This window comes from Eulemur rufifrons, chromosome 29 (assembly GCF_041146395.1).
Source record: "Eulemur rufifrons isolate Redbay chromosome 29, OSU_ERuf_1, whole genome shotgun sequence".
In the NCBI taxonomy this organism is placed as follows: Eukaryota; Metazoa; Chordata; class Mammalia; order Primates; family Lemuridae; genus Eulemur; species Eulemur rufifrons.
Window position 1 is genome coordinate 98,428,556 of NC_091011.1, and position 286,542 is coordinate 98,715,097.

General features: G+C 48.9%; 3 protein-coding genes across 5 annotated transcripts; 1 reads left to right on the forward strand and 2 right to left on the reverse strand.

Annotated features, from left to right (window-relative positions):
* Nucleotides 1-2,162: 2,162 nt before the first annotated feature.
* Nucleotides 2,163-35,301, reverse strand: CNPY1 (canopy FGF signaling regulator 1). The gene is given in 5 exon segments (XM_069462474.1): nucleotides 2,163-2,200; nucleotides 6,056-6,152; nucleotides 7,914-8,117; nucleotides 35,204-35,250; nucleotides 35,253-35,301. Coding segments are annotated over 5 exon segments (435 nt in total).
* A 39,380-nt stretch (nucleotides 35,302-74,681) lies between these two features.
* RBM33 (RNA binding motif protein 33) lies at nucleotides 74,682-189,440 on the forward strand. 3 transcript variants are annotated; one of them, XM_069462372.1, is made up of 19 exons: nucleotides 74,682-75,464; nucleotides 93,952-94,030; nucleotides 100,940-100,988; nucleotides 103,345-103,421; nucleotides 105,011-105,323; nucleotides 109,055-109,174; nucleotides 118,783-118,954; nucleotides 125,720-125,928; nucleotides 129,916-130,201; nucleotides 135,414-135,472; nucleotides 149,548-149,680; nucleotides 150,050-150,393; nucleotides 151,653-151,940; nucleotides 153,538-153,825; nucleotides 156,582-157,226; nucleotides 171,907-172,116; nucleotides 174,936-175,124; nucleotides 182,562-182,650; nucleotides 182,981-189,440. In XM_069462372.1, exons 1-19 carry the CDS (start codon nucleotides 75,422-75,424, stop codon nucleotides 183,027-183,029), a joined length of 3,642 nt encoding a protein of 1,213 aa, XP_069318473.1. In that variant the 5' UTR covers nucleotides 74,682-75,421; the 3' UTR covers nucleotides 183,030-189,440. The 3 variants fall into 3 exon arrangements, with proteins under 3 accessions (XP_069318473.1, XP_069318474.1, XP_069318475.1); XM_069462373.1 differs by having other exon boundaries at nucleotides 129,949-130,201; XM_069462374.1 differs by lacking the exon at nucleotides 109,055-109,174 and having other exon boundaries at nucleotides 129,949-130,201; nucleotides 171,910-172,116.
* Nucleotides 189,441-206,197: 16,757 nt separating this feature from the next.
* SHH (sonic hedgehog signaling molecule) lies at nucleotides 206,198-215,414 on the reverse strand. Its single transcript, XM_069462179.1, has 3 exons — nucleotides 215,115-215,414; nucleotides 209,705-209,966; nucleotides 206,198-207,000 (listed from the first exon to the last, which is right to left on the reverse strand). The coding sequence occupies exons 1-3, from the start codon at nucleotides 215,412-215,414 to the stop codon at nucleotides 206,198-206,200; spliced, it is 1,365 nt and encodes a 454-aa protein (XP_069318280.1).
* Nucleotides 215,415-286,542: the final 71,128 nt, after the last annotated feature.

Genomic DNA, 286,542 nt, shown 5'->3' on the forward strand with positions numbered 1-286,542 from the left:
TCATTACTGTTCATTGGCAAAGCAGGGACCCTAACTAACAATGACCCGGAGGGAAACTTAGGAATCACTGCAGCCACGAGACATCCAGTGGCTTGTGTATTATCACTCAGACATGACTCTAATCTGTAACTTAGTAAATGACAGATATTTATATGAGTTTAGCAGGTTGATCTGGAAAAAATTTCTGGAAAGAAAAAATATACAAGTCATGAGACATTAAAAATCTTGCAAAACTCAAGACCATTTTTTATTGGAGAAAAAAAAAGGAAAACGGTATTTAGCAAAATGTTAGATATTCACTATAAAAGTCAAGATGCCAGGTTCTCTCCATTCAAAGCAAAACAGCATTAAGGAAAAGCATGCCTCAGTGGAAAGGGACACCTCTCCATGTCTGTTTAGGCTATAAACAGGAGCACACATTTTTTTAACTTCTATGATTAGCATTAGTGTTGTCTATATGTGAGAATTTTTAACGACTGCCAATGAGAGTATGAAAACAAGGTGGTGACACTTCTACAATTACAACTGCTACATTTAGCACAGAAGCGTACTTAATGCCACTGTTTCCAACATGTTCTCCTGAAGGTCACCAATGTTTTAAGAAATAATGTTCCTGGTTAGGACATTTACCAAGAAAGCCCAAGTTACGAAAAGGTTTATGACTTACTATTTCACATGCCAAATTAATCTTAGATACATACATTTAAATAAAGATACCCGGACGATGTTTTAAATAATAATTTTACTACCCTACTGGAACACAGAGCTAATTATCCTTAAACGCTATGTCCACTGCATATCAGCTAGCGTCCAAGCTCATTGGGTTATGGAGGGTCTATAATACTTAAGCAGTTGCAGACATATCAAAAAAGCACACATTTTCCCAAATAATTCAGTGACATTAACTTAAAATATGAATTTTAATAAACGTTGAGGGGGGTTGGAAATCTCTTCCCCTTAATTTTGGTAAATTTTCCTAAATTTATGAAATGTTTCCTGCTGGAGTCAGCTGAGCTGCACGCAGTGTGTTTTCTAGGCAATTACGTAACAACATGGCAAACAGTTTTAGTCTAAACAGGAAGAATTTGCATCATCCGACCCACTCAATTCTCCACACAAGAAGGAGGATTTCTTTTAAAAAACAGGTGTAGACTATGCCCTGACATTTTAAATAATTAAAGTTGGATTCCACTAAATGCAAATTTAACAGAGATAATAAAATGTCCAAGAGTGACTGTTACTACACTGTGTATTAGGTTACGTGCAGACAAAAGGTAATTTCCCCCTAGGTCCCACCCCCTCTTCCATCTCCACACCTCCAGAAAATATCCCTGTAGAAGAATGATTGGTTATTTAGTAGTAAAATCTACACATTAAATGTTAGCCAAAAATCTTTACCAAAAAAAAAAAAAGAGAGAGTTTGGAGTAAAACAAAACGTGGTCACTAGTGTCATCTTTTAATATGAGATGTAATAATAAATCAACTTTCTTGACCATTTGAATTCAGAATGCATGCTTAAGAGAGACCAATATGATTATTGTTCACTGTAAAATATCCATTATTTTTATGCATTCCACTAAATTTTAGAGATAAAGAAGTTTTTAAACTTACGGTTTTTAGAAATTTAAATTTCATTTCTGATAAAAAGTGGACTTGTTTCATTAACCAATAGCCATATCCAACCCAGAAGAAGACCAAATTTGGAATTCGTGGCAATATATTTCCTGAAATTTGTGGCCAGTAAAGTATTTGAGAAATGAAATCAAGTTCTCATCAAATGGCATGCTACACTTGCATACATGCACACACATTTGCTACAAAGTATTCAGTACACGTTATGAAATCCCTATTTTGTTTATGTAATGGCTTCACTTTTTTTCCCAATGCTGAATTAAATGCTTTATTGCCAAGCCTGTTTTCATCAAAATCTGCAAAGGTAACTTAAGTTTTATATTCTCCTCGGCTTCACCTATAGAAAGACTCATGGTTTGTCATGATGCCAAACAACAGATTTTCAAAAAAATATCGTACGTGAGACGAACATGGCATAAACAAAAGATGAAATTTCTAATCATGAAAGACAACATGCAAACATAAAACGCAGACATTGACCTTTGGGATGTGACTTTAGTCCTCTCTCACAACTAGTAGCCCGTCATTCCTAGAGGTCAGTACGATTAGTAGAAGTTTCACACAGATCTGGAAGGAAAAATTAAATAGCATCACTATCGCATTAAATACCAGCTCATGAAGTCAGTTATATTATGCAAAAAGTACATTCTGGTGGAAGCATGTTTTTTAAACTTTTGTTATGAAAATTTTCAAATGTAGACAAACGCAGAAAGAAGGGTATAAACTGGACCCCAAAGCCAGCTTCCCCAGTGAGCCACACTCTGTCATTCTTGTCCCATCTTTCAGTCTTTTTTGGCTGGAGCATTTTAAAGCAAGGCCAAGGGTGCTGTGTCATTTCACCCACGGCTGTGGGAGTGTTTCAAGAAGACCTGCTCAGAGATATTTTGCAGCTTGTAAGGGGCACAGTACACTCAGCATTTAATCCAAGGACCAGAGAGGCAACTCGAGTCTTTGATACATAGCACTTTTCCGACTGCAAGCGATTAATGCCAACTCTATTGGAAAAGGCTATAGATTATTTTAGCTAAATAATTTATTCAAAATATGCAAGCCTTTGAAAGTAATAATTTTATATAACAGAATTTAACACCCCCATAAGCGTTGAGAAGTCTGTACAACAAGGTAAAAATGTTTTTACTTTAAACATAAGCTAAACATTTCTAGATACTCAATGTCATATTGATTTATTACATTCAAAATGGTTACGTGGCAAGTCCATCAGGCATGACGTTTTTCAATGTTAAGACCTGATATCAAAGCAGAAGTGATATACACAGAATATATTTCTGTACTTCTATGTATACCCTCACACAGTCTATTTAGCAAATACCTCCACAGACATTCATTTATAATCTAGTGGTATTTTCTGTACCTTGAGTGGAGCACAGCTGTGCTTTTAATCATGACCTTATATCATGTTAAGATTCTAACCATTTCGATGTCTTCAAGACACCAAAATTGCAATTTGGAGAAGCCTGGGTTATGTGCTACAGGGTGCTCCAGCAGAACAATCTAATGACCTTACTCTTAGGTTTTGCCTAGCAAGAGATCAGGAGAAGAATAACCTCCTATTATCCTGCCTCACACTCGAAGAACAGAGAGTATTTGATAATTTTTATTCTATCCAGGGTCTAAAGTTGTAACGCACCCACAGATTCATCTGCAATCCTACAACCATTCACTGAGATCTTTTTTTCACTCATCAAAAATGTGACACCTAATGTTTATGAAAATCTCACTGATGTGTTATTTTTTAATCCAAACACAGTTATCTGAAATTTGACATATGTTTTCTCCATTTCTCTTCATTTATTTTTGTGTGTGTGGGTGAATGTTAGAACATTAATATTTTGAAGATTCTGTAAATGTGCCCTCGCTTGCTTATGTATAATAATGATAAATAAGTCACAAATAAGTGAAATGATCTACATTAAGTAGAAAAAAAGCAAAATTCACATATAAAATATGGAAGGGACTAAACCACCAATAAAATCTCCAGTTCTACAAATATCTATTTTCTAGATAATTATTTATAATCCTAAAAGTAATATGTGAACATCCTAATAGCTTAGTAGAGTGTCTCGCACATAGTATACACTCAGTAAATGGTTACTGTTTAACCTACGGTTTTAGAGCTTCCCATGCATGCACACACACGTACACACAGGCACAGAGTCACATCTTAAACATTTAAACTGTGGAGATCATGTCATAGCGGAGTTGCTGTATATGTTACATAATATAACAAGGTGAAGTATTGCTTTACAAAGCAGAGTGTGAGTGTCATGCCCTATTGGGAAATGTACTACTTGTATTTTAGATTACATTCGAGTGCATCTGGAGTTTTTCTATGATACAAAAGTGTCACCTTGTACACAGTTGTCTAAACCATCTCAATATAGTAAAACATAGTAATTCTTTGTTGCTGCATCATGTATTGGAATTTTTATCATCGATGTATCACTTTAGCTTTTCCTTGCAAAACTTTTTAAGTTTGAAAAAACTGTGTGTTGTTAACTTACTTCAACAGTGGGTTTTGTGGGGGTTTTTTGTTTGCTTTTTTGCGGGGTGGAGGAGTCTAGTCTCTTTTTAGGATTAACTTATTCCCCGTTTTAACTTATGAATGGTTTAGAACATCCATCAGTGTTTCCTGAGGAAACACACCCTGAGGAATTCACCCCACTTCACCGTGCAGCAGCCAGGTGGCCACTCACACTATAGAGTGGTCACTTTTCACTCTCAACAGTTCCGTTTATAGTAGAAACTACTTAATCGGTTTTTTAAAAATCAAGTGTCAATTAAGAATTATCTAATCATGCTTTATCTTCTACCAGCAATATTGTACATATCCTAGGTTTATTCGTTAAGCTTGTACTTTCTCAAGGTTAATGTTAATTTTATCCCAATTATACAGAAGGAATGAAGACAGGTAGTTAATATTATTGAAATTAAGTGAAATTGCTGAACTTGGGAGCAGAGTCTTTCCCCAGAATCTTATTATTTGGGCAACTACTGCCATGACAGTTGGTGAAACTCTCTCAGGTCCTTTTGGAACATTTGAGTGAGTGTTCATGTAGCAAATGATTTGCATTTTGTCACAGACGATGATGACATGTCCAAATCCTTTATGAGGAAAAAACAGGGAAAACCAACATTTCAAATATGGCTCATCACATTTTTGATTATTTCTTAATGCATACGCACATCTCTGGATGGTTTGAAAGACTTCAAAAACAATTGGGAAGTTGTGGCTACGAACATCACAAATTTCTACAAATATACCTGACATCAAAGAAAAAAATTCACAAACTCCTGAACAATCCTGACTACATCATTTCATTGCACTCTTCTGCAAGCTCCCTTAAAACTGGATTTTAAGCAGAAAGCAATCCAAATATATACACAGAGCAAGAAAAATTTATTTACCTGTGCTATTAAATGGGAGATTCATATCCTTGTTCAGTAACTTTTGATGACGCAAATATTTGTCTACAAATGTGCAGTCACTATTACTTTAAGGGCTTTGGCACTAAACTTGATGCAATGGATATAGGTGTATTATACTTTATTGTAAACAACTGCTAAATGCTAAATGTCTCAAGTTTCCACGTTACTTAAAGGTATTCCACTGGCTTTAAATCATTGTCTTCACATATTTCCATTCATTTTTTCCCAAAGATATTTTCAAAGAATGCACAGTTTGTACTCCATTCTCATAAACGTATTAAACAAGTTTTCAAAGGACGTCACTGAAGATCTGTGTTCAGTCCACCAGATGAGAGGGCCAGTCATAACGTCTTTCAACTTTGTGTACAGTCAATAAAGTTCTGCTCATTGTTTCTAGCTTCTGAGTGTGTGTGTGTGTTTAAGAATATGAGTTAAGTATTACTTTCTACCCTCTAAGCCACAAAAAAAATTATTAAATAGATACAGGAAAGGAAGCTGAAAAATAATATCTAGCACCCCTCCCCCAGCCAAACAAGAAAACTTTTAAAATTTCTTACAAAGTTAAAATCCCACCTTCCGCTGGTGTAGTAAATATTCAAGTCATAAAATGAGATTCTTCCTTCCTGATTCAGAATAGAAAAGCCAATCTCTAAAACTTTTTTTAAAAGAAGGGGCTTTGCACTCTTTTCATTCTGAACAAGAATTTGGTCCCCAACAATTGGAAATCAAGAATGTCTGAATTCATTTAAAATGTGGAGGAAAGAAAGTGTCAAGAGGGAAGCCACACAGCCCTGTGATTCCTGTTTATCTGCTCTCTCTCACGGTGTCATTTCTGATTCAGCGAGGCCACAGAACCCTGAGTCAGAGCCGCCGGCTGCAGGGAGGCAGCGAGAGGCTCTGGCTGCAAACAAGATGCTGCGCGGCGGAGGGGAGAGCGCGGGAGGCGAGGAGAGCATGTTACATCAGACACAGTACCTGATTTTTCACTGCACAGCTTGTCAGCCAGATAGTGTGCCTCCTGGGCGATAAGTGAGAATATTTCATCTTCATACTCTTCTATTATAGTTTCACACTGCAGAAACATAATAACAACACATGTGTATAGACGCACACTCACGGGGCACCTTGTTAGGAAGGACTTAGTAACATTTTATGAGCTAAAAATATGAAATTATGTAGCCAAGGTGGTCCATTTTTCTTAGCCCTTTTGATTTAATACATCATCGCATGGCATTAACCCTCTTCCCAGAATGTTAATTGCATCATTTTCCTGGGACTTAACTGACTAGTAGTGTTGAAAGACGTGAGGCTCAGGAATAAACCTGGCTCTACTTGTTTCTCTTCCTTAAACTGGAATGCAAGTCCTGGGAAGCAATGGGCCTCCTATTTAGGGAGCTGAAAAGTCTTAGTTTTTTTAATTAAAAAAAAAAAATTTAAAGAACACAGCTCCTTGAAATGGTTAAACCAGTTTCCTTCAGATTTAACATAATAATCCACTTTGTGCCTTGAAAGTGTGAAAACAATTAAGCCTTCTGAGCAATCAAAACAAATGCATCTTCAACCTCACTGTGGAGAACACGCTTGACAGTTACGTGGGGAAGTTTCTTTTCACAGCGTTTAGAGATTCATCCAAAATTTCACTTCACTTTCCAAAAACCTCTGACATTTCAGAGAGGAGGGAGCTCAACTTTGCTCCTGCATTTGAAAATCTTAGATTCTAACTGGAGTATGTTTCTTTGTTAAAGAACTATAGATTACACTTTTAGGAATTGTGAAATTACTGAAAGGCATTCACTAGAGACTTGTAAATCATTTTCTGAGTTCATTAAACAAGACTCTAAAATTTTTAAATGGCATTTAAAAATATTTAAATTCAACTTTAATGTGTTTATTTAAAACCTGTGAAAGACAAACACACTTACTCATTGCCATTCCTATTCCACGGTACTTTTAACCCTGATTTATTGCCCTTACTTTTTAATTAAAATGAAATCTTCAAAAGTCAGCTAAAGCCTTCATTTCAAGGTTTTAGCATGCCTGACATTTCGGCCAATGTGTGAACTTAATACATTTTTAAAACAGGCCTGCCCATCACTTTGTCTGATTCAACAGCACTGAGTAAAATGAAATATATTGCAATATATTTTGCCAGGCACATTCTAGCAAGCCAGGGGCCAGCATCATGAAAAATAAACATTCTCCTGGAAGGAAATTTGGCATCAAGCCAATTCTCATACCTAAGCCTTTGTTTAACTTAGTTTGTGCTAGAATACTTGCATTAACTCAGGGGGAAAAGTCTCTCTCCTCTGTGAAGCCTTAGAAAAAAAGAAATGATGGCGTCACTCTCCTTCTATCATTTGGCTATAAATATTTGAAAATGACATTCGTTTTAATTTGTATTTTAACCTAGAAACCCCAGCCCCTGATTCCTTATGTGGAAACCTGGGAGAGACCTTCCTTGGCAACAGGACCGACAGAGCCTACTCCCACGTCCCCACCCAAGCAAAATGGTTTGAACAAAACGTGGTGCAACTGCGGTTTCAAGTCACTGGGGTTTGTGAACAGCACTTGCTGTAAAATATCACTGAAATGTCTCCATTGATCTCCACAAAATAGCACAACCCCTTACGGGTCTCAAAAGGCAGGTTACTAAATGCACGGTTAACACCGAAAACGCAGCAGGACTGCAAAGTAAACAGGTGACGTTTTAACGTGCATTTCCATGTTCAGTGTCTAGAAACTCAACAACAAAAGAGCAGCAATCAACAAAAAAAGAGTACCAAAAAACTGTGTGCATCAGTCATGTGATTCATCTTCAAACAAGAGGGCTTACCGCAAATTTCAAAGGTCTGTAAGCATCAGAATAAAAATAGAATTTTTTAAATTCTTTGTATATGTTGTCTCCTTTCCTTGGAGCGAATCTCTTGAAAGTTCTCTCCTTGGTCACAGGGTCTTCCTCAAGCTTGTAGTCGTTCATTCGCTCACAGACTTTGTCCAGAAGGTCTGTTAGGAATGCCTCGGACTGGGCCAGGGAAATCTGGGAAGAAAAACCCGCAAGGAGACTTGGCTTCATGCTAACAGGACTTCAGAGAACTCACTCCAGTGAGTACCTATAAAACATACCACCCCCATTAATGCAGACACGTATTATACAATATTCATACTTTCCTAATATTTATACAGTTATATTATTCACATAATGTAATGGGTTATCTTAAATTCTAGTTTTAAAAAGTGCATATATATGAAAGTGGACAGAAAAAAAACTTACATTCAGACTAGAAACTCTACAACTATACCTATACACATACAATCATTTTTAAAAGTCATCGAACACGCAGAACAAAGCACGAAGCACGGAAAATGGCTCTTATCCATCTACTCGGCAGTCTGGTTTCAGACCCCCCCTCACTTCGTGGCGAAGTTGGAGACGCCGAAAGTCTTGCTCTGCGTCGCTCCTGTCGGCCCGTCGGTCCCCTCGCCGCAGCTGCGCGACGCCCGGGGCTGGGTGGAGTGGGGCCGTTGGGACAGGGCGACAGTGTCGCCGCGCCCCTGGCCTCCGCGCGGCCCTCCGGGACCAGCTGGCGCACGGCCCGCGCCTCTCCCTGCGGAGCCCGGCGAGTGCAGCGGGACCCTCTGGCCACCACCTCCGCCCCGGGCGCGGGTCAAAGAGCACCCTCGCCCTTGGTAACCGAGACAAAAACTTCGGGGCCGTCTAGACAGGTCAAGGTGCAGGATGCTGCGTCCCCGCGGCTCCTTCCGGAAGGGGCGTGGAGCCGCCAAGGGCACCGGGACCGCGCCGCAGCCCGCGGCCTTTGCGGGCTTTTTCCCTCTCCACCCTCTGCTGATCAAAGTAGGAAGTTTGCATGACAACCGCAGAGAAAGGGGCTGAATCGCAAATGAACTCGATTTCTGCAGTGTTGATATATCCAGCCTCCATTGTCCCCTTTCAGGCGCAGTATGAACCCTTCCGGTGCCAACGACCGCGCGGCATTCACAGGCGCTCGGGGCGCACAAAGGGTCTCCGCGCTTCACCGCCATCTGGCCGCAAATCTGATCTGCCGGAGCGGCAGCATTAACTTGAAAGCGGGTGGTGGGTGTCGTTTGTGTTCTTTAAGCCTAGGGCCCATTATAACCCGCCCCGGTATCACCGCTGCCGGCCCCCAGTTGCAATAAGGAGCCAACTTTGTAAAAACATTTGGAAGGAGACTTGGAGAGAGGGCAGAGTAAGAGAATCCATCGGCTGCACCTACCACGTGCACAGGTAATGCTATCGCTCGTTCGCCCCCAAGACTGCTTGCAAGGCCCATGCATTCAGATTTGCAGCCAAATACTTTACGGAACTAGAATATAGCACCCCATTTACTTACTAAAATATCAAGTTTTTTAAGCTCATTAATGTTTTAATTTTTTAAAATGTCTGCATTCAAAAACTGTGACATAAGTGGCTCGAAGAGCTCACTGCAAACAGAGTGGCACTCATCTGGCTTCGGCTACGCCTTCGAGGCGGTGTCGGCCGTAAAACACACGCAACGCCCAGTACACAGATTCACAGACAAAACTGAAAATCTGTTATTAATTTACAGAAACTAAGGATTAAACTTGTATTCGCCACTGGAAGAAGCATAAAATGCAGAGATAAATTCTTCAATTAGAATTAATCAACGCAGATCATTAACAGAAAGATTGTGGGGTGCCCCCACCATGCATGTGTTTTAAGTATTCTATCCTTATCTGATACATACAAAAGATAGTCACAGTAGTTTCTGGGTGTCCACAGAACAGCATTTTACTTGAAAGTCAAGAGTAGAATCTTTCATTTAAAAAATCTAACTATAATCAAGAAATTCATCGTCTCTCCCCCTTCCTCCCTCCCCTCTCTTTCCCCTATCTGCAAAGTAAACACACTTGACGATTGGGGGATGGGGAAGACAGAGGTGCCAGGAGGGAGAGCGTCTGATGGCTGGGAGGGGGCTTCTAGAAACTCAGCCCTTCTGGAACACCAAACTCCCTCGTAATATAGCACCTTGAGTGGAGGCCACTCTAGAAACTATTTTTAAAAATTGGCCAAACATTATGAGCTGTTTGTAAAAATTGCTGAGCATAAAAGTTTTGAGTGAAATTATGATGTTCATGGTGGAAGTCCCTCCACAACCTACTTCCTGGCATTTCGAAAACAGTCCTCCATGTTAAAACTTCCCACCAAACGGTGGATTGTTTTTCTTATTTTGAAAGTATAATTTTACATGTTTGAATATAGTACTATTGTGCCTATTTTAACACAAATATGTTATTTCAATGGATCAACGTGTGAATTTCTGTAATTTTGTAAGTCTGTGAAGGCTGGCTGGCTTTCTGATGTAGGTAGCTCACCTTTGGAGTAAACATTCTTTAAAAGTAGAAAATGTTCGCTGGTGGATAGCTCAGAAGAAGACTATGTGACAATGTTCACTAGACACAGGATGGGGAACACAGCCAACATGAGCTAGTAGAGTTCATTTTACAGAAGATCAAAAAAAGTGTTTGATCTTAAAATCCCAAAGCATCAGATTTTTTGAGAAAATATTTAAGAAAAAGATGTTTATACATTGCAGCTCTTTATACATTAAAATGTACACGATTAGAGTTTAAAGTGATACTGCTTGGCTAACTACCTTCAGTAAATTTAGATTGTTCCTAGAATAATTGAGCCTCTCCCCCCTTAAAGTGTTTTGATTATAAGAGTGCAATAGGTATCGGGACAAGTGGAATAAAACTAAGTCTTCCTTTCTGTACTGTGCGGATTTTGAATAGTACTTGTCAATACAGCATCTCCCATTGTAATCTTACAGGAGCTCTGCCTCCGCCTCCAAGGACGGTCTCAGAGATACTAACCTCATTACAATATGAATGAAAAGGGCTGCCATCCTCGGCTCTCCTGACCCCAGTCACTGGCACACGGTTTTCTTATCTGCCATTGCTTTTACACTCGGACTTGTTAGGGACAAGTTACAGATATAAAAATGATCCCTGAGAATTTCATTACTATCTTGGAGGACCTCTATCAAAATAAACCCTAACTTTTCCCAATTTTGGAACCCACCTATGACTCCAAAGCAAACTCTGTATATGTAGTGTCTGTTCTTCCACCTTTAGGTTTGCTCCGACCGCGTGTTACTCCATGAGCAGTGGACCGGGCTGGCAGCGCCCATACCCCAGCGTTAAAATGGAAGAAAGTAGTAGAAAGTTCTGGGTTTGGTTTCTCTAGAAAACCGGGACTCAGGAGTTTATTACAGACCACTATGACACTTTAATAACAGCCAATTACAGGGTGTTGCCCATGCTTGTTCATTACTGTGTCTCTGTTAATCTTGTAGTAAATTTCTTGCCTGATAGCTATCGCAATCAGGCAGGAATACATTATGTTACAGCGCACAATTGGACATGCAAACTCCCCTCCTGGTGTGTCTGTCTCTGCCATTACAGTCTGACGATCGCCAATAAACTTCACTCGTCTTTATCATTAGTTTGGAGTGTCCTGCAGATATGAAACCAGTACTTAACTTGTTTAGTGACTGATAATTAATTTCACATTATTGCAAAGATTTTCTTTCTAGAGGTTTAGTTAATGTAAAATTTTAATTGCATTGTAGCAAATATTGCACCTAGTTTAATCACTAACTTTTCATCCATAAAAATTGAAATCACTGCTGATATTAGTTAAAAGTCAATATTTAGAAGTGAAAATTCAAAGCTCCTTTGCTCTAGGCTACAACAGGGGAAGTATGAATTCAGAAACTCTTGTAAGCTGATGAGATATGTAATTAGCTTTTATGTTAATTGACTGCTATGAGTTTGTTGTATGACACTTCTTCATATAATATGCAAATAGCATTGACTGTTTAGTTTTATTAGACAATATAATTAGAAATCCAAAGGAGTCATTTCTATGAGGAATAATGAAGGTTGATAAATTTCCAGTGTTCTGTATATCAGAAAAAATTGCATCTGGACTTAATCAATAAGAAAGATTTTAGGTAGCCTTTTATGGGGAGCCAAAAACAGCTAATGTGTAACAGAATTAACATTAGTGTTTCCAGTTACCATAAATTCTGTTTGAACAGGTGAATTTGTGCTATCCATAAAACCTTGGGGGAAAAATACAAAGATTTCAGTACCTTTACCACAAACAACATAGTACATTTGTGAAAGTAACATCCAAATTTTGCCTCCTATATTTTGAATAATGGAAATAAGTCATTTATTTTGCAAGTGTTTCTTATTACTTATAGACATATATCAATCATGTATATGCTTAGGTTGTAAAAAGAATAGTAATGAAAGTAAGAACAACGTGATTTTGGAGGGAAATTTTTTTCAGAATTCAATCACATCTTTTTATTCTGGAGCCTATTTTCAACTTAGTGACAAAACAGAAAAAAATGCACGATGGATCAGCATTAATGATTTCCGAAGGGAGGGTCCTCTAGCTCAATTTTACTTTTTCCTGAAGTTAAAACACATTTTCCTTTCATTGTTGAATACAAAATTGTCACTGCCATTTGGTTTCCCATTTTAAAAAGTATTCTGCTAGTTAAAAAAAAAAAAAAAAAAAAAAACTCTTTAGTTTTCAAACACTTTAGGTAACATGAAAAAAAATACAACTACACACGTGAAAAAGGCTACAAATTTCACCCTCTGTTTCAGATCTTCTCAGGAAGGACTTTGGGCACCCGATTCACACTGCGCTGCTGGGCTTTGCCCTCCGGTCAGCACAGCTGGGAGGATTTCGCAGGTTCGGAAAAGCGCCTGATAGGAAAAAGTGGGAGAGCCTGAAAGGACGGAGGCGGCACCTCGCAGCACACGGGAGCACGACGGGAATTCACTCATCGTTCAACAAATATTTACTGGACCCTTCTGATGTCAGACAAATACACTTCCCTAATTCGGACTTTTTAAAAAAGGACACTTCCGTGATTCAGCATAAAAATTAAAATAAAACTTTTGAAAAAGAACGTGTGCCCAGTGGCGGTCCAAGAAGCATCAGCTGATGGTGACCTAACCCTTTGTCTATGAACTGAGCTAAAGATCACTTAAATACAATCTCATCTCCTTGTCTTACAGTCTTCTGCCCAAGAAGTATCTGCATCTTTCACCATCTTGTTACTGAAAACACAAAGGTTGGGGAGTGGTTATCTGTTTAAAACCACCTCTGCAAAAACACTTCCCAAAATAAAAAAAGGTGAAAAGTCCCATTTGGGGGATCTATTAGGGCATCTTCCAACTCTGTCTTCTGAATACTTGTGGGCAGATGGCAAGATTTCCCTGCGAAACGTTAGACACCTACGAGGAAAAGGGGAAATGAACTGGATGACGACTAGAAACTCCGGGCGCTTCGCAGCGCGCACACAATCTCGCGCGCGCACAGCAGAGCACGCGCACATGCATGCACGAGGGCGCGCAGAGGCAGGGATTATGCGGGAGCGGCCGCTGGCCTCGTAGCTGACAAGCAAACCAGAAAGCATTCTATGGCTCCTGGGTGGGGCCGGGGACAGCTTCCGCCAGAGTGGCTGAGGGTTTGCTGACACAGTGCTCAACCTGCCCCACCGTCCGCTCACTGGGCGATGTCGCAGGAGCCCCGGCCCACACCTCGGGAGAGTCCCTGCGCACCGGGCCTCCACGCCGCAGCATCCCGGTCTCCGCCCAAGCTCCAGGGATTCTTCCCCATCCTAAGAACGGGCTTGAGTGATTCCAGTGGCACAGACACAGCGCCAGCCTGAAGACACCTGCCGCAGGAAATTTGACGCCGCCTGCGTGAGCTGGGGAACCACACCCAAGGGGCCTGGGGACAGCAGGCTTCCACGACGTCAGTCCGTCACGTCCTATCCCAAAACACACAGGCTTGGGCGACGGACAGGGACCAAACTGCCTGGGGAGTCACTCGGGGAGATGGGATGTGCCACGACTTCTTGGAGGCTCTGTCTATCCGGGCAGGTTTGTGTTGGTGACCGAAAATGCTAGGAAAGAGGAGAAAAATCTAGAACTCGGATGAATGGAGGCCTTTCCCCAGTAGGGAGGACAGAGCCTTTTCTCAAGAAACATTCCTCATACCTTGGTTCCTCGTGACTAGAAAGACACTTTCTTCTTTAAAAACATTTTCCAGTTGGAAAGGGTAGCGTAGTCATTTTGATAAAATGACTTTTTTTCCTTTGGGTAGATGCCCAGTAGTGGGATTGCTGGATCGAATGGTAGATCTACTTTTAGTTCTTTGAGGAATCTCCACACTGTTTCCCATAGAAGTTATACTAATTTGCAGTCCCACCAACAGTGTATAAGCATTCCTTTTTCTCTACATCCACACCAACATCTATTGTTTTTGGATTTTTTTAATAAAAGCCATTCTAACTGGGGTAAGGTGATATCTCATTGTGGTTTTAATTTGCATTTCCCTGGATGTATAGCTTGTACATATTTTCTCCCATTCTGTAGGTTGTCTATTTGCTCTATTATGTCCATAGCTGTGCAGAAAGCTTTTTAATTTAATCAAGTCCCATTTATTTCTGTTGTTGCTGTGATTGCCATTGGGGTCTTCTTCATAAATTCTTTGCTTAGGCCAATATCTAGAAGAGTTTTTTCAGCATTTTTTTCTAGAGTTCTTATGGTTTCATGCATGACATTTAAGTCTGTTATCCATCTTGAATTAATTTGTGTGAGTGGTGAGAGATACGGATCCCATTTCATTCTTCTGCATGCGGCTATCCAATTTTCCCAGCGCCATTTATTGAATAGGGATTCTTTCCCCCAGTGTATATTGTTGTCTGCTTTGTCAAAGATCTGTTGGCTGTATATGGATGGTTTTATAGCTGGATTCTCTCTTCTGCTCCATTGGTCTATGTCTCTGTTTTTGTGCTAATACCATGCTGTTTGGGTTACTACAGCCTTGTAGTATAGTTTGAAGTCTGGTAATGTGATGCCTCCAGATTTTTCTTTTTGCTTAAGATTTCTTTGGCTATTTGGGCTCTTTTATGGTTCCAAACAAAGCATAGAATTATTTTTTTGCATCTGTGAAATATGACATTGGTATTTTGATGGGGATTGCATTGAATCTGTAAATCATTTGGGTAATATTTGAGATGTTTTGGGGTAAAATTTACCTTATTCTATCCCAAAACACAAGTCTTGAGTGTGACAGGACAAGTGTTTTTAGCCCCCACTCCCCAGATGAGGACCCTGGGTGGAAGGGCTTGCCTGTGATGGGGCCACACACCCTCAGCCAGGATCCCCCTCTCCATTCCCACCCCCACAGCAGCACAGACCTTAGGTGTTGATGGAACCTGGGAGACCCCAGAGTAAACTCCTCATTTTTCAGACAAGGAGACTGAGGACATCATGGGCAGAGCTGATGGGAGCCCGGCACCGTGGGCTCCTGACTGCAGCCCCCGGGGTGTCTAGAATGCTCTGCGACCCGCCACAGCAACTGGTACCTTGGCCGAGGCCTAGCTGAGTGGGAGACTCTTAATGGCAGGGCAGGGTCCCCTTTCTCAGATCACAGAGCCTCAGAACTGATGTCCCGTCCCCGGGAAATTTCCTCATCCCAGATGACGATCCAACCACTTCCGCAGCCCCGCTGGGCACTCTGCGTCTCTCCTGGTGCCTGGCCTTCCTAGAACCTACCTGCCCTCCTGGAAGCCCCGGGCCGAGCTGTGGCAGCGTCGCCTCTGCTACCTGGGAGATGCGGTCACCGCTGTGTGATTGGGGCGCCTGGTCTCTGCCACACAGGGCACCCTGCCACCCCAGCCTTTCACTCGGAGACCTGGCCTGCCGGTCCTCAGGGCATGCTATCTCCTGGTCTACTTCTCAAGGACTGGCTGATGCCATGTCACGTAGGGCCACTGTCAGGGGCTGAGTTGTGTCCCCCCCAGAATCCATATGTTGAAATCATAACCCCCAGTTCCTCAGAAAGGGACGGGCATCTGGAGATGGGTCTTCAAAGAGGCGATTAGGTTAAATGCAGTCACTGAGGTGGGACATTTTCCAATGTGACTGGTGTCCTTGTAAGAAGAGGAGATTAGGACACAGACACAGAGGGTCGACCCTGCGAGGACACAGGGAGAAGACGGTGTCGACATGCCCAGGAGAGAGGCCTCAGGAGGAACCCGCCGACCCCTTGGTGCCGCCCTCCGGCCTCCAGCCCCGTGAGAGAGTGCGCTCCTGTCGTTCGGGGACCGCATCGCGGGCCTTGCCGGGGCAGCCCCAGCGCACGCACGTGCAGCCACAGACCACGACGGCCTCCGGCCTCCAGCCAAGCCCAGGGAACTGAGCCTTCACCAGGGGTGGACGACTGGACTCCCAGAGGCCCAGATGCCGCGGGGAGATGGCTGGCCAGGCCAGCCTCACGCCGGGCCACACGAAGGTGCCGCCCGGTCTGCGCCTGCACGTTCGTACGACTCAGCCTCCCTCCACATTTCTCCCGGCAACATGGCAACGCTGGGGGCCACGGGCCTGGCCTGCTCAAAGCCCCAGATTCTAGTCTAGCTTCATTTATCTTCTGACCACGGACGGGGACGGCTTTATCTTCCCGCCTTCCAGCGTCCTCTTCCGTAAAAGCGGGTGACGATAACCGTGCCCCTGTGTCTGATCAAGCCGAGTGATTGACAGGAAAACCCTTCAAAGCTTCGACGCGGTACAGAAGGGGGAAGCGTTACTCTTGTCGTCTCTGACGGGCCGTGATTGTTTTACATTTTAACACCTTGGAACTGACACAAATTTAAGAGGCACAGAGTGATTTTTGTCTTCTACTGATAAGGGAGGAGAGACATCATCCTTCCTGTGTCTGAGACATGGGCACACCGGTCACCTGCGTCAGTGTGGCTTGAAGTGTGTGTCTGTGCAGCCCTTTCTGTCCACCCCCTCTCTTCCCATCTCCCCAGATCTGGGAGCCACGGGGCAGCTCGATCCTTATACTCAGAGTGTGGTCCGCGGACCACCAGGACTTCCCCGGGGCTTGCCAGTAACTCAGAGTCCCAGCCCAGCCAGATCTACCAACTCCCCCGTGACTTGTGTGCACAGACATGTTGGGGCAGCTCGGGGTTAGGAGGAGGAGGAGGAGTGGGTAGCTACTGGAGTCGACTTTCTCATTACCCGCTTTTGTGCTTTATCTAGAAAGAGGAAGATGCAGAAACCGGAGAAGGACCGTTTGGTACCAAGAGCTTCTGATTTGCAGCCTTGTCCTTAAGAACAGAACGTTGGGATGAGCTGAAGAAGATGCCTCAGTTCTCAGACCCCAACAGTATAAACACAGCGAGTTTGGGAGAGCCAGACGCTCCCACACCGCGATGGGTGCTGGATTCGGTGGGACACCGTGTCGGTAATCAGAAAGCACAGTTCAAGGGTGGAGATGTGTCCCTGATGCACAAAGAGAACTGGGAGAAGCGGAGAAGGATGACAAGTGGTATCTCAGCAGTTCGTGGCACCTGTCTTAAGAGTCGATCTTTTATCATGTGACAGAGCTGAACATTTTCCCAAAATTATTGAGATCATTCTCCGTGTCATTATCTTCTCCCCTGCATTTCTGGGTGGGCGGGTGGCTGTTTCTGGGTCTCCGCACTGCCAGGGCTGTGCCGGAGGCGCTTCAGGACGGAGCAGCCCGTGTGACCGCTCGTCCCTCCGCGTGGGCCGCCGCGGCAGCGCACCCTCGAGGAAGAAATGCTGGGAAGAGAAAGGGGTCGAGTTTTCTCCAACACACCAAATTCAGGCCATTCTAGAGCCAAATCTAAACCATTTAGAAATGATTTTTAACACTTAAGATATTGCATCTTCTGGCTCAGAAGTTTCCTTGTCTCCAAAATACCGAATTTTGAGCAGGTTGTGAACAGACATGTTATTGCTTTGGGTGGAAAAGGGCTGGGTCATCCGAAACTCTTGAAGTGTTGGAAGAGACCCCTGTGCCTCAGGGGGTAGGAGGGGGCCACCTGTGACTTCTCCGATTGTCTAAGGGCACCTGGCAGGTCTGTGCTGGCCTCGAAAGAGTGAGCGTAAAATGTAAAGAGCTGATTGAGACCAAACCCAACCTGTATCAGTGGCAAAGAAAAAAGGGACTATTAAAATTAATAAATCAGTGTTGTTCTTGCTAAATAAAATCTTTTTGTTTTGTTTTGTTTACCTCAACAGAGCCGCGAGTGTCCATGGGTTGCCATAAAACAGTATGTTCACAAGCTAAGCATGCAATAAAATGCTATTTTTCCTCAAGGAATGGACTTCGAACATGAAGGGGAGGACATCTCCTCACAGTCTCAGCCGCTGACAAGCAAACCGCCCCTTCCAGCCGCCACTCCCACGTGACTCCAATTTCATTGCCCCACCCCGCGAGTGAGCACCACGTTGCAGATTCTTCCTGGTCCACACAGCTCCGCCTCCGCGTTTCGTGGCAGCGGGTGCTCGGTAAGAATGCGCGGCCCGTCTCGTGGCTCTTCCACTTTGGGGCATTTTGGGTATTGACAACATTTTAAAAATGATCTGAGCTTTTTGTATGTGTGCCAGTTTTCCCCTGTGAGATTATTTTCTTGGAGCATATTCCTAAATGCGGGGTCACTCGGTCATCCTTGGTGTCCACTCCCGCATGTCTCTGGCCGCAGCATGGAACCGTACGCAGCTGGCAGAGCCAGCGGTAACGTAACCTGCAAACCACATCGCAGCATGAATTTCTTCAACGGTTTCGCCCACTCTAACGAGGAGCAGCTACAAGAAAGGCAGCTCATGTGTCAGGTTCCTCAGAAGCCTTCGGCCACTGCGTCCCCTCCTCACGTGGCAGCGGCGGCAGGACCGACACTGTGGACGGCGTCGGCCTGGGGGAGGCAGGCACGGTGCAAAGGCGTTTCTTAGCACCTTTGGGTAGGGGCTACCGGCCGTCCCTTTTAAGTCCTTCACGTCATTTGCTACTTTGGCCCTTGCTAATTTTTAAAAAAACTAGATAGATGTGAGATAGTTCTGTTCCATTTGAATAAATTTTCCACTATTAAAAATAAATAATCCCAAGAGATAACATTAAATCCCTTCCTTCCTGATACTGCCCTGGGTAAACGTCATCTTTCTGGTGGTGAGTACCCGGCCCTCGGAAGAGGGTTGCGATTCTAAAGTCGGGGTAAGAATGCTCCCCCCACAAAGCCCCTGAAGAGAAGAAATCAGTCTAACGTTCTTCCAGGTCTGAGAGTCCTCGAGCCGTCCAGGAAACGTGCGGCCGGGCTCTGTGGCTGTGGAGGCCAAGTGCGCTCTGTAAACTCCACTCAGGAGTCCTGAGCCGGGGGCTGAGGGCAGCAAGAGCAAGTGGTGTCTCCTAGTGGGCAGGACCAGGTGTCTTCACAAGCAGGGGCCAAAGAGTGACAGAGGACGAGACACGTCGGGATAGAGAGTCTAGTACAAGTCACCAACCTAAATGCCGAAACTCCCACACGCGGCCAGTTTCCTGAGCACCTACTATGTGCTGGGCATCGTGCTAGACACGAGGATACAGCAGTGAACAAAACGAGGGGGTCCCTGTCCCCCCAGGACTCGTGTTCCTAGCTGAACCCGCACAAGGAGCATGTGGCCTTGGGAGCAGCCTCCCTCTAGCGCAGGGTCCCTGGGCGCCACCTGTTTGCTACGATGGGTGAACTGAGATTGGCTTTTACTTTTATAAAGGGTGGAAAAGGTCAAAAGAATAACATTTCATGACTCACGACCATAATGTGAAATTCAAATTTCAGCCTCCGTAAATAGAGTTGTGCGGGACGCAGCCGTGCCCCACCCCCACCATTTGCATGCTGTCTGCGGCTGAGTGGAATGGGGGGGACAGGGCCCCGGAGCCGGAGAAGCCACCAGACCCCTGCTCCAGGTGCCCTCCGTCTGCTTTGCAGTGTGCGCCAAGCATGGCCCCGCCCCGTGTGTGACGTCACCCTGCCTGGCAGGTGCCCACCTGTGTGGGCAGGTGATGGCTCCTCGGACACAGACCTCCCACGACTCCTGCCCCCGCCGTAGTCGCCTTCCTGTCTCTGGACGCCAACAGTGCTTTTCTCCTGGAGGACGTGCACACACGTGTGCACACATGCACACGTGTGCACACACACACACACACACACACACACAGAGCCCCAGCCCCCAAAAGGGGAGCGGAGCTGCCTCTACCCAGGGCTGCGTTTCTGCCCACTGGCATCGACCGAGCCTTCCGGGCCGGGCGCCAGGAATGTGGCTTTGCACATATCACAGCCGGCGAGGCGGGTACTACCAGCTCACGTCGTTGGCCCGGAGAAACACCCCAGGCAGGGGAGGCCGGGCTGGGACTGACACCCCAGGCCGTGCCTCTGCCCATGCCACCACGTGGCCAGCGCCTTGGGGACACGCACTAAGGGCCCGTGGACTTGAATTCCTCTTGACCTCTATCTTTGGGCCCGTGGTGGGTGGTGACAGCAACGCCAGGGTGTCCTGCCTGCTCTGGTCCACACCACGAGCCTGGCAGCCCCGTCTCACTTCAAGGGGGCCTGGGGGACACACCCTCCGAGAGGGTGGGGCTCTGGCCCAAGGTCACAAAACTATGTGCCTCAGCCGCAAGATGAGCCAGGTCTATTTGATGCCAGGTCCCTTCTCTGCGTGTGAGCGGCCCGAGGCAGTGAGCACCTTCTCAGCTCCATGGAGGTGCTGGGCACCTCTGCGGCCCTCGAAAGAGCTACCTGCCCCTGTCCACGCTGCCGTGCACACTGCCCGGGCTGCTCCTGCGGCACCCCAGCCACATCTAGCACCAGGCAGTGCCCCCACGCGCACGGGTTCTAGAACAATCAGCATCATAGAATGCAGTCTCCCCTCTCGGGTATCTTTCCCCAAGAAAACCTCCGTGTCACCCTCCTGCCAACGCTCTGTGGAAAGAACCATTTGGAAACAGCCGACTCCAAGCTGTGGCCGCTGAATCCAGCACCCCCATCCCCGCCCCCCGAGGAGGCTCACTGTGCCCGTGTGACTTAGGGCTCCTTTGTCCTGGGGGGACAGTGCGATCCTCTAAGCACATCCCATTATCCTCCGTTCTTTACCCGATTTGTGGCTTCAAACAATTCTTATTCAGTGGAATAAGCAGCAATTAACAGAACTAGGGATTTATTAAGGATAAGTCATGCCAGAGAGTTTTGACAGCTTGTTTTGAGTGTGACAGAATTACAGATTCCGAGGTTCGATGCATAATGTATTTAGACTTCTGTGCAGCCTCTAACACCAGGCTTGTGAAATTGTTCTTGCCGAGTGGTCGGAGCCAGCCGGGATGAGCACAGTCTCGGGCACTGGCACCTCACTCGAAGGACGAATGGCTGATGCACCCAGACGGGGTCGGAGTGGCGGGAAGGGAGGGCAAATGTAATTGAGGGTAGAGATGTATCACAGCACGTGAACAGCTGGGAAAAATGTAGAGGCCAACAAACGTTCTAAACAATGCCATAAAGACACTTTTGATGTTCCGAAGGTTTGAGGGAGTGTCTGACATCTGTTTCCCACAAATTCATCTTCTTAGAAAGGTGACCAAGTGTCATTCCAATTCAGCATGGGGCTAGTAAGATTTATTTAATGAAGGCGCCAGCACATGTGACCTCATGCTCATCCAAAAAATACATTCCACATAGACCCATGATCTAAGCATAAAATAAAAGCACAAACTATTGGAAGAAAATTCAGAAACTAGTTGTATAACAAAGGACCGGGGACCTTCTAAAGCCAGGAGGACAGTCTGTGGCGGAAGGAGCAGCCACAGGCACATCCCAGCCCAGGAGAACGCACACCTCAGGTGGGTCAGAGCGTCACTGTGCCTACGCAGTGATATTTAAAAGAATAGAAGGATGAAAGCAAACAACCCAACAGAATGACAAGGAAAGCCTAAAAACAAGCAGCTTCAAATAGAGGAAACCTAAATAAACAACACGCTAGTGAAAATAGGCTTAACTTCACTAGTAGTGGAGAGGGAAAATGAGGCAACAGTGAAATACCATTTTTCACTTCTTAGATTAGAAGAAATTAAAAGAGTGATGCTATCCACTGCCGCAAAACTGCAGGAGAGCAGGTCTCTCACCCGTCGCGGTGGGAATACAGACGGTGCTCCTTGGGGAAGCAGCCCAGCACATGAGCTCCGGGGAAAACGGACACACCCTCTGCCCCTCGCGCTGCAGGAATCCGTCCTGTAGAAATCAGGTTGAAAATTCGTAAGGACGCGTGATCCAGGGGGCTTGTGGTGACGTTGCTGTGTGGTAGCGGAGCCCTGGGGACAACAAGCGAGCTCATCTACAGGAGCACGGCCCGGGGACTGGGCACAGCCACATACTGGGCAGCTGTTTTTAAAAATGAGTTAGATCCCATCTATCGGCCTGGAGACGTCCAGGATGTATTCTCGGTAAGCGAGGTGCTCGGTCTGCTGGGGCTGCTGCAACAAAATACCACAGATCAGGTGGCTTCAATGGCAGAAATTTATTTCCTCACAGTCCTGGAGGCTGGAAGTCCAAGATCAAAGCGCTGCATGACCCTGTTCCTGGGGAGGGCTCTCTTCTTGGCCTACAGACAGGGGCCTCCTTGAGAAGTAGCCTCACTGGCTGACAGAGGCCTCTGGTGTCTCTTCCTCTTTGTTTTGTTTTTGGGTTTTGTTTCTTTTTTTTTTTTTGAGACAGGGTCTCGCTCTGTTGCCCAGGCTGGAGTGCAGCAGTGTGATCACAGCTCACCGCAGCCTCCAACTCCTGGGCTCAAGCGATCCTCCTGCCTCAGCCTCCCAAGTGTCTTCCTCTTCTATAAGGACACCAGTCCTATTGGATCCGGGCTCCACCCCTATGACCTCATGTAACCTTAATCACCTCCTCAAAGGCCATCTGCAATCAGTCACATGGAGAGTCAGGGCTTTACCATGTGAATTCAGGGACGCAATCCAGCACACTGCAGGAGGAAAACATTGAAACTCACTGGATGTGTCCACATCCTCCAGAGGAATGTATACAGCGTGACGTCTCTACTGTTTCAAAATGGCAGAGAAAACACCAAACGTGCAGCCGTTTACCTGTGCGTGAGCTTGGCGCCAGCCAGGAAGGCTGTGCCCCTCCCGTGGCTTACTGGAGTGGGTGGGAGTACAGCAGGGTGGGGAAGGGCGGGTTTCATCTTCATACATCTCTGGTTAAAATTATCATGGATTACTTTTGTAATTTAAAATTTTTAATGAAGAAACCTTTGAAAACCCAGAGTAGAGTCATTAGACATGTGCGCATTCTACCAGTCCAGCGTGCTTACAACCTGGAGAGCCCTCAAAGCCAACCCAGGGCTCCTGGTCCCCTGTGGACCCCACCTGGGGACGTCCCAGGAGCCCACAGAGTCGCGGCGGCCTCTCAGAGGCGCCATCGTGAGGAGCTCCGGCTCTTCCCTGGAGCAGCGGGACAGGCCGAGGGCCGCCCTGCTGAGAAGACGGTCTTATCGGTGGAACCCAGTGCCCTTTAAAACATGAAAGTGACCCCTACCTCTACATTTCCATGCAGGAGGGACAGCAGAACTCTCCAGAATGCCCAGACGCGACAGTTCCCTCTGATGTTTTCAGAAAGTTCAGGAAAAAGGGCATGAGAAGGGCCCAAAGAGCCTAATTATTTTTTGCACTTGGCTTAAACAATGGGCAGGAGAATAAGGCCCTTTTTAATATAAAATCTGAAATCTCTCCGCTGGAGCCCTGTCCACACCAGCCCTTGCTTCACTCACTTAAATCCGTCTGACCGGCCACGCAGGACTGCGGCGGGGACAGGTCCCCGAGCCCAGACCCCTCGATCCTGCGCAGGTGGGCTCACGCTGCTCTGGGAAGCCGGCTCTGCCAGTCACACGTCACTGTCCCTTCCTGTCCCACGGAGAGCCACACCTCGTGGGAACTGGCAGAGGAAATGGGCCACCACGACGTGGGGCCGTGTTGGGGCCGCTTCTCGATCCCGAGCGGAGAAGGGAAGCTCCAGCCCAGCAGGAGGCGGCCGGGGGCGGCAGCACATGATGAGACCCCCGCCCCCGGCAGTGCGGGGCAAGGCAGCCACGGGTGCAGAGACACTGAAGGACGTGCCGTCCTCTGCGTCCACGGAGCGCCACGCGGGTCCCATCGCTCTCGACGCATGGCCATCCTGGACTTTTAAATCTCTCTTGCTGGAGACCTGGTCACAGACAAAGATTCTCCACCTACGAGAAAACAGCTTTCCCCCAGCAATGAGCACTCCGGGCTCAGAACCTGGGAGACCAGGGGGACGAGCCGGCCCCGGGCAATGGCTGCCGGGATGAGGGAGCCCAGCGTGGCCGTGTCCCCGCGTTGCAGCGAGTCCACCGGCGCAGCTTTCTGTGGGGAACTTTGTGACACACAGGATTTGCAGCCTCCACCTGCCACGCTGCCGCCTCAGCAGCCGCCTCTCCTGCTCCGCGGGTTCAGGAGCTTGGGCCTGTGTTCGTCACCCTACTGTAACAAAGCGCCACAGACTGGTGGCTGGAAACTACAGAAATTCACTTCCCCACAGCTCCGGGGGCGGGAGGGCCAGGATCAAGGTGTGGCCAGGGCTGTGCAGTCTCCGAAGCTCTAGGGCAGGATCCCTCCTGGCCTCTTCCCGTTCTGGTGGCTGCTGGCCGTCCTCCGCGTTCCTCGGCGTGTAGACACGCCAGGCTCTGCCTCCGTTGTCACCTGGTGTCCTGCCTCCTGTGTCTCTGTGTCTTATGAGGGGCCACTCCGTGGATTAGGGCCCACCCCCTCCAGGATGACCTCATCTTAACTGATAGTATCTGTGAGGATCCTATTTCCAAATAAGGTCACACTCTGGGGTTCTGGGAGGACACAAATTTGGGGGGACACTATTCAACCCGGAGCACCGCCTCCCCAGGCCTGGGCATGGTCCTCCGTGCACCTGAACCTCTTCACAGCACTCGGGTGTCTCTCTCTGCAAACCGGATCTAACTGCAGTCCGAGCGTTTCGAGGGCAACTCCAGCAGGGCCGTTCTGTCTCTGCTCACGGCCTTGACTTCCTCCAAACACTGGAATTCTGGACCCAAGTGAGGAAAAGTCCTGATTTTTATAGAACACAGTTCTGAACTCGCAGCACTGTTGACACGCAGGACCAATAATCCCGTGTGGGGTGCTGTCCCGTGCACCTCGGGGTGTGGGCAGCATCCCTGACTCCGCCCACTAGCTGCCGTGGCACCCTCCCCTCTGGCTGTGAAAGCTGGAAATGTCCCCAGCCGTTGCGGATGTCCAGTAGCTGAACCACCCCCAGTTAGAGCCACTGCTACAGAAGCTGGTTCCAAAGGTCACAACCTGTGCTCAGTAACGCTAACGAGACAAAAGGCTCTGCCGTCCCATCGTCCCATCTGACGTCTCCTCCCTGGGCCTTCTGCACCGTCTGTCCAGGTGGGACCCTCTGTGCCATGTTTTGGCATCCTTGGCTTCTAAACCCAGCCCAGAGCCAGCCTGCCTGTCCCTGGCCGCAGCCTGCCTGGTCCCCGCAGGTGCGCTCCCCTGATGCCACGAGAGAGAGACCTTCCACTCCCTCTCTTTGGTAGTGGGCTTCTCATTCTAGACAGACTTTTTCAAAAAGGGAAAATTGGGCTCATACTATGGCAAATTCTTGACAAGTAATCTTCTCTGCTCTCTATGCTAGATGTTTATTTAAAAAAAAATCAAGGAATAGAGGCCAAACAATGTGCACGTGATAGGACTAGTGGTGACACTTGGATTTGGGAGGTTTAGGGAACGAGTTTAGAGCGCAGGACAGTGTTTGGACAGCGAACAGTCTGCTGTGCTGCTTAAAGCGCGTCCTCCTCTTCCCCTGTCTGCAGTTTAGGGTATCGGCACTTTGTCACACGGGGTGTGCTCAACGAGGGATGGTTCCCTATTTACACCTCGGCTCGGTGGCCCTAAGGGAGCTCGGTGGCCCTAAGGGAGTGAGCACCGCCTCATTCAGCTTCTCACCATCGAATGGCGCAGACAGCAAACGCGAATCCCAGCAAGAGTGTCCGGCCCAGAGCCCCGCGGCCCTGGTGCTCCCGGGCAGTGCCCCGGGCGCGGGAGAGGGGCTGCTTTGCTTCAGCGGCTCCCTAGAGGGACATAAGCCTGAGCCTCTGACCACTGTCAACCTAGAATGTCCGGGAGCCACAGAACCTCAGCAAGAACGAGCCACATCCTCCCTGTGGACGTCGGGCTTCCCACTGCTCATGCCACGCGGAGGCACAAGCACGAGGCCACCCTGGATTCCAGACGGGCAGCCTAAGCCAACAAAACAGGACACGCGTAAACATCTGTTCAAAATAATAAACAGGATTTCGCTTAGATTAATGTCTAGGAGGATCCCCCTATAAGTAAAAATGGTACTAAAATGTAAAGAGGAAAAAAATCGGTTCTGAAAGTTCAGCACGATTTTTCTAATAGCTGAGTTACGACAAAGAAAGCTTCATCGGTCCTGCTACAGAAGAGAGCTGCGTCTCTGCGTGACCTTGCGGGGGTTGTGTCTTTCTCTAGGTCATTGTCCTTCCCAACGATTCTTTGACGGGGTTCTCCATCTAGTCAGATCTGGGACCCCAATTATGCACGGCTTTATTTATGGTACCTACACCTCCTCCTAAAAACTGTTGCTGGAAACTGTTTTTCAATCAAACCCAACTGAAAAGAATTGGAATTTAAAAATCTCACAATAACTCTACAGAATCGTCCCACATCATACTAACGGCAGTGTGGTCATGGCAGTGGGGTTCAGTCTGGCAACGGGCGGCGATTTCCCTCCTCGCTGGGGGTGTTTAGAGTCCTCGGGAAACATCACAAACAAAGTTCATCTCATGAATCACATAGGAACATTCGTGCCTTCAAATGCCACCTGCCTCGGTCTGTGGTCAGAAACAAAATATGCTAATTTCTCCTTTATCAAGCTCATTAACAACCACAAAATCCCAAATTGATACCCATTCAAGGTCCTTACGTGCAGATAAAAGATCTGGACATCTCTAGAGAGTCTTCTGTTGCAGTAGAGTAACTAAGGACAGAACCACAGACCGACGACATCCGTGTGGCACCCGCCACGCGCGGGAAACTGCAGAGACGGTTTCCACGTGGCTTCGCCCCCCTGCAGCACCCCCAACCCCGCGCCCGGGACAGAGGCTGATGGGGCTTCTCTCTCCCGGCCTCCCGGCCTCTTCTCCTCCAGGAGCGGGCAGAGGAGGGAAGGAGCCTACGTTTCCAGCTGGCAAACAAACGGACTGCTCTGCCATTCCCTCTCGGAGCACGCCCATCGGCCAAGGAGGAAGTTTGCGCCACGTTCACGGCGATTCTCCAAACGAAGGTGGCGTCTGTTCACTTTTTGTTCAAGTGTGTGCCCAGGTGAGGGGACGAGAGAGGCCTGCACCTCGGCTGACCAAAGGTGGACAGGGTCCCCCGGGGATGCGAGTGAGAGTCCGTGTGGCGTCCAGGTCCCCGACACGACACCTCGCGGGAGTCCTGCCCCATCCTCCTGGTCCGGGGTGAAACCCCGAGAGGCAAAAGTTGAAATCAAGTTTGAAATCCACTTGCCCACAATGTCAGGGGTTATGAAAAGCTGAGCACCTTTACCCGGAGAAGCAATACCTACGGGATTAAGGCAAATTTCTTACTTAGAGGAGAAAACATGCAGTTTGTAATTCCCGGCTCCTGGTGGCAAAGTCCGTCCTCACGCCTCAGTCTAATGGGACAAACTCTCAGCCCTTTGCTCTCCACATTGTTGCAGCCTCCACCAAAGGGATTAAAATTATCTCTTTCCCTTTTAATTTTGTGTCACCCCTTCCTCCCACATCCCCTGGGGACAGCATGAATTTTTAGTCCCCCTGCTTTGGGGAGGGGGAGGGGCTGTTAACCCCTCGTCCAGGCAGCGGCCAGAGGGCAGGAAGCCGGGAAAGGTCCCCCTGCTGGCCCCGCCGGGAAGAACAACGCTGGGCAGGCAGGTCGGGGTCCCCAAAACTGGTTGGCAGCAGAAATGTGCCTTTTCCCCAGCCCCTGGGGACAGGGGCACAGACTTAGTGGCCCTGTCTCACGCTCTGTGACTTTGATAGGTGACTGTGAGCTCATGTGCTTGTGGTGTGCATCAGACACGCATGCCCATGCACGCACGCACAGATGCACTCACACACGTGTGCACACGCAGGCGCACACGCACTCGAGGCAAACACTCGCTCCCCTTCCCTGGGTTTGCGTTTCCACCCTGGCCGTCCGGGTGCCTTTGGGCCCCACCGTGCAGGGCCGGCCAGCACGATGGAGTGGCTGCAGCTCACTGTCCCAGCCTGCTCCCCCTGCAGCGTGGGGGCCGCGGCAGGTCCCAGGCAAGTCAGAAAGGCCGCCCCCTCTGTGGCTGGTGTGGAGACCAGAACGTGCCGAGACCCCAGCCCCAGATGAAGATGGTCACAGGTGGGCCTAACCAAGCAGGGCCCAGGGCCTGCTGGGCACTGAGGGGACAAGCACTGGGCGGCTCCCAAGCAAGACCCAGCCAGGGGCCCAGAGCTCGGCCCCGGCCCAGTGTCCTGCAGGCACCGGGAACAGGAGGGTCCCACCTCCATCTTCCTGGGAGGACGTGACTGAGGAGGTCGGTGGGCACAGGACCCTGGCCTGGGGAACAGCAGGTGGAGGTGGCCTGGGTGACCCTGGCTGAGGAGGGAGGGAGGCTGTGTTGAGGCAGCAAAGGCGGCTGGACGCGAGCCCCTCGCCAAGGGCACGGAGCAGGCTGCCCCCACATAAGCAAACAAGCGCAAAGCTCCCCCACACCCCAATTCCCTAACGCCAGGCTCAACACTGTGCTGGGGCAGCCCCAGCCTGTGCCCGGCGTGTCATCGAGCTGTCACTGAGAGCTGTGCCGGGGGTCCTGCCCCCAGGAAGGTGAGTTCTGCCGACACCAGCGCTGGCTCAGGCCAGGCCCTGCCCTCTGCTTCTCCTCCCCGCCAGCGTTTGAGCCCTTTGGGAGGGGAGCGAGGGAGCACTTTGGTCACAGAGGGACGATCATCCGAAGGCGGGCGAAGCCGAGAGCCTGCAGGTCCACACACTCAGGCACGGCAGCAACCGCAAGTGCTCGTGGTGCAGGACAGACTCCAGAAACGGACAGAGCCCACCGGTGTAAGGTGGGACGCTTTCCTGAGGGCCACAGAGGAAGACCGGAATACCCCTGCATTCAATTCCTTTCTGTTTGAAGCAGCTGGCGTGACCGGCACGTGCAGCTGGAGGCTGGCGCACTGTCTGGCACAGAGCTGGCTGCAGGCAATAGCCCTCGAGGCTGAGAACCTCGGCTAGGCGTTCCCACCTGGCTGTGTCCAGGGCAGTGGGGACACGGCTACCATTTGAGCGGACCACTGCCAACACGTGGTGCGCAATGGCAAGGCAGGACTTGCGTCGTGTGCAAGGCCGGGCTCCGGACGGCGCGGGCAGGTCTGGGGCTGGGAGGTCGGCAAGGCTATGGGCTGCCCTGCTTGAGGCCCACAGTAACAGTGTGAGGGAACTCCTCGGTCACCAAAGACATCCAGGCCCATGCTGGGGTGCCTTCCTTTGTCCCACGCTACCAGGCTTGTCCTCAAAGACCAGCAGAGCAGACGCTGCCATGCGTACGGCGATGCCATGCTCCATTTCTCCCTCCTCCCGGGCACACGGCTCGGCTGTTTCCAGCCAGCATGACAGTCCCAGCCGTGGGATATGGGCAGAGTAGGTGTCTCACTGTTGAGTCTGCCCATAAAACCTCCCGAGGAGCCCTCTCTGTTCTCTCTTTCCACCAGCTGCTGAATGTCGGCGACTCAGGACCCACGTCCCTGGGTGACCAAGTGGAGCAGATGGCCCTGCCAACCCCCCTGGATATGTCACAGACAGCACATGATGACACTGAGACCTCAGGGTTTCCCAGCAATCAGCCCACCCTGAAAGTGCGATCAGTAAAGACTTACGTCAGCATTTTCAGTGTCGTCTGATGTTTCTCTTTTTAAATAAAATAGAGAAGAATAAATAAAGTAGAAGATGATACCCAATAAAAGCCACCAAAAGTTAAAAATAAAAACGTATACAACCCCACATCACCATTCATTCATGCTTCTTCTTCTCTGAGACGGAAGGAAAATGAGGAATCTCAGGAGAGGGGTTGAGGTTATTTACAACCAAACATACTAACATCCGTTCATTTCCGTGAGGCGCGAGAGATAAGACCAGCGTGTCTCAGAAGAGTGGGTTGCCACCCTCAGTGGGGACGCTGGTCTCCGTCTCCTGGGCTCTCTGCGCTCTCCCACCTGTGCTGCTCGTGGGCCAGGGGTCGGGGGGAAGGGGAGTGGCTGCTCCCAGCCTGGGCTTGGGCCCGGGTCACCCCAGGCATCGGGACAGTGGTGGCTGCTTCCCCGGAGTCGTGGCGTGTGCGGCCTCCCTCGCCAATGAGGTATGGGGGGAGTTTGGGGCTGGGGGGCTCCGGGACAAATTGTCCACTTGTTAGAAAGGAACACGGCACGGAGCTTCCCCCTCGTCCGCCCCGAGCACTGCTGTCTGCGCAGTCGTGCTCCTCAGAGCCACGTCCACCCTCCCCACAGCTCGCCAGTCCTGCCACGCGGGGTCCACGCTGGTCCTGCTGAGGCCTCTGGCCGAGTGTAAACCCCTGAGGGGTAAGAACTCCTTCTCCAGTCTACACCACACGCAGACCTAGAGTGGTGAGCACATAATTAGGAATCCGAGCCCGGAGGCTGCGGCCGCCTGTGAGCCAGGCGCCAGGCGTGGCCTGCGGGAAGCGTGGCCACCAAATCAAGGCTGTTACTGCCGGGTACCTGGATTCGGAGGAGGTGTTCTGATTTTTTTCTGCATAAGGAATCAGGAATCGTTGTGGCACTGTTTGGGTCTTAATAATCTTCCCAAATGAAATATCTTTAGGCTACTATCTCATGCTGGGGACAGCCATCTGTTACGGTGGCTTTCAATTTTTTGGATATGACCCACTTTTGACATTGCAACCCATTACATAAAGTGTCACAAATAGAACTCTCTTTTTCTGTAAGATTTACTTTGATATTATGCGCGCACGCGCGCACACACACACACACACACACACACATATTTTTTTTTTTTTTTTTTGCCTGCTGGTTGTACCCCACCAAACAGGTTTTATGGCTCACTAGTGGGTAGGAAATTCCTGAAGGACTGAATCCCCTTCACCTCCTGGCTGGCTTATTACCACAGCCCACCCCTCTTGTTTTGTTGGCAAACAGGGCCCCATGTACAATTGTGCAGGTTGTGCACTGCACAACTCCACGATGCCATAGTACCCTGTTGTCGTGCAGTACATTACAGGACGGGGTGTCTCTGTCAAAGTGTAGGGGCAAAGGGAAAGCTTCCCTTCTTCCCTCTCCGAAGGTTCACCAAAGTGACTGACAACAGACAGATTACTAGGTGAAGGCCGCATAAAAGTTATCGATGTGCTCAGGCATGGGGGCCGCGTGAAATGAGAGCTGAAGGGCCAGAGGGAGGAGGCGTAAATCCCCTCCTCACAGAGGGGAGGGAGTGGGGGCTGTAGGCCATTCTAGAGGAGCAGCAAGCGATTCTTAGGGGCACGAATGGCTGCAGCTGGCAAGTTAGAGGAGGTGAGGGCAGAACCGCGCTGTGGATGAAGGCTGTTTGACCGCGTAGACAAAGTCTCCTGGGTGGCACTCACGGCTGCTCTCGGAGAATGGACAGAAAGTCTATCTGGGCCGGGCGCGGTGGCTCACGCCTGTAATCCTAGCACTCTGGGAGGCCGAGGCGGGCGGATCGTTTGAGGTCAGGAGTTCGAGACCAGCCTGAGCAAGAGCGAGACCCCCGTCTCTACCAAAAAAATAGAAAGAAATTATCTGGACAACTAAAAATATATAGGAAAAATTAGCCGGGCATGGTGGCGCATGCCTGTAGTCCCAGCTACTCGGGAGGCTGAGGCTGGAGGATCACTTGAGCCCAGGAGTTTGAGGTTGCTGTGAGCTAGGCTGACGCCACGGCACTCTAGCCCTGGCAACAGAGCAAGACTCTGTCTCAAAAAAAAAAAGAAAGTCTATCTGGTGCAGTGAAGACTTTTAGACTCTCCTCTCTGGTGGTGACACCTTTCCTGGTTATTTGAGGAGATTCCTAGGGAGAGAGTCTGAAGACAATTGCATTTCTTTTGGAAAACCGTTTCCTGGGTCAGATAAGGAAACTCCAGAGAGTCTCTCCCTGCGCTTGGGGTCCGGGAGGAAACGAGAGAGATTCTGAGGCAGCTTCTAAGACCTTCCGGTTTCTTTTAATTCAAGGTGCTCCGTGTGCCAAAGCACAAGGCTTTGGGGTACCGTTCCCTGCACCCCTACAGTAACAAATGACATTGGAATTTGTCTAAATTAACTTAGCAAATTAAATTAATGCCAATTGGTCAAAATTAAGGGAGTCACCGAAGCTCTCTGGGCCTCGCTGGCATTTCTACAATGAAGGTCCGTGGTCCAGTTTGCTCCCAGCGCTGTGAGGACACGCCGGACAGCACAGGCGCCAGGTGCTGGTCCAAACAGGACCGCAATCTCGTCACCACGGCAGCCGGCTGCTGGGACTTCCTCTGTGTGAAGGTGCTCACGCCTCGCCAAGGCAAGGGGACCCCGTGCTCCGCCCTGCCACACACTGCCACGCACCGAGCACACGTTCCCTGGGTCCCTCCCAGGTACCAGCCCCACTGGACGGGTGACCTTGGATGCAGGGACCACAGCCCAGAGCTCCCATGTGTGAAAGCAAACGTCAGCCCCCAGACCCCAGCTCCCAGCCCTGGGCCCGCCCTGGACACAGCCGTTCACCTGTGCCTCGTAGCCGGGGCTCTGCCTTCCGTGACTGCTAGGACCGGGGGACAGGCACTCACTGGGAAAGCGAACGTGAGGTAGGGGTCTCCAAATCACGCAGTGCTGTGCTGCTGCGTCTCGCTAAAACTGCCATTCATCTAATTTTTTAAAAAGTAAATAAATAGAGACGTATCATCGGTGCTGAAATGCTGGCTGTGCTTTGCTGAACAGACGTGATTCCATGGCAAGGCAGGGGAAGGTCAAGCGGGAACATTCCCACGACTGCAGCCAGCGGGAGGGGTCTCTCACCTGCCACCAGCAGCCCAGGGGCCGCGCTCTGAACTCTGCACTTAAGGAGGCTTCGGTCCTCCGTGCGACCTCTCGCTGCCCGGCTGTGCAGAGAGATCTCTGCAGGTGGGGGACGATCCTGTGCCTGTCACAGATGGCTCCAAGCGAAAAGTCGCTGCGTGTGAATTCAATTCCTTCTTTTTAAGAAAGGGAGAGCAGCACTGGAAACCTTGGCTAAGAAGAATGTTTCCAACGGAGCCAGGCAGCGGGTCTGGGAACCGAGGCCTACACGCATTGTTACCAAACAGCCGCCGCTGCCATCATCTCTGTTGTCATAGGCTGCCCCGCAAAATCGATAACATTGAAGACCTCTGAGCTATCTGGAGGATGGTGTCAATTAAAATAAATGAGCCTTATTTTCTAATAATTCCCTGGGCCACACAACCCACTCCTTCCTCCCTTCTAGCTCGCTCGGCAGGCCAGCCTCAGGTCGGGTCGGGGAGGCCCACCGAGTCCGGCTTCGAGGCTTCCCCGACCCCCCACAGCCCACGGGGCGACTGTCCGGAGGGTCTTGCTCGGCCGTAGCTCAAGGGCGCCGGGGACTCCCTTCCCCGAGGGTCTGCGCCCCTGCCCTGGCCCAGGGGACGTTTCCAGGCCCTCCCGGCCTCAAAGCAGGCGGAGGACCCCTGGCACCCAGGAGAGCGGACGAGCTGCCGCAAGGCGCCTTCACCTGCAGGCGCAGTCGGGATCCTCCCAGGTTCTGCAATCGCACAGGGGAAGGAGGCTGCTGACAGAGGCTGCATTTGCAGGCCGGCTGCCCCCCTGGGGCCGAAAAGAGCTCAGTTCTACCGGGACATCCACACACCCCTTTCCTGGCCCCATGACAGTGGGAATCGGCTTCAGGCTGGCTGTCAGGGTCCAGGACTGCTCCGGGCTGGAGGGGTGTGTCTGGCATTCAGGTGACCGCACGGGATGGGACCCTGGTGTCCCCAAATGCAGGCCACAGCCTTGCCACAGAGCGGCCAGTGGATCTGCACGAGGTCCTCTCTGGGAATGGCCAGAGAAGCCTCCTGAGGGGTCCACCCACGTGTGACCTTTGGGGAGACAACGAGCCCAGGAGAGAACCTGAGCTCCTGGCGCTCGGCGCTCTCCCTTGGGCGCTACTGACTTGGGGGTGAAACTGCCTCTCTCATTCAAAACTTAGGCAAATTAAAAGCAAGACACACTTTCGGTAAGGCCTGGCTGTCTCGTTCCCACAACGCAACGCACTGCGGCGCCCCAGGCCTCCTTCTCTGTCCTGCCCCTCTCCGGGTGGGAGCCCAGGTGGGAAAGGGGAGGACAGCGCACAGACCGTCTGCCTCCCATCGGTTGCTCCAGGCTGGGCTGCAAGAGACCCCAAACCAACTTCTGCTCAGCTTTGAGTGAGTCAGAGGATGTTGTGGGACAATTTTCTACCAACACTTCCCTGAGGATGACGTTGAGATTGGCTTATTGTTCTGGGCACTCACGGCCTGAGTGCTCACAGGGGACGATGTCTCTCACAGGAGACGGCCCCACCCGGCCCCTCCCTGCTCTGCAGACTCTGCCCTTACAGCTCCCCCAGCACATCTGAGTCTTGGGGTGAACCCCGCTTTGGGCTGTGCAAGAACATTTCTTCTTCCCCCGCAGCCAAGTGTCCAGCCTGTCCCGGGACGTGGGTCTTGCGTCCTGCGTCCCCCACTAGAACTCTGAAGGTCTGAGGGGAGGAGGGTGCCCAGGAGGGGGGCTCAGCCCCTGTAGCCTCTCTGGGCCCCCTGCCGGCCTCGCCAAGAACCACAGACGCGCTATTTTTATTCTGAAGAACAACAGAGCCGGAATGTCTTTCGACTTGACAAGACGCAAAATTTAGGTGCTGAGAGAGATACTTCAATTTCAAGCTTAAAGATTACTTTGGGTCCCGCAGGACTCAGAAGCAATTTAGAGCTGATACCCTGAACAAGAGAAAGGTTAGAAGATTAGGACCAACTGCTGTTTGGATAAATGGCTGGTAATTGCCCACATCCGCAATTACACACTGGCACATAATTTCTTTTCCGCTACCTTTCTCCTCTCCTGCGTCCCGTCAGGATTTATTCGGAAGGACCCACCTTGGTCTTCTTCTGCCGAGCCTTGGTGACGTCATACTCCACCTCATCCATCAGGGCCCTGCACGCTGGACAAGACAGAAAACAGCCGTGGTCAGGGCGGGAGACAGAGCCGAGCCTGGGGACGGTCCCTCCGAGGGGGCGGAACGGGTTCCCCTGTACTGCGCTCTAGGAGGCCGCGAGGAGTCCGGTCCCCCGCAGTTCTCAAAGGTAGCCAGACTCAGACTGGTTTTCCTCGCGCTCCCTTTCGTACTCTTTGTGTTTTTAAAAAGGCATATACGATTTACTTCTGCATTTGAAATGTGCTTTTTTTAAAGAGTGAGGGAGGACTCTTTGCTCTGAGTCTGTCGGGCGTCTTGCAGCCCCTCTGAGTGGCACGAATTACACCCCACGTGCTTCTGCCTCGTGGGAAAGGTTGGCCAAAGCAGGGCCCTGCTCCCAAAGATACATTTTTCCTGGATTTAAAGTCTAAGGGGACCCTCTGAACCCCATTTTATGGGCAATGCAGCTGGGTTTTGCTCCCTAAAATCCCTCTGCCCGCCTGAGACAGCCGCGCTGTGCCGTGGGTCCGAACCCTCACAAATGAAAGTCAACGAAGTGATGCGTCCAACATCAGCCTCATTTGCGCAACTGGAAACTGATGTCGGTTTCCTGCCTTTGCCCTGTCCGTGACCTGGAAGCCAACATGACAGGGCCAGCCCAGAAGGTGCCAGAGGAGCGAGGCAGGACGGGCTTGGTGTCCGGACAGCCGTGAAGCAGAGGCTACCCCCCCCCCGCCCCCCGTCTGGACGCTCCCTGGCTGTGAATGACACACAAAGTGTCCGAGTCGAGCGTTTCAGAGTCGTGTTTGAGGGACTGCATTTTAGAGAACATGTTAGAACGTGCCTGGAATGGGCCTGGGCACGCTGACCTGACACCGCGTTTAGCACCCTCTTGCGACCACACGCCAGAACGTGGTGGCTGGTGGCAGAGCCCACGCTGCTTACGACAAAGGCCCATCGCGGTCGTGAAGACCTGACACTCAGACGCGCGCCGTCTTCCAGGCAGTGTGCTGGGTCTGCAGTCGGCACACACTGCATCCCTGTAGGCACACTGCCACCCGTGGTGGCCCTAGTGCTTGTGCCCTGGCACAGAGTGGCTTGGAGAGATGCAGTGACTCTCCCCCGGTTTCTTGGTGACCCGGCGCACGTCCAGACAGCAGCAGCTCCGAGCCACCGCCTGAGCACACCCGTGGCGGGCCCAGGCCTCGGGGGCACACAGCCCGGCTCTGTCCTGCCTCTGCTCTCACTGGCCGGGTGACCCTCAATCAGTGTGAGGGGTCAAGGGTCACTGTGATACCTTACATCGAGCTGTGTGTCCAATGCGTGGCATCGGTTCTTCGGGGACCTGAAGCAGAACAGCCTCTCTCTCCAGGACCGCCGTCGGTGGCCCAGGGGAGGGTTACTCAGCCCATTGCTCAAGGCGTGGAAGACGTGTCTCGGGCGCCCACGTTGGCACTGGCCGTATGAACGTAACGCAGTGTGCCGGGGCTGCCAGGCCACCCAGGCCGATCCCCCTCCTCCCTGGGAGCAGGACTGTCCCTTTCCAGCTCCCTCGCAGCTAGGCCAGGCCCTGTAACTTGGTTCTAGAACCTTCCTGAGGAGCTGGCACTCACCCTCTGCCCCTCCTCTGACCCACAGTTGGAGCGTGGACGCTGGGTGGAGCTCAGCTCGGGCCACCAAGACCAGGGCACAGCAGAGGTGTCAGGGGAAGAGCTGCAAGGGCCCGTGGAGGCGGATCCCTGTGCCCCATTCCCCAGCAGCACCCTCCGTCCTTCACAAGGCTCTGGGTTGTCTAAGCCGGGGGTCCGGGAAGTGGTAGAATTATTTCATTATATATTACAATGTAATAATAATAGAAATAAAGTGCACAGTAAATGCACTTAAATCATCCCGAAACCATCGCCCCCCCCAATTGACGGGAAAATTGTCTTCCATGAAAACAATCCCTGGTGCCAAAAAGGTTGAGCTCAAACCCTGCTCACTGTGGGGGAGTGTCACCCAGCCTGCTTCACTCTGTGCTCTCTCCCGTCATAGGGCGAGGACTGTGTGAGCACCCAGCTGTCCCCCGTCCTCCCCCTCTGGACTCGGCTAGGAATCCCCAACTCTGGCCTGGTGACAAGCTTGGGCCCAGCGTCCCTCTGCTCTCCGAGCCAGCTCCTGCCTGGCCGCCCCACCCTGGCCTCGATGCTGCCTGTGCTGCTGGTTGGTCTGGGTGTTCTTGGCTCTCTGGGGTCCCGAGAGGCTGGACCTGATGGCAAAAGTCAAAAGGGGACCTGCGGGTGGGCTCAGCCCGGGGCTGCCTGGGCTCCCATTTTCGCCCCCTGCTCCCTTTATCTCAGTCCCACGTCCCGGGAGCACCATGACAGCCACGTAAAGGCTCTCTGGGGTGGACGGCTGTGCCCTTGCGCATCCCCAAGTGCCCCGAGTGCGAGAAGGCCTGGGCACCATGGGTGGAGACAGGACGGCCCAGATCCGCTCCTGGGAAGGACTTGTGCCCCTGCCGGAGTCCCCTGCAGGCCCTTCCAGCGTCAGGCCTCGGGGGCTGTGCTCAGCCTCCCGGCAGCCCACGTCCTGTGACCAGGAGAGGCGTCGGCGGGTGGGAGCCACGTGGAGGGTCTGCCGGGCTGCTGCTGGGCCGGCCTGGCGTCCCTGCAGGGTCCTGCCCTCCCCGCAGGTCTCGATCCTGAGCCCAGGCCTCTACAGGGCCCAAGAGGGAGCCCTCCCGGGGTCTCGGGCACCTTCTGAAGACTAAGCCAGTGGTGGGGGCGGAGTGAGGGTCTTCCAGCTGCCTGGAGTGGCAGCCCCCCGGGCCGGGACGCCAGCCTTGGTCAAGCAGGGCTTCTTGGCCAGGGAGCTCCCCTTCCGAGCGGAAGGCGCCGCTGGCTCTGCCATCCCCGACCTCCCCGCAGAGGGCGGCTCCACGAGAGGAGAGCATTTTAAATTTCCGCCCCAGGTCACAGAACAAGTTAGCAGAGAGTCACATCAGCGACCTGGCTCCAGATTTCTAGTCCGGCATTAATTTAAATGTTAATCTGAAATCTTCACTTAAATCACTGGAGTTTTGAGTTTATTAGAGCAGGCGGGGGAGTGGGCCTCGTGGGGGCACTGGCGGGTCACGTGCCTGCCAGAGGGCAAGCCCCTCCCGCCGGCCCGCCACCCTCTGCCACGCCGGCTGCCCCCCTCCCTGCCCCTTCCTCTGTCTTTCTTGGAGGAGGATCTAGAAACGGGGAAGAGACAACGGCAGATGTCCAGGCAGGTTCAGGCGACCCCCGGGGGCTCAGGTGCCGGAGCCACCTCAGATGGGCCTGCAGGAGCAGCCCGCGTGCACATGGCCTCCCAAGCCCGCAGGTGGGGACATCACACAGGGAGCCCGAGTCCCCGGTGGGGGAAGTTCACACAGCAGGAACAGGCGAACGCTGCAAATCGAGGCCTCACTCCGCACCTGCCCCAGGTGCTGCCTCTCACCGGTGGTCAAGGAACCAACAAACGTGAGCTCCTGCTGCTCCCGGGGTGCTGAGCGCGGTGCAAGGACGTCACCGAGGATAGCCAGGAGGCGAGGGGCCACTTCCTCTGCTGCCTCGGAGGACACAGCTCATTTCTGGAACAAACCATTTTCTAGCACTTTCTATGCGTGAGGCACAGGCCCTGGCATTCCAGCGACGGTGACTCAAAGTGCCCATGGGATCCCACTGTCCACAGTGCGCCTGCTGCTTAGTCGGCCCGAGTTCCTTTGCGGGAAGGCAGAGCCCACGGCGAGGAAGGGCCAGCAGGGCCGTGTGCAGAGGGGAGACCCCACCCGCCAGGAGCCACGCGTGCCCCTGTGGAAAGGGCTGATGCCACGGTCTCTCCCAGTTCTGGTCAGCAGGTGTCCAGAAGTGTGGCGGGGCGTGGAACAGGGGGAGGAGGGCGGCTGAGGATGAAGCTGCCCAGAAAGCCGAGTGACGCTGGCTGTGCGCAGCCTCCTGGTGCCCTCAGGCTGCCTGACTCGGAAGGCACCTCCCTCGGGGATGCCAGGGCCCCCTGAGGGACACGCAGTGGGGACAGGCAGGCGGGAGCTGGACTTTGGGATCCAACATCAGCTTCACCATCCTCAGAAGTAGCCGCCTCTTTCCTGCCTCCCTGCCTTTCGCACTGTTATGGCTGATTCTGTCCCCAAAAGATGTATTGACGTCCCAACCCCCCAGTACCTGTGAATGTGGCCTTATTTGCAACTCTGGCCTTTGCAGATGGGGTGGCAGGGTGGCCTTCCGGAGCACGCACCCGCCAGCCACGAGGCACCAAGGGCCGCGGCACCACCAGGCTGAGAGAGGCAGGTGAGGACCCTTCCCCTCAGGTTGGGGGGCGGCGTGCTCCCACCCATACCCCGATTATAGACTTCCGGCGTCCAGAACTGTCAGAGAATAAATTTCTGTAATTTTAAGTGGCAACTTGTCACAGCAGCCACAGGACACTCACTCGCTCCCTCACCTCGAGCCGACACTGTGCCAGCAGTGAGGAAGGACAGCGGCTGGGGGGACTCGGAGAAGACTGACGCTTGGGGACAAGCAGGAGACTCGAGGCGCATGCCGGGACGGGGAGCCGCAGGACGCTGTCTGAGCGACGGGAGCACATTCCTAAAAAATCACGAGTTCCCCTCCCCGTTGCTCCCTATTCTGTTTGGCACCATATTTTCCCAGTTTGTGCGTAGTCGCTGCCATTTTCAATATTGTCATATAATATCCTGCCAGGCCGACGCCCCACAACGCCCCTGACTTTCCTCTCCGTGCATGGCAGGTCGCTTCAGAGGTTAAAAGATGCGTAATTCAGCCTCACAAATGACCCTCATTTGCAGCACAGCTGCCTTTTCCAGTCAAGCGGGGGCATCACCGTGTGTCATTCGGTCATTCGGCAAACACTTACGTGCTCTGTCCTGGGCACTGGCCCGTGCCAGGGCTATGGCCGTGTGTGGAGAGCCACGTCACCCTTGGGCTTGCGGGCGAAAGCGTGGCAAGTTCCAGAAAGAAGAAACTCTCGGCACTGTGAGCACCAGAGGGTGGTGCCGCGATTGGAAACAAGACCGCAGCGTTTGGCCGTCCTCCCGTTAAGGGGGGACTCTGTTTCCCCGCAGCCTACTGCAGGCTGGGCCTGAGCCCTGCCCCCCCGGGACACGTGGTGGAAGAGATGTGCAAGGTGCAGGGGCCACCGCGGGCGGCACCAGCCACCCATAAACCCCCAGCCCACCTGAGCCCCCCAGGGAACGGTGAGCTGCTGTTTGCAGCCTCCGAGTCGGGGACGGGTTACGGTCACACAGCGCAGGGGGACTGGACCTTGTCAGAGAACGTGGGCGGCTCCCCTGGGAACGTGACGGGGAAGACGGGGAAGAACTGAAGGACGTGCAGGCGCTAGCAGGGGAAGAGCGGGGGGATCGTGTTTGCACAAACACCGTAGTAGAAAAGGGCAAGTTGAGTCTGAGGGACAAGAGAAAACAGTAGCCCAGACACCTGGAGAGCAAAGAGGGAGGAGCATGTTCCGTGCTGAGGCTGCAGCGGTCGGGAAGTGCGTCTTTATTCTGAGCCAAGTGAGACTGCTGCTCAGAATAAAGTATTTTGAGTAGGGTGAGACTTGATGGGATTTACCTTTTTCAAAGGTCTTTTAGACTACTGTCAGGAGAACAGACCCGAGGGGACCGGGGAGTGTGCTGTAAACTGGTTGATGGGCTACTGCAATGGTCCAGGCAAGAGAGGGCTGTGGCTTGGATCACCGTAGTGGGACAGAGATGCAGAGAAGTTGATGAGTCCAAGGGCTCTCTGGAAGCAAAATCAGTGGCTGGTGATGGACCGGGTGTGCCAGTGGGGCAGACCCTGCTGGTCGCCTCCTGTCCACCGTCTCCTCCCACTTCTCTGTTGATAAAGTGCAGCTCATGCCCAGGTACTGGCCCCATGTGTCAGGGAAACCAGCTCCCTCCCAACTCAGTCCAACCACAGCGATGCCGCCCATCTTGCCACCTGCAGGTTTGGGACGGGCGTGTGTCTCAGCTGGAGACGGGGCAGGAGAAGAGGGTTGGCAGGCCTCTGGACGGGCTTCCTTCTTTTACTGAATGTGTCGGCACACCCGACACCTCGCTCCTGTCACGTTACTTCCCCAGCGTGTATTGGCTGCAGCACCGTGTTGGTTTGTCAGGTGTCAGTAACGAGCGCCCCCAGGGCGGGGCGGGGCGGCTTAAGTGGCAGTTTATTCCTCACAGCTCTGCAGGCTGAAGTCCAACACCCAGGTGTCCCGGGCTGGTTCCTCCTGAGGCCTCTCCTGGCTTGCAGACGCCGTCTTCTCCCTGTGTCCTCACATGGTCGTCCGTCTGTGTGTGTCTGCGTCCTAATCCTCTTCTTGTAAGGACAGCGGTCCTATGGGACTGGGGCCCACCCTGATGACCTCATTCTACCTTAATGACCTCTCTAAAGGTCACGGGCTCGATCTCCAGTACAGTCACGTCAGGACGTAGAGCTTCGACGTGAATTTTGAGGGACGTGACTTGGCCCGTGACAGGCAACAAGCAGCGAAGTTTACTTCCAGCCGCCCAAATACACGGGTTGCCCAGCGGCCTCCTGACCCCGGCTCCGGGGGGTCGCGCCGCTCTGGGCTCTCCCCGCACACCTGTGGGACGCTGCCTGTGGTTCTGAGCTTCAAACCCTCAGAGCCCTGTACCTGGAGGCATGAACGAGTCTTCTCCCTATAAGCACAACGCTGGCAGATGCCCTGGCAAACTCCTCCCCACTGTCACCGGCCAGAACCATCCCACGGCCTGGCCCAACCCGGTCACCCGCGTGGAAACGAAATCGTGACGTTCGGCCGAGGCAAACGGAGAGGCTCCCTCCGGGGCTTCGAGGGGCCGGCCGGGCTCTGCAGCACTTGGCAGCTCTTTAGGCGAGCAGAAGAAGGTTCCATCAGCAAGGACCCGCCTGGCCCAGGCCCCGGGATGCATCCCAGGCCATGATAATCAGAGGTCTGGGCAGCGAGTCAGGGAGGCGGCAGGTGGGCGGGAGCCGGGGGGAGGAAGCCGGCCAGCTGGTGCAAAGACACCAACCCGCAGGCTCCTCAGGCCACCACCCCCACACATCTCCACGGCAACCCGTCTGCGTGAGGGACTCCCCATCGAGTTTTAACCCAAATTATATTTTCCAGGCCTAAAATCAGAGCCACTGTGCACAGAAGAGCTCATGATGACGACTTCAGATGCCCCGGATGTGAGGCGGGGTGAGGGTGGGCGGTGCAGAAGCCGCTGTCAGTGCCGTTTGGAGATGGAACAGGCACACCGGGCTCCTCCAAGCCCGGACAGCAGGCGCGTTGCTCCCGTGTTCTTTTAGGAAGAAGCCGCAGCACCGGGCTTTGGTGGTGGTGGCGTTTGCCTTCCAGGGAGTATTTTGGTTTCACTAGGATCCTATTCACCACCAGTCTTAGTCAACTGTCTTCGATGTTCAGCATAATGGTCTTTAGTCACCAAGAGATAATTATGGTCAGCAACTGCTATTCAATCTGCAGGAAACGGGCGCAAACACACAGCGGAATGATTTTGGTCCCAATAGAAAACGGGTCTCTGGTCAGCCTCCAGGTTCCCAGAACTCCAGCCAACCAAAACATGCCATTTAATCTCACTTTTAATCTCTTATTCCAGTAGTTCTCATTTGATAACTTTTTTAAAGTTTTTATTCCAAGTTCCTTGAGCAGTCCATTTCTCTTCTGTAGTGTTTGGTCACATTAAGAAAAGTCTGGAAACTGTGCAGAACAGGCTGTTTACCACTCACCTGTTTCCACCAGGCGTCAGCAGAGCTATTTTCGTGTCAGCTCCTGTCCCTTGGGTCCTAGTCAGTGAAAACGCCCCAGGATGTGATTAAAGACACTCAGGGACAGTCAAACCTACCACCGCCCCGGGAGAGGAGGAGGAGGCCACACACAGCAGCCACAACTTTCCTCTGTGGAGAGGACGCTCGCCCGGGGCCCAGCACTCCACACGTGTCACCGTGGCGAAGTCCAAGGAAGACTCTCTGGGGCAGATGCTGCTGTCGTCAAGCCCATTTTATGGATGGGGAGACTGAGGCCTGGGCAGGTAAGCACCTCGCTTCAGGCCATCCACGGCTGCAGAGCTGGTCTGTCCCAGAACTCGGCCCTGGTCCTGTCCGCACGCCCGCTGTGCAGAGCCCCTGAGCAAGCCGCTGCCGGACAGGCGGCGCGTAGAGCATCTCGCAGCACCGTCGAGAGCGTGGTTACAAAACCAGATCAGCCTGCGCTGGGTTCTGCACACTCTCGCGGGGCCGTCATTTCCACTGAAAAAGTTTGGTTGCAGAAAGGGACTCTCGCACACATAAGCTGATTGAGAAATAACCCAAGCCGACTTCATCTTTTCTACAGTGAGCCCAGCTGCCTCCGTCAAGGGCTCTGCCACCGCCGGGGCCCTCAGTCCTGTCGACAGGAATCTTACCTGCTCCCGGGGACTCGGGCACCTGCTCTTCCTGGGAAGAAAATGACTTCCCAGTAAAGTGTCCGAGATACCAAAGTCGGTTCCAGCCAAGCTCACGGCTCTCCTGCCGGAGGGGAAGCCCCCGGCTCCTTGGGGAGAAGCCGGGACGAGCGTGAAGCCGGTTAATCCCCTCGGTGCCGGAGGCATGGTTGCTGCCACGTCATTACCAGACCGGCGCTTGGAGAGCGTGACATAAACCCCTCTTAGAAGCAGCGGCTTGATTTCCTCTGCGGAAAGTGACCCACTTGTGGAGGGTAAAAGGAGACGCCCCGTCAGCTCCCCGACGCCACTCACCACGCTCTGTGACAGTGCCGTGCGCTGTCGCGTGTCCTGGTGCCCACACACAGGTGAGCGCCCAGGTGTGCACGCCGGGCCTGCCCAGACAGCCCGCTGGAGTCCCGGCTAGCTCCTACGTGAACGTCACTGAGGATGTTCAGACCCCACAGGCCGTGGCCGCACAGGCTGGCTAACAGATGCGTTTCCGGTCAAAAGTCACAACGTAAGCCAACTCCCAAGACAGCCCAAAGCCTACCTCAACCATGTTGAAAAATTGGCCAATTTAGGTAACTCGGAGCTGAGAGAAAGAAGCAGGGAGGGGGGAGAGGGGCTGGGCCGGCCAGGCGTGGGGTCAAGCCCCTTGGCCTCCCTGACCAGCCCAGCCCCTCGTGGAACACACTGCTCAGACCAAGAGCTGCCGTCTCTGAAAACCAACCAGAGCTGGGTGGTGGTTTTCTTTCAACCAGGGCGATAACCGTTATCATGTCTCCATTTTTAAAATGCCATCTTTGTGCTCCTCAGCATTGACCTGAATCTGAGCAAAGCAGGTATGTTGTGATGGTTCACATGTTAAAACCAGGTGCGGGGAGGAGCCCACACAAAGCACCGTCACCGTCGCTGGTGGCATCTCCACCCAAGTCGGTAGCCACAGTGGTGCCTCTCAGATCACAAAGCCAGCCTGGCCCAAACGTAGGGACGTGGCAGCTGCACACAAGGCAGGACACTGTTCTACTTAGAGAGGGGGTTCCCAGGGTTCCTCGGGGAAGGAACACACGGTAGGGAAGACCACCACCCTTGCTCGGAGAACCCCTGGTTTAACTGTCAGAGGAAGATGAGGCTGACAGTTTGACTGGGAGGAGATTCCTAGTCTGGTTGTGCGGGATAGTCAGAGGGAGGTGAACAGCACAGCATACGGGGTTATTGTCCAGTGGTCCCTAATTTTTCACCTGTCTCAAGCCCTTTGCTACGTGAATCTGCAGCTCTTCCCAGCCTGCCCCGACGCTGGGCTCGGCCATACGACTCGCCAACGGAACGTGATGGAAGTGACAATTTGGCAGCTCTGAGCTTAGGCCTCAGAGTGTCATGGATCTCCACCTGTCATCTTGCATCTCTGCCATTGCCACGAGAAGAACATGCCCCAGCTGGTCCCCTGGGTAGAGGAGGACAAGGCACACGTGGGACCGAGCTGGGCCCATCAACAGCACAGAGCAGCCCAGTTGAGCCCCGTCCAGACTGCGGAGCCCTGGCAGCTGGCAGACTTGGGAGAAGAACGTCACTGGGGTTTTGCAGCTGTTTGTTACGCAGCAATAGCTGACTGAGACAGTGTCAAAGACAAAAAGAGCGAGTGGGGGCTGAGGAATGGGAAAGCAAGGCTATAAATGGGAATTGGTTTATGCAATTATCTCAGCACTCCCCATAATCTCACAGACTTTTTATTGGTCACGTTTGGGAAAAACTCTCTTTGAAACATACATCCAAATCAGTTAAGAATGTAGAACTTCCAGGCTGGGGGGTCGGAGGTAAGTGTGTGTGTAGAAAGGCACCCGGATGATTTTATTTGCTTTCAGTAAATGAGGTGGGTCTTCATTGATGTCCCACGTCACATAATCACATCAGGCATCTGGGGCTTGTGCTTAGACCTGGGCATGTCCTTCCATGTGAGTCTTGCTGTGGCAGCGACAGACGCCACCCAGCAGACAGTTCCAGCTCTTGTCCCCAGGTGCTGGGAAGCCCCCTCTAGTTCCACTGGGGTGGGCCGAGCCCAGTGAGTTGTGAGCAGAAGTGCTGGGGGCCACTCCTGTGCGAAGCTCCTGCACGCTGGCCGAGGCCCTCCCGCACTGTCCCCTCTGCCTGACAGCCCACAGCACTGACGGTGCCGCCAGCGCGAGAGTGGGCGCGGGCAGAGTTTGGCACCCACAGTGGGCACACGGCATTAGGGCACGAGAGACAGTGCTGTTTAGAGGACGTTAACGTTTGTTACCACTGCATGGTCCAGCCTGTCCTGAAATGCTTGTCAACTACACCTGTTGCATGAAAACAAAAGGGTTTGAACCCCCGTCCTGAGAGACAGAAACAAAACCAGCAAACCGTGTGACTCAGAGTTCGAGAGACACGAGCTGGCAGGTGGCCCCTGGCGTCTGATTTTCAGCCCAGCCAATTGAAGGGACCCGTGATGGGAGACAGAGAGAGTCCCTCAGGCACACCAGGCCCTGAACCAGGGATCTGCCTGGCCCGTTTGGGCAAATGGGACAGGTGGTCACAGGGGCACTAAGTGACCAACAGCTGGCCACTGGCTCAGACAGGGCCAGTGTCTCAGTCCCTCCAGGCTGCTCTGACAAAATACCGCAGACTGGGTGGCTCATGACAGTTCTGGAGGCTGGAAGTCCAAGATCAAGGTGCTGGCAGATTCGGCATCTGGTGAAGGCCTGTTTTTGGTTCATAGATGGCGCCTTCTGCCTGTGTGGAAGGGGCCAGGGGTCTCTCTGATGTCCCTTTTATAACGACACTGATCCCACCCACAAGGGCTCCACCCTCACGACCCCATCACCTCCCAAAGGCCCCCCCAACACCATCACCTTAGCAGTTAGGATTTCAACATATGACACTGAGGGGACACGTTCAGACCCCTGCACCAGGCCAGGCATCGGCTGAAAGACAGTCCGGAGGCCGACTGAGGGGTGAGCTGCAGCCCAGCACGGCTCAGACGAGCTGCGAGCCCCCCAGCCCCTCTGCCGACCGCACAGAGACGCCCGAGTCAGCTGCACAGCACACCGGAGCCCGGGGGGAGGAGCATCCAGGGGGCTCCACGTGTCCCCCTCACCAGCTTCCAGTGAGTAAGCAGCCTCGCACATGCTTTGCACATGGGGACCCGAGGCACGGAGAGTGGAAGCAATTTGCCCAGGTGCCACGGCACAAAGCGGTCTGTACAGCAGTGCAAAACCTCAGACAGGAAGAGGCACAGAAACCAGGTAGAAAACAGCTGAGCTCCCAGTGGGCGGATGGACAAGGAGGCTGAGACTTTCCAGGGAGATGGCTAAGGACCACGGGCCCGAGGAGAGGTGAGTGTTATGGTCTGAGACACGAGATATGACCACCTAAAGACCGAACTGAGCCAAATTAGGAGTTTTTATTAGCTGGCAGCCGCTTATCTCGAAATCGAGAGCCCTGGCGAAGCCGGGACCAGGCTGGGAAATGAGCTCCGAGACCCTCTGGCCACACTGCAGTGTCGTGGGGTAGCTCTCATCCCAGAAGGTCTCCAAAAAGTCGCCCTCCTTCAGGGAGCACACTCGGAACTGAGCAGATCTTTACCATCGCCTAATTCCGGATGAACTTGTTAAAGCATTTTTAGTGTAATGAAAACATTAGCTCAATCCCGAGCAGGAGCAGTTGTCATTAAATCAATAGCCTGTGAGTCCATCATGCTGACGGCTGACACTGCGCGAAGGTCTGCTGACAATGGCACCGCAGCCATGCCCTCCACCGAGCGACGGGGAGGGAGGGGCTGGCGAGATAGGAATCTGCTCCGTCTGCCAGTCCGACACCTTGGAAAGGGGACGGTGGGACGGTCTAAATGTTGCGGGCGTCCTTGAGAAGAGCATGGCGACAATGGCGCTGGTTCCCCAGGGGACACACCGGCACCTGCTCGGACGGCCGTTTCCGTGGGACAAGGGCGGCTCTATGGGGTCGCTGCCTGTGCACCTGCTGGGACTCTCACCGCATACTGCACCTTTACCTCCTCCCACACGAGTCACACGGACCAAAGAAAGGGACGGTGAGAGCAGGGGACAGAAGCAATCCCATAATAGTAGCCTGAAGGGAGCCCCTGACCACTGAGGGGAAGCCAGGAGAGGGGACGGGGACTCTGCCACCCCTGGTGGGGAACACCCTCTGGCAGCACCGAGAAAATACGGGTTTCGGGAATGCTCAGACTGCGTCCAGCAGCTGCGTGTTCTCAGCTTTTTAGGAGGGATCGTTACTGAGAGAAAGGGGGTGGGGCTAGAACACAGGAACAAGCTGTCGGCGCGCGGATGTGCGCACCCAGGCGGGTCATACCCATGACGCTCCGTTGTACGCACACACGTGTGTGTGCCCAGGCACACGTGCACACACACTCTGTGGGCAGCATCTGGGTGGACTCAAGTTCACTCCAGGACATCAGACAGCAGCACGGAGGTCACGGGGCCAGAGCTCGGCAGGGGGCATCTGTGACTGAGCCTGGGGACCCCAGCAGCTCTGTGCCCTGCAGAAACAGGTAGATGAGGATGGGGAGGTCTGGGGTCCTGGCCAAGTGGGGCAAGATCCAGCTGGGGAAACAGAACTAACTAGAAAGGGCAAGGTGCTGGCGCGGCACAAGCAAGCTGGGACTGTCTGCAGACGCTCCTTGGGGAAAGTGGACAATCCACAGACACTATCAGACACTTAGGGGAGTCAGCAAAGTGATTACAAAGCACATAGGTAAAAACAACAAATTTCCTATATACATAACAGCAAAAGAAAACACAGAGGAGGAAAAGATCTCATCAACACTAACAAACTAGCTAGAAATAAATGAAAAACGATTGTGTTTTAGGGTGGTGAAATGACTGTACAACATGACAGTGGTGGCTACACGTCACCACACATTAGTCCAACCCCAGGGTGTGCAGGGCGGGGAGGGCGGGAGCCCAAGGCAGCCGTGGACTTGGTGATGAGGTGTCAGCGTGGACTCCCCGCAGTGACAGCCGCACTGCTGGGGCAGGGACAAAGGGACACATGGGAACTCTGCAGTCTCCACTCAATTTCGCTGTGAACCTAAAACTGCTCTAAAAAATAAAGTCTATTTAAAAGAGGAAGAAACGTGCGGGACCTATATCAAGAAAATGTTTAGCTCCCCTGGGAGATAGTAAGAACACACGAATAAAGTAGCTTATCCTTGGATAGGAAGACTAAATCCTATAAGGTGTAGATTCTCTGTGAGTTGATTTACATACATTCAGGGAGATGAGAGTCAAATAACAATAAATTTTGTCTGACTCATATAAAATAATTAAAAGTTAATAGAAAATGTAAGAGTAATATGTGGTATTAAAATATATTATAAAGCTATGATAGTAAGAAAATACATAATACTGATATAGAAATAAGTAGTTAAAAAACAGCAAAGAGTCCAGAAATACATATGGAGTCCAGACCATAATACACATGGGAATTGATTATAAGATTTTTACAACAGTAACAATCATGGTAAAAAAACCCTTATTGACTATTTACCACGTGCCACAGTCCAACTCATTAGCCTCAATTTCTACCATAACTTTATACCAAGATTCACTTCAGGTGGATTCAATACGACTTTTTAAAAGTAATCTTCAAGTGGGCTTAGTTTTTATAAGCCTGTGTTAAAACCAAGAATCATAAGGAAAAGTATCAATAAATTACATTATATCTAATATTTGTAGAGAGAAAGTACCATGAGCAACTTCAAAACATATTAACAAATAGAAACTCAAATTTGCAATACCCGTGGGAAGAGCTATTATAACTTTCCTCCAAAGGCTCTCATAAATTATTAAGGGAAAACAACAGCCTAAAAAAATGAGCAAAGACAGGCTGTTCTTAGAATAAGAAATAATAGTCATTAGTCAGGTAAAAATGTATCCAATCTTACTCAGAATTTAAGAAATCCTGACAAAATAAGTTACTACTTTCACTTATCAGGTTGGCAAAAATTAAAAATACACAGAATCGATTAAGGAATGTGCACACAAACCATCATTTACTGAATTTTAGATATTTAACTGGTACAATCCCTGGTAGAGCCACAAAAAATGTCAAGAAAACATCTCCATGACCTTGTTAGTGAAAAACACAAGTTAAAGAATTCTATGTACAGTACGTAATTTGTGTTTAAAGACAAAAACCTGACACCTCCCATCTCACTGGTAGGAGGATGGCCGTTATCAAAAATTCAGAAAATAATGGCGTCACGGAGGTGGTGGAGAGACCAGAGCCCTGTGCACCGTCGCTGGGGTGCAGTAGCTCAGCCGCTGTGGAGACAGGAAGATGCTTCCGCAGAAACTGAACACAGAACTGCCCGGCGACCCAGCACTTCCACGTCCTCGTAACACACGAACGAACGGGCCGCAGCTCCCAGAGAGACACCTGCCTGGCCACGTCCATAGCAGGAGGATTCCAGCAGCCCAACCGTGGAAGCAGACTGAGTGTGCTCAGACCGAGGACGGACAAGCAAATGTGGGCCATCTACACCAGCAGTCCCCAGCCTTTTTGGCACCAGGGACAGTTTCATGGAAGACAATTTTCCCACAGACCTGGGTGCAGGCGGATGGTTTCTGGATGATTCAAGCACATTACATTTACTGTGCAGTCAAACCTCCCTGCTAACGACAATCTGTGTTTGCAGCTGCTCCCCAGCACTAGCGTCACCGCCTCAGCTCCACCCCAGATCATCAGGCATTAGATTTTGGCTTACGTATTTGCATTTGAGCAGGAACTTTCTGGAGACGGTGCTTTGCAGTAAAGGAATAATGACATTAGGGTTCGGACAAAGGAGGATATATTTTTGGGTTGGGGGATCTGTTGCTTCATCTCAAGTCACCCCAGCATGGGGGATGCCTGCTGACAATACACGTGCAGCGGGGGTGGGGACCAACTCCGAGAAGCTGCACAGGAAAAGCCCTCTGACCCTGCCAGTGAGAGCGTGGCCCCTGGGGAGAGCCCCCGACTCACGCCCTCCAGTCCTCGGCCCCAGGGCGTCCCCACCCCAGCTCCGTGGATGGACCCTGAGCAGACAGTCTCCGTGGGCTCCCAGCTCCCTTCCCCTCCACACCCTGCCCGCAGCCCCTGTGTCCACATAGCGCACCTGCAGCCCCTGCCGCGGCTCCACCCCGGCCCCCAAGCCTGGCTGGGGAAGCCAGCGCTGCTTACAGAACCGGCCTCTCACTGCGGGCAGAGCTGGGGCAGGCGCGACTGACCTGCCTCCCACCCAGAGACCCAGCGGCTGCTCAGGGGGGCCAGGAGCAGAGGGCTCCACCCAGGACTCCCAGGACTGAGCCCAGAGCCAATGGAAGCATCCAGATGCTCCTGTCCTGGCGTCTGAGGCCACTTCTTTGCACGTGCCCAGTCTCTGCCACAACCGGGCATCCCGAGGCCATTCTTCATTCTGCCCTGGCCCTCCTCACCGGGGTCACCGCTTCTCTTGAAGCTATTAGTTATGCCCGTGATAACAGGCGGGACAGAGAGCCGCTGTGCTCCTCACGGCGAAGCCACCTATGAGCCCTGCAGTCCAAAAGGCAAACTCATATCCAGAAAACCTGAGGGTGTGCTTATTAAATAACCGGTGCCCTGTAACCGATAGCCCTGTGAGACATGCCAGCAGAGGGCTTGGGGACAGACTCGTGCCAGCCCCCAACCCCAGGCTAAACCAGTGTCCCCAAGCCCACTCGAACCGGGCTCAGAGAGGAGAGGTGACCGCTCCAGCCAGGAGCCACAAAGGCAGGCCTAGCGCCCAGGTGGGACTCCAAAGCAGCTGCCTTCCAGCTCGGGACCCCGGGCCCAGGCGGGTGGCACCAAGTTGTAACCCCAAAGGCTTCTCGTTTGGGTAGCCTGGGCTAGAATGACAAGGAAAGGTAGTTGTGCAATGGCCTGGTCCCCTTGGGGAGGGGTTTGCCAGGCCCCCTAGAAGCCACTGGGCCCCCCGACACACACTCACCTCCGCAGAACACCTCAGGGTCCCTGGCTCCCCGGGCTGGCGCGGGCCACAGCAGCAGAGCCAGCAGGGCCACAGGCAGCAGCACAGGCCCCATGCCCCCGACCGTGCCCACCTTGCAGCCTGCCTCCTCTCGGCCCTGGGCTCCTCTGGGCGAGGAGCAGGGAAATGGCATGTAAAGTCCCAGGTGAGGCGCTCGCCCTGGTGACCTGCCCCGCCCCTCCCCACCCCCGCAAGTGCCGCACCTGGGCCCCTTCAGGTGCGCAGCTGCCCCCCCCACCGCCCCACCCTGCCCAGCCCTCATTGCCTCCTGTTCACCCCCACCCTCCAGTCTGGTCCCCTTCCTCTACCGCTCCCCAGCCCTCTTGGTTGCGGGCTGGGGGGGTTCTGAGCAGCTCCTCACCCCCGCCCACACCTCCCTGCCAGGCTCCTGTGGGGCCTTTCTCCCCCTGGGGACCTGCCCTTCCCCTCCTCCCTCCTCCATCTCCTCTGTGCCCTCCCGCAATGCCCGCTTCCCTGCCCGCACCCACCCCAGAAGCCCTGTAAGTGGAGGGGCTCACGGGCCAAGCTCACGTTCGCGTTTTGACAGGACACTGCCTTTAGAAAGCAACAGGGCCCCGTTCCCAGAGCAGCGCAGTATGAAAAGCAGCTGAGCACCAGGTCACGGCCGCCACTCTGCACTCACAGCCACCTTCCTGCAGGGCAGAGGCTGCCACTGGGGACACAGAGCCTGCTGGTGCCACCCTCGAGTCCCTGCCGTGGGCTCAGCGGGCCCTGCGGGGACGGAGCTGGGTGAGAGGGAAGGATGATGTCTTGTGCAGTGAGGAAAATACTTTTTATATCTGAATAATTTCACTGCTGCGAGTGGGTGGAAGGCAGTAACTCCAGCTTGTTTGATACTGAGCTCTCGGTTCCTGGACAGTGCTGCCCACTGCAGATGACAACAGGCAGGGTCTAGAGGGAAACGGGGGAGGGGCGAGAGAAGGAGACAGAGGGTGGGGGAGGGAGGCACAGAGGGACGGGGACGATGTCCGGGGGCATCTGGTTACTGCTGCCCCGTCCCAGGTCAGCCGCCCTCTGAGCAGCCCCTCGGTGCAGAACAGCACTTGGAAACCAGGCTTGGGCGCTCACCGTGTCCATTGCTGCTGGGCGTCCCTGCTCTCTCAGGGGACCGAACGAGGACGGCCTGTGTTTACCAGCGTCCACAGACGCAGCTGCAGGACTGTGCTGGTCTCTGTACACACATGGGAGAACCTGTGTACCGGCGTGCACAGATGCAGCTGCAGGACTGTGCTGGTCTCTGTACATACGTAGGAGAACCTGTTTACTGGCGTGCACAGACACAGCTGCAGGACTGTGCTGGTCTCTGTACACACATGGGAGAACCTGTGTACCGGCGTGCACAGATGCAGCTGCAGGACTGTGCTGGTCTCTGTACATACGTAGGAGAACCTGTTTACTGGCGTGCACAGACACAGCTGCAGGACTGTGCTGGTCTCTGTACACACATGGGAGAACCTGTGTACCGGCGTGCACAGATGCAGCTGCAGGACTGTGCTGGTCTCTGTACATACGTGGGAGAACCGAGGAGCTGCACCCGCACCTCCCAGCCCGGTCTGGCACCTCAGGGGCCTTCCAGGCAGTAAATCCCTCTCCAGCAGCAAGGAACCTGGCCCTCTTGTCCTTGAAATGCCACTTGCTCAGTCCCCTGTCTGCCCCTGCCCTGTCACCTTCCTTGTGGACCTGCTGCCCAGCCCCTGCCCAGCTGTGTCATGTTATTGGGGCTCAGAGACTGGGGCCCAGACCCAGTGGCCTTGTGTTACGTCATTGGTAGCTTGCTGTGTGCCAGGACTGGGACTCACCTTCCGTTCACTCACTGTCCCCACTCGCACAGGTAGGAATCCCAGCCCAGGGGAGATCGCATCATTTGCTCACATACACTAGTTTGTATATTTAGTGCCGTAATTTTACTTCTAATCAGGGCAGCAAGGTACCCCGCTGAAAGACTGCGTTTCCCAGTTCTCTTCCTGCTAGATATGGCCAGGAGACAAGGTTGTGGCCAGGGAGATGTAAGCAGAGGTTTGGCTGGGACTTCTGAAAAGCTCATTACGAATGGGAAGACTGATGCCACGGGAAATTTTGCCTTTGCTTTCTTCTTGTCCCTCCCAAATGATAAGACTGTCTTTGTTATTCAGGTGGGCCCTGGTGGCTTATACGAGTGAGGTGACCCCTAGTGGCCCCAAGCTAACTGTAAGACAGGGTTGGTCACTGGCAAGTCCAATCATGTGATCAGAGGTTGGGGCTTTGGGACAGGTGCTGTCAGCCCAACTTCTGTCCTCCGGGGAAGAGAAGGGAGCAGGAGCCTGAGTTCCCTCACTTGGCCAGTCCCTTGACCAAGCATGCTTGTGTAATGCGCCACCAATAAAAACCCTGGAAAATGAGGCCAGTGGCACTTCCAGGTTGCCGAGCACATCGATGTGTCTCGAGGGCGCTATGTCCCGATTCCATGGGGAGAGGGCACGGAAGCTGTGCACTGGGACCCTCCCAGACTTTGGCCATGTGTCTCTTCATCTGGCTGGTCCTAGGTTGTGTCCCTATGATAAAAATGTGTCATAAGCACAACACTTTCCTGAGTCCTGTGAGTTGTTTCAGTAAATTATCAAATCTAAGGGGAACCTCCAGATTGATAGCCAGTTGGTTAGAAGTGTAGGTGGCCTGGGGACCCCACTTGGGGCTGGCGTCTGAAATGGCCGCAGTCTTGTCAGGACCCTGCCCTTAAAGCTGTGGAATCTGGAGCTAACTCGGGGTGGTCAGTGCCACAGTTAAATTGCAGTACACCCGTTGGTTTCAGAATAGAAAAAACAGGAAATGAATTTTTATTACAACTGTTTTGCACCTTTTAAAAGTATATTTCCTAGTTTAAAACAAATGCATGAAATTTTTAAAAAGATATTTTAACCCTGGGAGAAACAAATAGTTTTATATGAAAGCCATAGTTTAAACACGAAGCCGTTGGAAACCTGGCACGACTTTGAGCTCCTGATGGAGCGTGAGCAAAAGCCTTCTTCCCACCGACACGTGGAGCATTCTCCCTTGAGAGGAGAGGGTCTAACGCTTCTCACTTGCCTTATGTGCTTTTGTAGCTTTTTTTTCTCATTCTCTGTTTGTTCCACTTCCCTGACAGCCCTGAGCACGCAGACCTCCGACCCTTGAAGTCAGGAACGCTGAGCTTCTCCTGGCGAGGCGCGGGCGGCCGGGGCCGGGCTGCTCGGGTGAGGAGAGCACTTCTGTTCCCAGTCTGGAGGGCGCGTTTGATTTCACCACAGAAAGAAAAGCTCGTTAGGATGCACCGCGTGGGCTTGGAGAACGCGCGACCAGCGAGGGGCGAGGCGTTTAGCAAACGCTCTCCGCTCGGTCCTTGGGCAGTCTCCCTTCTTGGTTCCTTCCAGCTCACTGGGCTCTTTTCTTCTTTTTGCATCTTCACTTTTCCTCTGGGCTTTTCTGTTGCACGAAACAGAAAAAGAGAAGAGAAACGCTTATCGGATTATTGTCTTCTGTACCACAGGAAGTCAGTGCTGAAGCTAGAAGGCGCTGAGAGGCACTGCGGCCACGCCGGTGCGGGCAAAGGCTGTAGAACAGTTCAGCGGGAAAGTGGCGCTCAGCTGGGCTGGCACTCGAGCCCACCACTCACCGGGGGTCAGCCTGGTTGAGTTTTCCACATGCAGCACCTGTGTGACCGGCATCTCACACTGTGCCCTCCCTGGAAGTGCTACGCTGGGGACACCGGCTGCTGCCCATCAGCTGATGCAGACATTCGACCCTGCGCTATCCCCGTAGGGGGCTCAGTCCCATCCATCACTGCATAGCATCCACCTGGTGGTCATCCCCTGCTCAGCCCTGTGGGCAAATCCCAGCTGAGAAGCCGCAGGACGGGCGGGCAGACCCCACCCAAGGACAGACACCGTCCCAGCCTCCTCCGGAGCCACCGCTCTGCTCCTCGGGGATTCTGCTGCAGCCTCATCTGCCTGGGGCAGCCTGGCACGGCTCTGTAGGGCCAGGAGAGGCCAGTCCTCCAAACGGCAAGTGCACTTCAGCCACGCAATGTGGGTTGGTGGGCTGCCCTCTCCCCCTACTTCACATTAGACCATCAGGATCCTGTATTCAAAGCCACTTCATGAAATAAAAATCAACACACAGACACAAGCCACGGTCCTCTCTCCACCACGCGAGTGCACAGGATCACACCTGCCGTCTGTGCTCACCTGCCCAGGGAGGTACCTGTTGACGTTCTGCCATCCACGCAGCCACAGGAAATAGGCTAACTGCAAGCCTGTCCTTCATTCACCCTAAGCTGTCCATCTAGGAACAGACCGCGAAAAGCAAACTTGTGCGGAGACTGACTCATGCCCGTGGCCCCAAACAGTTGGCCCGACCCCCAGTCGAGACGGAAGCTCCCGGGCATCAGGGTGGCCAGACGCCCAGAGCCTGTGAGTATAAAAATGGTAATAGGCTGGGGAGAGAATGAGGGTCCCTCCTGGTGGATAGAACTGTCTTCTGCACTCTGCACCACTGAGCGCCGGCTCCTCTGCATTCTGAGAAGGGGCTCAGGAAGGGAAGTTCGCTTTTCTATGCCTGATAAACAACTTTCAAGGTCATGACGCCCGACTGTTCCCTGAGCCTGTGGGACAGCGACTGCCAACCTGAGCATCCAGTTCCGGGCTGTTCATCCCAAAGCGTGTTCCATCTTCCAGCAGACGTTGATGACGCCCCTTCTACACGCTGGGCGTTGGGGGTGCGTGGATGAAAACGCACAACTCTCTCTCTCCCAGTCAACCACCATGACCTCGGTGTGTTGCCGCCTGCAGAGCCAGACGTACTGCTGTGACCCCCTGGGTGTGGGATGTGTTTCTCGGAGGAGGCAACCCAGGGGCAGGGCTGGGAATTTCCAGGGCAAAGAATCTGCCTCCTCGGCTCCCCAGGGTGGGAATCGCAGGGTCCCGCAGCAGCAGGCAGCCAGGGAGGGGAGGATGCTGGTGGGCCAGCGGCACCTGGGACAGATTCTACAACTACCCCGTGTCCTTCCCCGGCTGCCCCGAAAGCCACCCAAGGGGAGGCCGTGAGCCTCAGATTCCAAGGGCAAACCAACCTCGATGCCAGGCAGCCTTTTCCACGTGAAATCACTAGATTCTATTTTAAATGGATGCCATAAACTTGTATTAACATAGATTTCTTGTTTCAAGGGTTTTTGAGGCAAGGTAGTGTTGAAAGTTTACCCTCCAGGCAAAAAAGAATGAATAAGAAGAGAAAAATCCAATAACCTCGCCCCCTCTGAGGTTTAAAGCACCATCTCATTTACTGGGATATATATTTTTCTTTCATTGAATTGTTTTGTCTCTTTTACTTAGACCAGAAACCTCCTGGGCAGGGATCACGTGACCCTTCCACCCCTGAGCGTCACCAGCAACGGTGGCTCGCTCTAGAGCAGCGCGAAGGCCTGCGTGTCCCAGCAGCCCTCGGACGTCTGCGGAGGTGGGAGGGCAGGGGCGGAGGCATCCCTTCCGCTTGTTGTTGGTTTCCTGGCTCAGACGAGAGGTGACCCCTTTCCCTGGGGGTCCCCAGGCAAAGTGGGTGCCTGGGCCAGCCTCCCTGGCACCCCCATACCTGCACAGGTGCCTGCTGGTTTTGCCAGGGACCTGCGGGGTAGCAAAGCCCTGGATCATTAATTCAGTGAGAACACGAGGGAACGAATGTCCCCTTTTGGTGAGGGACAGACGGGCCAGGAAAGGGGCTTTTTCCCTGAAGCTCCCGCAAGTGACTGTAGAATGAGCAAGGACGGTGAGGCTGGGTCTCCTCATCCTTCCTCCCCGTTCTCCCGGCCTCTTGTGCAGTGTGCTCTCCCGAGAGGGCTGGGAAGCAGCACTGTGTTTGTGTGGGGGGGGGGACAGGGGGCGGTTCTGTGAGGGCAGGAGCCTCTAAAGACCTTGTGTGGCGGGCAAGCGGGGTAACCCCTCGGCTGGCCGGATGGGTGGGCGGAGGGCAGGAATGGGGGCTGGGAGCCTGGGAGCGAGGGTGTTGCCGACAACAGACACCTGGACATGAAGACCCCAGTCGGGATGGCGACGGGGGCAGGGAAGGAGCAGCGTGTGATGCCCAGAGTGCTGAGGGCCGTGGTGGGGGATGAATAACTCCAGTGCCAAGCTCACGGCTTCCTCTGGGACAGGATCAGCCAGAGTCCTGGCAGGAAACAAACAGTATGTGCAAATTGGGTGACCCAAGGAGAGTTTAATAAAGAGACTATTTATGAAGGTCTGGGAAGGACTTAAGCAAGGATGCAGGGATAGTGCAATACCCTGATGCCAGTAACGCCTGGGAGCTGCTACCAGCCCCCAACCCAAAAGGGCAACTGAACCCCAAAGAAGATAGGGGTGTAGGGCCCTGCAGAAGATAGGGGTGTAGGAACCTGCAGAAGATAGGGGTGTGGGAACCTGCAGAAGATAGGGGTGTGGGAACCTGCAGAAGATAGGGGTGTGGGAAAGGCTGCACTTCGGGATAGGTGACTGCCATGGTCTGAATGTTTGTTCCCCCCAAAACCCACATATTGAAACTGAATCTGCAGTGTGATTTTACTAAGAAGTGGCGACTTTGGGAGGTGACTAGTCACAAGGGCAGAGCACTAATGGAATTAGTGCCCTTACAGAAAGAGGCCCAGGGGAGCTCGTTCGCCCCTTCTGCCATGTGGGGACTCACAGAAGGCACCATCCATGAGGGAGGAGCCTGCCCCAGCTGAACACGGTGTTCTGCCTGGTACCTAGTAGATGCCCGGTAGTGAGTGTTTCGGATGCATAAATGACCAACTGGCCTTGAGCAATTCACAGTCTCTGGGACTCGATTTTTCCGACTATGAAACATGGGGATGTTACTAAATGAACTCTGAGACCACTTCCAGCTCTGCTACTTCACCAGTCGTCCTTGAACTAAAGCTGCAGGAAACAAAACTCATCATAAAAGGTTGTTTTTCAATGGAAGTTTCGCCGCTCTCACAACTCGTCCCGCGACTCGCCATGTTCTGCGGGCTGCTACACCCGCAGCGTTTGTGACCTTGGGAACCGCACTTCTGACAAAACAAATTAGCCACTGAGCATCGCTAACTACCATTAAACTTCCCCAGCAGCAGGGCGAGGAGCGGCTCAGACCTCGGTTCTGATCTCAGTTGTAACAGGAGTTTAGAGCCATATGCGCCTCGTTGCCCGAGGCACTGTGAGCCTGCGTCTACCGGGCTCCCACTAGGGAAATAATGTTCCAACGATCGTAAACAATATTGCATTTGCATTTTGCATGTTTTCCCCTGCTTCCTCTGAAAATAATCAAAGTTGTATGCGTTTGGTTCATCTTTTCCAAAACACGTCCCGCCTGTGTCGGCAGGAACACACCGGGAAGAAAAACTGCTCCCGTCTGGTTCACGGTGTCCCTCCGAGCTCGGGTGAGACCACGCGGGGCTCCAGCCAAAGGCACAGGGATTCGGCTGCAGCCACGCCCAGGCAGCATGGGAACAGGGACTGCGCCTCAGCCACGCCTCTTCCTGCAACAGGGCCACCTGCTGCACCTGACAGGTCACCTTTTGTCCTGGGTGGGTCTGGCTACATACAGGGGAGTGTGTGTGGGTGTGTGTGTGTGTGTGTATGCACTGCAGTGCTTTGTGGGGGATATCGAGCATCCTTTCCACGTTTATCAAGGTAGCACCTGTAGGCAGTTTAAAAAGCCAAATGTCCCTCAGGACACATGCAGGAAGCAGCAGCCCCGTGGCATCTCCTACCCCAGCCCTCACTCCCCGGGGCCACACTTCAACCTTGCACATGGCTTCCTGGTTGGTAGCTCCACGTTTCTATGTAAATAGGGGTGGACTGCTGCTTCCTGGCACTTCAATGTCAGACGTTCTCCACCACACCCTAATTTGGATAAGGAATTAACTGGGTAACACCCTCCCCACACACAGAGCCACACGCACTCACACACACCCTCTCCTTGCTTGCCCAGTCGGTGGTTCTGTTAAAGCTGCGTCCAGCATGTGCACCATGATCGTGGAGACTTCTCCCCGCCGAGCTGCGGGGCGCTGGATTTCACTGCCTGTCTTGCACAAGTTTGTATACGCTGGAGTTAATCATTGGCTTGTTTTCCCGCTCACTCAATTTCCTAAACCCATTTGAAATTCATACCCAGCATCTCTAGCAGAGCTCTACGCCCCTGTCAACCTGGTAAAACCACATCTCTGGGAGTTGAACGGGGAACTGCGCAGGCAGAACTTCTGTGCCCTGCAGTCTGCGTCTCCCTCCCTTCCCGATTTCTCCTCCCTTTATATGTAATGTGGTCTCCAGCAGCCTCACCTGCCCCACACCTCAACCGCCCCAAAACCTCCACCCACCCCCCAACATCTCCACCTACCCCCCAACATCTCCACCCACCCCACTTGTACCTCCATCTGCACCTCAGACCTGCAGCTGCTGGGAGAGCGTGGTTGGGCCAGGGTCCCAGATGCTCTGACATTTTTGGCCCCGTCTGTGGGCCAGGATTCCTTCAGCTGCTCCTGGCCAGACCAAGCACGCCAGGTTCCAAGGCAGTGCTGTTCTTGGGGGACCCTGTTCTGCCCCGATGGCTGTGATGGTGTGAGGACCCCGCAGCCTTGGGGAGCTGGCCCTAGACAGCAGCAGCCCACAGCACTCTCTTCCTTCCTCCGGGTCCACCCCCTTCACGACCCACCATGAAACCCTCTCCCCAGCACAAAAGCTGCAGCCAGCAAGCAGGTGGAGAAGAATGTGCCCAAAGGAGAAAGCAGTCAGTGGTTAATGCGAACACCTGGGAGGGCCTGGAAGGGAAGGGAGGTCACACTGAGGCAGGAGGGGAGGGAGGGAGGCCTGGTGACTGCAGAGGGAGAGGGCGTGACTGTGGGCATCACCTCCCAGCCCCTTTACGTGAGTGAATGTGGTGTCTTCCCAAAATTCATACATTGAAATTCTAACCCCCACGCTGATAGAAATAGGAGGGGACTTGCCCTTGGGAGGTGATGAGGTCATGAGGGTGGCACCCCAGGAATGGGATCAGTGCTCTTATAAAGGAACCCCTGAGAGACCCCTCGCCCCCTCCACCTTTTGAGGCCACAGCGAGAAGGTGCCCTTTGCAACTTGGAAGAGAGCCCTCATCAGAACCCAGCACGCTAGCGTCCTGCCCCCGGACTTCCAGCCTCTAGAATTATGGGAAATAAGATTTCTATTGTTTATAAGCCACCCTGTCTATGGAACTTTCTTACAGCAACGCAAATGGACCGAGGCATCGCCACCCCTCCCCGCCTTCACTTCGTCCCCGCTCTGCTCCACCCTGGCCACTCACAATCTGGGAACCGCCTCAACTGCAGCGAGACCAGGGACCCTGGAGCAACCTGTGCCTGCAGCCCGGAGAGCACAGGGCTAGGAGAGGGGTCAGAGGGATGACCGGCTATTAGAATAACTGATATTTACACAGTAGACATTAAAACAATGGTCACGGGAGGAAAATGACGTTAAGAATTCTAGCTTTAGATTTTAAAGCCACAGTTTTCTGACTCTAAAACATCCGTTCCTGGAACTGAGGAACACTGGGAGAATCCCTGAGCGGGTTTTCCTCATGGGGTTCTGCATCCGGAGCTACTGTTAAACCAACAGCTATTTTATTTGTTTCAAAGTGTTTCCATCAGGTTTTAAAGGTGGTTTACTGCCTGAAGATGAAAGGAATGCTTGTCGGAGTAATTTTTCATAGTTCCACTCTTTTATCCAACTAGATCAATAAACTAAGCAGGTGTTTAGAAAACGACTGCACTTTGTATATGTGCGAGCTTCAAAAAGCAATGGAGATGCAAAATTGTTCCAAAATTATTCACACATGTTTTGCATCTAGAAATATGTGCATATTCATTTACCTTCAAATCCCTGCAGTGATGCCTTGTGAAGTTCTCAGCGCTTTTCTTTTTGTTTGCTATGTCAGTGCCTCATCTCTGGAAGGTGGGACGTGCTCTTTTTGCTGCACAAAGCAGGTGAGATTTCTCAGATGTCCAAGTCCGTCAGGAATCCTCCACAATTGCAAGACTGTCCCTTGAGGAGCCTTTAGTCTCCCAAGCCCCAACCAGTTGGAGGCATCACACAACCACCGTAGAGTCAGGGCGCCTAGCTTTGGGGCTTCTGGTTTGGAAACCAGAACAGGGACCCCACGAATGCCACCAGCCGTGAGCAGCTGGAGTGTGTCTTTGCTGAAATCCTGGGTCTCAGTTTCCCACCCAGGTTGACTGGTGTCTGGGGCCTTTTGAGAAGGACTCGTGCATTGAAAACATATAAACATGGCAGCTCGAAGTGGAAAGTGACTGTCCCCGCCGATGGTGATTCTTTGGTTCCCAAATCTCATTTCAGTTTTGTTTTGTTTTCTTTCATAGTAGCCATTTGATGGGCTGAGCTGCTAATGAGAACAGCAACCTTAGACTAAATAAACCATTAAGCTGAGAACTTGGGTGTCCAAACAGGCACATCTTTCTAAACCGCAGACCATTAGCTGGTTCACAGACATCAGCTGTGACGAGCAAGTTGCATTGAGTGGCCTCTGTAGCTGGGTTTGTTCTGCTCTCACAGATCAGTCCTCACGCTCCCCCAGCAGGAAATGTATTGTGAAAAACAAATTATTCTGACTAGAGAGGAAAAGAAAAATGTGCCTCTTTCACCCAATACTAAAAGGTAAGTATTTGACGAGTCGTATTTCAGTGAGAAACTGACTTGCTGTGTGTGTCTCCTTTCACTCTATTTTCTCACCATTTAACCCAGGCAAAATCTGCATGTTGTAATAAAAGAGAATACAAGATTACTAAGACTTTGCATTTCAAAGTAGTTTTATGATACTGGAATTGCTGCACTGGAAAAACATGAATGACATTATGAAAATGTGCTAACTCAATCAATTCAATTTAAATGAATAAAAGAGCTGACATTTAAAAGAAACATAAAGCAGATTTCCCAGACTGAACCATCCCTTTGTAACGCAGTTAATCAAGTTATAATGTTAAATCATCCACTTTAGGAATTCAGGTTTGGAAAATCTTGCTTTTCTAATGTAGAATATACCTACCCAGCCTGGTTTGACTCTCCCTGGCTCCTGTTTTCCCTTTGAATAGACGGAACAAAGAGAAAGGGTGCAACCTTCCGTAGCGTCCTGAAGGAGCTCAAATTCCTCCACCATCCTCGAAGAGACCTTAATAATGCTGCTACTCAAGGACGCTTTGTGTGACATCAACGGGATCTCTAGCTGCCCCTTATCACCATCACCATCCTGGCCATCATCATCATCAAAGTTGTGGCAATGTTTAGAACCAAGATTAGAGAATCCAATCGTGGATCTGGCTTGTTTTGGAGCATTTATTCAATTGTGAATCCAGTTAACAGGCCCTCTTTAATAACTTGTGTTCATAAATTGCATCACATATTATGCAGAAATACAAAACAGGACTCAAGCCTCAAGCTTAACTTCAGCCCGCTTTGCCAAACCGGCGCTTTCCCGGGGAGCCGGTCGCCTGCAGTGCTGCTGCCGGCCAGCAGGTGGCGCGGCCCAGGCTCACGCAGCGCGGAGGCGGCGCGGGAAGCCCGGGCGGGGTTCGAGGCCCGCCCCGACCCCGACGCGCCCGGACGCCCGAGAAAGGCGAATTATGTTCTCTCCTTGTTATTTTCTTTCTCAACATACTTGACAACCCGTCTTTTATTAACATGTCTGCGTTCTGTGAGAGAATTCCTTCGCACGCCGGCGCGCGACGTCAGCACGAGGTGTCAATCACGGACTGGACGTAAAGAATATTTACGTCTTAATTGTCTCAGAAGCTCGGCGTGGAGATCGAGGAGCCCAAAGGTCAAAGACATCTACTTTGTCCTTATTTTTCAAGAAATCAAGATGCCAACGGCCCAGAGATCGGTAGAAATACCTTTTCCTCGTCTCTGCTGCTCGTTGTCCTACGTGGAAAAGAGGTCAGAGGTCGGGCTGACAGGCCACTGCGGAGTGTCCCACCCAGAGGCGACTCTGCCTTCGTGGCCCCCGATAGAGACGCTGACGCGCGGAGGAGGAAGTGCCAGGGAAGTCACGGAAGCAATCGCAGGGACAGTGAAGGTCCGAAAACGTGTTTAACCTCAGTAGCCACCAAGTGCAGATAAACACCAAGCCAGAGATGTCCTGGTGCACCGATCAACGTATTGCACACAAAAAATGCGTTAATAACAGGCATAATACTGCCCGGGAGAAGCCAAGTTGATCCAGCCTTCCTGGAGGGGAATGTGGCCAGAGGTTCAGGAGCATTAAAGATATTCATAGTCTTTGACTCATTCGCAACCTCCTGGGAACTCGAACCCAAGAAAAAGTCTGAAATCCAAAGACAGACAGACAAGACTATTCACTCCAGCAGTTTGTGTAAGAGTAAAACACAGGTCACATTCCAAATATTGTGACAGAATGGTTAACTAAGTCATAAAATATTTATATGGTTACATATATTTAGTCAATAAAATAAAGCCTATACATACTTTCAGAGACAGGCACCTGAAAGAACATAGGCACGTTGTCTCTAAATAGCGGGATTAGTGATATTTTTCATGCTATTCTTTTGCTGGTCTATATTTTTAAGTTTTATGCAGTAAACGTGCTTGTTTCAGTAATAAGGAGAAGCATTAAAAACACTTTAAAAATATATTTATTGAAAGTATATGAACAAGAATTTATGATACTGAGTGGATAAAAGTACAAATCTGTATACAGTATGATCTCAACTATGTAAAACAACCTACTGTACATAAAGGAGGAGATAACACTGATACGTTGAAAGTGGTTATCACTTATGGATGGGATATGGGTAATTTTATTATTTTCTCCATTTTAAGTTGCCTACAATGAGCCAACAGTACGTTTAGTATCAGAAAATAATAATTTTTTAAATGAAAAAATAAACTATGATCCATCATTCATACCACAATAAAAATTAACAGCCAGGCACAATGGCTCACACCTGTAGGCCCAGCACTTTGGGAGACCGAGGCAGGAGGATCAGTTGAGCCTGGGAGTTGGAGGCTGCAGTGAGCTGTGATCATGCCACTGCACTCCAGCCTGGGTGACAGGGTGAGACTTTGTCTCAAAAAAAAAAAAAAAAATCAACTCAAAATGGATCATAGACTTAAATATAAAACCTAAAATCATAAAACTTCTAGAAGAAAACATAGAAGAAAATCTTTGTGAGCTTAGGTTAGGCAAAGATTACTTAAGACACCAAAAACACAACTGACAAAAGAAAAAACTGATAAACTGGACTTCATCAGAATTAAAAACTTCTGCTCTTTGAAAGACACTTAGGAATATGAAAAGACAAGCCACTGGAAGAAAGTATTTGCAAAGTACATTTCTGATAAAGACCTGTAGCCACCTTATACAAAGACTTCTCAAAACTTGATAATAAGAAACAACCCAATTAAAAAAACGGCAAAAGGTTTGAACAGACATGTCACCACAGAAGATACATGGAAGGCAAAGAAGCGCATGAACAGATGTTCAACATGTGCAGTCATCAGTAGGGAAATGCGAATTAAAACCATAGTAAAGTACCACTACACATCTATTAGAATGGCTGAAATTAAAAAGAAACACGAACCTGACGGTTCCGAGTGCTGGCAGGGATTCAGAGCCACCGTGCCCCCCACGTGCTGCTGGTGCAAATGCGAATGGTACAGACGCTCTGGAAACCAGCGGGACGGCTTCCCATAGTGAAACACACACTCCCCATATTGCCCAGAAATTTCACTGCTAGGCATTTACCCAAGAGAAATGAAAATGTGTGTCCTACAAAGCCTGCAGGCGAATGTGTATAGCTCTTTGGTATTTTTTCTCCTAAGTTCCAATGTAGGTTAATGAGAGGTTTATTTGTGACTTTCCCAGTGTACTATCAATAACTTTTTTAGCCTAGTAAGCATTGATAAACACACTTTCCAGCAGCAAAATATTTTCATAAGTGACTTTCAGTTCAAACAAGATATTCGATATATAAATGATCTTTAAGAAAAAAAGAAGAAGAAGAAGAAGGCCAGCTCTTTGAATGACTTGGGCATAGAGCTCAATATTGAGGATTAAAAATTAGCGATGGCTTAGTTGTGTGCTCTTTGATACCGACCACACTGTAAACCCGGACCCCACGGCCCTTGACCCAGTGACACCCTTCCCCTGCTCCGGCTCCTTACATATCTCGAATGTTTATATTCATTGCTCCATCATCTCTTTTTTTGGGGGAGGGGGGAGAGACGGTTTTGATTTATTGATGTTGCTTTGTAAGAACAAATTTATAGCTCGGGGAAGGCTTTTCTGAGGGAATATCAAGGGCCTGAAAGGTCACACACCGGCTTTGTCATTGGGGGCAGGAGTGTGGGAAGGGGGCAGCAAACAGGCGAGCCACCACCGCCTTGCTGGGCCGAGGCTCCTGGCCTTTCCCCAGCGCCTGCCTCCCCGGGACCCTGCACAGCAGGCGCAGTTTCCCCAGAGAGGAGAGTCAGGGTCCCCAGGTGCCGTCCCCATGGGGCTGTCCTCTCGAGACCCTCCGCCATCCTGTGTCCTGCAGCAGAGGGCAGAGGACACCAGGAAGGCGGTGGCTTGAGTGGTCCTGCCGTTCTGCAAAGGCTGCAGGGGCATCTCCGGCATGTGGTGCGAACTCTGGTTTGAATCTGCTGCAGACCTGTCAGGTCCTTCCCCATCCACAACTGGGGCCGCAGGAGAGGAGGCCTGCTTCCCTGCGGCAGCCCCTGCCGGGGCAGAGACCCCTAGAAGTCCAGGAGCAGCTGAGGGAGCACCTTCTCCAGCTGATCCGCGCCCACCAGGGGGACGTCCTCCGCTTGGGCCTGCCGGACCCCGTGGACTGCTGCTTCCACAGCGAAGATCTTCAGCAATTCCACCATGAGCTGCAGCGCGTCCCCACTTTGGTCTTGGCACCCTTGAAGTGCAGGTGCAGCAGTTTGCTCACCAGCTCCTTCCGAAGCCCGCAACGGCGCCCTCCATGACTGCCGCCTGCCTCCATCATCTCTTTAGCCAGGTTAAAATCTCCTGGGCAGAGATAGCTTAAACTGCAGTTTTCACTCCCAGCACTTCATGGAACGTTGTAAACGGCAGGTGGCAAGTGAAACAGGAACAAGCAGCCGGTGGATGGCTTTTGGACGGGATTGTTCAGACTTTATACTGCTGGCAAATATTTATCTACTGCTCAGAAGCCAGCAATCCACCTTCCTTTCATTTTGTGCTGTTGAAAATTCCATCCTGTGGGTTGCACAATAAATGAATCTGACTTTGAAGTTGTAGGAAGGTTTTTTTTTTTTTTTGGACTTTTGTCTCTCATCCCTGGCTCTTCATTTCCTTCTTCTGAGTCTGGGGTTCTTCTGGAGGAAGGATGTGGCCACTGGCCCCATTTGGGCTGCAAGCTCTCAATGTTACTGCCTAAAAGGACAGGGTCCCCCTCCCCCAGGTGAGGTGTGCAGTGTCCCGGCTTGGGTTCCGTGCCCACCCTGCACCAGTCTCTGAGCATGGGGGAGTGGAGGTGGTGAGGATAGGCTCCCACCCGGGCTCAACTGACCAAGTCAAGCCCATCCCACCCAGTCACCACCAGGGTGGCAGCACAAGCTGTCCCAATGGCCACATCTTGGGGTGGTGAGCCAGGGAGAGCCCGTCCCCCAGAGAAGGGGAGTGATTCTCCTTCAGTAGATGGACAGAACAAAACGTGTTCGCCACACTGGACATCAGTCCTGGCTCAGACCCTTCTGGGTTGTGTGACCTTGGCCAGGTCCTCGATTCTCACATGACCCAGTTTCCTTACACTCTACAGGTGCCTTCCAGTTCTAAAATCCTATCATTCTAGAAGGAATGGGGACAAAGGGTTTCTTCCTTTCCTAAAACCTGTGCCAGGACATTGATCCTTCCTCAAGTTTTAGAAACTACAAGAACTCGACGGTGTACTGATTGTGTAGCTGGGATATCGCTGTGTACCTTAGGAAACGTTAGTCTCTCCCCTTCAAGTATAAATGAGGAAATCAAGGTCCAGACATGTTCAGTGACTGCAGTGAGGTCGCTCAACATCATAAAAGCACCCAAGAAATGCTCAGGACGCCCACAGAGGCACGGCTTCAGGAGGCTTGTCATTAGCCAAAATGGTAAGTTCCATTTTAACTTTTTGATTGAAATAATCGGTGCCTAGATTTCTTTATACAAGCAGCAGGCAATACTTGAGGAATTAAATTTATGAATATTAGAATGACAGTGCCAGCTTTTGTGTTAGGGTGGAGACGCCGGCGCATGCAGGTTTTCAGAAAGATTTCTCACCCAGAGATTAGGATAGAAAGAAGAGGTTTATTTTCCCTGGGGGCGGGGGGTGGGGGGAGGACCAGTGCAGAGGTGGAAAGGGAAGAATGTGCTGCCCCGAAAACCAGCTATTGGGGCTTTTAAAGAGGGTTGTAACAAGGCAGGTACGGTCAAGGAACTGCTGCATCCGCTCCTTTCTTTCTTGTTGGCAGCAGGTAGATAACAAAAAACTGCGAGGACGTCAAAGACCAAGTTTGGCTCTCCTGCCTTTCCTTGGAGAAGGGATTGTCGTGGGAGAGGTGACTCTGTCCTCCAGGTGTGGCTGAGGCCTGGAGCTCGCACCCTGCTGTTCACCCGGGAACTCTTTAGACGGTAAAAAACCAGATTCTTAAAAAACCAATTTTCAAAGTGAAAGGGGCAGCCTTGCAAAAAATAACAGGAAAAGACCCAATCCTACAACATCCCCAGGAACAGTTAAAGATCAGTCCTGAGTTCTCACCAACAGGCACCCTGCAGGAGTTCTGTTTTGCCCAACTTCTGAAAAGAGCTGAATGGACGGAAAAGAGATGTAAATCTCTCTCTTTCAGAATTGTTTTTGAGAATCTGCTTTTACAGAGTTCCCCGTAAACAGCAGGAGAAGGAGCTACAGCCTCAACCGCATCTGAGGGCAGAGTCACATCTCCCGAGATGATCCCTTCTCCAAGGGAAGGCAGGAAACCAAGTCTTGGGCTTCGACATCCTTGCAGTTTTTGTTATCTACCTGCTGCCGCTTTTGTTGTCAACTGACAACTATCGCTTTTTTTTTCTCTTCATCCCTCTTAAAATCAGCAAGACTCTTGGCCTCGCTGCTGGCACCCCCTTCTTCTTTGGGATGCCACACGTCTGCCTGCTCTCTCTCTCTCCCTCTCTCCTCTAAAAGGATAAAATAAATTCTTTTATTTTTATATATCTTAATCTCTGTGCGAGAAATCTTTCTCCACCCGCGCCGCGAGCACCCACCAGGCTTTCCACCCAAAGAGAGAGATTTACATCTCTTTTCAGAGGTTTTGCATAACAGAACTGCTGCAGGGTGCCTGTTAGAGAGAGAACTCGGGATTGATCTTTAACCATTACTCGGGAAATGGTGGAATTAGGTTATTTTCCTGTTATTTTTGCAAGGCCGCCATTTCATTTCTGCATGCCATATTTTGGGGAGATCTAACTTCTTTCAGTAAGAACATGTTTTAGTAACTTGTTCTTGCAGACTCGCTCCAGGGCGGGGCTGCTCTAAGGTCGGTAGCTGAGGCTCGGTGTGGGGAGGAACAGCAGGAACAGCACTGTATTCAGTGTGTGCCCCCACTGCCCCGCCCAGGCCCCGCGTGGCTCAACACGGTTTGCTGGATGAACATCTAATGCTAACGGGAAGCAAATACACTGGGGGCCGAGGGCTGTGAACCCCTGGAAGGCAAACCCAAAGGCAGGGGACACACGCGAGTAAACAGTTCTCGGTTGGCATAGTAGGAGTGTGAATGTGACGATCATGAGTGTTCAGACAATGCAGATAATTTGGACTCAGAAAAATAAAACAATGTTAGAAAGAAAAAGATGGGAGCTTGAACTCATTTTGGAAGCAAAGGTGTAACATGGACAAATGATAAAAGATAAGTTATATGTGAAATCAGATAGATTTAATTTAGAAAGTTATTTAACATTCTCACATTCAGAAGCAATATTTTATTTGCCTTCACACAATTCCCAGTGTTATTAATAGTATGCAGTAATTGTATACATGCTCCACAAAATGGAAAACCATGACACTGAAGACACCTCATGGGCGGGCTGTGCGCATGAAGGCGTGAGCTTTGTTTCCCTGGCCTCAGTGCTCCCACAGTGACTTCCCCCTGCTTCCCGTTTGCAAAACAACAAAGGAGGAACGTAAGAAGGCGGGGGAGCAGCCGGCACTCTGTGGTGCCCAGGAGCACTGTCTCTAGATGGACACTTTAAACATGCCTGCAAAACATGATCGGAAGCAACAGTTTACCAGAATAGCACCAAATAACACGTATGTCACACAAGCCATCATTAGCAAAAGGAACAAATTCTTGTTTCATAAACCAGAATGGTGCAATTGCAGTTTATTAGCATATTTGTACTTCATCTCCCATTACTTAAGTGGAGCAGTAGCATTTCACAAGACTGCTCTTGAGGTCTTCTTAGGTTTCACCTTTGCTACTCATTTCACAGAAGTGATGCTCTTCTTAATGTATTCTATCAGATGGCCATTTTTATTTAACCCATTACTGAAAAATGTTTACTTTGATCAACTAGGGTGTTTTCTAGGCTTTTCCACTGGAAATTATTTTTTTCCACTATATAATTAATGAGTATTTTCTAGGGATGAACTTTGCAACAATTTTGATATACTGTTTTCATAAAAATTTCATCATTCTTTTATTTATATTTGTGTAGACACATGGTTTCCTGTTTCATTGAGTTCACCATAATCTATTATTGTTATTTAATTTGATGCTCATCTACTCACTGCTTTGGCCAGTGGAAGCCCATTAAATCTCACTTCTGTGTCCTTTTGACAAAACCTATCACTATTTAAACACTTCCTTGATTTTGGGAAGGAACAGAATGTTCCAGTGTCATTTTGTACTTTCCATGCCCTGAAATCAGTTATTTTTTCCAAGTAATACTGGTTCCTTTCTAACAGTGGTATTTAGAAGCCAAGATCTAGGTGCTAGATGTGCTCAATAATATTGAGTTGTTGTTCACCAGGCCCTCTTCATGGACATAGAAACACACACACACACACACACACACACGCACACATACACATATAGACATACATATATTTGCATCTATAGCTATGAACAATTATCAAAATTACAAAAAAAAATTGGTCATAAAGAGATTGCTAAAAAAACAAAAACTATGAATGAGATCGCTCTGATTCCTTCTAGTCCAATAACACACCACAGGGTTAATACTAGTGTTTTCTTTATGTAAGCAACTCCCCTTTCTGACAGTGAGAAAATTAGCTTCATTACTCTTATTATTTGACCAATTTCCTGTTCATAACTGATATTCCATCTTTGCTACCACCACTTCGTCCATGCAAATACCCTTATTACCTGCTCGAGTTCTGATTCCCTGAGCCCTGCCTCCCACCTGTGTGGAGCTCTCACAATACTTGTGTTCTGACATCCCAGTCCACCCAACCCTGGCTACTCCCACCTCATCTCAGTAAGGCCCTGAATCTCCCTGCTGGGCCCACACCTGAGACTCATGTCCTAGTAACCTTCCCAGGTGTGGCTCTCCATGGTGACCTGACCCCTCATGTGGATGCCCACCTCATTCTGCTCAGGAGGAGGCTTCCTACGTCAGTCTGTCAATTCGTAGGGACACATTTCTCACCTTTTGGTGCTCTGACATCCCACGCTGGACAGCCCTCTCACAGGGCCTGGGCTGAAAGAGATGCTTGAGCTCCGATACTCTGGGCCAGCACAGACCTCTTTACCACACCACCATCAGTGCCATCTCATGGCTTCAGGATGACATTGTTCAGGAAGGAAAAGGTAGGAAGAAAAGGGAAGTAAAGAACTCTCTGGGGCCGGGCGCGGTGGCTCACGCCTGTAATCCTAGCACTCTGGGAGGCCGAGGCGGGTGGATCACTCAAGGTCAGCAGTTTGAGACCAGCCTGAGCAAGAGTGAGACCCCCATCTCTACTAAAAATAGAAAGAAATTATCTGGCCATTAAAATATATATAGAAAAAATTAGCCGGGCATGGTGGTGCATGCCTGGAGTCCCAGCTACTTGAGAGGCTGAGGCAGGAGGATTGCTTAAGCCCAGGAGTTTGAGGTTGCTGTGAGCTAGGCTGACGCCACGGCACTCACTCTAGCCCGGGCAACAAAGCGAGACTCTGTCTAAAAAAAAAAAAAGAACTCTCTGGTCACTCTGGATAGTCTCTTCTTGATTTCTCACTTTCATCTTTTATTTCCTTAAACATTTCTTATATTTGCCTTTCTGACAATTTCAGTATCTGAGGTTCCTGGCAGGTCAATTTTTAGTTTGAATGTTTCTCTCACCTACGCTAGTTTCTTCCTTCGTGTGTTTTGTGACCTTTGATTGTTACATTGATCTTACATTGTGAAAACTTGGGAGTATAATTTGAAGAAGCACTTCCAGGATTTCCAGCTTAATTTAGGAGACTTGGGTTCAGATTCCTTCACCTCAAAAGAAGCCCAAGAATTTGTTTCTTATTTGCAGTGCAAATAAGGATGACTTCACTCAGGGAAACCCTCCCTTTCTTGTATGCTCACTACTTACTGCTCAGGTTTTGACTCAGTTATTGTTTTTTGTTTATTTCTTTCTCCCTTGGAGACTTAATTCCTAAAACCCAGCAATACAGTAACAACAAAAAATGTTTTCTGAAGAATTTGTTTTGTAGCAAGAGGGCCCCTAGAATTTCCAGTCCTTTGTATTGTATCGAAAGGAAGGCTTTTATATTTGCTTTTATCTACAAAAAAAGCTAAGCTTTTAAGACACTATATTTATTAGAATATGTATGAAATTGTGCTGCTCTTGTGGTCTTCTTAGGTTTCACCTTTGCTACTCAGCCAAGCATTATGCCAAGTAACGCTGCACTTGGCAGCAACTCCACTTTGGAGGAACATACCAAGCGCAGGCAGCATCAGGTGTTCCTTATCGCCGTCCACACAGGCACCTATACTCTTGGCTCCTCAAATGCAGCTCAGGTGGAACACAGTGAGGACATGGGCTTGGCTCGGAAGTCCTTGGCACATGGGAACCAGTATCTTTCATATTCGTACCCTGAGTTTTATCTTTTAAAATCCCCACTCAGTTAAGAGCAACTAAACTTAGGAGACGCTAAAGGTATGGCTTCCCACCAGATGTTTAAGGATTATTCAGTCCTTTTAAGCCAGAGGCTGTGTACAAGTCAGAGGTCAATTTTTACTATAAGCAATGTTGCCTGATACTACAGTTGACACTCCACCTGCATCAGGTTTCTAGAGCAAGAAAGTTAATCCAAGGTGAAATTTGTCTGTAGATAAGGAAAGGGGGTTTGTTAAATCTTTACCCAACTTATCAAGATCTTCAAACATTAGATGTTCAAGCTCAGAAATGTCTCCAACGGGTGTTTGATCAAAAAAGATTAGACTCTTGTTTTAGAGAAATTGTTTCATGTGGTTTATAACTGAGATAGATGTCTTTCCCTCAGGTATAAGGTACTATGAGATTGTTTCATCTTTGTTAATTTCTTTTTTTGAGACTCCCATCTCAAGATCACCACTGAAATCACCCTGGAAAACATCTGAGTTAGGCATCCCACCCTCCATATTTCAAAACATAATGAAAGGTGATGAGTTTAAGCCACTTAAATGTGGATGTATCAGTGTGCTTTCTAACAGAGACCGTTATTTGAGGAGGTTGCTTGCAAGGCTTATTTTTTTTTTTTTGATAGTGATTTCTCACAGTTGAATAAAAAGGCTCTTTTTAAAAACTGTCTTTGGTTTTTATTTTAGATAATTATTATTTACATTAGTTATTAATCCAGGAATGTTTACCTAATATTTTATTACACAAAATTTCAAACATACACAAAAGTTGAATGACTCTTCCAGTAAACATTCTGTTAACTGCAGAGATTCTACCATTAACATTTTATTATACATGGTTGTTTTCCCACATCTCCATACGTCTATCTATAATTCAGTGGTCCCCAACCTTTTTGGCACCAGGAATGTTTCAGGGAAGACAATTTTGGGGGGAGGGGTCGGCGGAGACGACAGTGATGGGGAGCGGCTGTAAATACAGATGAAGCTTCTTCCTCGCTGGTGACCTCCTGCTGTGCAGCCGGTTCCTAAGTGTCAGGGAAGACAATTTTTCTACGGAGGGGGATGGGGAGGCGGAGGCCAGGCTGCACGGCCTGGGGGTTGGGGACCGCAGCTCTGATCCGCGGGTGGGATCTCCAGCTTCACGCCCCTCCACACTGACCGGTCGCTACACTGCTGGCTTAGGCATCTTTCTAAAACACAAATCTTAAGTAAATTATGTTCTTAAAACCTTTCAACAGGCCCCACAGTCAGAAAGACGTCCTGAAGTCCAGCGCGTGCTCTGCCCCTGCCCACCTGGGCCGCCCTGCGGCTCCCCGCACCGTCCCGCCCGACACGCAGCCTCCGCCTCCATGCCGACGACGCAGGGTCTGCAGTTCGTGCGCCCTCGACCTCACGGCCACCTCCTCCAGACGCAGGCCGGTGGACCCGCGCCCCTTCTTCCAGCTCACTCACTAGCATCTAGTCTTTCAGCCTTTCTCGCCGCCGAAATGCCAGCTCCGAGACGCACGCGGGCGCCGTCGTGTGCTCGCGCCTGTGCTCAGCGCCCACGAGGCGAGGACAGCGCGCATCGGAGCCCGCCGGGCACAGCCGCCCAGCGCAGCAGCTGCGCGGGGTGCGAGGGGTCTTGGGCTCGGTGGCGAGGGTGGCCGTGCGGGGGGTCTTGGGGCTCGGTGGCGAGGGTGGCCGTGCGGGGGGTCTTGGGGCTCGGTGGCTGGGCGTGCGGGCGCGGTACCAGTGCGCGTGCGCGACAGCGCGACCCGGGCACACCGCGTCCCCGCCCTCGGGAGCACCTGGCCCTGAGCTGTGCCTCCCTCACTTCCCCTCAGCAAACCCCGTCGGCGCCCACGACCGCAACTCTTCCCCGCCCCCGCCCCAACCTACCGCCCAGCCGGAGACTCTGGCTTTAGTGCCGGGCGCCGTCCCGCTCCCACTCCCCACGGGACACCGGCTGCCGTAAAACGCCGTTGTGCCGACTCCTGCAAAGCGCTTTACGACGAGAACCTGGAATCCACCTACGGCCAGCAATCGTCCCCGCCCTGCTTTGAACATTTGGGTTTCAGGAGCTGCGCGGAGGCGGCCACCGAGCGTTTGCATTCCACGCGCGCCGCCCGTCCCTCGGAGGCGGCCTCGCAGGGGCAGGCCCCGTGGCCCCGCGCCGCGCCGGCCCGCCCGCCTCCCGGCCTCCATCTTCCCAGGGCGCACCGCGGCGCGCGGGTCCGCGGCCATGTTGCGGTAGTTTGTTGTTTTCTTCCTGCGGAGGCGAAGGGGCTGCCGTGGACCGCGACGCGCCCGGCCTCGCCTCTGCATCCTCCTCGCTCCGGTCCTGGCACGCAGTCTCCCCCCGAGCCTCCATCCCCGTCCTCCGCCACCAGTCCCGGGGCCCGGACCAGGCCCGTCGGCCCACCAGCTGGCTTGGTGGGGCGAGGCTGAAGGCCGGGCCCAGCGAGCACCATGGCGGCCGCCTTGGGAGCGGGCGGCGGAGCAGGCGCTGGAGGTACGTGGGGCCGGCAGCGGGACGAGGCCGGGCCGCTGGGCGGGTGCCGGCTGGGCCTTTCCGCCTGCGGCAGACGCGGCCCTCGCCGGCCGCGACTCTGTGTCCGGCCCATTCAGTCCTCTCCCCCGCATTCCTTCCCCATTGTCATCCTGCCCGGTTCGCTCCTCCTTTTCCCCGGTGTGCAGTTCGTGGTCAACCGAGGACTTCTGTGTTTTCTCCTTGCTTGCAGTGTGCCTGAGGGGTTAGGCCCGTCTTCAGTGTTGGCGGGCATTAAGCGGTGAAACTGGCCTGTGTCCACGGGCGCGGAGAGCGCCCCCCGCCCCCCGTGCTAGTGTCAGTTGGGGAGAGCGGGGCTGCCTGCTATTGGGTGGTTGAGATTGCCGGGCCATCCTGACCATTGTAGATTGATTTCGAGCCCGTTACAAAAGCATAACTAAAAAACTCAAGCTTGTGAAGGAATGTGTAACAACAGCATGGCACTTCGGAAAGTAAAAATTCTTGAGAAATGGGTTCAATTAATTCTTCTGTTTTACATTAACTCATTTGTAATAAAAATCTATTTGTGTTTTGTTACCAGCATCTTATAAAGATGAAAACGGGACTAAAAAAGGTTTAGATATTGATTCAGTTCCTTTGGGTAGTTTCTCTTGTTTTGCAAGCATAAACGATATTGTTAGACTACCTATCTCTAACAAATTTTAGGTAGAATCACTTTCAGGTAAAATCACGTCTTGTTGATTGAGAGTTTTCTTTTAAGATGTAGAAATGTACTGGAAAGTGACTTTTTAAATGCTTGTTTTGAAAACTTAGATACAGGAGACATGGTGAAGTGAAATAGAAAGCATTTGAGATTAGTTCTTGTTATTGAAACATTCAAACATTCAAAAACCATTCTAGTGTATACTCCAGAGGTGTTTTTTAGTAAATGTTTGTAGATGGGTACATTGCAATAATCCTGCTTAGGAATTTTGGCCCAAATATCAAAACATTTGTATGACAAAATGGAAAAACAAAACTAGAGATTAAATGTAGGACTGTTACTTCTGGCCATATGATTTAGCGTATGCCACCTTTCTGTCAGTTTGAGTAGATGGTGTTCTGTCTGTTAGATCTCAGGCTTTCTAGTTAAATTTTTAAAATATATGGCTTGCCTACCTTACTTGGTTACCTTCTGGGAGTCAGAATTATGTTTTTTTTTTTTTTTTTTTTTATCATTCCCAGTGTAGTCTAGGAACTCCTGGGTCAAAACTTTTCATTAAAAAGACTACGGTGTTTTTACATGTCACTCTTTTTTCACTAGTGTACAGTGGAGTTTTCCTGAGGCTATATGACATGTGAAGACATTACACTGATGACTAGTGGAATGTACGCTTCTGTGTTTTCAGTTTCTCATTTTTAATTTCTAAAATAATAACTATGAATGAATATAATCCATATAAACAAAAGCTTTTTGGGGTCCTTAATAATTTTAAGGCCACAAAGTTTGAGAATTGTTACTTTAGAGGAATAGGTAGGCTTTATTCTTGATGTTTTGGAGCTTTTCTTTCCAGTTTGTCACAACTGCCAGGTTTCCCATTGGTCTTAGACTCAAGCCAAACTCCTCACCAAGGTTTATGAATTCTGTGTGACTTGGTCCCAGCGTACTTCACCAAGATACTGTGTGAACGTTGTCCTTACCCAGGAAGTCCATTGCATGAGCTGTACCCTCTGTGTGGACTGCCTTTGCCCTCACTCTTGCAGCGCTGACTCCCGATCAGTTGGTCTCAGGCTCCTGCGGGAGGCAATCCATGGGAGATCATTCTATCTGAAGTTACGTCCATCTCCTGCTTAGGTGGCTCCCTCCTCTTCATTGCGTGGCACCCTTGCTTGTTTTCTTCAGAACTTTTAATTTGTAATTTTCTTTATGTTATTTGCTTGTTTTTTTAATCAGCCTCCCCCAGTAGCCCCATGAGAACAGGAATGCTGCCTGTTTTTACCATGCATTCCAAGTGTTCCTGGCACATAACATATCTTCAACAAATATCTGACAAATGAATGAATTAATGAAATGTTCCTTTTATGAATCTGAAAAAAAATCTACAATTGTGTACTAAGTTATGTTAGTCAGTTCTATATTATTTACCTATGTAACTAACCATGTAAAATTGGAGAAATATTTATATCATCTGGCAATACCTCCTTTACACCTCAGACTGCTTATTTGGCAACTCAGTTTAGCATGCTGCTTAGCACTGTGGGCCCCAGCCCCCCAGGCCATGCATGACCTGTTAGGATCCAGGCCGTGCATCACTGCCTGAGCTGGCATCCTCCACCCTGTCTGTGGAAAAATTGTCTTCCATGAAACTGGTCCCTGGTGTCAAAAGGTTGGGGACTGTTGGCTAGCACAGTGGCTTTCGAACTTTTTAATTACAGTCCACCATAAACTGGTTGACATTGTGATTTAGTACACATATAAAAATAAGAAAAAATTTCATTAACAATACTGATCCATACTCTGTACACCATGCACTCTGTTTTCTGTCTCATTACAGTAAAATGCTGGTTGTGACCTAAATTAATTTCATAGATGTTCAAGATGGTCAGTTTGTAAATCATTGGCCTCCTGTATAGTAAGTGGTTAATGTTTACTGAATAAAATGGATGTTGGCTATCCAGAATGTAGCCAGAAACTAATGGAATCTTTGGGTAGCCAAAATAGATGTTACAAAGTGCAGGTACTTACAGGAGTGTTTGCTTAAGCTGTCTCTAGAAGATAACTTACTCTTGACTTTAGATACAGTTCTAATAAATCATTTACTGTTGCAGCCAAATAATAAGGTTGGGGAAATGAACTGTTAACCTTACTAATAGAATCACGCCTGTTACGTATTAGAGATTGAAAACAAAAACATAAATGCAGAAGCATACCATTTTGGCAAAGGAGCAAATAGTTTAATAACTTTCAAGATCTTCCAGTGCTTCCTTGTAAAATACAAAGTAAAAACAAAAAATCAGCATATAAATCTTAACAAAAAACCTCCAACCTAATGTTTATATAATGACATACAGTTCATAAAGCAGTTTATGAACTGCTTTATGAGTGAGTGCATTATCTCACATAAGATTTACAACAGCATTCTTGGGCCTTTGATATGCTGATTTTGTAGGTGAGGAAAAACAGAAATGGGTGCTTGTAAATTTTTGTTTTCTAGTTGAATCTTTTGAAGAAAAAGTTTTTAATGGAATTTTTCAGACATACCCAATAGTTGAAAGAATAATGAACCCATATACCCATCACTCAGGCTCAACATTTATCAACATTTTGGCAATGTATTTTCATCTATTCCCATTGCCCACCTCCACCTTTGTGTATTTTAAGCAAATCCCAGGCTTGTAAAATTTTAGAGCAAGAATAAACTGTAGAGATGAGGTAGACTCTAGATAATAAACCAGTTTCTTAATTTATAGTTGAGAGAAAACCAGCCCAGAGAAGTTCAGTGACCTGTTAGAATGGGAGGTAGACTAGAATTTAGGGCTTTTAACTTTTACTTCATTGTGCTTCCTAGTGTGTCAGTGCAAATCTGTGTCAGTATATAGTAAAGTGTGACAGTATGAAGCAGAGTGCAAAAGTTTTTCATTTGAAATTGTTAAAATGAAGCAAGTTTTAGTGCTTCAATGGTAAAATTGGTAGGAAATTTGTGATAGACTTTAATCCCTAATGGTGCTGGTAAATGAGGTAGTTTTATACCGATAATTAATGTATGTGGAGGCCACTTAATTTTTTCTTCTTCCAGAAAATCTTTCACACTTAACTTCTTAGCTTCAACCAAGAGAATTTGAGCAATGGAGGAAAGAATAGACTTTCATTTCAGCCATAAGGACTCTCTCTAGCATTTCTTGTAGGGCAGGTGTACTAGTGCTAAACTCTCTTGGGTTTTATTTATCTGGGAATATAATTGTTGATGGGTAGTTTGTCAGATATACAGTAGAATTCTTGGTTGACAGATTTTTTTTTTTCTTTCAACACTTTAAATATTTTATCCCAACACCTTTTGGCCTCCATAATTTTGGATGAGAAATTAACTGTTAATCTTACTGAGGATCTCTTGTACGTGACAAGTCACTTCTCTCTCGGTGCATTCAAGATTCTCTTTCTCTTTGGCTTTTGATAATTTGGTTATATGTAACGTGTCGTGGTGTGGGTCTCTGAGTTTATCCTGCTTGGAGTGTTGAGCTTCTTGGATTTGTAGATTCATGACTTTCATCAAATTTGGAAGTTTTTTTGCCATTATTTCTTCAAATCTTTTTTTCTGCCACTTTGCTTTCTCCTTTTGGGACTTCTTTTTTTTTTTTTTTTTTTGAGACAGAGTGTCGCTTTGTTGCCCAGGCTAGAGTGAGTGCCATGGCGTCAGCCTAGCTCACAGCAACCTCAAACGCCTGGGCTTAAGCAATCCTACTGCCTCAGCCTCCCGAGTAGCTGGGACTACAGGCATGTGCCACCATGCCCGGCTAATTTTTTTTTTTTCTATATATATTTTAGTTGGCCAGATAATTTCTTTCTATTTTTAGTAGAGACGGGGTCTCGCTCTTGCTCAGGCTGGTCTAGAACTCCTGACCTTGAGCGATCCACCCGCCTCGGCCTCCCAGAGTGCTAGGATTACAGGCATGAGCCACCGCGCCCGGCCCTTTTGGGACTTCTGTAATGCATAGGTTGGTTCTCTTAATGATGTCTCCCAGTTCTCTTAGGCTGTGTTCATTTTTCTTCATTTTTTTTCCCCCTGCCTTTGTGGCTGGATAATTTCAATACTTTCCTGTTTATTTACATGCCTCAGTCTGGGGACTAAAAATTGGACATTTTGAATATTATAATGTGGAAATTTTGGAAATCACAATCTCGCTGGGTTTGTTGTTTCTTCTGGGCTTCAGTGTTTGGTTTTTTAATGACTTTTTCAAGCTAAATGTCTTGGCTTGTGTGGTCACTGAAGTCTCCCTCTTGTTATCTCAGTGCTTAGCCAGTGACCCCACAGATTTCCTTAAATGCCTGGAGCCACAAAGAAAAAAATACTCTCCCTGTCTTTGCTGATTGCTTCTAGCTGAGGTACTTCTTCATTGGTCATCTAGACCAACTATAATTTTGCCTTAGCCTTCACCTTCTGCTTATGCATAGCCCAAAGATCAGCCAGAGGTGTAAATCTAGAGACCTCTCGCTTGTGCTGAGCAGGGCCCCGCCCTGGGCCTGTGCATGGTCCTCCAGATTCCTCAGTATACATGGGAGCCCTTCAGAGCCCTTACGTGTTCCCTCATGTATTTTCCTCCCCCGCCGCCTCTATTCCAGGCTTTTGGGTTGGTGTGTTGCTTGCCCTGTTCCACCATCCCTTGCCCCAGGGGACCCTGGGCAGTGTACGTCTTTAAATACTTTTGACAAACTCTGCCTGGGATGTGTGAGCCCCGAAAGAGTTCTGAGGGGATGAAACAGAGGCAAGCCTCTGAGCTGGTTTCTCAGGGGATCATGGACAGGTGACAGTGCACAATCACAGTTTCTTAAGAACTGGTCCTTATTGCCCCCTTTCCGTGTGTGAGCTGCACCAGGAACATTGACTGCTGTCCCTGCCGCTGCCTCTGAGCTGGGAAATGGGGATGTTAGGCAGGTGAGGAAAACCACCACAGTATGCCTTCACTGCAGTTCAGCAGCCGCTTTCTTCATTAAGCCTCCCCTGCTTCTTGCTGGTTTTTGATGAGATCCTAAAGTTCCATAAAAGTTCATCCTGGCAGTTTTTGCCAGCTTAATACTGCTTCAGTGGAGGAACAGATCTTTGGAACTTCCTACTCCACCATCTTCAATGATGTCACTCACCAGTCCAAAGAATTTTACGTGGTGAAATTACATGGTTCATTCAGTAAACAGACTTTCATTCAGTGTTTCATGAATGAAAATATCTGCTGTTTACATTAACAGTTTGGAATATATCCCTTTACACCCTTTTCTACGCATGTATAAGTTATACATATGCATATATAGTGTGGCCATTTATAATAAGAATGGAATCATGCATTATCCTGCAGTTTGCTGTGTTCACTTATGAGTAGGTTCTAGGGATCTTTCCGAGTCAGTAGGTGGGTGTGGATCCACCATTGCTGTTTAACCATTTTCCTTTTTCACTATTTCCTTTTCCACTTTTTCACTATTGTGTGTAATACTGCAGTAAACATGTAGGTACATCTTGGTGTGCCTGTACAAATATTTCTGGATGATAGATACCTCTAAAAATGGAATTAATATGTTGCAAGTTACACATAGTTAAAATTTTGTTAGCTGTTTTCAAGTTGTCCTCAAAAAAGTTGGTACCCCTTTATCCTTCCATCAGTAATGTATGAAAGTACTCCATTTCCCATATTCTCTCTAAGAATCGTTTTAACTTTTGCTAATCTGGGTGGAAAAGTAGCCTTGGTGTTGTAATTTATATTTTATTGATTTCTAGGGAAATGAAGCGTCTTTTCATTTTTACTTACATTTTTCCTGTGAATTGCCTGTGCTTACAGTTTGTCAGTTTTTTTATTGGGTAGTAAATATCTATCTCATTATATTAAATAATTATTTGTATATTATGTTAGGGTTATTGGCCCCTTTTTATTGTGCTTGCCTTTTAACCTTGTTATAAACTCTTCACTGTGTGGAAGTTTCAAAATTATATTTTGTAAAATGTATCAGTTGTTTTCATAGAGGTTTTGTCCATACCAAGAATTCCTCTATGCTTCTAACATTTTATGCTTCTATGCTTTTTTATATTTAATTTTTAATCCATATGGAGTTTTATTTTGGGTAGGGTGAGAATTTGGGGCTGCTAAATTTTTCTAGTATAATTTATTGAATTCTCCTCCTTTTCTACTTTTATAATATAATACGTTCCCCTTAATAGTTTTTAAAATTTATTGCTTCCAAGTATATAGTATATGTGTGTGTATGTATATATATTCTTTAATGTAACATACTCATTTTCAGAAATTTCTTGGTTAGCCTGTTACATTCTTGAGAAATGAACTTCAGATTTGTCAATCTCATTCTCTAAAGAATTCTACTGGAATTTTTATTGGGATTGCATTGAATTTATGAACATAATTGGGTAATGATTAATATTTTTACAGTGTAGACTCTCAGCAACAAGAATGTCTATTAAGCTCTTCTTTTTTGTCTTTTAGTCTTCCAGCAGATTTTTATTACGTAGCTATGCTGTGCTGGGTGCTGATCTGAGATGTCAGAATACCTTAGTAAACAAACCAGACAAAGATCCCTATCCTTAGGGAACTTGCATTAGTAAAATTTTCCTTTCCTGTTCTTTCACATATCTTGTTTTAATTCTAGATGTCTTATATTTGTTGTCATTGTAGATGGTATAGTTTTTTAATCCTATTTTATACTGCGATATTCTCAAATTTGTTACTGCTCTATGAGGAAGCTTTTTTATCCCCTTTTTGGGTAATTGAACTATATACAACTGTCTTACTGGAATCTTATTTTAATAGATTGGTGCTTTAGATTTTCTAGTTAGACAGTCATATCTGTAATTTCTTCTACTATTTATATTGTTTCTTTTTCTTGTACTTACCCTAGAAGCATTCATTGGCAGGCCCTTTACTATGATGTGCAATAGTATAGGTGATGAGCGGCATCCTGATCTTGTCATCTTGTTCCTGAGTTTAATGAATGTTCTTTTAATGTTTTACCTTTGAGTGAGGCATTTGCTATAGGTTTCTTATGGTCATTTGGTTAGCTAAGAGAGTTTCTTTTTTTGAATTGGGTTTTTAATTTTATCAAATGTTTTCTTTGTGTCTATTGGAGTGATGTGTTTTCTTCTCTCCCTTCTTTAATCTCTTGATGTAATATATTGCTACATTTCCACTGCTGAACTAACCATTCTTGGGTTCAAAACCTTCTTGATCTACACATTTTGTTCTTTTTAATGTGGTGTTGGATTTCATTTTAGGATTTTTCTATGATCACAAGAGGGATTGGTTTATAGTTTACTTCCTTTGTGTTTATGTTTGCATATGTGCTATCCTGTTATTTATAAGATATGTTGACTTCTTGGAATGAATTGTGAAGTTTTCTGGGACAGTGTAACATCTCTTATTAAATGTTGGAAGAAGTCTTATTTCCAAAGCCATTTGGGTCTGGTTCCTTTTTAAATTATTTTTTCGATTTTTTCTATCATTATTGGTTTATTTAGCTTTTCTAATATTTAAGGATCAATTTTAATAATTTAAATTTTCCCAGAAAAATTATTCATTATGTTGATATTTCCAAATTAATTGTCATAGGGTTAAATAATGCTGTAGCTTTCTAGGAGTGCATGTTTGTAGGTAAATTTTTTGAGACACTCGTGCATGCCTTAGCAAATTGTCAGTTTTCCACAACTTGGTTGGTTTTGTTGGGTTCAGAATCCTAAATTTGGATTCATTTTTGTTAGATTTTTGATGGTATTTCTGTGCTGTTGTCTGGCATCGAGTTTGGCTCTTGAGAAATCTGATGACATTCTTCTGATTCCCAATAATTTTTATGTGTCCTTTTTTCTCTCCTTGGAAGTTTTTAACAGTTCCTCCCTTTCTTTGACATTATTTGCCTTAAACTTCACCACTTTAGCAACTGGTATTTAGCAATTTAGAAGTTTTCCCTTCTTAAGTAGAAGGTTTAGAGTCTTAGGAAAAGAAATGGGGTATCACTTCCTCTAGATTCTAAGTCACGGTAGGAACTTCCGGTTGGCTGAGCTGAGGTCACTTGTTTTCTTCCTGTCTGCCCAGGATGGTGGAGAAAGAGCCTTATAACTTTCACAGTGGGAGGCGGAATCCTATCTTGTTGGGCAGGACTCACATTAATATTGATTTCCTAATGCTGACACAGGAAATTCAGTTGAAAAGCAAACAAATAACCAATATGCACTATACTTCATAAACAAAATTAAAAGTTCATTTTAAGGAGAACCTGTCCTGGGGCCCATGTGGCATTAGGGTTTTTTAAAACAATGACTATAAATTATTATTTCTAAAGCAACATGATGTAGGAGCTCTTTCTGAAAATTTTGCTTGGTTACTCAGAAGGTTTTTTTTTTTTCCTTTTTTTTTTTTTTTTTCCGAGACCAAGTCTGACTCTGGAGTGCCGTGGCGTCAGCCTAGCTCACAGCAACCTCAAACTCCTGGGCTCAAGCAATCCTCCTGCCTCAGCCTCCCCAGTAGCTGGGACTACAGGTGCTTACCACCATGACTGGCTAATTTTTTTCTATTTTTAGTTGCCTGGCTAGTTTTTCCCTTTTTTCTTTCTTTCTTTCTTTTTTTTTTTTTTAAGTAGAGACAGGGTCTTGCTCTTGCTCAGGCTGGTCTCAAATTCCTGACCTGAAGCGGATCGTTGTGCCTCAGCTTGCCAGAGTGCTAGGATTACAGGCGTGAGCCACCGCACCCGGCCGATTCAGAAGTTAATGGTTATACTGTGGGGCTCATATGTTCACTTTGAAGATTATTGAATGTTACCCAATTCTTTTTTTAGTTAATGTTTAATAAAGGGTCTGGATTTCCTCATCTAGAAAGCAAGGAATTTTGACAGTGATTCAGAATAGGAGCACATTACACATGAGAGTGGTGTTGAAGAAAAAGAAAGAAGGTTGAGAATCTTTGGAATACAAAGGTCCATAAACTTTTTCTGTGAAGGGCCAAATAGTAAATATTTTAGGCTTTGCAGGGCACGTGGTTTCTGCTACAACTACTGAACAGAAAGTTGCAGCTTGAAAGCACCATAGGCAATATGTGATTGAATTGGCATAGCTGAGTTCTGTTAAAAGCTCATTCACATAAATGGGCAGTAGCTAAATTTGGGCAAAAAATGGGTAGCAGGCCCTGCTTGGCCTATGGGCTGTAGTTTACTGACTCTTGTACCAGACAATTGCTACTACCCTATTCCAAGCTGATAGTCTATACAGTCTCAAATCCAAGTTTAGGTTTCTGGAAAAGAAGAGGAAATAATGAGAATGGTAAGTAGAAGAGTTACGTTAATTATAGGTAATGTAATTGTGGCATGATAGAAAATTATAGAAATCACAGTAGATACCTTTGGTCTTACTGCTAAGGATAATTGATTCCCTTATTAAAACAGAATGTCTAGTACAATGTTTAGCCTTAGAAGGAGATTCTCCACATAAGGAGGGATCCACTCCACTGACCACTCTTGTTTTGCTGAATTCATTTTCCCTTTGTCCTTCAGGGATACATTGTTCTTCCTTTAAAATTCTGGACGAATGCAGGTATATTTTTCCCCCTTGGTTCCATTTGGTATGACTGATGTAAACTGGAACTTTAAAAAGGATTTTTCTATATTCTTTTTTTTTTTTTTAATTAAAAAAATTTTTTTTAGAGACAAGGTCACACTCTGTTGCCCAGGATGGAGTGCAGTGGCATCGTCATAGCTCACTGTAGCCTCCAACCCCAGGGCTCAAGGATCCTCCTGCCTCAGTCACCTGAGTAGCTGATACTATAGCCATGTTCCACCATGCCCAGCTGATTTTTTAATTTTTTGTATAGATGGGGTCTTGCCACATTGCCCAGGCTTGGGATTTGTCTGTACTCTAAAGGAGAACAGAGGGAAATAACTGAAGAGATTATACGCAGAATAAAAACAGGCTTACTGAGTTCTTGCCTTAGCTTGCTTTTTAGAATGAGTCATTATTTTACTTAGCATAATCTCCTCAAGGTTCATCAATGTTGTAACATGTGTCAGAATTTCCTTCCTTTTTAAGGCTAATATTGCATTGTATATACACCACATTTTTTTTTTTTTTTACCCATTTATCCCTTGATAGACACTTGAGTTGCTTCTACCTTTTGACTATTGTAAATAATACTGCTATGAGCATGGGTAAATATCTCTTCCAGTGCCTGTTTTCAGTTCTTTTGGATACATCCAGAAGTGGCATCGCCACACTGGTCATTGGGTTTAGGGTCTACTCTAATCCACAGGGACCCTCATTTTAACTAATTACATCTGCAAAGACCCTGTTTCTAAATAAGGCCACATTCTGCGATTCTGGTGAACATTAGTTTTTGGAGGACACTGGTGTGATAAAAAAATATATATTTGGTCTTTGTTCCTGGTGCAGAGCTCTTAAAACCCTTTGAATTTACTGTCCTCTTTTTATGCTAATGATATTACTGAGGTGGGGGAGCTAGATAGCGTCAGGGCTGGGCTGGTCATCAGAAAAACCAGCTATGTGTTTAGAGGGCTAAACCTTTCAGCCTCAACCCCAAGCCTCCCAGGAGAGAAGGGCTGGAGATTGAGCACAAACACTGTCAGCCAGTGATTTAATCAGCCAGGGGTTCAGGGAGCTTCCAAATGGGTGAGTGCATCCACGTGGGAGGAGGGTGGTGCACCCTGACTCTTTGGACCTCGCTCTGTGTTCTCTGCACGTGGCTGTTCATTTGTATGCTTTATAATCGATGGTAATAGTAAGTACAGTGTTTTCCCGAGTCCTCCGGGTGTTCTAGCAAATTATTGAACCTGATCGGGGGAGTTGTGGTAACCCCCATATTTGTAGTGTTCTGCCAGGTGGAAGTATGAGTAGCCGGAGGGCACTCTCTTTGAGGCTGGCGTCTGAAGTGGGGCAGTCCTGTGGAACTGAGCCCTTAACCTGTGGGCCTGCCCTAGCTCTACATTATTAGTGTCAGAATTGAATGGAATTGGTGCAGCAGGACTGTTTAATCCGGTACAGCCAGCAAGTCAAACTTTCTTTTAATGTTACAAAAGATGATTGATGTGTAGTAAAACACATACAACATTTTAAAAACCAAACTCCCAACCCCCAAACAAAGCGGGACATGTATCAGTCAATCCTCATCCTGCTAATACTCCAGGTTCATATACTCATGTTTTCAATTCCTTCTCTTTATTCCTTTGTACATTCAGTTAGTCAGCATGCTTTGAAACTTCTAAATTGGCAGTTTCTGGTTCATCCATTGTCTTATTCTCCACTCTGTTTCTTCACTATGATGTTCACCAGGTTTTTTTCCCCTTCTCCTTGTTGCTTGGTTTGTAGTTATTTTGTTTGACAGTTGTTTATGTTTTATCATGTAGTTGTTGCTGCTTTGTGGTGCTAGATTAATTTTTCTAAACTGCAGTCCTGTTGTGTATTAAGTATAGATTTTTCACGTTGGTTCTCCAGCAATATCCCGCATCTCTTCTGTCTGTTCCACTTCTCTCTGAGAGTCTCTTTCAACCTACTTGGACTCCTCACTGTGTTTGGGGCTTTTACAGCACTGTTCAGCCTCTGTGCTGTCATTTCCCTGGAGTGCGCATCTGCTTGACAAAACTCTGTCATTCTCAGCTGCATCTCAGTTATTATCTAGTCTGTCAAACCAAACTTGATTTTCCCCAGCCCCCATCATGTTGTATGTACTTCTTGTTTTGAAATGACCTCAAAATAATCTCCTGAGTTGAAGAAATTTTTACATAAATTTCAGTTACTCCATTAATTTCAGTTCAGTTGCTTTTTCTGCTGATAAAATAATATGAAACTTTAATGTTAGGTCATTAAATATGAAATGTCCAATTTCGAATCAACAGTGTAGTTTATTATATCTCAAATAAGAAGCACAATTAATTAAAGTGTGCACCTAAACTATGAACATGGTGTTGCCATCTTAACGGTAGCTTGTTTATGCCAGCAGTGAAGAATCCTGGAGTGCGAGTGGCGATGAAATTATGAAAGGTGTTTTGCACAGCTTGTTGAGAATTGAATATTGTTCCTTGCAAGAAGTGGTCCAAAGCCTGTAAGAAGTGGTAGGTAGTTGGCGCAAGGTCGGGTAAATATGGTGGATGACACAGAGTTTCCAAGTCCTGCTTCTGTAGTTTGAGCAGCGTTGTTCGTGCAACATGTGGTCGAGTGTTATCTTGCAAGAGGATTGGCCTGTCTCTGTTGACCAGTCTCAGCTGCTTAATTGCAAGCATCCTTATCATTTTGTCCAATTGGTTGCTGTAGACATCCATTGTAATCTACTGACCAGGTTTCATGAAGCTCTAGTGGATAATACCAGCACTCGACCACCAAACAGCACCATTAGCAGTTTTTGATGAATATTTGGTTTTGGACTGTGTTTGGGCACTTCATCTTTATCCAACCATTGTGCCACATGCTTGCAGTTGTCAAAAAGAATCCATTTTTCATCACATTTAGAAATAGTTTGCCTTTATGTGGTGACAGCAAAGAAAGGCAAGCTTTGAGACAATTTCTCTCCTGATGGAGCTTAATTTATGTGGAACCCATCTATCCGTCTTGTTTACCTTGACAGTTTGTACCTGCTGTCCCTCTCTGTCCCCTCTGCTGCTCTGTTTTTTTTTCCAATAGAGAACTGAAGTTAAATACCACATATTAGTTTGTTGGGATTACTTCTTGTAGAACGTAACCTACACAGAATAGATTTTTGTTGTCTTATACACCCCTGTATGTCAAGTGTCTAGAATAATGCCTGGCATATATTAATCAGGTGTTCAAGAAATAGTTGTCAAATAAATAAAGGACACAGGTTTCATGACCTCAGTTCTATTCATAGTTTCTGGTTAACTTGTACTCCATTATTTTGAAATGATCTCATAGCTAGTTTCCTTAGATATTTTATGGGGTCAATCCTTTGGGAAAATATTTTTAAAAATTGTTTCTGCATGATCGTGGCTTATGATTTTGGCTTTTGTGGATTTAACTCTCAGATCTCCAGGAAGTGCTATGTAGCAGGATGGCAGTTAAATTTCCTCTGGAATGCCTGCTCTGATGCAGTTTTAGATGAGCACAGGGATTCCTAACCCTAGCTATCTTACCAGCATTACTGAGAAGTTTTAAAACATAAAAAATAGAGCCTCCTGAATTAAAATTAGGGAAGAGGCCAAGGATTTGTATACTTGTTAACAAGATTTCTAGGTGATTGTCATTAGCTAGCCTGGCATATTTACTGGTATCAGCAGAATTGGATGCTCTAAATTTTTCTCTTTTTTTCTTATTTGTTTATTTAGTTATTTGAAATAGGATCTTCCCAATTTGTCCAGGCTGGGGTGCAGTGGCTATTCACAGGTGTGATCATAGTGCACTATAGCCTTGAATTCCTGGCTTCAGGCAATCCTCCTCAGCCTCCTGAGTAGTTGGGACTATAGGCACGGGCTACTGTGCCGGGCGGATGCTCTGATTAATTAGCAGTATCTGCCGTGGGTGATTGTGATCAATTCTTTCACTGTACCACTGTGAAAAAAGCCACAAATGAAAATTTGGCTTATAAGATGTTGGGACTTTGTTCATGTTTTCATAGATAGGGAAAGTTCCCTGTTTTCGTGAAATATATGTGATTTTTGATGTTTTTAAATTCATTGAGAACAATTTTATTTCCTAATATCCAAGAGAATGTTCCATGTGCATTTAAGAACATATATTCTGTTCTTTTTGGCTCAAATGCTTTGTATTTGTCTTATAGGTCTAGTTGCTTTATAGTATTGTTCAAATCTTCTATTTCCTTATTGATCTTGTATCTAAATGACCTATTTGTTATTGAAAATGGGGTGTCAAAGTCTGCAACTAATAACGTAGAACTATTTCTCTCTTCATTTTTGTCACTGCTACATATATTTTGGTGCTATGTTTTGGTGCATATACATTTATAATTGTTATATCTTGATGAGTTGACCCTTTTTGTCATTGTACAATATTGTCTTTTTAAAACAGTTTTGGACTTAAAATCTGTTTTGTCTGATATTAGTTTAGCCACACCAGCTCTCTTTTGGTTACTATTTGTATGCAATATTTTTTTCCCTTCTTTCACTTTCAACCTATTAATGTTTCTGGGTCTAATGTGAGTCTATAATAAGCAGCATATAGTTGGATCATGTTTCTTATCCACTCTGTGATGTGAGAGAACATAGTTGAATAGGAAATACCAGAAATTGTTCCTTCCAGTGAAACAATGTTGACCTAGCAAGAACTGTTTGAAGCAACTATTTTGTAACTCTAACACGGCTCTTGTCCACTGATGGGCTGGTACAGAAACTGTCTCTACTACTTCATCCCCCCTGCACTGAAGCAATTTCTCCTGCGTCTTTGTTCATTTTTTCTTTTCTTACTGGATCCAGGCATTTAAGGAAATGTGTCAGTCAGATTACTGGCTGACTAGGGAGGTAACAGAATGGAGACTGAAGTGACCGCACTCAAGAAGGAATGTAGTAAAAAGTCTTTGCAAAAATAGTTTGGAAGAGTCATTAAACAAGCAGACAAAAACCTTAATTAACAACAGTAATTTCTGGGGAAGGGGAGAATCTGATTTCTAGGGTTACTACAATATTCAAAATATCTAGTTGCCGCTGTTGTTTTTGATGAGAATTGGCCATTATTGCAGTTCCCTTGTAAGTGATGAGTCATTTATCTTTTGGGCTCTCAAAATTTTCTCCTTGTCTTTGGCTTTGAAACATTTTGACTGTGCTGTGTGTTTGTGGATCTCTGTGTTCTGTTTTCAGTTTGTTGAGCTTCTGGATGTATAAATGAATATTTTCCAATAAATTTAGAAGTTTTCAGCCATTATTTTGAGTATTTTTTCTTTTGCCTTTATATGCTCTCCTTCTGGTACTCCCAGTACACGTATGTTGGTGTGCTTAACGATGGCCCACATTTCTCTGAGGCCGTGTTCAGTTTTCCTCATTTGTTCTTGGATACATTATCTCTGTTGATCTGTTTTCAAGTTCACTGATTCTTCTGCCAGTTTCAGATCTATTGTTAAGCCCCGGCAGTGAATTCATTTCAGTTACTTTTCAATTTCAGAATTTCTGTTTGGTTCTTTTTAATAATTTCTGACTATTCATAGTCTTTATTCGTTGTGACAGTGTCATCATACTTTCTTTTGGTTCTTTGATCATGGTTTCATTTAATTCTTTGAACATATTTATAATGGCTACTTAAACATCTTTTTCTATTAAAGCTGACATCTGGTCTTCTCACAGGTGATTTCTGTTGCCTGCTTTATTTCTGATGGATTATAGGTTATACTTTCCTGTTTCTTTGATGTCTTGTAATTTTTTTGTTGGAAACTGAACATTTTAGATGATATGTTGCAGCAACTCTGGTGCTGGTCTCCCTACTCTCCCACCCCCGGGCTTGTTACTGTTGCTTGCTGTTGACTCCTTTGTTGACTGGCTGGGTTATTTTAGAGACATCTCTTCTCACCTCCCAACACCACCCCCCCCAAACCCTCCAACTCCTGCAGTGTGAATCTTCTGATGTTGTTCCTTGGGGACGGGGGTGGGGGCACAGCCTTAGGCACACCCACAATCACCCTGGGATGACGATGGCTTTGGCAGGGCCATTTTTTGACTGTCTCTTTCTCTGACTACACCTTCCACAATGCCTTGGGGCATAAATTGCTTTATGGATGGAGCCATTCACCTTCAGGCTCCTTTGAATGGATAGTGTCTGTGGTTAGTGTTTAAGGTTTGTTCAGACCCAGGCATAGGCCTTTCCCACCTGTCTCTTTCTCCCTTTCTCTCCTGCATAGCAGCTGGTCTACAGTCTGTCTCTGTGTCTGTAGTTACTCTCACACTCTCCTCCTAATTACCTCTCACCGAAGCTCTCACTGGTTTTGAGAGCACCCTTTGGCTTGAAGTCAGTTCCTTTGGGAGAGTTCTGGAGCTCTCTGTTTTAAGGCCTCCCCACTCCTCTGCCCCCAACTCTCTGAGCCATAGCTCTTATGCTGTGGGTGGGGACAGTGGTATACTGGTCTCTAGTGACACTGTGGCTTTAGGAGCTGAGCACCTGGGGGATGAGGGTAAGGCAGCAGCCCCAGGTCTGTTCAACTTGATGCTGTTGGTGTGGGACCCCCAGCCCACAGGGCTGGGGCTATGTAGGCCCAGCAGTGTCTGTCCCACAAATGGGACCTGGGTGGAAAAAGGCAGCCCCGCACCTCTCACTCACACTCTTACCCAGAACTGAGCCTCAACAATCGGTAGATGGGTGTAGGGTGAGAAATGCAGAGGTCCTGGCCTTCCAGCTGGATGCTGGGAGGAGGGATCCTGGTGTTCTTGGGCACACTAGTCTCGAGTGGAGTCTCAGCCTTACTGAGCTTCTGGGGGAGGTGGGAGTGGGCCCCAATTCAAAAACCGTGAATTCTTGCCTTTGCTCTTAACAAATTTTGATAGATTTCTGGATTAAGAGTCTTTTCATTTGCTGTATACCCTGAGAATCATTTCCAGAGGCTTTAGATGGTTGTTTTTAAAACAGTTTTCACCAGGTTCACAGGGAATGGGCCCATGGAGCTCCTTAGGCTTGTCATGTGGGAAGTGGAACTCACTGTTTTTTCACTCTAGGATTTTTATCTTTTTTTTAAAGCACCAGTTCTGTTTGGTAGTGTTTGGTAAGAATTGATACATTACTTCATTAGAACTTTATTGGTTAGTTTCCAGCTCCATGTTGGGAAAATTCCTAAAGCTTTATAGGTGTTTACATCATCTGGCCCTGCCTACCCCTATGTAGACTCTTTCTGGGGAAAGTTATTTCTGTCTGCTGCTGCTTCTCAACCCTCTTTGCTTGTATGTGTGCCTACGACAAAGAACATTATTTTCCATTCTTTGAGTTTCCTAATAATAAGAATAACTTTATATCAGGTGCCACCCATTTGTCAGTTCCTTTATTTTAAAATAGATTGTCACATTTAATCTTCCAGCAAATTTATGAAATAGATAATAGCTTCATTTTATAGCACAGTCCATTTCAGTAGCCCCTTGACACACGTGGCCAGCAGGCACTTGAAACGTGGCCTGTCCACACTGGGGGGATGCAAGATGTGCTATGCATGCAAAATACGCACTTAGTGTGGAGAAAGTGTAAAAGATCCTGTTAAGGTTTTCTGTATTGCTTATATGTTATAATGATATTTTAGGTATACTGGGACAAATAAAATAATATTGTTTAAATTTCATGGGTTAAAGTTTCACCTGTCTCTTTTTACTTTTTAAAAATCTGCCTACTGGAAAACTTAAAATTATATACGTGGCTTGCATTATATTTCTGCTACTCACCACCTCTGCTTCATTTAAATAGAGTCTTAGCTTTCATGATTTGGAAAAGTGTGAAGATTACAAAAAGTATTATAAAAGTCTCTAAATTATAGCAAATCAGCATTTTTTTCTTTTATGCAGTAAAAAAAATACACTCAACTCATTTTATAAAGAAAACATTTTACTAAAGTTTGTGTTCTTAAGAAAACTCTGTTCTATTAGTGATTTTTCATGCCTAATAGTGGTCAGTAAATTCATTTTCTTTGTGTAGTTTTGTATTTTTACAATTTGTAATTATTAAATGGCTAGTGCATTTGTGACGGTTGTATATGGAACTTTGGTAATTTAAAATGTCAAGTCAGAATCTTCATGCAAGTTGTTTTGGTATTGGAGTTGTTTGTATTCTATCTCTGTTTTAATTCAGTAAAACTGACTTCAGTGCACTCTTCCTCACAGATGACGACTTTGACCAGTTTGATAAGCCTGGTGCGGAACGGTCCTGGAGAAGAAGAGCTGCTGATGAGGATTGGGACAGGTATGTACCCACCTGTGCTTCACGTGCACGTCTGTGCTGAAGTTTTGTTATTTTGTCAGTTGGCTGCAAGAGAGGTAGGTTGGTTGGTTGGTTTATTTATGTCTTTAATTGCTGGACAGTATTGCCTGAAAGCAGAGAGGTCTTTACTGAACAGTGTGTTGGTTACCTGATGCCTTTTCTGGGTGGGCTTATTCCTACTGGGCTAGACTGAAGGCTTTTCAGGTAAAAAGCTGCCTGATGGGCTCCTGTTCTTGTCTGTGCTGTATGCAGGGCTGCCGGCAGGACACAGGTCTTCCTTTCTCTCTCTGTGTGTGTACAGTGATGGTACTGACTTTGTGGGCACCAGAACCATTATGGGAGTAGTTGTATGCCAGAGTTCCTTTCTCTCCATGTTGTACCCAATATTTGGCTAGACTTTAAATTTTTGCCATTCTAGTTATGTGTAGAATGTTACCTTACTAATTTTAATTTGCATTTCCTGATTACCAGTGAAGATGAAAATATTTGTTTAGGAATACACACGTGCACACAATAAAAAAAAAATCCACAGTGATGACAGATGTCAATTCAACACAGTGGTTACCTCTGGCAAGAAGTTCCAATAGAAGTTAGAAGATGTGTGCTGGGAGAAGTACACAGTGGGGCTTAATGTGAGTAGTGAGGTTGAGAAATGATGACTATTCTTTACGACGTTCTTAACTTCTTAAATACTGTGTTGAGGAAATACAAAAATTACTTTGAGTTGCAGTCAATTTGAAAACAGTGATGCCCTACAAGTATAATGCCCCCAAAATAATCTGTCATGAAAACTCACTCTTACAGTCTTCATAAAGTTGATTGCTTTTCTGTGACCCATGCAATGTATTGTCAGGATTCTTTAGAGAAACAGAACCAATAGGAGGTATATATATATAGTTACATAGAAAGAGATTTATCATGAGGGCTTGGCTCATGCAGTTACAGAGACTGAGAAGTCCCGTGATCTGCAGGGCCGGTTCTGTAGTTCCAGTTCAAGCCCAGAGGCCTGAGAACCGGGGGAGCCAGTGATATAAGTCCTAGTCTGAGCTTGAAGGCCTGAGAACCAGAAGCGCTGATGTCCGCGGGCAAAAGAAGTGTGTGAATTTGCCTGAACTCTAACTTTTTGGATGATGTCTGCCCACATTGGTGAGGGTGAGGGTGGATTTTCCTTACACAGTTTACTGATTTAAGTACTAATCTTCTCTGGAAGCACCCTCACAGATATTCACAAAAATAATAGTTTTACTGGCTATCTGGGCATCTCTTATCCCAGTCAAGTTAACATAAAATTAACCAACATTCAGTCTATAAAGAAATCAATTAGCACTTAGAACTAAGTCTTTTCTATAAAAGAAATTGTCTTACCAGGAAGTATTCAAGCTAGTTTTGTTTAAAAGACTGTGATGGTAAGCCGAATAAAATATAAAGTGGTTCTTTTACTAGTTTACTCGTCATTTGGAGTTCCTCTTTAAATTGTCTGTTCATTATCTATGTTTTTCTTTTTCATTGTTTGTTTTTTTGTTATTGACTTTAGAGATTCTTTATACTTTAGTTTTTGTTGCTTAGAGATACCTTCCCTCAATCTGTGGCACATGTTTCCTTAAAATATAGTCTTTAAATAGATTGTTCAAAATAACAGTCAAATTAATCTTTTTATTTTTTTGATTAAAATGTGAAACAAATTTATTTGGAAATGTTTTTCAGACTTACAAGCAAGTCGCAAGAATAACATAAAAACTCCCACTTAACCTTCTCTTAGACTTACTAGCTGCTTTTTGTCATAGAATCCATGTTACCGTTCTCACTCTTTACTTGTATGTAAAAGTTCTTTCCTGTACTGTTTGGCAGTAGGTTGTAGGCACCATGCCCTTTACTTCTGAATGTTTCAGTGTCTGTTTTTTAGTGTGTATTTCCCAAGAACCGGGATTTTCACTTACATAAATATTGTATAATATTTAAAGTCAGGAAGTGTAGCAAGCGTCCAGTTCTGTTTTTTAATCTACAGTGGTTATTCAGATTTTTCAGTTTGTCCTTTCTAGCCAAAAAAAAAAAAAAAAAAAATTTTTTTTTGTTCTGGTTCAAGATTCAATGTGGGCTCATTCGGTGCATTTTTCTCCCATTTGTTTCTTAATGTGGAAGAATTCTGTAGCCTTTGTCTTTTATGACTTTGGCATTTTTTGAAGAGTGCAGGTCACTTATTTTGTAGACTAACCCTCAGTTTAGGTTTGTTTATGTTCCCTCATGACTAGATCCAGACTGTGCACTTCAGTCAGGAGTGCTGGGTGGGTGGTTCTGTGGCCTCCCTAGGGCACTCTGCAGGAGGCTCGGAAGGGACGTCCGTTAAGGCGGTTCTGCTTTTTGTCCTTAAGACGCTCTTCTCTCCTCTGTATTCTGGATGTGTCCTCCATGTCTCTATGAAAGTTTAAATTTTTTTTTACAGATAGATATATAATCTACCTGGAATTGATTAAATTGATTGATCTTTAACTTACAGAGAATTTCAAGCATATGTGAAAATAGTGCAGTGAACTCTACCATCATCAGGCTTCACCAATTACCAGTATGTAGCCAGCCTTGTTTTATCTGCACTTTCTACAGCCCCCCTCAAGTCACAAGCAGAATTTCTTCTGACTTCAGAATGTATCTCTCTAAAATGAAAGAGTTTCCAAATATGGCCACAATAGTTATTGTATCTAGGAAATAATTACTTATTAATAAATATCTTGTTAGTGTTCACCTTTCCCTGATTGTCTTATTTTTATGTGTGTGTGTGTGTGTATATGTATGCATATGTGTATATACATATATAAAATACATGTATGAGTATATTATGCATGCAGTGTAGATACTTGTCTGTGTACTTTTTTTATTGTTGGAATTGAGTCCAAATAGGGTCCATATATCGTAATTAACTTGTATGTTTTTCAAGTGTTGTTTCATCTTTTGTTCTGTGTACTTTTTGGTGAAGAAACAAGGTGGTTTGTCTTCCAGAGTTTCTGCTTCTGCTGATCGCATGCCCTGAGGTGTCTTCAGTGTGTCCCTTTACCCCTTGTATTTCATGTCAGCTAATAGTCAGATGCAGAGGTGGCTGGGATTTTGGGCTTGAGTTTGGGGAGGGCAGGGCTGGCTGTGTCTCAGCTGGGGTGTGGGAGCCACATGGGTCTGGTGGCCTTAGAGTGGTGATACTCCCTCCTTTTCGCTTACCTGTGGTACTTCTACAAACTATTTGGTTCTTCTGAAGTACAGATTATACAGAAAAGACAGGATAGGTGATTGATTCTTTCCTTTTATTTACCAACTTTCAAAGTAATAAGTCAGCCTTAGCATACTCCAGGGGTGTTTTATTTTTGAATCATTTTGAAATCATAGATTCAGATATTGGTTGTATTTAATCTATTGCAGTTGTAATATTATCTTTATTGGTGGTCAGATTGCTCCGATATTTGTTCAGTTGGAATTTATCCGGGTTGGCTCCTAAGTCCATTTGACATGACTTAGCTGTCTTTGTCAGCTTTCTTGCTTTCCGCTCTGATGGAACTTGGTTTTGGTCATGGTGTGAGACAGGGTCCTAGTTTTTTACTGTTTTCCTCGGTATGAATAACAGTTGTCCCAGTATTGTTTATGAACAAGCTTCCTTTTTTCACTATCTTCAGTGACAGGTTTGCGTATATGAAGATTCTGTCACGTGTATTTATTTGATATGGGTAGGCATAAAACAGCCTCTTTATGCTGAATTATAGGGCATACATTTGGAAGTTAAGGAGAAGAGTTTGTCAGAAATTGTTATAAGAAGCTCTTGCTGCTATGTTGCATTAATGGTAGGTATATTTGGAAGAATATGTCATTACTGAACCAGCACCTGAACATTTTAAGTTTAAAGATGTGCGTGTCTCATCTGTGTTCAGGCAAGAAAGAGACAGCACACACAAAAGTTTTAACAAAATAATTTAATGAAGGGGGACTATATACAGGGCAGGGTTTGAGAATTACTGAGGCTGTGAGCACCCAGGGAGTAGGTAGCAGTACCCCAGCCGGTGGGAGTGGTGTCCTAGAGCCCAGTGAGAGCTCTGGGGGAGGAGAGGCAGTAGTCTCTGTCCCCTCTTGGTGCAAGTGAGAAGGGAGGGACCAGACTTTCTCCTCCCACTTGGTGACTTTCTTTCAGTGCCTCCCATTGGCTGACCCTGTCCAGAAGCCAGAGGCTGGGACACCGTGTGTTGCAGTCCAGGCACAGAGCAGGCAGACAGGAGAGTGGACTGGTGTCGGGAGGACCCCGAGACAGTGATGGACCCATGCACAGTGGTCTACTTGTCACTTTGACTTACAATTTTGAAAGGCTGCAGCCAAGTGGCTGACAACAGACACTTGTTTCCCAAAAATCGTCTTTCAGGATACTTCTGTTTTATTTTATTTTTTTATTTGATTTGGAGTTGGAGAGTGGCACTGAGTCCCCACCGTGGGGGCTGGTGGACCCATTTCCCCCTTTTCTGTTTATAAATAAAGTAAAAATATACTTCCTTTCAAAGAACTGATTGTCTCTTATCTTTGATAAATATCTGCTGAAAACGTTGTTCTTACTCAAATAATGATTACTGGCGTGGAATCTGCATTGAGCACAAACCTATTCATCAGCCAGTGCTCATTTCGTTTCCTAGATGAGCTGCTGTTGGTGTCACTCAGTGTGACTGCGCACTCCTTTGAAACTACCAGATGTGGACCAGTCACTTCTGTTAGTTCATTATTTTTGGCAACAGTCGATATACTTTTGGTAGTTTCATATATTTAATAAGTTTCTTCTCTTATATGTATGTCCTTTATGAGGATGCAACCTTATGATGGCAATAAGAGGAGTATGTTCAGTTTCTTTGGGGTATGTGCGTAGTAGTTAGGACTTGGGCTCTGAAGCTGGACTGAGTTCACCTGGTGTCACCACTTGCTACCTGGGTGACCTTGGGCAAGTTATTTGACATCTCAGTATCTCTGTTTTCACCTTTAAAAAAATGGGGATGATGTCAGTATCTACCTGATAGGGTTATGATGTCATTTAAAAAGCTAGTACATGTGAAACACTTTGCACGGTGCCTGGCACAGAAGTATGGTGAGTGGATGTTGTTGATTGCTTGAGTTATTCATATTATTTATGCTTGTTGGAGTCCCGTGGTGTAACCCTGCTGTCTCCCAGCCTGCTGTCTTGGTAGTCATGGAAACAAGTGCTAGTCTCCATTTGCTCTGTATTACACTCATTTTGTGACTTGTATAGTTATCATTTTTCTTTTAAAAATGTTTTTGTTTAGAAAAAATAGGTAGTCATTAAAGGGTGATTTCTTCTTTCCATGTACTTTTCTTTATCTTGTCAGCAAAAGGCACAAATACTTCCTAGAGTTTTGCTTGTATCACTGTTAACACCTGTTCTTATTACTGTCTCATTACTGTGCCCTGGGAAAATGGTACTACCTTCCATTTTCAGTTAAAGTGATGGTGGACAGGGATGCTTGCTTCAAGGACGTGCTGTGTGCTTTTGGCCATCTAGAATCAAATTCTCAAATGGGGCTATTGTAAATATTGTTGGCAGACAGTGTTTTTTCCCCCCTGCCTCTGGAGGATAATTGTAACACTGAAGATACAAAATTTGTATTTGTAGAAGATTAGTGGTTTAAAAGTGTTGGAAGAAGCCCTATGCTGTTCTCTTACCAACTGTCTTACACAGGTCTGTGAAAGATTGTTTATTCAGGGGCTGCCCTTGTATTGCATCTGTCACTGCTATGGGACCTTAGGCAAGTTATTTAATGTCTTGTCCTTATTTTCTTTCTTTCTATCTGGAGATGAGGGCATGGGACTTACTGCAGATAATGTAAAATAACTAAGAAAGTCTTTAGTGCATGAACTAAATGATTTGTCCAGTTTCTAGCTCTAAAAGGTATATGAAAACATGCATTTCTGTTACAACTTCACATATATAGCAAGATAGCACGTAAAAAATAAATGTGGTTTTTGAGTAAAATAATGCTGGTGATGATCTCTCAAAGCTTACAGAATTTTGTAACCAGAACCTCATAAAAAAAGAATAACAATCCTTAGAATATTGGTGTATGTAGTTCAACCTCCATGGGCATTTGCACCCAGAATCAGTCAATTTGATTGTTTCCTCCCTCTGTATTCCTATGTGTTGGCCTTTAAAGACATTTGCTTCTAAGAGATTGATTTACCCATAATTCAAAACATAATCCAGTGATAGCCATCTTTATCAAGCAAAATGATTTTTTAAAAAAATAAATGCAGTGGAAAATGTCTTCAGCTTCTTGATTTGCTAAGAGTTTCTATTTTAATTAGGCGAAAACCTGCTCCCAATCACTTCAGAACAGAAATATGCTGGAAAAAATTGCAAAAGACTGATAGAACTTCCATGCTATGCAAAGATAATCCCTTTAGTTACCGTGATTTGATTTCGTGTCCTCATCTTTTTTAAAATTTTTAATTTTTTTTAGTTTTTATCAGTTTGAGTGTCAAATGGTCTCTTGTGGTTGGTTTTTATCTTATTGGGCATCTTTTCCTGTCTCATCATGGGTTTTTAAAGATAGGAGAAAGCTTAAGATATTGCTTATTATAGTTTCTTTTACTTATTATTCGATATGTCCAAAGAGATTAAGATCTCATAGTGAGGTACAAAACTAAGATTGGAAATGTAGTGAGCCACCTCCTATAGCAATGCCTTAAAAGACAGAGTGTTCTCTATGCATTTGAAAATACATTGTTTTAATTAATAAAGGAAAAGAAAAGTATAGCAGAGTTAACATGAAAATACCCAAACCCTTACTTTGGTAAAATTTGAGTGACCTACACAATTTTTAGTCTTACAAGGATAATCATTGACATGTCTCCTTTTTTTCCCTCCAGTGAACTTGAAGATGACTTACTTGGAGAAGATTTGCTATCTGGCAAAAAGGTAAGAAATATAGGTCCTTCTGAAATGAAGCAATAGTCATGTAGTTGTACTGAAAATATTGGAGTACATCACTTATGCATGGGATGTGTTACTGGAAAGTTGTGTATAGGTTAAAATTTTGTAAATTGAATTATTTTTCAAGTACACAGAGAGTTGACTGTTCATTAGTAAATTCTCTAGTTATTGTAACTAAAGAGATAAATCCTCTGAAGCAAATATTTTGTTTCCTACTATGTCCAAAGCACTCTAGCAGGTATTGGTTTTGTGACAACAGTAATATAAAACTACTCCTTGCCCTGTAGGAGCTGAACAATTGGAGGTTAATATTTTGCATACTGGTTCTGGATTTCACTTTTTGGGGGCATTCAGAGATAAGCTTAAAGATGAACATACTGATATATAGCAAACATTCAAATAAATAAGAATAAGTCTAAAACCTAACATAGATTTTTAAAAAGCCTTTTCGATCAAGTAAAAAAAACTTTGAAGCAATTATCTTTAAGTGTGTATCTGTTTATACATATCACTCTACCAATATATTTCAAATATAATAAAACATATATAAAAAGTAGACGTGCAAAAAAGCAAGAGATGAAAGTGAAATACTGAATTTTTTATTTAATAGTTTAAAAACACTATTCTCATTTAATATCAAGATATTTCTTTACACTTAGTTTTTAAAAGATTTCAAGTTAAGGTCTACTAGAGGAAGTGCCAGTTCTGCCACTTTCTTATAACTTACTATGTTACATTATTAGCACTATTTGTTTTAAACTTACTATACTTTCCTTTTTCTTTATTAATAATAAAAATTATTTTAAAGCGCATGAATATGTTTTAGGATTCTCTTAAAGCCACTTTTTCTTCCTGTGTTGTTTTTTATGGCATCATCAGCATATAGGTGGCCTGGCCTCAGACTACCGCAACTTCCCTTCCTTCAGATGGCTCTGTCATCATCTGTAGCTCCAAGAATTAGTTTAGTTATGTGTAAATCCACTTCGTTTAATAGAAGTAAAGTGAAAGCCTAGTAAGAGAGTCCCAAGGGACTCAGTCTTTCTTTGTCATGCGGGGAAGATGGTTCTGTTTTCTGACTGTATCAGTGGATTATTTTGCACACCCCTTGAAATGCTCTCACTTAATCTTTTGTACCTGAAGTGGATACTTTTTCCTTTGTATTTCTTTAAGATGGTTTAACAAAGAATAACAATTAGATTCTAAAAAGGTTTAAATGTAGTAAAATATTTTCCCATGAAGTTGGATTTCTATCTCTGTGTATCCTGGTTTGCTCTGTGTTTCTTTCCAGGGAGTTCCACTGGCCATAATTCCCCTGTGGTGTGCACATATTTTCCTCTTATAAAAGCTTTGGTCAGTATTCTTATGAATGAAGATAGAAGAGCACTGTTTGATAGTAATACTGACTATTCAGGGGAAGTGATCTTACTTGTTTTTATTTGATGAGTTGATTTTTGTAACTTGGTCACATTTGGCTGAATCCGGAGCACCCTCGGTGCTGGTGCGTTCTGATGGTCTCAGCGAGAAGGGCCCGTCCCCTGCTTGGGACGTTTTGGAAGTTTGTTTACTTTGGAACAGTTTTAATGTTTCTCTCTGATTTCTTCTTCTCCTCTGTTTTTTCCTAACATAAATACATTGTATGTTGTAGGAATCAAAGCGTTCCAGGAATATAAAAAAGAGCCTAAAAAAATAGATATAAGTGGCCGTGGCTAACATTTTGCCTTCTGTCCTTTCATTCTTTTTCCTTGTATTTTTAAATATAATTGAAACACTGTATGTCAAACATTACTTCTTTTTAATTTAACATTGTTAAATTAACAGTGCCCTCTTGTCATTAGGCATATAATGGCTACATCATATTTCAGTGTTTGTGCACACTAAAGTCTATCTAGTCATTTCTGTGTGCATCTACTTAATTCTAAAATTACACTGTTTATGTTGTTTTCAATGTTTAGATTTTGGATACTAATTCTTAAATTTAGTCATCTTTTAAGAATACTCTTCTTTTTTTGTGTATAATAAGGAAATATTGTTTGTAAGGGTCCACTAAAGGACCTCTTACCTTTTTTCTTTTGTGTTAGATTTAGAATAAATATGCTCATTGCACTTGCCGCTTCTATACTTACTTGCCTGTGGCATCTAAACATTAGTCCGGGGGAGGTAGTGAAGATGCCATGTGTGGAATACTTTGATTGTTCGCTGGTGATATCAAAGGGAGAGAATCTGGATGGCAAACGTTTTAATATTGTAAGATTAGAAACAGTCCCATCAATGTAATTTTGCACTTTTGTAACAAGTCTTTGTGGAAGTGACACATATTAATTCGATTTCTTATTTTAATTAGAATCAGTCGGATTTGTCAGATGAAGAGCTAAATGATGATCTTTTACAGAGTGATAATGAAGATGAAGAAAATTTCAGGTACTCAGCATTACTTCATTAAAATGTTCTTTATTTAATTAAACTGACATGAACTGTTTGTAATTTATAATTATAATGGGATATAATTGAATAATGTGGTATTATATCTTTAACATATTATTATATTCTAAATGGAATATTGGTATAGCTGGGAAAGCCACATGGATTGTTCTATAAACAGATCAGCTGTTTAAAATTAGTAGGTCTTGCATTTAATGACCTCCATGCATGTTCTGTTCAGTTTAGGTTGTGAAAGCTCAGTACAGATATGTACTGCTCTTCAAAGAATTTTTTTATTTGGATGGAAGGCATTGGCCTCAGACGCTTAATCCTTTTGGTTGCAGTTTGATGTTGCTGACTTTGTTCACGTTTCAGGCAATTTTTATTTACACGTACCTGTTTACTGAATTACCATTTTGAAAATTCGTTTGGATTGTATTTTAGATTTGAGTTGACTGAATATAATGAATGCCTTTCTGTTGTTCACATAGTAAGCCGTATTGTAAGAGAGGAGAGAGATACTTAGTATATTCTGGTAGGTGGAATAATTTTTTGCGTTTTAGAAGAAACACTGGGAAAGTAATAAACACACTTCTTGGTTGTAAATATAATTAACAGTTTATGCCATTTGTTACTGAACCATGGATTTGTAACAGATTTTCTAACATAAAGTAGTTTTTGCGGGTAAAAATATAGTTTTAAATTATTCAAACAGTTAAATAAATTTCCCAGTTCCATTCTTTGACATCACTATTATATTTTGATCTTTTGACTGAGTTACATTGCCACTGAGAAATATACCATTGGAGTATTTTAGTCATAGTGTCTTGAAGTATGTGATATATTCAATTTTTTGTTAGAATTGGATATTAATATGTGTGAACATAGATTTATCTGCACAATCTTGCGTTTGAAATGTTATCTTGCACCTTATTGTCTGGCATTTAGCTGTTATGATTTATTGGTTGGATATGATTCTTTGTAGTTTAAAATCCTCTTTTTTATTTTACTCAGAAATTATGAACCATTTTTAAAAGGTGTTTGTGACCAGTATAAACTATTTGAACACTGAAATGTATTTCATACATATTTTTAACATTTTGATTTTTTTAAAACGAGTTTATAATTTGTACCATAGATATAAAAAAGAAAAATTGTTCTTAAAATTCCAACTGATTTTCTGCTTATACAATAATATTCCTGTTTTTATAGTTTAAAATCTTAGCAAACATATTCCATCTATTTTGTTCTATAAATTAGAATGAAATATAGTCTGTTTGATTTCAATTATGGGCTTTTGCAAGTCAGACCTGCTTCCTCATCTGGTTGATGGGATGCTTTTGGTCAGATAACCTGCAGCTGATGATAAGTGGGAGCGCTACCTGCGTGCTGAATCTGGGGCGCTGGCTCAGTGTAGCACATTGGGCTTTGTTTTCCTCATTGTTGGGGTAACTGTGCATTTATCAGTAACTGGAATAACTTTTCACCAATCATAGTTTAAATCTTTGTAACAACTAATTTGTATAATGATTTAGTGTTGAGCTCCACTCTCATTGGGTGCCTTTCTTTGTATTTTTTATCTTCTCTAGTTCTCAGGGTGTGACAATTAGTCTCAATACCACATCTGGCATGGTTACATCATTTGAACTGTCTGACAACACTAATGACCAATCTGGAGAACAGGAATCTGAGTATGAACAAGGAGAGGATGAACTAGTGTATCACAAATCTGATGGATCTGAATTGTATACTCAAGAGTACCCAGAAGAAGGACAGTATGAAGGCCACGATGCTGAGTTGACAGAAGACCAGATAGAATATGTGGAAGAGCCAGAGGAGGAGCAACTTTACAGTGATGAAGTGTTAGACATTGAAATCAATGAACCCTTAGATGAATTTACAGTGAGTCTTTTCTCCTTTGTATGGCCAAAGATAACCTGGCTTCCCATGCATAGGTTTCTAGACTGATTTGAAATCTATTTCCCTCCCTTGGGAGGGAGGGAAATTAGACCTTATTATCACTGTCTGCCAGTTTCTTTATCTGAGCTATGACAAAGTTTGTGTTGACAGCTTGTTTGGCTAAAGGTAATGCTCCTTTGTCATTCTGGAAGGCTGCAAAGAAACGTGACCTTGAGGATTGCACCCTAAGGAAGAAAACAGCTTTGTGTGGTGGAGATACCCTGTCAATTGTTAGAAGTACTTAATGCAGAGCTTTTATCCAGGCTTTAGACAAGATCTGATAAAGTCCTTCTAAGGTGAAAAGATTATTGACCTGCTAAAGACATCTTTAAGGTGCTATATTCCAAAGTGATTGATGCCCTGTTCATTCATCCTTTTTGTAACTGAGAGCTGTCTAAACCTGAATAAAGAGATTGGAGGTTAGTTAGGAAATGTCACATATGATCTGTTATCTATAATCGGGAAGCAAAGATTGTGCTGATTTTTATTTTAGAAAGATGGTTTTGGTAGGTAGTTTTTTTTTTTTTTTTTTAAGTTGAACCATCAAGACAGAAAAAGGATTGCTCATCTCTGTTAATGAGTCATGATCAAGAGATTTGTTTTTTAAAATAAACAATGCAATTTATGAGGACAGGACATGATCTCAGTAGTTGCCGTAGAATCCTAGGGTTTTCAGGAGCACAGGGTCCCCGGGAGGCACAGGGCACAGGGGCTGCGGGGGTGGGGTGGAAGTGGGCAGAGCCCACCTTCTTGAGCCTGCTGGCCGTAGGAAGAGCTCTGCTTCCGTCGCTTATGTCTTCAGAGTAAGCTTGCAGTCCACAAAAAAGTTCCAAAATTGCTGAAGCTTGGTCCTTGATAGATATATATATATATATATGAGAAATTTTGAAGGGGATTGTTTATGTGGAGCCTTGCAATGTTTAGTTGCAGTCATGATTGTGTTAATATTTAGGTGTCTCAATAATTTTAAGATTTGATTTTTTTTTTGAATGCTTGCTCTTCAGTAGCTATAGTATTGAAAAAATGTTTGTAGTTTTGGAAAATAGAATCATGTACAAGGTACCATGGCAGACTTGTTATTTCAATAACCCTGTAATGATTTGTTTTAGTAATAAATCCCTCTCTAGTGTAGACAGGTCCTTCTTGTTTACTGGTGTGTTTGTATACTTTCTTAAAGTGGGACGTGGTAATTTAAAATGCTTTTTGAAAATTAAATCAAGATCTTTTAGAAATGTGCCATTATTCCCTAGTTACAGTATTTTATTATTTCTACTACTTACCAATAAAATAAGATGATTGGGTAATCACTCTGGGCTCCTTACGCCCTGTAAATTCAATAGTTTAACAAATCTTTACTGATGTCCAAGCACGGCGGACACCAATAATTGTTAAACTATTAAATGAAACATGGGATTTGCCTGTGGACTTAGAATTTAGTGGAAAAAAATCACAATGTGGGAAGTGTTTGATAGAACGTGTGTGTGTGTGGCCGCAGAGGTGGTTCCTCTCGCTTTGGCATTCTTGGCAGAGTTTGTTGTGAAGAGAAATTTTAGTGAGGAATTTCCCTCTCATGTTCCTTTCTCAAACTTGAGGTTACATCTGGACCCCAGTTGTAATGGAATCCAACTTAATTATCCAACTTCTTGTGGTCTAAGATTCAGATATTGAAAAGAATAAAATGTGGCAATTTAATACTCATAGTACTTTTCTACATTAAAGTGAATTGTTTTTCAGAATTTAAAAGAACCTTAAAGCAAAAAAGCTTTACGTAGAAATTCTGAGAGTGTCCTTATGTTTGTACGGAGAGTGGTAAACTTCAGAGGTGGGAGTAATAGTTAAGTCTTTCTCTAAGCAGTTGCAGCTTACCTTAATGCTCTGGCGTTACAGTCATGGGCATTGTTTTTCCCGTTATTGGAATGGTCTGCAATGGCTGCTGCCTTGCATAGGAGGAGAGACACAGGATTAAACTGAAGTGCTCCTTTCCTGCTGTCCTCGGGCTGTCACTAGTGCACAGGTCGTGTATTAGTCATGTGACTAATGAACACATGGGTAGATTGTGTCCCTATGTACCCCAGTGGTATTTTAGTTTATTAATGATTTATATAACTGTGTTTTGGTTTTTTTGGTCCTAGTTAGGATTTGTTAACCTGTGCACTAAAGCCAGATTTGAACTCTGAAATGTGGATCACGAGCATGTTCTTTCTACTGGAGCCCCACCTGTAAAATCCCATGGAGGGGCTTTTGCGCCTAAGTTGGTTATGCACAAAACCACAGCCTTTACTGCTGGAAAGGACACTGTTACCTGTGAAGAAAGGAAGGGCCAAAGCCATTTGAAAGAGCTGGTAGCACAGCTCTGGTGAGCTTTCCTGTAACAACCCTAAGTAAGGTCCTTAAGTTCGTGAATTTTGTTGGTGCTGGTCTTGAGAGTGAATTGTGATTTCATTTTAAAATTTTTACTTTTGATTGTTATTATAGTAAGGAATGTATATTGCTTTAGTCAACGAACTATTAGAAAATTGTCGGGTGACTTATATTTTAAGTGCAATCAGTTTATTTAGGGCCTCTAAAATGAACATAGAGATTTCATAAAAACTGTCCTGTAGAAACAATTTCAGGTTGACAATTTATGTAAAGGGTAGCAGATTTTTGTTTCCTGATGAGAATCCAGTGGCATAGACTATGCTTCGTTGTATATTGGCTGAAAATTTTGATTAGCATTATCTGGCCTTATTTGAAATCTGAGCATTCTGCTACCAGTGAATCATGGTAGTGATAGTTGTTCTTTTTGTTAGGATGCTAACCATTTCTTCTGGAAAATAAAATGGAGTGTGTTTGGATCATCTTGAGAGAGAGGAAGTTGTGGGAACCAAGGTGGTTTGTCATCTAAATACAGCTGCTTTCTTTGGAGTTGTAGATGAGATGTTGTGGTGGTTAATGCCCATAGGTGATTCACTCTTGGAAGGTTGTCTGCCTTTGAACCATTTTACTGTTCATTTTTAGCAAGTGGCCAAGGGACACAGGGAAGCCCACCTCCACTGAGTGGGATCACACCTTTTCATCGCTGGCTAGCAATGCCAGTAGAAGCCCTTCTTTCTTACACAGTCGTGGTCCACAGTCAACTTGCCTGCATCCTACCTTCTCCCTAGAAGGGATGCCTGCCTGCTGATGACGCCCCTTATGTTTCCTAGAAAACGTAGAATTTTCCTCCTGTTTGAGGGAAAGGCCCAGTGGAGAAACCCATACTACTGTGATTTTTGCTCCTATGTTGCATTGCCTGTACTTTTGTTGTCTTGTACTGCCATAAAAAAGGTGAGAGTTGGGTGTGATTTCAGCTCCCTTACTGCTGCTGAGCTCCTCTGTGAGAGCACAGGCACACTGTGTTCTGAAGATTGTTTTTCCTTGGTGCTGATTTGGAGAAGAGCTGTGTGGCAGGGCACTTGGAGTTGCAGCCGAGCCCGTGTCACTAACCTTCGCAGCTGGGTTGGCATGACGTGCTTTGTTCGCATTAACACGCAGAGGAGGCTGCATGCTATCTTTGTGTTAGTGCTTTGTGCTCAGTCAGGTAGTTGCCATAGTAAAATTTTCTATAAGCATGAATTATAAAGATGAAAAGTGCTTAAAAAACACCCTAAAGCTGTGTGAGAAAAACTTATTTTCTCTTTAATGGCTGTTAGGATGAAGAATACTTGCAGGCTCGCGGTGGGCAGCAGGGGCTGCGCGGGCAGGAGGACTGTGTTGCTGGAGAGGCCTTAGATGAGATTACTGAGTCCCAGGTTGCTCCTGACACTGAAGAGGTATTTGTTCATCTTTTAAGAGTCAAAAGTTTGCTGGTTTTCTTCCCCCAGACAGAAAATGAGCATCTTTTTAGCATTAGTGATAAGTTGGTAACATCTCTTCTTTGGATTATAAGTATAGTAAAAAACCTGAGCTTTCTAAACTCTTTGAGAAGTGAGTTCTGGTGTGCTGTGATGTCTAGATAGTGTTGTGCCCTTTAAGTGTGTTTCATTGTTTTAAATCTTTTATGGGGGTATGGGTAGAAATCTTTCACAAATGCGATGTATGGTAGTGCTTTGAAAGTAGTGCTGTAATTATTTTTAATTAGTAACTTCAGTTAATTTGGACCATTATTGAAAAAATATTGCAGCGTTCCCTGTATTTAGGTGCTGTTCTAAGTAAGAAACAAGGATGATGAAGCTTGATTCCTGCCCTCAAGAGACTGGTAGTCTAATATAGGGGAGAAAAAAAGACATGTACAAATTCCTGTGCCTAAAAGCAGAGAAAGTAAAACCTTCCAAGGGAGGCCCAGACAGGGCTGGGAGCTCACTAGGAAACCTGGTGGTGAAGGGGGTTGGGTTGACGAGGTTTGTGGAGGAGGTGAACCTCTGCATCAGGTCTTGGAGATGGATGTCATTTGGACTAAGCGAGGTGGGGTGAGATGCAGGGTTAAATTGGTGCTGTTCTCTAGCTCTAGAACCAGGTCCTATGGGCCAAGCATGTGAGCCACAGAATCATTCTTCAGCCTGAAGACTTGTTGATTTTCTTAAGAATTTTCCTGATTTGTGTTTTTTCCAGTAATTTTCCTTTATACCTTTTCGAAAACCCTGTTTTTTCAAGAGATCATGAAAACTGATATTTATTGGCGTAGGCCATTTACTTTAGGTGTTACTCCAAGGCTTTAGAAACTCAGTCCATATTTACCCTTTCCTAATATAAATAATACTGTGGCAGTCAGTGTGTGAACCTGTATGCTGTGCACAATGTGAAACAAACATTTCCTGGACCCATCCTTTCTCCCCCTCCAAGTTTTCTGTCTCTTTCTCTCTTGCTATTTGAAATTATTTGAAACTTAGAGAAAAGATAGAAGAATAGTACAAAGAACTCTTTACCCAGATTCCCCAGTTGTAGAATGCATTTAGTCCAAGGAACCAAGACAAAGCCGTAGGAGACCAGAGGCGGGGTGTGTTGCTCACCACTGTGCTCTGTGGCCCTCTCTCTGTTATAACACTAGCACCAGCCTAGGGCAAACCTGTAAAAGGGTGGTTGAGGCAGAAGACATCTGAGAAAAATCTAAGCAGCCAGTAAAGGCGGGAGGGAAGCAGATGAAGGCTGGGTGATCATTGAAGGTGGTAAATAGTGGAGAGGGAAACCAAGGAATCCAGCGCCCATTAATTTCATGTGATTTTTATTAGTTTGTGGTGTTTTGAAGTTGGAAGATTAATTTCATATATTTTTCCCTATAATTTATTTCAGTTTTTTAGATAACAATATTCTCATTACTCTTCTCTGATATTGTATTGTGTTTGCTGCACATTTTAAAACAGGGAAGGGTTTTGTAGATTTCTGTCTTCAGATGATCTCTGGAGATACAAACTGTTTTATTCTAAAGCAGTCAAAGAATAAGAATGTTAGCAAGTGTTACCATTGCCTGGGTGCCTTATGGGAGTGACAGGGTATGGGTTGTAGGTCTCCAACTTCAGTTGCTGAACTAGATTCATTGAAATGTTAAAACAAAAATGGGCTGCTATAAAAGAATGGTGATCTTGTCTTCCATTTTCAGTGTCCTCTGGTGGAGCGAATGGAGAGGGAGGAGGGGCAGGCAGAGAAGGAGCCCAGGAGAGACATGTTGAGCCAGAGAGACAGAGGGAGGAAGGGAGCACGGGACGGGAGGGGTCTTCCGAGGGGCATTAGTGATCAGACCCAGCCTTAAAAGAATCAGCTCATAACGTGTGAGTTAATATGACAAAATACCTCAGACAGACAGAGAGGATTAACTTGGGGGAAAGTTAGAATTTTTTCTTATACTAATGTGGATCTCGGATTGATCAAAGATTTCAGTGTATAAAAAAATAAACGTACACATGTGCACATGCATACACATACACCCCAAACTACAAATGTATTGGAAGAAAAGGTTTTAATCATGATATGTTAGCATTAGGCCTATCTACAAAACAAAACTCATCAAATATTAGAAGTTTATTTCTCACTAATGTCAAAAAATTCCAGAGGGCATTTTGGATCTGGTACTGGTCTTACCAGGTAATCAGGTACCAGCCTTCTTCCGTATTTCCACTGTTCAGTTCTGGGGCTGCTGCTCTTGTCATGGCCCACATCCCAAGCAGTGGGTTACAGGAGGACTAGAAGGCATCATGCCTCTCCTTTAAAGACGTACCTCAGGGTTCTCATACAACACTTGTGAATATATTGTTAATTAAACCGCTGTCACCTGGCTGTACCTACTAGCAGGGGAAGCTGGAGCGTAGAGTGTTTTAGTTGACGTGTTCAGTTAAGATTGGGGTTATAGTTAGCGTATAAAGTTAATCAGGATATAAGAGTTAAAATTGAGTGTACAGTATGTTCAGTATATAGATGAGTACTCTATAGGAAAAAGAGTGAATAATGTTATTCAAAAATAGAATAAGCAGCCTGGGCACAGTGGCTTAGACCTGTAACCCCAGCATTTTGGGAGGCTGAGGCGAGAGCATCGCTTGAGGCCAGGAGTTCAAGAGCAGCCTGTGCAGCACAGTGACAGATGGGGCGTGGTGGAACACACCAAACGCCTGTGGTTCAGCTGCCCTGGAGACTGAGGTGGGAGGATCTACGTGAGCCCAGTAGTTCGAAGCCACAGTGAGATCTGATCACACCACTGTACTCCAGCCTGGGTGGCAGAGTGAGACCTTGTCTTTTAAGGGGAAAAAAAGTGCAAATGAGCAATAAGTGTATGAAAATATATTCAGTAAAATAAACATTAAAACAAAATGGAGAATTTTGCACTGTTTTAATATTGGCAAACATCAAAATTATTGGTCAGATGTGGTCTCATTTAGTTGATGAAGCATTTTGGAAACATTGCCAGGAGACAGTTTTTCAAGGGTTCTTCATTTTGCTGCATGTTTTGAGAGCAAATCGAGCAAAATTGCTGCCGTTCCAGAGTATCTTTTTGAGGATTTTTGTGCAGCAAATGGCCTTGAAGATACAATGTCCTTTGGAGCCAAGGTCAGCAGGCTTCCTTACTGCAGATTATTAGAGATTTGGGGTTCCCTATGTTCAGGGATCCCTGCTGTAACACAGCCCGCTGTGTGTGCAGGGTCACCTGGCCCTTTTCACATGGCACAGTGGGAATGGGGCCTCAGGGAGCTGCTGCAGAAATGCTGTTGCTGGTGTTATAAGTAATAAGTTGTCCTAGTCTCTGACTAGTAGTCTTGATCCTTCTTACAGCCTCCATAAAACGGTGGCAGACTAACTTGTTAGCTGGCAAAAAGGATACAGTCTCAGACCTGTGACTGTTCTTGACAGTATCGAAAGCCTTAAAGCACTTGTCCTTTGACTCAATTCCACTTTAACAAATTTATCCAAAAGAATTAATCTAAGATGTGTTCAAAGATGTATGTACCAGTTATTTATTTGTAGCATTGAAAATAAACGGAGCTGGCCAGACACGGTGGCTCACACCTGTAATCCTAGCACTCTGGGAGGCTGAGGCAGGAGGATCGCTTGAGCCTAGAAGTTCGAGACCAGCCTGACCAGGAGCCAGACCATGTCTCTACCAAGTAGAAAAAAATTAGATGGGCATGGTGTCACATACCTGTAGTCCCAGCTACTCGGGAGGCTGAGGGAGGAGGATTGCTTGAGCTCAGGAGTTTGAGGCTGCTGTGGGCTGTGATGACTACATTGCACTCCAGCTGGGGCAACAGAGTGAGACCCTGTCTCCAAAAAAAAAAAAGAAATCAATGTCGATTTTTATGGAAGGCTAAATGAATCGTGATCTAACCTTACCGTATAATACAGTATATCAGATGCTGCCTTAGCTCTCTGTTTGATGTGGAAAGATGCTGATATAGTAAGTGGAAGCAGCAAGATAATATATTAATAATTTATAATTAGTAATTCTTCCCCTTCAGCTCATCTGTAACTGCTTATCTAGATGTGTTTGCATAATTCTAAAAAATAATAGTCTGGATAAAGATGAAAATGGCGACCTCTAGATAGTGGGATTATTTAATATTTGCATTATAATATTTTATGATTTTAAAAATTATTATAATAAAAATAACTTTTATAAGTAAGGCAATATTCTCTCTTTCCCTTTAAAATAGGAAGAAACAGGGAAACATAAGGTGGTTAAAATTGTGACCCTTTGATTTAGAAGGCAGGGAACTAGAGGTTGCATTTGTTTCATTCCTGTCATTTCTTGTTGCTGTTAAGTCTCTTACGTGAAATTTCCTAAGGGTTGTTTTCAGTATAAATCTTTAAAGCAGAAAGTAAGATCCCACCCACATTACATATGTTATCTTTTTTATACCATCTGCTAAGAGGTATAATATACCTAACTTTACAGTAGAATATAGTATATCATATGCTGCCTTGGCTCTCTGACATGAAAAGATGCTGATGACATAGTGAGTGAAACAAGATATTATAATTAAAATTAGTAATTATAATTAATTCATCCCCTTAAGCTGTCTCTGGTTTTTAAAAAAATTGTATGTCCCATAATTTAATTTTAAATTAGAGTTTAAAAATATTTTATAAAATTATTTATACATTTACTTTTTTATCCTTCTTTGAAGGTTGGTTTAAGTTTTACCTTGTTGTTTGTTTTTGTTTTGACTGAAAAGTCTTTGTAATGCTCTTTGTTTTTAGGACTTTTAATAGTCCTTATTTTGGAAGCAGGTGATGGGCTGGTCTTTCCCCCAGCAACAAATATTTTGGGCTTGTTTTCTTATAGTAGAATCACTGAATATTAGTCAACAAGATAATTATTGAGAATTTGTGTACATAGTACTATTTTAGGTGCTGAGAAGTAGATGTTGCTTACTATTTCAGCAACTTTTGTAAGCTTTGGTTTTGGAGAGCTAGTGATTCATCTTTTAAAAGTCTAAATAAATTGGCCGGATACGGTGGCTCACGCCTGTAATCCTAGCACTCTGGGAGGCCGAGGCGGCTGGATCTCTCAAGGTCAGGAGTTCGAGACCAGCCTGAGCAAGAGCAAGACCCCGTCTCTACTAAAAATAGAAAGAAATGATCTGGCCAACTAAAAATATATATAGAAAAAAATTAGCCGGGCATGGTGGCACATGCCTGTAGTCCCAGCTACTGGGGAGGCTGAGGCAGTAGGATCGCTTAAGCCCAGGAGTTTGAGGTTGGTGTGAGCTAGGCTGACGCCACGGCACTCACTCTAGCCTGGGCAACAGAGCAAGACTCTGTCTCAAAAAAAAAAAAGTCTAAATAAATTATATAGTTCCCAGGGAGGAATAACGGTTTTAATGTCCCACAAATACTCGTGCTTTGGTGTCTTCCTAGTTCTTTCTGTAAATATCTGCATTGTTGGTGAGCATCCATTGTGTTTTACTGGGAGTTGTAGTATGCCTTGCTCTGGACTGCTTCAGACAGAGGTAGAAGGCATATTGCAGTTTTCTGGATGACTTTATTCTAGGACCTGTGTTAAAGTGATCCGTGTTAGAAACTGAATTATAAAACTAAAAATCACTTAATTAATTTTAATTGAAAAGCCCATTTTAGGTGGCTCTTTTTATTTAACTAATGTTCATATCCAGTTATCCTATGGTTTTCTAACAGTTAAAATGCTTGCCATTTTAAAAGTTTGGGCATGTTATAGAGAAAGAAATGAGAGAATTTTAAAGAAAATCTTTGCACCATTTAAAATAGTTAAAAAATTGTGGTAACATTTACATTTAGGGGTAGGCATAGAAATGTACAGTAAATTCTGATACATGTGTACATCTGAGTTACCGACCTTCTATTGATAAGGAACATTCCATCACCCCAGAAAGTTTGTTCTTATTTCTTTCTATTCAGTCCTAACTTCTCAGAGGCAAACTCTATTCTTATTTCTATCACCCTAAATTGGTCTTTCCCATTCTAGAACTTTATGTAAATGTAGTCCTATAGTATGTACTTTTGTGCCTAGCTTCTTTTGCTCAAAATGTTTTTGAGATTCATCCAAGTTGGGTATATTAACACTCCGTTTTGTGGATACACCTCATTTGTTCGTTCTCCTGATGATAGATGTTTGGGTTACTTCCAGTTTTTTTGTTATTATAAATAAAGCTACTATAAAGACTAAATTGTATATCTTTTCGTGGATGTATATTTTCATTTCTCTTGGTTATTACCTAGTAGTGGAATTTCTGAGACAGGGTAGAGGTATGTTTAATTTTATGAAAAGCTGCTCACTGGTTTTCCAGAGTGGCTGTGCTATGTTTTGATCCCCCCAGTAGTGTAGGAGAGTCCCATTGCTCCTGTTTTGTGGTGTTGTCAGTCTCTGTGTTGAGTCCTTCTGGGGCCTTTGTCATTGTGGTTTTAGTTTGCATTTCTCTGACCTCTAATGATGTTGAATATACTGTGGGGCTTTTATATATCTTCTTTGGGTCCAATTTTAGTCTCGCAAGATAAAAAGTGGGTTATCTTTTTATTTCTGTCTATATATGCCTGTGAATGGAATGCTATACATGGTTTATATGTTCTTCATAGAGAAGGTATATTATTTACAATCACATTTCTTCATAGATAATATACCTTCTCTATGTAGAATATATACGTATACGTACTGCCTATATTCTAGATAGAGATGCATAGTTGTATATTCTGAATATCAAGTCCGTTGGCATGTACATGGATTATGAATATTTTCTCTGAGCCTGTGGCTTGTGTTTTCAATTTGTATCTTTTCATGAGCTGAAAATTTTGATTTTGACGAGTACCAAGGAATTTTGTGACCTGAGAAATCTTTGCCTACCCTGAAGTTGCAAGCATACTATCCTGTTTTGTTCTGGAAGCTTTGTAGTATTACCAAATTTTAGTTTAAGACTAAAATAGAGACAAAATCACACTGAATGGAATAAGTCAACCTCAAAAGGTAATATGCTGTAATGATCCTACTTACATGACATTCTCCAAGAGATAAAATTTTACTGGTGACCAGTGGTCAGGAATAGAGGAAGGCTCTGACCACAAAAGGACAGCACAAGGTTGTTTTTAAGTGATAGAACTGTCCTAGAATGCAAACTTCTGGACCAGGTCTTGGGGTGCAGTTAAGCCTTGAACTATATCAAGAATTAAGTAAGCCTTGAACTCACACTGACACTTGAGTGTGGCTGACACCACTTGCTCAACTGCAGACCATTTGATAACATTCACTAAGCTAGACTTAATTCAGCCTCTGATTACTATCTCTTACTCCTAAATATGGGGCTTTAAAAAAATGCATCAACCTTGGCCATATGGTTTATCAAATTAACTAACCTAACTGCCAAAATGTTGCCCTCCTGTATAGTTTTTAACAAATGTTACCTAGCATTCCATTGACAAGCAATTTCATTGAATGGTAATGTTGGGCTACACTATAAAAATCAAATTATCCTATGATTATACTGTGTAAAAATTTAAATGTATAAAGCTTTGATTTCATTATAGAAATTGCCAAAAATATTCAAAGTTTTGATTTTTAGCTACTGACTTATTTTAAAAACTTGAAAGATTTACTTTTAATTCTTAGAAAAGGCTACATATGAAAGTCACCATGAAAGTACTTAAAAAATAAAGAGGTTCACCTAGGCCTTATTTATATATCATTAGAGACCCCATGGTGGGTACCTGGAAAAAAAAAAAAACTCTTAAGGGGGAACAAGTCTCAGACTTATTGTGAAGGAACTATTGTTAACTGTGTTTTGTTCTCTTTAGATTTCTTAGATTGAGATTTGGATGCAGAATAAACTATATTCACAGCAGTGGTGACATATTTTACATTAAAGTTGTTTGGAAAGTCTTTGAACGTAATTATGGTTACTAGTTGAATGTTGTTGTGGAGTCTTTGGTTTGTTGGTTTTTCCCCCTCTGGCCTTGCTACTTACTGTGGCCTGTGGACCTGCAGTGTTGGCTTCACCTGGGAGCTTGTAGAAATGCAGAGTCTCAGGCCTCCCCCTGGATGTGCTGAGCTAGATTCTGTTTTTTAACAAGATTCCCAGTGATTGCTGTAGGCATTAAATTGGAGAAGGGCTGCTCTAGAGCATCATGGAAGTGGAGAAGATACTTTTAGGGAGCTGAATCTTGTTCCACTTGAAAGTGTGGTGCAGCAGGTACCCAGCAGGGTGTATCTCAGATGTCACTCATTCAGATTTTTGATATTCAGCAATACAGAAATAATGGTATCAAACCATCAATAATACTGAGATTTTGGTGCTTTAAAATTCTGCAACATACTGAACAGCAGGTAGTGAAAGAGAGGGTATTGCAATCATTAGGCTGAAGGTAAAGTTATAGTTTACAGTCATCCTTTTATTTTCAAGCATTTGAGTTCCAACAGATGTATTTTCACTTGTAGGATTTAAAGTAAAGAGGATGTGTATTTGTAGTTGATCTTTTTACATAGAAAATGTTGAGGAAGGGAAGAACACAAAATGTTGATTTATTTTAATTTTTTTCTCGCACATTTTCTAATAAAGTCATTTATTTTTATTAAGGGTAAAGAACATTTTAAAATTGTGAATCGTGAGAATAAAGGGGCAAATGAATTTTCTTTAAACTCATAAAAAGAATTTAAAGAACCTCACGTGCAGTGGTACTTGTCTTACATCTAAGAGTGAGTCACTGAGACTGATCTAAGGCGAGCAGTGACCCATTTCGGTAGTACGGACACGAGTGGTGCTTGGCAGTAATAATTGTAGGAAGAAATTGTTTTTAGTTTGGGGGAAAATTTTTGTGGGGAGTACCAGTATAATAAAATTTAAGGTAAAAGTTGGTTTTATTGTAAATACATAACTAAAGAAAAAAATGGTTTCACTCTTTCAGTGATTTCAGCCAAAGGTGGTGATAAGTTAACTCTGAACAGTGAGAATGAGGTAGAAAGGAGAATGAAGAAACAAGGATTTTGGAGGTAGAACAACTTGTCTGGCAGTGAAGGTGAAGGTAGATGAGTCAGGTAGGGGTTAGAAAATGTGTGTGTGTTACTGGAAGGAGTGTGATGCCATCCCATATAAGTTACAAGGTGGGTTATGTGCTTAGAAACTCGTAGAATCCTAGATTATTTTAATTTACATTGAATTTTTGCTATGATCTGTATTGAACTTGAGGCAGTAGATCCAGCAGGAATTCTTGGAATTTATGTTTGTTCTCTCAGAAGTAGCAACAATGTGTAGGTCTTTGTATATTAATTGCAAGAAGGAATTTGAGCTTTTTAAACATTAAGTTAATTTTTAACGTTTGAGATTATTTTCTCCTGGAGTCAGGTTAGTGTTTCACATGGCCTTATAATAGGACTTCTTGCAGTATTTTTACATCTTATTAACAATCTAAAGAAAAAATTAGCATTCTTTAATATTTAATTCAAAAGAACATGAACTCATTCTCTTTCCCTTTTTGCTTTGTATGTCTGCAATGTTAGGGAGGTATGGAAACTTTGGAACTCCAAAAGGACGTAAAAGAAGAATCAGATGAAGAAGAAGATGATGATGAAGAATCTGGACGATTACGTTTCAAAACTGAAAGGAAAGAAGGAACAATTATTAGGCTCTCAGATGTAACTAGAGAGAGAAGGAACATTCCAGAAACTTTGGGTAACTTTTTTTGCCTGTCTCCCATCCTTCTTCACTCCCATTTCAACTTCCTCCATAGTATTGTTATAATTAATCAAATAGGAATAGAAAATCGACTGTAGGTGATTGTGGATGCCGTCAAAAGGGTGGATGGTGTGTGTGAGGTCAGGGTAGAGTTAGGGTGCTATAAAAGTCATTTAATAAGACAACTGTTTCTGGATTAAAAGTGTTTGAATGAAATGTTTATTTATTTATTTAATTATTTATTTTTTGAAAGAGATTTTTCCTTCCTTTTTGAAGTGTGGCCCTAGAGCTGCTCTTGTACCTACCACACGCTCCTGGCTGGTCTTGAGCACATGACACAAGGATGGTAGTAACAGGGCCATTTGACCGTTTCTGAGGTTCCTGGGGCTAATTCTGGACCAGAATGGTTTTGTTTTGTACCTTTTAGTGTCCTCATAGCCATCGTCTTTGTGTTTTCTGCCATTCCTCTCAGTGTTCAATGAGACAAGTTGACGTGTTTGAGGAAATAATTAAGTGAACATCATTCTGAGCAAACCTGGCCAGTGCAGATGTACAGCGGACTGTTGCTGATGAACAAAGAGCCTTTTCCAGTCGTGACCCCTCTCTCTTTATACAGCTTTTTCCATTGTCCGTTGTGAGTCAAGCTGTGGTTCTCACCTTTGAGTATCAGAGTCACCTAGACGGCTTGTTACAACACAGGTTTTTGGACCTCCTCCCAGCTTTTCTGATTCATTAGGTCTGGGATGGGGCCCCAGAAAGTTGCATTTCTACTGAGTTCCCAGGTGATGCTTCTCCAGAACAGTTGCTTGCACACCCCCTGGGATAGTGTCCTGCTCAGGAGGAGGGTGAGAGGGCGGAAGGACAGAAGTCTGGTTAGATAAAAATCAAGACCTAACCTTCATTACTACCTTTATTGCTTCTTAAAACCATTATTTATAGTTGTTTTTAGTCCAAAGCATAAGCATATATCTTTAAGTAGCAGATATGAATTCTGTGGGGGCACACTAAGCTCCCAAGATGCACAAGTTAACAGTAGTGACTCAGTCTTACAATGTTAATTTACTAAGCAGGATTTATGGAGAGAGTCTTTTGGAATCTTAGCGTTCTCTTCTTTCTTCCCCCTCCAGTTTCCTTCTTCTGCACCTTTTGGTGCAAGGTTTCCCTCCAGGAATGGGGAACATGTGGCCTTCTGGGTCCGTAAGTGTGGCCTTTTGACTGCATCCAAATTTTACAGAACGAATCCTTTTATTAAAAGAGGTGCTGCAGGGAAAGATGAAGCTTTTTGTGACTCCCTCTGGTGCTTAAAAAAGAACAGTCTTGAAATCAGAAGTCCACAGGTTCACCACTCCCGCAGGGCAGCAGACTTTTCTTGTGCTATGATACAAAGTTGCCAGTTGGTCTGAAGCAGATTTCTCAGCGCTCCTGAAGTTGGCCTTGGGTAAAAGGAGATGGAGCAAAGGTCTTAGAACAGGAGGCTGGGAAAAAACAAAATACCTCAACAGGAGGCATTGGTAACATCATGGAACAAACTTACTGGAGAGAGGACATTGGGGTGACATGAGCAAGGGAAAGAGCATCACCCCTGGTTGAACAGCAAGGGCAACGTGCAGCAGCACCTGTGCAGGTGTAGGGGCCTGCTGTACTGGGAGGGAGGGGCCAGAGCCCGCGAGAGGGTGGAGGGAAGGAGGAGGAGGAGGTGAGGGGTCATCACCTCGGCTTCTTTGTATCGGGGCTCATTATCTGGGTTGTGGCTTTGCATAAATTTAAAACCTGATGTATGAAAGCGTAACTGCTCCTGTGAGTAGCTACAAGTTCTAAGAATATTTTAAGTCACATGATAGTCAACATTACCAGTAAGGGCTTTCCCCTCTGCAGTCAGTTTGCTGTTGGGCCACTGTGAATTTTGTGGATGACCTCCCCACTTCCATGCCAGCCTCCCCTGACCACGATGCTGCTTTACCTTTGCCCACCTCCCTGGTCCCCAGCTGCGGTCATCTCATCCCTGCTCGTTTTCCCTTGACCGAAGCACCGATAACATCTTTGTTGTGAAATGTTCTGCTTGCCTGTGTTCATAATTTTTGTTTCATCTCTGCATGTCTTTTCAGGAACTTTACCTTATTTCGTTCTTTCCACAGTCATTTGTACTTCTTTTATTTAAATAAATATTAAATATATTTTTTTCTTTTTAAGACATTTGGCACCTTTTTAGTCATATAAATCTGAGACAAGCAGCTAAAAAGATTGGTTTGTGGTGGACAAGTCACCCCTTTGAATGGGGGTGAGGGGAAGAGAGTATGGGGTCCTTAGAGACACAGTAGCTATGAGCATAAACAATTTGACTATTTACCATTCTTTTAAACGTTAAAAAAGGACTTACACGCATTTGTGTAGCATGTGATTGTTTGGCTAGATAATAGAGCAAGTGAGTATGGTACGTAGAAGTGCAGGCAGTCCCTGGGTTACGGCCGACCCGGCCTGCGGTGTTCTGTGCTTACAAACCGGCTCCCCCGGCTCCCCATGAGGATAATTTTGAATTAAATAATTGAATTAATAATTCGGGAACTGGTCTCTTCCGAGCAGGTAACAAACCCGCGTGTGTCAGTGCTGCGTTGGCCCAGCGTCTGTAGTGGCTGGTCCCGGTGTTTACATGGTCGCTGACGCTCAGCATCACTTTCATCTTTAGCTTTTTTATTCCATTTTGAGAGTCTGTGTTTACCCTGACGACCATGCCGCCAAGGTGAAAGTCCACTGTGGGTCCAGCGGCAAGTCCGCAGCGAAGACAAAGGTGATTACGGTGGAAATGAAAGTAGAAATAACTAAGCTTTGGGAGAAAGGCCAGACTCCACCATTCACTGGGACAGCACTAGGCTTCGGTCACTCGACTGTCGGGACAGTTATAAAGTGGGAATAATGGACGTGTGACAGGCAGTGCTCCAGTGACAGCGTCAGTTATTACTAAGCAGCATAGCAGATGATTAATTATTGAAATGGAAAAGTTATTGATTTGGTTAGAATATAAAAATAAGCATAACATTCCTATTAGCCTAGCATTGGTGCAACATTAGGTGAGTGTTAACCTTTAATGTCTTTTTTTTAAAAAATTTCTTCTATCTCCTATCTAAACTTTTTGTATGAGTTTATTTTTTGTGTTCTGTTTGTTGGAACTGAAAGAGCACAATCATTTCTGTAATTTATTATTACAGTACAGGAGTGTTATTTTTATTATTACAGTGTTACAATGTATTATTATTACCACATATGAGCCATTATAGTGTTATAATTATTTTTATTACCGTATATGTGCTGTTCATCAGGGATCCTAGTTACATACAAATCCAACCTAAAGACATTCTCAGGAACATATCTCTTCTGTAATCTGGGGACCACTTATACCTTTTGGCTGGCTCACACCTGTAATGCCAGCACTTTGGGAGGCGAAGGTGGGAAGATTGCTTGAGCCCAGGAATTCAAGACCAGCCTGAACAACATAGTGAGACCCCATCTCTACAAAAAATAGAAAAATTAGCTGGGCATGGTGGCCCACACCTGTAGTCTTAGTGTGGAGGCTGAGGAGGGAGGATGGCTTGAGCCCAGGAGTTTGAAGTTGCAGTGAGCTATGATGATGCCACTGCACTGTAGCCCGGGCAATGGAGTGATACCCTGTCTCAAACAAAGAGAAGTACTTTTCTCTGGTTGTATTTGTGAACTCTAAGCTTAGTGTTTGGAAACATGAGTTTTCCAGTAATTGCAAAGTTAGTACTATTCCCAAAACAGAAAAGCGTTTTTCTGTCCATCAGATGGTTGGTTTCCTAAAACAGTGAGCACCTTTATTACCGTTAGCACCTCCCCAAATAAAAGATTAATATTACATATGAGGAAAATGTTTATGGAAAAAGAGGATGCTACAGTGTTTGGTAAACAAGAAATTTGCAAAAACTTTTACCTATCAGTTTATTTGTGTGCTCCTAGTGATCAAAATATCAGTTTCAGGTTCTGTATAGACATAATTGTATTTATTTGATTGTATAAAGCTGTTTTCTCCTCTCTGTAATGGCTCTAAAGTATCTTGCTACTAGAGTATATATGTCATCTCATATGGTATGTATTTTTTGACAAATGATGTCTTTTTAACATTTTGAATACAAATAAAAAACAACTTTTTTGTGATACCATTGATGAATGGTCAAGAATACTCTGTCCTTTCAAAAGAAGAATCACACAGTGCTCTGACATCCCTGAAAGTCTGCATGTGAAATAGTGAGTTCTCTTCAAAATCTAGGAAGGAGTTTTGGTTACTGTTGATCTTTTTTTACATTCAGGTACGTATAAAAGACATTCATACATGTGACTGTCTCCACAGTCAAGAAACCGAGTATACGATTTTGGGCTTTCATCGAGGTTAAGATCTTAATTGGTTAGGATTTTTGTCAACCAGGGTTCTGGAAATTAAACCTTACAGAAAAAGGTTTGAGTGACAATTTTCCGAGGGATGGCACAAAACTATGTAGGGGATAAATTAGTTCATTACATACAAAGGATGCCATAGGGTGAGTGCGTAATTCCTCATGGATCCCAGTTGAGCAGGCTTGCTAGAGCGTATGTATATGTGTAAGGGAGTGATTTATTGTGAATGAAAATGCCCATAGCCATCCCTTAAATGCCCATAGCCAGGGTGTCACTGAGCAGGGAGCATCCCTCGAGTGTCAGGCCCGGAAGTCCAGAGCTGTTTGTTCTTTTGCTCTAGGAAGTGGTCCTCAGATTGTCTGTGAGAGCAGTGTAAGCCATAAATGAAAGACTGAATTTATTTCAGGGGCTTTTTAATTCATTATGTATGGATAGGTGTTCAGATTTTGTGTTATTCTAAGTTTCATTAGTATATGTTGAATTATTATTGTGTTTTTTTTTTTTTGCTTTAGTCTAAGGAACTGGCTTGTTATACCTACATAATATTTTCTTGAAATAATATCCTTAGTTAATTTCATTTAAGGCAAAGAATTTGTGAGAAAAATATTTTTTTTTATCTAGTGATAAACAGTTCAAAATTATTAATGCCATTAATGCCAGCAGTAGTTTACTCTCCTAGGTTTACACTGTGTTCCTTGTATTTGGAAGGTTTTTAAAAAGTGTTTGTTATTTTTAAAAAAAAAAATCTCAGACTATCATTTGTTATTTTTATTTTGCCTAAGTTGTGTGTTCTATAAGTATTTATTTCCAACTATCATAAGATTATTTATATGCAAATATATATATATATTTTAACATTTTGGAAATACAGTGTAAAACTTTGTTACATTGAGCCATATATCTCTTTGCTTTAGAGTCTGGACATAGTTCAGAAAACACTTAAAGGGAAATTAACATTTCAGTTGAAGTTACAAATGTAATTTCCATCCTGTCATATTTTGGTGACCTTTTGTGACAGCTTGTCTCAATTGGAGGAAAGCATTTTTACTTGCTGATTAAAGATGTCATTTGAAACCATTTTATTACTGAGGATAGCGAAATTAATCTTGACACTCAGAACCACTAGAAAAATAATTGCTGATTCACTGCATAAAATGTGTGTGTGAACCAATCATGTAGTCAAGATTAGAATAAAAGTCTGTGCTGGTTAAAAAGAGATTAAATTTTCTTTCAAATGGGATCTGGAGTCATTTGATGGGGAGGGGAACACCACAGTAACAATTTCAAGAAAATGAAATGTGGCTTAGAGATCTGGGAAGAGTTTGGAGGTGATGGTATTCAAGGTAGGAGGTAGACTCTGGTAATATTTAAAATTCACCCTTCACTGGAGAAGAAAACATGAGTCGCCTTCTCAGTAGTATTCAGTGCCATCTTTAGAAAATGTACGTTTATTAATGTAAGATATATTTTCATAATTTAGATATTATTGTAAAGTTGAGGGACCACATGTGGATACAATGTTTTTTTCCCTCCTAGGCCTTTAGAATAATGTTCCATATGAAGTTATGAAGTTTCTTAGGGCCAGAGCCCGTGCGTTCTGTATCCTTGAAGCGCAGGGCAGAGCAGTGAGCAGCTGGCGGCTGCTCCACAAATGTTTTTGCAGGAGTTTTTTCTTACGTGACTTTGCTGTCATCTGATATGGCTTCTGCATCAGACTGCATGCATATGTGAGATCTTTCTTCACAGAGTAAAGTTTTGTAAAAAACTAAATATGGATCTTTGAAATGAAATATTATTAAATGAATTTTTATTCTTTGTGAAATTACCTTTAATTATTCAACTTCAGAGTGAGTTCATTAATGTTTTGTTTTTAAATGACAGCAGTCAAGAATTTGTTTTTTAAATCTCTGTGCCATTGTGTACTAATAATGCTGGCTTTAATAAGAAAATCGTGCTGGTGTAGGACTGATGGAGATACCTCCTGACCCATGTTGTATACTTTCAGTGAGAGAGGAAATGCTAGCACAATGCCTAGCAGTTTAAGGGCAATGGTTACATTTAACCTCATCCCCTCTTTTTTAGCACATGTAAGTGGTCTCAAATGAAAACAATTTAAATTTATTGGTGATACTTGCATTTTATTACAAAGCAAGCCTGTCTTCGTTTAACAGATCTCACTAACGGGCAGTGAGTGTCGCCGGTTGTGTCACCCTTGCGACTGCTAGTTCAGTATTTACTGTGGGTGAAGCACGTACTGTTCCAGAGTTTCATTGTCACATATTTCTTTCCCGTTTGCTCCCCGTAAGTCTAGCTGGGGCTACTGGAAGGTATCTAATGCATATGCATCTTTTCAAATAGAGCTTTCAGCAGAGGCCAAAGCGGCATTACTTGAATTTGAAGAAAGAGAACGACAGCATAAACAGGGACGCTATGGCTCCAGGCGGGGAGGCCGGCGCGGAGGCCCGCTGATGTGTCGTGGCGTGGGGGACCAGAGGAGAGAGAGCAGCGAGAGAGGCAGGATGAAGGACCACAGACCCGCGCTGCTTCCCACACAGCCTCCCATCGTGGTAATTTGGGATTTTATCGTGGTCATCCTAGAACTTTAAAACAAATGAAAGTGTGCTTTTGTGGGTGTGCTGTTGTATGTTGATCTCTTCTGAGTCTGAAATTAAAGTTTTGTAATAGGAGTTATGACTGAAATTTCTGCTTCATAGTCTACATGCGATGTCTACATAGTCTTAGAAATTCAGTCCTCCACTCACCTGGTAGGAAGAAGTGACCCTGCACCATGACTACTCCAGAGGGCGGGCTGAGGTGCGACCTGCTGCCCTCCAATGACGGGAGCCGCAGTGGAGCCTCTGCAGAGGGGCTTCTCCTGAGTGCACTGCATGTAGAATACTGAATTTATTGCAGGATTTAGGCTCTAGTTGTTTATTTTATAAAAATATTTTTTCCTTTATACTTTTTACCATAGTTTTTTTCTTATATAGCAATTTCTCATAATCACCATATCCTATCCATAAAAATTTTTCATAATTTAGGAACAAAGCATGTATTTGTAATTTCAACCGAATTAGAATTTCCTCAGTATTTCAAAGTGGGACATCTCAGAAGCAAAGACAGAGGAATTGTGATTTTTTTTTGTTGTTGTTGTTCTTTTAGTTAAGCTTTGAGATTTTATGGCTTTTTCCTTCAGAAGTCAACCTTCAAAGAAAAATGTATTTAATACAAATGTGTCCACTATGTCTGTCCCTCTTACATTTTTATCTAAATTGAGGGAGAAACCAAACTTCACCTCTGTGTAGAAATGTCATATTTTAGGAGGCATCTGTTTGTGAAATAACAAAGTAGAAAAGATGATTTTTGTTTTGGCGTGAGAATTCCTGTTTTGATGTAAAGGAAGGGAAGAAGAGTAGCTGGGCCGATTATATGATAGCGTGCAGAATTTGATGGCATTAGTAACCATTGTTTGCTTACACAACTGTGTTGTTCTTAAACATGTCTGACAGCAAAAAGGCTAGCCCTTTCGTTTCTTTCTTTTTCTTTTCTTTTTTTTTTTTTTTCCTTCCCTGTCCTCTATCCCCGCCCCAAGCCTATACTTGCCACTCAACGAACAGCCAATTCAGTTGTTTTGGCCTCCTTGGGGAAAGCAACCACACACGAGACCATTTTTTGTGTGACTGTGTCTCTGTGGTCCTGGGAAGGTCACTGAACTCTGTCTTTATCCGCAAAGAGAGGGAGGACGTGTCGCCTACCTCCTTAAGACAGCTGAACTGAGAGAATGTGTGAACGTTTTACAAACATCATAGAAGCGTCAGTTGGCCTGAATCTGACATGATGTATCTCTGGATTAAACGTGGCTAATCTGAACTGGTAGAACTACCTGAATGAGGAGTAAACCAGAGAGCTGCCCTGACCGAGTCCAGCACAGCTTTGGACTGAGAGCCACAGTCTGATCTTTGCTAGTCAGTGGTCAAAGGTCAGGGCCCTCTGAAATGAACTTACTTTGCCCCCAGCTGTGTTCTCTCCCAGATCACACCACCCTCTGTCACACGCACTGTCCACCCCAGAGCTGTTCTGGCCCCTTGCTCGTCACCCGCTCAGTTCTGGAAAGAACGTTCTTGGCTCATGTCTCTGCTTCTACCCATTTCCTCCTGGGTTGGTTCCGTTCTTTCCACTGTCCCGAGTTGTGCTCTCAGAGGTGCCCCTGACCTTTGTCAGATACCACACTCTGGGGCCGTGGGCATCCTGGGCATCTCCTTTTTCTTGTGCAGCTCTTTCTCAGGTGTATAAGATTTTAGTTATACTGTCCTGTCTTCTAGAATGGTCCTTTTTTCTCTCCTTTGATCTTCCCTTTCTTTCTTTATTTTTTAATTTAAATGTCTGTTTTCACTTGACAAATAACAGTTGCATATATTTATGGGATACAATATGATGTTATAATATGTATACATTGTGGAATGATTGGATCAAGCTAATTAATATATCAGTTACCTTATTTTTTATATTGAGAATATTTAAAATCTGCTCTTCTAGCAGTTTTTAAATACTTTTTCTTTAATTGCATTGTTTTTCCAGGTTTTGTTCTTAGTCCTGCTTTTGGACATTGCTCTCACCTGGCAGCGGTACCCTTGCTGTCGTCTGGCATCTTTGTGCGAGTCTTGGTTTCCAGCCTCACCTCTTTCCAGCTGTAGTAGCTCCCTTTTCCCACCTGCCGTTGTGTCTCTCCACATGCATGTGTCACAGGCCTTGAACGTCACTTGTTTATACAAACACGTGACCTTTTTAAAAAAAAAACGCCGTTGTGTTCTTGAATTAATGACCATGCATTGTGGACATTCTCAGTTCAATTAAAATTGAACTTGGGTGTCCCTGTGTTGGTGAATGTGCTGGCCATGGCGAGCAAGATAGACGGGATCCCTGCTCTGATGTGCACGTTACAAACATGATGAGTTAGAGAAGGGAACATGCTGGATTCTGGGAGCCTGGGTGCCAGCGCATTTGGGCTGCTACTGGAATCTTTGGAAAAGTCCTCCCTGAGGAAGGGCAGGTGGGCCAAGGCCGTACTCAGTCTAGTCTGAAAATTCTCATTGTTCCTCTGCTGTGTCATCTTGTTCTCCATCAGGCTGTGGCCATTTCTGTCACCCGACTCTTGCCGTAGCCTGTTAGATGGTCTGTCTGCTCCCATCTCCTTTCCCTAGTCCACCTCACACAGTGCTCTGTGTGAACATCCTCCTGCCAAAGAGACCCTCAGGGATCCCTGTTCTACACATTGTGTATGGCGTGATAACAGATCATCTACTTGGAACTCAGAAACCCTCCATAATTTGGCATCATCCAAGGGAAAACGACTTGTTAAATCACATGGCTGAATTACTAGTGTTCTACTTACTGCTCGTTAGCCTTAAATCCCACGGTGCCAGGTAACATTCCCAGCACCCCACAGCCCCGCTCGTGTCTCAGGGAGTTCAGCTTCTGGTTCACAGCCAGTCTTCAACACTCATCCCCTCTGAATAAATGCAGAAGTGACCCTTCCAGTGCCTGCCTCTGGGGTCGTTAGCTCTGCGGCCAGTCTGATTAGTGGTTAAAGCAAAACCTGTGGCGTCAGAGTGCCTGAATTCCAGTTCCAGCCCTTCTGCTTTCCTGCTACTTGATCTTGGAAAAGGAGATTGATAAATACGATCCACTTTATAGGATTGTTGGGAGTTAGGTCAGCTACTTCTGTACTGACCTTACAGTAGGCACTCCAAATGTGGGAGGGCTCATACCTGGCAGCTGTTGCTGTTGCTGGTTTCCTTCTCTCTAGTGCCTGGTTGACACTAGACTGTCTTGAGTGTCACTTCACCCTTGCCTTCTTTCCTCCTCTTTTTAATACTTGGCTGAAGCCACTCTGGTGTCCTAGTTTACCAAGCAGGTGGGTCTCTGCTGCCCTGCTTCTTTTGGGATATCCGTCCCTCACTGTGTGGCCTCTGTCTCCTTTTTCTGTATTGCCGAGTTCAGACGCCACCTTGTCACAGAAGCTTCCCCCTGTGCCCTGATGAAGTCCACCTCCTTCTGGTCCACCTCCTCTCCTGATGGAGTCCACCTCCACCTGTCCTGTCCTCCTGCCTGGGCTCTGTAGCAGGTTCCCGATGTGTGTTCCACCTTTACTCCCGGAGTTCCTGGAGGGGGGGGATCAGGGCTGCCGGCAGGGAGGGCCCAGGAGGGCCCAGGATACCTTCTGCTCTGGGATAATGCTTTGTTCAGTGTGGCAGTTTTGTTTGCTGAACGGGAATGTTTTCTTTTCAAAATTCATGCTGAGTGTTTTGGGACTGTCATTTTTTTTCACTCCTTTCCTTGAGATTGACTCAGTTGTGAGACAGTAGCCCTCGTTGTGAATGGGTAGAACAGATTATTTATCCTGCTCTTTTTGTACAAGTTGTTTCTATGAGCTACTTCTAAAATTGTAACTTTGAAAATTGAGTCAATGTAAATTTATAACATGACAGCATTCTTTTACTTTCCTTTTAAATGCTGATTTCTGTGATTTTTTTTCTTTTTTGTGTGATTTTTAGACTCACTCTCCAAGATTGATTCCTCCTCCGCAGCCACAGCCTCCCCCACCGCCGCCGCCGCCTCCTCAGCAGCAGCCAATCAGAAGTCTGTTCCAGCAGCAGCAGCTCCAGCCGCTGCTGCCCCTGCAGCATCCGCACCACCCCTCCCCGCCGCAGGGGATGCACATGCCCCCCCAGATGGAGACCCCAAGAATAATGATGACCCCTCCTCCTGTGACCCCGCAGCAGCCCAAGAACATACACATCAACCCACACTTCAAAGGGACGGTGGTGACTCCCGTTCAAGGTACGCGTTTTCTTTTGCTGTTGGGAGATCATTTATTGACAGGCTTTGACGGTGTTCTGCTCAAACAGAAGTTGGATGGTAATTGTTGGGAGGAAGTGGGCTTGAGGGAAAGTTTTTATTTTAAGGTAAGAAAGGTAACATTGCACACTTACAGGAGAGAGCTAGTTGAGAAGGGAAAAAAAATCACTGATGCAGATGAGACTTGTCTTGGCGGGGACCGTGTGCACAGAGGCGGGATTGCGAGACAGGGGAGCGGGGTGTCCTCTGCAGCTGGGGCAGACGGCTGAGACCTGGGCATGGGGAGGGTAGGTGGAGGAGTGTGGTGTCAGTTCTTTCCTGACACTTAAGTTTTCTCAGGGAGTAGCAAGCAGTTGGAGTGGGGAGGTGGGAGGCCGTGTTGAAGTTCTGAACAGAGAAGCTACGGAGTCATCCTCGAGAGGAGCTGAAGGGCAGCCGTGCCCCCGCATAGCAGGTTGAGCACTGGAGGATTATGGTCCTGGGTTTGAAGCAGGACCAGCCTGTGTGGTTGTGCGTCTCTCCACCTGTGTTCACCTACAGGTAGTAGGTGTGGAATGGACAGTGGGATTATGAGGAAGCAGTGGGGGGCCATGCCTCTGATGATGGACCGTGAGGGTAAGGCAGATGCAGGTGGAGAGGGGACCCGGGGCTGGGGGCAGTCACGGAGAGCCCTGGAGAGTCGAAGGACTGTTTGAATCTGGGTCCTGGAGGGAGTGAGGTGGGAAGGTAGAAGGCAGTGCAGAGAATCGGGCTGCGTGGAGGTGGCGGAGACAAGGGTGGCAGTCGTTGGTAAGATGGCCACGAGAAATGAAGGCCGAGTTGGCACGGACCCCAGAGGCAGGCACTGGAAGGGTCACTTCTGCATTTATTCAGAGGGGATGAGTGTTGAAGACCGGCTGTGAACCAGAAGCTGAACTCCCTGAGACACAAGCGGGGCTGTGGGGTGCTGGGAGATGTTACCTGGCACCGTGGGATTTAAGGCTGGGGTCCGGAGTCAGCAACGAGATCCAGAAGGAGCCCACCCACCTCCAGCCCCTTGGCGAGAAGGCTGTGGGAGAAGGACAGCTGCTCGTCGGAGGGCCCCAGGGGAGAGCAAGAAGGGTCCAGCGCTGAGGGATGTCATGGATTCTACCGATGGACTGGGGACTTGTTATTCCAAAGGATATATGGTAGAGAGATTTTGGAAGTTGAGAAAAGCCGAAGATAGGACTTCGAGTGTGGGAGATGGTCAGTGGCCTGGGACTCGGCCTGGTTCCCTCTGATGCTAACGTACAGGGTCAGAAGCATTATGAAGTTGTCCTGCAGCCTTGGAGTGGGGGCTGTGATGGGACAGGCTGGCCTGGAGTGGGAGGTTAGGGACTCTCCTTGACAGGGTCTGTGGGTCAGCACTGGGAGACCACTCTTTCAGGCCACTTGGCACGGCAGAGAAACATGAGGTTGTGAAGCACGATGGCTCCTCTTTCGGGTCTTCCTAAGCCCTTCTGACTGACTCTGTGGCGTGTCCCTGTGTGCAGTGACAGCTCTTCCTGCCCGGGCCCTCACCGTCTTCCGTGGCCCTGAGCGTGTGGGATCAGCACGGCGTCTGTCTCCCTCGGTGGCTGTGCACCTAGTGAACAAGTGAACGCTCGCCTGCTGGAACGGGAAGGGTGGCTCTCTTTAAGTTAGTCCTTTGCATGTTATCTACAGTTGTTGCCCTAAACTTGGAGCTGCAGTCAATCTAATTTGTCAGAATGATTGTACTTCTGGCGGCGTTATTGTTATTGTGTATTTCCTTATAAAATTTAGTGGAAAACTGGCCGTCGGTAAGATGAACAGATTTTTTTTGGCTTGACAAAAGTAAGGTAGTATTAGAGCTGCAGAGTGGTAAAGCTGTAAGGAAACCCTAACATATCCGTTAGGCATGAAAATGTAAACTCTAAAGCCAGCTAGATTTTTTCCACCGTGAAGCCGGGAGATTCAGTGCCACATGTTCCTTCTCTTTAATATACCTCTGACCTTCAGCGCTTGGTACAGTGACCCTGGGGAGAGGGAAAATTGTCCTTGCTGGGTACAGATAGGCAACTCTTTTGAAGCAATTGTTTATTTGGTAGTAAGTGAATGAGCTTATGTAAGAAATCCCCGGTTCCTCGAGAGAGGCTGAATATCAAGATGTCTCCTGTACATATAAGATATTTATCACAGATTAAACCAGTGATTCTTAGAGCCGCACGCAGATGAAACGTACATTCAAAAACCTTTTTTAAAAAAATTAACAACATGGACATCTTTTCCTGATGGCACATATTCTCTTTTTGAGGATGAAGAGTGTTCTGTTATATTGTTATTTATTTAAAGCCAGTTTTTATGGAAATTTAACTTGTTTCCAGATTTTCACTATAGCAGTTATTGTGACGAATTGAAAACTTAATCTTAGTCCATAAAACGTATGGTACAACAAGGATATAACTAATTAAGTATAAAATATTCAAGTTTAAGGTTCAGCTAGACTGGTCTGTGACATCACAAGTTTTAAATTCTCCCCTGCTCACAGTGGTGCAGGGAGGCAGTTGGGCGGCCTCGTCCTCCTGCCTGGAGACCCAGCGCCCGCGAGCCCGTCTGGGAGAGCGTGCACACAGACGCCCACACGTTCTGACCCGCGGGCGGCTTCTCCCTGGGCCGGGCCAGGTCGTGCTCTGCCCCGTCACCTTGTCCTCAGCTGCTCTCTTTTGTCCACTGTTACTCTCTTTCTCTTCTGTCTCTTCCGTCGTTTTTCACACAGGTCCCCCTCCCCCCCAAGAGAAAAATGGAAATTACCAGCTCATCAGAGGCTTCTGTGTAAGAAATCCATTCTTTACCATCACGTTGTTTCCCAGAGGCCCTACCTCAACTTCCCGCTCTCATTCTCCCGGTTAAAGAGGCTTAACATTTCTGTCTTTTTTTTTTTTTTTTTTTTTTGAGACAGAGTCTCACTCTGTTGCCCAAGCTAGAGTGAGTGCCGTGGCGTCAGCCTAGCTCACAGCAACCTCAAACTCCTGGGCTTAAGCGATCCTACTGCCTCAGCCTCCCGAGTAGCTGGGACTACAGGCATGCGCCACCATGCCCGGCTAATTTTTTGTATATATATATTTTAGTTGTCCATATAATTTCTTTCTATTTTTAGTAGAGATGGGGTCTCGCTCTTGCTCAGGCTGGTCTCGAACTCCTGAGCTCAAACGATCCACCCACCTCGGCCTCCCAGAGTGCTAGGATTACAGGCGTGAGCCACCACGCCCGGCCCATTTCTGTCTTTTATTGTATTGGAATTATTTGATAGATATTGACATTTACATTCTAAGGTAATGTAAAGTAGTACATATGATTAAGTTCTTAAAAATCTGGGTATTTTATATTTGGTACTTAATCTTAAAAAGTATGTGTTTATATTGTTTAATATGTAGTTTTTTTCTTTCTCACGTTCATTGTAATCTTCTGAGGTTAGAGATATTCTGGTTTTGTCTGTCTCCACAGTCTAATATTTAGCTTCAGATACATAATTGATGTACAACTAGCTGTATTGAATCGAAGGGGTAGATTCTATTTTATATGAAGTCTTGCAAGTTGACCCACTCTAGTTTTAAAATTTTGATTCGTTGGATTAGTCTCTCAAGGGAGGGATGGACTTCTGCCATTTTTACATCTTGTAAAAGTAGGTTTTTCTCAGTCACATTTTGTGTTTTTCTATGGCCCTACTACCCTGAACACGCCTGATCTTGTCTGACATTTTGTTTCATCAAGCAGTGACACAGGCCCATATATTCTGTTGCTTGAAATTAAACCTTTGGAATTATGATGTTAATTGTAAGGCTTAATGTATGGAATTCCTTGAGTAATTATAGTAAATAAAAAATAGCTTATACTAACATTCTATTTTTAAGGTAATTTTGATTAACTCCTAAGGTGTATCATCTTTATATTTCTCATTTACCAGAATCTTCTTAAAAACATGCTGCTAAATTATAAACTTCACCTGACATGTATTAGTTTGCCAGGGCTGTCATAACAAAGTGCCATAGCCCTGGGTCTTAAACAACAGAAATTTATTTTCTCACAGTTCTGGAGGCCACAAGGCTAAGATCAGGCTGTGGGCAGGGCTGGTTCCTTCTGAGGCCTCTCTGCTGGGCTGTAGATGGCCACCTTCTTGTGTCTTCACATGGTCTTCCCTCTGTGTGCACACTTGTCTGTGTCTGAATTTCCCCTTCTTATGGGGACACCAGCCAGGTTGGATTATGGCCTACCATGAAGACCTCATTTGACTGTAACGACCTCTTTTAAAGACCTTATCTCTCTTTTAAAGACCTTATCTCCAAATGCGGTCACATTCAGAGGTACTAGGGCTTAGCTTCAACACACTAATTTGTGTGAGGGTCTGGGGGAGACACAATTCAGCCCGTAACACCTGAGGAAGTGAGAGCTTCTTAGGTGCATCTGCCAGCACATTTTAATGAGAAATATAGCCAGCACTTAAGTGGTGGGTTTTTTTTTTTTTTTCCAAAATCAAGATCAGTAAGTTTTAAAGAGCTTAGGCATGACTGATTTAGCCCTAAAATGTGAAACTAACATCTAGCTTCTTTCCTATTATGAAATATCTTTTTAAAAATGATTTGATTCCTTATTCTTCTGCTAGATTGGTGGAAGTTCTGCTTGTTTAAAACAAAAATAAACTACAAGTCTTGGCATAGTAGATTGTTCACTAGATTGTTGTTTGTAACATTCGTGGAGTTTGCTATTTGCCCCTCTCTGCCTGCCCCGTTTCCTGCTTCCCTCCTCTCTCTCTCGTGATTCTAGAGGATTTAAATTTAAATCTGTATATGATTGGGGTAGAAAAATATAACCGGGGTTCAATAGGCTGGGTAACCTGGATAGGGATGTGAAAACAAACTAGGTTTTTATTGTAGAGGAATACTATCTTCTTTTGTTGCAAGATGATTTTAATTGTAAATGGTAGTTCACTATTGAGATTTAAGCTTTGGCTGTGCTATTATTGTGTGCTGAAAAGAAGACTTCGGCTGTCTCCCTTTCTTCTATGAAATTGTTAAAATAGTTAAATACTTAGCTGAAGTGTTACATATGGTACACATGGCATATATTTTATATTAACTTTCATGCATTGTCTTCCTTTTCCAGTGGGTTTGGGTGTTGAGTGAAACTATGTGTAACGCCCGGTGTTTCCTTGCAGTGCCCTTACTGCCGGTCCCCAGCCAGCCGAGACCCGCGGTGGGACCCCAGAGATTCCCAGTGAGTAGCAGCTGCTCCTTCTGCTCTGAGAGGGATGAGCATACATTTACTAAGAAACATTAATATAGCAAATGCAAGGGGTTCCAGCCAAATATAATTTTAAGGATTTGTAAATATTGACTATAATCTCTGCAGTAGAAAATGTTTGTTAAAAGCTTAAGGTCAATGGATTTTTGAGAGTAGAATTAATTTTGTTTAACTGTAAAATTGTTGAATCAGGATCGTCAGTAGAATGTCTTTCATCTTAAAGAATATGAATTTTGATTTTATTATTGCCTTGTGTTAAGTGAGAGAGGGCTTTGCTTTATTAGAGTGTGTGTGTGTGTGTGTGTGTGTGGGCGTGGGCACGGGCACATGTGCATTCGTACATCCGTAGGTGTGTGTATGAAATTCCAGCAAATAAAAAGGAGATCTCTATTTGATTTTTAAAAGAACCTCCAAAGTCTTAATGAGCCATTGATTTTATTTTTAAAATGAAGGTTTTCACTTTAAAATATCTTTAAAAGAAAGCACACATTCCCTCTCCTTCCCTCCTTGCTCACTGCCCCCCTCATTTGTACATACACAGGCCTGCATACTTTGCTGTATTTTCCATAATTTTATCCATTCTTCTAAAATATTTTAGCTAGAAGAAAAATGTCCGTTAACTAGTTACATTTGTTTAAATATATACATTTTCATTCTGTTTGAATTTTTGGTTTGATTAGTAGTTCGTTCATGGTTTTATTAAATGAGTGAGTACATGGTCTTTTTAAAAAGTGTGGGAAAAAAATGTACGAGGCCACAAAATTGTAACGTGATTTTTATGTAAAGCAGAGATAGTCCTATTTGGCTAAAGAATCTGATTTTCAGGAAATACTCAAATGGCCTGCTTGACTGTTTAACTTGGATACTTCAGTGGATAACATTTATATATGGCATTTAGTAGAAAGGTTTAAATGAAGGATGTGAGTGTATAATCAGGTGATTATTCAAAAAAAATTAATATTGGATTTAAGGTTCAGAGTATTTTTTAGAAACTTCTTTGATTTGTAGTTATTATTTATTAATTATAATCTGATTTCTGAAGCTAGTTCTTTTTTATTTCATTTCCTTATATTTAGCTAATTTGTTCTTTAGCTTACTTACCAAGTTCTAAAAATTATTTTTACAAATTTAAGTAATATTAAGTACCAATCTCTATTCAAAGCACTTGTCTAAAAAACTAAGTTTTATTAATTGCATTACTCACGATAAGCATGTATGGTTTTAGTCATTAAATATATTTCTTGTGGTGGTGTTTATCTGCTAGTTATTGTAAAACACAAACATTTTAAGTACTTTTTGTTTTGTCTCAGAATTGAACATCTGTTAAAATCATTCTTGGACCTATTTTCATGTTTTATTTGTATTCTGGGGATAAAATTTGATGTGAAAAGTAAGTTATAGTTTAAGAAATTAACATAAAGCAATGTTTTATGTAATTAATGTTTTTGTAAAAATGTGTTTACTAATAGAGAAATTAGAATAGTCACTTGAAATTTTCATTTACTTTTATTTTCAATTGTACAGATGTAATTATCTGATACTAGAAGGAAAATCTCAAAATACTTTGAGGATATCACAAGAGGATAATAAAATTTTTGTGAGAAATTGGATTTATTTTTAAGTTACGGTAAATATTATTGAATTGCAAGGCATATGGAATTGGAAAAGTTTGTGCAAGGCATGTTTTATTTTTGAGTTGGGAAGTGTTTGTGGGTGATAGGAAGTGGTGGGGCTAGAAATTAGTATGTGTGTGATGTAATTTGAGAAATGTTCTCTTCAGGTCAAGTATTTACCACTATTCAGCACTTAACCTTTCTTTAAGCCCCAGATGCTGGAGTTACAGTGAAGTTGTGGTATAGAAAATGTTGTGCTCTACTTATTTCTGTAAATTATTCTCCCTTATAGAAAATAATCAAATGTGGAATCTATTTTTAAAAAATTACAGTAGAGGTATCCTGTTTTTAAAAGGTCCATCAAAGCTTTGTTGGGGAGGCTATCTCCTATCATTTTACTTGTAAGCCAGAGCTTTGTTGACTAAAATTATTCTTTTTCTACTACTAGATTAAACTTGGTTGCTATGAATGCGAATTTAATTTTGTAAACATCTAATGAGGATCCCCTTAATGCCACGTGCTCTGTGTAGTGCTACTTCCTAAACTGTAAAATGAACCAGCGTAATTAAATGAAGCCTCACTTATATCTTGAAGCTAATTTTCACTTGAGTAAAATTAAAAGTAGTGAAGACAGTATCGTGGTGGCTTAAAGCCCTTTGGAGATTTCTTATATATGGCTGGATGCTCTTCATTTTCTATAGTTGGGGTTCAGTCAGTATTCTCTAAACTAAATCTTGCTTTATAAAATGACTGCACACAAACACATTCAAGTTAGGAAGCCTAACTTCACATTCATCCCAGAGTCAGTCTGAATCAGTGTACTTCCGTGGTACACAAAAGTAAATTTGAATTCAGAAATGTATGCACCAGTTTACATGAAATTTGCAAATGAGCAAATCAAGAAGGTTCACTGTGATCTTCCTTTCTCTCCGCTTAGGACCCTTTAAAGGCATTCTCATTGCTCCTAACATCTTGCCACTTAACAGGAGTCCTACATATAGAATGAGTAGTGTAGAGAAAGGGTGTATATTTTCATTTTTATATTTTTTACTTCTTTTTGTTGTTTTGAAGACTACATATGTGAATTTGCATAGTAGAATTACAGAATTGAGCTCTGTACCCAATTGACTAAAGAGTAAAAAAAGGCAGACCATAGACAGAAATACCACTAGTTTTCTAAATTTTAAAGGATGTATGATACATTCTTCTCTCTTCCCCAACAGTGGTAAACTTTTAAGAAAGTAGTTTTTTAAGAAAAAATTCAGTTTAACAATTTTATGAAAATGTTAGAAATACTTAGTATGTCTAGAAATTTTGCTAAGTGATAATACATCTAGTTTTTTAATTCAAAATCAACAGAACTCAAGGCAACTTAATATGAAACACTATTTTCGTAGTATGTAAAATTATTTTAAATTATTAAAAATTATTTTTAAAAATTCAAATCTTAGGCCAAAATTTGGTATTCTAGGCTATGCTTAATGTAGTAAGACTAATATTTTTATTTCCTGTTAATGAATAGCAGAGAATTTAATAAACAATTTTTAAAATAAAGATTTGAATGTCAAAATGATAAATGTCTTAAGGAAAGGATTCTTATTTTTGATCATTTTGGAAAAATTGCTTTATCTCTTGGTACTTGAGCCACCGGTTCTTTGCACTCGGATGGCGTTTTGTCCCCTAGTCACTCATTTAAGGAATTCCGTGAAGCACTTTGTGATTTAGGCTTCCATCTAAAAATTGGATTCATGTACTTAATTTTAGTTACAGCTGTTAGTGCAGAACTCTGAAACATTTTTTTCTCACTCAAGCCTTTATTCCTACTGACCATTTTATTTTTTCAAATCAGAATTATGAATCTGTTTTTGCAATTATAAAACATATCTCATTGATGGCATAGCAGAGAATGAGTATTTTTCACACTCATGTTCATGTCAGAATATTAATCTTCCAAATGTAAAATATGTCTCATTATTTGAGTTGTGAATACGTACTTGCACGAGCTAATGGGCACGTTCCTGTGTGAGTGATGTGCCGCTGCTTTGGCCCCTCACTCCGTCCGGTTTTTCTCTCTGGCTTCCTGCTCTCCACTAATCCACTCGCCGGGAGCATTTCTGTTCATGTCAGGACCTTTGAATGCAATTTCACAAAACATTGTGTTTTTTACCTTCAAATAAGGAAGTGGAAGAGGGAGGCTAGTTTGTTTCCCTTTTTGAAAGTAAGATTCTTTGTTTTTATTTGAATTCTATTTTTAATTCCAAATGTTCTATGTTTTACAAGTTAGTCTAATTGATTTCTCTTTCTACAAAGGCTATCCCTGATGTTTTTGTCATTGAAGTTGTAAATCCTTTTCTTATCCATAAGTATATTTTCTAGTCATCTATTTGTCCTCAAAGAGATTTGTATTGTTTTTAATGTTTGCCCACTTAAAAAGGCAACACAAAAATGTCAATTGTTGGAATAAAGTATCACTTAGAGATTTTGCCAAACTAATTTGTTTTCATTTTCAGTGCAGCTGCTATTTTTAAGCTTATATGTATCTCCCAAGTAACTCAACATTTTAAAGATTCTTGACCTACGGTATTTTAAAACCTATTTAGTCCTTTGATTTTGTGTTTGTGTGTTGGGTAAATGATGATATTTTGTATCAGGTAATTTGGCTACTGAATAATTTCTTAGTGGTCTTTGTTTAAATTAAAAATGAACTATACTTTTAAGTTTAAATTCGTCTTCCTAGCAATTACATTATTACTTTGACCCAGCAAATGAAATTTGCATCTGTGTTTACTCTGCAGTTACAGCACATCACAGGTAGTTTGGACTGCGATGTGGTGCGTGGTATCAGGTGGTGGTGATTGACACTTCCTGGATATGTCTTCTACGCCATTTCATGCAAATCATGTTTGATGAGGCTGCTGCATCAAATCACATTTCTTTCTGATTATAGCCCTTGCAAGACGAGAATCCAGACTTTATTCCTTCCAGGAAAGAAAATCTCGCTTTTGAATGCTTACTGTTTTTACAACATGCCGCAATGCCTTGTAATTATTAGCACTTAAGGAAGAAATGATGGGCATTTTCTCTTACCAGATCTATAAGTAGTAACAGACGAATGTGGTAGGAGATCCTTCTAGCTGTCACACATTGTCAGGCTTGCAAGGAAAGAATGCAGTTTAAAATGCAGGTGACATAATACCCAACATCCTCCACTTGCTAGTGGGTTTCTGATTAATCGTGATTATCATACATTATCATACCATCAAATTTAATCATATCAATGAATTCCCATCTGCATTAGTAACAGGAGCAGCTAAACACTGTGGTAACAGCTATTAAAGAAGGTGGTTTATCAAATTCAGTAACCCTTTAACTGGACTTGCTGTTCTGTCAGCATGCATTGCATGTGTTGGGTAGAGATAGGGCTGGGTTAACACATTAACTGCCATGTGAGTTGTATTTAACTCACGCTAGTTTGAGCCTGGGGCCTAGTGAAGCATACATAACGCACATGTCTCTTCACCTTGGGAGCCACAAGAACTATTTTTCAAGTTGTACATAACTCACATACAGAAAACAATAAAAAATAACAAATATTTAATTAAATTAGAAAGAATCATTTTGTTTTCAAAGCTTTTATTCTGTTTTCATAATAAAGCACTGTGGCCCCAAGGAAAAAAAATTTTTTTCTAGTGTGGCAGTCAGCGTGTTAAAGTCCACACTAATAACTCAAAGGCCAGGGCATACTCATTGAAATCATATAAAATTGGTTTCTTGTAGAATAACTGTTAGAGCCATTCAGCTACTTTGTAAAAACTGCTTTTTAAAGTGTGTGGTAAACTGCAGTTGACCCTTGAACAATACAGGTTTGAACTGGGCGGGCCCAATAATATGTGGATTCTTTTCAAGCAAACACCAGTAGGAGCTATACAGTATCCTAGGGATGCAAAACCGCATTTACAGAGGGCAAAGTTTTTGTATGCTGAGGTCCTGACATGAGCATCCTCAGGGTTTGTGTGTACTCAGGGGCCCTGGAGCCAATCCCCGAGGATACTGAACAACAATTGTATTCAGTTTAATGGCTAAGTAAATCCATTACGTTGACGCGAACACTTTTATACATTCTTTTCAGATACATAGTGTGGCATATACAGACTTAAACTCAAGTACAGTTTGCCCGTCTGCAGTTTATTAATTTTGCCTATGAAATGTTGGACACTAACACAAAGTTTCACTCTTGGAACTCCTCTCTGTGCCAAGAAAATCTCTGATGTTTCTAGTGATGTGTCCTGCTAAGCACAGCAGTTTTTTTTGTTTGTTTGTTTTATTTTGTTTTAATATTTATTTTCTCAGGAGTCTTTGACGGCCCATACTTCTGTTACATTAGTTTTACATAAACTTTGAGAAAGGTCCCATTTTATTGTAAAGCATCAAAAAGCAAATCTTCCAAAAGAAGAATTTTTTTGACTTTGAAAATTTAGTCCTTTTGGTGTGTGGGTCTGTGACTGTTGCCTGCTGAGGGTGGGGAGCAGTTCTGCCCCCGAGATCCCACGCCGCGCCCGTGCTCGGTTCCTTCCTCTGCCCGCGTGTTTCCTGGTCCTGTAATTTTGTCATTTAAGGGGGATCACACAGCACGTTTCACTTGGAGTCTGGCCTCTCTCTCGTAGCATAACGAATTTGAGATCTACCCGTTTTGTCGCACCAGTTGGTGGTTTGTCCTCTTGTATTGCAAGTGGTGTTCCCGTATATGGATGTGGCACAGCTGCTTGTCCAGTCGCTGGGTGGACGTTTGTGTTGTTTCCAGTCTTTGCTGTAGCCATTTGTGTACAGCTTTTTGTGTGAACATTAAGTTTTCAGTAAATGCCTGGGAGTGGGATTGTGGGTCGTATGGTAAGTGTATTCACAGATTAGAATTTTGAGACAGACTATATGTTTTCATTTGATATAGCTAATACTTAGTGCTTTGCTTTTTTAATCGGTTCTTTTTTTTTTTTTTTTTTTTTTGAGGAAGTACAGTCTTCCTAGAGCCTTTATTGTTGAAGATCGGTGGTAAATAAAAAAAGTGAGTTATTACTAGTGTCCAGGTTTTGCTCAGAGCTTGTGTTCAGCATCCTTGTGGAGCCAAAGGTATCACTATTTTCTCCATTTTACAAATGGGGAGGCTGAGTCTTAGATTAAATTACTTAAGTTCCTATAAGGGTGCAGAAAGTAGGACCAGGACCAAGGTAGTCTGTATCTAAAGTCCATTCTCTTAATTCTCATGCTGTACCCGCTCCCTGAATATTAAATTGCACCTCAGTAGACTGAGTACAAAAACTGGAATCCCGTAAGTTGAATCACAATGTAAGACCCTGGCCCTCACTAAAGACTGAAGGGAAATTTACTACGGCAGGGCCAGTCATTGGGTCAGGTGTTTGTGGGGAGCTGGTGGGGTGGGGTCATGCAGGAATAAAGAGTTTTTCCTTTTATGAAAGCATGTAAATAATCTTTGTAGGTTCATCATAAGCAGTATTTTGGACTAAAGAAAAATTTTTTTTTTTTAGCTTGTGGGTGCTCTTGTTTCACTGCCTGAACCAATAACATTATCTTAATGTATTTAAGTTTTGTGTGGTGGTTTAATCCCCCAGTATGAAACCTAGTTCTTGGCACTGGGTATATGCTTCTTTAAAATGTTTAGAATGCATCTATATAAAAGTACCTTCTAGGAAAATGAATGTAGGTATTTGGACAAGGCACAACCTGATAGAAAAAAATCTATGGAGAATACGGAAATAAGAGGATTAAAACATTGTGATAGAAGGCTGTAATTTTAATCATGTTAGGGGTCACTAGTGGTCTTTATTCTTTGAATTGAACCCATTTAATCAATTAACTGAGAGGTGTTCTTAAGTGTCGGTTTCTTATATAGTTCTTTGCATTTTAAGTGAGATTAATAAAGGAAAACATGTTGTATGGAAAGGTTGTAATTTATTGAAAGATTCATGAAGTTTCAATGACATTGTTAAGGGTATTTAATTAGTCTTATTAAAATATACTGACTGACCCTTTTAGGGAAGCTGATAAGTCACATAATAGCTGTTAGAGCCTTTTTATTCTTGGCTTTATATGATTAACTTTGTGCTAAGCAATTTATGCAAAGTTTTTCATCTTTTTTTTTTAAACCAAAGTTATCAGTTTTTACTGAATAGGATTAGTATAGATAACATCATGTAATTAACAAGAGATGCAAAAAAGTGAAAGTACAATTGGTATAAGAATTTTATGAGAAAGAATGATAATTTCTTACCTTGGATTTTCAAAGGGATATGAAGAAAAGCAAAATAGAGCAATTATTTGAAAGGATTAAAGTTGTCTTTTCTTTCAAAAGGTAGAATTACGTTAGTACTAAAAGTTCTGTTAAGTGAGGTATTCACAACTCACTAACAGTTTTAAAATAATTCTGCATTTGACAGAGGGAATTGTTAATGCATTCTCCTTTATTCCCGTGAAATGATAGAAGTTAATAAAGGAATGATCACGTCAAGAGAACCTCTCATGCAGTGAGTGTCAGACTTTGGAGCCATGTCTTACATAGCTTTGCCTGCAGACAGATTCGTCTCAGCAGGAGCAGCATGCTAGGATGAAAAGAACAGTCTATAAAACAAGAGTCTGAGAATGTAGGTTCTTGTCCTTAGTTGTCTTCATCGACAATATAACCTTGATTAATTCATTTTAACTACAGAGAGTGACTTTTCTGCCTGTTTGTTGGAGCTGTATTTATGTCAGATGCAATATTGTACTTGGTTTGTACAAGTCAGGATGTGAGTGAGGCTGCACGTAACAGAAAACTCAGTTACCAGTGACTTAAAAAGCCGAGCCAGGTGATTTATTTTTTGCCTAAAAATGAGGACGTTCTGGGCTGGTGTAGCTTCTCTGTGAGGTTATCAGGGACCCATATTTCCATCCCTCCATCCCTCCCTCCCACGCTTCCCCCCCCCCATGCGCTTATGTGTACACCAGGCTGAAAGCAAAGGGGCGGGGGCAGAGGTGCAGGCTAACTGAGGCAGCCCGTCCCACAGCTGATGACTGCTCCTGTTGGCCACACCCTTGTGACGTGGCCACTGTTGTTACAACTTGGAATATAGAGTTTTTAGCTAGGCGCAGTGATATCCTGAATATAATTAAGGCTCTGTTACTAAGGAGGAAATGAGAATTTATATTAGGTAAGCAACTGGCCATCTTTTCCATGTGGCTAAAATGTATGCCAGAATTTAAATTGTATAATTAGAGAAAAAGGGAAAAGTGGCACTGTGAGCGTCTTGAGACCTATTTGTTGTATTCTCTTCTATTAAAAAAAAAAAAAATATTGCTAACAATAAGCACGTTTTAGGATCACAACTTTAAAGTTTTTTTTTTGTTTTTTTTTTTTTGAGACAAAGTCTCACTCTGTTGCCCAGGCTAGAGTGAGTGCCGTGGCGTCAGCCTAGCTCACAGCAACCTCAAACTCCTGGGCTTAAGCGATCCTACTGCCTCAGCCTCCCGAGTAGCTGGGACTACAGGCATGCGCCACCATGCCCGGCTAATTTTTTGTATATATATATTTTAGTTGTCCATATAATTTCTTTCTATTTTTAGTAGAGACGGGGTCTCACTCTTGCTCAGGCTGGTCTTGAACTCCTGACCTCGAGCGATCTACCCGCCTTGGCCTCCCAGAGTGCTAGGATTACAGGTGTGAGCCACCGCGCCCGGCCCAACTTTAAAGTTTTAAGGTTTATTTAATAGAGCAGTGGAAGCAGCACATCTGCCTGGATGTTCTCTCCCGTGTCCAGGATCTGACATTGCCAAAGAGGCGATCTCTTTCATTCTGGTGTATTTCATGGAATTTCTTTCTGAATAGTGTCTTGCATCATCCATCCCTTTTTCTGATTCCTGCCAGCAGTTGGCCAATATGCAGGCATTTGTCATCTTGGAAAATGAACCATCCTGACTTCTTCCCGGTGGGATTTGATTTATTTACCATTATGGTGGTCCCTTTCCCTGCGCCAGCCTCCCTCCTCAGTGACGGTCAGGGTGTATTTTAGCTTCTTTTGGCCCTGTGGATTTCATGTCACAGTCTTAATACCCTTACTGCCCTTCACCTGGCTGCTTCAGGTAATCACATCTCTCCTGTGTCGTCCCCAGGCTACTATGTCAGAACCCTCTTGTCCCATTCTTACTCCATTTAACCAATTCCAAAGTCAGAAATTCCCTTGTTTACTCACCTTGAGTACACTATTTCTTTCTTAATCTTAGGTAGCATCTCTGGTCTTACCTCTTTTATGAGTCTGTCATGGGTTGATTAGGTGGTAACTGCTAATTTCTTTTATGTGTACCAGCCAGCCATGGAATTTTGAGACTGATTAGGGAATGTGAAAAAAAAAAATCCCTACTGTTTGCTGTTCTTAACGAGTAATGCACAACACAGTGTGTAGACGTACATGCTCTGGAGGTGGACAGCCTGGGTTTGGATTCAGGCTCTGCTGCTTTCTAATCTTATACCAGGCGAAAGTTATTTAAATGGTCAGAAGATTTCCGTGAGCAGAATTCCTACCTCATAGGGTTGTGATAGGGGTTAAATGAGTGAGCGTAGGGGCTGTGGGCCTCCTGGGAGGTCACCAGTGATTGTCAGCCAGCAGAAGCAGTGCTGTGGGTGAGCTGGAAGCCTCCCAAGAACACTCCTCACTCTTTCCTAGCTGCCAGTGAATGCAGAGCCTCTGAGGCCCAGAGGAGGGGGAGCCCAATTTGCACGGGGCCTGGATGGTCATGAGTGGGAAACACACTTTACGGGGCCAAGCCACAGAGGGTTCGGGCTGTGATGATAGTCTCCTGCGCTGGACACTCTGGGAGCATCCCTGCGCCCCTCTGTGCGCCAGTACTGTGTCCCCCAGCTGCTGCAAATGCTTTCCTACCGATGGGTGCTGTTTCTCCAAGGACTGCCTGCACTGGGAGGGAAGAGAGAAGCCAGCCCCCACAGCCCTCTGCACCCCGGCCCACAGGTCTGAGCGTGACATGCGCTCTGAGCCCTCTTCTAAGGATGAGGCCAAAGTCCAGGACTTTCACCTGAAACTGCATTGTAGCTCCACTCCATCCCCTTCCTGTCCTGCTTCTCTGAAGCCCTCACATAGTCAGGGACACAGATGCTCAGCTCAAGCCCTGCTTCTGCCGACCTGAGGCTCAGCCTGGCGCATGTTACTTTTGCCCACTTTCTGTTTTCCAGAACTGGGTCTCTTGGCCATATTGCCCTGCAGGGCAGGCTGGGCACTGTAGCCTGGCGGTGCTTGTAAGAAGAGGAGGGCACAAACGTGGTGAGCTCTAGCAGTTTCTCTCCTTTAAGGGGAACATGGGGACTCATGTTCACATAAAGCCAAATAGCATCAATGTGGATTTATATTTTATTTAGCATTCATGTTCCTACAACATTAACAAGATAATTATTTTCATTTTTTCTGTTAACTTCCATCCTTAGACATAAAGCCATTTTCTAGGACTTGGACAAATTCAGAAAACTACATACATAGCTGGCATGTTGTATGGGTAGAGAGTTTTGCCCTTATGAAAACTTGCTCCTACTAGATTTCACTTTTCCTTGGGCAATTTCTGTCTTAAGGAGTTAGTCCTCATTTGTTGATCTACTGTATTTATGTTTATAATTTGAACCCTGTAAAAATGCCGTGTTAATATTGTATGTGTGGGTGAATAATGATTACTAAGCACCAGCTTTCGAGGAAGAGGACTTGACTCCAGTCCACCTGTGTGGTTTTTATGAGTGCCTTGCGTCTTACAGGCGTGTCACTCTTAAATTAGATCTGTGGCGGAGGACGGAAGACTGGCCCGGGCTGTGCCTTTCACAGCTTATGTGGGGAGCGGACACCACGAACTAAATGCCACTTTTCATTTCTTCAAGGAACAGCTGTTTCTAAAAAATGGGGAGGTGGTCCCAAGGTGAAGAAGGCAGTCTGCATGTTCTTCTCACGTGGCTTCTCCAGTGACATTACATATTTAGAACAGAAATTAACAGTATTTCTATCTTACAGTAAGCCGGAGAATTAGGTTCTTTTATTCTTCTGTCTCTATACCAGAGAGCTTGTGTTGGATTCGCCAGGGCTGTTACTTGAGTTGTGTGAGAATTGCCGCAGTTGCTGCGTGGTAGGGAGTGTGGAGAAACGCTGGCGCAGGCCCAGAGGCTGCGGGGAGAGCCCAGTCGATAGAAAATAGCCTCCCGTTTGCCTTGCTGGGGGCTTCCTGCCTCGTCACCCACTTAGACTGAGTGTGTATAGTATGTTTTCCCACTTACAAATACATTCCTCAGTTACTGACATTTACTGGGCTGGTTGTATCTTAATTAACCTCTTTATTGAGAGTAAGAAGCGATGCTCCCTAATGCCAGACATTGGTGTGGTGAGGATTTCCCTGATTTCACGTAAACTGATAAACAAAAACTACAAGAATTTAAGGTTCGAGACTTTGTGTTTCACGTTTCAATAAGTACCTAATATTTGTGTTTTTATAAAGATGTAATATTTGTGTGTATGTGTGTATTTCCTAACCACTAGACAACCAGGGGTAATATTTGTGTTTTAAATACAATTTTTTTTTTTTTATCATGTAGTCACCAATCTCTTCAGGATTGGTGGTGTTCGTGCTAGTGTTCATTTTGCATTGTTCTTGCTATTCCCTTGGTAGAGTGGACTTTTAAAGGGAGAAGGAAGGCAAATGTAGGTTGAAAAAGCATTTTCATTGTTATAAAATGTTGCATTTAGAGGGAATAGCTAATTGTATTAGCAATAAAATGACAGACATGGCCATAGAATTTTAAGATTATAAGAAAGAATTGTGATTTTTAAAAGTTGAGAAATATTGGCTCATTTCCAAAGAATGGGATGCTATTAAATGAATATTAATTTGATGATAGTTAATAATTAATGAATTATTTATTTTAGGAACAGTGAAAAATGTGAGCATTTTTTTTAAGTGCTGCTTCTTATGTAAATACAGTGATTTAAAAAAATATTAAGGAGTACTTGAAAGGCTATTTGAATATCCAGGAATACTTGAAAGATGAAGTGATTTTATTTAATAGTTTGTCTTTAATGGAGTTCTACTAGTAACATGTAGTTTTTGAAAAATGTTAATTTGTAAGAGTTTATTTAAAATTTTTTATTCAAAGGAATCTGACTAATATTTCTTTTGTAGTAATTTGATTTCTTAAACATTTCACATTTTTCTATTATGTCAGAGATTGCTGATTTTTGTTATGGTACAAATTGAATTTCTTTTCCTCTTTTTTTTTTTTTTTTGAGACAGAGTCTCACTCTGTTGCCCAGGCTAGAGTGAGTGCCGTGGCGTCAGCTTAGCTCACAGCAACCTCAGACTCCTGAGCTCAAGCGATCCTCCTGTCTCAGCCTCCCGAGTAGCTGGGACTACAGGCATGCGCCACCATGCCCGGCTAATTTTTTCTATATATATATATTTTTAGCTGTCCATATAGTTTCTTTCTATTTTTAGTAGAGGTGGGGTCTCGCTCTTGCTCAGGCTGGTCTCGAACTCCTGAGCTCAAACGATCCGCCCACCTCGGCCTCCCAGAGTGCTAGGATTACAGGCGTGAGCCACCGCGCCCGGCCTTTTCCTCTTTTTGAAGTAAAGCAGCTTCATAGCTGTAGCTTATGGTTGTGTTAAATAGGTAGCAAAGAATAGCATCTTTGAGAAGATAAATGTCATGAGCGTTCAAAGTAGACATTTAGTCTTTTGGATTACTGGGAAAAAGAAGGTCAATAATTTCGTGGATTTCAATAAGCTTAAAAGTAGTATTCTTCTGCTGCTATAATAATATTAAAACATTGAATTAATTTCTAGATGCTGCATTTTGATATTTGACTCTTTCATTATTTGTAACATACTATTTTTTATATTTTGTATGTACGGCCATAAGGACATTTGGTTAACAAGGACTGCATATACAGTGGTGGTCCTGTAAGATTATAGTACCATATTTTTAGTGTACTGTTTCTATGTATAGGTATGTTCAGATACACAAATACTTACCATTGTGTTACAATTGCCTCAGTAGGCTGTTCTGTACAGTAGCCTAGGAGCAGTAGTCCACACTATACAGCCTGGGTGTGTGTGTAGTTGGCCGCACCGTCTAGGGTTGTGTTGTTAGTATGCCCTGTGGTGTTAGGGTGATGAAATCGCCCAATGATGCATTTGTTAGACTGTATCCCTGTCATTAAGTGACTCATGACTCTGTGTGTGTGTGTGTGTGTGTGTGTGTGTGTGTGTGTGGAGAGAGAGAGAGAGAGAGACTGTAGGAGATAAAATACTTGACATTTTCAGAGGGAAATTTGTACCCACATATACATTTCTCAGAATTACAGATTATTTTTCTGTCTTTCACCCCATTTTCCTGTTGTTGTTCTTTAGGGCCCTCCAGAATTCCCACAGCATACACCTGGACCTGTTCCCAACAACTTCAGTCAGCCCCCACGACTTCCTCTCCAGGACCAGTGGAGAGCCCCACCCCCGCCTCAGGAGCGCGACCCCTTCTTCTTAGGAGGTGTGTAAAGATTGAGTGGCATGGAGTAACTTAAGAGAGGCTGTCTTAGGTGATGTACCCAGACACATGTATTTCTTAAACTGAATTTAACTCCCAGGAGGAGATTTTGTTAAGAATGTCAGAGTTTATACCGTAGAAGTTCTGCCTATCATTTCAAATGCTAAAATTGCACATAGTTGATATGTGAAATGTGAAAATCTTATATACAGAAGGAATTTGTTCATAGAAAACGACAAAGCAATCTAGAAATAAGAGCCAAAATATAGAATTTCCTGCCTACACTTGTAATGTTTGTCCACAGTAAGATCAAACTGCTTTTCTAAGAAGCTCTTTCTAACCTGAAGATAATGTTACTGTACTACCCTTCAGTTTCAGGTGAACCGAGGTTCCCAGGTCATCTTTTTTTGGAACAGCGAAGTCCCCCTCCACCACCACCTCCTCCCACGCTTCTTAACAGCAGCCATCCTGTTCCTACTCAGAATCCTTTACCATTCACGCAGCCAGGACCATCGTTTAATCAGCAAGGACAGCAACCCGTGTTCCCTAGAGAGAGGCCTGTCAGGCCAGCCCTGCAGCCTCCGGGTCCGGTGGGGATTCTGCACTTCAGCCAGCCAGGGGCAGCACCCACCCGGCCTTTCATCCCTCCCAGACAGCCCTTCCTGCCTGGCCCGGGGCAGCCCTTTCTGCCCACGCACTCGCAGCCCAACCTGCAGGTATGCGTCCTGGCAAGTCTTGCGGGGAACGTCTGTGTGCAGCTGAGTCTTTGTGTTTTATTCACATTTTTATTCTAGTCTACTAATTTGTGGTTATTTAAACAATAAGGGTTTTAGTCTTAAATGTACTGTTTATTAAAGACAACTTTTTTTTGGACAATATTGCTTTATCTCCTCAATGCTAGGAGGAATTGGAAAAATAATTGTCATTTTTGGGGGGAATCAAAAAACATCACCTTTAGGATTTTCTAAAGGATGTACTACCAGTAAAATTAGGGCATGTTTTGAGAATACATTTGCTCATCTTTGCAAGATTTCTTGAAAGGTTTACCAGTGAAAATAAAACATCAAATTACATTCCTGCAATAGACAATGAGTGCACGGAGGGGGGACGTGTTGGTCTTCACTCATTATTTGAAAGACGTGAGTGCCCTCTGCTGATGGTTTATGTTTCATGGCTTGGCTTCGAGTATCTGTAACATCTTTTTTACCCAGTGTGTTTCTTCTTGTATTTTAGGTTTACTATTAAAATATATAGCAATGGTAACTATATATTATATATTAGTCAACTGTTTAGTAACACATAATATGTATGTCTAAGCTAAAAAAGGAAAATGATTATTTAGGGTGTCAAAGGGAGATAAAAATGTTAACACCTTTCTTTTTATAAAAAATACAGTTAATACATCTCCATTACAGAAATATTAGAATATAGTTAAGTATAAGAAAAGGAAATTAATCTCATTATATAGAAACCCTCACCACTAATATTTGGGTGTATTTTCTCAGCCCTTTTAAAGTGCTTGTGTCTTCACCACCGTGCCTCCCCCCCCCCCCCAGTTAACATATCATTATGCTCTTTTTGTGTCAATGATTGGCTCTCACTACATCATTTGAGAGTGCTGCTCAAGGTTACATCTTACGGTGTTGCTGCTTTTGCGCGTGTGTGTGTTGGTTTCAGTACTTTGGTGTGATAGTGCTTTAGGGAACGTACTTGAGGTTTTAAGTTTGTTTGTATACTTAGTTATTTCCTTAGGACAAATTCCTGGAATTACTGGATTGAAATATAAAATTTAAGGTAGTAGCTTCTGGCTTATTGCTGCATTTAAGGTAGTAGTCATCAACAAATCTTAAGTGAATTTTGATACCACTTAAAGTTCCTTTCTTGTGTTGAGGTTTTTCAGGAAATGTGCTTGACGTGGAATGTACCTGGTGTATCCCTTTGTAAACCATTGTTTCTCTTTCCTTTGCCACGGAAGGGGCCGTTGCATCCTCCACTGCCACCTCCGCATCAGCCGCAGCCGCAGCCCCAGCCGCAGCCGGCTCAGCAGCAGCCCCCACACCACCAGCACCAGCCCCCGCCCCAGCCCCCGCCCCAGCACCAGCCTCCCCCGCAGCACCAGCCGCAGCAGCACCACCACCTGTCCGTGCCGCCCCCGCCTCTGATGCCCATGGCCCAGCCGCAGTTCAGGCCTCACGTGCAGACCGCCCAGCCTCAGCCAAACAGCAGCCGGGTGCAGGGCCCCCAGCGCCAGGGGCCCAGGCACGTACGTATCAGACGGTGCTTCCCGTGTCTTCCTGGGATGGCTTTTCACCTGCAGAAATTCAGGGGCATAATTTGTGAGGTAGAATGTTTTCCAGTTCTGATTTAAATTTATAAAACATGCAGTATATTTTTCTGAAGTGAGTTCATATTTTAAAAAACACTTTGGAACTTGTTTTCTGGACTACAGAAATTAATAACTTACCCTTTTGTGTCTTAAAGACTGTGTTACTGTTTAGCGTCTTTTATATATCTAGATATTTCTGTAGAGATAGATAGTATTAATTAATAGACACATAACGTTAGAAAATACTTTTGGGTGGTAGTCACTCTGCCTTTGCCAGGGGGTTATTTTTTGATGCATAAATTTTCTCTGTCTCTTTGGGCTCTGAATAAATAAGTAAATGAATAGAGGAAAAAAATATTGAATATCGTGTTGCCAGGAACTACTCTAGTTCCTGTAAATACAACGGTGAGCAGAAGAGACAAATACCCTCCCTTCAAGGAGCTTGTGTTCAGCTGAATGAGAACAGCACGCATTTATTTGTGGGGTTGCATTTTCAAGTGCCATCAGCAAGTGTGCGGCTTGCTGTGCAGCAGAGAGAACTGGGGAGTAGTGTATTGCTCTGAAAATAAAAGGCAGCAGTCATTGCCTTGTCCTCTCTTAAATAACTATAGATGAGGCTTTTGTAATTCAGTGTTTCAGGAAAGAGACGTAGTATGGCTTACAGGTCGGGTTCTAGTCTATCAGCTTCTCTTTTAGGACTGTCCACTTCACCCTTGAGCTTTAACCATGTCACTTAGGTACTTTGAATCTCAGTTTTCCTGATGTTTACCTCTTTTTGTTGTAAAGTAACATTGAGACTAAAATGATACAAGCAATAAGAAAGGATTTCCATATCTGAGAAGAGGGTGCTTTATGACCTGGGTTTCGTTTGTTAGAATAATGCCATGCTGTTGTCATGAGCCTTGTGCCCGTGGCCATTTGTCCTGCACCGCCCTGGGGCTACCCTGCCCTGCTCCCAAGCTGTCTTGTGTGCCTGCAGCTCCTCCAGGGGTTGGTGCTTTCTTAAGAATCCCTAGGATGAACGTGACCCAGAGTTTCCTCTCCGATAAAGCTGCCTGACGTCTTTCTTTTCCAGGGAGTTATTTTTCTTAGGACTTAATGTTTGATTCTTCTCTTATTCCACCTTAAATTTAAGTGACTAAGTAAATAGTAGCACCATCAGTCCCACTGACTCCTTGTGGCAGGTAGAAGGCTTTTTTAGGGCTCTGTCAATTGTGTGAAAAATGTCAGTCCCTCCATCCTGAAGCTCCGACTGAAGATCACCTGGTGTAATTTCCGCAAAGAGGGCCCCATCTGTAGGCAGGTACGGGACCTTTACCGAGTTGAGCCTTAACAGTGGGGCGTACCGCTGCGTAGATCAGGCAAGACTTACGCATGAAAAATGTATTAATGAAGAGGAAAAGTATCTGCTCCCTCAAAGAGAAATCATTTACTACTTAGGATAATTTTATTATATTTTTATTTAACAATGTGCCTTTTAATGTTCCTTCTGCCAAGTTTCTAATTATAATTAAAATTTTTCTTCTTGTGATAGAATACAACTTCTCAGAACGTAACCAAACGGCCCATGCAGCAAATGCAGCCCACTGCCCCAAGAAACAGTAATTTGCGTGAGTTACCGATAGCGCCGTCGCACGTTATGGAGATGAGCGGCAGTCGCTGCTCCTCCACGCCCGCGGCTCAAGTGAAGCCCATCATTAGCGCCTCACCTCCCACCAGGGCTGCGGTGGCATCCAGGAGCTCGCAGGGAAAGACTGAAGCGAAAGTGAAGCCAGTTAGCCCCGTGGCTCAGCCTAAAGAAGAAGCCAAAGCGGAGCCAGAGGTAGGACCTCTTCCTGGTTAAAAAATATTTGGTCTTGCACAGAGAGCCTTAGACTCAGCTATACCTCTGGGTCACTCTCGTTAGTAAGTTATTCACAAACTCTCTCCACCTCTTTTCAGTGGGTCCTTTTTTAACCTAACAGCCATGTTCATAAAAGAAACGTTTGTATTCTCACTGGTTTACAATATCAGAATTTATATATTTGTACAGTCGTGGTTGTATTATGTAGAATCAGTGTATACCAGGACTTGGCAAACTTTCTGTGAAGAGCCCAGATATTTTATAGATATATTCAATTTTATAGTCTAAACTGTCTGTAATAGTTACCTAACTATGCCATTTTAGCACAAAGGCACTTTATATTCAATTCTTAAGCGAATGGGTGTGCCTGTGTTCCAGTAAAGCTTTGCTTGTGAGACCAGGTGGCAGAGACCAGAGTCGGCTCATGGGATGCATCTGCTGAGCCCTCATGTACATACACTGTTGCCTTTCTGTGACTTCTTGTTTTACGTTGCAAAACCCTAGTAGATAGGACTGATTTTTCTGTTGGTCTTTTAAGATGGGGGGGGGTTGGTTTGTTTTGAATTATAATTATATATGTTGTTGCTAGCTTTTAAGTAGGTATGGAAAGTTGCGAGTGTATAGTAAATGCAGGTGAGTATTTTACGTGGCTTTCAATCATGGCCTTCGCCTCTCACTGGCCTTAGTCTCCTTCTCTGGTGAGAGAGGCTGTGACAAGGCGGTGTTTGTGCTTGGACGCGACGAGACCAGCATGTGGAATCTGTGTTGGTATCAGTAACTTTTATGTGAAACACAGTAGCGGTGGCATGAAGACTTCCCTTAGATAAGAATTTAGGCTAGTCATGCTTTCTTAATTTTATAAAACCAGTTAAAAATTTTTTCCAGTCAGATTTTCTTCTAATAAATTATTGTAGCAGTTGTAATGTACCAAATCAGAAATGAAATATATAAAATTTAAATAGAGTTAACGTTTAATAAACTCTTATTAGAAGAAGGATGTTTTTGGGTTTAAAATCAATATATGAAAAAATAATGTAGATTTACAAACTAGATTGGCATAGCTCATAAAAAATTTTATCTTGCTTTTGGTTTATATAGCCAGCTCCTAACTCAGTATGTGTGAACTGACTTAGTTCAGAAAAATTAAATTACATACACATTACTTACATAGGAACCAGTGGCGAAATCCTAGGAGAGGAGTGGCCTTTTAGGCATTCTGCTGGCCACATCTGGCAGTCTGTTCCTCTCATAATGGTTGATTTAGGTGCATTTGTAAAGAATTCTTTCATAGAGTTACTTTAAACAGACACTTTATGATTGAAATGGAACTTGCGAGTCACCATAGTATAAGTTGAATGTCTTAATTCATTTTCTTTTGATTTTCTTGGTACATAAATGGGACTAGGGGTTATAATTTTTTTTTTACTTTAAAAAAGAAGAGTCTTCTGTTTGTTTTCCTTAGCTGAATGTGACTTATTTTCTTACACTCAGCTCATTGGCAGTGATGTAATAGAGGATGAATCTATTTAGATAGAAGTCTTTCCCAAGTGTTTTTATCTATCTTCCAAACATACTTTAACTCTCTTGATTGCTTGGGGCGAAATCCTGGGGCTCGTAGCTGCTCCTGCATTTTGGAGAGGGCTTCTTGGGTCCTGGCGACGTGTGCACAGCCTCTGCTCCTCCCTGGACCCCTGTGGCCCTCCACTGTTGGAACCCTGCGTCCTCGTGTGTGTGTTTGAGGTTTAAAGTCTGTCTCAGACTTGGAAATTAAGGGACTGAGTGTGCCAGAGTTGCCTCCGGGGTGACAAGCAAGCCCTGAATGGGCCAGTGTCGAGTGTTTGGGCTCCAGGAACGCCGGCTGGCTCCTCAGCCGCTTTTTGTCTGAAGTTCCTAATTCTTAAGGTGTGTTCAGGGCAGGCAAGATTGTTAATAGCTGGATTCTGGATAGATTAAATCCCTGCCACATGCTTTTATTAAGGGTCTGTGGATATGGATGATTTTAAAAATATCATAATTTTTAAAAATGTTTAACTTTTTATAAACTTTTTTATTGGATGCTTTTCATGAAAGTTACTAGACTTTTTCAAAGATTTTTTTTTTTTTGATAGACTTTCAGAATGTCTTGGGGCTGGAATATTAAAGGCATTCCTTACATACTATTAATATTCCAATACTGCAATTGGCAGCATTTTGATTCTGAGCAGAGTGCATGAGTTCAAGGTCAGAGAGATTGACTTGTGCTGTTCATTATATCCAATTATTCTGTGACAAATGAGTTTGAGATCAGGCTGAAAATTCTGTACAAAAAATCAATAGTTCTAATCAGGCCCTTTCAGGTCATTTATACCCCACCTTTTGTTGGTTTGTCAGGGAAGAGCCAGATAAAACCTGTGTGACAGCAGCCGCCTCCTGCTGCCATTCCTGTTCGAAACATATTTTGATATCTTAAATGAATAGTTTAATTGGTTTCAAACTTGTAAATGAGTGGAAATTTACATTATTTCATTTTTAATATTCTGATAAGATTTTCCAAATTAGCTTTAGCTGTGTAATTTTTTTTTTCCTTCCCCAGAGGAAGGAGTTACACTTAAAGTCTTTAAGCAGATTTTGAATGACTTCTTCAAATACTGAACTAAAGGGTTTTTGGAAATTGTGTTTTCTTAGTTTGTTGAAATAGACTGGCATGGTCACCTTGCCTTGTATAGCAAAGTAAACCGTGCGTATTTTCTATTTAGTTTCCTGATGAAGATGAGGAGACAAGGTTATATCGCTTGAAGATAGAAGAACAGAAACGCCTAAGAGAAGAAATCCTAAAGCAGAAGGAGTTACGACGACAGCAGCAGGCTGGGGCCAGGAAGAAGGAGCTGCTGGAAAGACTCGCGCAGCAGCAGCAGCAGCAGCAGCAGCAGCAGCAGCTCTATACCCCACCGCCCCCGGTGGAGCAAGAGGAGCGGGCGTCTTCCCCGTCCCCCACCAACGGGAACCCACTGCTGCCCTTCCCAGGTGCACAGGTCAGACAGAATGTGAAAAACAGACTTCTTGTTAAAAACCAAGATGTCACTGTTCCAAATGTTCAGCCCAAAACATCAAATTTTATACCGTCTGGTGCCAACATGCAGTATCAAGGACAGCAGATGAAACCACTGAAACATCTGAGACAGGCCAGAACAGTCCCTCAAAGTCAAACTCAGCCGCTGCATAAAGTCCTCCAGATAAAGCCTGCAGACATGGAGGAGACTGCCCGGGTGGCGTCCATTCAGGGCCGGCCCCAGGACCTGAAGCCTGGCGGGAAAAGGACTGTCACGCACAGGGCAAACAGCGGTGGTGGAGACGGGCCCCATGTCAGCTCCAAGGTCAGGGTGATTAAGCTGTCAGGCGGGGTAAGTTGACAAGTTTTATGAGTGCCTCTCTGAATCTGTGTTTCACTTAGAATGTCCTGATTTCCAGAGAACCTTTCTGAAGAAAGAATTAAAAATTGCCTCTGTTACAATCATGTAGACCAACCTTTACCTACTTGAAGTTGGTATAAGAATTATCATTTAAATGCTACAGTAACGCATTGCTTAACTCCAGGGGTATGTTCTGAGAAATGTGTCGTTAGGCAGTTTCTTCGTTGACAAAACCTCATGGGGGTGCTCACACAAACCCAGGTGGCGTAGCCTGCTGTACACCTGTGCTGTGTGGCCTGGCCTCCTGCTCCTAGGCTACAAACCTGTGCAGCCTGTCACTGTACTGAATACTGCAGGCAGTTGCAACACAGTGTTATCTAAAGACGTGTGCATCTAAACACGTCTAAACAAAAATACAGTATTATAATCTTATAGGACCATCGTCACGTATGTGGCCCATCATTGAGTGAAATGTCATTGTGTGGCACTGACTGTACTTCCAGCTGGGACCCACATTGTTTCAGTTGTCTCCTTTGAGTTGTCTTAATGAAAGCCCAGTGTGACAGTCCCTAAATTAGGGACTAAATTTCTCAGGTTTAGCTTCTTTTATTAGATAGTTTGTGATAGAATCTTCAAGTTTGTTTTAAAACTAAAATTTCCTCTACACAAGAGAAATAACTTGTGTGTAGCTTTAGATTCGATGAACATCTCTTGTTGGAGTGAGGATGGTGGGCTGTGTGTGTGTGTGTGTGTCTACTTTTAAGCTGCGTTGTTCCAGACCACTACCTGTTTTCGTTTTCAAGACAGTTTCCCCTGGTTTAAAAAAAAAAAAAAAAAGGAATAATAGAGTTCTAAATTAAAGTCATGTATGATCATACTGCCTGCTTTCAAAGTGGAACGTGCCTTAATTCTTTCTTCTACTTTTGATCAGTGCCCATTTCAGATCATTTTCAGTAAGGCACAGGAATTGCAGTTTTCCACTGTAGTTTGGATAAACTCAGTACTCTAAAAAAGTTACTGCAGATGGATTCTAAAGATTCTCCTATAAAGAAGTGATCTGTAGAATACTTTTTTCCTTATTCTACCATGTAGTCTTACTTAGTGGTGGTTAAGCAATTCTCACCTCTTGCTTTAATGACAGTGAATTCTATGTAACTGTTGCACTTTATAACAGTGCTCCCTATTGTGTCTAATTTGTATTATAAATCGAGGAAGAAAGGAAAGGAAAGCTGTAAACACAGGCTTTTTGGATATACCACCTAGCATCAGTTACTGAAAAAATATTTTTATATCAAACTTAATTCCAAAATCATGCTAATTTTAAAATAGAAAAAACAAAGGAATTTTCCATGAAAATAGCTTATTTGTTATAGATAGCTATTTTATCTGCTGCTCTTTCCCCTAAATGTTATTTATTTCTTGATTAGAAGTAGTATTTTATTGTTTTCTGTAAGTATGTAGCAGTCAAGATTGACTGAGAAAATTTTTAATGGGGGCTTGTAGAATAAGGATGATGATTAGGTTGCGTTTTGTTTGCGTTTGCCAAACCCCGTTGGATCAGTAGTGACTGACGGGTATGGTGTGTTGGGAAGGAATTTAGATGTATGCGAAAACACTGTGATAGGTGAGTAGCCTCAGCTGTGGATACTGACCTGGTGAGCGGCTGGGTTTCCATCGTCCCTGTTCAAGAACCTGGGTGGAGTGGTGTCACACATGACCTCGGAGTCACCACATAGCCGCTGGCCTAAGACAGTGAATGGATGTCCTGGTTGAGTACAGCCTAACTTGCCGTATGCTGTGAGTGTATCCTTGAACATTTCTCTGTGAGTCAAATCAAATTTTATATTTAAAACTTTGAGGGGAAAACATTAGGGGAATCTGAAATTGAAAGAGACCTTTGTTATGAGGTTAATCAATACCTATATATGTGAATTTCTATTATTTCCCCATTCATATTTTATTGTTTGGATTTGGTAGGTGAGATTACAAAAGGAGCAAATTAATGCTGCTTATAAATGGTGTTAGATATCAGCCAATATTACTTCTAAAATTTCATGTGCCTCTCTGAATATTATTAATGTAAGTAGTCTACTTAAAGAATTGTATCTGATAGAATGGATCTCTTTTTGTTATTTAGAATATAAAAACATTCTCTGTTTGTTCATTTCTCAGAAAGCTATTTTTAAGTATTTAATTTTAAGAAACCAAATGATCAACCTTTCTAAATCATAATTTTGTTTATTACCAAAACTTAAAAAAAAAACCTTTTCAAATAGTAACCACAAATATAAAAAAGATAAAAAGTTTACTTGGTGTAAACTTACTGTAGTCATCTCAAGCCGTTCTTTGTGATTAAACACAAGAAACAGGAGTTAGAACAAGCATATGGCATGAGACATTCTCTGCCGTAGGCCATCGGCCTCCATCTTGCAGGTTAGGGGACATGGCGTAGCCTTTGACATGTTGGCCATCTTGGCCTCCATTTTCCTTCTGTGTGACCGTGGTTACCTAGCCTGAATGAATCCCAGTTTCCTCATCAGTGCAATGAGGACCAGCTCTCCTCCCAGGAGGAGCAGTGGTAAGGATTGTGTAGTGACTCACGTAAAGTGAGTGACAAAGTGCCTGTGTACCTGATAGTAGCCTCAGTAAATATTACCATCCTTTCCTTTTAGTCTAAGGAAGAAATGTGGGTTTGGGGGAGCAGCTGTTTATAGTGTTCTTTAAGAAAATGCAAGCAGACAGTGAATTCCGCTGCCTTAATCTAATCAAGGTAATGAAAATTTTGAGAATTTGGCAGCAAATTAAGTACACAATCCTTTATTTTATTGGCCACACAGAAAAATGGGAGAAGCACAGAATGCCCCAGCAGGAAAGCCAGCTGTCCGACAGTGAAACTCTTGTATTTTATTTTTCAAAGGCTGTCAAAATGCTGTGTGCAGAGGTCCCAATTTATCTGTGTGAACTTGCTTTTGGGGATTGGACTACATTTGTAAGTTCCTTCCTTTCCTACCCTCTCAAAAGTTATTCCCAGGTTTTTTTTTTTTCTTTTATTTAGAGAGATGATATGTACATATCTGATCTTTTTCGTGGGGCAAGGAGTGGGGGGATTGTTTTATTTTCACATAATTTCATTTTAAGAGAAGTTACAAGAATAATACAAGGAACTCCCACACACCCTTTGTCAGATTCACTATTTATTTATGTTCCACCAAGTGTGCTTTATCCTTTATCCTCTCTTTTTGTCCTTTTACACACAAAAAAACTTATTTTTTCCCAAACCATTTGAAAGTGGACTAGAAACACACTGTATGACCCCATAATAGAGATATTCTCATACAAAACCACAGTTGTACATTACCAAAAATCAAGAAGTTTAACATTGATACACTACTGTCATCTAACCCACAGCAGGATTCAGATTTTGTTAATCATCTGACCCTGTCTTTTGTACCCCCGGCCCGGGATCTGCACTGTACTGTCTTCTCCTTGCTTCTGCTCTGTGCTTCTTGCCCTTGACCTCTATAAAGAGCCAAAGACAGTGTTTTGTGGGAGGTTTGTCTCAGGCTCTGTCTGACCAGTTTCAGGCTGTGGAGTTTGCAGGAGCATCAGAGAAGGGCTGCTGTGTCTGTCTCAGCGCATCCACTGAGGTTTGTCCAGTCTTGGCAAAATTAACTTTGGTCACTGGGGCGAGATGGTGTTTGCAAAGTCTCTCCACTGTAGAGTTACAATTTTACCCTTCATAACTAGTAAGTCATTTATGGGGAGATACTTTGAGACTATTAAATATCCCATTTTTTATCAAAATTTCACTATTATTAGCGAATACTGCTGTTTTTCTAGTGGCCACACCCCTTCTGTATTTATTAGCTGTCATGCTCCTACTCTGATAATTTTCTCTTCCTCATTTATTTATTTATTTATTTACATCAATATTGGCTTATAAATTCTTGTTTTGTTCAATGAACTATCACTATTGCTATTTATTTTGATTTTAGAATTATCCCAGATGGGCCAGTGAGAGCCCGTTTAAGCTGGCTTCTGTGTCCTTTGATATGTCTCCATCATTCCTCGAACGTGTCTTTACTTTCTGGCGTGAGAAGATGTTCAGGCTCATCCTGTCCTTTCCCTGCCTCGACTTTGGAATCAGCCCTGTCTCTAGGAAGCTGCAGGTCCTCGGAGTGGAGGTCTGGGTGCCAGGTGTGCCCGCTGCTGTTGGCTCTGGGTGTGCTGGTCTCCTGCCTCCGGTCACTGGTTATTCAAGATCCAGCTCCAGTCTGCTTCTGGGAGCCTCCTGGGCTGCTCCCCGCACAGTCACCCCGCTTTCTTTGCTCCGCTTCTGCCCCCGAGTGATCTCCCTGGCTGCTGGGTTACAGAGCTCTGTCTCCTGGTGTCCGCTACTTACTTGAGACGGAGTTTGGTCTTTTATTCATTTTTTTGTCTCCAGGATTTAGGACAGTTGCAAGTACATTATAAATATTTAAGAAACTTAAATATTAAGTTAATAGCAACATGGTTTATAGTTTCTTTTATTGAAATAGCAAAGGAGTTGACACAGGCTCCCTCTCAGTACTTCTGATGAGGAAAGTGATAGTTGTTTCTGTAGACATTTAGATGACATCAGAAGTAAGCAAAATTTGGAAAAAGACAAACATTAATCATTATTTATTCTTCTAGCCAACTTTTCACGCAAAAATTTATCATCCCTTCCTGAACCGCCTTCTTTATTCATTTTGCAAAATGGGATCGTATCATATGTCCTTTTTTGCTGCTTTTTGAATTTAGTTAGATGGTAAGTCTTGAGTGATGACTTATTTGTGGTGAGACCCAGGCAAAGGCCGTGAGCCTCTAACCTTGTGTGTACGATTCAGGGGAACCCACACTTGGCTCCCAAGGTCCAGGGCAGGAGCACACAGCTCTTCTGGCTCACTCGATTTCTGGCCGAAGCTAACTTCCTAGGGTGGTCTCTCTCTGTCAGCGCCTAGGAGCAGATGTGTAGCAGAGCTGAGAGGGACCATATAGAAGTGGTCACAAGGAAGTGACGCAGGAGTGAGGTTCCAGAGCCTGAATGTGAAGGACAGAACTGCGGATGGACTTCTGATAGAGCAGAGCATTCTGGGAAGACCACACGCTGAGAGAGACTGCGTGTAGACAGACTGCTTGACACCGAGGTGGGGGAGCCGTGAGAGGTGTGTACCCAGGTGCGGGGAGGACGGGGAAGGCCGGCATCTCCTGAGAGGTGAGGGCCCATGGTCCCTCCTTGCTGGCTCCCCTCCAATGCCTTTCTTTGGGTAGGGAGGGTTGCAGAGTTGGCTTGGTGGAGTTTGACCTCCTTTGTTTAAAGGTGCTAATGAGTAGCAGTAAAATGGCCAAAAGGCAAATGGCAGAAGAGAGGAAGAAGAATGGGCCATGGGTAGTCCTGATCAGTGACCTATTTGATAAGATAATATAGTCTAGAATCCTCCTTTTGGGGAGAAACAATTACACATAAATATGTGTTGAAGAGCTTTGAAATGGTTTGGTGTGGGCAGAATCGATAACTTCCAAATTACTTTTTAAGCATTCCTAAACATGCGGCCTCTAAATGTAGACAAGACAGACCATTGGTCATTAGAGGACGGAAATCCCTTTTCACGCATAAGAATTTCTATACTCATTAATTTATGATTTTTTAGGGGCATGACCATTGGGGAGTGAAATAAGCATTTAAATAACAAATAATTCACCTATAGTTAGGAGTCAGGATTTGCTAATCCGCCCTCCCCAGCAGGAAGAGAATCTGCTTTCTCCCGTGCCCTGGGTACCTTTTCCCCCTAACTTTTCATAGCCCGCCAAGAACAGGTGCCTCCGGCCACCTTCCGTGCAGAACTCGCCCGACTCTACACAGCAGCGCTGAGCAGCTGCTTCTCTAGGGCAGGCCGAGCCGCCTGCTTTTCAGAACCTGGAGCCGCTGCCCTGAGTGAGGGGCTGTGGCTGGAAAAGCCGGACTGCCTGAGGAGCCCCAGCGTCTCACTGTGAACAATCCTTTCCTGTTCAGACTGGAAGATTCGTGCTGTTGAAATTGGAGAATGCTGGGGATATCAGATCCCCTCAGAGGTTTAAGTCTTTGGTTTGTTCCTTCAAAGGCCAGCTAATTTTGCTTCCTAAAGATTTCCCCACGCCTAACTAATGTCATAAAGATAGATTGTTAAAAGAGCAAGCACTTGATAACTGTGCCATGTTTTCACCGTACTATAAAGCCAAATGCATGTGCCAAGAGAGTCCTTTTCTTTCATGAAGCCCAACAGTTAGGTCTCTGCCCTGGTTTCTTTACCCTTAGAATTTGGTTTTAATTCAACTCCGTAGACCCCTTACCAGAATGAGCTGGCAGTGCTAGGTTTCAGTTGTTTCCAGGTTTTGCGTGCTTGCTGTTACAAAGGGGTGTTTTATTGGAGAGAAGGAAGAGAATGTTAGCCTGTTTGTTTCCTTTTACCTTCTCTTTAATCTAGCAGTCTTCAAAGAAAAAATAGAGGAGCCTTAAATGTGTTTATATTTAGAGACTTCATGTAGCATGCATATCATTTATTGTCCAGATTTTGAATGAGCTTTATAAAGATTACAAGGCGAGGCCCAGCATTGTTGTAGTTAATGGAAAACTGCTCGGTGAGGTCTGCGGGCCGGAAGGTCAGCAGCGTCGCCGGTGACAGTGAGGTGCGGCCTTATCGGAAGGAGGACTCGGGAGAGGCTGCCCAGGGACACGACACCACTGTCCTTCTGTGTGTCCTGACAATGTTATCTGTCCTCTCAGTACGCAGTATCAAATGTCTGTCATGAGTACAGAAATTAATTTAATGTCACCTGAAGACATGCAATTAATCTTTTAGAGGTTTTCATAATACCTTTACAGAAAGAGTTGCCAGTTTGGCGGATTTGGATTTTGGGGTTTAGAAGAAGATAAGGAAAATTAATTTTTCATCAGGGTTAATACAAGCTAGCAGGGCCACAAAGGCTGAGAAAAATGGTTGGGGAATTTGTCAAGTGTTGTCACTCTAGAATAATGCTGCTTAACGTCTGATAGGTATAATCAAGAGTTGAGATTTCTATAGAGAGGGATTAATCAATTTGCTCGCTGGTGAATGCAAGTCAGTGATATCACTTCTTCATGGGGTTTAAGAATGAAAATAAGATTTGATCTGTCAAATTGCAGGAAGCCCTGACAGTATCAATAGGCATTTTTATCTATACATTTAAACCATTTGTTATAAATAAATTTGTCCTGCTTATGTTGGTGGCTACAGACCTCATTTTTTGTAATGATCAAGCTGATAAAAAGTATTCGCTAAGTTTACGTAATTCTGATAATGCCTGTTTTATATATTTTATATATGTGTGTGGTTTTTTTTTTTTTTAAACTAGCCTAGAAAGACATTTTATAGTTTTCATTGAAAGATGATCATTTGTGGAAAAAAAACAACATAATGTTTTTAGTTTGGTCTAAGATAGACCAAACTTCTTTTCTCTCTCATCTGTTTTGAAGAAAAAATATAAGATATTTAAAATTGTATCTAAACATAGTGTTGTTTAAAGAGTTAAAAAGCGAACTGTACCACCCTGGAGAAATTCAATTTCAAAGTGAACCTTTTCTGAATAGATTGTAGTTCTGTCATCCACATATAACCACTTATTTGCTTACATTAAGATAAGTTTTCTAAAATTCCTAATTTAAATCAACAGTATTTTTGAATTTACATAACTAAGTACTGATAATTTGGAGATCTCTTTCAATGCCGTGACTATATGCATAGGATATGGAAGATTTATAAAGAAATGGGTAGATTTAATTTGGATTAGTTCTTATTCAAATTTTGTCTAAGTCTATGTGTAATTATGAGTATAAAAATATGGAATCAATTTGTCTCTCAGATGTAATTAATTGAAGAATTTGTCCCTGGATAACTGTACTAAAACATGCTAAAACCAAAAGTCAAAACATCATATTAATTAACAGGAAATTGTTCTGATATACGCAGTAAAAGGGAATTGAAAGCATTATTTCCGAATCAGTCACGCCACATAAATTCAGCCAAGGGACAAACTCGTCTCATGGTCTTGCACTTCGATTTACCTTTGCTCCATGAGAACTCGATGTTTCAGCTTTGCAAGCCAAGGGATGACACAGAATGGAAGCTGGGATCATTCTGTTTAACTGAGGCTTGCGGGAAACCAGGGAGAGGCTGACCGTTACCGTGCGTGGGAGAACCAGGCTGCGGTGCCCTGCGCAGTGGCCAGCCAGGTGGGCGGGTCGGCTGCCAGCCGTCTTCACGTAACCAGCTGGTTGATGGGTGGTGTCTACACTACCCAAAACTCAAATTTCCCTCTCCTTAGCATGGCTGCGATGATACTTGATTTTTTGGCTAAAACTGGACTCATCAATTTTGAAATGATGACCTGGACCACTAAGGTGTATCAGATGCAGTTCAAAGTAATCCCTGCGTACTTCATGACAGAAATCGTAGATATCAACCATCGTATGGGCTGAAGTGGATGCTGAAATAAATGTCTATCCATTGGGAAAGGTGAAATAAAAATTTTCTCAAAAATAAAACCACTGAAAAGATAAAATTTGAATTTGCAGGATCCACAGGGGCAGGTTGTTCAAATGAACAATCGGTTGAAGAATGACTCGAAGGGAAGTTCAGTTGGTCCAAACTATGTTCCTGGCCACAACCTAGTAATGTATTGGTTGGTCATTTTCTAGTGTCAACTGGAATAACCTCTGGAATTTAAAATTTTTCCCTACAATTAGCTTTTCATTTTGCTAAATTACAAGAGAATAATTGTTTTTTTTCAATTGGGAAAAAATTTTCAACTTTTCTTACAAAGTGAAATAACTTGTTTAGCATGATCTTCAGAGAAATCAAAAAGCATAGCATTATAGTAGCCCTTCATTTAATTAAAGCGATTTAATTAAATGGTGATTAATCCCATTTGTTTCAACTCTTGCTGAAAATCCTTACAAATGTGTTAGTGTTAAGTTCCTCTGCCAGGAGGCAGTGCGGAGCCGGATCCTAGGAACCACGGAGATGTACCAGCACTTACTGTGCGTGTCACCAAAGTTTGTTTCACGTGCACAATGAGGATGATGATGCTTACCTTGTAGGGAGGATTGGAGGAAAAGCATGTCTGTACAGACCCTGGTTCATTTCTTGTCAGATGTTCAACAAATATAATCCATAGCTAAGAAGTGAAATGTGTTGAATGATACCGAAACTCTTGATGATTCAGATTCCAGAAGCGCCTTGGAAGTTTGTATTGTAAAATTTTACTGTATAGTTTGTTGCTGTAGCAGGTACACTTGTCTTGAATATAAGCAAGTCCAGCACTTACCCAGGCAGGGCTCTCCCACTTTTCAGCGAGTGGTTTGTGGGAACTGTGTTTCCTAAAAGTTGGACAGTTGTCATCCCAATCTGTGTCTGACGCATCCTCCTCTCCCTGTTGATCAGGGACTTGGCAGGCTGTGGCGTCTGCCTGCCCCGTGGGTGCTGTGGCCAGCAAGTGTCCTGACCCTGAGAAAGAGCCCAGCCAGCCCCGGCAGCGTGCCCTGGGGGCTGTAAGGACCCAGAGTGGTGGCCAGGGGCCTCCGTGAGTGAGCAGGCGGCAGCCGCTGGCCTGGAGCTTCCTGGGCAGGGCGGACTAACCGGACAGGCCAAAGGCAAGTGTGGCTGCACTGGGCGCAGAGGAAGGTCGGGTCTCCACCCACGGTGGCTGTCCCATCATGGACGCTATTTCTTGTCTTTCCAGGCCATTTCTCAGGACGCAATAAGGGAGCATGACAGCAGGACTCCTTTGTTATGTTACGGGATCTCATACTCCAGCCACATAAGTAAATGGGAGTTTTTGTCAAAAGAGATGAGCAGAGACTTTTTGTAATATCTGTATTTCTGAACTTTAAGTAGGAGTCAAGCCTGCTTAGAAAAGTAAACTTTCCTTGAAAGGAAGATAAAAGTTTAGAACTTTGTTTCTCAGAGTTTTTATCTGACATTAATATCGTCAGACATAAATTATCACCAATTTCTTATTCAGAATAACAAGAGAATTTTATTATTTGGGGTGTTTACTCAGTGTTTATGTTCTCAATTCCCAGTTTAAAAATTATCAGACTACTACAGTGTTTGTGTTTATCACCCAAATACATGTACCCATTATATGCCTTAAAATAGGTAAATAATGACATCCTACTTTTGGTGCAAGCTGTTCTTTTTAAAGTTTACTGTGTAGGTCATCTTGCTTTTTATAATAGCTGTGGCTCGCTAGAGAAGCAGTGACCAGAGTTAGTCATCTTTTTGTCCATCGTATCACTTGGGCGTTGTTTTCTTTAGGTGCAGGGTACTGTCTCGTGCGTTTCTGCAGTGTGTCATGATACTTTCTGATGCACGTAATGGTATTGCTGGGCTGAAGGGTGGCCGTTTCATTATCATGGTGCCTGTTAGTGAATACGTATGTACAAGTGACAGTGGCTTTAACCTAGTATTCTGATACTGTAGGCCTTTTTTTTTTTTTTTTTTGCACATTCAGAACTATTCAGCTTTTAAAAGTACAGCCTACTATTTATTGACTTATTTTGGTAAATATTTCAGTGCTTTCTGTATGCACAAGACATTTTGGCATGGTGAACAAAGCCGACTTACTAGCTCTAAGCCACTGGTTTCTCTAGAGCACTTAGGTGTCATTAGAGACCTGGTCGGTTAAGCTGCCAGGGAGCTGGTTGGATGACTCGCGTCCGTACACTGGAAGTCCTTCTGAGAGAGCAAACTTCACGGTCCACTCGTTTGTCCACCTTAGTGGACAGGAGGGAAGCGGGAGAATCACAGGCAGGAAGCAGTTACGTAGCTGAGCTGGGCGGAGGATTCCGTGACTTGACGCTGCCTCCATCTCACGTGGGCCCTCGTGGCCCTGGAGGCTGGTGTGAAGTGTTAAGGCTTGTGAAGGAGAAACGTTTCTAGTGACCGGGTGACTGAACACATGCATAGTGAATTTGTGAGTCTGGCACTAAGGTTGTACATCCAGGAAACACCAATTCAACAGGATTTTAGATAATGATAGGTCACTGGCTCTTAAGAAAGATGAGGATATGTGTTATATATCCTTAAATTTTTAAATTTTTTAGTATAGAAAATCTCAAGCATATACAACACTAGAGAGAATTGACAGAGCTTTTTAAGATAAAGACTTTGAAGAATTATTCACTTGGAATAGGTCATCCCTGCCTGGATGGGATCCCTGCTCATGCCCTGGGTTCAGGACCTCGTGGAGGAGTTTGAAGAAGCACAGACCCCCAGCCTGAGTTTCCGTGTGGACCGTGGTCCTGCGGGTGGTCTGCCTTCTCACAGAGCTGCCATTTTCATCTGGGGGCGCATCCGCTGTGAGATAGGAACGGCTCCCAGTCAGATCAGCACAAGCCAGGCAGTAATTAGGGCCATTATAGGGTTACAGAACGTTGGGGGCATCCCCTCTGGTTCAGTCACCCACAGCCCTGGCAGGATGACACAGATGATCACATTGTCCTTTACTTGGCTCAAATGGCACGTTACGTTAATTAATATGGGTTGTTAAACCAGCCTTGCGTTTCTGGGATGAATCTTACTTAGTTGTGATATGTGATCCTTTTCTGTGTTGCAGGATTTAGATTGCTACTATTTTAATGATTTGTTTTCATGTATGTTTATGAGGGATATTTTTTGTAGTTGTCTTGCCTTACGATGTTTTTGGCTCTTGTATTAGGGTAATACCAGGCTCAAAGAACTGGTGGGAAAGTTGCTTCTTCCTCTTCTGTGTCATGAAAGAGATCGTTTTAGCTTGATAGTCTTTCTTCCTTAAAAAAATTCAGTGGTGCAGCTATTTGGGCCTGTGTTTTTGTGATAGATTTTTAATTATTAATTCAATGTCTTTCCTTCTAAGAGGTCTATTCAGATTTTCTCTTTTTTGTGTGTTACTTTGGTACCTGTCTCTTTTACTGATGTCTGTTTCGTCTAAGTTGTCTAATGTGTTACTATAAATGTGTTTGTAACAACTTTTTAGTTCCTGCAGGGTCCGTTGTGATGATCCCACTTTGTTTCCTGCTTTGGCTAATTTGTCTTCTCTCCTTTTTTTTGGTCATTGTACTGGGAGTATCGATTTTGTTGATCTCAAAAAATCCAACGTTTGGTTTCACTAATTTTCTATTTTTTATTTACTGTGTCATTGCCTTTCGCTGTGATCTTTACCGTTTTCTTCCTTGTACTTTGGGTTTAATTTCCTTTCTTTGAGAGAGGGGGACTAGCTTGAGGTAAAGAAGGTAAAGAGCCTCATCAAATGATTGATTTTTAGATCTTTTTCCTTTTTGATGTAACTGCTTTAGTTGCATCCCCTAAATTTTGATGTGTTGTATTTTTGTTTTCATTCAGTTTGGTTTTTGTTCAGTATTTTTATTCCTATTTTTATTTCTTAGCCTGCCTTCCTTAGCCCTGTTGCTGCACAGTTTCGTGGCCAGCAGTGATTGGGAAGAGATTGTGCTCAGGCTCCCGGGCCCTACCTGGCCACCCTTGGCCAGTGATTGGAGCTTCCCGCCAGCTTCCCAGGCAGCCGTGTGGGCGCAGCTCCTCCAGGCCTTCTGTGGCTCTTTCTGTTCCAGAATCTCCTCATTAGCTTTCTCAGATTTCTGGCTACTCTGCTGCTTGTTCCAACAGGACCACTCCAGAGGCTCACAGATCCTTCCCGCCAGGTCGGCTTCTCTCCTGCTGTGCTGCCGTGGGGTGGGGCTTCCTCCCCAGCCCTGTGCGGCTACGCTGCCATGTCTGCAGGGAGGAGCCCCCATCAAGAAGGCTGTGGACTACACTATTCTTACGTCTTGGGAATAAGTGCTTCTCCATTTGTTGCTGTACATTTGTTGATTTCCAGGGTCCTGAAATGGTTGTTTGGGGCAGTTACACTTGCTTTGGGGAGAGAAGATTTGCAGACCTTTTCATGCTGCCATAGCCAGAAGTCCTGACTGGGTGTGACATTTCATCTCTTCTTGTGTCCCTGTTACTTTGAGTAGTCAAGTCATAGCGAAAGTCTTGTTACACCCATCTTCCTCCAGTCCCTGTTCCTTCTCCTTGTGGAGCCCTTTGTTCCATTAAATGGTCTCTGAAAGATACGTTTGAGGAGTAAGAGCAGGACATGGCTGCGTGGGCTTCCTCTGAGCTAACGTGCCAGGTTACCCCTGGAGATACTGGCATAGTGGAGCCTCCTGGGTGAGGTGGTTTACTAAGCAGTGACTGATACTACATGTCCCTATTGGTGTTAAGAGAAGGCGTCATGCTAGTAAAAGCCTCATTCTTCCTTTTCAAGTTCTAGCACCCATTTCTATTAGGATTACATAATATAGCAGGACAGGATCTGATGTCCTTGCCATCCACCCTTTCTTTCCTGACCTCCTGCTACTCTTTTGGAAAGGCACTACTTCTTTTTTTTTTTTTTTTTTTTTTTTTTTTGAGACAGAGTCTCACTCTGTTGCCCAGGCTAGAGTGAGTGCCGTGGCGTTAGCCTAGCTCACAGCAACCTCAAACTCCTGAGCTCAAGCGATCCTCCTGTCTCAGCCTCCCGAGTAGCTGGGACTACAGGCATGCACCACCATGCCCGGCTAATTTTTTCTATATATATATTTTTAGCTGTCCATATAATTTCTTTCTATTTTTAGTAGAGATGGGGTCTCGCTCTTGCTCAGGCTGGTCTCGAACTCCTGAGCTCAAACGATCCGCCCACCTCGGCCTCCCAGAGTGCTAGGATTACAGGCGTGAGCCACCGCGCCCGGCCGGCACTACTTCTAATACCAAAAGTAGCCATGCACTCTGTGCAGAGGTATTTTGTCTTGCTGCCTGGTGGTAGGAGCAACATCAGCACAGCTCGAATGTGTACCTGCTTCCTAATTGATTAACAAGTTTTAAGGCCAGGGAATGAGAGAACTTTAGTAAAACACAAAAGGTGAGATTCCTGATACGTCTAAAGTTCTTAACAGAGTAAATGCTCTCCTCTGACACGCACTTGCTCTGTGGGTGCTAATGGCACCGGTAGCTCTCAGCAGAAGGAAAGGAGTTTCTGGCCAGTGGTTCTGGGATGCTCCTCTTACAGACTTCATGAACACGGTATTGAAAACTACAGAATATGTGGGGACAGGTGGGGAGGGGAAGGCACTGCGACGTACCCCACGATACGCAGCCGTGACCGGCCGGAGCTGGGCTGATTGCCACGTAGGTTAGGTTTGAATAGAAGTTAAGTTTTAAACTGTTACTTAAGCAGACTGTCAGATTTTAATAAGAAGGCTCTTGAAAATGAATAATGTATGTTGTAAATGCAAAATGCATGTTGAATATGAAGTATTTTTAAAGTTAAACAGTATTTCACTGAATTAAATAGCAGTTATTTTAATCGCAGACCTCTTAAATGAATACAGTAATTAAAAGAGATCTTACTGTTTTAAATTTCAAAAATACTGTTAAAACTTTACCACTGTCCAATGAGAAATGTCCTTACCGGCTCTAGAGAGATGCCAAGTTTGTGTTTACACTGCTTGCGACGGCTTTGCTTCCCGGGTGAATGGTAACTGCGGGGCTCCCCGATGCTGGGGGAATATGTGGCGGAGCAGACACTGAACCCCACTCTGCCTTCTTGGTTTCAGCAGGGAGGAGAGAGCGATGGCTTTTTTCACCTTGAAGGCCAGCCCCAGCGGCTTCCTCAGCCTCCAGAAGTGGGACCACAGCCTGCCCGCAAGGTGACGCTGACCCGCGGGGGCCTCCAGCAGCCCCCACACCTACCACCGGGACCCCACACACACTCGGCTGTCCCTCCAGGGATCAAAAGCATCCAAGGAATCCACCCAGCGAAGAAGGTACTGCTCGTGACCTGGCCCATGGCACGGGGCCGTGGTTCCAGTGCAGGGGGTGGCCCGGTAGTTAGGAAGAGTCGATGACCGAAGGCAGTTTGCCCGATGGGTGGTGCCTGGCACGTGGTAGTACTCAGGTTAGCAAGTGAGCCATCATTTCCTTTGTTCTGGCCTTGAAAACACAGGAGCATTCTCACCAAACCCTGTTCCCCTCCTGGCTGACTTAACGGCACAACTCCAGTTGTAAATCACCCACAAAGGAGGGGCTGGTTCCCTGCAGCTCTGAACTGTTCGCTCAGCAGCATCCATGCCCTGGAGACAGCCAGGCGGGTGCATGTCTGTGTGTGCGTGTGTACGCGTGGAACCCCAGCACAAGCGTGCTCTCCTTTCTCTACTGGCTGGTTCACTGGAGACTGAACTGTGGAGTCAGATGTGTGTTCATTGATTTCATAGTCACAAGCCCAGTTAAGAGAGAGGAAACCGAGGCCTTTGGAGGTGAAGTACCCAGCCCGACAAAGTGGCAGGGCCACAGTTCCTTTAATCCTTTCCTTGACCTGTGGATTGGAAGGTGTTTCTCTGAGCTCAGTCTGCCAGAAGGGCAGCACCACACCCCTTCTCTGGGAGCCACTGCTCTCCTGTTGTGCTCTAGAGCACCGCCTTGCCGCGTGCTTAGCTAGAGTGCCCCTTCCCTCAGCTTCCAGCAAGAAGCATCTTCCTAGGCTCCCAAAGTTGTTAGAGCTCTGCTGAAGGGATAAGAATGGCCTGGCAGTGAAGTCTCTTGATGCAGAAGCCAGCACTGCTCATGTGATGGAACCGCGGTGCGGGGGAGGGGGAGGCAGCACCCCCGCTCTGTGCTTCCTCCAGGAGGACTGGAAGCCCACTAGTTCATCCCCCTGCTCATCTTCCACTCAGTGGTCGTGTTAATGTTAAGACCATTCTGCTGGGTGTGGTGGCTCTCGTCTGTAATCCTTGCACTTTGGGAGGACGAGGTGGGAGGATCACTTGAGATCAGGAGTTCAAGACCAGCCTGAGCAAGAGCAAGACCCCGTCTTTACCAAAAATAGAAAAATTAGCCAGGTGTGATGGTGCGAACCTGTAGTCCCAGCTACTCGGGAGGCTGAGGCACGAGGACTGCTGGAGCCCAGGAGTTTGAGGTTGCTGTGAGCTAGGCTGACACCACTGCACTCTAGCCCAGGTGACCAGAGTCAGACTCCATCTCTGAATTTAAAAAAAGACTATTTGGAGTCTCTCTGAAGTATTTAAATTTCTTTGTATATATTATCTCATTAACACCTTATGATAGGGGAACAGACATAATTACTCCATTTTGTAGCAGGAGACAAATGTATAGACAATGTGATCGTGAAGTGATATCTCCAGTGATAAGTGATGCGGTCTTTAAAGATTGTTCCAGTATGAATTTTCTTTATTGAGGTGTTAGCCCTGAATATACAATGAGAAAGACCTTAGAAAGCACACACCCCATACAGGCACATACATACAGTACGTGAATTTCTTTCTTTTAAACCTCTTTTACTCTCCTATAAATGAGGATATTGATATCTCCTATGTTATTTGAGCGATTGTGAGGATTTTATGAGAAGAAGCCTATAAAGAAAAACCCTGATGCCTGGCATATAAGTAAGGTTTGGTAAAGGATTTTGTTGTTAACATCATAACTTACTACAGCTAGCACAGAAGAATAGTTATTTACTGTTGGTTGCCAGCCAGTGTAACTTGCAACTTTTGATGTATGTTTGTGTTGAAGTCTCTCTTTGCACTGTTTAAAAACTCAGTTGACAGGAGTGGTTTGTTACCTCCTGCAGAGTGTTAAGAGACACTGAGGTTTTCTCGGTCTCCCTCTGTGCTGGTGTGACACCCACGTCCTGAGCCTCAGTTCTGGTCCCGCCTCTCTTTCTCTCTGCCTTTTCCTGTGAGGGACTGGGAGGCCATTTTTGTCCCTTTCTACCCAACTCTGGGACAGAACGAGGGTAGGACATCTGGAAAACCTAGAGCTGTTCGCTGCTATTTGGCCTTCTATATTTTGCTGTTACTCTAAGCTGGAGAAGTTGGGCAGAAGTGGTCTCTCTTTTCCTAATTAGGAGAAAATGCTAGAAATTTCAACTGTCTCCTCTTTAAAGCCTCTTTAAAGAGCAGGGATTTTGAACCCTGGACACCTTTAAAATGATAATGTTGGGACCCACCTTAGACCAGCAAAGTTGTGATTGGGGTTGGGGGCACACTCAGTCATTGCTGTGTTTTCTGTTTGTTTTTAAAAGCTCTGCAGATGATGCCAGTGTGCATTTAGGGGTGAAAGTGCTGTTGCGGAATGTGCCTTTGAGGGTTTGGATAGCAAATGTGGATCTTCCGAAGGCGAGTCGGGTCCGTGACGCTGCGGCTTGTGACCACAGGCAGCTGCAGCACAAGCAGGTCCTGCTGAGACTGGCCTGAAACACGATGGGGGAGATTTGGGCTCTGGGTTGAATCCTTAGCCGTGTTACTCGCAGAGGGTTTCTGAGTCCCCATGGTGCTTCATCTGCACAAGGACACTGTCACCCGGGGTGCCTGTGGAGCACGACTGCGTGGCAGGCACCCAGAGAGATTCGGGCTTTGTCCGTTCCCTCCTGTTCCTCCACCTAGACTCACTGGATATTTTTGTCTCACTTGAATATTAGACCATTCTCTGATAGTGGATAGAAAACTACAGAAAACTCTGTAGCTCACGGTATGTTTAATGCATTCTGAGTTATTTGCTAACTTTTGTATCTTAGTAGCTGTGGTGAAACCCAGGTTCAGAACGGATGCCTGTCCTTTGTCGTTGCCAGGCCATCATGCACGGGCGGGGCCGAGGGCTGGCAGGGCCCATGGGCCGGGGGCGCCTGGTGCCCAACAAGCAGAACCTGCGGGTGGTGGAGTGCCAGCCGCAGCCCTGCGTGGTGTCTGTGGAGGGGCTGTCCTCGTCAACCACCGACGCCCAGCTGAAGAGCCTGCTGATGTCTGTGGGACCCATTCAGGTAGGTCACCTGGGAGTGTGACATCTGTGCCAACGTTTGTCACATCTGAGACAAAATCATTTCTTGATATAAAATGCAGCATCCATTGTGTTGGTTACTTTGTATTAAACTGCTTGGGAAGAAAGATAAACATCTGTTGTGTGTACTCGACATCAGAACTTTTGCCTCAAAGTTTGGTTATTTTGAAATTTTCAGATTCTTAGAAATTTTAGGAAATATTCTAACTGAACAAATTATGCTTTCAGGTCCTCAAATGATCATAAGGTTCACACATGCACACATACAAGTAAATTTTTTGTTCCCTCAAATCACTTGTTTTATTAGTAGTAATTATTTAAGTTTTAAAGTATTTAGCCTTCTTGTCTTTAACTTTCAGAAACAGCCTAACTTGTTAACAGCTCTGGAACTTGGTTTAGATTTCTACAGATATGACAGTCACTTGGGCTGTATGTTCATCTCTTAATTTTAAAGCTGGCTAAATCTAATGCTTAAGAAGTCCCTGCAGAGCTGACTGCAGACGAAATGCGTGAAAATTCAGGACCTGAACACAATTCCAGGGCTGTTGGAAACCCTGGTCTCAGCAGGTCCCGCGCCCCGTAGGGGACCCGGCAGTGAAGCCGGCCTGGTGTCCAGCCCCATTTCTGGCCTTTCCCGCTGGTCTCGCCCGCAGCGCCTGTCGCTGCCACCGTCATGCATCCCGCCCCCCACAGCAGCATCTGGGTCTGAGGGCAGAGCACTTCAGAAAGGCGACTGATGGCAGCTTTAGGACACCCAGAGTCAATTAGTTTTCTGAGTAGTACAAAGTACTTTCTTTTAAGAATATCTTAACGGCCTCTTGCTTCATGGGTAAAAATTTGGAAACATTGTGAGACTAGGTAGGTACAAGAAATTAATTTATGATATGTTTTAGATCTCCATCCACTACTGAGAGTTCCTAAGGAATGAGGAGTAGTTCCTAAAAAGTGAAAGTCTTTCCCAAACTGCCTCTTACTCTGGTTTAATTAATGCCACCTTTATTGGATTCCTAGAGAGATGGGTTTAGTTTTTATTTGTGTGTAGTAATGAAAAGTTAACCCCAAACCTTAGCTTCTTTCTTTTGTTGGAGACAGGGTCTTGCTCTGTTGCCCAGGCTGGAGTGCAGTGGTGTGATCATAGCTCACTGCAACCTCAAACCCCTGAGCTCAAGCAATCCTCCTACCTCAGCCTCCTGAGTAGCTGGGACTACAGGCACACACTACATCACCCAGCTAATTTTTGTATTTTTGGTAGAGATGAAGTCTTGCTATGTTGCCCAGGCTGGTCTCAAACTCCTGGCCTCAACTGATCCTCCCTTCTTGGCCTCCCAAAGTTCTAGGATTACAGGCGTGAGCCACCTTGCCCAGCTGGCTTCTATTTTTAATAGAGTAGGCTTCCCAGTGGTGTAGTTAGGAATACATTCTCAGTTATCAGAGGCATGAGGCTTATGTTCAAGGATAGGTTATTTTTAAACAGTTGATCATAAATATGGATTAATTTGCGGGAACAGAATTGAACTAGAGAATTTTACCTGTATTAAAATGTGGTTTTAATGCATGTAAATATCTGAAACGCAAAACAAATGGTGATTGAGAATTCTGGGTCAAATAGCAGTTTAGCAGTGAGTCCAGATTTTTAAGTCAGAGCCTAGTCTAATTACGTCTGGACCACAGAACAACGTACTTGGCCAGGGGGTGGGGCGGGGGGGGCTCACGTTTTAGTGCGGTTTCCTGATGGTCCTCTTGTCTGCCGGACACTCTGCACTGCCCCTGGGTGGAGGTGACAGCATTGTCATTTCCCTGTGTGACCTGCTGATTTGACAGACTTGTTTCATCATGTGCAGTCTTGGTCACTTTCTTGAATATTCTTGAGTATGTTGCAGTTATCGAGATCCACGTCTGAACAGCAAGTGCTGTTTGCCTGGATCAGCACTGAGTGCGGCTCTGTGGCTCCATTGTGAAAGTGAGCTTGGAGCCATCACGACACCCCTGGCCTCTGTCTTGTCTGTCTTAGAAACTGAATTTTGGATTTTGTGCTGTGGGGTTGTAGATCTGAAAATAGTGGCCTTTTTTCTTCCATTTGCTGCTTTTTTCTGTTTGAAAAGAATTAGAAATTATTTTGTTGTAAGTAAAGTTTGATTGGGGCCATTTAAAATCCCAGCAAAAACAACGTTGGAATTGATTGATGGCTGGTTTTAGTTAGAAGGATATGTAAAGGAGAACAAAGTCTTCTCCATGCAGAGGGCCATCACAGGCAGGTCTGGTGAGCTGCCCTGCAGGCCCCCGAGGAGGGGACAGCCGTGCCCCGCAGGCCCTCCCACCGTGGGACTAAGCAGAGCCCTGTCCTTTCTGGCCAGCCTCAGGCCACTGGGAAGGTTTGAGTGGACATTCAGAGATTTTTAAACACTGCATTCACAAGTGCTAGGTTTATTAATTACAACAAAACAAAAAACTGATAGAACAAGCTTCGGCCACCATTAGATAGCTGAGGAAATCATACTTACAAGCATAAATGTTAAAGAGCCTTTCATAACAAGACTTCATTATGCTTTAAATTTATGCTTCAGAGTCAGTGCTAAGTGACCCAAGGTTTCAGCGCCACCTTCCTGGTTTGAGGAAGAAAAATGTCTTTCTGTGTGTTTTGGGATAAATGATTTTTTATCCCAAATGTTTTGGAATGAAATGTCATGTCTCTGTCTGCTTTGGGATATGGCGCCACCTAGTGCTCACTGTGGTAACACACATGGTGGTGTCTGGACCGGGGGGACCCGTATTGCTTTGGGCCTTTTAATGATAGAAAATTCTAGTAACTACAGGTTAACTATACTTTTCAAACCCATTGAATCTGAGAACTTTTTTACGTATAGCAGTGATAGAGTAGCCAGTTTTCCTATCGGATTAGTATTTTACTCTCTTAAACACTAATCATAAACCTCTCTAGAAAATTCATTTCAAAGGCATTTATCTATAGGCTCATTTACAGAGTAAGGAAGAATGACAAGATTTTGTAGAAATGTCATAACTAGGATGGAAATGGTGTAAGTATAGTAGTGTGGTTCAGAATTTCAGAGGAGAAAGGTGCAGTCAGAGTGAGAACCACGTGATGTTCCTTCACATTAATATGAAATGAGTCAGAAAGAAGGTTCCACCTGAAAGAGAGGGGGCTGTGGGGTGACGGGCAGGCCAGGCCTTGCTCCCAGGGAACGGGGGAGGCAGATTTCTGCCAGTCCAGCGCCTGCAGTGACCTGCTTACGTTCTCTCAGTAGTGACCTCTGGGGAGCAGCTGGGAACTTCTGCCCCATCCTCAAAGACGAACACCGAATTAACTGATAGATCAGGAATTAAGTTCCTTGTAACTTCGGAAGCCCCTTTACTTAATTGTGTTTATTTCCTTATTGCTGGGTTTTGCCTAAGATTGTGTTAGGAAGAAAAAAGATTTGTGTCCTATAATAAATGAAACTCCATGGTGTAAAAACAAACAAAAGACATAGTTTCCTCCCAAAAGCATAAAGTTTGCAAACCTTCAGTGAGTAAATGTACGTATTTCTCTGTTTTGATTCTTTTTTTTTTTTTTTTTTTTTTTTTTTGAGACAGAGTCTCACTCTGTTGCCCAGGCTAGAATGAGTGCCGTGGGTCAGCCTCGCTCACAGCAACCTCAAACTCCTGAGCTCAAGCGATCCTCCTGTCTCAGCCTCCCGAGTAGCTGGGACTACAGGCATGCACCACCATGCCCGGCTAATTTTTTCTATATATATATATATTTTTAGCTGTCCATATCATTTCTTTCTATTTTTTTAGTAGAGATGGGGTCTCGCTCTTGCTTAGGCTGGTCTCGAACTCCTGAGCTCAAACGATCCGCCCACCTCGGCCTCCCAGAGTGCTAGGATTACAGGCGTGAGCCACCGCGCCCGGCCTGTTTTGATTCTTAATAACATGAAAAGGCCAGCACTGGGCGTGAGCAGCAGTGGTAACAATCGATGGCATTTGGACCCTGCCTGCACATGCCGGCCACGGCTCCATTCACTGCCTGCTTAGCTTATTTATTGCTTCCAGCAGTCCCCTGAGACTCAGGGGGGATAATTAGCCATGGTCAGCTTGTTTTGGGCTCTGTGTTGGCCCTTCAGAATGTAGCTGGCTGTGGGAGCAGGTGGGCTTCGAGCTGTGACTTCAGTTCAGATTCTGACTTTGCCATTTGCTGGTGTGCAGCTGTTGGACGGAGTGCTGCCCCTTGAGAGCCTCGGTTAAAGTTGGGATAACGGCCACGCTCCCCACTGGAGGGATTAAATGAGAGAACAGGTGTGCCAGCCACGAGCACGGCCCCCACACAGCGCAGACACTCGGTGAACGTTAGCTCCCTCCTCCCCGTGAGTCGAGTTCTGATATCCAACCTAAGATCTCTGGGCCGAGCTCTCTGATAGGTCGCTTGTGCTCCACGGACCCCTCCCCAGAGTGCTGTTTCCATGAAGTCCCCCAGAAGACCCTGATTATGGGGGGATTCTTGGGGCAGCAAGACACTGGCACTCGGGCTTGTCTGAGCCCTGGCCACCCACCAGACATGCCCACATAAGGCAGGCCAGACTCTCCGCAGGTCTGGCAGTTGCAGATGATTTTATCACCCGATTCTAGCCTGTGAGGTGAGATTCACGTTTGATATACTGAGAATACAGTATTTTCTCCAGGGTATATACCTGGAAAATACTTACTGAATGAATAAATAGTCAGTTTAAAGAAAAGTGGTGCGTCTGTGGTTACAATAGTGTTCCACAAAACTTGTCCATGTATGTGAAATAATAGGCATAAAAATAGTTTTGAACCATCTAGGAAACTACAGGAAACAAGAGTCCAGACTGATTTCTGCACTTTCAGTCAAGGATCAGCCTCTCCCTTACTTTAGGCAGCGTGATTCTAAGCTGCAGGGGCGTGGGCCGGATCTCCTCTCCGCTCCTCTGACGGGCACAGAGTTCTAGAGCTGGCAGGAGCCTCCGCAGAGCAGCCCAGACCTGTTTCTTTTCTTTCTCTTTCTTTCTTTCTTTTTTTTTTTTTTTAAGAGACAGAGTCTCGCTATGTTGGCCAGGCTGCATTCGAACTCTTAGGCTCAAGCAATCCTCCTGCCTCAGCCTCCTGAGTAGCTGGAACTACAGGCACATGCCACCACACCAGGCTAATTTTTTAAATTTTTTAGTGGAAATGGAGTCTTGCTATGTTGCCCAGGCTGGTCTCACCACATAAATCTAGAAATGGGTTTTCCCAAAAGAAGAGCATGGTATTTTCAACGTGCAGATTCCGTCTGTGAATTGTAGAATGTTGATAATTGTGATGTATAAAATTAGTTTTTCTTGTCCATTCCTAACTGAGCAGTTTTTATATTACTAACAAGATAAGTTGAGATGAGATAAATACTTGTAGCCGGCGCGGTCAGATCTGCCGCAGTGTGGGCAGCAGCTAACGTGAAGCTGCGTCCCTTTGGGTGTCGCTGAAAGCCCTGCGAGCCCTTGAGGCCTGAGCGCGAGAGCCGAGTTACAGGGAGAGACAGGAGCACGAGAGGCCGGGCTGTGCCGGCGAGGAGTCCTCCGCTGTTGGGCTGATGGATGACACCTTCCTGACATCATCCTGCCCTCACCTGGTCACAGGAGAGGGCGGCATTTTCTCTGTGGAAGCTTCTCCATGGTTTCAGCAACTGAAAATCACCTGCAGGATGACGCATAGAATGGGCGCAAGCTGAAGACGAGTCTGGTGGGTTGGGAGGGACACAAGTCTCCGTCCAGGAATACGGCAGAATTTCAGAGGCCGGAAAAGCCATATTGCTGAGAATGTACCCAAGAGACCAAGTTTGGGGGCTTTACTTTTCCTGTTAACTTAATGATAAGTGAAATGGTCAAGAAAATTGTTTTGCATCCATTTTTTTATATCAGAAAGAAAGGAGGAAGTCTGGCATTTTACTAAACTTGTTTGAGTTGGCTGCTGTCGTGGCCCCTGAGGGCCTGCGTGCTGGGCAGCCTCGTGGTGCCCCCGGCCGTGGGCTGCCCCTGGGAGGTGGCCCTGTGCACAGCTCAGCAATGCGTCGTACTTGGAGAGGACACTGTTTAGTGATGCGTGAGCACTGCTACAGGAGCACTGAAAGACAAGTTCTTAGGAAGTGAGTATTTTTTTTAGAGCTCTGCTAGTCTTGTTTGCTGGTAGAAGTGCTATGGTTATTAAAATAGCAGTTATCTCATATGCTGTATAACTTTTTTGAACATTTTCTAAGTCGTTGATATTTTTAGCTGTGTGCTTCCAGTGTAGATTTTTGAAAAATACTTTAAATGGTGTAAGTACTTTTAAAGGACTACGTGTTACTATCAGTTACTTCCCTGGCTGTTGTAGTTCACTGAACAGAAACCCAGACTCAGCAGATAGTTCCCGGCCGCTGAAGGTGCCGTGCGGAGTGCAGCTCCTCAGGACAGGGTCAGCGTGGTGCCACGCAGCAGACCTGCCAGTGACAGTGACTCGTTGAAGAGTTGGGGCACCCGTGCTGTGCCCCAGATGCAGGAGCTAACTGAGAAGGACCCTGCTCTGGAGGTGGGGGCTGACTGAGTGCCACAGAGCATCACCTGGTAGATGGCCAGGCTGTCCTCCTGCCTGCCCCTCTCCCCCAAATCCCGGCTCTGAGGCCTGAGGAAGACAACACAGTCCCCTCACAGTGAGTTTGAGGAGTGGCTCTAAGTTGCCTTTTTCAGATGTGACTCTGTCAGTCTTTACTGGGTTCATCATTTCTTTCAGTTGATCTTCATGAACTCTTTTGCTTTTTGCTACAAAGCATGGCCTCTCGAATAGTTTTATGCGAAAGGGTGATGACTCCCTTGGAACTCGTAAAGATTTCATTAAGATACCACTTGGTAATCTCAAACTTTCTAAGTACCGAGTGTGACCATGTCGTGCCGATGGCAGCCCCAGGCACAGCCACCCCCACTGTGGCCCAGCCGGATGTCCGGGGATGGTGAACCCGGTGCCTGCTGTAGACCATGGGGTCGCCTCACCAGACAGCAGCAGCCTGTGAGGTGATGGGGATTGGGCTTCAAGAGGATCAGTGAGGGGCCACCGAGTGTCACTTTCTAGGAAGACATGGGAAGAAGAGGTGCCTCTACGCAAGGGCACCTGCCACCGACTCTCACAGAGAAGATTCGGGCAGCCACGATGGCAGGGTGACGCAAATCTTAGCACCAGGCTGGGGGGTGTCAGTGCTGTCATGGGAATGATTTATTAAAGCGCTGCTTTGGGGAACAAAAGCTGCCAGGGAGAGAGAAAGGAGAGTTAGTTTGAGTGATCTAAGTGTCAGCCTGGACTCACATTTTGTATTAAAGCTAATAATGTATGAATATACATAGTTTTTATTTTTACCATTTACAGTGAGATGTTAAAATGTTTCTCTGTTTTCTTCCTCTAGAGTTTACAGATGCTTCCCCAGCAGCGGAAAGCCATAGCTAAGTTCAAGGAACCAGCCCACGCGTTAGCGTTTCAGCAGAAATTCCACAGGTAGCCGGTGCGCTCTGTACTCACGGTGGTGTGGGCGCGGGAGGGGGCTCCGTCCTGTGCTGTCCCCTGTTGCCGTAGCAGGTGCTCCTGTCGCTGCAGAAGTGCAGCAGGACACAGAGCAAACCGCGAGCCGCCTCATCAGGCAGAGCGGCCTTTTTGCCGGGTGGAGGATTAGCCCTGGTTTTGAGCAGATGTCATCCATGAGGCGCCTGTTGGTGGAGGAGGCCTTCGTTGGTCAGGACCCCCGTTCTGCTCTAGTTTTCTGCCCCCTTGGTCAATCGATTGCTGATGTGCAGAGTTACCGTTGATTGTCTCCTTAAATTTTCACAGGCACATGATAGATTTATCCCACATAAACGTGGCCCTGATCGTGGAGTGACTTCTAGCAGGAGCCCTGACCTTGTGCTGTACACACACTGTGGGATTTCTTCGAGGAAGCTGCCAGCCGGCGCAGAGTCCCCAGGAGCTTAGGTCTCTCCGGGCTATTGCCTCGAGCGCCAGCCAGCCACAGGGTTGATTCAGAAGAGCTGAACTTGCACAGCCAGCTGGAGTTCGGTGTTAGGTTGATTGCTCCAGATCCTGTTGTCACCGCAAAGAACTCCAAGTTTTTCGTTTTCTTTTGTTTTCAAAGTGCTTACGATGCATGTAGACATTGTTCTTGGTGATCTGACTGTATGATCGATCACAGTGACTTAGATTCAGGAAAGAACATTAATGTCACAAATTCCAAGTATTTTTCACAGCAAAGAATATTTGATAATGGTTGCACTTATCTTCAGTGCAGGCTAGAAAAGAGTCTTCTCAACCAAGCTTAGCTTGAGTGGTCTCCTCAGAAAGCCCTCAAAAGGCTCTTGTAAAAACCTAGATTAAAATTTGGGTGATTATTGATCGACGTTTGCATATCCTGGAAAGCCAGGGTATGAGTGGGGTGGTTGGGCGTGGTGCCAATTGAATGGAGATTCTGCTTCTTGTCAATATTTCTAAAGCGCCAACTGTATGTTCCCAGTCCCGAGGTGAACTGCTCACTTTTTTACACTCTTCTCCAGTCAGGCGAGGGCGCTGGCAGGCCCCTGGCGTGGCACAGAGCAGGGTCTGCCGTGCCCTTGAGGTGGAGGAACAGCCTGAAAGTAGGACAGACCTGTCCAGCTTTTTCTCTCTTTTCAAATGCAGCCCAGGGTGGCGTGTTTGTCTCGCTGGCTCTGTGATGTGTGACATTCTTTGGGAACCTGGCTATCATTGCTTTGATTGCCCTTTTTTTTCCAAAGGCCACTTGAGCAGGGCCGCACTGTCCTTCATTGGACCTGAGATGAGGCGAGGCTGTGGGGCTGGCTGTCCGTGGCATGTGGCTTGGGGGCGGCTGTCTTCCAGGGACAGCATAGCCCAAGCTGAGATGTATCTGTGTCATCGTTGAAACCGCTTTTAGTAATTCTGGGTAGGTTCCCTGAGGTGAGACTTACGCTGCATAGAAACCTTAGTAGAATTTGTTCCGGGCAGACGCTGAAAAAAGTGCCTTATTGTCTTCTGCTCATGAAGTGTTTCGCTACTTTGGATATTCTAAAGTGGACCTGAACTATTTGAGCGAATAATACTGGGGCATACTCAGACTTTTTAGCTATGTTTTATACCTACAATTTCATGTCACATTTATTAATAGAATTAAGGGATCTGGAAGCCTGTTACCACTTACTGCCTCTGGAGCGCGTGCGGCCCTAGGGCTGTCGGCCTCGGAAGGAGGGGCCGGAGAGGAGTACACAGGCTTGTCTCCTCTTGTGTCCACAGTTGAAATTTTATATATTTATTCAAATTAAGTTACCAAAACAATATTAAGAACTGGAGAAGAATATTCCTGACCCTGTGAGACCTTGTGTAGCATTGATTCTAGACGGCGTTGTGTGCTCACGGGAAACGCGGGCAGCTGCAGGTGGGTGTTGGCGGCTGCCCTTCAGAAGCAGCGGCCCCAGGAGGCCACAGGCACCGCGGCTGTGCTGGTCGCCTGCAAGCTGTGCTGCCGGCCGCCTCTGCCCAGACAGCCCCGACCACCTTTGGAAGACGGGCTCGTAAGCCAGCCCTGCCTGGCGGTGCCGGGCGGGAGGGCGTCCACGTGACAGGTCCCTTGCCCCTCGGTGGGCTCCTCGGCCACCAGGAGCCACTGTGCTCACAGTTAGATACCGATGTGTTTATATATTTAAAAGGCATAGTTTATTTATCTCCCATCCACAGAGAGTTACGTCGAAATGAGTTTGTTAGCTCCTGGGCTGTAATTTTAAAGAGAGCTCCAAACCACTTAGTACCCAAGGGTAGTGGGAAGGCTTACCAACTTATTTTATCACCGAAAACTTCCTGATGCAATAAAATGAGTTTAACAAATTTTTACCACTTTCTGAAATAGTCTGAGTGTGCTGTGGTTTAAAAACCAACAATCTGCACGTAGTCTCTGAGAAGCAGGCACGAAGCACACGGCAGCCAGTGTTAGTGACGCCAACCCGGCCCGGGCACCGTTGCGCACAGCAGGCGCCATGGCTGCTTGGAAGGTCTGCGTTTGGTGCCGAGTGTGATGGGAACTGGGAAGGTGTGTGTCTGTAACTGTGCACACACACAAGCTCTCTCTGGGTAGAATGCTCCGGAAAGGCCATCAGCAGAGTCTCCCGGCCTGTCCTAAAGCACCAGATAGAACAGCCACACACAGTCCCGCCGCTCTTACTGCAAACGACCGTTGGAAATGGGCTCTTAGTTCCAGACCATCCCAGTAATAAAGAGTTAGTTTCCTTTAAGGAAGCTGCGGAAAAGGAAAGAAGCAGAATTAGAAAGTAATGTTATTTCCATTTTTCTTGCGCTTCTCGCTTTTCGCAGCGATGTCAGACCGCGTAAGCCGAACCCTCGTGGAAGATCTGCTGCAACCATTATCTTTGTTCTTTATTTATCATGCATTTGAAATGAGAGGCAGGAGCATTTAGCATACTGTGTAAATATGGACCTTTTAAAATCAGAATGTTACTGGGAATGCTTTCAACTCAGCAACATCTTAGCTATTTGTTAGTTCTTTTGTGTTGTCGTATCAAAATTCAATGGATACAGTTCCATAATTGTTGATGTGTTTGTGTGTATATTCGATTTTTATAAAGATGGTAGTAAGTCAATACATTTATCCTGATCTGTGTATTATTTGTTCACAAATTCAAGAAGCCTAACGGCAGTAAATACCAATATATCTCATAAGGTAAATCAATAGATAATTATGTGGAGCCAAGTTACTTTTCTCTTTCTTTTTGCGTTACCTTGTTTTGATTTTGTGATGTAATATAAGTTCACTTAGCCACGTGTCTGAACATAGCATTGCGTTGCCATCGGTCCGGCCCCATTGTTAAATCCTCATGCTGACACTCTTCTAAAGGGTAACTCTCATCTCTTCTTCCCAAGAGAAATTTTGAGGGGTTCCCCCCTCTCAGGGCATCCTATATAGGAGCCTGCACCCTGCCTCGCTGGAGGAGAGTTTGTGGGTTGGGAGTGGGAAGTGGTTTCATCGTAACTGTTTCTAATTTGGGTAGTTCCTAACATGATTTGTAAAGGTCCCGGACCAACAGTTGTTTAAGCTCGGTTCTGTAGCATTTCTGAATTGTGACAGAGCTTAGATCCTTCACCCAGCTTTTTTTTTTTCTGAAATAGCATTTTGATGAGTTCTGCAAACAGAAGGCTTTGTTACTGAAGGAGGTGGGAAGAGTTTAGTGTGAAGGGGAGGGAGGGAGGGACAGGCTCGGGAGAGGAGGGTCCTGTAGGATGGGGAGGCTGTCATCTCAATGTTAACAGGAAACTTCTAGCACACTGGCCATAAGGGGAGGTCATCGGTCACGTTGAGAGCTCGCAGGCCAGGGCGTTCGCAGGCAGCAGGGGAGTGTCCGCTGGATGAACCTCACGGCAGCAGGCCGGGGCCATCCTCCCGGGCGCCTGCTTGGCTCCTCTTACAGGACCCGGGCGCAGTGAGGTGGGGCAGGCGGAGAAACCCGAGGACCTGGAGCCTTCCTCCTAGGGTGGGTTTTAAGAGCCATCCATTTTTTGTTGTTTTGTTGTTTGGTTTTGTTTTTTTTTTTTGACTTTTGGTTTTTAATTTTGGTCTGTTTATTTTGTTTTTTATTTGTCATTTTAATGGGAAGGTAAGCTCAACAGGCTCATAGTCCGTGGACTGACTTGTTGAAGACAGGTTGTAGTCACATAATTGCACAAAACAAGGGGGTGTGTGTGTGGCAGCCGTAGTGTTGTTCCTGGACGTTGCAGAGTCCTGGAAATGCCACTTCTCTGTGGCTTTCCCTCCTTTGCCCTCTCGCTGGAGAGAGGGGCTGCCCAGGAGTCGAGAACCACGTCCCAGTGCAGGGTCTGCAGGGCCGGGGTCCCTGGGGGTGACTCCGGGTCCTGCTTTTCTGTTGTTCCTCCTGCCTCCTCCTCGGAGGACTCAGCTCCGGCTTCGCATACTCCCTGGTAGGCCCTTCTGCCCTCCCTGTATTAAGCTATAGCCCCCCATCCTTTTTTTGTCGTTTTTTTTTTTTCTTTTTTATTGTTTGTTTGTTTTTTCTTTTTGCTTATTTGGAGTGGGAGGGAAAAGGGTGGGAGAGAGAGAAAACTTGAAAGGGATTGTTGGGTCTTTAAAACATTGTAAGTGGTGTGTGGTGTGTTCTAAGACGGGTAACTCTTGGGGTGTTGCAGGATAGGAAGGGACTCAGAGGTCCCCCCAAAATGAAGGAAGCCACACTAAGTGTAGATGAATTAGGGGTAAAGTTTAGATACTTTACTGTATTTAACAAACATTTCTACTGACCTCAACTATTTTTAAAATTTGTGAATGAAGTGTTATTTGGGGCATTCTTAAATATGAACTCTCCCAAGGCATTTAGCCTTGACTTAATATTAAATCCTAAGGATTTTATGTAAGGTTTTTTTGCAACCTATTTAATTTTTATCATTCAAAATACCTAACTTCTTAGGTACATAAACCCATGGTTTTATGTCCTGGAACCAAAGCAGAACCACTGATTCATATTGGATCCCAGGTGTACTTGTGGCAGTGTGGTCGGAAGGGCCGTTTGTCCCACACGCTGTCACCTGTCTCTGCTAGAGGATGTTTTAGATACCTCAACTCTCTCTGTCATGTTTGGTAGGAAATCTTTAAATTTTGACGGGTGGATGAAACAGGTACTTTTAGTGAGACGTTTCTTGAGTACTTTTTCCTTTTACTTCTAACCGACTAAAATACACAGGTCTTCATGCTTGGTGTTTTGCTTGTTTTTAGTTCACTAATTTTAAAAGGTATGTAGAAAAATGTAGGGCCTTTAAAAGGAAAGAAATGTCATGTAGTTTTTTATTTTAGTATGTTCCACAGAGTGAATAAGCAGACAGGTACTGTTTTAAATGTATTCTGTGTTTAATAATTTAATATACTCTAGAAAGTAGACTCATGACATTCTCTTAGCATGATTTTCTTTTAAACTACTCTTCATTTTAAGGGCGCATGTAGAAGAAGCTGATTTTTAAAGGACTTTAGACCTTGTGCATTCTGCAGTATTTTCTTAGAATATATACAATTTTAAAGTAACATGCTCACACAACACACGTTTTGCTATCAACCCAGGAGCAAGTAATCACTCATTTTTATAATCCAGCTTTGCTTTTCACAGGTGTGGCATCCAGAAAGGTTTCCTCTGTGAGGATTTTAACTCTCAGGCTTTAATTCTGCTATTTAATTTTCAGGTATAACAACGACAAAGCACAAAATCTGTTTTTTCATTTTTGAGCTGGTTCTGTTTGTTGGACGTTTCTGTTCTCTTCTTGAGACCGTTCCTTCCGTGACGGGACCGCTTGGCCACGCCACGCCCTGGGCTCTCCCTCTCCTTGCTCTTCTGTTCTTTCCTGCCTCAAACGCACCCGCCGTCCGGACGCCGACCGCTCCCTCCCGTGCTGAGATCCCGCTGTCTCGCTCTCCGGCTCCCCGGCATTCCGCCTGCCCTCCCGCCCTGCCGCTGCCCTGGCTGCCGAGGGGCTGCCCCCTCCGCTCGGTGCCCAGTGCAGAGCCCCACCCTGGGCGGGGGGTGTCGTCAGTGCTTTCGGTCTGTGTTCACGACTGGATCGCCCCTAAACCTTTACTTTGACAGGTCTTGACTCTCGATTTATTCCTCCAGGTCTGGTGGGGAGAATAACATTTGATTCTGTTGCTTTGCAGTTTGGCCCTGTAGGAGTTGGCGATCCAAAGGTGCCAGCGTCCGCGGCGTGCGGTGGCCGTGCCATTAACCACCCCTTCTGTTTCTCACCCTCTACTTTGCAGGACCTCTTGTGCATGGGTTCAGTGTTAGTAGTAGCGCGCCGCTCATTCCGCTCGGAAGTGATGGCCGTCTGACCTTGTTACCGCTCTCGCCGCCTGTGGCCGCCCTAACCGTGATGCGCACGCGCTCTGGGTGCCGCATCCGGGTGCAGCTCTGGTGCGGGGTGTAGTCTGTGTTGACTGGGAGTGCTTGAAGGTTCAGAAATGGAGATGGCTGGATTGCATTCCCCTGGGTTTGATCTACTTCCTGTTTTCTGCCGAGTGCCCGACGTTTACGTTTGTGGAAATGACGCTGCCTTGTTTTACCCCGTTGTTCACTTTGCGTTCATGGCTGCGGTAACTTTTTCAGGAATGTATGTGAAGAATAGTAGTGACGTAGTTAAAAAGCAGATGTATTGTTGTGTGTATCATTTGTGTGACTTCATACCAAAAAATGTGTTTGAACTTTACTGTATGTAATTTCAAAGGTGTGTTAATAAAATCTTGCCGTTTCCACTCTGATTCTGTAGCTCTCGTTTTCTTGCCACTCGGATTGGTCCACACTCATCTTCCTCGGGAGCCCAAGACAGTGCTCCCGCCCTCCCCACGAGGACCCGGGGTGGTGGTTTCTGCAAGGAAGGGGGCTGTCCCCCAGCCCCTCGGATTCTCCCCTCCGGTGCGGCCTGTGGCTTTGACGCAGGTGTCTGATTGGTGGGCCCGTGAGAAGGTCGGGGGACCTCTCGTCTCCTCCACATTGCCTGCTTTGCATGACTCGGAACTGACCAGTGTCAAAGTATGCTCTGTTTTGTTTGGGATGGGGGAGTTATAGTCTCCTTTTACGTTTTTTACAATTATTCAGAAGAGATTTGTATTCTAACATGGTAATAAAAGACCGAAAATGGGGACACTCGGTGGGCTGCAGTGCTGTGCTTCCACCATCGCCCTGCAGGTTCTGTGTTCTGTGCGGGGCGTTTGACGAGTTGTGATCAGTCCTTACGCTACTCTGTGTCCATTTTTCATTTAATGTATCATAAGCATTTTTCACGATGCTGAAAGTTGCTTGGAATCCATGGTCTCTTTTTGAAAAAATATTTTTAAGTAAAGCAGCTCTGCTTCCAGGAAACGTTAGAGACATCCCAGGAGAAGTGAACCCAGATGTCGACACGCCCCTGCAGTGTGACGGGTGGGCTTCCCTTCCAGCCGGATCCTAGGGCTGGCATCTGTGTTTGGGACTCGGGGACAGTAGTTCAGGCCCCGGCACACGCCTCACCTGCAGCCCCACACTTCCTGCCTGCAGAAAGCACGCCTTCTGCTCAGTGACTGCCATCCCCTTTTGTCTCCTGAGTTTGATGGGAGGTGTGAGGCTCGCGTGACTGAGCCTCTGTCACCCCTGGTGGCAGAGCCTGTGGGCCAGTGGCTGTGATGCGGTTTGAGCAGACAGGGACGTGGCGGCACCCTTCCTGGGCATCCTCACGGTCCCGCCAGGCCCGAGTGCGGGTCTGACAGAGCCCCTGGAGGGATGTTGGGCAGAGCGCAGTCGTCACACACTTGCGTTCCCAGCCTGTGCTGATCCTCTAGGAATGGGCTGAGTGAGGTCGCGGCCACACGCTCCCCAGAGCCGGGAGTGAGCCGTCCAGGACCTGAGGCCTGTGGGCCCATTCTTGATGCGTTTCACCCCTGTAGGGTGATGCACGTTTTAACTCCAGTGACGCTGACACAAATGCGTGCCCGCCACAAGCAGGGTGGCCTGCCCAGGGCACAGTCATGGCGGCTGCCAGGAAGCCTCTTGGCTCCCAAAGCCACCTTCTGTCTCACAGAAAGCCGTGGTTACTTTAAAATCTATCCATATTTTATCACTCTGTTCTTCCCATTTGCAAGTATAAGAAAAAAGCCTCGGTGTGGACCCAAGTAAGGAAGAAAGAAGGCAAGAGAAGGGGCTGATTTGGGGGGAAATGGACACTGAGAAAGAAATGATGTATGACAAGGTGATGTGTGTGATTAATTTCTCACATCTGACTTAATGGAATTTTTAAACCTAAATCGTAATTTGAAAATGCCGTGTGATTAGAGCTAAAAACAACTTTCTTCCATTTTAATGCATATTTCAAGAATAAATCATTCTTTGTTTAAAGCCTGGACTTTGCCGTGAGTAAGGAGATCTTCACAGAAGATGGGCGAGCACACCTTGCTTGGGGTTTCGGGTAGAAATGAGGGTTCCTCGGACTTCGGGAGACGTGCATGGCGGGAGCTCCCGTGACGCAGCCGGGCACTTGCACACGGCTGTTCCGCCCGCGCTGCAGGGCTGGGTGCGCGTTTCTGCAGTGAGTGGCGTGGCGTTCGTGGCAGGCCCAGGTGTGTCCCTGCTGCAGACGTGGGTTTGCAGGTGGTGTGAGCGTAGCCTCGTCTCCCGCTGAGACGCCACAGTGGACTGGTGAGATCTCACCCTGTCCCATCGACAGGTCCTTCTCTTATTCAAAAGCACATTTCCATAATTTGAAAGGGATGATTTATGGTCAAGTCTGAAGGGAAAGTAAGTGACAGCCGGTTCTGTGGGGAAAGCAGTGCTGAGCACTGTGGCTGCAGGAAACGGGAGCAGGGAACCCTGCGCGCGCCGTGGGCGCAGCTCGCTGTGCCGGGCTTGAAAGAGGCCGTGGCTGCCGCGGCTGGGGCTGCGCGCTTGGCGGTCAGTGCCCTTGCTGACCTCTGGTGCTGCCTGCAGACTGCGGCAGGAAGACGGAGAGGTCGCTGGGCCTCGTCCTGCCGGAGTGAAGACATGTGTCCCGTTGGCTGCACGGGGCCAGGCTGGGGTTTAAACTCGGCAAGCTGGCCCCAGGCCCTGCCGTCCTCTCTGGACTCTTCGGGAGCGCGGAAGGGTGGGGGTCGAGTGACACTCTGCCAGTCCCCTGTGGCCTGGTGTCCACCCACCTTTGGGTAAGTTTGCACCTTGCCCGACCGCAGGAGCTGAGGGGTGAGATTTCAACAAGTGTCAGTCTGTGACCTGGGAAAATGGGACCCAGACGTGTCTTAAGTGACTGTCACACCCCCTGTCCCCACTCCCACATGTATATGTGTTTATATCGTAAAAGGAAGTGGGAGCTCGGCCCCTTCTCAGCCCACCTGTAGCTTTGTCTCCTCCCTCCGCAGTGCCGGGCACCGTGGGGAGCAGTCGTCCCGGGAGAGTCAGCCGTGCCCCTGGGCCTTAGGTGACGCAGCCACTATTGGCTGAGTTTATGGGGCCGCACCACGGCTGCGCTGTGTGGTGAGCACGCTGCCTGGGTGACATGTCATCCTCAGGAAGCCTCTGGGGCAGGAAGCCCATGGGTGTCCCCGAGCTGTGCAGAGGCTGTGCCAGCCTCGGGCCTGTGCCACCCACCGTGACCATCAGCGTGTGCTGCCTGTGGCATGTGGAGCCCAGAGAGCCGCCCTGGGGAAGCCCTGCGTGGTCGGAAGCCACACGGCAACGCTGGACGGGTAATGACCTCTCAAGCCTCCGGTTCCAGTCTGGGAAACGTGGGCCGAGTGTGGCTCCCGTCAGGGACGAGCGGCTGGGATCGGCTCCCAGCAGCCTCGGCAGGGACATGTGGGGGCTTGTCAGACCCCTGCACCGTGCCTCCCCTCGGGCCCTTTTCCAGTAAATTCATGACTGAGTGACAGTGCAGCTTGGGAGTCCCCCAGGAAGAGCACCCCGAGTCCGGGCCCACTGGCCTCCCGTCTGACAGCTCCCCCACACCCTTCCGACCGCCGGGGGCGCCGCCCTCACTGCCGGTGGCCTCTGAAGCTGAGACACGCGGCACGTGAAACCCACTCGCGAGCTTTTGACCCGGCTTCGGAAGTGAGCCTGGGTGTTTTCAGTCTTAGATCCTGGTAATGTCTTGCCCCTAAAATTTGACAATGCAGAGAATGTTTTCCTGCCACTAAGGGACAGCAACTCTGGTGTCCGAAAAGTGTGACCATGTCTCATTCTACTCTTAAAGTGCAGGAACAGCTTCTGGGATCACTCAGGGTGGAGGCCCCTGCCCCGACTCTCCTGCACCCCGCACGCCGGCCGGCACGCAGACTCCGCCACGTTCCGAGGGTGGCCCCGCTCTGAGACGGCGCCAGCACCGTCTGGGAGCACGAGAAGGACCATTCCAACGACGTGTTCTGAGGCGCCCTGAAATTCTCTTTGGATTAATCAAGTAAAAATACTTGTTTAGCAAAATTAATAAATTAAAATCCTGGTTCTTAGAAAAAAAATTTAAAAAGCTAATAAAGAGAAAAAGGAGAAAGTACAAATAAGAAATGTAAGGGGAGAATTAGTGATAGAAAGGACTTTTTTATTGTGGTAAAATATGCATAACATCAAATTTACAATCTTAACCATTTGAAGTGCACGGTTCTGTCTGTGATGCTACGTACACTCATGTTGCTGTGAGGACGAATTCTACGGGACATTTAGAGACCAGATACAACTGCTCCTACTCAAATTGTTTCAAAGCATTTAAAATGAAAGAAAAGTTCCACATCTTTCTTAGGAAGCAAATAAATCATTGGCATCTGAAGCTGAAAGAGAGAGCACAGGAAAAGGAAATTACCAACAAATAGTATTTTGAATATCAATGCAAAAATTCCTACGTAAAATATCAGTGAACCAAAGACTGCATTAAGAAACACAACATTGAGAAAATAAATCACCATGACCAAGTGAAATGTATCCCATAAGTGCCAGGGTGGTTCAGTATCAGGAAATCTATTAATATAATTCACAATGTTAGTGGGTGTAAGAAAAATTGTGTTATTATATCTGAAAAAATCCTTTGCCAAAATTCAACACCCATTCCTAACAAGAACTTTCAAGAATATAGGAATAGACGAGTCCTTCCTTAACATGATAAAATACATACACCCCGAATCCTACAGGTGAGACCCCGTGTCTCACTCGGAGACATCCTTGCTGAGGTCAGGAACAGGCCGGGGCACCCACTCCCTCTGGGGCTGTTTAACACGGAGCTGGAGAGATGAGCCGATGAAATTAGACAAGAGGAGACAACTACAGGCATAAGAATTTGAAAATAAATAGTAAAATTACTTTATTTGCAGATGATATGATAATATACCAGGAAAAACCTAGGAATCAATGATAAACTGGTTCTGAAAAATAAAAATTCAACAAGGTATCAGGATATCAAATTAATGTAAAAAATCTATAGGCTTCGCATACACGAATAAATAGCAGTTGAAGGACAGAATTAAAGAGAAAATTTCCATGTATAATCTCAGCAAAAAAGCTAAAATAGGAATAAATAACAAATTTTCAAAAAGGAAATCGTAAAACCCTCCTGAAAGACATGAGCTGGACTTAGATGAATGCAGAACACGGCTGGTCCCGGGCAGGCTCTGCCAACATCCTGCCCCTCGGGGAATAAAACTGGTCCCGTGCCCCACGGAACACGCAGGAGCAAGCGACAGATCCAGAGACGGAAGGGCAGAGACGTCACCACGCAAGTGCCACAAGCCAGTGCGAAGGGAAGGCTTTCTAGCTGCGCCTCAGAACCCAGACTGAATAAAAGATTAACAAACTTAACAACATAAAAATAGAAAAAAATTTATGAGAAACAAAAATACTATTAGCAAAGTCAACACACAAAGGACAAAATGAGAGAAAATACCTCCAGCTTCTTCCATCTCGGAGAAAGGGCCCAGGTCCTGAATAATGAAAGAACTTCAAATTTTCAAAACTTGAAAGTAGATGGAAAGTCTAAATGAAAAGTGGGCAAAATACATGAACAGACAGCTCACACGCAGATAGGAAATGGCCTTGGACTGTACGGAAAGATGTTCAGCTTCACTCTCGGGAAGAAGGCGCCAGGCAGAGGGCGCAGGGCCAGGACCCCCTATCCCCAAGTCTGTTGCCACAGGCTGGGAGGAGGCGAAATCTAAGCAGAGCCCAGTGCATTTCCCTCCCACCTGCAGTCTCACCTGTAGGATTTACCCACACAGAAATCCTCCAGCAGTATAAAAATGCTTATTCATGGGGTTATTCATTGCAGCAGCAATTGCAAAACATCAAAAACTGCCCGCGTGCTGAGACCCAGCGGACTGGTTGAATGAAACGTGGTTCGCACACACGTGAGGGCGTCCTCTGCGGCTACATGAAAGAGCGGGGTGATCTTCATGCCTGAAGTGATCTGATTTCCAGGGTAGACTGTTGAGTGGGGAAAAGGGCTAACTGCAGCCGTCCGAGTGAGCGTAGACAAGAGTGTGCCTGCAGGGAGGCTCGGAGGGCGTACTGGAAGGACTGGGAGAATCGGAAAGGGTGCTGTAGGTAGGTAAGAGTGCGGTGTTAATACACAGGTCACCATGCTGATTACACAGCATCCTTGTGCGTAGGAGGTACACACTGAAATACTGGCGGATCAAGGGGTCCAGTGTAGTCCACAAATTCTCAGATGGTTTGGAAACATCCCGTAGCCGTGAGCGAGCGGGGAGAGAGAATGACAAACCCTATTTTAGAAAGCGCTCTCTTGCCAGTTGCGGCACCACCGAGCACGCGCGCATTTGAGACGTCCCAGCCCTGCTCCCGGAGTCTGGTGCTGTGGGTCTGAGATGGGGTCCAGGGACTCCGTGCTTGGCCAGCACCCCACATAGCTCGTTGCTTGAACTACAGGCTCTGGGAAGTGAGGTGACGTCCTGTGAAGGGCCACGCGGGGCCCACGGTGTCAGCGGGCGTGAACAAACGCCCGTGGCCTGTGTGATCTGAGACAGCTCTGACGGGGGGAGGGGGAAGGTGTGGGGTTTGGAATATGCTTCTCCCCAGGAGATGGGGCCCCTTCCGCCTCCCCTGAGTCTGGGTGGGCAGGTGACTCCCCGACGGGCGGAACACAGCAAGGGCGATCGCGCGGGAGTCCCCAGGCGGTTTGACCGCTTCCCCTTCATCCTGTGGGTGAGGGTGGGAGTGGGCCCCTCGGTTCCAGGACACCTGACAGTGATGGACGAGGGCGACAGCGGCCGTTAAGTCATGGATACTCGCAGCCCCGGGAGGGCAGCGCACGCACGCAGTGCCCACGGTGCACCTGTTTCCTAACCGAGGGCCACGGACTGGGCAGCTTGAGCAGCAGCAATCTCTCCCTCGCGGTTCCGGAGCCTGGAGTGGGAGACGAGGCGTCCGCGGTGGCGCCTGGTGCAGGCGGGAGAGGACCCAGGCCAGGCCTGTCCCCTCTGGCGGAGCCGGCTTGGCGCCGCCCGGGAAGGGCCCGTCCTGCCTGAGCGCCGCGCGCGGCCGGCCACCAGAGGGCGCCCTAAAACCAGGCACGGGCTGGAGCCGCTTGGCTGCCTCGGAGCCAGAGTCGGAGACGCGGAGGCCCCAGGCCGCGCCCCCTCGGCTGCGCTCTGACGGGTCCTGCCCAGGAAGGGGGCGCCGGGACGGAGCCCGCTGAGTGTCCTGGGAGGTTCCAGCCCAGTTCCCTGCCGCCCTCGCTGTTTGGAGGGGGCTAACCTGGGACCCCAGATGGTGCAGCCACTGGTAAGTTTCAGAACCCAGGGCTCCGGGGAGTGCCAGCCACTGGCGTCCCCTCCCCTCCCCATTTCCCCAGGGGAGCAGGTCCCTTTGCTGAAATGCGGTGGCTCTGGAGGGCTGCCTCTGTCTGTGACGGAACGGAAGGCTCCGACAGGCCGGAGGGACAAGATCGACCCCACAAAGGGGGAGACTGGCCCTGGGGGACCGCCAGCCGCCCGTCCCCATGCTCCCTGGCAGATGCCGCCCCCGAGCCTCTGTCCCTTCCCTGCCACCCAGCACCTGCCCAGCTCTCCTGGGCGGACCGACCGTGGCCATGTGTCCCCCGCTCCACCAGGTGCAAGCCAGGGCCACAGCCTTCACCTGGCACAGAGCACTATGGAGGGGGTGAGAGATGCGGGGAGGATGTCCTCCGTGGTGGCTGGAATTCCTGTCACCGCTGAGTGTGACAGCGACTAGCGGTGGCAGTTAGCACAAAGTGAGTGTCCAGTGACAGATGACGCTCAGGCTGCGGGCCCTGCCGGGCTTTCAGAGAAGGTGTCGGTTGTGAGGAGCCCGCACTGCTTAGAAAAACGGAAGCGGCAACTGGCTGTGCAAAGACTGAGCGCCTGTCCCTTTCCAGCCCCGTGTCCTTGGCTGTGGAGGCGTCCGTGCCCTCGGAGCTCTGCCCAGGACCTGCTCTCGCTGTGTGAGTCGACTTGGGGCCAAGTCACACCCAGGAAGGAGCCGCGTTCAGAGCGACACCAGGCGAAGCCCGTCTGTGCCGGGGCGCCTCGCACCCCGAAGCGCCACCCTGCCTCACCCCGGCTGCTCAGGACTGGGGGTGCCGGGCTGCCCGGGGAAAGGCGCGTCCTCGGCCCCGGCCCACCGCACTGTCCTGGGAGCGCCCCTCTTCTCAGGGACAGCGCCCAGGTCCTGCCCCGAGGGCGCAGCGTCTGTGCTCTCAGCGGCTTCCCACTGCGCAGGGAGCGGCTCCCCTTGCTCCCTGGATTCCGTGCCCAGGTGAGGGCGGTCCGAGTGCTCGCTCCAACCCAGCTCCCGGCCGGGCCTGAGAGACCGCGCAGGGTCGCCAGGGAATCCACGCACATTGTCCCCAGCAAGGCCTCGGCCCTGCCCGTCCCTGTCCCTCTCGCACACGCTCACGTTTACACACACCCTTACACACACACACCCTCTTACACACACCCTTACACACACACCCTCTTACACACACCCTTACACACACACACCCTCTTACACACACCCTTACAGACTCTCTGACACACACACTCTTACACACACCCTTACACACACACACCCTCTTACACACACCCTTACACACACACCCTCTTACACACACCCTTACACACACACCCTCTTACACACACCCTTACAAACTCTCTGACACACACCCTCTTACACACACCCTCTTACACACACCCTTACACACACACACCTTCTTACACACACCCTTACACACACACCCTCTTACACACACCCTTACAAACTCTCTGACACACACACTCTTACACACACCCTTACACACACACACCCTCTTACACACACATTTACACACCCTCTTACACACACCCTTACACACACACCCTCTTACACACACCCTTACAAACTCTCTGACACACACACTCTTACACACACCCTTACAAACTCTCTGACACACACACTCTTACACACACCCTCTCACACACACATTTACACACCCTCTTACACACTCACACACTCTTACACACATACTCTTACATACACATACTCTTACACGCACATATATTCACTTACACACACACACACACACACACACTTGAATGCACACATTCACACCCAGATACACACAGACACTCACTCTCACACTCATACAGAGACACACACACTCCAGCCATTCCCTCGGACACGTCACCCAGAGGCCCCAGTGGTGACGGGCGGTGCGGTGTCTCTGTGGCTCGGGCCGGAGGCGGTGAGAGCCCGGCCTCTCCTGGGGGCCTCTGGGCCCTGCCTGCCCCGCCAGGGGTGCCGGGGGTGCGGAGGGGCTGCGGAAGGAGTGGAGCTCCTGGGAAGAGACGGCAGCCCCGGCGGGGGCAGGCGGGCGGGAGAGCCGAGGGGGTGCCCGCCGGGCACAGGGCTGGCACCAGAGAGCCAGGCAGGCCTGCCCGGTCTGGAAGGCCCACCTGGACGCAGCCACCTGGAGCTGCTCAGGGCCGCTGTCTGGCACGCTTGCAGACAGAACAGAAGTATTTTTAAACCCGGTTCCCTGACCTAAAAAGGGTGTTTTTTGACTGAACACCTAGCCTTTGAGGACTGACACCAGAGTGCTGCCTATAAATAGCTCAGCTCACCGGGAAGGTGGCTGTGGCGGCCGGGCGTTGGGACTGCTTGGGCCTCTGTGGGTGTCTGGGGGACCCAGGGCCGCTGCCGGCCATGCCTGGGCCCCAGCACCGGGGGTCACGCTGGGTTGTTTTAAATTCCAGGTCTGGGAGAGGTGAACGGGGCCAGGCGTGCTGTGAGCTGGTGCCTGTCGACAGGACCCAGGGACAGGGAGACCCCGCCTGGAGGCTGCCTCGGCCCCCACCTCGGCGTCCATGGAGGCGCCGGCACACCTCGCTCTGGGCTGTGGGACAGGGCAGCGGGCAGGCCCTGAGCCCCGTGGTGACGAGGGTGGGATCCACGCATTTTAAAATAAGTTCATTCTCTTGTGTCCTGATGGAATATAGCAGATCAATCAAATTTATCAATATTTTTTAAGGCCACAGGTGTCCCATCATGAGTGGGTGTGTCGCCACATTCCAGCTGAGAGCTCGGCAGGCCTCAGGCCTTTTGGATGCTCTGCCGTGGGGCCGTTTACCCGCGTTACTTTCCACAGCCGTCATCACTGCCCCACGGTGTCACCGGTGTCACCGCTGTGGGCAGCCTTCCTCCAGCCCCGCCGGGAGTCCCTGCGCAGCGCAGCACTCTCTCCCGCCCTGCTCTCCCCGTTTCCCTGTTTGGTTCTCAGCCGGGGACTCCTTCCTGGCCCCTGCTCCTGTTCCCTCCGACCTCCCGGTGGAGGAAGGAAGGTTCCCGTGGCTGGAAGGGACAGAGGCTGAGCCAGGCGGGAGGGACGTGAGCCTGGCAGGCTGCACCCTGCCACCTCCCCTCTGCACCCTCCTCTCATCTGTGCGGTGGCCCTGGGTGCAGAGCAGCGGCTTCTAAAAGTGCTCCCCACAACCCACTGGCGGGCCCTGAAATCAGTTAGTCATTGGATGCATAGAGAGTCCCAGGGCAAACGGCAGGTGGTGAGGGGACACGTCCTTTGTGGGACGTTGGCTTCAGAGAGCTGCAGCTACGCAGGCTCTGAGGTCAAACATGCGTCTCGCCAGGGATGCTACATGGGGCCATCGTGACACACGGTCACAGCAAACTCTGCAGAACACGCATTCCGGACATTCTGTGGGCACCCTTCTATTAGATTTTAATTTCCGAAACTTCTTTGCTTCCCTGCCTGGGCTGGGACCCCTCAAGGCACTGGGACCTTGCCGAGTGGTCCGGGACAGCCCTGCTGCCAAGTCGCTGCCACCAAGGGCCAGCTGAGACTTCCACCCTGATTCCGGGTCTTCGCTGGGGTTCCCGTGGCCTGCAGAACGCTTTTCTCCCAGGCTTTACCCACGCAGGACACAAGCTGCCTCTCGAGCAAACACTTGCCGCTCCGTCACCACGGCCTGTGGGTCGTGGTGTCCCCATCTCTGTCCTCTGAGCGCAGGCAGCCGGCCCTCACCTTCCTTGTCCTGGGAACTTCTGTCAGTTCTGCCAAGATCGCATTTCTGGAAGTGGAGAGATGGTGCCCTGGGCGGCCGGGCACCTGGGCCGCGTCCCCACCCCGTGTGTCCCTGTGCACCTGCCTCAGGTCTGTCTCCGGTCTGCACGGCGGGAGCACGCGCAGTGCCCTCCATGGCGGCCTCATGGGGTCGCCGTGACCGCGGGGGTTCCAGCAGTTCCTGACATTTGCAGCAATGACCAGATGCTGGAGAAGGTCTTTGCCTTCTGCCCTCAGTAGTCTTACTGCTATTTCTAGATCTTTCTGCATCTTTCTCTTTTCCTGACCGCCAGCACGGTCACCTTGCACCTCTCGAGCTCCTTCCCCGGGCCTCCTGCTGAGGCTGGCGCTGGCTACAGGACTTGGGCAGGACTCGGTGGCAGAGCCTGCCCTACCAGGTGGCCTAGAAGCTGCACTGCTCTCCAGGGGGCTCTCCCTCCCCTCCTGGTCCTCCCTGAAGCTTCTTCAAGGAGCACCTTTGGCCAGGCCCTCTTTTTAATGGCTCCATGATGCTCGTTTGGCCCAGGCTCACTGGACAGTCTCGCTGGGGTCCAAAGTCCCGTGGCCAGGCTGTGGCCAGAGCTGCCTTCCCTGCAGGACAGCAGAGCCTCGCAGGCTCCGAAGAGTCCTTCCTTGGTGGGAGGGTCCTTCTCCCATCACGGTGCCTGGGGTGCTTTGGGGCTCACAGCAGGCACCACCCTGCCCAGCATCCCACCTTCAGGGGAGAGCAGGCCTGCGGAGAGAGGGGAGGACCCGGATGTGCCTGGGGACCCGCTCCTGCACCAGCCTCGCCCCACCGCCCCTCCACGTGGTGGCCCAGCTGGCCCAGCGTTGCTGACCGCAGGGGCCCCTGGGGTGAAGAGCTGCTGGGAGAGACTGGCCCACACCCCTGAGAAGCTGCCCTGGGACTGCAGACACAGCCTCCGGCTCCGGTGGAGCCCTGGGGACCGAGCCTACCTTCCCCAGGTGCAGACACCAGGGTGGGTGGGCTCAGATGTACACACATGGGTGGGGGGCTCTGCAGTGCAGCCCCGGGGGCAGCCAGCCTGGGGGATGCCCGAGTGGTGACCTTGGGGCGGGGCCCAGGCGATGGCCCAGGCTCACTTCCCCCTCAGAGGCCCCAGGCCCTAGAGATCACAAACAGCACGAAGAACAAATGTACTCCATGGAGTAGACACAAGCAGGTGTGACAGCGCCTTGGTTCCTGTTTTGAGTGACTGCTTGGATTCTCTTTCTGAAATGGCAATTATCAAATTTCCACAGTCCCCCAGCCCCTGCCTGCTGAGGTTCCGGCTCTGTTGGGTCCCGCCTACCGGGTGGGCCAGCGCCAAGCTGCAGAGATGGGCAGAGCTGGGAGCTGCAGCTGGGACTCGGATGACCGGGGCCAGCAGGGGGACAGGGCTGGCCTGGGGCCTTGAGGCGCCTGGCGGAGACAGAGGGTTTGTGTTGCTGCAGGCTCTGGAGCGAAGCCGGGGCGATGCCTAGGTCTGGAGGAAGGACCTTTCCCAGCTGGGCTGGGCTTGCTGTCAGGGGCAGGGCGTGGTTCCCCGGGAAGCAAACACGTAGGCCCTGACCTGGGAGGCAGGATTCCACCCAGGAATTGAGTTCTGGTGTGGGGGGGTGATTTTTTTCCCTGTGATTTCTGGCAAAATATCTCTCCTAATTGATCTTCAGTTTTCTGATTTCTCAACTCTCTTTTAAACCAGTTTCCCCTGTCCAGATACACAGCTGCCTCCTCCTGAAAACCAAAGAAGTCATTGAAACGGAACCTTCCGCACCAGTTTGCAAGCCTCCTTTAACGGGAACCAGCACTTGTTTGCACAGTAAACTGTGAATTACTAATTCCTTTCTTTAATTTGGACAAATCAAGCTCAAAGAAGAAAAGAAAGTTGTCTCCAAACCCAGACTTCTATTTCCTCACTGTGGGCTGATTTTCACAGACCGGGGGCATTGATGCCGCGGCTCCCCGTAACTGCCCTTGTGTCTCCCAGGGTCCAGCCCTCTCCTGCACAGGGGCTCTTCTTAGGTGGCCCACACCGGGTCAGCGTGAGAGCTTGCTGTCACACTGCCAGGTGGAGGTGGCTGCCCACGGGTCTTCCTGGATCCATTAGCCTCAGGGGGTCCCCTGTGGCTCTCGGGAAGGAGCAGGCTGGAGTAGGCAATCCTTTGAATTCTAGATGGAAAATATGCCGAAATGGTCAACAGCCCACTGTTCCAGCTCCTTCCCAGCCCCTGGCCCCCAGCACCAAGCCTGACTTCAATTCTCAGTCCTAGAGAAAGGGCTGGCAAGCCTCCTCCGTGCAGAGCCAGGGAGCGGGCACCCAGGCGCTGCAGGCTGGGCGGGCTCAGCGACAGCTACTCGCCGGCCTCACGCACGGGCCGCCCAGATGACGTGCAAGTGAATGAGCGCGGGGTGTTCCGTGGAGCTTTATGGATGGACATTAAAATTTGAGTTTCTATAATTTCCATGTGTCAGGAAATATTACTAGTCTTTAGAATTTTCTGCTTTCAAACATTGAAAAGTGTAAGAAACTATCTCAGCTCACGGGCTGTGTGAAAACGGGCCCTGGGCGAGGTTTGTCCTGGAGGCCGGAGCTCACCCACACCTGTCTGGGAGCACATCGGGCCGAGTGTCTGCGACAGGCACGTCTCAGGCGTGTCCTGTGATTTGTTCCAAAGAACTCACATGGAAGTCACTTCCCTGGGCTTCTCAACCCCCGTGCACGGACCGTGCGTGGGGAAGGGTGGCCACACAGCCTCTGCTCATCCTCAGGGAGCCCCGAGGAATCGCGAGCTCCTGGGATACCTGCTTGGCTCCCTGGTAGACGCGGTGTGGCCTTCTTGGCAAATCCTGCGTGTCACTGGCACTCTCACATGTCCGTCCCCTGTCTCCCACGTGGGAGATGCTGACAGCATGGGGACTCAACCCACAGAGGGGACCTCCGTCAAATCCACCAGATCGGTGAGCCCCGGGCCCAGGTGAAAACCTCCACAGCCCGAGTCCCGCCCACCGAGAGGTCCGAGCCTGCACCCCAGCCAGACGTTTCTGTCACGTTGCACGAGACACGCAGATGACAGTATGGGGTAGGAATTCTGCCACATAACAGACATTGCAGAAAGTCTCTGTAATTTCTTTAATTATTCAAACAATAAAGCACAAGATAACAGTTTCAAGTACATTCTGACACACGTTTTTGACAGGAGTAGATATGCATTTAGTCAGAGGGGGCTGGCAGCGACCACCATGCATACATTTTGCACAAACTCTTGGCACCATGAGCCCCGAGGATGGGGAGTGGGTGCCCCACCTGGGGGAGAGGTGCACCGTCTTCACGCCCTGTATTTAGTTTCTGTACGCAGTGGCTTCCTTTCCTCGTCTGTGAAAAGGGGAATTCATAATAGAAAGCTGTGGAAAGATCTCAAAAAGAGGGCCCAGGAGGGCAGGGGCCGGCACCCAGGGCCCTGGGTGCTCCGTCTGGGGGAAACTGTGCCGCAGGGTGCCCTCACTCACCGCCGGCAGCGCCGCACTGCACCGCGGGCCCCTGTGGGCTCGGTTAGCACCGACTCTTCTCTCTGACCACAGGCCGCACGCTAACCCGTCAGGGGGCTCGGCACAGCCAGAGGGGTGGGTGTGCCCGTTGACCAGCTTAGAATCAGACTCGCCTGAGATTGTAAACACTAGCCTCGAACCTGCTAACCACCTGGAAGACCAGAGAAAAATCTTTTACAGAGAGACACTGAGGACTGTGCCTGCCTGGAGAGCCCGGCCCGCCACAGTACACAGAGGCCGAGCCACCCGCCCAGAGCCATCTCCTGGGCACACAGCCTCCTGGGAAGGCCACTCGCAGCCAGATCCTTAGCACAGAAGCCCCTCAGGCACCAGGATTCTTGCTGCAGATGCCGCCACAGGCCCAGCCTCAGGAGCCAGCACCGCCAGGTCGGACTGAGGTCTGTTCCATCCTCTCCCTAAACCTGGACCTCCTCCCAGGCAGGCTTAACCTTCTAGGAGGCCCCAGGCCCATATCTCTTGGCCCTTCAAAGCCCAGACTGCTCAGATACTACGGGCCAAAGCATGAAGCATGACAGTCACCTTCAACAAGCCAAAAAAAGATGGGAGTGGCCCACCGCCTAGCGCCCGATGATAGCTGAGGACCCAGACCCTCTTGGCCAAACTTACGAGGCAGCATGAAGCTTGGAGGAAACTTCTCTGGACTCAGCCGACATCAGGCGCCAACCACTGGGTGCACACTCAAGCAGGGCTGCGCCCCAACAACCACACCAGACAGACAACTTGGATTTGGAGACACCAGCGTGGCCCAAGGACCCTGGCAGCCCTGACATTCCAGCGACTGGCCCACAGGGAGCAGGCAGAGAACACACGTTCCACAGTGGACTTGCCACTTGGATTCTGGGGAACCCTCTCGAAAAGAGGGTGGGAGGTTCAGAGAAGATCAACACCTGGCCCTCTCCTCTGGGAGACCCTTTCTGGAAAGGGCACAACAAAAGGACCTCAGAAAGCAGCAACGACCTCCTCCCTACAGATCAGAGACAGCAAGACCAGAGACAGGCATGAGGTCCACCCAACAATCACACAGTGAGCCCCAGAGGAATTTCTCAGGGCCTGCCCCCAGGGCCACCTCCTCTAGCCTACAACTTAGGCTTTGCCAGTGAAGGAGTGGCAGTGGGGGACAGAACAGTCCCCACATGCCACACCCCCAAACTTTGGGAGTGTAGGAAGAACTTCACACAATAAATACTAACGGAGCTGAGGTTTCTCCAGTGATGAGAATAAACAAGTTGATTGTTTACCTACTTTGGTTACCTACATAAGTCAGTCTGAATTCACAGTATAAGCAACACATCTAAATATAACATCGGGACGCCTGTCAGCACTAGGTGTCCCAAACAAAGAAGCCAAAAAAGAAAAGAAAAAGGGCTGCAACAGGAGTTCTTAGTTATTATATACTAACCAGTCTGTGCGTGGCACATTTTATTTCTATAAAACTATTACAAAATATTCAAAAATACATTTTAGTAAATTTACAGCAGTTATTTCTCAATTTATTAATGCAAAAACATCCTTTGTTTTTCTCTGTACAAACTACAGGCTCCATCCTTGTGGGCTCATCACTATGTGCACTTTTAAAAAATATTTTCTAATAAATTCTTTGAAGTTAAAAATAACAGAGTTCTTCCAGTTTGTCAAAAAAAAAAAAAAAGGTGTGTGTGTGTGTGTGTGTGTGTGTGTGCGTAACAGTCTTGGCTTCCAGAACGTGGCCAAAATGGTGATTACAAAGCAAAGACTAAACCAGGAACACAGTACAGGAGATGGCTGTTACACTGGAAACTAGTTAAATTAAAATAATATATTTTCATATTTTACACTATTTCAAAAAATGAAATGTAATTCAGTTAAGTATTGATCTCTCAAAAAATCTAATTTACAATTCTGTGTATAAAAATATAATTTGTGGACCCCCACGAAGCACGTTTGATTTACGCTTGCGGAAAAGCAGGAGCGCTGCCAGGGAGGAACGCACAGTCCAGGGTTTGCTTCCGGACAGGGCGAGGGACGTAGAAAAATAGACTCTGAGCAGGTTGCTTGGCCGCACAAAATAATCTTCCCCCTGTGAGTACAGTCCACGTGATAATAATAAATTATCCAAGAAACAAACTATTTAAGGCTCTTGAAGGTCCGGTTCATATTATTTAAAACATCTATTCATACCAAACAAATAAATAGCCAGGAGAGGAGAAAAAAATAACCAAAATAAAACAATAACCAAAAAATTCAAAAATATATATATAAACTAAACGCAACAACAAAACTTCCCAGGGTCTTTGTTTCCTTATAGTCTACTTTGGACTGTCCTACTTTATTATTATCATTAATTATTATTATAATGAAGTCTCGTTCCGTGCGCTTTCTCCGTGTGTCTTTTGCCGACGCTGCGGCTTCCCAGGCCCCGTCCCCGCGCCCCGCCCTGGGCTTCAGCTGGACGTGACCGCCATGCCGAGCGGGTGCAGGGCCTCGCTGTCCAAAAGCCAGGTGCCTATTTGGTAGAGCAGCTGCGAGTACCAGTGGACGCCCGCGGCTCCTGGCGCGTCGGGCTCCCCCGGCGCGGGCGGGGGCACCCGGCCGCCCCCGCCGTCGCCGTCCCCGCCGCGGCCCGAGCGCGCGGGCGCCAGCGCGGCCAGGAGCGCGTGCGCCAGGCGGAAGGGCGCGAAGGCCCGGTGTGCCCAGCCGTGCTCCTCGATGACCGCGTAGCACGAGGCCAGCACCCGGTTGATGAGGATGGTGCCCTGGGCCGTGAGCGGCGCGTACGCGCCCGTGGCCTCCTCGCGCAGCGTCACGCTGTGCACGGCGGCTGGCAGCAGCCGGCGGTCCCCGTCGCGCTCGGCCACCACGTACACGCGCTGGCCAGGGCGCACGCGGCTGGCGAAGAGCGCCCGGCGCCCCAGCGCGCCCCCCGGCGGCGGCCCCGCGCCCGACGGCGCCTCGGGCTCCGCGGCGGCCGAGTCGTTGAGCGGCGCGACGAAGAGCAGGTGCGCGGCCGTGAGCAGCAGGCGCTCGCGCGGCTCCCGCGTCTCGATCACGTAGAAGACCTTCTTGGCCCGGTCGTCGCGGTCCAGGAAGGTGAGGAAGTCGCTGTAGAGCAGCCGCCCCTGGTCGTCCGCTGCCAGCACGCGGTCCCCGGGGCGCAGGTCCTTCACCAGCTTGGTGCCGCCCTGCTCCAGATGCACCGTGGAGGAGCCCGGGAAGCAGCCGCCGGACTTGGCCGCCACCGAGTTCTCTGCGGGTGAGGAGAAGGGAGAGAAGAGGGGACAGGCTGTTGAGTTCCGAGAGGGAAGCGCGTCTGGGGCCGAGGGGCGCGTGCTTGGTGCCCCGCGCGCCTAGGCTGGGTGCGTGCGGCGCCGGGGTGGGGCGAGTCGAGGCGGGTCCGCGCAGACCTCCCTCCCCCAGCCCCGCCGCCTCAGTGACACAGTTCCAAGGCAGGCGCATTCTTTAACGACTCTCCAAGATGGGGAGGGCGGTGGCAAAGGGTGGCTGGCGTTTCCGCGGGAGGCCGGTTCCCCTCCTTCCCTTCCGCCTTCCTCCACCCCATCCCCCCGCTCGGCACACACCCAGCCTGTTGCGAAGCCAGAAGGGTATTTGCTCTCCACTTGGATTCCTCGGGACGCCTCCCCGGGCCCCCGCGGGCGCCAGGGGCGCCTCCTGCCCTCCCGCCCAGGCGCGGGGCGCGGCGCCTCCTCGTGTGCTCCGTACCGGCTACGCGGCGAGCTCCGCGCCCGCCCGCCCAGGCCCCGCTTGGGCCTTGGTGTCGGCCTGGGGAGGGGCGGGGCGGGGAGTGAAAAGTAGCCGTAGGAGTTGTAGCAACTGGACAAACATTCCCCAGAATGGGCCGAGGTGTGAAAATCCCAGGCTTGTGTAGATTTTCTAATTAAAATCCAATAAAGGGCCCGGCATTGTCATTGTGATTTCTGGGATAAATAGGAGGCACTCTTGGGCGGGGGGACACTTCCATTTCTCCCCTCCCCTTTCTCAGCTCTCTCTCCGGCTCGAGGGCCGCCCCCCCTATTTGCTCAGGTGCAGCCCCCGCCCCGCGTGCAATTCACACACGGGCTCTCCAGCAGCCGGGCCTCACAGCGCTATTTGCACAGCCCGGCCTCTCTCCAAGCACTCAAGACGCGTATTTGAATTTTAAATGGCCAGGCCTGCTCGGAGCGCTGGAAGCCCGGTTCTCAAGGCCCCTTGACTACCCGCTTTCTCGAGCCCTCTGTCGCTCTCTGAGGCTCACTGTCCCAAGGACAATAATGGAAGTTGGGGCGGAGCGCGGGGAGCCGGGGAGGAGGGGCGGGAGGTCCCCGTCGTCTTTGCATTCCAATCTCCGGGATCAGGCTTTTTGCAAATAGAGATTGCGAGAAAGAATCTTCCTGCCGGAATTACAGAAGGTTTTTAATCTTCTCATCGGTTTCTCCGTCATGAAGTGCGGGGCTGGCCGTTGGAGGCCCTCAGTAGCCCCCCTGGAATGCGACCCGCGGCGCTGGCGTTTCCAGTCGCACGACCCTGCTTGACACGCACCGCACCGCGCCCCCGCCCGCGTGCGCGGAATGCCGATCAGCGGCTCGCGGCGCCGGGCTCTGCGTTCCGGGCAGAGCGTGGAGATTACAGCTGCTCACTTGGGGGGAATCTCCAGGGACCCCCGCTAGAGGGACCCCGCGGACAAGGTGGCAGGGGAGGGGGTCGCGCGCCCGGCGCAGCAGCCAGGTCCCGGGAAGGGCGCTCCTAGGCCTAGAGGCCTCCCGTCGTCCCCATTGTCCCCCCCCCCCCCCGCCCCCGCCGCCCCCGGACGGAGGGGCCCCGTAGGAAGCCCCCGCCGCGGAGCCCGGGAGGGGGGCGCCTCCCTCCCTCGTGCACTCCGAGGCGCAGACCCAACCCCTGCCTGTGCCCTTTGCTTTCTGTCGCTACAAGAAGCCACTATTTTCTTTACTTACAAAGTGTGTTTTGACACTTTAAAAGTGTTTTCCTACTAACGTGTGCCATTAAAATAAAATTTAGGAGACAAATAGGGAAAACTGGAGGGGGAGGGACAGAAGACCGAGCTCTCCAAAATTCGCTGCCAACTGTTACACTAAACGAGTCAACGCGCTGGGAGACCGGAGCTGCCCAGGCCCGGTGTTGCATGTGCGGATAAGGCCTCCCTTCCCTGGCTGTTCCTCGCAGGCGACAGCATGTGGCGTTGCAGGCCCAGGGAAACCAGCCTCCCGCCGGCTGCAGACGGGAGCCGCCTGGTCTCTCCGGGCCCTGCCCGGGTGCAAGGCGTCCCAGCTGGGCTCCTATAAGAACGGATGCTTCTGGTGTGCGGCCTCCAGATGTTGGAGTAGTAACTACCGGGTTATTACCTCCCACCCACCAGGGTTCTCCCCAAAGGCTCAGCGAGCGAGTGAAGTTGGTTTAGCATCCACAGGCGCCCAGTGGGGAGGAGAGAGGAGCGGAGCTTACGCGCCGGACAGAACCTCCGGCGCTTAGGGGTGGGGGTGGGAGCCGATTGATTCTTAAGCTCTAAATGAGAGGAAGGATCTCGACCAGACGTGGCTAAACGCGCGGGGCCGCGTTCTGTCCCTGGAAAGTACTAGTGCCCCTCCCCCACTCCTGCTGTCGCCCCCCATCTCCACCACCTGCGGGGGAGGAGGGGCGGTGCGCGGCGAGGGTGCTCCGGAAGCCACAGCCACATCCACCTCTGGGCTTGCAGAACCTCGCCTCTGTGGCCTCAAAGGTAATTCTTTGCTGGGAGACCTCATAGGGTATGTTTTTGCGACAGAAACCGTCATCGCCCGGAGCCTTCCCTCCCGGGACCGCATGCCCCGCCCTCGTTTTTCATTTTCCTTTGGGTCAGGCGCAGGGTCGCACAGCCAGCCATTTGGAGTTGCTGGGGGGTGTGGCGATGGTGGGGGGCAGGGGAACATGGAGAAGGCCTGGGTCTGAGGCCACTTTACCTGCTTTCACGGAGCAGTGGATGTGCGCTTTGGACTCGTAGTACACCCAGTCGAAGCCGGCCTCCACCGCCAGGCGGGCGAGCATACCATACTTGCTGCGGTCACGGTCCGACGTGGTGATGTCCACTGCGCGGCCCTCATAGTGCAGCGACTCCTCCGAGTGGTGGCCGTCTTCGTCCCAGCCCTCGGTCACCCGCAGTTTCACTCCTGGCCACTGGTTCATCACGGAGATGGCCAAAGCGTTCAATTTGTCCTTGCACCTCTGTGAAAAGAAGGGGGGACCCCAACCGGCAGACACGTTAGCATTGGCACCTGCCACCCACCCCAGCCCTCTGTCAGCCTGCCCTGCCCAGTCTTCGGGCCAGGGCTGTGCAGAGAAGTCGGGAGATGAGGCTCCGAACGGGGCCCAGCCAGTGCAGGAAAGAGGGCGCTGGGGTGGCGAGGAGGGGGCTGTGTCCACAGGAGGAGCAGGCCCTCTGGGGCTGAGCTAGGGCCTTCCTCCAAATCCTGAAACAGCTGGTGCTCCTGCCATGGCCTGAGAAGCGAGTAGAGTAACATTTCTCTGAAACAAGTGAACTGTGTTTCAGACTCCAACTCCAGTGTCCTCCAGGGACACCACTGGCAATGCCTGCTGCACCCCACCCCTGTGTCGCCCTCCACTTCCCATCCCCTTCCTCACACCTGTGCAGGCCTCTGCCGTTGGCTACATACCCCACAAGGAGGCCAGAGTGAGTCCCAGGGTGCAGACTTGCAGAAATAAAGAAAAACGCACCGTGCACTTCCTAAAGAATGGAAAGCCTCGCATTATCTGGGGACCTTCCCTCAACCCTGTGCTCGTTGAGGTGAGAATGAGACCCAAGGTGAGAGAGGGGGTGGGACGCTGATAGCAAGGTCCAGGGGTGGGAGAGAGCCCCGAGAAAGGCAGGCAGGTGAGTCTGATTTTCAATCAGGCCATGGCCAGGACAAACATTCTTTATCTGGACGGCCACATTCTTTTTCCCCGTGGAACTCTTTTCTGCCTGGCTTTTCTGTGGTCTGATTGTGTTTCTGTTTTCTTTAACCTGTTCCCTTCCTCCCTCTTGTCTTCTTGGCCCCAGCCTAGAATGGTGTCCGGCAGGTTTGAAGAGCAAACTTAAGAGGTGGAGGGAGGGGTAGGGTGGGGAGGTGGTGGGGGAGGGGAGCCAGAGAGGCCGGGGCCTCTGAGCCCTTTGCCTGGGGAGTCTTCCTCCAACCACCCCAGCTGCCCCTGGGAGTGAAGAAACACTGAACAGGCTTGATGTGGATCAGGGTAAAGTGAAACTTGGGATTGTGGGGTTACCCCTACAGTTCTCAGATCACTTGCAGGTAGAGATGCAATAAAAAACTGTTGAGCCCAGTGTGTGTGTTTGGGGGTACTAACTTACCTCCTGAACATTTACACTGCTTCGGGTGGGGACACAGGATTTGAAACGGGGGAACTGGCACAAGTGACACACTGGCATGTCCCAGAGAAGCAGGCCTGGGTGGGGGCAGGGGGACAATTTCAAGTTAATTTCTAGAGAGGGTGCGGCTGGCCCAGAAGGATGCTGGGCCTGGAGCCTGGTTGTCAGGATGGAAAGACAGCCCCTGCCTAGGCCCCGATTTTAGTGCAGGGACCTTTGCCAAGCGATGGAAGGGGTGGGGGCCAGAACTCTCTCAAGGACTGCTCAGCCACGAATTGCGCAACAGGAAAAGTCCTGTGTATCTGGCAGCAATAAAAGCTAGTAACATCGTTGTAGGGTTAAACATACAACAAATGGGGGGGGGGGGCAGAGGGCTGGGGGCGGCCCTGGTAACAGGTCAGTGCTTGCAGGTTTCTGGGCCTGCCAGCAGTTAAAAAAAAATAAAGTTGGAAGGGCAGAGTTTGAGGTCGTCTTGAGGATTGAACGCGTTTTACATGAAAATCAATCAGTAAACCAGGGTCAGTTTAGAGCTGAGATGTGCAGCTGGGTGCGCGCAGGCGCACACCGCCGACACGAACACGCAACCCCCATTCCGAGCCCCCCACCCCAGCTCCTTTCTTCTGGCGGGGGAGGCGCAGATGAAGCTTTGAACAGCTTCCCACAGGACGGCCAGGCAGCGGGAGGGAGGGCCGAGGAGAAGCCGGGGCCCCCAGCACCATGAGCTGCGCCACTTGGGCAGGACATGGAGGGCCCTGGGCGAGGAGGTGGCGGCGCTGGGGACAGGCAGAGGCCGAGGGTTGCCCGAGCCGGCACTTGGAACCCCACGCCCCCCAGCCCCCTCGGCCCCAGGCCCCAGGCCCGGTGCGGGCTCGGCTGGCGGCTGCAGGACGCTCCTCCGCCCTGGCTGGGCGGGACTGTCGCAGGCAAAGCCGAGAAGCCCAGGCCGGTTATTAATTCATTGGGTCGTGTGCCGCGAATCAAGCCCGACTCTGTGCAGCCACCGTGAAGCGCAGCAGGGCCACCGGGCAGGGCCGGGCTTTGTGCGGGGAGGCCGAGTCGTTCCCCACTCCCGAGCTCCTGCCCGCTCCCCATCCGCATGGCCAAGGCCAGCGCCGCCCAGAAGCGCCCAGGAGGGCCTGTCACCGCCGTGGCCGGTGGGCGTCCCCCAGCGCGGGGCTGGGGGCGTCCCAACTTCAAGAGAGCCCCGGCCTCTAAACACTCCCGCCGCCACTCCCTACTCCGCACTCGGGAAACAGGCTCCTCCCCGTCAAGACAGAAAACCCTCGCAAACCCACACCTGGGCGCCGTCCCCGCGGCCCCCAAACACGCAGGAAATCTATTCAACGTGGCGTCTGGGGGCACCCCCAACCCGCCCTCCCCCTCCGAGCCCCTGGCCGCGGCACCCTCGCCTGGCACCCGCGGCTGCGCGGGGAGAGCGTGTCTGCGCTTCCCTCTCCCGAGTTAATATTAACCCGGAGCTCCTGCGTTCCAGAACTGCTCTGAAAGTTCCACTGGGGACGGTCTTGCCATGGTTGAGGGACTCGGGCAGCAGTCACATTAGAGAGACACAGGGACAGGGAGGGGAATGAGACGAGAGGAGGGACACGCACCTGGGAACAGAATCTGGGCGGTTATTTAAACTGAGGGCCGGGTGGGCAGGCTCGGGGCCCAAACCTCCCTGCGAGGTCTCCCGCCCCCTCCCTCACCCCTGCCTGCCGCCTCCCTTCCTCCTTGCGCCCCCCAACTCTGAGAGTCAGAGGAAGGGGAGGGAAGGGCGAGCCAGGGGTGCCTCACAGACTGAAACCACCTCCATCACGTTTTTAGGGGGCATCTGTGGGGTCCCTGATATAACCCTGGCCCGGTTCTCCCCACCCAACCCCCACTGTGGCTGTGCCTCCCCCTCCCTTTGTGTTGGGAACGGGAATAGCCACTGCCCAAGGAAAAAGTATTTGTTTTCGTTTGGTTTGTCTGAGGGAAGTTGACAGAAGGTCAGAAGTTCAAATGCTGCCAGCGCGCGCGGCGGCGAGAGTGGCGGGGCGCGGGGCCGCTGGGCCCTGGGTCCCGGGGCTGGGCGGTCCGGGTGGGGGCAGGGACCCGCCCGGGGGCTCTGCTGGGGGCGCGGAGGACCGGGGAGGGGGCGCAGCCGGGTAGGCCGGTGGAGCTTGCGCCGCCCCCCGCCCGCAGCCGGCCCCTTTCGCCCCCAATCTCCCCGCCCCCGCCCCGGGGTAATTACGGCGACCGCAGCACTAGCGTGAGCTCTTTGAGGCCCGAGCCCCCGCGCGTGGGGCGGCAGGGACCGGCGGCCCGAGCCCAGCTCCGGGCGCCCTGAAACCCTAGCCACGAGGACGATGACCCCGGAGTAAGCGTGGCTAAACTGCGTCTGCTCTGAGCGCCGCTCTGCGCTCGCATCTTGGCAGAAGGGCGGCGAGGCCCGGGCCTCGCGAGGGCACCGGCCGAGGACCCCCTCTGCGGCGTCGGCCTCCGGCAGCCCAGAGCGGGCCCTGACCAGCTCAGGCTCTGGGACCTCAGGTGTCCCCGCCCCCGCCGCTTTCTCCCCATCGCCTCCCTCCTCCGCGGGGAGCGAGGGTGGCACAAGGATGGGCGCCCCGGGCTAGCGGGAGAGCTCCCTCTAGCCAGTTGCGCGCACCGGGCACCCCGTGGCCCGTGCAGAGTTAACTGTGGCTTGCGCTGCTCTCTGGCACAGGCGCGCGCGTCCACACTCGCGGGCCAGATTTAAGGTGGTCGGGAGCTGATGAGGGAGAGCGAGAAGGAAGGACCGGCTCCGCGGTTCCCTCTCCTCTGCTTTCGGCCACCTCGAGCTGGCTACCCCTCCGGCCCCTGTCTTTTGCTGGCTCCCCAGCAAGCCCAGGGTCCGGTCGGGAAGCGGAGCGGCCCGGAGGTACCTCCTCTCTCCCTCCCATCCGCGCCCTCCCCCTGCACTCGCGCCCCACCAGCGCCGCTCCGTCAGCCGCTGAGCGCACCTAGCCCTAAAGGTAGGACTTGAATATTTTAATAGGGCAATAAAAAGGATGTTGACCTATATTTGCAAGGAAACCCATTTCCAGCTTCAGTTATACGTGCATGGAGTTTCAGAAAGTCTAGAATTGGCTGGGAGATTGGCAGCTCACAAGTCTCCAAGGAGGTGGGGAGGGAGAGAGGAATTCATGTTTTGCTTTGCTTTGCCTCCCCCCACCCCACTAATATTTATTCGCTCCTAATTCTTATGCAAGCAGGTTGAAAACTAAAGTGATGCAATGCCAATAAGTTCTAAGTCCCTCCCCTAAGGTACCACGGCTGGGAGAATGAAAGAGCATCCTTAAAGAAATATCAATACATTCACACTCTGATGGGCACAATTGCGGATGCTGGAACCGCAATTCGAGCTCTGTGATGCAGCCAGGCACGAGCCTAGTCGCCGCTGGAGCCCCTGCTTTTGTCAGGACGCCTCTGGCTTTACCAATTGAGAATTCTTTGGTGGGGAGCCACAGGGTGGGGGTAGCGCAGCAGCAGAGAACACCACAGAGGCAAAGGGAAACCTGCAGGTTCCCAGCGCTAATGCTCAAGGCTGCATTTGCACAGTGACCTGGAGGCCACTTTATGCTTGGGGTGCATTCCCACCACTCCCTCCATTCCCACTCTGGATTTGGAGAGGGCAGGTGCCCCCAAAGTGGGGATCTCCCCAAGTTACAAGCCAGGGTGAGGCAGGATGGGGAAGGCCATTGTAGCAAGACTAATCAAAGCAGGAACAGAATGGGCCACGTCTGCTCCGTCCTCACCCCCACCCACACCCTAAACTTCTCCAGCTGGACCCTTCACCTCCTTTCTCCTCCAGGGAGAGGAGGAGATGCTGGGGAGCAGGCGGGTGGGGAGGGAGGGGATGCAACCGCCTTGTGAGCTGCCTGAAGAGCAGTCAGAGTAAGTCTGGAACTGCTGGCCGCACGTAACCCCTTTAACGCAACACACCCCACGCCCCAGCGCTGGGTTTCTACCTGAGTCATCAGCCGGTCCGCTCCGGTGTTTTCCTCATCCTTAAATATGATGTCGGGGTTGTAGTTGGGGGTGAGTTCCTTAAATCGCTCCGAGTTTCTGGAGATCTTCCCTTCATACCTTCCGCTGGCTCCCAGGGTCTTCTCCGCCACGTTGGGGATAAACTGCTTGTAGGCTAAAGGGGTCAGCTTTTTGGGGTGCCGCCTCTTCCCGAACCCCCGGCCGGGCCCGCACGCCAGCCCCGAGCACATCAGCAGCGAGGAGACGAGGACCACCAGCAGACATCTCGCCAGCAGCAGCATCCCGTCCATGGAGCCCGAGGACTTCAAAGCTGTCCCCGTGCGGGTCTGTGCGCGCGAGTGCGCGCGGGGCGGGTGTGCGTGTGCGCTCTCTCCTGCGCTCTCGCTTCCCCGCTCGGCTCGCTCCCTGCTCGCCGCCGGCTCTTTCTCTTCCTATATAACCCTGCCCGCCGCCGCTGCGGGGGACGCTCCGCGGATCCCCACCCGGGCAGGGGCTGAAATGGCAGGCTGCCGGGCGCCGATAGGGGAACACATCGGAGTTGGGTCGCGAGGCAGCAATCAGAAGACAAAAAGAGTCTGGTTTTAAATGGTAGCGAGCCTGCCGAGCTTGTGCGAGAGGCCGCCTTAGCACTATATTATAGCTGGCAGGGGCGCATCTGATTGGCCGGAGCTGCACAAGCTTGTCTTCTGATGTTAACCCTGAAGAAGACTACATTTTTTTTTTCTGTTGCTGCTGTTGCTTTATTTTCACCTGAAGGCCTCGAGTTAAAAAAAAAAAAATCTCTATCTAAGATAAAGGTGGGCGGGAGGGAGGAGGCGCACTTCTCGGGATCACACCAGCTACTCTCCGCTATGTGTGCGCCGCTTCGTTCCCCCTTTGCTTTCTCCGGAATGGTAGGTGCTTCAGTTAAAACCAACTTAAGTTTTTAAAGGACACTTTAGACCCCCCCCCCCCCAGCTCCAGTCCTCAAACAGATAGTCTCTCAGATGTTCCAGGGGCAAAGCTGCCCAGCTCCTGTTTAATTTTGCCCCGAGACTTCCCCTGCAGGCCCGGCCTCCTGCACCTTGCGGAAGGAGGTCTGGGCCTCCTGTGGCATATTCAGCATCCTTGGACCAAGGGTAATTAGGAGTGACCACAACCTACAGTGTTGCTATTTGAAATGCTTTAAGCACCTTAGACAAACTTAAAAACACTGCTCCTTTATTGTGTTTCAATTACCGCATTATTTTTAAAAACCTCTGCAAATGGGGTGGAGGCATCAGGGCAGGTACTGAGTGACTGAGGGGCTGGCAGGGTGGAGAGGCTGAGGGGGTCTGGGTGCTGCACCCCAGCGAGGAGGAGGGAGCGCAGCTGGTGTGTGCAGGCGGCTGGAGGCCACTGGGCCCCGAGAGCAGCGGCAAGTGGGCGAGGCCATGCACACACCACCCCCACAATCGATCAGAGCAAAGTGCAGCGCCAGGGATGAGTTGAGTGTGCAGTGCGGGCTCCTTGCCACAGCGTGCGGAGCTGCCTGACTTGGGGCCAGCCAGCCCTCAGTCCTCAGGGACAGGAGCCATTGGGGGCCCTGGAGGAGCAGTGTTCTGGTCAGGGAGGGGCTTTCTAGGAGAGGACCCAGGGCCCCAGGGTCTGCAATATCAGAGTCCCCAGTCCCTCCCTTCTTTCAGAAAAAAAAAAGAAAAGAAAGAAAGAAAAGCATCTCGAGAAAGTCCTAATTAAACCAGAAAAATAAAATCTGAAACTCCTCTTTTACAGAATGTGCCCTCCCCGCACCCCACCCCACTCAAGTACAATCGTTCCTCTGGATGGGGGAGGGCGAGGGTCACTCCTGTGCGGTGGACGTGCTGACCCTGCAGGATAATTGGTCCTGCCAGCGTTGCCGTGAAGTTAGCACTCTTCCCTGGCCCCAGCCCATCCAGCGAGGGAGAGGCCCAGGGAGAAGCTCAGCCCAAACAATGGGACATTTCCACAAGTCCCTTTTGCAGATGAACTTATTTTTTGGTGGGGGAGAGGAGATGCACATCTTAAGAGCATCTATTTTGGGTCTACGAGGCTGAGCAGGACCAAGACTGTGCAGTCTGGACCCTGGGGAAGGTTGACCTGAGCTCTCCCCACCCTGCCTCCCTGCTTTCTTCCCTGTGGTTTGTGGAGAATCAAAATCCAGAGAAGGAGCAGCCACTTTGTCAGGGTGACTAGTCCATGTGGAGCAGGGCAGTGGAGCCCAGCTGGAGAGCCCAGGGCACGTCATGTGTGTCCATGTGCCTGTGTGGTGTGTTCCCAGCAAGACCAGACACAGGAAAGGACCCACTGCAGGTGGATGCAACATCACTGCCCCCCACTATGGCGTCTCATCTGGTCCCAGTCCCCTCTCCCCCTCCCTTATAAACCCAGGTGGTGCAGAAAGGCTGGCGGCTCCAGCGCAGACCTGATGCACCCAGGTCAGGGACACCCGCACGTGTCCCGCAGAGGGGCTTGGGGGGGGGTTTGAAAGCAGAAGTCTGAGCTGCACAGAGCCTGCGCGGGCTCAGCTGGACTGGGGGTGCCCTGGGTACAGCCAGCTCCCTCCTGGCAGAGAGAAAGGAGGGTTCACGGCTTGGCACTGTGTCGGCTACCAGGGTCATTTTCTCAGGCCTTCTCTCTCCCAGGGACAGAGAGGCCACTTCCCTCCCCTGGGTCTCCTGCCAGCCCTGGAAACCTGGGGGAGCCTGTCAGGCACTCCCTAGGGCTGGCAGGGTCCTAAAGACTAAAATAATGATGGACCGTGAAACCCAGCAGGGATGCCTTATTTCTGACGGCCGGGGGAACCTGGACGGAAAGCCATCACAGTTTATATTTATCGTCTTAGAAACCAGGGCGGCAGCCTGAGCCACCAGAGACTCTGCGGCCTCTGCCCTCCTGCCCTCGCTTCCAGTCGGAGCCCAGACACCCCTGCCTTCCCCCTGCAGACGCCAGGTGGCCCCCTCTCTTTGCTTTCCCCTCCAGACAACCTGGGCCCACCACCTCCCGCGGCAGGGCTCCGCCAGGCCAGGCTGCCCTCGGACGCCCCAGGATGCATGTCTAGTTCACCGGCTCTGCCCTTGGTCCTGGTGGCTGCCGTCCCACACCCGCTCCTCCTGCCATCCTCCGGCTTCCAGCAGCAGAGTCCCTGCTGAGGACAGGTGGCCCCGTCTCCTGCCCCCAGCCCCGGCACTGGCCCGGCCCCTGCCGCTAGATGGCCTCCTCACTCTGCCGACAGGCCGCGGCTCCGCGGTCGGGAAATTCCCGCAGTCCCCAGTCGGGAGGACCCCGGAGGCAGGGCTAGCCTCGTCGGTTCATCCTCCCCTCGTCCCTGTCACCAGCCTCTGTGCCCCATTTCCCTAGGTTTGTGCCCCTGGCCCTGCACCAGAGCTTGGCCTGCCACTCTGTGACGGCTGCCTTGACTCCAGCCTCCGGGTCGGCCCCTGATCCTGCGTTCCTTCCCTGTTTCCCTTTGACTTCGCTTCTCACGGTGACTCTACACAGTCTCTTCCCGTCCAGTCATCTCATCTCAGTTTCTTATTGAGTTTGTTCCAATTTTGGCTAATGGACTCTGTGCCGCGCCAGCTCTCTTGGCAAGTGTTGGCCAGGCCCCTCCCTGACCCGTGGGCCTGGGGATGAGGCCCAGGAACACCTGTGGGGCATGGACTGCAGCCCAGATGCAGGTGGACCCAGCCGACGGCTCCCCTCCTTGCGCCAATGCCCTGGGGCCGAGGGCCTGGAGCCATCCTGGGGCCCCCTGGACTCCCCACCTCCTCCACCTCATGGCAACTAAGGTAGGGGCTGAGGTTAGCTGTGAGCATTCCACCTGCAGTATGTTGTGTTTGTGCTGATTTTCTCTCTTCTACCTTTGTTGAGTTGAGCCTTCGTTTTAAGCAATGAGTGCTTCTTCTTAGCCTAAGTAACAGCTCAGATATGTGGATCCGTACAGTTTCCAAGTGGTCTTGTACCCATTGTCAGGGGCACGTCACGTTGCGTGAGTGAGCTGGAAAGGAAGGTGCGGGGGCAAAGGCCTGTGCCCAGGGAGTGCCGGGCAGAGGGGCCCCAACCTGTTCCTCCGGTGCTGAGCCTGTGTGCGGCTCCAGGTGCAGCGGCTGCCTAGACACTCTATCGGAGACCATGGTTCCTCCAGTCTTTGCACCTGGTTAAGATGCAGAGCGCCCTGGGAAAGCGAGGGAGCGAAACCCTGCGCACAGTAGAATCACCTGGGGGGCTTTGGGTGAAACAGTCAACAAACAGTGCCCGGGCCTCCTTGCTAACAACCAAATCAGAATTTCTGCCTTGCTGAATTCCCTCACGGGGATCCCCAAACCAGGGGCGGGAGTGGGAAGGAGGCTGCGGGTGTTCGGCCGGGTCCCCACCCTCTGGTTGGAGGGCCTGGCGTGGACTTGCTCACAGGGCTGCGGGCAGCAGAGGCCAAGGCCTGGAGTGTGTGCGTGGGAGGGGGATCGAGAGCGGTGGGGGGTGTGACCAGGAAGCCTGGGGTGCCTCGAGGCAGGGACGGTGTAGAACTGGGGTCCTGGACGTTTCGACAAGCAGCTTCTCTCCAGAGTGGCCAGGAGCTGGGATCCGGCCAACCCCCCACTCTCTGGCTTGTGGGAAGACCAGAGAAGGGGGATCCCTGCCCCTGTGCCCCTCAACCTCCCTCTTCTGGGGAGTGAAGACCTGGAGCCCGTTTCTACCCACCTCCCACACCCGCCCTCTGCTGGGAAAGTGCCCGGCTGGCCAAGGCCGGCTGGGACCCTTCTGGCAGCCCCCAGAGCACTCACATCCTCTGGGCAGCTTCTGTCCAAACATTTTCTTTGTAAAAGAGAGAAAAGGTGTGCAGTGCTGACACGCAGAACACGAAGGCCATTTCTGTACAGGAGCAACGTCAACTCTGAGATTCACCAGGCAGGCAGGGCTGGCGGTTGACACCGCATGTTCCACAAGAGAGTCGTGCCCCATGCCCTGCCGACCCGCGCCAGCCTCCCGCACCCCTCTGCTGCCCCCTGCCCAGCCCCATGCTCCCGGGTCACTGGGACCCCCACTGGTTAGAATGTCAGAACGCATTCCCAAAGTCCCTCTAGCACTGGGTTTTCTAGAAAGACGAGCTTACGTGTGGGGTTGGGGACACTGTGGGGATGTTCCCATGCAGACCTGTGTGAACCGAGGAGGACCACAGGGTCCTGCGGGCCCCCCTCGCCCCCGCGGAGACACTGCAGGTGATTCAGCCCTGCAACACGTCTGCTTCCTTGTTGGTAATGTGGGAGTCTAAGGCCAACGATGCTGGTCCCAGAGCCCTTCTGGCCTGGAGTCTACGCACCCATGACCTTAGTCTCAGGAGGGCTGGGACCACGCACCAGCCTCACTTCTGAGGGAGCAAGGCCAAGAACCACACACCCCGACCCCGTGTGCACACGGAAGGACCCGGGAGCCTGTGTGTGGTGTCCACCCCACAGGCGCACTGGGTCCTGTCTGAGTCACACACCTGATCCACAGCAGCGCCCTAGAGCAAGCCAGATAACCTGGCTGGAGATCGTGCCCCCTGAAGGTCTTACTGGGCAGCAGTGTTTCCGGAAGCTTTGCTATCTGTTTGGGCATGCATGGGAAGGGGAAGTAGGCAGGAGAAAGTGGGCCCCGTGCCCCAGGAACACGGCGGTGGGAGCTTGGACGTAGGGAAAGCAGGTGACCCATGAAGGTGACATTGCAGCACCCAGGGCCAGGGCTTTGGGCTCGGCAGGAAGTGGTCCAGGGATCCCGGGAAGAGAGGGGATTTGAGTGCTTTCCCTCATCCTGCTCTCCTGGGCTCTTGCCCGGTCACAGAGCCCAGTCCCACCGGACAACAGGACTCAGCATGTTCAGTGCCCGGATCCAGAGGGGCCTCTGTTGTCATTTCACAGAGGAGGGGGCTGGGGTTCCACTCACAGGGCCACGGGGGGTGATGGACCAGGAAATGCCGGGCCGTGAAAAGCGACGTACACACGTGAGGAGGGCTCATCGCTGTGCACACGCCGCTCCGCACGTCTGCGGCTGATGGGCGCTCACGGCGGTATCACGGGTAGATATCAGAGGAAGCTCCTGCCCTGGAGAAGCGCGCAGTGTCACGGCAGAGCTGCACCAGCACACGGGGCGCTGCCACTCAGCTGGGAGTGGTCATCGCGGGGCCAGGGCTGACCCCAGGTGTAGGACCCAAGCTCCGCGCTCCCCACTCTGGGAGAGACGCCCAACAGACAGCGTTTCCAAGCTGGCTGCGGTGTCACCACACAGGGGCCGCACACTCAGGTTTCAGGGCCAGAAACTGTCAAGTTCATGAGTTTCTAAGATTCCTAGACCTTTTGATTTCTTAGGTACTGTTGTAGGAAGTCACAAGGCACAGCATGAAAGAAACTTTTAAACAAAACGGTCTTTTGCCTGCTGGGCTTTCTGATCTAGGGCTTGGGCACTGCCGTGGGGGAGGCCCGGCCGGGGCACCCTGGCTCCCGGAAGGACAGAGATTTTCAGACACAGCCACCTGCCTGGGAATCCTCTACTGCAGTTATGCAGCGTGTCACATGCCTGCCAAAACAGAACAGAGACAGCTGGATACACAGGCACCAATGGGCACTGTTGTCCTCTCACCAGGTCACTGCTTTTGCTGATTTCAGTTTCATTTTCCAAACAGGTAATTGGCTCAGGCAGTTGACATGACATGCAAATCCACGCAGACAACTTGATTCCCCAAAGCCACATCCAGCCTCACCGCCTCCAGGAAGAAGTTTCCTAGCATGTCAGACAGGATGGATCACCTGTAAGTGTCGGCGACGGTTTTACACTTTCAGCCTTGGAGGCTGCTCACGTTAGTGCCACTGTGCCTTTCGCCCTGGGCACCTCACAGCTCAATAGGGAGCCTCCGGGGCTACCGTTAACCTTCCCACAAACTAGATGGCCTAAAATGACAGACAGTTCTCGCGCAGTTCTGGAAGCTACATGTCCATCTTGTCTTGTTGTTTGTCTGAAGGACAAAGGCTTTGTGATAGATTCTTCTGTGTCTTCCACAGTGGCCGACGGTGCCTAACCTGGAGTCTAGGGCGTCTGGAGAAACGCGGCGTGTTCGCGAGTGTCTGAGAGTTGGCACAGCACCTTCCCAGCCGTGAGCTCACTGGGCAGGTGGAGGGGCCACCGGCACATTCCACACAAGACGGGTGCTTGGGGGCTGAGCGGCTCCCAGGGACACCCTGTCAGGAAGCAGGATCAGAGCACTTGCTGGGCTTCAGGCTGAATGGCAGCCCGTGGTTCCGGGATCTTTATGCGTAAACTTTTGCTTGACTTAGAGAGGATACATTTTAGATTTATTCCCCTTCCCGCCTTCTGTACCCTGAACACGGATCTCGTACCTCAGGCCTTCAGAGCCGCCTGCCTCGGGGACCCGCCCACTCTGCCCATGAACGTGCCGGTGGCTCCGGCCCAGCTTTGGCCTGTCACCTCCCCGAGTCTGCACGTGTCCACCCTCCTGACCTGTGAGCCCAGCCACATCCGCTTATCACGCCGCTGGCTGCTGGCTTACGGCCTCTGTGTCTCTGCTTACATTTCTCTGTCACTTTGGGGGATGTTCATTTGGCTTCTGACTTTGGGGTTGTTGGTATGCTCAGCGTGGTTCCTAATTTCCAGAAGGCCTTTGGGGTATCGGTCCTGTTCATCTCTGTGGTCCCACGGCTCCCAGCTCAGAGGATGCTCAGTAAATATTTGTCGATTAACAGAAGTTTCTTATTGATTAGCCAGTTAGACCAGTGGCGTGCTGGGAAAGGCACTGTGGTGGTCACTATTTAAAACGTCACGCAACAAAGCAAAGCAAGTAAGGAAACAACCAAACAACAACAATAACAAAATATGGCAACTAAAGTGTCAAGTTCAGGACCCAGGTAGCTTCACTTCTTGCCAAGAGGAACCTGGAACCTCGGTTTTCCACTGTTCTGGAGGCAGGGTTGGTGCGGGAGGGCCGAGGGCAGACACTGTTTTCCTGCTGTCCTGGCACGCTGCACTTCTGGCCACCGGGCCCAGTGCCCTGCAGCAGGGACCCAGGGGCTTGGAACGTGGCCCTGGGCTGTGACTTGAATCAGGGTCATTTCTCTGGAGCCAACGGGTTTGAACTGGGTCTGGACTCTCTTTGAAGTCCACTATCTGTGTGACCTTGGGCAAATCTCTTAACGTCCCTGAACTTATTTCCACATCAATAAAATGGAGAAATTGCCTTGCAGATGTGATAGGATTCACTCAGGAACAGGCATTGTGTGTGTGTATGTGAGTGTGTGTGTGTGTGTGTATGTGTGAGTGTGTGAGTGTGTGTGTATGTGTGAGTGTGTGTGTGAGTGTGTGTGTGTGTGTGAGTATGTGTGTGTGTGTGTATGTGTGAGTGTGTGTGTGAGTGTGTGTGTGAGTGTGAGTGTATGTGTGAGTGTGTGTGTGTGAGTGTGTGTGTGTATGTGAGTGTGTGTGTATGTGTGTGTGTGTATGTGTGAGTGTGTGTGTGAGTGTGTGTGTGTGAGTGTGAGTGTATGTGTGAGTGTGTGTGTGTGTGAGTGTGTGTGTATGTGAGTGTGTGTGAGTGTGAGTGTATGTGTGAGTGTGTGTGTGTATGTGAGTGTGTGTGTGTGGTGCACAGCTAGTGCCCTGTGTGCTGTGTGAGTGAACTACGGTGGTTTCCCATTTAGACCAACTTACATTGCTGGTAAATTCTCTTGTTGGGACTTGCCACTTTCATTGGTACAAATGCACTTGAAGCCAAAGGCAATTTGATGTAAAATAATTGGACAGTTTTTAATCAGAGTAGGCCCGATGACACAGGTCACTTCTTTACTTCTACAAAAGAGGACAATCACTGAGTTAATTTAAATACTCTGACGTCCTGTTGAGGACAGCAAATGGAGTGAGCACGGGGAGCGTGTCACGTGGAAAGGCCAGCGGGGTCTGTCCCATTGTCCTTGCGTGGCTTAGGGAGAGTCTGTACTCTTAGAAGTCACCTCTTACTGTTTTTACTCGGGATGGAAACTCTCCCCAGCACCCTGGCTCCTGCATGTGAGGATTCTCCGCGACAATCCGAGACAGCCCGGGAGAGTCGCGTCACCGATAATGGGGTGTTTTCAAAGGGCATTTAATCCTCGCAGGGGTGCTGTGAGGTGGAGGCGGGCCGCAGATTATGATCTCCGTTTGACAGATGAGGAAATTTGGGTCTCAAGAGAGATTAAATGACTTTGCCTGGAGTTACTCAGCTAAGTCTCTGACTCGTAATCCATTGTTCTTTCCATTTCTCTACCTTTTAACTCGGGAGCTGCGTGTGCTTGTGTGTGCTTACCGTGCTCCCAACCCTTTCAGCACGAAAGCTGGGGCTGTGGGAGCGTCTCGGGGTCCAGGGGCCGCGTCACACGCCAAGCACGTTGCTTTGCCCCTCGAAGAGGCGGCCTTGCTCTCCGCACCGGCTCCTTGTCCGTGGGCTCGGGGCTGTTTCTACCGGCACTTTGCCCGCGGAGGGGGCGCCTTCCCGTGACAGCGCTTGGTGTGACTCGTGTCCGCAGATGGAGCTGGAGCGGCCTGGAGGGCACAGGCGGGGTGGGGGCCGTGGGGGGCGGGGTGCCAAGAGAAACCCGAAGGCATGAGATGGAGTCGAACCCAGCGCTTCTCCTCTCGGCCTTCCCAGTGGGAGCACGGCTTGCCCCAGAGTACACAAACCCACAGACGGAATCCCAGCCTGTGTTTGAGCAGTGCCCAGACAAAGCCTGCCCTCTGGAGTCCTCCCGCGGCCCCACCCCGCCATGGCAACCGCGGCATTCACCGGCCCATGGTAGCAGGCCAAGTATGCGGTGATTGTCCCGGCTTCTCTTGTTTCCCTCCATTGGCAGACGGTGCTTGAATGTTGTGTACATGTTTTCTTTCTTATCCTGACATATTTATACCCTAGTTTTGTTTTGTTTTGTTTTGCTCAGTGGAGAAGCCATGGCGTTGGGAGATGATGGAGTGGCCGGGACGTCCTTTGTACCAGGTTGGTCAAGAATGCCAACCTGTGGTCCTGAAAACTCTGCCCCGAGAGGCTGGTGCAGCCCTCTCTCTGCAGGGCGCACGCGTCAGTGGGCTCGGAAGCAGTTTGGAGACTGCATGCCAGCGTGATCACATGGCATTTTGATTCAGCTATTAACGAAGGAGGTATAAAGGCTCCAGATACCTTAGGCAGCAGTTCCATAAAGCAGGCAGTAAAACATGTAATTAGGCAAATCAAACAGGCAAGGCAGCAACTTTCAAATATTTAGTCACATATCATTTCCCATTAATTTACTGTGTGTTTAAATGAGGTCTGTGTTTTTATAATCCCCTGTGAAAATAAAAGCGACAGCAGAAACATGGCTTACTCACCTCTCAGGGTGTGGCGACAGCAGTGGCCTCATGTCATCTGCTGCAAGGGACAACAGGAAGGGACTCTCTCAAGGACAGCCCTGCAGAACCTGGTGGTGGCACCGCATCCTATTGGCCTCAAGTTCATGGAGCTGCACCAGAGGGGCCTTGGAGCCTCCTGTCCCTGTTCCCATTTATGCAGGTAGCTCAGTCCCTTCCACAGCTGTGGCAGTTTTGCCCGAATCTGTGGCTGTAATGTGACAACCAATCCATCGGTCACCTTTCTTTGCAGAAATAATTCTGATCAGTAATTGCTTTTGGGCAATAGTTCAATTCTGCTGTCATCTTCTGGCTTCCAGCATCCTGACGTTATCCGAGCTGCTCTAAGGGCAATAACGCATTTTACTATCATGGTGTCGAGGGCCAGACTGTTGATTCCCGTGCTCAGCCGCTTGGTCAGTGCACCGTGCGGGCTCCAGGCCTCCCGCAGGCCCCGCTGCAGAGAGGCGCGGGCAAGAGGCCGTGTCTACAGAATGTCAGACACCCGAGTCTCTGACACACGTCTCTCTCAGCTCTCAGAGAGACACTTGGTGGCAGGCAGGCACAACCTGGGATGACTGATGTGACTTTCGGGGAAGGTTGTCTGAGGTCTCGGATTCAGCACGAGAGGAAGGATTGAGGGAGAAAAGCAAGCATGAGGTCGGAGGTAAACCGAGGATCCCATGCATAGAGTTTCACGCCTGAACCCAGATCCACGTAGCTAAGCAACGCTTTGGAAGGGAAAAGAGCCAATGCAAACAGGTGTGGATGTGAGTGACAAGGACAATAGTCCTCCCTGTCCCTCCCGCACTTTCCCTCTGCTCCCTGTCCTCCTAGCACTGGGCTGTTCTCTTCCTTCCCCTGTCCTGGTATGTCTTGCTGGTAGGTTTGCTCCTGTATCACTCAGCTGTGGAATTTTCTGTGGTCTAATATGGCTTTGTAACTTCTCAAGTTGGAAGTTTCAATGTCTAGTATGTCTTACTTACTCAATGATGCATTCATTAAGAAGTTTAACTAAAATGAGGGCTGTCTGTTCCTGACTGTCGTCTTAGGTTTTGGGGAGCTCTGTGTGGAATAATGGAAATTAATGCCATCAGAGCATCAGAGAGCAGGTTTAAATCAGGTGTGACTACCCCATGCTCTTTAGGGACTTTTAAAATTGTGACAATTTTCCTGGGTCTTTGTTCTTTTCTCTCTCTCTCTTAAGGTAGAGAAAGAAAGAAATTTTGTTTTATAGGAAAAACATGGCATTTGCTCCTGGTACAAAGGTTTCTGAGACACTTGTTATGAAGGAATAAAAATCCTATTAAAATATTTATAAATCTAAACAACCCCAGAAGCCACACACACAATTAGGCCTCTCAGCCTTCTATTTTGAAAGCCAGATAAATCATCATTCAGAGAGCAAAGATGAAAAATCAAAACAAACACACAGTGCTCAGAGGCCTACCACAAAGGAAGGCTCGGAATGTGGTCTAGAAAATCACCGTTGTCTCTGAGCAACGCACGGTCCGCAGACGTCCTGGGAAGCCTTTGAATTTCTGACTCATCAAAAAAAAAAAAAGAAACAAACCATCGAGAGAAAGAAAGAGAAAAGTGTGTGTGGTGTCATGTATCTCGGGAGAGCATCGTCAGAGTTTGGAAGTAGAAGGAAGACGAGAAGTGGGATCCAACCCTCGGACTGTCTAGGTGAGGAAACTGGAGCTCGTCCGGCCGTGTCCGAGGGCTGGGCCGGGGCGGAGGCCGAGCTGGGAACAGCCCGCGGCCCCCAGTGGCAGCTCCAGGTCGGCCTCCCTGTGGGTCTCCTCGCCGAGGTGCAGAGTCCGGCCAGTGGACCAGCTCTAGATTCAGGGGACCACGCATGGGTGCAGAGGCATCCAGAAGAAGCTTGTTCCCTGGTTCATTGGCCGTCATCTGTTCATACATCCATTTATCTCACAAACATCTGGTCAGCTCAGTATGTGCTAAGACCGTGCCAGGAAGAGCCTTTGGTACACACACGAGACCCATGCTGGGGCTGAAGAAATGAGTCAAGGCCACACGTCCTGTCCTGAGCGGGAACAAAGGACTCTGAGAGCCCAAGAGAGGGAAGCACGCAACGTTCACGCTCACTTCCGTGCCTCGGGGGTTGGCGTGACTTCCTCAGCAATTCTCCTTCTGGGTGACAACCAACGGAAATGTGGGCAGGACCCGGAAGAGCTACCTGCCCGCCCATGCCCCTTCCAGCACTGCTCACAGTGGCCACGATGTGGCGTCCACCGAAGCATCCTCGGATGGCGGGGAAGGAGAACGCGGCATCCGCACCCCGGGGCACCGTTCAGCCTTAGAAAGGAGAAAACCCTGCCGGTCGCAGCCTACGGACGGACCTCGAGGACCGTGAGCTAGTGAGACAAGCCAGACACAGAAAGACAAACACTGCAGGGTCTCCCCCCGCGTGGAATCTGAGCAAAACGTCGCACCGTAGTGGCAGCAGGAGCAGAACAGAGGTTGCTGGGGCTGGGGCGGGGAATGGGGAGATGCTGGTCAGGGGGCACAAACCTTCCCTTGTGGCTGGAGACCTGAGGTCAGCAGGGCGACTACAGTCAACAGCAATGTGTCGTGTCCTTGCAATGCGCTAAGAGAGTAAGTCTCAAGTATTCTCAGGGCAAAAAAAATGGTAATGATGGAAGTTAATTATCCTGATTATAGCAATCTTTCCATAGTGTGTACCTATAGTAAGACGTCATGTTGTGTATCCTAAATATACACAATTTCTATTTGTCAGTCACACTTCTATAAAGCTGGGAAAAAGAGTGCCGACTGGAGCCTTGAGCACAGGGCCTGGTCTTACACCCCTGAATTTCTCCTGCTCCTTGAGCATATGCTGGGCCAGGTGCCCAGCACAGGTGCCCAGCACAGGGGCCCAGCACAGGGGCCCAGCAGGTGCCCAGCAGGTGCCCAGTACAGGGGCCCAGCACAGGTGCCCAACAGGTGCCAGCACAGGGGCCCAGCACAGGGGCCCAACAGGTGCCCAGCAGGTGCCAGCACAGGGGCCCAGCACAGGGGCCCAACAGGTGTCAGCACAGGTGCCCAACAGGTGCCAGCACAGGGGCCCAGCACAGGGGCCCAACAGGTGCCCAGCAGGTGCCAGCACAGGGGCCCAGCACAGGGGCCCAGCAGGTGCCCAGCAGGTGCCCAGCACAGGTACCCAGCAGGGGCCCAGCACAGGTGCCCAACAGGGGCCCAACAGGTACCCAGCACAGGTGCCCAGCAGGTGCCCAACAGGTGCCCAGCAGGTGCCCGGCAGGCGCCCAGCAGCTGCTCCCCGCAGTGTGCCTGATGGCTTGCCCTCCTCAGGCGAGAAGGGGCTCACACTCTCCTCCTCTCTGGCCTGCCTCACCTTCTGCTGCCCCCCAGCTGACTGGCCCCCCCGCAGTGCTGGAGGTGGCCTCTCTCCCAGCAAGGCCGAGACATGCAGAAGGAGCCAGGTCCGCGGGGCACTGCGCCTTCCAGCGATGACCTAAGTGGTGCAGTCAGGAGACGGGCGCGTTAATGGAGCCCTGCAGCTCGGTCAGCAGCCGCACCTGGCACAGCCTCTGGGGACTCAGCACTTGGAAGCAGTGCACAGAAACATGGGCGGGTGAGGTGCCCGGGACGCGTCCAGGGTGCTGCACCAGGCAGGCTCTCTGCCCAGGCGAGCCCCCCGCTGCCTCCCTGTGAGGGGTGCTGACGCTCGACTGCGTCTGGGCTGTGACCTCCGGCATCAGCGTGCCCTGTGACAGCTGTGCTCCGTGACCCAGGCCGCTGCTGGCTCCCCATGGCTGGGCCTGTCCTGGTGGTGCCCAGTATGGTGAATGGGAGGCACAGTTGGAGAGAGGCCAAGTCACAAACGAAATTGGGGATTCCTGACTCTGCAACTCTGAGTCCGAGTGGGGGGTCTGAGGAGCCGGGAGGTTTGGGAAGAGGGCATGGGCTGAGCTGGAAGGTGGCAGGAGGTGAGCTTGGCCACAGGGCCTGCGCCACAGCTAGGGAGCGTCTACAAATGTGCCAGGTTGAGCATCTTATTTCCTGAGTGCCTTTGGGTTCCCGGAACCACGGGAGAGAGGAGAAATGAGTCCTGGCTTGGGTTGCCAGGGGCCACAGGGCTCTGTGTCGAGCCAGTTTGGCTGCTGGCTTCGCTCTGAGTCACTGCCCTAACCTCACCCCTGGTCACACTTGCCGTGTGCACAGGAGGAGGTGGGGTCCCTGTGAACGGTGCCCCCAAGGCTGTGTAGTGCATCTAATTTAACCTTCCTGCAAGTCTGGTGGGGGGACCGGGGAGCGGGTGACAGTCCCATTCCACAGAGGCGGCGACTGAGTCTGAGGGAGGCGGAGAGAGACCTGTCGAGCCGGAGCAGAGGCAGGTGTGTCCTGCAGCACATCCTCCTGCCAGTCAGGCTGCGACCTCGGCGGTCGGGAGACGGGCGCAGACCAGGAGGCGTGATTCTGGGATGCCGGCATGGTGGGGCTGTCGCCATGGATACTGGTGTGGTCATAGCCTTGGACCTTCCAGCTCTGTGGAGACCACATGGGGACCCCACCCCTCACCTGACACCTCCCAGACGCCATGCTCATGCAGAGATGATGGGTTGCCCCCCGCTGTCCTCCCTGCCCCGTAGGGTGGGCGCTGTGGAGAAGGCAGGTGCTGGCTGAGGAGAGAGTCTGATGGCAGGAACACCGGGCCCAGGCAGTCTCAGGGGCAGGTGCACTCTGGGAAGCAGAGTGTGACTTTGGGCAGGGCACTTCTTCTCTGGGCTACAGTGTTCCTGTATGTAAAAGGAGGCAGGAGGTCTCCAAATCCTGTCCCTGCAGCTCCGATAGTCCACGCCCAGTGAGGCTTAGGACTGTCAGTGCTAATCTTTTTTAAAAAAATTTTTCATGGGCAGGCTTGGTGGCTGACACCTGTAATCCCAGCACTCAGGGAGGCCGAGGTGGGAGGATCTCTTGAGATCTGGAATTCGAGAATAGCTTGAGCAAGAGTGAGAACCCATCTCTACAAAAAATAGAAAACTTAACCTGGCATGGTGGTGCACACCTGCAGTCCCAGCTACTGGGGAGGCTGAGGCAGAAGGATCGCTTGAGCCCAGGAGTTTGAGGTTGCTGTGAGCTAGGCTGACCCACGGCACTCTAGCCCAGGTGACAGAGTGAGACTCTGTCTCAAAAAAGGCAAAGTCACACCTTTGGTTAAGCAGGTCATCTCAACTCTGGTTCTACATCTACTTTCCTCCGATGGGGAGCGAAAGAATCTGTGCAATCCCTAGAATTCTGGGGGGAAGACTCAGGAATCCTTCTGCAAACACATTGTTTACCAAGTAGAATCCACGTTCTCTGGCGGCTTTGTTACGTAGAACACATCCAGTAGCCTGCATCTGAGGCTATTTGCTCTTGAGAAATTTCTAACCCACTTGGTTATCCGGCTGCAAACATCTAGCAGTGTTAGAAATAAAACCTTCAAAGAAAAGGGAGAGATTCCTAGAGGTTGGCATCAACCAAAGGAAAGAGAGGGAAAGAGAATGCGGACTGAGCTCCCAGCGCCGGCCCTGCAGGCCGGGGGGCACGGAGAGCCAGGGGCGGACCTGCGGCTGCCTGAGCCCAGGCACGTGAGAGGCCGACTGGTCCAACGTGGAGAAGTGTCGAACGGCTGCGGGAAAACACCTGCCCCTAAATGGTCAACCTAACGGACACTTGGCCTTTGGAGGGAGGTTGGCCCCAAGTTCCCTGAGCCTGTTTCCCCTGAGAGCCCCCCTCTCCACGGGTGCCCTCCGGCCCAGGGCAGGGGTGGGGGGCGGTGCAGGGAGGGATCTCGGGGGCAGAGCTTCTCCTAGGGTCCTAGGGGTCAAGGAGAGACAGGACTGGTCAGGCCTTAGCAGGCGCCCTCTGACCCTGGGGAGTAGGGCCCTGCCGGGCTGTTTTCCCAGAGTTTTCTCTTCATCTGTTCCCCTCCCGACCCGGCCTTGCCCCAGCCCTGAGACCGGCCCTCGGCTCTCCCTGCAGCTGGACACCCAGCCCAGGCTGTCCTACTGAGGAGCAAGGGGCCAGACCCCCCAGCGTGGCCAATGCCACATGCCTTTGGGTGGCCCCACGGGCCAGTCCTGCTCTGCGACTTTGCTGAGACGGGTTCTGCACCTCCTCGAGCAAACAGCGTCCAATCCCATTCACTTTGGTTTTGGGGAAGAGAATCTTCCATACTGTAGAGAAGGGCCAAAGAATGTCGAAGCCAGAAGGATTGGAGGCACCGTCCATTCTCATTGGGTTCTCAACTTTGGCTGCACATTAGAATCATCTGGAAAGTTCTAGAAAAATGTCTCCGCCCAGCCTCCCTCCCAGAACTGATGATTTAATCTGTTTGGGGCGGGGCTCAGTAATCATCTTCCAGGTGGTTCTGGTGTGTAGGCAGGGTGGAGATCACTGATCCCAAACCCAAGTGAGCCCCTGTGGCCCAGAGAGGGAAGATGACAGTTGGTGGAGGGGCCGCCCGGCCCCGGCCTGCAAGGGCCTCACGCCGTCCGCCCCACCATGGCTCGCTCCTTCTCAGAGGCTACATTTTCAGGCTACAAAATAATTTTTAAAAGTACCCATTCTGGACCTTGCAGACATTGTTTTTAAGAGACTGGCGTCTTGCTGTGTTGCTGAGGCTCGTCTCAAGCCATCCTCCCGCCTCGGCCTCCGCGTATCTGGGGTGACAGGTGTGTGCCTCTGTGGCCATTGCGAGACCTCGCAGTTATTTAGAGTCCCCCAAACAGTCTCCTCAGTGAAATATGACAGCAGCTTTCTGCACAAACTCGTACAAACTCCTGTGTATCTTAGCTTAATTAATAGCTAAACAGGACTTGGCTTAAGTTCTTGAGACATTTGCAGCCTTGGCTAACTGCACGATGATTTCTTTCATCATGGCTCGTGGCAGCCTAGTGTGCTGGGGACCCTCTTGTGGGCGCAGCCGTGGCGGCTCTGCTCCCTCAGGAGCCTCTGACCTGCTGTCCACCGGCACCTGCTGGAAGCCCAGGGCTGTTTGTCCACGGTCAGAATTCCTCGGCAGTGCCCTGGGAACCTGACCGCCCTGGGGCTGGGTGGTGACAGCTGGTGGGCTGCCCCTCCCCCTGTCCCCGTCATGGAAAGCTGCCCCCCAGACAGCCTGTGGCTTTGACACACAGGCGCGTTTCTGGCGGAGGATGCTGAAGGCTCCACTTCCTCCTGAAAGACCAAACAGTCTCTGGTTCTGCTGCCCAAGAAGCCCAGCCATGCCTCCACCCTGTCCTCCGAGGGCAGGGGCCAGGGCCGGCACAGCCGGGGTGACGGAGGTCTCTGATGGCAGGCGGCATCCTGAATGCAGAGACTGGCAGGTGCACGGTCGGTTTTCCACCCTATTCTTTAAGGAGAACTTGGGTTTCAGGAAGTGCCGTCTGTCTGCTAGAGGATGTTTTGGGGTGGGGGATGACGAGCTTTGGGGGGGCCGGGACCCACCTCTCCAGAGGGTGGGGGCAGGGACTGCCCGGGGCTGGGCCATTCTTGGTTAGTGGGAGCCCTGAAGCCCACCGCAGAGGTGTCTGGCTCCATGAGAATGTTTTAGAAAACAGCTGTATTGAGAAACAATTTGCTCACCACACATTCACCCATTTAAATGGTGCAATTCAGGGGCTTTCAGCATATTCACAGGTGTGTGCCACGATCACCACAAGTTCAGAACTTCTCATGACCTCAAAGAGTGACCTTTAGCTGTGACCCTCCCCCTCCCCTGACCCCTGCGCCCTCCCTGGCTCCATAGCCTGCCCCGCTGGGGACACGTCACATGAATGGAGTGACTCGATGTGAGCTCCTTGGTGCCTGGCTTCTCTCACGGTGGCGGTTTCCAGGTTCACGCGTGTGGCAGTGTCTGTGCTTCGTGCGTGGGTGTGCGGGTAGCTGCGGTGTGGCGCGTGCCGCCTGCTGCCCGGGCCGGTTCTCGCCTTCCACTGCGAGGGGGTGGGGGGGATGCCCCTCCCTCCCTGCCCCGGCTGCGAGCCCTGCTGTCGGCGTGCCGAAGGTATTCCATGAATGCTTGTGATATGCTGGATGGATTTTGAATGATGTTCCAAAACTTCACCAACGGAAAACAGTTTAAGTTACGGATCTGTCTTTAAACATGGTTTTAGCCAGCACGGCCCAGGCACTGCGGTCTCACCTGCGGTTCAGACCGGGAGGACACATTTCCTCCTCCACGCTGGACCTGGGTCCTACCTGGCAGAGACGGGCTTTGAGTCGTGTGTGCATGTCACAATGCCCATTTTGACCAAGAGAAACCCAATGACAGAGCCAGGTTTTTGCTGGAGTTTTTGTTAGCTCATTATCCACATAATGACTCTTTGGTTTTGCTTTTCAGGGCAGGTGACGGAGGCCAGGACTCCCCAGACCTGCTCCCTGGAGCTGCCTTGCTGGGCTGGGGACAGGGGAGAGGCCTGGTCTGGTCCATTCTTCCTGATCCCCGACCTTGGGAAAGCCACTTCTCTAGCTGCGCTTTTCTATTTGTAAAGAGGGACAGTGTGCCCTTCCTATCCCACGGGCTTGTGTGTGGCCACGGGCAGGCGTGGCACTGAGTGTCAGCTGGGTGATAAATACGGTGAAGAGAAACAGAACCAACGCCAAGTGCATGTTGCTCTGGTCGTGTGTGTGACCCACTTGCTTGTGTTGGTGGCTGTGGTCTTGGCACACGAGCAGATACAGCCAGAAGTTGCTCTAACTGTCTTCTGCTGTTCGGGACAGACTGGATCAATCTCTAAGCCAGTGCCAAGCGCTTTGGACTGTTGGGAAGTGGGACAGCACCATGTGGCTTGGGTGTCTCCACGACGCTTCTGTATAACACGGAGTCCCGCGAGCTGGACCGAGGGACCCTGGGGGTGAAGAGAGAGGGCCTGGCTCTTTCCACATTGTCAGTGATAATACAGGTTTAAAGCTCAATGAACTGAGTTAGGAAAATAATATAACTTAACAGATGTAATTCCCTCCATGTTCAGTTTATGACCCATGAAATTTTCCTAAACATCTGACATCTCTTACCAAGTGCTATTAGATGACAAAAATAAGCGAACATATAAAACATAAATATTAGGTGAGAATCTTTCCAAAAATAACTGTTTGGTGCAATGACTTATTTTTGGTGGACAAGTATCCTGTGGGTGGGACTAGGTATCTAGAAACTCGTAAAATCAAAGTTTCAATGAGCAACTACTTAATTCCTGTCTATTTAATTCTCTATGGACTGCCTTCCATAGGGGAATTTGTCATGATAGTCTTAAAAAACTGCCACGTCTACAGGAAAAGTCCTGAGACCTGGCTCTTTTGTGGGGAGACCACAAAAGTGGGAGGACGTGGCCTTGAATCCCAATGTCACCAAGAAGCCCAGTGGCTGGCCTATTTGTTCTGTGGTTAAGGATTTAGGGCTGGACACACGAGCTCGTCTCCCGGGACACCGCAGGGCAAACTCCAGACGTGGCAGGGACACTTTGCTGCGAAGTCACGGCAAAGACGTGGCAGACTGAGAGTGGGAGTCAGACTGCCCCGAAGTCGGCAATTCCTGGCTTACGGCACCTAGAGGACAGTGCTCTGGATGAAGCTGCGCAGATACGCGGAACCTAGTCATTATTTTTGGCGATGTGCAGGGCTCTGGCGGTCTCCGGACCATTAACTCCGGGAACGTCGCCCATCCCTGTGCCGGACAGACTGACTTCCGAGGGTGCCGGTGGTCTCGGAGGGCGGGACGTGTTCGGGGACCCAGCTGTGGCCTCGGCCTTGCTCTCAGCCCTGTGTGCTGTCACAGTTGCGGGTTGTCGCTACTGTGGTTTCCGTCACGCTGTCAAAGGAGAAATCTCACCCGCGCTCAGTACTGAATGTACAAAGGGCCGGGATTTCCACTTGGCACATGTGCCTGTTTACCTGAGGGCTGCTTCTCCCTGAACTCCGGTGAAGTTCATCTGCAGCTGTTCGCAGAGACAGACGGAACTTCCGGGCCCCAGAGCATCTGCGTGTTCACACACTGAGTCCTGCTCTCGGCCAGCGGCGTGTCCGGGCTCGGAGGCTTCGCTGAGGAGAAGCAGTGGCTGGAGCTAGACACAACCGAGACCTCCCAGGACCTTTCCTTCCAGAGTCAGGCCACCGTCTGCCCTCTCTCCTCGCAGCGTCCTGCACCTGTTTCCCGTTTCATCTGAAAAAGCCAGCGAGTGGATTGGAATTTGGGACCAGTTTTCTCTTCGGGGTGACAGACTCTTAAACTGTATCTTACGTGCATGTGCATTTCAGCCAGATTCAGGTAGGTCCTATTTTAAACAGATCTGAGACATAATAATCAAATGTACAAAACGTATCTATTGGGAGGTCTATTTGCTTTTCAAAGGATTGGCTGTAAGGTACCTCGGAACGGGAGGCTCCCAGTGCCCACACCTGTGAGTCTGTTAACTCCAGTAGGTGCAAAACCAAGCGTGAACCGTGCGCACACACCCCGGCACACCCGACCGCGCATCCCATGAACGCTCTGTCCTCTGCAGCTGTCGCCTCGGCAACCCAGCTCTCATGTGGTCTGGCCCCACGGGACGGCCACCTCCTCGCTCACGCGCTTGGCTTCTGGCATCTCTGGTTGCTTCAAAAGATGAGATTCATCCTTCAAGGACAAATGTTGGTGACGTCTGAGGACAGCTGAGGGACGTGCGGTGGCTGCTGTCAGCCGTGTGGTGGGAGCAGGAGCCCGTTTGGAAGGACAGGCTCTGGGAGGCCCGTGCCCTGGCGGCACAGACGCCAAAGCCCGTGCGTGTGTCGCCCGTCCTCAGTGTGCGTCTGCGCCGCGGCGGCACCTGCCACGTGGGAAGTAACAAGCAGAGCCCAGGCACGAGGTCCGAGTCTCACGGCCACTGCTGGCTCCTCGGCCGTCTCCTGGGTGACGCTTCTGTGGATCTGCTGCCCGTTTTGACCAGTCACCCTTTGAAAATGATCTTGCTGTTAGGTTTCTTCTCGGCAGATCTGGCAAGCTGGCTTCTGGGATAAACTCCTGTGGATTTTACACGCGTGGCCCTGCTTCACTGTGCGCCCGTTCCCAGCTCTGTGGACACGGCCCTGTTCCTCTCTGCAAGGAGAGGGGTGTCCCCTCCTCACTGCGCTGCCGAGAAGGGAGTGTGATGGGACACGGGGGCACGTGTGTCCCGGGGTGACCATCCTCCGACTGGCCGGAGTCTGTGAGCAGCAGGTTGCACCCGCACTGGCCCTTTCGTCCCCGACCCACTGTGTGAGTGTGTGTCCCCACCCTGATGCGCCCTCTGACTTCAGTAGAGGCCGGTTTGTCATTAAAATGGCATTTTGTTTGGTTTGTTTGGACAAGAAGTTCAACTGTGCTGGTTTCCACCCTTTGGTCCCTAAAGCCACCTGTTGGTTTTCCGCTGCCCCTTTGGTTCCCTGTTGGCCCCCGGGCTGCAGTGGTGGAACCGCCTCAGGCCGAGAAGGTGGGATGAGGGGCGGGCCGTGGGCGTGGCAGGGGCACACCCTAGCACGCGTCTCTACCAGGACCTTCCCCGCCCTGCTTCGGTTTTGGGAGAAATTACTTATTTTTATTCCCCGAGTCACCACCTTGAAAGTGGAGGGTGGGTTCCAACCACGGCGGGCAGACCCGGGGTGCCTGTCCGTATGGCGCCATGAGTGGGGCGGGTCAGAAGTGGCCGGCTGGCACCGTGCCCGCCCCGTTTGGCGTGCCATCGTCTGCGGTGAGATGGGGGAGCTGTGGTGTGTGGCCTTCCTCTCCCTCATCCTCACGTGTACGAGCTTCCCAGAACAATGTCCTCCTCGACCCGATGAAGGGCTGCGTGGGCAGACCACCGAGTCCCCCTGGGAGCTATTTCCGTCTTCCCCACCAGGTGTTCACGGAGCAGCTGCCCCTACCTGCTCAGCGGTGGCGGTGAGGGTGGGGACACAGAAACAGTCGCAGCTTCTTCATTTTGGCCCGTGCCGAGCCCACCCCGTACTCCAGGGATGCAGACAGAACGCGCCAGACGCCAGCCGTGCTACGCCCCTCCAGGTGGGCAGCCCTCCGGGGCCGGGATGGGGCTGGTGTCCCGCAGTGGCGAGGAAAGGACCGTCACTGAAGAACCGTCAACACTGAGGGCGGAGGCAGCAGGAGGTGTGGCAGAGGTGCCCCCCGCCGTCTCCGTGTTGGCTAGAGTCCAGGCGGCCCCACGCGAGTTGTCGTTTCGTTGTGCTGAGTTTTGCGTGCAGGCTTCGTCCCACACACGCGTGGGCTCCACACCTCGGCAGCGCAGCTGGGCAACCCTCTCGACACGTTCGGGACCAGAATTGTTTCAGATTTCGGATTTCGGAATATTTGTGTATGGGATATCTCAGGGGTGGGAGCCAAGTCTGAACACGAAATTTGTGTATGTTTCAGATGCACCTTCTGTGCGTAGCCCGGAGGTAACTGTATGTCCCCCTCGGGGACGCCGTGTAAACTGCCTGTGTGCCGGCGTGCTGACTGCCCGGAGTTTTCCACATATCAACACTCAGAAAGTTTCATATTTTGGAGTATTTCAGATTTCAGATTTTTGGATTAGAGACGTTCGGCCTGTACTCATTCACTGCGTGGTGACGGAAGCCCGTGGTCTGGGGGAACGTGGATCAGCCCCGCTGGGCAGCACTGCCCACACGCTAGGGGGCCTTGCAGGTGACTTGTGAGGGCACGGGGCAGAGGATGTCCCCAGGACAGCTGTGGCCCTGGCTGCCGGTGGGCCCAGGCCTGTGTGGCCAGCAGCTCTGGGCAGGGCTCTGCCCGCTCCCCGCAGGGCCGCTGCCTTCCCAGCCCAGCGAGGCCGGGAAGAAGAACACACGGCCCCGCCTGGGGCTGCTTCTGTGGCAGTTGTGGGAAATATTTCTGCTCCTGCAGCTCCTGCTGTGTTGCGACTGCTGCTCGCCCTGCCCTCCGCCAGCCGCTCCCGCCCGGTGCCCGTCAATGATTAACCTCGGCCCTTCTGGGTGTTTCCTCCCGGCTCCCCCACCTGCTCTTGAACTGCAGCCAAAGTGGTGTCGGGGACGCGCAAGTGGCCCGGAAGCACACAGAGCTGGGGCTAAATTCCAGTTTCTCCACTTTCTAACTCTGAGAACCGCGCAGGGGAGGGACTTAACCAAGTCTTCCCTGACCTGATTCCATTTCTCAGATCCAACAGCCCGACAGAGGCGGGCGCTTGGGGAACTGTGCCCAGAGGCCGAGCAAACCTTCCAACGTGCTTCCCCGGACATCGGGTCGAAACAGGCCCCCAGCTCCACGTGGCCTGAGTCTGTCTCCTTTCTTATTTCTCCTGCACCGCTGGGCGCTTCCCATGAGGGTTCCACTCTGCTCCTCCAGCTGCTGTTCTTCCCTCTGCTGGTTCCCGCCCCCACCAGGCTCCTCTCTGCTTCCCCAGCGGGGACCGAACCCCAGACAGAACTGTCCTGGTTAATCTCGGGGTTCTGTCTCCTCCTGGAATTGGAGGCTCTTCGGCTGGGCCCTGCCAGTGCCCCGGGCGAGGAAGCCCCCTGGGCGGAGGCAGGTGCACACCAGGGGGGGAGGCTGGGCATCCCCTCTCCCTGCCCAGGCACCTGCTTCCCCCGTCCTGGTGTGGCAGAGAGCGGTCCAGGCTTTCTGGGTTTGGAGTTTGTCCCCTAATAACCTGGGTGCATTTTAGGCTGTGTGAAGTTAACAGGTCTGGGGAAAGGGACAGACCGTGGCAGGACGGTGCCTGTGCTGTGTTGTCCTCACGGCACCCCTCTGTGGTCGTTGCCTTCCGTTTGTGCAGGAGGAAGGGGGGCTCCCGGCACCCTGTGCCTGCCCTGGGCTCTCGCAGTGAGCTCCTGGGGGTCCAGCCGGCCCCGGCCACCCGGTGCTCTCACAGGACGGCGATGTTGCTCCACCCGCCCGTGCACCACATTTCTCAGGCCGGCGGCACAGGCCCCTCGGGATGAAGGCCTCTGAGCCCCACGTGTTGGCGCTGCCCCTTCTTTCCCTGCATTTGAGAATGGGCGTGAAGCCTGGGGCTGCCAAACACACTCTGTCCTCAGCTTCTCGGCCGAGTCTGTTGCAGGGACTGCAGTCCCAGCCCCGAACTCAGGCTCCGGGCCAGCGCTGGCCACTGTCTGATAGCCTCCTGCGGTCCCGCCAGCCCCATGGCCCCCAGCCCTCCTGCCAGAGCCAGGCCCCGGTGCTGGTCCCAGCTGGTCTCCTTCCTGCCGGCAGGAGGCCTGGGCCACGCTCCATGCGGCAGATCCGGGCGTCTCCCAGCCCTGGCGACGCCCTGTCTTCCAGACTTCTCTTTCTTGGCAAACTGGGGACTGCAGTCTGGGTCTGCTTGGACGGAGGCTGACCTGCCCTTTCTCCTGCAGGAGGTGGGAGTGGCCAGGTGCTCACATCTGAGTCCCGCCCACACAGGTCAGCGAGGAGGGACGGGGGGCAGCCCCCAGGCCAGCCCTGGCACAAGGTGCTACCACTCCCGGGGCTGCAATTTGGGGACAACCTTTGTGACTCTACCAGGGCAACACAGCCCTGACCTGGGTCCTTACAACTCTGCAGGGACAGGACGATCAGGGCCCGTCTGCAGATGCGGGGTCTGAAGCAGCTCTGCTTGGGGAGGAGACACGGTGGCAGGTGGTGTGAGGCCTTCAGAGGGGAAGGAGGCACCGTCACCAATGTCAGGAGTTGGTTACGAGTTGGCAGGGGCAGGAGAGGAGTGTGGCGATATCAGGGCTGCAGACAGAACACAGCCGCCCCGCGCACCCCGTCCTGGGGCTGGAGGTCCGGAGCCCCGTGGGCCTTCGTGGTGGGGAAGGTTTTCTCTCTTTCTTACTTTCTAAAACAGGTTTATTGAGATATAATTCACAGTACCAAATAATTTACCCATTTAAAGTGTACAATACAATGGTTTCTCGTCTATTACTTTACTAACCTAAACTTGTGGCAAAATGTAGATCACGTATAATTTGCCTTTTCAATCACTTGTAAGTGTCCAACTCAGTGGCATTAATTGCGTCACGATGTTGTGTGTCCGTCAGCACCACTTACTTCCGAAGCTTTTCATCATCCCACACGGCAGCTCTGTGTCCACCGAGCCACCCTCGCCCCTCCGCCCCCGGCCCTCCAAGCCTCCAGTCTACGTTCCGTCTCTGTAAGTTTTGGATATTTCATGTAAGTGGAATCATAAGGCATTTGTCCTTTCGTGGCTGGCTACTTCCGCTCAGCGTAAGGTCCTCAAGGTTCATCCACGCTGTAACAGACATCAGAATTTCCTTCCTTTTTAAGGTGGAGTAATATTCCACTGTGTGTATGTTCCATATGTATTTAATATAGACCATATATAACCATTTAATCCTGGGTGGACACTTGGGTTGTTTCCACCTCTTGGCTATTGAGATAATGCCACAGAAAACACTGGGAACACCAAAAAGGAGCAGGGAGGAAGAAACTCTGGGTGCGTTCAAGGGCAGTGAGGACAGATCTCGGGCTGGCGGGGCTCTGCGCTCAGGAAGGGAGAGCGCTCCACCCAGCTTTAGAGCACCTAAATATAGGAGTAAATATTAACAGAACTAAAAGGAGAAATAGCAATACAATTATAGTAGGGGACTTTGATACCCTATTTTCTACCACCCAGACAGAAAATCAATCAGGAAACGGCCAATCTGAGCAACACTTCAGACCAAATGGCCTAGCAGACACGTACAGAGGATTCCATCCACCTACTCACACTCGTGCGTTGATTTTGTATCTGCAACTTGACTGCATTAGTTTGTTTGTTCTAACATGTTTTGGCAGAATCTTTAGGCTCTATAACCCTAAAGACCTTTAGAATCTGTAAGTCAGGTCATCTGAAAACAGAAAATTGCACTTCTTGCTTCCTTGCTGGGGTGCTTTCACCCCTTCTCCGTGCCCGGTTGCTCTGGCTGGGGCTTCTGGGACTCTGCGGGATAGAAGTGCTGCGGGTAGGGCCTTGTCTGGCTGCTGACCTTGGAGGAAAAGCTGTAAACTCTCCCCTGGTGAGGATGACATTAGCTGTCTGTTTGTGGTACATGTGACACGCACAACGGTAACTCTATGAAGTGACGGGTAAGTTAATTGTGGTGTCCCTTCACGAGGCATATGCATATCAAACGTAACATCCTGCACCTTCCTAAATTTCTAGCTTGTGTAATTCAGATTGAAACATTGAACTCACTAAAATTTATGTGTTAGCAGTGTTGCCCATAAAAATGACACCACTAAACCTTCTTGGGAAAGAACATAGCTAGAGTATTTTCTCCAGCTGAAGCTGGAGCCTCGCAGTCCTCCTTTGTTGAGTTTCTGTATGACCTGTGTGAGGCTCCTGTGTGTCACTAGGGCGAGGGGCACTCGTGAAACCCACCCAGGGTTCCTGACACCCAGGGCAGCCAACCACGTCACTGGTCTCCCCCCAACCCAGCACGGTGGCTCAGTTCGGCCAGCGGTGGAATCAGGCGAGCCCTATGCCTGGGGTAGACTCGCGCCACGCTGCGATTGTGGACTAGCTTTCATGTGCAGCCTGAACTCAGGAAGAAAATGGAAAAGGAATAGATTTGCTTAGGAGCTGTCAGTTCCAAGGGGAACCTTTCTTGAAGAGGAAGGTAGAAAACAGCCAGGAGAAGTGATGTTCTCGGCTTTGGATGTCCCACAGAAGCATGTGACTGCTGAGGACTAGCCTGGGAGGTCTGAAAATTGCGTGAACTCCCACCACGACAAGCCCGGCGATGCACGGCACTGAGACCTTTCACAGCCTGCCCACGCCTGCCCTGCTGGGGTCTCCCTGGACAGGCGTCCCTTCTCGAGAGCCGAGTGGCCGCCTTCACTGTGTGACATCATGCTCTGTGGTCTTTGTACGTGTGTTGTGCCTGGGGCCTCCTTGCCACCCTGCAAGGCCAACTCGGTCTCCTGGCTCCCTGCCGGGCGGAAGTCCCTCTTTCATGTTTTCAGAGCTCTCTAAACACAGCCCTGGCCATGCCCCCGCCTTCCAGGGTCTTTGAGACCTTCCTTACTCATCTTGTGTCCCACGAGGAGCCCGACACACATGCGTTCCAGGTACTGCATAAACACTGGCAGGCACAGACATGTCTGGTGCCCGTTCATATGTTGCAGACTCCTGAGAGCAGTTTTTAGTTTGGTCTGGAAAGTTCTATGTAAGAGAGGGGTGTATGTGACGTTCGGTGGTGGCTCATCGTCCAGTGCGGATTGGGGCAATCCCAGGGCATCACCCTGACGGAGTGCGGGGGCAGGGCAGATCAGCTGAGAGAAGCCACACAAATTTCCACTGCTCACGGGACTGCTGCCCAGGAGCGTCCTTCAGTTGCCACAGAACCTACGCTTGGGTGAGCCACCGACGGTCCGGCACCGGCCTAGGTGGGGACAGAGGAAACAGCGCCAAAGGCTGGCTTGGCCCAGAGCAGCTGAGTGGCCATGGGGGAGCCCTGCGGCTCCCTTGGCGTCAGCCCCCAGTTCCTATGTTGGGGTGAAGGGTTTGAGGACCTGCGAGGCCCCTCGTGTTGCGATGCTCATGCTTGGCTTTGTGCAGGATGCTGGCAAGGGGTCCGTCCTGGGTGTGCCGACAGTGCTTTAGTCCGAGCTTGCACACGGTGCTCCAGTGCCCAGCGTGCTCTCAAAATCCCATTCTTGGGGGGACCCAACCCCCGAATGCTCTGTGACCTGCTCCGCGGAGTGCGGGCCGGGGAGCAGCAGCGTCACTGGGAACCTGTCAGAGGGTGAACTCTTGGCCCCACCTGGACCGACCGCATCAGAGTCTGCAGGTGAACAGCACCCGGGTGGGTTGTGTGCAGGTGTCGTCTGAGGACGATCACAGGAGAACTTTGTCCCCGTCACTCGGCTCCGCGCTTCAGTCTTTGCTGCTCTTGTTGCCGTGTTTGAGTCCAAAGCTGGATTTGGGTCAGAATGACACCGTGAGCTTTTCTCTGCACGGGAGACCATGTTCCTTCCGCTGCAGGGGGAGCCGGGGAGGAACGGACGCAGAGGGCAGTCTGGGGAGGACGAAAGGCAATGAGCTGTCCCGAAACACTGTGCGACTGCTGGTGTGTGTGTGCGTGATTCTGAGTGTGGGTGTGTGAGTGTACCCATGTACGAGTGTGTCTGAAATGTGTGCATGTGTGAGTGTGTGAGTGTGTGTGAGGGTGTGCATGTGTGTGTGAGGGTGTGCATGTGTGAGTGTGTGTGAGGGTGTGCATGTGTGAGTGTGTGAGTGTGTGTGAGGGTGTGCATGTGTGTGAGTGTGTGTGAGGGTGTGCATGTGTGTGTGAGGGTGTGCATGTGTGAGTGTGTGTGAGGGTGTGCATGTGTGAGTGTGTGTGTGTGAGGGTGTGCATGTGTGTGAGTGTGTGTGAGGGTGTGCATGTGTGAGTGTGTGAGGGTGTGCATGTGTGAGTACATGTGTATGTGTTCGTGTGAGTGCACACACAAGTGTGTACGAGTGTGCAAATGTGAATGTGCACAGCATGCTAACATGTGACTGCATGTTTGAGTGTGTAAGAGTATGTGCACCCACTTGTGAGTGTAAGCATGAGTGTGCACTGTGTGAGCATGTACAAGTAGGTGTGTACATGCATGTGTGTGAGTGTGTAGTGTGAGCACATGTGAATTTGGGCATTCATGAGCATGTGTGTGAGTGTGCACACGTGGCTGTGTGTATGAGTGCGTGCTGTGTGACTGTGTGTGCCGTGTGTGTGAGAATCCGTGTGGCAGAACTGAGTGTGTGAGTGTGAGCGTGAGTGGCCTGGGATGAGGGTGGGATCGGATCAGTGGTAACGGGTAGTGGCCACTTCTTAAGAATCGCTACCAGCCACTACTGAGCCAGCCCTTGGCGCGAGTCATCTCGATCCTGCTTCCCGGTCAGTGGCGAGGCCGCGTGGGCGGGGGAAGGGTGCTGGCGCTAGAGCGGCCTTCACCTTGCGCCAGTCACTCGCCCTTGCTGCTCAGATTTCCCTAATACCACATCAGGGGCTGCTGCGAGGATTAAACAAAGTACCCCGTGGGAATCTCTCCGCTCAGGGCTGCACATGCCGCCTGAACTCATGGGTGTGAGTTATAACTATTCGATCCTTAAGGCAACCCTCGGGTAGTTACTGTTGTCTTTAGTTTATGAGGAAAATGAGGCTCGGAGAGCTGAAGGGATTTCCCCAAAGTCACACAGCAAGGACGAGGAGAAGTGGGGACTTGGAACTCAGTCTGACCCCAAAGTTGCAGTCTTTCCATGCTGCTCCGTGGAGGTCTGTGTCTACGTCTATGTCTACAGCTAAGTCTATATCTATGTCTACATCTATGTCTATACCTAAGTCTGTCTGTGTCTGTGTCTGTGTCTGTCTGTCTAACCCTATGTGTAGTCCGTGCCTGTGTCCGTGTCCGTGCCTGTACCTACTGTGTGTCTGTCCGTGTCTGTCTACGTCTGCATCGTCTATATGTGCATCTCGGCTTCTCTTCTTGACCCCCAGCAGCAGAACCATCTGCTTCTCTTCGCCCCCATGTCCCTGAGACTTTGACCCTGTGCTTTCCCCTGCCATGCGTGTGGGTCCCTTCTTTTGTCCCTGCCTCAGTGTCCTCATGACTGATCACAGGGACTGGTCCCTGGGCCGTCAAGGGCAATGGAGACGAGTGACGCTGAGCCAGTGCTGAAGACTGTCACCAGGCTTTCAGGTGTCTCCTCTGTGCACTGAGAGTGTCTGGCTCCGGGAGGCTCTATTTCTGGGCAGCCCACTGCCGTGTGGGGTCTGAGACCACCAACGCGGGGGGTCAGCAGAAACGCCCAGCCGAGCCTGGGCAGGCGCCGCCTCCATGGGCCACCTGGGCTCAGGTGCACCTGGGACGGAGGCTCCTCAGGCCCAGATGAATGAGGAGGACTCAGATGAGGAGAGCGCGTGTTGGATGACCTCATCCTGCTTCCAACCTTTAGCCTCCAAAGAGAAAGCTGACGTCTGCTCATATTTGCAATCATTTTTCCTCTTTCCTGCAAAACGGCCCCTTCTGCCGGGAGAGCGTTTGGCAGGCAGCCCCGCGCGGGCTTGCCAAGGCCTGGCTGCATCCCGAGAGTGCGTCTCAGCACCCACTGAGGGGCAGCGAGGGAGTGGCCCTGGGCAGCACCTCCCTGGGGCGGCTGGTGGACGCTGGGTGCCTCTCACGGGGACCCCGCCAGCCTTGGTGCTGAGAGCGGAGACGACGCCGGAGACCAGGGCACCTGGGGCGGCTCTGCAGATGCTGTGGCTTGTCCAGCCGTGAAAAGGGCTCTTGGGGAAGCCGCCACCGGGCCTGCCTCTGTAGATAAGCCGAGTCGCGGTCATGCCCACTGCGCAGATACGGCTGGCACGGCATCGGGGGAGGCGGGCAGGAATGGGAACAGGAAAGACAGGGCCAGCCCCAGGGTGGCACAGCGGCGTTCTGGCGCTCAGCGCGGCAGAGTCTGGGTCTTCTGGCCGGGGTGGGGGGTGGTCAGGTGGAGACGGAAGCCGAAAACGGTGGCATTGCCTGGGCCAAGCGGCTCTGTGGGGCTGTGGCGACAGCAGCGTGTGCGGTGGGAAGTGCAGCGGAATCCACACTCTGAGTATCCGTCCCAGTGTTTTAAGTGCATTTCGCTCGCAGGCAGACTCCTCTGCATGGCCGGTAAAAATCGAGTTGTTGCACGTGTCATTCCGCCACTCGCACGCAGGGCCCTAAGCTGACGACAGGCGCGTGATGAAGAGGGGTCGGTCACCTGCCCACCTTCCCAGAGCTGCCCAGTCCCAGAGTTCACCTTCCAGTCACGCCAACGTGGCCACGAGGCGTCAGTCATTCTCCCTGCAGTCTATTGGAGGCTCCGCCCTTCTCACCCCGGGGCGGGGGACGCTTCCCCAACTCCCCTCCTCCCTCCACTCCAAGGTAGGTACCAGGTCACAGTTCAAGTTTACACATCTGAGTCCAGGTGTTCTTAAAGGAAAGACAACTATCAGCTAATCCACAGTCATCTACTGAATGTTGAGTCGTAGGATATGGGGCTAACTAGTAAGGGGGCATTATTCTCACATACTCGCGATTGTGCATCTCATCTTCATTTAGAGTCTCTCTGGGAAAAATTCTACCACGACCATAAATAGGGAATGGACACCGTGGGCCATATTTTCATCCAGTGAAAAGAATATAGAACATTCTTATCTAGTTGCCTGTCACAAGGTCGAGAAAACACGCTCCACCCTGCTGCAGCTCAGCGTCAGCAGTATTGATTTTATTACTCATACTTTATAAATGAGAATGCTATTCTTACAGAAGGCAAACATTTGCTTTGTTGTGCTATTGTCTCAGCCTGGCATAAACCTCTCAGTCTTGATCTATGTCCATCGATTAATACTCTTGTCATTGTTTCGTGACAGGAGGCATTTCATGATTTACAGGGTTACATATTGTTGGACCATAAACTTCTGTTTGCAATTAGAAAAAAGTTAAATGCAAACTTCAACTTGAAAATGACTCTTGGGTTCAGCGTGATGATAAAACGCAAAGGGCACCTCTGCCCCTCTGGAGGCCAAGGGCGACCTGGGGGTTTCCCGGCAGACGGGGCGGCCGTTCCTGCTCCCGCGGGCTGACCAGGGTCTGGGAGCGCTTTGCCTCACCCCTGTCTGGATGGCGCCGCCCTCGGGCCCGGCACCCTTCCTAGCAGGCTGCCCGGACACCCTGCCTGGAGCCCGGGGGCCTGCAGCTGGGGAGGCCACCCCAGCCCGGCCCTGCGAGCCGTGGGGACACGGTTTTTCCCAACTCAATCACCAGGACTCTTCACGCCGCTGCCTTCTGTCCTCTGTGGCTGGCACAAGTCTTTGTACTTAGTGCACACAGGGGAATGGGCCGCGGGCTCAGACCAAGCTGTTGGATTCCTGCTGGGGCGCTGTGTCCGGGGTCACCAGTGTTCCTCCCAGGTGGCTTTGCCCTGTGCGTGAGATGCTGCTCTGGGTGTGGGCCGCGATCGATCCGGGGGTGGTGTCTGTCAGTGCAGTGTCCTCCTACTCCGGGTTCGGAGCCCGGGACCTTCCCCACAGACCTGGCCCGCTCCGCCCGCGGAGGCCAGCCCGGCGCTTGCTGGTCTCTGGGGTGTGGCACCAGGCCGGCTCACCTGACGTTCACCTTCCGGTTCTGACGGGACACGCTTTGCTTTTGCACCCCGGGGCTTTCTGAGGACAGAATACAACCTTCGAAAGCCTTTCGGAGTAAACAACCCCAGACGTACCAAGTCAGCTCTCAGCTTTTCAGCCGTCTCTGGCACTACCTGGTCCCTGGCTCCTCCTGCCTGGAGGGAGCCACATGTGGCCCAGACTCCTGCCACCGCCTCTTCGTGTCACCAGCTGCCTGGTCGGTTCCGAGCTCGGGTCACAGACCCTCGCTTGGGTGGGTGCCTCCTCTCTGAGCTCCACGGCTGTGCCCTGGGGACACCGTGACACATGCCTGCCCTTCGCAGCCCCGTGGCAGCCCCCACACCCAGGCCACCCGGGGTCTGCAGACTCGGGAGGGACACGGGGGGCAGAGGGCGGGGCCCTCACTGGCGATACCCTGTGCCCCCATTGCCCTCCGTCGGGGGTCTCCACCCTTGACCCCACGCCCACACCGGTGATGTTTTCTTTTTTGAAACGAGTATAGATCCTTTCTGAGAGTGACTGTGGTGCTGCCAACTCCCCGGCGTTTCCCCACTTTGCCGCACGGGCAGGGGCCACTGTCTGTCTCCTCGTGGAGCCGGGGTGGATGCCCCGGCCAGGCCTTGCCCTGCTCACGCCCAAGGTCGTGTTCCCGGCAAAATGGCAAATGTCCACTCGCAGGCACGAGTGTGAGCGTCTAGGCAGACGCATTCAGAGCTGGGCCTGTCTGCGTTCCGCAGCGGCTGCTTCCCGTGGGGAGGAAGGAAGGGAGGCCCCTTGGTCCTGTAGCTCCACATCCCCTCACTGCATCCTCCTCCTTTGTCCCAGCCCGAGGTGGCAGCCTGCGTCTGCCTGCCTTGGCCTGTGGGCACGGCCTTGCCGCCACCTCTCTGCCATTCTCTCTCCTTTCCCCCCTTTCCCTTCCAGCCTGAAAGGTGAGCACCACCCCGCCAGGAAGGCTTTCCAGAATGACCCCAGCCCCACTGTTGTTAGGAGACAGACTGAGACGCCGCAGCGGACACCCTCCAGTGCGGTCGCACAGGGTGCCCGGTGACTCACCCGCCGGGACAAGCAGCAGGAACAGACTCTCCTGGGCTTCCAGAACATTCACTGCACAGGAGCAGCAGACACACGAGGAAACCAGCAGCACAAAATAAGAACTTCTCACCCCAAAGGAGAAAGAAACAGTTCAGAGGTCATAAGTTAATTTCAAAGCAAATCCTGAAGTATCCTTTAAGCAGGTTTTGTATTTAAAAACAAGAAAAGGTATTATGAAATCATGAGAAAGAATATTCAGAAATAAAGACAAAAGGATTGTAAAACAAGTCAAAGAGGAGTTGAGAGGTAAGTTGAGGAAATTTCCAGAACACAGAGAAAAGAGAAACTATGAGAAAACAACAAAATACATAAAAGATCCATTCAGAAAGTTAAAAAAAATCAGACTAAAATATTTATTGAGAGAACAAAGAAAATGGAGAAGAAAATTATCAAAAAAATAACATAGGAAGATTTCAAGACCTGAAAAGAAACACATTTTCAAAATAACAGAAACTCAAGGAGTGTCCATCATGATACATAAAAAAAGACCTACATATCTTGGTGAAATTTCAGAAAACAAAGGATAAAGAAAAACACCTGGGAACTTGCAAGAAGGAAAAAACAAGCCACCCACAAGGGGATGAAAATCCAGCTAGCATCTGTGTTTCCATTCGCAGTCACGTCAACGTCAATTATGATTCAGGATAAGGGCAAGGTGAACACAATTGTCTCTGATGGACCTTTTCTGAAAATGTTACCTGAGGATATATTCCAGAAAGTCAATAAGGATAAGGTAAGGGTAACAAGAAACAGGGCACTAACCTAGGAGTCCAGTGAAAATACATTCTAGAATGACGTTACGCTGCAGTCTTGGAAGGAAACAGAGCCCAATTAGCACTAGAAGTTGATGGCATTTATGAAGATCTTGTAAAATAAAACTGGATTATGTCATAGATTGAAAAGGAATCTGGAAGATAGTGGTGGTGTGAGAAGAAGAAACACTTATTCTCTAAAATAGAAAGAAAGGTCTGTCAGTAAGAGACGTTTTGGCTGCAAGTAACAGATAATCTTCCCAAAGTGGCTTACGCATTAGTGCATTTATTGTTTACTTAACAGGAACTTCTGTTTACCTAACAGATGGGTCAAAGATGCCATCAAGGACCTGGGCCAGCTCCAGTCCTCTGTTCTGCCACCCTCAGTGTGAGACCATGGTTCTCCAGCTTGTCGGTCGGGGCTGGGAGGAGGCTGTCTTGATTCCAGGCACGGTGTGTGCTCGCTGCATCCAGAGGCTGGGGGAGGAGCGATGAGCGGGCGTGAAGAGGGTCTTTCCTTCTGCCATGAAGGAATAACGTCCAGAACTCTCTGGTAGACCTCTCCTTACGTCTTTCTGGCTGCTGGTGGATCCTTTGCCCACCTCTTGCTGCGAGATAGGATGAGAACGTCAGTATCTGGGAAGAGGAAGCAGAATGGTTATTGGTTTCAACCAGTGTTTCTCAATTTGGTGGAACTTGAAATGCATGACAAGGTCCAGCCTGGGGCTTCTGGTCCAATTGGCACGAGGTGGCACCTGGGCATTTGTGGATTTAAAAACTTCCCGGGTAATTCTAATCACCAGATTTGAGACCCACTGAGGTGGATTAGTCATGAGTCCTCTTCTGAGGCTGGGCTTGTCACTGAATGAAGTCACAGTTCTGTGTCACCAGGAGGAAGTGGCGCAGCAGTTGGGCAGGCCTAAGAGCGATGTCTAGGAAAAGCACAAAACGTTACCGGAAAGCCACGTGCCAGGTGGGAAGACAATGCTGAGACAGTGGCGGGGCACAGGAGAGGGACTGTCTTCAACTTTGATGCTGGGAACACCCTCCCTCGAGTGGCAGAAGGTCTTAAACCTCAACCTAGAGAGAATAAAATTTTACCGTGCTACTTGCCCCTGAATGGAACAATCTTCATGCAGTCATAGTGACATAAATGCTTTCACTGTTTTAAAAAATTTTATTTTTCTCATAGAGTCAACCTAGGAATAAAGCCCAGAAGACTTGATTATGGCTCCAAGGCAGAATGTCAATGTTATTATTCCCAACAACGTAACAATAAAATGGTAACGGATAAAAGTGGAGTGAGAGGAGAGAGCCAGGGGATAGGGAAGGTTGATACACTGCCACCCTGATTTACATGGTGGAAAAGCAAGAGATACCTTTAGAGTTGGTGGAAGAAATAAAGATTATTGTCTAAATTTGCAAAGGTAAGCAGCAGAAAAACTGAAAATAAGGATATAGCTACCATCCTCTATTGTTTAGAGGGCAGTAAGAAGCAGTATAAGTGAGGAGAACCTCACTTTCAAAATATGCATGCAACAGATAATTTCTAAAGCTGAGACACTAAAAACATAGAGGTTGTATCAGCCAGGATAGACAAAGTTATGCTGTGTAACAAACAGCCTTCAAAGTTCTAGCGACACAACAGAACTTATTTAGTAACACAGTAAGACTTAGTTCTAGCTCCCGTTAACTGCAGGGCAGTGGCCCTGGGCCTGGGGCTATGGGCGGTGGCAGGCAGGTGTGACAGTGGTTATCTGGCTTCAGGGCAGCCCCCGGAAGCAGCCGCAGCCTGCATTTAGGGTGTGGGCTGCCGAAGTAGGCTTGGGGCCTTGGCAGAAGTTGAAGAGTGAAAAGTATGACTTGGCCTCCCTGCTTTGGTAAGATTTCTTGGATTTTGCGACGTCTTGGCCAGCCATACTCTGGACGAAAGGCCTGCAAGCTGTGGCTGGAGGACAATCTGGCTTCCCTTGTTCTTATAAGGTGGTTGAGCCGAGAGTGGTTATTACATTTTCAAGTGGTTGAATACAATCAAATGAGGAATGATATTCCATGATATGTGAAAATGATGTGAAATTCAAATTTCAGCGTCCGTAAATAAGGATTTATTGGCACACGGCTGTGTTCGTTCGTTTCCGTATCGTCTGTGGCAAGATGAGTGTCACGACAGGAACCACGTGGCCCGCAGAGCCCAAGACACGCACCGTCTGGCCCTTTTCAGGAAAGGTTTGCCAGTCCTCGTTGTGGATGCATTTTAAAGGCTGGAATCTGCCCTGTGGTCCCAGCCACGTCTGTATCCATTCACTCATTCAGTCACTCACATATTGAGCAAGTGTTGCATCAGCACTTGGCGGGGAGCACACTCCTCCGGGACTGCTGAGGGCACAAAGATCAGAAAGGTGTGTCTCCTGCCCCCGAGGACAGTGAGTGTGAACTAACAATTTGGGGCCCATCTCCCAACCAAGTCAGGGGCTCTTGCCACCTTTTCCCGCCACCTGTCACACAGCAAGGCAAGAGGGTCAGGAGGCTGCCTGTTTTGATCTACAGAGTAAATTCAGTTTGGTATCAGACCTTTCTCTTTTTGCAAAGCAGGGCCTTAGCCCTGGCGGAATGGGGTAGGGTTTTTCTCTGAAGATCTCAGGAGCCCGGGCACTGCGGGATGGGGCATGCCCCATGGTCCCAGCCGGCCTGTCACCTCCCCTGAGCGCATGAAGTAAGGCCAGCAAAACGGTCCCCCGGGGCCCCGGCCTCCCTTCAGTGCACAGGCAGAACTCGGTTTATAAATATTACATGGAGTTGCTCATGTGCAGCGGGGGGAGACTAGACCCCCATTGTCAGGCTCTGTCCCCTGGCCTTGTATTAATTAACTCCCGTTTTTGCAGGGCATGGTCCCGCACCCTGAGGGCTGCGATCTTATCGGGACTGGTGGCTCCCAGGTCTCGGCCGGGGAGGGGACGGGTCCTTCCCAGGCAGCCCGGAGCTGCGGCCACTCCTCGGGGTACTGGCTTCACGAATGTGTGGTCGTCCACCCGGCGGTGGCCCATGTCACGCAGGGGCCAGGGTCCTCCCATGGGGGCACCCACCCTCCCAGACCAGACGTCCTCCAATGACTCGCCTTTCCTTAAAAGAACTTTGAAGATCCATAAAACATATTTTAAAAACACGCATTGCTTCAGCCTTGGCTTCTCGTGGGGGGAGCAGCGCCTTCCTCAGACACAGGCAGCGCTGTTCTGTCCTCAGTTTACTCCTCAGCAAGTCGGGGCTCACCCCTGATGGTGGAGAACGGGGACCCGGGCCTTGCTTTGGAACGCGGGCCTGCCACCCTCCATTCTTCCACCGTCACGTCCTTCCGCCCGGATGACAGCAGTTGCGGTATTGATGAGATTTGGAATCACGTTTCTCCTAGTGTTGCAGGTCTCTCGGGCGGGAGAGCCCTGACGGTCTTGTCCTTGGGGCACTGCCCCTCTCTTGTGTCACCAGGGTAGGCACACGCGTGCTAGCCGTGTTCTCTTTTTCCACTCCTCAGAGCCATGTATCCCTATTAATCTATCTTCAGTGTTTCCAGACAATCAGCCCAGCCTTCGTGTCCATCGCTGAATTGCGATTCCCCGGATTAGAATCTGAGAACATGTTTGCCCAGGACAGTCACTGAGTCCCAGGGAGGGAGAGAGTTTGAAGAGCAATGCCAGAGAGGCTCTCCTCTCAGCCAGCAGTTGCATGTTTTATTTACAGCTTCACATTTCCTTAGTTCAGAGGATAATGTTATTTTTGTCCTGAAAAATTCAGCCTTCCTATTAATAACAAATGCAAAGCCCCGGCCATATCCTGCCTCTGTTCCGTGCTCAGATCGATGGCAGGATATAGCTTGTGCTATGTGTGTATTTTCTTTACTGATAAAATGTTCTTTTGAGATATTTTTAATACTTAGGTTATGATTGGTCCAGAGTGGTTGAAAACGTCCCAGTGTCTTTGTAGCCCCCTTGTTTGGTTACCACCATGCAGAAACGAGGCACAGGAATCCGTCCAATTTTTATAGAATAAAAATTTTGGAGGTTGAAAAAGATGTTGAGATCACCTGCTCCCTCCCACAGCCTCACTGTGGAGATAAAAAGAGCCAAGGCCCAGAGAGCTTAAGGAGCTTAAGTCCAGCTGCTAGTTAGTGGGAGCATCGGCGCTAGAACCCAGAGACCCTCCCCGCAGTGTGGGATTTCCTCTCTGCTGATGCTTCCTGGGCTGAGCCCTGGGGTGGCGCGGTTTGCTGCTCCCCTGCTGTGGAATCTGCTCCGTGGACCCCAGTCACTGTCAAAGCTGAGGGATGCAAGGTCAGTGCCTGGACAGCGGACTGTTTGCACGACCTGGATTTCCGCTGGTCTGGTCATTATGGGGCAAGTCCCAGCCCCTTCATCTCCCATTGGTTCGTGCGGAGTAGCTTCTATCTGGCAATTACCCGTGTTGTTACTGGTGTTGGCGTCTAGCGTGTGCACGGGGCTGGAACTGATGCGCCGTACGCCGAATCGGGGAAGAGGAATAGCACCACACTGAAGAATCTAATCAGACATTTAAGGAATAGCAGCGCCCCCCGCAGGGTCCCCCAAAGTCCATCTTTGTGCAGCTCAAACAGGAAACAATCTCGGAGCAATCTGAAAATATGCACAGGCCGCCGCTGCTACTCTGAGCAAAGCAGTATCGATCTGGCCCTGCTTCTATTGATTTCATGTCACCTCTGTGATTTAATCGTGTTTTCTTTCCTATCTGTTTGCAGCCTTTTCTTCTATTGTCTGCCACGAAGCAGCCAAGGCCTTTCAGCCTCTGAGCCGGTCCAAGTAACTTTGTTTTCCATTTGCACTGTTGTTAGAGAACGACTGAACTGGCCCAGGAGGGCTGTTGGCGGGTGGCGTTACGTGGGCTGCATAGCGTCCGGTGAAAACGCCAGGCGCTAGCCGTGGGACCCAGCGTGGTGCCGTGCGGGTCAGGGGCGGCTTCGTGGGTGAGGCCGGGAATTCTACGTCGCCTCTGTCTCCTGAGATCACGGGTGGACGAGGCTGCTGTTCCTTGTGTCAGAGATGTCGAGGGTAGAAGGGACAGCACACACACAGTCACACCCCAGAGTGAAAGCTCATTTGGATTTGACAGGGAGGAGGCCATGGGGCCTAAAAAGTAGTCCCCAAGAAGACCCTGAGTAGACTTTGGTTTAAAACAGGCTGTAGTCTCTAGGCCAGCGTGCCAGCCACGACTCGTGGCAAGCGGGCTGCTGACGGTGGCAGATGTGGGGAGACAGTGCTGGCAGCTCGGAGGCCCTGGTTTCTGATGGCAGGAGCTGTGGTGAGTGCTGGCCCTGGGCTTGGTGTCCATGTGCGGGCAGAGGGGACGTCTGAGACGCTTGTGTAGATGGCGATGACATTCTCATTTGACACTCTGTGATCCGAGAGCATTACTTTAAGATTTTTAAATGGTGCCTTCTTTTAAAGAAAGTTTGCATTTATTTTTATTTTTATTTTTCAGAAGAGGTCGATATGTAGAGAGAGACACAGATGGGAGTGGGGTGCAGGGGGAGGAGAGCGACAGAGACAGAGACCTCTGGGAGTGCAGGGGGGACTGGCCGGGAGGTCCAGACCCTTGGAGGTTTTGCTGGCAGGGTCACCCTCGTGGGCTGAGACCAGGCACACTGCGCGGCTCTGACTGTGCACACACCTGTCTCTGCTCACACCTGTCTCTGCTCACACCTGTCTGGGCTCACACCTGTCTCTGTGCACACCTGTCTCTGCTCACACCTGTCTCTGCTCACACCTGTCTCTGCTCACACGTGCCCCCATCCTCCCTACCATCCGCATCCGTCGACATCAGGGTCTGCTCAGATGCTACATCCACCTTGACCAGACGTTTTAGCCCCAACCCTAAACTTTTTTGGAAATTAAGAATCACTCAACAAAATAAGTTGCATTAAAGAAGGAATCAAAATGGCGCCTGCTATTGGTTAGCGTCGGTGGAATCCGCACAGCAGCTCTATGGGGTGGTGGAAACAGTGCTCATGACAAGCCACAGTGTTGGCCACGTGTTGTTCGTTCATTAGCATATTGTCCATTTATGACCACACAGGAAACAGTGGAGGTAAATACGCTACTCAAGAGATTACGGAAGGGACAAGACCATAAGCACAAAATCAAAGTGAGAAAAGCCAGGAGAACAAAGGGACAGGTGCAAAAGTGCCATGTTAGAAAACAGGAATATCTAAATGGGTTACAAATCCATAAATGGGTTGTTTGGGAAAAAAAATGAAGACATCCAAAAAGTCCAATAAAGAAGAGAAAGTACAAACGCTTCAAATTAGAAATGCAAAAGGAGATATGCTCGTGATATAAAGTTATGAAAGTGGAATCATGAAGAGGAGTATGATTATAATACTCTGCTTACAATTTATAGATTTTAATAAATTTGACATTTCTGGGGGGAATAAAGGTTGGCAAAACTGGCTTAATAAAATGTCCGGGGAGGGGGGTGGATGGTGAGAGGTATCCGGCGGGAGCAGTGTGTGTCGCTCAGGGGTGGACACACTGCAGGCCTGGACTTCAGCACAGTGTAATACGTCAGTGCAGCACAATAGCACTGTGCCTCGTGAATACATGCAAATTAAAAATTACAAAGATGCTTAAAGCATGGACAGATTAATGTAATAGGAATAAAGTTTAAACATTGTCAAGGAGTTATTTCAAAAACAAGACACATAGATCCACAACACAGACAATTTTAATGGCAAGTTCTTTTAAACTTTCAGGGAATAGATAATTCTCATGTTATATAAATATCCACACATAAGAGGGAGAGCTTCCCAAATTCATTTTTCAAAGTTAGCATAATTCTTATATGAATCTTGACCGAAATAGTATGAAAAATTATAGATCGATCTCATTTATGCATATAAATGCATTAAATTGTCTTCCTAATTAAATCCTGCAGAATATTGAAAGCATATTACATCTTGATTTTAATAAGGATTTATGTCAGAGATGAGATGCTGGTTTAATATAGGACACTGTTAATGTAATTTATCACATCAAGAGGCCTAAGGACAAGAAAAAATTCATCTTGACAAATTTCTAAGAGACTATGATAAAATTTTTTAGCAGGTCATGAACAGAATGATTCTTTTTTAACTTGGTAAATATTGTCTTTTAAACTAAAATCTAACATCAGACATTATGGTAAAACAATCAAGAGATGCCTATTAAACTGAAGAATGGGGCAAGAGAGCTCATTTTCCCACCATGATACTGACCTGCAAGTTTTAAACAATGCAATAAGACAAGAAAAACATAAGAAATAATATGTATTGCCAAAAGTCAGACAAAACTTATTACAATTTGTAGATGTTTTGGTGGTCTACCTAACACAACTCAACAGAATAAATTGAAAATACTGCTAGAACTATTGAAAGAGTTTATACTAAATTGGCTAGTTGTAGCATAAAAACATTACCTGATAAGTGTTCTAGGTGTTGATAATAACTAGTTTGAAAACAAAAGGGGAGAAAAGATCATATTTGTTATAGTCTATAAAATACCTTAAATAATTTTAGACATGTGCAGAACTAGTATAACAAACCAAACTTTTTTCATTTGACTAAATGGAAAGATACAGACACGCCCTGTTGCCAAAGATAAAGACTCAACATTATACAGATATACTTTTCCCTTAATTAATTTAAATGCATAATATAGTTCCAACCAAAATTATTTCAGGATATTTTTGGAACTTGACCAAGTGATTCTAAACTAGAGAAATAAAAAAAATGGGTGGAAATAGAAATTTTTGTAAAATAAATTCAATGGTTGTTGTATTTGCTCTACCAGACTACAGGTATTATGAAGAAATATTAAACAGTGAAGAAAAGGTAGATCGATATAATAGGAAAGAAAAAAAAACAGATCCAGTATTTTATAAAAATTTAGTATAAGATAAAATGTACATTTCGCATCAGGGAGGAAAGAAGTGGCTATTCGGTTCATTCAGTGAGTGGTGCTTGGACAGTGGGTCACTGTTTGAGAAAGCAGAGTTAGAGTTCTGCTTCTCAGCAGACACCAACATTAATTTCATGTTGAATAAGTAATTTCACATTAAAAAACTAAAAAATCAGAGGGAAAAAAAACAGAGCAATATTTATCTAATCTTAGGATGGAAAAGACCTTTCAATGGATAACAAAGAGAACCTATGAGGGTAAAGATTAATAGATTTGACTATATTTAAATTAAAATATTTGCAAATTAAAAATAGAATCTCAAGATAAAATGAAAACAAAATGTACTGGAAAAATATTCACATATGGCAGATGAAGAGTTAAAAACCTTAAATATAAAAATACTCTTAAGGATCAATGAGAAAACACTGATGATCCAAGGAGAAAAATGAGCAACAGTGCCAACAGACAATTAGCAAAAGTGAGACAACGGCCAAAAAAACAAGTAAAGTGCTCATCCCACTAGCAATCAAATAATTCACAGTAAAATAAAAACTATTTTTCAATGATCAAATTGGCAGAGATGAAACAATGACATAACATTCAGGCCTGGCAAAGGTTGAGGGACACAAACATTCCCATATATAGCTACGAGCAAATTGGTACAATTTTCTGAAAGTAATTTTATAACTTTTTATCAAGATTCTTAATGACCCAGCAATAAACCTGTCCTAGGAATTTATCCTAAAGAGATAATAAAAAGCTGCATACAAGAATTTTTTACTTCAATTTGTGTATAATACCGAAAGATTGGAGACAACATAAATGGCCAAACAGGAAATTGTCCAGTAAAGCACACCCTGTTCACGCAGTGGCACCCACAGCCACGATGCTGAGGACCATCCGAGGAGTGGGACATCTCGTGACTACAGCAAGGGACAGAAAGGATGCGGCTTGTGAGAAAGGGTGTGCACCCACCATTGTAAAAAAAGCCTTTTATACATGCTAAGTTCACAGGGGAGTCATTATCAAGCTCTCGATGATGGGGTTAAGGGTGACCAAAAGCTACCTTTCTGCATCGTCCGCATTTTGTGCAATGAGCTTGCCTCACTTTCATAATCAGCGGGGAAAAGGGACATCGTGGGGCTAAGAGGACTTTGTTATTCTTTGCAGGCTGTAATGGAGGAGCAAGTTGTGCGGAAGAACTCCCAGCACTTGAAATGAGCTCGGTTGTTTGGGTCTAGCTGAAGGGCATCCAGACGGCGGGAGCTGTTTTTAGATGTTTTCTCAGCCCCAGCATCAGGAGTTCTTGGAGGAAGGACCGGCCGTGCGCTGGGAGGCTAGAGCCAGGCCCGCGCTGCCGTGACTCGTGCCAGCAGGTGTGGTGTAGGCGTTGACCGTCGGGCCCCTCTGCAGAAGGCGGGCTCTCAGTACGTGGGGGATGGGGGCCTTCCGTGCCCCCACCCACAGGTGTCAGCGCAGGTGAGGCAGGTCCTCGGGGTCAAGGGGCCTCCTTGGAGAGTATTTTCGTGCTCTCGGTACTGGGAGGCTGTTTGATGGTGAAGGAGCAGAGGGCGTGAGAGAAAGAACCGCGGAATCTGGGTTGGGAGAGGCGTGAGCATCACCTGCTCAATCTCCGCCCCCCGCAGGTCCTGGTTCTGTAGCGCCTCGAGCCCTCTGCGCACTCTGAGCGGAAGTTCCGTACTTCCGGAGCAGCCCTTTTTCAAGTTCAGTATCCACAGGTTCTGCATCTCAGTCAGGATACCTGGAGGCGGGCGTGTCACTGTCTGGGGGCACTTGCCACACCCCACGCACCTGGCTGCAGTCCCACCCTCTGGCCGCAGCCCCACCAGCTGAGCGACCCTGGCTCTACTCCACCTCTCTGTAACGCGTGTTTGAGGACAGCCACTGTGTTCATTTGGCAGGAGATCTCTCTTTTAGCACAATGATAGCAACCATTTAGTAAATTTGTTGAGTGTTTACTTACAGACAGATGTTGTGATTTGCATAATTATCTCATATAAAGAAAGTTTGTATTTTTAGATGAGAAAACAGAGTTTCAGAGAGGTTGAGTAGCTGTCCAAAGTCACACAGCCAATGAACTATAGATTCGGGAATGGACTGCGGAGCCTGTGTCCCGGCCGAGCCTGCAGGGCTGTTCCCTGCATCCTCCGTGGGGCCCGTCCGGCCTTCGCAAGAGCTGGTCTTCTAAGGGGCCAGGTCTGGACCCAAAAATCTGAATTTGGTTTGATCAGCTATTGTGTGAATATTAAATTCTGTCAGTGTAGCTCAAACTTGTGTTTTTAACATTTTGTCACATTTTTCCTACCTCTCGCATTTGCTATCTGATTCCCTGGGTCTGTCCCACGAATTCTAAATTGTCCCCACGGCTTTCTCCAGCTTACGTTTCAGTTCAGGGACTTGCATTCATGCTACAAAAATTCCATTTTTTCTTTAGTTTTGCTGTGTATCTAAACTATTTCCATTTAAAGTAATTTTTATCTGGACATTTGACTATTAACTATATCTTAAGTCTTATGTCCACTTTACATTTTATTCGTGGATTTATATTATTTATATTTATATTTACACTGACAGGCCACACTCCAAGGACAGAGACGCTGTGAAACACGCCTGTTAACACGCTCGGCTCCAGCCTGGGGGCCTGTCCCGTCCTGCCGTCCCCGTTCTGTCCACGGGGATGTCCCAAGCCGTGGGCTGTGTCTGTGGGTACCTGGAGAGTGTGCTGTGTACACTGTCCTCCATAGGAGCCTGTTTAAATGACATTTCTCAGCTTCTCCTGACGGTGGGATGAAGAAAGGGCGTCAGATGGGCCCCTGGGGGTGGCTTTGTGGCCGCTGGAATCTGTACCAGGCACTCCCTCCTGGACCCAGGGTCTCTGCAGGGGACACTCACGGCCACCCCCCTGCACTCTGGGGGTTCCCGTGGCTCTACGGCTACTCTGCTCACCACAGACGTCTGACGGGCCAGGAGCACGTGCTCAGCCTCTGAGCAGACTGTGGCGTCGGTCCCCAGAGTGAGCCTGGGTGACATCTTGACCTCCAGGCCAGCAGACCCCTGCACCTCAGTGCAAGTGCCGTGTCCTGCAGTGACGCGCCTGCCACAGGACCGCGAGGCCACGGGATGGATTCTCCGAGCCGCACGCAAACACCGTCCCCGTGATCTTACAGCCCGGCCTCATGCATATTTAAGTGTATCCGCTGACTGACAAAAATTATTTATTGGGATAACTTCTAAAGAGTGACCTAAAAATACAATGTAAAAAATGATTGCATTTTAAGCACTCAGTGAAACGACGGGGTCCATTAGCTGCCGTCCGTCTTCCTGACCGCGAGATTCTAGAAACCCAGGGCAGAGCGTTTGGAAGATCTAAGATTTGGCCTTTTTAGAAACCGGGTTGCCTTAGAATTTAACTTCCCGCTGCTCTTCCCAACCCCCCACCCCCGGCCTGCAGCTTGTCAGAGTCCCCCAGACCCGGGACCACGGCGCCAACCAGATCACAGTGGCGCGGGCGGTGGCAGGGTCAGGGATGTGGGGAGTCAATCTGCCAGTCGCAGGAATGTGAGGGTGGGCGTCTCTCCAGCCTCAGGTGGGCTGCAGTCCTGCTCTTAGCCTGGACAACGCATTTGGCTTTTCTCCCTTGGAAACAGTGACACCGTCTGGGACATGAGCCCAGGTGGGAGGGAGGCACTAGAGCGTGCTGGGCCTGAGTTGTTGGTGGGCTTCAGGTGCGGACCAGTCACTAGGGGAAGCCGCAGTACACCCCAAGCTCTGTACACAGGCTGCCATTGCCACAGCACTCAGGGTGTTGCCTGGTGTCCCTGACAGCTGTGGCCCTATCAGGGTCCTCGCCACATCCTACTGCCACCAGGAAACAGCTGGGTCTCTCTCAGTTCACACCAGCCGTTCTTGTCTCAGCTCCAAAGTAAGGGTGTGTTTGACGAAGAGAAATCCTTTGCGGTTACGCACAGTGCCCACCTGCTCAGAGCACTGGCTACGGGGCCGCCAGCTTGTGTCCGTGATCACACGGGCAGCTCCAGTTGCCTTTGACCCCAAACACCCCACCCGATGTCACACCCTGGCTTTTGCAAACCCTCTTCTTTGGCGGAAACGTCGCCCTCTCCTTTGAGAAAGCACACTACGGAAATTACAAATTCATATACAATGAGATCCGGTTGCATTTTTAAAAAATCAGCCTTGTCATTATCACAATGTTTTCCCCCAGAATCCTGGAGAAAGGCCAGGTACCATTTCTGGCCGTGTCATCGACGCTGGCCACACATCAGAGTGAGAGCTGTCATGGCTCTGATTTGGAAGACGAGTTAAGCTATTCACAGGCCACAGGGGACGCCTGCTAGGGTGTCGCCACTGTCTGGTCTGACGAGGTGGTCTCCCCTCCTGGTGTGCTGGGGAGGATGACACACACGAGAAGGTGACAACCCAGAGCTGTGTGTGGTTGGTGCCAGGTGAATGTGCAGAGCGGGGAGCTCAGAGAGGGAAGCTGGGTGTTAGCAGGACATCAAGAGGAAGGGGACAGAAGGGGGTTTAAAGTGCTACTCAGTGGGAAAATTCCGGACACCTGCCTTCTAGTGTCACCAGTACAAGCTGTGTAGGTCATGGTGCCTCCCTGGGCCTAATGTCACTCTGTACTCAGCAGGAGCGGCCGCAGGACTCGGGCAAGCTCCTGGACCTCCTGCAGCCTCCCCTCCCTCTGTAGAGTGAAGGTCACACACGTACCTGTCTCACCTGGTTGTCATTAAGATAAGTGAGATGAGATGTCACACGGCAAACACGACATCGGTGGGAACCGCTGCTGTCCCGTAAAGCAGAGGCAGTGGTCGGGTTCTCCCTCAGGGCTCGTCCCAGTCGGGAGATCCCAAGGCAGGTAGTGATGGCTTCTGCCCCGCCAAGCCCCCGGGACATCGCTGACGTGCAACAGGAAGCTCTTCCGTGCCACTGCTCACCCCCCGGGGGGGCGGGCAGAGCATGTCCCACGATGGCCACGTGTGACCTGGAGGAAGTGCTGACTGCAGCTCCGTCCCCTGCAGGGACAGAAGGCAGGTGGTCTGTCTGGAAAGCCCGGGGACAGTCCCAGAGGAGACTCTTCACAGGGTCGGAGCAGGAGCCTTCGCCCCGCGGTGAGTCAGCCCACAGGGGAAAGGAGGGAGGCGCTTGGCAACCCAGTTGTCCGGGACAATTTTGCAGCCACTGAGGAAGCGTGGGACCCAAGAAGGTTGCATGTCTTCACGTGGAACTTTGGGGATGCGGGGAGTGCGGATGAAGCTCTCTTTCCTTCCACTTGCCAGGTGACTGCACTTTGTGTGTGGTGGCACCCAATGCTCTGCACATGGTGCTTCCACTGGTAATGAGACTTTCCATCGCGGAGTGTAACACACACAGAACAATGCTCGCACGTCACTACAGGGTAACCAGTAAGCGTGAACAAAAGCGTGACCCCCATCAACTCCAGAAGCAGAACGCTGCTGTCCCCAGAAGCCACCCTCTCTCCTCCTGAGCGTGACCCCAACGCTGACTCTATGCCGATCCTGTCCTCGCTTGGCTGTAGGATTCTAACTCTGTGCGGTTGACAACGCGATTCGCGGTTGCCTATTTCCGGAGAGCATACACCTGCATTCCACTGCACGTGTTTCTTTGGAGTCTTATTTCTCGTACTGAACATGGTGTTTTAAAGATTAAGCTGTGTTGCTGTTGCAGTTCTAGCTGGTTCACTTTGTTGCTGTGTAATGTTCTGTTCATCTAAATACCACAGTCTCTACTCGCTCTGCTTTGGTGGACGTCTGGGCTGTTTCCAGCTGTTGTGAGTGACGCTGGTCCATGTCCCCCGAGTGTCTCTAGACCGTGTTCCCCACGGCGGAGCGGCTGGGCCACGGGGTGTGCACTTCGTCAGCTTCACTGGGTAATGTCACACTGTTCTCTACGGTGCTTGTGCTAACTGACCCCGGCAACGGTCTGCATCCTTGTTCAGAAATGTCTGGTGCCCCTCCCGTGGGAGGACACACATTTCCACCCTGCCACACTCATGAGTAGCTACGCAACTTGCTGGAGTCAATGAAACGTGTGTGGAAGTGGCGTGTGTCACTCTGGGGCAGAAACATCAAGAACAGCACATTTAACACTCTTCTCTCGTCTCGGTGATCATGAAAGCACATGTCGAGACCGACGCCTGCCAGCCCGGGGCCCCGAGTGACACCCCCTGTGGGCTGTGCCACCACTCATGGGACAGTCCGGAAGCTGCGGCACGCGGGCCTGGGCTCAGGGCTGTTTGTTGCTGCAGCCGGACCAGCCCATCCTGACTCACCCACCCGCCACGCCCGGCGGGAGCGTCCCGGGGCTGCCTTGCGGTCGTTTCTGTCTGCTTTGCGTCTCTGCGGCGCCTCCCCACGATTCCGTGTAAGGGACCCTGGCTCGGGGGTCCGGGGTAGCCCTTTGCCTGAGGGGGGTTAGGGAGGTCGGGGATGCTCCCCCGCGGGATTTCGCACTTGCCGGGAGGACCGGGGTGTGCGCTGCGCCGCCTGTCCTGCCTGAGCTCTGCCCAGCGCTGGGCTGCGGAGGCTGAGCTGGCGCCCAGCAGGGAGCACGTGGCAGGGCAGCCGGAACAGACGGGGAAATGTCAGCCTGGTCCCGCAGGACAGGGCTGGCCACCCACGGGGCAGTCCCTGGTTCTGGACTTGCCTCAGCTTCCCCGAAGGCAGCAGGGTGGGCGTGTGGGGACAGTCCCCCCGGCAGGCACCGCGGTCCTGCTCCCACGTGAACCACGGACTCAGCCCTCGTCCGTGAACTGCGCCCAGAGATGCTCTTGGTAAGGTACAAATGAAACTCTCTGTCCCCACCAGGGGCGCTGTCCTGGGGCCTGGCCCCTTGCAGGCCTATTCCCAGGAGTTTGGAGCCAAGTGGCAAACAGCCCGCTTGCTGGGAGAGGGTCCCCAAATGGGGCTGTGTCCTGTGTGAGAATCAGCGTTGTCATAAGACCTGCATCAGTGGCACTCTGTGGTACTGGAGGTAAGAAGCTTAGGTCGCCGCGGGGGTCGGCCTCAGTTCAGGGTCAGCGGGGGGCTCCTGCTCCGTCTGCTCAGCCCCAGCTCTGGGGACAGCAAACGCTTGGCTGCTGGGTGTGTCTGTGGTGGCACCCCAGGGTCAGCGGGGACTGCCATGGCGGGGACAGGCTCGTGTCTTCTGGAGCCCCTGACCGCCGGGGAGGAGGGTGGGGCCTCCCCTGGAAGCATGAGCGAGGAGAGGACGTCCTAGGTGGGCGCAGACAGGAGGCGGCAGAGTCAGACGCTGGCGCAGCCAGAGCGGGCAGACAGCCGTGGGGGGACGGGCGCTGGCGAAGCTCCGGGGGACGGGCAGCTGGCGGGTGCGGAGGCCGTGGGCGCGGCCGGGAGTCTTGGAGGGCAGTGGGGTGGGCCCCCGGGGCCTCGGATACCGTCCACCCTCGTCTACAGCGAGCTGCGGCCGCGTCTGCTCAGCCCGGGTCCCCATGTCCCCCTCTGTGCTCCGCCCGCCGTGAGCCCGTCTGCCTTTTGGAAGACCCGTCGGTGATCCTGCACTTCCGGGTGCCCCGGCCCACACTCGAGGAGTTTCCTTTCTTTCCGGAGTGTTTACTGCCGGCTCTGCCCTCTGCTTGGCAGCTGCTCCACAGAACCGCTTTGTTCTGCGCGGGCTCGGCTCTCTGTCCCACCATTGTGGACGAATGACAAAGAGCCCCGTGGCCTGAGTCACCGCCGAGTGACCGACGGGGCCTGCCCTTCCCTTCCCTGCCCTCGCAGAGGCTGTGAGCTCATCCCGGCCATTAGATGATTAGATTTGTGCTTCGTTCTTGACTCTCTCGTTTCCCCCCCTCCTCCTCTGCTGGTGGGGGAGTGAGTCAGGAGGCTTGTGTTATGGGCACCCCGAGAACAGGCCCCCCAGCTCCTACAGGGAGAGGGGGTGGGGCCCGCAGGTGCACGCTGGGCGGGAGGGGTACATGTCCTGGGGTGTTGGGGGCTCAGCTCTGCTCAGAACCCGCCACCCACCCGGTCCACCGGCTTCCGTCCACCTGTGCTGCGTGGACGCGGCGTCCACCTGCCGGGGGTGGGGCGGGAGCTAGGCGGGAGACTAGATCTCGAGACCACTGAGCTGTCTTCCCGTCCTCAGACGCCCAGAATCCTCGGGAGGACGCGTGACTTGTTCTTGTTTCTCGGGGCAGGTTCTCTGGGGAGGAGTAACATTAAATCCCTAATTCCTCACTCACTCATTCATTCACTCCCTCACTCCATAAACGTGTAAGAGCAGCGAGATCCGAGGCATCGCGAGATTCAGTGTGAGCACAGCCACCTGCCCTGGGGCTCATGGCGTGGCGGGGGGCGGGGGACGCGCAGGAGCGACACAGGAAGGAGCATGCGCACAAACGTGGAGCCCGGGCTCTGCGGGCGGATCCCAGGAGCACAGGCTCCCGTGTGGGCGTGGCTGGCTGTGAGCCCACCCACCCGAGCCCGAGGAAGCCTGGGACCACGGCTGGAGTCCTGGGTGCCTGGGGGTGCCGGGTGGGGTGCGGGCCTGAGAAGGACCTGCCTGACCTGCCGCCCCAGCTCTCCAGCCCAGACTCTTGGCACATCCGGCTCCTGCCAGGCCACGGCGGACCCCGTGGAGCTCGCTGGGAGATGTGCCGGGTGCTGGTGTCCTGCTGCCATTCGCAACTGGGTCCAGCCAGGCTGATGAAGGCTGAAGGGACTCTCACTTGACTCTTCTCTGCCTCGGTTTCCCCCCGTAAGAAAGGGGCTGTGCTTGTTCAAGGATTTGAAAGGACCTAACGCAGCCTGGCAGAGCGCGTTGCGTTTGTGGGGAGGTGGACGCGTCGGAGAGCACATGGCTGCTCCCGCCATCTGGGGAGCACGAGGGTGACTCCAGGACACTTGGGCTTCTGATTCTGAGAGGCGACACACAGCCCTCAGACCCCAGAGAGCTGGCCAGATACCGTCCTTGTCCCAGTCTCCCCCCGGCCACCCCAAGGCCAGGACGTTTCTCCTGGGCACACCTAGGAGTAGAGCGGCTGGGCCACGTGGCAACTCTGTATTTAACTTTCCACAGCTGTGACTAGTGTGACAGTGCTGCCTTCATTCCCTTTCCAGTTTCTTTCTCAGCACACTTCAACCTGCGCCAAGATGGCCAGGAGGAGTCAGGGCCCAGCACCTGAGGTGAGGGGGGCTGCAGAGTCCTGTCACCAGCCACGCACCGAGCGCGTGTGAGATGCAGAGTGTCCCAGGAGGAAATTGTGTCTCCTCGTCCTCCCCGGGCTGCTTGCCTGGGTTTCGTCTGTAAGTTCACCGAGCTGTGCTGAGGGCTGTGACGGTCGCCTGGGAAACCGTCACCCTCGGTGTGTTTCAGGCTGAGCCCACCGGTGGCCCCATCTCAGCGCCATCCCGCCACCCCTGGTCCCCACAGTCCACCCCAGTCACCCTGTAAATCTCGGTCTCTACACCAACCCCAGCCCCCCAAGCCTTGGGAGTCTGTCCAGCTCGTCTCCTTTGTTTTATAAAATCAGGTCTGCTATTCGGGAGCTGAGTTGAGTTTGCAGTTTAGGAACAGCCCTTTCCAGAGATTACCATGAAAAGGACAGCTTTTAAATACGTGGCACTGGATTTCCACGTGCACAGCACACCCCCTGCACAGCCTGGTGACTGTAACTTATTTGTTGTCATCAATGGCTCATACGCTGTCACTTGCCTGTTTGGGACCCACACAATGTGAGCCTGGAGAGAGTCTCCCCCTCGGGTCGCTGGGGACTGGAACGCGGGTGGGATTGGAGACTGCACAGATCGTGGCGCCCCGGGCTGGCAGGCAGCACAGGGCAAGGAGCTCGATGGCAGGATCATCTGTGCCAACGGTGATGAGGACGGCAACATGCCCCCTCCTCCGTGCAGCGGTTGGATAACAGGGGGGAGCTTCTCGTGCCTCTTGCCACAGGGCCTCTGGACAGGTGGCAGAATGTCCACTTCACAGGCGTGGAATGACTTCCCTGAGCCGAGTGACCGACTTGTCCACCACCTGGGCTTTCTGGGTTTTGGGACTGAACGTCTCGGTCCTGGGCTCCCTGGTCACGACTGCCTGATGGTAGGTTGGGGCTGGAACTACGCTTCTTGGACGCGAAACCTTTTCACTGCAGAGCCGCCACCTCTATACTTGGCACTCACGCTTCACCAAGGGCTGGCTGGGAGCCACTTTTGGTGCTCGCTGCTTTTATAAGATTTGCTCATGTTTTCAGTCCTTGCAGTGTCCCCAGGAGATGTAAGTGTCGCCATTTCTGCTTCATGGAAGGGGACCCGAGGCTCGCACGGCCAGCAGAGGTGAGCTCCGAGCCCAGCCCTGACTCCCCAGCTTCCATGCTCCCAGCAGCAGCTGGGGACAGGGTGGTGGCAGCTCAGAGCCTGCCTTCTTCACCATGCCCCACGTCACGTGGCCTGCGTTGGCCATCTCCCAGGAGTGGGTCTGAATGAACCCGATGCCTCCGTCGGTTCCAGCACTCAGCTCTCCCTGGGGGGCATGAGAAGGGCTGACCCAGGGCTGGCCGCCCGGGATCCCAGCCTACGGCATCCAGTCCAAACTTTCACCAGGGCGTCATGCAGCTGACGCACCCGGCCGTGGGACAGACGTCCCTTCTCCGTGCTCGACGTCTTCCTTTATTCCTGGTCTCTGCCCAGCCCACGCTAACTCCCCGAGTGGCAAACGCCTTCTTCCCCGTGTGAGGACACGGCACCTGTCTGCCTGCACGAACCTGTGCCTTCCCCTCCCTCTTTGGAGATAAGAAGGAAATAAATGTACACTCTATAAAATTTTTAAAGCCCAGGCACTCACTAGTGATATATTTTTGGGGCGGAGGGACATTTTTCCCAGGCTTTAACACAGCCCTGCCCCTCGATAAAGGGCTGTGCTGGGCCTGGCTGCGAGACACAGAAGAGCCCGTGTGGCACGAGGAGCCGTCATGGGGCCTCACTTGACTTTGTCTCGACTTCCTGTTAAGTGACTGCGAGAGAAGCAAAGGTCTCTGAACTCAGCGCCGTTAGTGGGGAATTCGCTCGGTCGCAGCTTTGTTTGGGCAGATGGAACCTGTCATTATTTGCCCTCGGAGCTGTTCTAACAGAGAACGCACATTTTATCAGCATCTGCTGCTCGGGAAACGGAAGGTTTTCCTTCTACTTTCCACCCACTCTCTGTGACGGGGCGCGGTGGAGGGTGGCGGAGTGGCCTTGGGGAACTGGACATCCCAGGATGGTCCTGACAAAGCAAGGCGGGTGGAGGGAGGCCCTGAGGCCGGGGCAGACGCTGGGGAGCACCCAGGGCACCCAGAGAGACCGCAGCCGGGCTGAGGGGGCGCTGGCCGCGAGGACGCCCTCTGGGAAGGAAGATTCCAAGATGGAGCTTTTTGACACATTCCGAGACTGGCTTCCCTGGATCAGAGCTGCCCAGGGCCCTGAGGCCTCAGTGGCATCCGGTGGCCTGGCACACGGCTGGGCTCTTCTAGATGGTTCCTCCAAGTGAGAGGTGCCTGCTCCAGACCCTTCCTCGAGCTGGCTCAGTCGCAACCCCGAGGCTGTGTTTATCAGCAAAGAGGTCTGAAAACCACCTGCGGCCTCCGAAGAGAGTGTGGTGGGTTGTTCAAGCCTTTCCCTACCCTAAGCTTTCTGCAGAGAGGCCAGAAGCCCCCTCACCCTGGAGGAGGCTGCACCGAAGCGGAGGCGCAGGGGAGGGGTGGCAGGCAGAAGAGAGGGGGGAGCTGCCGCCCTGCACACCTGCCCCCAGGCAGGACCAGGGGCATCTCAGGGAGCCCCATGGGCCCCTAACCCACAGCCCAGGGAGGAAACCGACCTTGATCCGGGAGTGCCCGCCTCCGCCACAGGGTTTGTGGGGCGGGAACCCACTCGAGCTGATTCCACTCAGGACTCAGAAACAGGGGTCGGGGGTACTGGCCAGCCCCCCCATCTTCTCGGGAGGGAGCAGGCGTGGGTGGTCTGTCAGAGACAAGGCTGGGTAAGAGAGCAGGCGCGTCAGCGGGGAGACACCACCCCCCCCCCCGGGTGAGGAGGTGACAGGTGTCCCCTGAGTGGCTCGGGAGGACCCTGCAGAAGGTGGGGTGGGCAGCGTGCACAGTGGGGACAAAGCCGGCTCTTTGTGTGGCTCTGGGGGCTTCTCTGTTTCTGCTGTGGAATCTCTGCTTCAGGGTCGAGTTGTCACCAGAGCGTGAAAAGGGATCAGTCACTCACACAAGACCCTCTTTGCTGCCACCAAGAGGCATTTTCCAGTTTATTGGCTCACGCATAGGCTTGGAGGAGTCTTCACAATCTCTGCCCAGCTTCCCTGACCCCTCCAATCTAGAGGTGACCAAATCCAGTCGCTCCGAGGCCAGGGGACTCTCCCCAGGCCACACAGGGGGGTTGTGGCTGGGCTGGGTCTGAAGATGTGCAGACCCTGTGCCCAGGGTCCTGTGGCCCCCACCGTCCATGCCCCCCAGCCCCTGCCGCCCTTCCCGGCTGCCTGTGACTGCGCTGCCCTCCCAGGGCCTGGCAGGGTCCCCGCTGTGCCATGTGATGAGAACTCACAGAGGTGCAGCATGGAGAGTGCCTTCCTGCTCTTGTTTTCTAAGAAAACGGAGCTTTGGTTTACCAGACACTTCCCATGTGAGACGACGTGTGAGAATTGCTCCCCAGTGGCCGGGTCAGGGCAGGGCCCGGGGACCAGCAGTCATAACTAGTCCCGTGGATGCCGCCTGCCGGGTCTGCTCTCCTACTGGCACCCACAGAGCCGTATGCGGAGAAGGCTGTTCCTGTCCACTGTGAGACTCTACCGGCTGATGAGGGAGTTCAGTGTTTAGTTCTTGGTGGAAAAGGAACTTCATAAGAGACCCAAAATGTCAGGTCCACCGGAAGACTTTCCGTGGTTAAAGATCTCGGTGTGTTGCCCGTATCTTACCATGAATGTGCATACGAGTGCAGCCCACCTCGCCCCACCGCACCTCACTGTATCACGCTTCGCAAACACTGTTTGTTACAAATTGAAGGTTTCCGGCAACCTGCGCACAATAGGTCTGTCGGCACCATTTCTCCAACAGTGTGTCCTCACTTCATGTCTCTGTCACATTTTGGTGATTCTTGCAATATTACAAAGTTTTTCATGGCTCTTATTAATGTATCTGCTATGGTGATCTGTGATCAGTGACCTTTGATGTTACTATTGTAATTATTTTGAGGTGCCACAAACTGTGCCCATGTGAAACTGTAGCTGATGAGTGTTGTGTGTGCTCTGACTGCTCCACCCACCCGCTTCCCCACCTCTCTGTCCTCAGGCCGCCCTATTCCCTGAGACACAGCAGGGAAATGAGGCCCGGCTGGGCGCGGTGGCTCACGCCTGTGATCCTAGCACTGTGGGAGGCCAAGGCAGGAGGATCACTTGAGCCCAGGAGTTGGAGGTTACAGTGAGCCACAATGACACCACTGCACTCTAGCCAGGGTGACGGGGTGAAACTCTGTCTCAAAAAAATAAATAAATAAATAAATAAAAAAAGAAAGAAAGAAAGAAAAGAAATTAGGCCAATTTATAACCCTATAATGGCCTCTAAGTGTTCAAGTGAAAGGAAGAGCCACATGTCTCTCACTTTAAATCAAATTCTAGGTAGAAATGAATAAACTTAATGAGGAAGTCGTGTTAAAAGCTACGATAGGCCAAAAACTGGGCCTCTTCTGCCAAACAGCCAAATTGTGAATGCAAAGGAAAAGTTTTTGAAGGAAATTAAAAGTGCTGCCCCAGTGAACACATGAATGATAAGAAAGAGACAAGCCTTATTGCTGATATGGAGAAAGTCTCAGTGGTCTGCACAGAAGATCAAACCAGGCACAACATTCCCTTAAGCCAGAGCCTAATCCAGAGCCAGGCCCCGACTCCCCTCAATTCTGTGGAGGCTGAGAGAGGTGAGGAAGTTGCAGAAGGAAAGTTAGAAGCCAGCAGAGGTTGGTTCATGAGGTTTAGGAAGAGAAGCCGTCTCCGTAATGTAACAGTGCAAGGTGCAGCGGCAAGTGCTGATGAAGAAGCTGCGGCAAGTTATCCGGGAGATCAGCTAAGAGCATCGATGAAGGTGGCTGCACCGAACAACAGATTTTCAGTGTAGACAAAACAGCCTTGTGTTGGAAGAAGATGCTACCCGGGACTTTCATAGCTAGAGAGGAGAAGTCCGTGCCTGGCTTCAGAGCTTCAAAGGACAGGCTGACTTTTGGGAGGGGCCAGTGCAGCTGGTGACTTTGAGTGGAAGCCAGTGCTCATTGACCATTGTGAAAGTCCTGGGGCCCTTAAGAATTCCACTGAATCCACTCTGCCTGTGCTCTGCAAATGGACTGACGATGCCTGGATGACAGCACATCTGCTCACAGCATGGTCCACTAATATTTTAACCCCACTATTGAGAGCTACTGCTCAGAAAAAAAGATTCTTCCAAAATATTCCTGCTCATTGACAATGCACCTGGTCACCGAGAGCCCTGACGGAGATGTGCAAGGAGGTGAAGGTTATTTTCTTGCCTGTTAACACAGCCCCCATTCTGCAGCCCATGGATCAAGGGGTCATCTTTACGTTCAAGTCTTATTTAAGAAATACATTTCATAAGCTGGAGCTGCCACAGATAGTGATTCCTCTGATGGATCTGGGCAAAGTACATTGAAAACCTTCAGGAAAGGATTCACGATGCTAGGTACCATTAAGAACATTCGAGATTCGTGAAAGGAGGTCAAAATGTCAATAGTAACAGGAGTTTGGAAGGAGTTGATTCCAGCCCTCGTGGATGACTTTGAGGGATTCAAGATTCAGTGCAGGAAGTCACTGCAGACGTGGTGGAAACAGCAGGAGAACTAGAGTCAGAGGTGGAGCCTGAAGATGGGACTGCATTGCTGCAACCTCATGATCAGACTTGAACAGATGAGGAGTTGCTTCTTATGGACGAGCAAAGAAAGTGGTTTCTCGAGATGGAATCTACTCCTGGTGAAGGTGCTGTGAACATTGTGGAAAGGACTATAAAGGATTTAGAATATTTCATAAATTTTGTTGACGAAGCAGCAGCAGGCTTTGAGAGGACTGGCTCCAATTTTGGAAGAAGTTCTACTGTGGGTACAATGCTATCCAATGACATCACATGCTACGAACCCTTTCACGAAAGGAAGAGTCAATCCACGTAGCAGCCTTCGTTGTGTCTTATTTTAGGAAATGGCCACAGCCAGCCCAGCCCTCGGCAACCGCGCCCTGCTCAGTCAGTGACCGTCAGCGCTGAGGCGGGACCTTCCACCTGCAAAGAGTTTCCGAAGGCTGAAGGGTCAGATGATTGTAGAATATTTTAACAATATTTTTTAATTAAGGTATGTAGATTATTTTTAGACTTAATGCTATTGCAGACTTAGTAGACTACAGTATAGTGTAAACTGACTTTTATTGCACTAGGAAACTAAAAGTTCGTGTGACTGACTTTTATTGTGCTACTTGCTTTGTCTTGGTTGTGGGACACCTGTCGCGTCTCTGAGGTGCCCCTGTGTGTTTGTGACATGAAGTCTTGCTCGCTAAGGAAGGGGTGCGAAGCCTCAGCTACTGTAACTCGGAGAACGTTTGCGTTTCGCTCCAGCTGGGCTTTTCTGACTTTCCCACGTGTGTTTCAGGGGGGCTGGTGGCCCACAAAGTCTCTGGACCTTCGGGGCAGGTTTGCAGACCCCACTTGAGAAAGGAAGGAAACCTTCACCCCCGCTTTGCGGGGCGGAGCGCAGGTTTCCGAGGTGGGGTTGTGCGTCGGTGCCTTTAGGCAGGGACCCACATCAAGCAGGGTCTCGCAGGCTCGGGTGAGGACGGTGCAGCAGCCGGAGGCTCTCGGGAACCCAACTCGCGTCCCCCCCGGGAGCCAGGGTCCCGCACCCGCCGGGCAGTGCTCATGGAGACTGTATGGAGCGTAACTACTCGAACACCGAGTCGCGACAGTGTCTTCACCACCCCGACGCAGGGCGGCCACCTCTCCTTCCAGGCCCGGCTGAGCCGGTGGCATTTCAAACAAGCACCTCTTTATTGTGGACCATGTCTGGGTGACAATGGCATTTGTTTGCGATCGGATCATGGGGCCTTTGCTCAATGCAACATGATTGGTCAATGGTGGCGACGCTGACTTCTGTCCCCGATGCTGTCACCTTCACGGGGGCGGACGCCCTGCTTGTCTCGGCAATCTCAAATGGCAGTTTTTGACCTTCCGGGCAGAACAACAAAAGGATTTTCATTGCTCAGAGACTCCCTGCTCACCCATGCTCGCCTTGGCGTGGTCACATTGCTCAGTGACCTTCAGGCGGGGGCTGCTCGGAAGGTCTGGGCACGAAAGCTACTTTCATCCAGGACAATAAAAACCCCGAGTGCCAGATTTTCTCAATACCGGCTTTGCCATCTGTCCCGTTCAAAGCCGTAGGAGTCTGAAATACAATGTGTGGCAACAAGTGGGCCTTGGAACCGTCGTTGCGAATGCAAGTGTTGTGATGAGACGGCGCATAGAGCAGGGAGCGACCCCGGCCCACGGGCTGACGGCAGGGACCCCGCACTCGCCGGGCCTGGCTCTGCTGACCGCGGAGGCCAGCTCTCTCCCTCTGACGCGTCAGGAAGGGACAGGGTGAGGGTGCAGGGGCCCCTGGCTGGCAGCACCCCAGGGGGAGCAGCAGTTTCCGGAAGCCCAAACTTTCCTGGCTGCAGCTGCTCCCGCTGCTGTTTGTGGAAGCTCCTGAGTCAATGGCAGGGGAGTGAGTAAAGTCTCACCCCCGTGCGACATCGCAGTGCCGAGCTGCTGGAATGTCACAGGGCACAGGAGAATGTGACAGGTCCCCGCACACACAGACTGGGTGTTGTGGCCGGAGACAGGCAGTGTGGCCGCCCGGGCAGGGCAGGACCCGGCCGGGTGGAGCAAGAGCTCGTCTCCCCCAGACGGAAAACATAAGTTCCTCCGCTTCCGGGTCATCTAAGTGGGCGTTTTCCAGCCGTGTCCTCCGGAACCGCCGGGAAGGACTGCGTCTCGTGAACGGCCTCCATTCATAGGTTACCTAGGCAACGGCTGCTGCGTCAGGGATTCTGGGACAAAGTAGCTCTTGGACACTTGGGTTCAAGTTCCAGCCCTGCCATGGTTTTAGGGGTTGTTATTGCGTCTCTCCAGGCCTCTGTTTTCTTGTCTACGAAATGGGGCATGTAGGGCAGCTTTGGGGGGCAAGTGGGGCCAGTGGGGGCCGAGTGCCTGGGGTCTCTGGTCTCCGTGGGGAGGTGAACACGGCGCTTCCTCTGCTGAAACTTCCTTCGTCTTGAGGATTTGAGCTTGGATAAAATTCGGGGTTCCCTGGAAAGGGTGGCATCGAGAGGTCCCTTCCTAGCATTGCAGAGTCTTTCGTGACTTACCACACACCCGAGGGAGAGTCGTTGCAAAGTCGATGACAGTGACGGGCGGGCACAGTGCTGGGATGTCGTCTGCTGCTCAGGGCCGCCCTGCGAGTCCAGGCCCGTGTCCTCTTCCTGTTTTCCTGAGCAGGAAGCTGAGGAAACCTGGCCATCCATGCAGCTCGAGATGGCAGGTGTGAGGCCTCCTGCTGCGAGCTCCTGCCCCGGGGCCAGGTTCTGCTCAGGGTGGGGGAGACCTGGGTGCCCCCAGCTGGCCAGGAGGCCGTGACTCCAGGGAGGCGGGTATGGAGCAGCCACGAGAGTGATGCTGTGACCAGTAGTGGCTGGAGGCGGGGGGTCCAGCTGAGGAACCACGTGGGTCGACCCACATGTGGCCGAGCCTCAGACAGCCTGGTGGGGGGTCGGGTGACAGGTGGGCAGTCACGGGGCTTTCACCTGGCTGCGGGCGCTGCTCAGACGGCCTCTTGTTTCAGACAGAATGAGGCAGGGACCTGGGGTCTGTGACTGCTGAGGAACCCACACTCCCCCTCCCGTGCTCCAGGCACCGCGGCAGGTGCAGGGCTGGGAAGTCAGTGAGAAGACAGAATCCGTCCCTGCAGGAGCTGCCCTGGTGTGGGGAGGGGAACCCCGGGTAGCAGGCTGGTGGCTGTGCGCCCTGCGGGGAGAGAGAAGGCAGGGCCATCGTGCAGTCCGGAACTGCCTGCCTCTCATTGCTGTACAAGGGAAACATAAACTCCAGACTTGTTTAAACCATGGCCTTTGGACTTTTTGTTATGGAAGCTCAGACAGCACGCCGGTCATTAAAGAAAGGAACCATCATTTCTAGACACCGATAAAACGACACGAGTGCACCTCACACCGCGAGTGTCAGCTGCCCTGTTCTGGGTTCACTGTGTTTTAGGCACTATTCTAAAAGCTTCATGACACAGGTATATGACAATTGTGCACGTTTGTCATTCGTATCTGGTTCTGCCAGTCGAGGGAACTCAGCGCACCGGGGAAAGCCATGCAAGGCCCTGTGGGCCTGTCTGCGCCAGGTCAGTTCATGGAGACCTGCACCAGTGAGCGCCGTGGCTTCTCATTGCTGCTGTGACAAACTGCCACCAACTTGGTGGCCTACAGCAACGCGTGTATGATCTCACCGTTCTCTAGCTCACAGGTCCTCCAGGGACTAAGAGCGAGGCGTCGGCCAGGGCCAGTTCCCTCTGGGGGCTTCAGCAGATGGACCCTCCCGGCCCTCCTTGCTCGCGGGGCCACGTGCACGCCTCGCCCATGCCTGCTCCTCCCTCTTCAAGGAAGCAACGTGGCGTCTCGGTGTCTTCCCGACTCTAACCCTCTCTTCTGCATCCCTCTCCCACTTGTACGTGAAAATCACCCCTGTGACATTGGCCATTGGTCTACCCAGAGAGACCCCCACCCCGAGATCCATGACGAGCAGCCTTAATTCTGTCTGCTACCTTGGTCCCCCTTCAGCACGCAACCTCGCATGGTCACGAGTTCTGGGCATCAGCACACAGACCTCTGGGGGCCGTCACCCTGCCTGTCACAGGGTGTCCGCACAAGTCTCCCACTGGAACTTGGAGTCTTGGGGAAGAGACACCCCCTGTTTTGTTCCTCCCCGTATGCCAAGCACCAGGTATGGTACTAGGCACACAGCAGTGCGTACAGTCTGGTTGGAGGATGGGCATGTAAAAAGACCAGAGTGATACTAGTGTGATACTAACTGCCAGGCATTAGTGTATCTGAGAAGTGAACATTAAATTGTGTTTACAGTTGGGGCTAGAAGAATCAAAAAGTCCTTACAAAGAAGAGCATTTGACCTAAACCTACCAGGTGTGTCAGGTAGAAATGGAGATTTATTTTCTTCCCTTAAGCAGAAGTTGGGAGGCAGGTGACTTTGGCCTGGGCTCAGTGGTTTCATGATGGTGGGGCTTATGTCTTTGGGATTCTCTTGGACCTCCCTTCATTACTTCCTTGTGGTCAGAAGGTGGCTGCCACAGCTCCTGAATCACATCTACATTCCAGAGAGGATGAAAGGGCAAGGAGAAGTACCCACAGGCTTAAGTTCCATTGCCGGAGCTGCCTGGGAGGCGAGAGAGTGGCAGATAGTATCAAGAATCCTCCAGTGGGGTCTGACAAAGAAGATGGGTATTGAGGGTGGGCACCCAGGGTGAGTGAACCTGTAGGGCAGCACACCAGGCAAGAAAGGGGAGGGGTTTACCTGAGCCAGGATGTGACGAGTGTCACATGAAATGAAAACAGAGTGTATGAGGGCATGGCATGTGGTCTGGAGTAGCCAGATGGAGAGCTCACAGCGTCACAGGGGAAGGGACTTCTGGGTTAGCCCTGAATGCCACACGGAGGGTCTGGACATTGTCTGGGGCTGGCAGGGAGTGGCATGATGCTGGAGTGTCCTAGAGACAGCATTCGCAGTTGGGTGGAGGAGGGATCGTGGGGAAGTGCAGCTGGCAGCCGGCGCAGCAATCGGGGCACAGTGCACGTCTCACTGCACGCTCGCTCTGGGTTCTGCCTGGGGGCGCAGAGCAGGAGAGAGCATGGGTGGGGCAAGGCTTCAAGGTGGAGGCGAGGCTGTGCCCTGGTCCAGGTCCAAGGGGTAGAAGTTATCAATCCAAGGAAGGAAGACCATCAGTGGGACGAGGGAAAGAAAACTGTTGCCCAGACGCTGGACTAGAAGAGATCTTGTGCCGCGGGTGAGAGGTTCTGTGTGGCCGGGACCCGAGGACCCCTGGGTTGCAGGACTCGGGTTGCATGGTGGGCACGATGGGGGGCCTCGTGCTGGTGGACACAGGAGCAGTGAATGGCTGCAGGTGCGATGAGACCTGGGGACAAGCCGTCCTTCCGCCTGGAGATCCAAAGTGCCAACACTGACAACGTCACTGCCAGTAGCCCTCTGGCCTGCTGGACACTGGCTCAGCGCAGGACAGCAGTCTGAACGCCGCGGGTCATTTCTTTTTTGTAATCCCAGAAGTGGGTGTGTTTATCTCTGAACCTCAGCTGGGGAAACTGAGGCTTAGGTCACAGCAATGACAGCAGAATAAGAACAGGAGATGACAGAGCTGAGGCTGGGAGCTGGGTCTGTCTGTGGGTGACTCCAGGTCCTCGGCACCAGCTAACTGCCCAGGGCCAACCTCGCGCACTCTCGTTCAAGGTCTGGAAGAGCCGTGTTGGGAGGCGGCTCCCGGGGGAGGGTGACACCGCCTTTTCCCTCCCGCTCCACGGCCGTGGCTTGTGCCTGTGCGGGGCGAGTCCTGCATGTGTGTGTGCATGTGTGCGCACATGTATGTGCGCGCGCACGTGTGTGTGTGTGTGTGTGTGTGTACACGCACCCACGTGCCCTCTGCCAGCAAAGGCTCTCTTTCCACAGGGTCCGTCCTGGCGGGGCAGGCCTCGTGCCCGGGGTCTGGAGGCAGGGACATGAATCGCGGCCCTTCCCGCCCACCCGGGATTTGGTCGGCTACAGAAATATCCGGCATTGGCGCAGGGCGGATCAGGAACAGATCTGTCCCCGCAGTATTGGATTGTACAATTATAGCTCTTTAGAGTTTCCTAATGTGCCACAAGACGACAAGCAGCCGCACCAAGATTAATACTTTCTTTAATGACCAATTCTGGCTTTGACCTTGAAGGGTAGGATGTGTTCTGAGAGCATTTCTCTCCCCTCTCCTTTGCTTCTCTTGAATCTCAAAAAATTAACTCCTTATTCCCACCCAGAGAGGCCACCCGAGCGTTTCTCTTGTTCTTTTCACCTGGAGCGAAAGTGTCCGGGGGGGGGGGGGGGGGAGGCAGGGAGGGGGAGGGGGATTACTTCCTATTCACGTTTCTTACTTTGTTCCCAAATATTCTGTAGGCTGTGGGTGACCAGGGACACCCCTCCCCAGCTCGGCCTTGCGGCTGCCCCGGGCTCTTCCCTCTCAGCCTCTGCCGCTGGGCTTCTCCGATCCTTCTGGAAGGAGGCTGGGGGGAGACAAAGGGCAACACAACGAGCGCACCCACGGACACGGGAGTGGGAGGGGAGGCAAGGCGTGGAGCAGGAAGGACAGGGCAGGAGGGGCAGGCCCAGGACACAGGAGCGTCCGCCACGGCCAGCGGCTCGAGGGAGACTGTGCAGAGCACAGGGGTCAGGGCGCTCTGGGCCTCTTCCTGCTCCCTTTCTCAGGCTCACAGGATGCTTCGAGTGTTGTCCTCCATGGCAGCACCTCCGGGTCCCCTGCACCCCCTTCCTCAGCCCCGTGTGCGGATCTGAACGTCCCTCCCTCCAGGAAGCCGTCTGTGCTCCCTCATTTCAAAGACGGGTTTCCCTCCCAAGTGCCCAGCGGCTGACTCTGCGTCCCACCTTCACAGCTGTGGCCGGCAGCGTCCACTGGGCTGTCTCCTCGCCACCCAGAGGCACGTCACCATCGTTTGCTGTCGGCCTCCCGGGGCCCGTCCCCCTCCCCGCACTGGCCTGGGTCCTCGCATGCCTCAGGGGTTAGGATTAGGGTTAGGGAGGACACTTCTGACCTCTCTAGACGCCTTCGCTTTTTCTTCTTTCTCTACCAAAACCGCGAGTCACCTCAGCACCACTGTGCCTGTCTCCGTGTTACTGGTCCGGGCGCAGACCACGTGGCCCGCGAAGCTGAAGGTGCCTCTTTTCTTGGCTCCCACAGAAGTGGCTCACCCTGATCCAGCACGTGAACGGGCCACAGAGCCTGCAAAGGCCGCGCGTGAACACCGGGCTCAGTCTGTGTTGGAGCATGTCGCTGGAGCACGCGTGCCTGCAGCCTGGAGATGACACGGCCCGCCCGGTCACCCAGGGCAGCCCCCTGCCCGTCGGAGACCGTGGAGCTGAGGACGGGGGGTTGGGGGGCTGGCTCCCCTCGGCCCTGAGCGAAGAGCCTGTTTCCCTTTCCCCCTCTTCGCTCTCGAGGCGGTTTCCCAGTCCGGCCACGCCGCCTTCTCCGAGCTCCTGCAGGCGCACGGGTGACGGCGAGGAGAAAACTGGGTCCGCGTTTCTCTCCAGAAAACACGACTTACACGCACCGGCGCAGATGGGGGAGAGGGGGCAGGATCTGTGCTACAGTCGGCAGATTTCCCATCAGAGGTTCTTCAGTTTTTCATATCTCCGGTTACCAGAGAAAACTCAGCTGGGCTCTGGGGCTCTGAGTGTCACAGCCTGTGTTCGTCGCCTGTGTCCTTCCACAGGGACCTCGACAGGGCCGCCCGGTGGCCCTGGGACACGGCAGCCGGGGCAGAGTGAGGAGAAAGCCGCGGTGCCTCTGTGACTGGGCGTGAGAAGGGGCCCCTGTCGCTCCACCACTGTTGGTTAGCGGGGAGCTGTGACGTCGTGCGTGTGCAAGGGGACGAGGAGTATTAAACTCCGCCACACTTGGAGGAGGGTTAAAGAATTCATGGACATACTTTAAAGTCACTACGGAGCCAAATGAGTATAATCAGCATGTGTGTGTGTATGGTGTGTGTGTGGTGTGTTTGTGTGTGTGATACGTGTGTGGTGTGTGTGCATGTGGTGTGCTTGTATGTATGTGTGGTATGTGTGGTGTGTGGTGTGTGTGGTGTGTTTGTGTGTGTGTGGTGTGTTTGTGTGTGTGATGTGTGGTGTGTGGTATGTGTGATGTGTGGTGTGCGTGTGTTGAGTTTGTGTGGTATGTGGTGTGTGTGCGTGTTGTGTGTGTGACATGTGCATGTGAGAAGCACCATCCCCTGCTGGCTGCCATGTGTACGGAGCGATGTCACCACGTTCCTAGAGTGGCTGAGCTGTGACGTGGGGCAGGATCGGTGACGACCCCAGGTAGCAGGTGATGGCTCTGAGTTAGAACGAGCACACTCGGAGGTTAGAGAAGCGTCGCTGGTGCTTGGCGTGTTCCTGGCAGCTCTGTCAAGAGTGTGGTGACCAGCGACTGCGTCAGGCAGGCTGGGCAGGGGACAGTGTCACTCCGAGTTCAGCGAGGGGCTCTCTGTGAGGGCCCACGCGTTGCAAAGCCCACGGACACGGGCAGCGGGGCTCGGCTGCAGGAGAGTCTGGGACGGGTGTGGCGCACGGCCCCGCCGAGGCGGACACTTGGGCTTCCCTCTTCTCCACCCCCAGGGTCCAGCCTGCACCCCTGTGGCCAAACCCACAGACGCCCGCGGGAAGGGGTCCCGGGGAGCAGGCTGGCAGGGCGGGTCCGGTCTGGGGCTGCATTTTAGGGGAGCAGCAGCTCGACCGGCTGTCCGGCCAGGGAGGCACGAGGGTGTGCTGGCTGGGTGCGGGGAGGTGCTGCGGAACGGTGTCCTCTCCGGGGACGGTCCCACGCCTGGCAGCCTCTGCCCCGCTGCAGGCCGGGTGCCTGGGGGCTGCGCAGTTCTTTGTTTGGCAGCAACTTTCCAGGCATGAGCTGCAATTGCGATAAAAATGGAGCTGGATGTAACAAAAACCATGAATCCAGGCCCGGGGAAGGGGAGGAGAACGCCCCTAACTTTGATCCACGCTGCTCAGTTTTGTCTGAGGATCTGAGACCCTCGAGAGAAAATCTCCTGGTGGGGGGCTGAGCAGACCCAGTTTTACTTTTTCATCTTGTGAGGGACACGTGATGCCCGGAGCAAACGCCGGGCGGGTGGGGACACTGCGTGCCCAGGGCCGAGGGGCCAGAGTCCAGCCGCCAGCGTTAGCGGGGGCGCGGGAGGCCGGTGACCACCCTGTGCATGCAGGTGGCCTCCTTTGGTCCTGCCTGGGGGCGTGACGAGACACCGCTGAGCGCTGCGCTCCCCAGTGATGTCATCGAGGACATAGATGTCCTCATTCCCAATGACGTCCGGGGTCGTCTCACTCCAGGTGGACCCTCGACCTTGGGAATTCCAGAGGGTCTTCTCATTCTCTAAGTGAGCCAGGGTCGAGCTTGGCCCATGGCCATCGCAGGACTCTTTAGAAACCAGAAGGTGGGAGATGGAGTTCACACGGCGCGTGGGGCGTTCGCACCCCGTGAGACCCCGTGAGACACCGGGCCCTGCGCCGTGGCCCCTGCAGCACAGCCTGGAAGCGGTGCCCAGTGAGCTCTGAGCACAGGGGAGCTGGGGGGCTGGCAGGCGGGCGGGACACTGCCCGGGACACCAGGCTTCCCTCCCGTCACTCCGCTTTTGGAGCACGGCTGCCAGCAGACAACTGTGTGTCAAAAGGCGCTGATGCTGGGGGCGGAGCAAGCGCTTTCTGGAATCTGGGGCCACAGCACCCCCAGACCCGCCTGGACCTCCTGTGCAGCCCAGCACGAGCAGCGCGGATGCATCTCCTACCAGCCGCCACCAGGTTGAGGAAGACACTAAGGGATGGCGGATGGCAGATGGCCCTGGACAATTTAAGGGACGGGTTAGGGCAGTGGGGATGCCTGGAGCCCCCCACGGAGCCCCGCACTGCAGCGCCGCGTCTTTTCTAACGCGGCTCCTGTGTGTTCACCGCAGGGGGACCTGCCAAGCCTGTGCCAGTGCCTGGTGCTGGGCCTGCCTGTCCACGCTGGGCAGGGCCTTCTCACGTCCGCAGGGGCCGCAGGTGATCCTGGGGCGGCTGGGTGAGGGACTGGGATTTGGGAACCACTGAACCCACCGCACAACCTCATCCCATGGGTGGAAAATCTGGTGCCTTGTCCAAAGCTGCTCAACAAAATTCCACCCCTGCCTGCCCTCTGCGAGCACCCATGATCCCTGCGACGGCTGTGGCTCGTGGCTTCAGGTTCTCCTGTGCGTGACCTGGCGTTGCAGCCGGTCACGGGTGGATGGGGCCGGTGTTTTGCTTCCCTTTTCGACCTGAGGAAATCGAGTCCTTGCCCGCTTCAGGGTTCACCTGAGGTCCCTTGTGGGTTAGGATTGGGTTCGGGATTGGACTCCAGATCTTTAGGCTGTAGCACTTGTAGAATTTTCCAGCTACCTGGCAGGCGTTGGGTACCACTGGCTGCACCCAGGGGTCCTGCGGAAAAACTCGGAAACACTGAGATCACCTGTGTGCTCAGGGAGACTCTGGTGATTTGCCCGCTGGGCCGTTTGTTTGACGTTGACTTGCTGCCACTGCGGCTGCCCTCTGGGGTCACCGCACACCCGTGGCTCCATCCCTGTGTCTGTGTGTCCTGCAGCCACCAGCAGCCCTGGGCGCACAAGGCGTGGTGACATGAGGGTCCATGCAGTTTTGGTCTCTTTTAGGTCTGAAGTTTGGACAAAAGGACTTTTAGAGGTGTTAGAGCCGAGAGCAGCCAAACTTCCAAGGCCACCATCACTGGCCTGTCTGCCGTGACTCACCAGCAGACCCCTAGCCCCGGCGGGAAGCAGCCAAACCAGTTCTATTCCCCTCTTTGGACCTCACTCCTGACCCCCTGCAAGGGCCCCTCGTGGCCCCTGTCCCCTGAGAACACTCCTGGTTCTTCCGAGCCTCATGCGCTCGCTCACCCGCTTGTCTGTCCAGAAGCACCTGCTGGACGCAGCCGTCCGCCGGCACTGCCTGGGCTCTGGCCACGCGGAAATCCATTCTCTGGCCCTGGGAAGCCGTATCTGCTACTTCCGTGACCCGCACTCTGGAAGGTTCGGCTCTGCCTTGTGGCCGTGGTTACCTTACACGTCAATCACACCTGCCCAGCACAGCCCTGGGCCCGAAGGACGGGCACGCCCCGTGCACCTCTGATGTCCTGACAGGTGTGTGCCAGGCTGGGTGGAGGTGTGAGATCTCTCTTTAAACAATCGATGTGACTTCATACCTCACCACGTGTGCATATTAGTAGGGATTGGGAAAGAGCGAAAACAGAAATCTTTATTTTTTAATGGGACATGATTAAACTTTAATGACCAGTGACCTCATGAAATGAATGCCACACGATGCAATTTACTCCTCTGCGCTCGTGCATACCTTCTGGGTATTAGAAAATTACATAATTAAGTATAGATTACCGCAGACATGTCGTTACACATTTTATTATTCCTGAGAGACTTAATAGTAATGCTCTGTATTTATATGTGCTTTCCATCCGATTATCTCCAATCATTTTACAAATATTATCTCATTAATCCTTTGCAACAGTTCCGCGAATATCCCTACTTAATGGATTAGGAAACCGCAACCTGGAGCCATTGAGTGACGAGCGAGCGTCCCCCTCCTCGCCTGGCTGCAAGGCAGAGAGCCACCCCCGTGGGCCACACCGCCCGGACAGGGCGTCTCCTAAGTGAGAACTGAAGTTCAAGGCTGACTTCTCGTGTTCACATGAGAATACGCAGAGATAAAGCCGCACAGCACGGTGTGGTCAGGGCTGTGATGCCCTCGGCTCCAAGAGCCTTGGCTTCGTGTATCTTTAAACAAAACTGCAACTGTTGCTTCCACAGAGAAGCAGTTTTTAACTATCTTACTCCAGTGATGCGAGAAGGAACCGTCTGTGTCAGACGCACCGACAGACACGCCTGTCACTCTGCTGGGTGCGCTTGTGTTGGGGACACGCCGCGGAGAGCAGAGTCGTGGAGCAAGCGGGCACCCGAGGACGGCAGAGCCCACCTGAGCATCCGAGTGGAGGGTCTGTGAGCTTCGCACCCACTCCTTCTGTTCCCTAACAGCCCCGCAGGGCGGCCGCTGCCACCCCCATTTCACAAGCTGGACGACATGGTCTGGCGTCATTAGGTGCTTTCCCTGAAGTCACTGCTGTGAGCCGTGGGGTGACGGAAGTCAAGACGGGTCTGCCCGACTCCGAATCCAAGGTGGCCCTGAGCAAAGAATGGTTCTAACCTGTCAATTAATTAAAAAAAAATTGCAAACATCGAATTACTTAGAATATAGCTTTTTCTTCTGAAAGAGTGAAATATTTTTGGAAGAAAAATATTTTCTGTCAAGTTAATAAGATATGATAGGATGCAGAATAAAGATTTTTTTTTGTAAAACATTCTGACTTGGTTTAAAAAAATTATTATAATCTTCATTCTCAGTAATATTCCTGAATTTCTTTCCACATCTTAAGATGGCTCTTGGTGAACGCTCCTGTCACAGAAGCTCAGAAGGCCTGGTGTCGAACTGAGCATCCCCAAAGTTATTTTCCTCTGAGAGCAGCCCCATCCCCTGGAAACCCAACAAACAAGAACAGGTGGTAATTGAAAATCAAACCCTGGGCTGTGAACCTCCACTCTGGTGCACAGTAAATGTGCATTAAATAGTTAAAAATAAATAAACAAGACATTCAGGGATGATTTAGTAGTCCAAAAGGCATATTTCTCGCCCAAATAATTCTTGTTTATTTTTCTCAGCTTTATCATGGGTGAGAGTCTTGCATTACTGAGCTAATCTCAATAGAGTTTGCAAATTACGCTCGACCCTGGGAATAAGAGCACTATGGAATTGTGGTGTATTTATGTGTAATTATCATTCATTTGCCATTCCAGCTTGATGGTACAGACAAACAGTAAATGCATCAGATGTTTATTTAATGGGGAAATTTATGGTGGGGGCCCTTAAAGAAACAAATTACCTAATTGAAAAAAAATTTGACTTCTTGGATTTTTAAAATGAGTGTAGCTACTTTTGCTAACGTTAACAAGGCAGCCACCTGCAACCTCACCTCCCACTTGGAAACCACGTCAGGTTCCAAGGAGGCGCCCGGAGCCCGGGAAGGAGTGGCTGCCTGCACGGACCGCCCTGCCTGGAGTTGGGCGCCCTGCTCTCTTCTGCCTGGGGACCGGAGCACCCCCGGCCGGCTGAGAGTGCGGCACCACGAGTGTCACGTCCAGGAAGGACCATGTGGAAGGCGCACTGGCCGCGGCTGCGGGATTGACGCTGGGTACAAGAAGCGCCGTCCCATGGGGGAGCGTGGGCGAGTTTGGGCATCTCCTACCTCTTAGGGTTTGATGTCCTCATCCACACAGTCGGTGGTCAGATTATACTAGTGGTCGCCAGGCTTGGACATCATGTCCTGGGACGTTCAAAACAAATGAACAAACTTGGTGACTACCTAAGCTGGTCCTCTCTGTCTCTGTCTGTACTTATTTACTGTGCAGGACATTGGAAAGGTCTATTGTTTATAAGAGGTCACCTGTGGTCGACGAGCAGACCGCCTGGTGCACGTGAATGCACCTAGCTTAGTGGCTGGCACATACGAGTGCACACAATGTTTTCTGCAAAATGATTTGAGAACTTACACATTTTCATAGTTTTTACCTTTTGTGAAGCACCATGCTAGGTTCTCTGAAAAACACGGGCTGAGAAGACACGGGCGCGGAGTCTGCGGCAGGAGGCGGAGTGAGGGAGGGGACGTCAGCGCTCGGCGCCAGCCGCAGCCTCGGAGCAGTGCGCAGCGCCGCTGTGTTTGCTAACAAACTTCCCCCTCATCACACTACCCGTAGAAGATCTTTAACCTTTCTGATTTAAAAAAAATCAGAAAAATCAGGGTAACAAAAAGACGAAAACAGAACACTCCTAATTGTACCTGCCTAAGAAGTCCCCGCTAACCTGTGGCTTAATCTTCTCAGACTCTTTTCCAATCTGCTGGCATCTCGGGTCACACACGGTATTCTGTTTTGTAACCTGTTTTTTTCTTATCAATTTGTTATTCTCAGAAGCATCTTTCTCTACCAGGAAGCAGGGCTGTTGTGGGCTTCAACGCCTGCCTCAC

Coding starts and splice junctions, on each gene's coding strand:
- RBM33 (XM_069462372.1), top strand. CDS start 75,422: ATGGCGGCCGCCTTGGGAGCGGGCGGCGGAGCAGGCGCTGGAG. Junction 135,473..149,547: donor TGGGACCCCAGAGATTCCCA/GTGAGTAGCAGC, acceptor GTTGTTCTTTAG/GGCCCTCCAGAATTCCCACA. Junction 157,227..171,906: donor TGATTAAGCTGTCAGGCGGG/GTAAGTTGACAA, acceptor TCTTGGTTTCAG/CAGGGAGGAGAGAGCGATGG.
- SHH (XM_069462179.1), bottom strand. CDS start 215,414: ATGCTGCTGCTGGCGAGATGTCTGCTGGTGGTCCTCGTCTCCTCGCTG. Junction 209,967..215,114: donor CGGACCGGCTGATGACTCAG/GTAGAAACCCAG, acceptor TTCTTTTCACAG/AGGTGCAAGGACAAATTGAA. Junction 207,001..209,704: donor CCACTGCTCCGTGAAAGCAG/GTAAAGTGGCCT, acceptor CCTCACCCGCAG/AGAACTCGGTGGCGGCCAAG.